The following is a 288,358-nucleotide window of genomic DNA, read 5'->3' on the forward strand; positions in this document are numbered from 1 at the left end:
ATCTGACCTGCATGATTATAAATCACTACCCTAAATTATCCACTGTTGCCCAGTTTGTACTCTGAAAGTGCCACAAGACCAGCCAGTCTTGAGAATCTGCTGTAGTGGGCGCTGTATCTTCAAGGACAGCAAAATGGCCACAGATGTAAGTGCTGCATACATTTCTTACTAGTGTCTAATGGCACTCCTGGCACCTGAAAACCATGGAATTACTGAGGTGGTACACAAGATGTCCAATACTGCCTTCCACTCTCATGAAGCGCTAACATGAGTCTAAGACAGCCGTGTCCTCAGTGAAAGCATTCTTTAAATTTGTGTCTGCTTTAACACAAGTAAAACAGATCTTTATCAGATACCTTCCATAGACAGAATTTCAGTCTTTGAGTCCAAAATCCCTCTGTATTTGAATGTTAGGCTCTAATACAAAGGATGCCCCACAGAAGGCATCCCATCTGGCATCAGGTTCAGCAGGCAGCAATCAGGCCCCACACCTTCAGCCCTGGCCTGCAGACTTGCAGGTAAATTCCTACGTGTGCATCAGAACTGCAAACACCTGGGAATGTGCAAAGGAAGGATTCACACCGGGAACTTCAATGTGCTGCCTGTCAGAGCATCACAGAGGCGGCACCCCAGGTAGTCCAGTTCCAGCATTTGAAGCTCGGTTGTCTCATAGGCCCCTTTTTAGAAGCCGGTTTCTCCAGCGTGGGCAGAAGGCACCCCCCGGGGGGGTGCAGGGCCCCAGCAGCACAGCGCTCGCCAGCCTTGGGCTGCGGCGACACCTCCCGGTGCTGCCGGGAGCGACCCCGGCCAGCGGCACAGGCTGCCCTTCCTCTGCCACCGCTTCATCCAGCACTCAAATTCACCGCTTAGAAATACCCTTGTCGGCTTCAGTGTTAATATGGGGTCCAGGAACTTTATTCCTACTTGACATTTGTTTTATTCAGTCGAGAAGCAGCCTAGTCGATCCTATCAGGAAAACTTTCTGACCTTGCATGCAACACCAAATACAAGATTTTTGTAAGCTCTTTTCTCTACAAGACAGCTGGAATCTAACTGCTAAGATAGTAGGGGAAGAAATGCTTGAATAGTGTTAACAAAAAGCCCTATTGCTTCTTGACCACCCAGTGCAGAATTGTCAAAGGCCCAGAACATATACCTGTATAGATGAATGCATCTATAGATGCAAAGTCCCTGGGAGTTGATCACAGGTATAAATAAGTACATGCGAAAACTAGGAAAGTTATCAAGGCTCAGTTCACCCCAAAGACTCTTCCAAATTATACAAAGCCTTTGTTCTGGTTATGACCTTTGAAAGGTGATTTAGGAGAATGTAAGATGCTGTTGAGGGGATACTTTGAAAAGTCTTTTGGTATGACTGGGTAAGACATTTCCCTATCGGCCCTTGTGTACACATTCCCATTACTGGTGTCTGCTACACTCCAGTGGGGACTGAGTATTAAAGACCCATGTCAAAGTCAGAAGCTTCCAAAGTCTGAGCAGCAAGTAGGAACACAAAGCATCCTTATCTTCTAGTGATGACTTGGGCTTCACTTAGTAAAAGCAAACGTCTTCCATAGCTCCCCTGAATCACACACACCGTCAACAAGACTAGAATTCTCTATACAAATCAACCTGGTGGAACAGCCTGGTGACTACAGTGGCTCAGAAGCCTCACACTCCTAGCTGACTCTTTAGGGGAACTTCAGTATTTGTACAGCAGCATAGATCAAGATGCACAAGTATCCTGCTAAGCTCCCTCTGTAAACAAAACCTGGGATTTCGTGCAGGCTTCAATTCCCAATTTGTGGGGAAACTGGATAGTGACAACAGGAAACAGAATTGACTTCATACCACTGCAGAGACCCATCTGTCAGCTCAGCCATATCCTCTTGTGTCTCCTCAGTACCACATTTCATCCAGGAATAGCTCTTGCTAATCTTCAGAAACAAATATGTAGCAGTATCATTAGGTTCAGACATAGAAAAAGCAGATGAAAACTTCTTAATTCAAGCCGAAGTGGAATTCTAAAGTGTTTTGTAAACTTGGACACATGCTGTCAGTTGCTATATAGTGAACAGCCCAGGAACACTGGCTACAGGACAGGATCTAGCTACTCTCAGTAACGTTTTTCCCAGAAACAAGTGTTAGAGTTGTAACTGCAAGAGTGTTCCTACATGCTTGTTTTTGTCTCAGCCCTTTTCTGTAAGGGTTTTTTCTCCCCCTCCTTAACTGAATGGCACAGATGACTTAACAGAACAATACAGTTTCTGAGGCCTCTTTGCAATTCTACAGGCTTTTGACACATTCCTGAGGAAGCACAGGGCCTCATCTAGTGAATGATTCAGATAAATATCAGCCTGGCAGCTAAAGATGGAGCAAGAGATGGATATAGAACTGGCTCGAGCTTTCTGGAACCTCTTTGCAGTCTTCAGCCTCCTCCCCTGGTTCCCATCTTCTTTGGAAAATAAACAGCTCTGATTGTTGTGCACTTGAGATTATGAAAACATCAAGTCCATTAGTATTTGGCAAAGTGCTCTCTCATTTCCTTCTGATGTAATAATTGAGAGAGAGGGAGAGAGGGCTGCAAAGATAGCACAAGGCATGAGTTAATGACCTTCTCGCATGTATGTGTGGGCTCTTTTATAGGGAGCCTTTTCCAATCCCCATCTCGCCTCCACTCATACTGTTCCAGCTGAAACACTGCTTCAGTGTGGCTTTTATTATTTGATCTGATGTCCCTTGGCCAGCCTTCAGAGGAAGCTAAATGGCAGGCAGGTGTGGGGGTCTAAGAGACAAAAAGCAAATGGAGCTAATGCTTCAACGGGCCTACTGCACACAGTCATTCAAGCTTCAGTCTCAACAGGCAAGCACCACTGTTGCCAAATTCTTGTTGCCTGCTTTGGTTTCTGTTACACATTTAAGTTAAGGGGTGGGGAATGTATCCTACATCCCTTTCCGTGGGATATTCTTTGGAAGACTGAAGGCCTGATAAAAATCAGGACGTGGGTGGAATGACTAAGTGTAGAAAGGGATCAACTGTTGAAAGAAAATTAACTGAGGTCAATGGTTACTACTCTATAAAGTATTGTACTGGCCACCCACTTACGGGGTTGCCAAATTTGTGGCTTTACTTTAGGTACCTAGAGCCAAATTAAAGTGGGATAAATGCCACAGAAGGGTATAGTGTTCCCTGCTGGCTTTCTAGAGGCTTTATTTTCATCTTTTGAATTACTTCTAGAAGCCTCAAGAGATATGTAGCTCTCCACATTAGCTTAACTGGAACTTAAGCCAAAAATGTCATCTAATTTAAAAAAAAAAAAGTGTCTTATTTGATAGCTCAAATTTTGGGAAAATAAAGATCACCCCTTGCCAGGTGGTCTCATTTGAGTGCCCCACCTTGAAGTGGCAAGTTACTAGGCTTCCTGAGACAAAAGGTAATAATATAGATGCTCCTTCTCTACCACACTGAAACCCACTCCTTCCCTGTACCAGGTGTCTCTGCTCCACGGGATTCACAGTGGTCAGTTCCCTGGGAAGAAGAAGCACCTACAGGATCACAAGTGGATTTCAGCAAGATACTCCCTCCTGTAGGTAAGGCATTCTGTCAAGATTGACAGTAGTGCCAGAAGAGAAGTTAGTTATTTCCTTGATGCCTAGAAAAGGAGTCCTCCTCCTCTCCTCCCAAATAAGTGTGCATACACCTCCCTCTTTCATTTGTATCTGAGTGTTTTAATAGGAGAGTTAGGCAAGCTAAGTTCAATGTATTCCAAGTCTCAGCAGGGTTTGGGCTGTTCCTTTTTTGCCACCAAGGCACAAACAGGCTTACATGTTCCAGGGCAAACCATGTATCCTTTGTGCAGCAGCACTAGAAGACTGGCAGGGGTAAACAGTTTTTTACCCTCTCTTCACCTCCAGTTCCTAAAAGGAACTGACAAACTGATTACAGGATTGATCTGTCCCAGAAGACACATGATTTTTGGAAGGCCCTTTAGAAGGGCCCCCAGCTGATTTCAGGGCTGTGTAACAGTACCTCCTTGCCAATCTAATATACCCTTATATTTAATCATGCAAGATTTCACATCATAGAAAAACGGTCTTTTCCCAGTCCTAGCTGCAAGTATAGTTGTTTCCTTCTTCCCTGCATGCTTTCTCCTCCCCACATTTTATACATGCGAAGGCACATATATTCTTACTCCTTTCTGCCATACTGACATGGCTTCAGTTTTGATTTCACTGATTGCACACACCAGTGTCTGCAAAGCTGCCTTAAATAAGTTGAATCAGTTGGGAATTCAAGGTGATTACCTTTTTCTCCTTCAGATACATTGTTTTAGTTAAAAGCCACTCCGGCTGCTCCATAACAAACCAGACACACTGGGCCCCATTGTCTGACTGTTGGCCAAGGTAGCGCATATGGATTAAGTGATGAATTGCAAAAAGAGCCTAAAAGCCAAGCTGTAACTTCACAAAAAAGCCATTAAAGGTGAGCACTGTCGGTAAAGTGCCCATTTAGAAGGGCTTTTATGACCCTCAGTCTTCCAAGGATGTACATGGGCCACAAATTGTTCAGTCTCCCAGACTGTTGCTGCCCAAGAGACAGGAGAGGCCTTCAGAGAAGTGACAGATTCTCATCTGAACTTGGCTGGGAGAACTGCTTGCTGCAGGGATGGTAGTTGTAACACTATGACTATCCACACTCTGAGCTGGTGAGGAAAAGCAAGACCTTGGTCCTGGTCAGAGACAAGTCATGAGTCAAACAGCACTGAGCCTTCAAGATGGAAAAATGGGGAACAGGGTGGGAAGACAAAATGAAAGTACACAACTTTCCTGGCTTTTTCTTCTCCCCTAAACTTCACCCCCATCAATCTTGCATAAGATCGATTTATGTCTCCTTTTATACATCCCTTTTATATGGTTTCAAGTTAGGACTACAAAATAGATGTCAAGTAGGACAGTTCTTGGACTTTGTCATAGAACTTATGGTTAGCCTCTTTCACTCTTACCTCCCTGCCATCCAGGTAGCACTTCCATCATAAAGAGCATCACCAGTTATTTAGCAAGTACTTCTTGGCAGTAAATTTTTTTACTTAACTGAAACTTCAGTCCATGGAAGATGAACAAAGACATTTCCTATTCTTAAGGGGTCCAATCAGGGACCTGATTATTTTTCTATATGGAATTTATAGTAATATTTGCTGTTGATTTTAAGAGCAGAGTACAGACAATATAAACTATTTTTTCAAGTTCCTTTTGGAGAAGTATAAGCAGCTACTACAGCCTGTTATAAAAAAACCAAACAGCTTAAAACCTGACCACAGTTGCAGTCAAATTCAAACCTAACCTACGTAGTCAAAGAAGAGCAACCCAGCTAGAGCAAGTGTATGTTCTAGAAACAGAAAACACAAGTCAAAAAACATTAGTTTGCTAGGAGACAGCCCCAAACACTCTTCTTTGGGTAGCCTCAGTGACTAGACTCCACCAACCCTTGTTTTCCACCTGAAGTGAAAAAGAAGAAAATGCTTGCAAATGGGAGGCATCAGGACCACTCACAGTGAGCTGTAGCATACCCTATGAATACCCTGTACTGTTCCTGTAACCCTTCCTTTTGTACTTCATATAAACACGTAGGAGCAGCAGTAACAATCTGAGGCAGAAAGCCTGAAAAACTTTTAGGAGCATTGAAGTACAAGGATAGGCAGCTGGTAAACAGAAGGCTTATTGTCAGTTTGGGGAAAGAAGCAGCAGTGCATTTATGGCAGCTAAACGGAAGATACGAGGATTCACTGCTAACAGAGAGAATATACAGGAAGAACAAAGTATGTCAGGGATATGCAAAATGCCTCTTAGGCAGGGATCTAGACAAAAAGACCAGTCAGCAAATCAGATAACAGCATAGGGTAGCATAGCGTTCTAGCTTAGGTTTTATTCTCAATTCTTCTATCAGAATTCAGAGAGAGGTTTCAAGGACTATCCCATTTGACAGGACAGGAAATTCTCAGGGACTTTTAGTAGTACCTTTATAGGCAAAACAATGTGGAAGGCACAGGAGCTGTTTACTTCCACATATTCATGGGTAAAGACTGTTTCTATAAGCCCACATGAGCTTAAGGCTTGCCCATCAGACACGTAATCAGAAAAAGTTATAAGCTAAGAAGTAGATGGTAGTGGTCCAAACCAAATCAGTCTCATAACCAGGAAACAACAAGGTATTAGCAACCAAGTATAATTTTATGATCCTTTTACAGCTCCCTATGAGAAAGCAAGCCTGCTACATACCCATTTGGCATGTGTCTTTCCAAATAAAAAGCCCAAACTAAATCATCACATAGAATAGCAGAATAAATACCAGCATTGCAAGATATACACAAAAAGTTCATCAGCACAAGAGAGCTCTTCTTAGCTTGTAGGCTAACTGTAGCAGGAAACTAAGTCCAGAGATTAGTAATAGCTCCTTAAATATGAGCTGCTTAGAACCTTCCCAAACAGTTTTTTGGTTTGGGTTTGTTTTGTTCTTTTTTTTAATGAAAACAACAAAAAAAGCTCTCCACAACATAAATGTAAAGGCCTTATATAAGGCTTATATAGCTGAGGAAGAAGCCACCTGTGTGCCTGCATACCTATATATCCCTGAAAGGCTTAATGGGACTGGTCAGCAAGAAAGACAGATGGTAATTTAGGATTGGCTGAAAGCAAAGACAGGTGAAAATACTGAATGAATCAAGTCCTCTAACAAGAAGATAATTGAAGTGGGTTGAGCCTTGCCCAGATAAGGATGTTTTACTATAGCAACATATCTACATGTTGTCAATGGTATGATACTTCTTGGGAAAGCCCAGACTGCATGTTGTTTCTGCTCCAGGAGGCATGCTGGATATTTCCAGATTTTGTTGCTGGGAGGGAGGCTAGTCCAGGAAGTATAATCACTTAATTCAAAGGCATTTCATCTCTACCTGCTGCTTCTGCCCATTTGAGAGTAATGGGTCTTTCTACAGCTGTCTGTTATAGCTGATAAAAGGTTCGGGACACAGCTGGTTTTATTCTTCCGTATCAGTTTATTTTCTAATTGTTAGAAGGGAAACTCAGTTTATGGTGCAGTCTTTGTTCCTGAGTCATTCCTGGCTGTATGGATCTCATCTAGGGTTTAGTGATTAAATTTTCATAGTGTAATAGATACTTCTCTGACATTCCATGGCTTACTCTGTTTAGGATGTTTCACTAGAAGTGTATTCTGTAATAAAATCGGAGTTATGGGAAGACTTCTAAGAGCACCAAGAATACCTTTTTGCTTTTCTGTATAAATGCAAAATTCTTCAAAGTTAATACTTAGACATTTTGACTATCCCAAAACACTATGGGACTTCTAAGTTTCCTTCACTGAAAGTTTCCAAATAGATTGGAGGAGGAAGCAAGTTTTTCCCATTCCCATCCAACAACCCTGGACTTTGAAAGCCTCCTACATAATGGGACTTGTACCTCTTGTATGGCCTTATATGTAGCCCAACATAATTTAAATTATTGACACATTTTTAGGCACACCTTAGAATTTTGTATAGAGTAGAGTGGTCTATGGGGAAGCTTATGGGAAAGATAAAGAATAGGTTGAAGTGTTATATCAAAACACCCTTCTCTTTTGTGTCTCTATTTTGCCTCTGTCTCAAGTAGTCACCTTTGATTACCTATTCTTCATCTTGAGCAGCAGAAGAGACCACAGTTACTGTAACAGTACACTGCACCAGCACTCCAAGCCCTTCACTGAATCCTTGCTCTCTTCTGTGGAAAATTAAAGGTTTTCAATCAAAATTAAAAATTCAATCAAAACAAAAGGTTTTTTTCAATAGTCAAAGCACCTTCCAAGACTGTATTCCACCTGCAGCATTTTGAAACTGCTGTGCTTGTTATAGGATGCAAATAAGGGCTGGTCAGTATTATTGTCCTTTTTTGGATATTATGTAGATATCCTGATCTATCTTCAGATAGAAAGCAGAGGTTCTGAAAGACGTCATGGCAGTGATTTAGGCTGTAGGTACAGCATGATTACTTGGAGTTGAAGATAAGCTTGCATAGTACATGCAAAAGGCTGAGCTGAAAGTATACAATTGAGTAGGTTTTCCTGATCTATAAGCTCACCTTTGGGTTGCAACGTACACATACTTCAAAGAAATAGACCTTTCTAGAGGCTAAATTGTGCCTGAGTTTTCTTGCATGCTGGATGAAAAACTGTAGAAGATGAAGGAGAAGGGACTGAACCTAATCCTGACTGTTTCTATCAAGCTTTAAAAAACCAGTTCCTAGAGCAGCAGATTCATTACAAATATTTTGATTGCTCACTGAAAGAAAAACATGCATCGGTCTTCACAGGGGAACTGAAAGGAATGGTTCATTGACTTCTGTATGATGCTTTGAAATCTGTAATTTGGTGGACTTGTGAAATGTTAGATGATGGTACTATGAAATACAGAGGGTTCTGCAACCCAAAGCACATAAGTCTACCCAGAGACTGAAGCATTAGATACCTCATATAGCTTAAGTGAACAGTCTTTCCTCACTTTGCGGTCGGTAGGTAAGAGATGTTTCTTGGGCAGCTGCATTTTAGCTTGAACTATATTCCCTGCTTTCTCCAGCTGTTGGCTGAATTTATTGTTTCAGACATCAAGACAAGAGTTTTGAGGGCATTTCTTTCTCCACAGCACCAGATCCTCTTCTAGCACTGCCTTTCTGCCCCAGCTGTCTTTGCTGAGGATCCCTTTACTTTGACCTGCATCGGCCCTTAAAATTTAAGCTCCTGCTTTGCTCAAGGTGTAATTCTGAGCTGTAGATAAAGGTCTCTTGTTTCACCTTTGACTGAGAAGAATAGCCAAGGCTGTGTGCTGTAACCAGCTAGGGGAAATCTCATGAAGCTGATTGCAGTTATTTGCTCTGATGCAGTTGTTTCTACATAAGGAACTCCCTCCCCACCATCCACCCGGACATACACACTCCCCTCAGCCCTAATGAAACCAGTTCTTTTGGCACAGTGCCTGTGTTTGGGGCTTCACTTTGACATGTCATAGCCTCACACATTGCTGTGAAGGTGTTGGAAAGGCAGCGCAGCCTCTCTCAGAGCGGTGCTCTTTAAACTTTCCACTGATTAGGGGCCTTTTAGCACTCAGCTGGCTTTTCCTAATGGATTTTTCCTTTTCATTGAGACTGGGTTTTTTTTTTTTTGCAGGCGTTGCCAAAGTAAACAGTCGTGGATGGCTATTTGGAAAGCAGGGGAGAGAAGAAAGGGGTAAAGAATCACAACTGGTCCAAATGTGTCCAGACAAGGACTATATATCAATTGATATGTGTTGAGGGCCAAGTGCTGCCAGAGTGAAAATCTCTGGGAAAATGAGGCAGTTTGTTGAGAGGCGGGCACAACAGAGACAACTGCAAGGTCTGCTTTTGGACCAAAGATGCTCAGCCTGCATCCTTGGGCCTTGGGGGGAGCAGGGTGTGAGCTTGGCATTAATCAGCCCCCTTCTGATTTATTTCCAAAGTCCTGAGAAGGCGTTTGAACAATTCAAACCTCACAGAGCTCAAACATATGAGTCCTTCACTGCTCTGAAGTAGATAATTTAAACTTCAGCCAGCTTGCTGTGTGAGAACCTAAGAGGCACTATCTAAAAAGGAACTCCCTTCCTCTGTGCTGCTCGGTTAGTGGAAACCTCACATCTCTCTCTGGAGGTGTTCGGAATTTGGTCCAGGCAAGTAAGGAAAGCTGTGCACAGCGGCAATGTTCTCAGCTGGATGAGTGTACCTGTTCATTTTTGTGTAGGCCTTGAATGCACTGCAGCTGTGTATTATGGATGTAATACATTTATGGCCTGCATTTTTTTCTGTAAGTCAAGCAGGGCATGCAGCTCTGAAAAAAGTTGTCCTAGATTTTACAGTTCCTTTTCTGATTCTTTGACACAAAGCATGAGAGGAAAAAAGCAGACTTTGTATACAAGGATCTTCTTTTCCTGTCCCATCTCTGTACTGATTTGGTCCTTAGTTTGGCTGGCTGCTGAATGCTCACTCTTCTGCTTCCTGCTCAGATTAATTGCAAGAGTTCAGACTTTTCCTCTTCAGCTGGTACTTACTCCTTGCTGGAAGCTTCAGCTTTGTTTCATCTTGCAAAGCAGTGAGGGTTCACCTGGCTCGTTCTGGTCGGAGGTGAGCAAGCTCTCTTTGTAACAGTATATTCCCCTCTATGTACCCTCTGCCAGCCAGAGCGTAATTCATGCCAGTTTGGGCTACTGACAGCTAGACCTGATCAGAAGTCCCAAATGCTTAGGACTACTGCAGACCTTGTCTCCCCACATCAGAGTCTCCTGAACATCCAGGGACAGGCTCTCATGTGACTTTGATCCATGCCAGGGATGGATTCCAGATGGACACTTCCCCAGTGTTGGCCTACAGGCATGTTTCACACAGCATTGATGGGGTGTTAACGATGCTAAAATTTCAGCCAAGCTTCTTAGACATGCTGGGTTGGGAATGGGGAGAGTAGCTCTTTAATAAAAACCTGATGTAAAACAGGCACTGTTACCTGTAGCACAGCCAGAGTAGTTATCAGTACACCTGGAAGAAGGAAGTGAAGGTGCAGTACCTGCCGTTTACCAACCTACTGAAACAACAGTGGGTCTCTGTGTTTCACTAGACTTTAGCTTGAATCAGGGCCCAGGATTAAGCCATTTTTTGGCAGGAAAGTGCTCACCTTCTTGAATGGCTGAGCTTCCCATTCATCACGCTGCCATGTGCAGTGGAGGAGCCGTGCTGAGCCAGGCCATGCCCCGCGTGACTCCCCTGGATGGCTGCAGTTCCCCCCCCCACCCCCCGCTCCCTGCACCCCTCAGGGGAGCGATCGGCTGGGCCACAGACCTCCCCCAGGCACGGCGAGATGGCACAGCGTGGCCTGGGCCGGACCGTGTGCCAGCGGCCGCTTGTTGCCCTGGGTTCCGGAGGGGATGTCGTCGGCAGCTGCGGAGCGGTCCGGAACAGAGGGCAGCTGAGGGGAGGGATGCAGCTGGATCCCCACCAGAGCCGTGGCTGGCTGCGTCCCTCCCACCACCTCCTCCAGCGGGGCCTGAGGCACTTTGGGATGCACACCTCTTCAGGTCAATCCTGCGTGTCCGAGCCCGCTTTCCCCTACCCTGAAGGTCTGCCTGTTTCTTGGTGTGATGCCATGCTACAAGCAGAATGGAGCTGAGCCACTGGGTTGTGCTTGTGGTGGTTGAGGGGCACCACCAGCACTTCAGCTGTGGTCACTTTTGCTTGGGACAGTCTAGTGCGGGGTACTACAAACAGGAGTCTGGGCTCTGTTTCAGGTTAGGGGAGAAATCCAGTGTAGGAGGGTTATACATCTTTGGTGGGCCTCATCCCTGCACTCAGCTCTCCTGGCCTGTTGTCGTGATTTAACCCCAGCCAGGAACTAAGCACCACACAGCTGCTTGCTCACTCCAGTGGGATGGAGGAGAGAATCGGAAGCTTCTTCATCCCTTAGTAAAAGAGTTGACTTCTGCTTCCATTGTTTCTTCTTAGTTATAGGGGTGACTGATCCAGTGTCTGGTTTATCCATAGTGTCTGTTGGTATGTTTTCCCTCTCTTCTGCTTGAGGGTGATGTGTAATGTTGAGCAGTGTTTGGTAGATGCTGGCCAGGGCCCAGCACAGTGTGGCAGGCTGTGCCTCTCTGGAGTAGCCACAGCATCTCTTCATCCAAACATTGTATCACTTCATCAGGATTCCGCAGTAGTTTGGGAATGAAGTTCCAGAACATTGGTGCAGGACTCCTAGGTGTTGCTATAATGCAAGTGCTGGTGCTTTTTGATAGCTCCAGAGTATCAGAACTACCTTTTTCCTGCCTGAAGAATGCCAGACCAGTCCCAATCTGCAGAGGCACGAGAGTTCAGCCAACATAAGGCAGGAGCCTTGAACTCACAGCGCCCTGATGCTGACACACACACAACCAAAGCCCCCTGCCGTAAGTGGTAAATGAGAGAAGGGGATGGCATGGATTCAAATTAATAAGATCCAGTGTAGTTTATAAGGCAGTTCTGGGGCTTGAGAAGCCAACTGTGAAGGGCTCTGGCCCAGAGTCGGGAATGTAGGGCTGGATGAGAGGCACCAATCCACTGGCAGTGCTGAGTAGCCAAAACCAGGATATTTTGGACTATCCATCCAGTTCAGAGGCCACCTAGTCTGCAAACACAACCCAACCCTCTCTACAGGATCAAGGTACATAAGTTACAGAACAAATTTAAATCTCACTTTGAAAGCAACCGTGGCCCTGCCTCATGATGTGCTGTGTTTGTCCTACGTAACACCCAGAAAGCAAGGTGGAATCACATCTTTTTGGCTACAAAGGTTAGAAGGGCCACCTTCTCCAGCTGAAGTTTCCTCTAGTGGAAAGATACGTCCAGGAACAGCGCTGGGATGGGCAGTTGTAGCTCTTGGATGGAGATGACGCATTCTAGGGCTGGAGCAGCGTGGATCTGATCCATTCCTAGGACTGCCAAAAGTGCAATAGGTTCTTGCAGTTCTCTGACTGTCCAGGACTGGGAGGAGGCTGAGACCTGAGTCTGTAAGCAGTGCTCTGCACAAAACACTTGAGTTTTGGGATGGATTGATAGTTGCTGTGATTTAAGATGTCGTGTGGCTTCACACATACAGCTGGTAAAGTGCCAAATGTGAAGCATGTCCGTGGCTCTATTGGCATCCACCCTGAGAAATCAGCAATGTACTCCTGCTAATGAAGTACAATGGCAACAGCTTTTTCATAGCTCATCCTCTTTGCCCTCCACCTCACTTCTCTGGACCAGTTAGACCTTGCAAAGCTTCCCCTCTTCTCCCCAAGCTCTATAAGGACCCACTGACATTGTCCCTAAAATTGATCCAAATTCCACCAAAGTTGGTGGTAAGTCTCCATCTGGATCATGTAGATTTTTAACAATCCCTCGGCCATGCTGAAAAAGATGGGTGGGTAGAGTCCAAACAATTCTGGCCCTCCTCAAATAAAACCTCTGCTCACGTTTCAGACCCAATCCCTGAAATGTCCCTCCATCAGGAATGGACACGGGGGAGGGGAGCGATCCCCAGGCAAGGGGCCCTCAGCCCGCCCCGACCCTCCTCTTCCTCCCGCAGTCGGGTGGAAGGCCGCAGGCCCCCAGCCGCCCGCGCAGCCGTGACGGTTCTTTGCACAACCACCGCAGTGGCCTCCTGACGCCACGAGCTGCCTCACCCCCTTCTGTTCCGCGCCCGATGAGCTCCGGGCCCCCACCCGACCTCATGGCTTCCGCCGGGGTGCTGCGCCGGGGGAAGGCCCCCCGAGGGCCACCGAGCTCCCCGGGGCCTGGAGGGGGGCTTCTTCGGCCTGAGGACGAGGAGGCCGCGCGACGGGAGGTTGGAGACCGAGCCAGACCCTCCATGGCGGCACAGGAAGAACAACAGGAGATCACGGAGAGCTGCCAAGAGAGCCAGCCGTTCCTCTGGAGAAGCAGAAGACCATGGGTCTGCCAGGGAGAAGTGCTGGCCTCCAGCGCGAAGGCCCCTTCTGCCCGCTTCGTTAGTTCTTTTCAAGATTGGGCAATAACAAACTAAAAAAACCCGCCATCAACAAAACAAGAAAGCAACAGTACAGCTCCCTTCCCTCTCTCTCGTTTGGTGCTTCGGCAACTGTGTCTGGGCTCCTCTGCCCCTCCTGGTGTCCCCAGCCCAGGGAGGCCGCGGGTGCGTGGGGAGCGGGCCGGTGAGGGGCCGGGGCACCGAGGGCCGGCCGAGGGACCCGCCTCTGGGCACGGGGAGGGGGAGACACTGCCACAGGGTTTTCTTCTTTCATACAGCTTGCCCAGAGAGGCCGTGGGTGCCCCGTCCTTGGGAGGGCTCAAGGCCAGGTTGGACGGCGCTTTGGGCAACCGGGTCTAGTGGAAGGCGTCCCTGCTCATGGCAGGGGGTTGGAACCAGATGGTCTTTAAGGTTCTTTCCAACCCAAACCATTCTACGAGCCTGTGATCGTGTGAGGCCATCTTCTCCTGACTGGCCTGGAAAAGTCACCAGGGGAACTGTGCTTTCTTCCTCCTCTTTCTTTCTTTTTATATACCCAATCCATTCTCCTTCTCCCTCAGCACTCCATGTAGAGCAAAGGTTGAGAATTAAAGCAAAATTAGGATTTTTTTCTATATGAAAGGATATAGGGATATATTTACTTTAGGCTTTAAAGGATATAATGATCCTCTTCATAAAAAGATCCCCCTTTTAGGATTAAATTATATAAGAACATATTAGATTAGGATTAAAGAAAAATTAGGATTGTTAGATATCAGGCCACTCTCTTCTTCCATTAGCTGCTTCATATGTGTCATGGTTTAACCTCAGCTGCCAGTTAAGCACCACCCTGCCACTCACTCACTCCCCCCTGGTGGGATGGGGAGAGAATCGGAAGGGTAAAAGCAAGAAAACATGTGGGTTGAGATAAAGACAGTTTAACAGGTGTAGCAAAAGCCACGCATACAAGCAAAGCTAAACAAGGAATTTGTTCCCCACTTCCCATGGGCAGGCAGGTGCTCAGCCATCTCCAGGACAGCCAGGCTCCATCACGTGTAGTGGTGACTTGGAAAGACAAACAGCATCACTCTGTCCCTCCTCTTCCTTTTCCCCCCAGATTTAGATGCTGAGCATGATGTCATATGGTCTGGGATGTCCCTGGGGTCAGTTGGGATCAGTTGTCCCGGCTGTGTCCCCTCCCAACGCCTTGTGCATGCCCACCCTGCTCACTGGTGGGGCTGTGAGGAGCAGATTGACACTTGACACTGTGTAGACACTGCTCAGAATTAATGAAAACATCCCTGAATTATCATCACCATTTCTAGCACAAGTTCAAAACATAGCCCTGTAGTAGCTACTGTGAAGTAAATTAACTCTACCCCAGTCAAACCCAGCACACCTGTGCAGATTTTAGAGGCTGGCTTCTAGGTCTCATGTGGTGAGAACAATCCCATCTCTGTTGGTCTTAACCTCAGACATCCCTCTTTTTTTTTTTTTTTTTTTTCCTGAAGTGAATGATCCTGGTCTGTTAGTCTTTCTTTTTTATTATGGGCATTCGGTGTCTTTGCAGTTCTATTATATCCTTTCTGTGATTGGATGGCTCCAGGAACATGTACAGTTGAAGGCATAGGCAAACTGTGTGTGTACAGTGGCTTGACTCTGATTTCTGTTTTTCTCTCACTTCAAGTCCCAACAGTTCATTTGATTATTCATAGGCATTGTGCTATTTTTGTTCATAGAAGTACCTGCAGTGACTGTGAGATCTTTTGAATGTTACATCCTAATTTATCTTATATCCTAGTTTAGAGGCAATTCTGCTTCTATGGGTTTGGCATAATATTTTTGAAATTTTTTTGTGTCTTACTATGAATTCCTTTTGACATTTTATTGGCCTCAACATTCTGGGATCTTTCTGTAAGTCTTTGCAAGAAGTTTTAGTTTTCATTGTCCTGAATAATTTTATATCATCTTACTGTATTGACTAAAGTTTGCAGACTAATGCTCTGCATTCTTCATTTTGCAGAAGTTTGCAGACTAATGCTCTTCATTCTTCTGTCTGAGGGTCTTTCACTTACAATGAACCAGAGATCCAGACAGGTGTATCGGTACCATTATGATTGTTACGCAGACAATAAGTAACAAAGCCAACAAACACATCAGTTTTGGCAGGTTTAGAATTAGAGTTTAGATCTTTCCACCCAATTCTTTTAGCACGCCTCCCTTACTTGCTTGTTAAATGTGGAGCTGTTCCTCTGTATACCTGTAGACCTAATAACTGGAAATACCTTGTTTAGGAGGCCAAGCGGGTGTATAGTGGCTGCACAGAAGCTTGGAACAGCAGTTCTATTCCGTAACTGCTTGGCCTCAGGCATACTGAGATTATGCAGTAATGCTTAGTGCCAGCGCCCCTCACCTCCAGGGGTACCGGGGGCTGCTGCCCGCTTGCCCGGTTCGCTGGTTTGGTGGTCACGCCTGTGGAACCGAGACAGCGTAACGCTCCCCTGCCGCATGCTGAGGGCCAGCGGCCGGAGCGGGCAGCGGTCACGGCTGCAGGACCGGAGGCAGCGTGTCTCCCGCAGAGCCGTGAGAGAAGGGAAGGGTGGAAGCTGGGTGCCCTGTGCCGGGCTTTGCCTCTTGGCTGCGGAGCAGCAGCACAGCGCAGCTGCTTGTGTGCATTTGTGCGTGGCTCTCGGGCTCGGCAGCGCGAGTAAATGCCTCTGCCCAGCTCTCTGCCTGCATGGGTACACGCGTGTACTGTCAGGGGAGTGCAGGTTCCGGTGTGATCCCCAGTCTGAACTGAATCACTGTGTTTTCAAGCTGTATAAAAGAAGAAAACCCCAGTTTCTGAGTTTCTCATTTGCACTGAGATTTTGCTTTCAGGTTTTCCTTTGCAATGACACTGGATAGAAACTTTTTTCCATTTTTATTTTTTAAGCAAAGGCGAGTGCAGACTCCTGTTGGGCCTTGGTTCTTACACTGTGGTATTTAGAAAGAACATAAATCAAGGTGTCACAGGTAACAAAGTATCTGCAGTGGAGGACCCTACAGATGAGAATCTTGCAGATGTTGCAGAGATCACCCTAAATCCCACTCCCTGATCAAGAATCTGTAGACTTCAACAAAGGGTTTGTGTTGCCTGTACAGGCAGAAGATTCAGCAATCTAAATTGCTGTAATAACTTCACAAACACAGAGGTATTCTGGGAAAGTGAAGCCTAGCTCCCACAGTTAGAGGAATGGAACAGGTGTTCTCAGCTTAGTTGTTGAAACATTTTAATTTACCTTCTTCCCTTTTTAATTCACCATTCTCTCTTGCTTGTCTTTTCCCCCTCTATGTTCTCTCTGCTTCTCACTGAAGTTGCTTACGGAGGGAAGGTTTTGCCACCTCAGTGCAAATATGCACTCGCAGAAAGAGTGTTGTATGTCCTCTTGCGCATGCTAGAGGAAGAATGATTCTTTTAAATAGAAGCAACATTTCACTAGCGAAAAAGGCCCAACATCAAAAAACAAGTCAGAAACATAAACTGCTAAGAGAAGGGCAAAGAAATGATGGGGGGAAATTTCCAATTCCACTGCTAGCAGCAAAGGAGGGGTGTCCTGTCTCCCTCTGTCATTCTGCTGTTCCAGAGAGTGACGTGGATCCGATGAGACAGGCCCGCTCTGCGGTGCGTGTTGTTTTCCACTTGGACTCTCTGTCAGTTATGTCTAAAGTCACCCTGGGACCAGGCTTCAGCACTGCCTATTCCATGTTCCCATTCAGGTTTCTTTTCTCTCTTCTGTCCGTTGCTTGACAATCCAGTTGTGCACTAGTGTGTGTCGTTGCAGCAGAACACCTTCTCCACACGTTCCTAGCTTCTGAACAGGGAGAGAAATACAAGGATAATTACTTTTAGCTCTGAAATGCTGTTTAACCCAGCAGCTAGGAGAATTGCTCACAGCACCTTTCTTTTAGCACTTCTATGGGCCATTACCCTGCTGGGATTAACCGCCTCTTTCCCTGCCATACGCACCTTACCCCATCACCTGCTTCTCTTGTACTTGTCTTTTCCCCAGGCACTAATGAAATTACCACCAAAACTGATTACAAGTAGGGGTGGAGCACTTTGACCAATGAACCCACACCTGCTCGCGTGGTTGACCTTCAGTGATCCAGCTCTGTAGATGTGTGTAGTTTAATTTGTTTTTTTAAAGCCGGTTCTATGAGGAATCTGTGGTTTCATTTGTCATCAAAATGTGACCTCTGCTGGAAGACAAGGGACATGATTTTGACTTATTAATATGGCAGACAACCCCGGCACAGAGAATATCATAGATGTGATTAATGTGACATGTCACAGCTGTCACCGATTGCAGGAAATCACAGACAACTAAAAAATGGATGGCTTAAAAAGACTTTTTAAAGTTTTCACCCAACCGCAAAGTTAAAGAAAGATTATTCTTTTTTGTTTCCTTATCTGTGGGATTAGGTTTTACAGAGTTGCAGGAACCTGTGAGCTTTTTGTGCAGGGGTGGGCGTGGGGGTGTGTTCCTTTTTTAATTGGGACTCTGGATATTGAAATCTGTTGGCAGGAAGAAAAACTGGAGGTAGCAGCAATGCATTTCAGAATGTAGTTTGTTCCTAGATATATACCAGTTTGACATTTCCTCAACGGCATAATATTTAAATAAAAACAAAGACAGTGTCAGGCTGGTAAGACTTTTTTAAACATATGTCTAATTTACTGCGTAAAGAAAATAAATTCCGTTTGTGAAGGACCTAGGCCTGCTATGGTTGCCACGTGGGCTGAATCAGTTTTCTCCTGTCCTGTCTGTGTCTTTTAAAATGAACCAGCTGGAGTATCACTGCCTGTGAAGTTAGACGATGTTGATGTGTAGATGACAAATATATTGCAGAAGCAGGTATTTCTGCAACGAAACATCTGTCAAACAGAAGAAGGTGCATGTGCGGTAGGACAGAAACCACTTTCCTGGGCTGTAAAGGTAGAGGGGCGAGGTACCAGGAGGTTGGTGAAGAACTGAAAAATGAGGTATGGCTTTTGGGAGTGGAGAAGTGGTTAACAGCAGAGGCTGTTGTACTGTCCTCAAATCCACATTAGAGTCTAGCAACACCTTCTGCAAGTAAACCAGGCTGTGGCCTCGTGGGCACGCTCTGTGGAGCAAGCAGAGGTAGCCGGTGGATTCTGGCAGGTGTTGCCCTTGACTCTTGTTGCAGGACCATGAAAAATATTCTCGGAGAAAGTTTCTGGTGAATGTGTCCTTGCTGGCTTTCTGGAAGGGGCCTTGTTACTAATGATTTTTTTTTTGTTTGGTTTTGTTTTTTTTAACGGCATTGTAATTCTGAAAGGTTTGAGTAAGTAGTTCCTATAGGTAAAAACCCCCTAATGCTTATACAGAGAAATGAACACGTATTATATGGTTATAGCTTATATAAACTATATTATATGTGCTTATGGCATGGTTAGACTGCCAGGTCCCTGTCTAGAACCCGAGCGGGACCCAACGCGCACGGAACGGCCTCAGAACTTGAGCCTGAACACCGACTTGAGCAGCGCGAATCCGGGAGGTGGATCTCAGTGGCAGCTGAGGGCAATCTCTGCTCAGGGTCGGCCTCTCACAGAAGTCCGTGTCACCTCATTTCAGGTTTTTGAAGAATATTTCAGGTTACGTAGAATAGCACTGAGGTTTGTATAGCCCCTGGAGAGCCCTGGGACCGCTGCTTTGGTACCTGGTAGAGCAACAGTCAGTTAAGCATAAATCAGGGTCTGCCCACATAAACATTTGTTAGAGCATTAAGGTTCCGTTTCAAAATAGGGAAGAGGAAACAACATAATTTCATAAATACTGCGTTGTTGTTAAAGACCAAAGACTTCCTGTTTTGGCATCTCAGGGCTGTTTCTATTTCCAGTATAAATGGTGACTGACCATAAACTTAATGTTTACTTTCATGACTTCTGATGCTTTCTACATGTGCTTAAACTGTTTTCAGGTGGCCATGAGGTTTTGCCAAAAATAGAAATGACAGTTGGAAAAAGACAAGTGGTTTAATGTCAGCCTCATCTTTGAAAATGTTTTCTTCATTGGTATTGAAGACCATCACCACAGTACTGTAGCCATTTGTCATAAATATTACATGACTGGTACAAATCAACTGAGATTTTAGTGTTTTCATTCAATTTTTCCTTACAGTCCTCACGGAACAGAATATTTAATGGGTAGTTTTTGTCTTAAAAGCCAATGAATTAGCCACAAAGGAATCTCCATTTAAAAAATACTGCTCTGCAGTAATTCCATCTACTTACAGAACTCAAATGGAAAGCTGAAGTGTAACTATTCTGTAAGAATTTCTACAAGTTAATTGTACAATCTCATTTATTATGAATTTACCAATAGTAAAGTGAACTAAAAGATACAAACTCGGAAGTTTGTTTTTTTTTTTTTTTTTTAAAAAAAGGAAAATCTTAGGGACTATTTTTGTAACTAACTTTAGAAATAAGCACCAAAATTAAAGTGGGATAGAAATAACAGCTACTGAGGGAGTCCGAAGTGGTGATTAAACCAGCCATGAAATTGAGTGGCAATTCCTTGATACTGTCACAGGAGCTGTGACTGGGTGCGAGTGTGGGCTCTATCTCTTAATGGACAATGAGTTCTTTTAGTCAGCTTGGCAAGATCACGAGCTACAAAGATCAGTTCTAAAAGTATTCTGGGTCTGGAGAAACTGGCTCATCTCATTTTGACAGTCACCACTACTGGAAATCGGTGGCTCCCACCAGCAGCAGAGGCCAGCCATAGCTGGTGGTGCCGTTACAGCTGGAAAGAAAGGAAAGGGCAGGCTGTAGTTTGCTCTTGTTTTTTCTTGTTAAAAAGCAAGAAATATGGTATTCAAACTATACTTAGGGAGGGCGCAGATTTACCACCTCTTTAAGTACAGAAAATGGTATCTTACATGAAGATTCTGGGTTAAGTTTTTCCAGAATTTATGGCAGATGAATGCAAAGTAGACCTCTGGTCTTGCTAAGCTGTAGCACTGTGAAAGGGCTTTCGGTTTAGTTGTTATCGTTTTTTAGCACGTCTGTGGTTAGCAATGAACCTGCTAAATACAGAATGTCTGGGTTTGAAGGGACCAAAGAGCCCAAGCAAGCCCCTGATCAAAGCGGGCACAACTCCATGGGGCAGCTCAGGGACGTGTCCAGCGGAGCGCCCAGCTCGCCCCGGGTGGGATCCCACCGCTCCTCCCAGCAGCCCGACGCCTGCCGCAGCTCCGGCTTCGCATTCCTCGCGCCACTGGGGTTACCCTGCCTTGGGGCTGCACCACCCATACGCCGCTGCCAGCTCCTGTTAAGGACTGACCTGCCCTGTACAGAGAGATTGCATCTGGAGCTGATGAAGCTCCTGTGATGAGAGCTGCTCATGTAAAGCAGCTACTCCTCAAGTGTCACCAGACTGTCCCAGGTTGTTTCCACCCACCCCCTTTGGCAGAATTTTAAATCCGTTCATCTTGGCGTTTACATTAGTGGCACCAAGTTTCCTCTCAGAACAGACGTGATTTTAAATAGAATGACTATTCTATTTTGCTTGGATTTCAATTTTAAAGAAAAGTACTGTTGGGGGTTGAGCCTTTATACATTTCCATGAGCCTTGTGACTTTGCAAGGGAGTCTGACAAAGCTCCAGCTTTAACGACGTGCAGCAAATCGAAAGGCAGGCAGGCTCTGGGGTAATTCAGGGAAGGCAGCAATGCATGTCACTAGAGTAAATAAATATTAGCTTCTAAATTAATTTCAGTTCCATTAATATCACGTGGAATCTATACATTGTAATGCAAGCCCTCCTTCACTAGGAATGCTAGAACTTAAGAGTTAAAGAAAATACTCATAAGAATAAAACTCCACCAACAGTTTCAGTAATTCAATAATTTATTCATCTAAAAAAGTGTGTAAAAGTATATAGCTCTCATCCACAAGGTATATATGAATGACATTTAAAATGGAGGTCTTTATTATTATTGTTTCTTTTTATCAAAGTCTTTTTTTAGTGTATTGTACCAGCGATATACTGTAGATTTAAAATGAACTTCACATTTTTTTTTTTGTTTTCTTTCAAATTGTCGGCTATATATAAAAGAAGCTCACTGCAAAATGCTCAGAGAAAAAAAAAAAAAAACCAAAAACAAAAACAAAAAGAAATTCAGAACTCCCCAGAAATGTACAGCTTTTACATTTAAAAAAGGTTCTGAAATATACATACAAGCATGCTGGAGATTCCCCACCCCCTCCCTCTCCCTTTAGCTCAAACAACTGTAATAATAATTCTGATTTAGGCATGAATTTCCAAAGTTAGAAATTAAAAAAAAAAAATAAAATAACTTTCTTCACTCTGTAGGAAAGCCAGGGCTTGTACATTTCAGATTAATTCAGTAAAAAACTCACAAGTAAAATAATGCATATTTAAGGGAAATATTATACAGAACTTTTCACACTGAAGTACATAAGATTTTTCTTTAAAATCTATTGCCATTCATTTATTTTGCACAAAAACGTATAAATATGTCACCAGCTTCTCTTAACTTAAAAAAATTAAATAAAAGACACCAGATGAAAACTACTCCTTGCTGCCCTTTTTTTATTTTTAATTTTTGCTTAGAACCAGGTTTCTGGGGAAGAAACGCCCCTGGATAAAAACGGCCCATTTAAAAAGAATAAACAAAATAATAATCCAAAGTTCAGATGAATCCTGGGAACAAATAACCCCCAAATGGTAAAAGATTACAAATGTCTACTTTACATTTTTTCCTCCCCAAGTTAAATTTTTTTTTTATACAAGTTTACAATCTTCATCTTTTTATGCTCTTCAAAAGGCCTTGAGAATTTTCTTTTCTGATTAAGAAAAAATAGTACTGCAATATTTTTAAAGTCAATTTTACACTGTACACATTAGATACAAATGGTTTGATATCAGATTTTTTTTTTAACCTATACATTGCAAAGAGGATACCCACATGGGAGGTTTGGTGCAGAGAATGAAATAATCCATTTACAGGTTACTTCTCTGACTTCACCTTCTCATTACACAAGCAATTCTTTTTTTTTTTTTTTTTATTTTATATAATTTGTTTTAAATGTTACATTATCTCAAGAAAAATACTTTTTAAAATCATAGAATTTCATTTTTTTTAACCAGAACATGAAAGTCTTTTGGAAGAACTTTAAAATTTGTAGTTTTTTCTCCACAGATAGATAACTAGGTCACACAGCCTGATCAAAGTGCCCGACCCCTCACATAAGGCAGTCCATGCCTGCTGCACAGTGCAACAACAAACATTAGAAAATGGAGTTTAAATATAAACCCTTTGAAGCCTGGAATGAAGGAGTCATAAAAATACTTCAATTAGCCATTAACCTTTAAAATGGCAATCATTTTACTAAACAAAGTAACTTTTCCACCACAGTGGTATAACTTCAAGTACTAATTTAATGATATAATTTTTAAAAATTATTTCTTTGAAATAATATTCCTATAGTCAGAAAAAATACACCAGATTTGTAACTGATTTAGTGTAAACAAAAACCATATTTTTGGATATGTACATGGACGAGTCTGCCCAGAATTAAAGGGCAACTTGGGTTTCAGTAAATACTTTTCTAGCATCACTAAATTTACCGGAAATATATTTCAATCATAGCTCTACAATAGATTAATTTACCACTTTCCATTTGCCCTTACACTGGGCTTTAAAGTATTTTTCCTCCCTACCTCTCTCACTCTTCTTCCATTAGGTAGTGTTATCCTTCATTAAACACTGGCCATTTCTTGCTTTAACCAGGCTAAATGCAGGTGAGAATTCCTTACAATACAAGTATATCCTTACCAGAATACGCTTCCCTTCCCAGCTTGGACTTTGATTGTTATTAGCTTCATTTTTGATTTCTAGGTCAGAAGAGTGAGAGGTATGTAGATAAATAACCCTAGAGTGGAACGGAGCTGGATTTTTAAGATATTCTACTGTTCCTGGTCCTTTATAATTTAATCCCTCCCCTCCCCAAACCTAAAAATAAATAAAGTATCTCCAGACCATTCATATCTACATGGACAGGTAACAAATGCATGCATTCATCCCAATCCACTCTGACAGGAACTCCAGGTAGACAGAAAACTCCAATATTTATACGAGACTACAACCGTGTGGGTTTTTTTGTTTTCTCCTGCAAAGTCCCAGTTTATGGTGATCAAACAACAAAATAAGTTTTGGACAACCCAAACTGGTCACTACAACATATTTTTACTTGCAGGGCTGAAACTGCTCTTGGTTGTTTATCAGAGTTCCTAATGCAAAAAGATACCGTAGTCTTCCTTAAAAAAATAAAATATTAAAAAAAATAATCACACTGACCAGTAGTTACTGGGCCACCAAACTAACACTGGCTTGAGGTTACTCTTGTGTTCACTGTTCTTGGATGTTCCCAGATTTTGGACTGAAGCTGCCAGAGATGTTAATGGGTAGTTTAGTTTTGAACACTGCAGAATTCACATGTGCTTGTGGAGGAACAGAAGCACAGCACAGGACTGGTCTGAAGAGAAGCAAAATTGTGATCGTTGCAGACTGTGGCACGTTTCTCAGGTTGAGGGGAGAATAAGCCAGAAGAACAAGTGCTTTTCTATCTATTAGAGTATATTCATGATGGCATTGTACAACTGAGTGAGCACCACAAAGTGGACAGGAAGGCAGGAGCTGCGATCCTGAGTGGCAGGGTTACACGTAAGCCAGGACAGTGCATTGTACTGCTCCAAAACGAACCTGCAAAGGGAAATGCAGAGAAATGTGAAGCTCGGATTGTTTACTCCTTTCCTCCTTGTCTTTTCTAGAAGACTAACTTAAACTTGTCTCTGGTTTCTCCCGGAGATGCAACGGCACGAGGACCGCCTGGCTGTGTTAACGCTGGTGCTGGCCGCAAAGTCGGAAACTCATGGGGCAGCGGGGGAGGGGAAGCACAAATTTTTCCTTTTAATGTGTTTGAACTTGGACCAAGCTATTTGAATGTAGGGGCTCCCCAACACCCAGTAGAGATTATAGAATCACAGAGGTTCAAATGCCACTGTATTGAAAGCCCTGAACACCTCTAAGGACAGAGGTTCCACAGCCTCTCTGGGCAACCCGTGCCAGCATTTGATCACACTTTTTGAATGACACAGTATCTGATCAGAATTTCTCATGTTGTAACTTGTGTCTTTTGTACCTCATCCTTTCCCTGTGCACTGCATCATCCTTTTTTCAAAACAAAGACAGCAGTACACCAGGGCAGCTGTGGTAGCTCAGTCCTCTAACAGGAAGCAAATTCAGATCTTCTAGAATAACACATACACCACCAGTTTTCTCAGACTGTTCTCCATGTTTCCTGCTGACACCCTACTCAGTGAAACATACGCGTTTGTTTGCTGGTGTGTTCCACCCTGTGTGCTGTCTCACAAAGCAGATCTGTTTTCAGTCCCCAACTGGCAGCATGGAAGCAAACAGTCCTCTAGGTATCTTGAACAATACGATACACAACCTCCTATTAATTCAGAGAGAATGTCTCCTTTATATCCCAATTCCTAAGATACAGGTATCAGGAGAGTACTTTCATCTCCCACTGTAAGTCAATCTGGTTTGGTGAGTAAAAATAATTATTGATAGTCCTGATTAGACCACCAAATAAACAGATCAATCTTTGGGAGGCAAACCAAGGCGTCCCCTTGGTAAGGCAAAGCCGGCTATAAGTCTCCTTTACATCGTTTTGTGTAACAGTATGGAAAAGCCGATGAAATAACCCTCCAAGTCCTGCTCTTCAGAGGTGGAGGCAGCAGCTGTAGTAACCCACTGCTCTGAGACACAAATACAGAGCACAGTAGAGTTACAAGCTGCTGATAAAGCTAAGAAATAACGTTGCCAGGTTGAAAAGAAAAGGTTCCTCTGAAATTTCAGAGCTCAGTTCCCACATCCTTAGGGAGGAAATGCAAAACCTAAAAGGCGTTACCTCAAGACATCTGATGTAGTTTTAGAGTCAAGGGGGTGAGGAACTCGCTGAGAATTTCTGGCAGGTAGAAGCTCATCTGTCTGCGCCACAGAGATATGGTGATGTAATGAGGCCTGCGTAAAGGAAGAAAGCACAAATTAGCTCTTCATACAGCAAGTACTTCTAAAGAGTCACAGTGAACAAACACTACTCTGAATTGTCTCAGGACAGCATGGAAAGTTGGTAATTCTTTGCTGAACCCACCATGACCATATGTATTCCCAAGTCCCATAATGATTACGTTTTTGAATAAGCTGACTTCTCTTTCTGATTGGAATCTAGGATCTTTAAAAAAGAACGCTGAATTCTGTTCTTAATGTTAGTCAGGGAAGAAGTGACGAGGGGGAAACACTTGGGATGCGTCAGTGGTTCTTTTGGTGTGTCAGTAACAAACCATCCTGAGTCTTCACGCTCTCTCAGCAGGAGACCCGTCGCGGCGTACCGCGATGCGGTGGGTGTCCACCCACAACACCCGGCGCAGCCTCCGTCCTGCTCTCTGCTGCTGCGCCTGCTCCACCAGCCTCATCCTCCTCCCGGAGCGAGGCTTGTGCGTTAGCTTACACAGGAGTAGGAGAGGGATTTCATATTGATCACAAGCTGGGAGTACAGCAACCACGTAAGCCTTTCAAGTGGGGAGCCTAACACACCACACAGCCTGCCGAGGCAAAACCTCTAATTCATACTCCTCCAATTATGGCACACACATTAGAGGTGAAATACTTTAGCTCAAAAATACTTAATCCAAATCAGACAAAGATGACTCGAATCTCTATGCCTCACATGCCATACAAGTTTCCTAATTGCAGTGCTGTGCAGCATAAAGGAGACAGCACCCCCTGCTCCCTCAGCGGTGTACAAGTTACTGCATGAATTCAGCCTCTTGCTTTTATTAAACATTGTCCAAACCAAAGCAGTATGTTCCAAGTCAAATTAAACATTTAATTCAGCCTAGATCTGAGAGAGCAATTGTGTTGGGCTGGGGGGGTGGTGGGGTAGGGAAGGGTGGTGGCTCCCTTTCTCTAGTACGAATCTAGTGTGAGCTTACGGAAGGAATTCATAAAGTTGCCTGGAGCTCTGCTGACTATGTTTTTACTGCTGGAACTGAAACACAGTCTTTGGATTACTCATTCACAAAAAAAAAAAAAAAAAAGGCAGTTTTAAGCTTAGCATAAAACTTCATCTCTAGCTCCAAAACCATGGTGGTTTATTTTTCATATTACTTTGAGATCAGATCTCCATTCTGTTGGCTTAAAGAAATGCACACACTTCAGGAAAATCCTTCTATGAAAAGAGCAGAGTGTAAGGAATAAGGTTCAGTACTTTGCTGGTGGAGGTGCTACACTGAATATAAAGCCTGCCCTGCTGACTGCAAGTCACTGTTAACATCAGTCCTAAAATTGCTTATTTTGCATGAGGAAAGAGTTGAGAAATACTGAACACCTTCATGCCGGTAACTGTCTGATAGACATGGATGAGAAAATTTAAGTTAAGAGACTTGCAAAAATGTTTAGTATTTGTTAATTAAGCTGGGAATGGATAAAGTAAGTGGTGCTATCTTTATTATTCTATACGTTGTTTGCTCAAGTAGTTATGTGATGCTATTCAAGGCAGACCTTTCATCCTCTTTCCATGCTCACTACTTCCCATTTTTTTCATTCAGTCATTCAAATAAGAAGCTGCAAGACACTCTACAGGGATCAGTGAATCTCTAGTAGTTGAACCAATTCTGCTGTATACATCTCGCAAGCACCTGTGATTCTGGAATGGAGGGTATCAGGTTCACTCTGACATTACAGACTCCATTGTGCAACTTTTACAACTAGGGAAACAAAAATGAATAGTAAATGCTCTATCTGGAGGTGCTACTCTCCCTTCTAACTTTTCATCTATCTGTCATAACTGGATTATGGCAGAATAGAAGCTATGTCCCTCCTTTCTTAGGTTGACTGAAAATGAAAACTGGGACACTTTGGCAATACCACATAAAGCTTTGACGATTCTGTATTTAGAAGCTGCCAAACTATTCCATTTTCAGGTAAGGGCTTTAGCAACAGAGAATAAAGCTTCAACAGCCAGCTATCTTAAGTAAATTTAAACCCAAAATTGCATTTCTATTTCCAGTACTGTCACAGTTGTGGTAACATGCAAAGCCAAGATTTTCAAAGAAAATTCATCAGATATAAATAGAATTCTTCTCCTTCCCCCGTGAGTGGATACCAAGACAGACCTTCAGGAAGAGGGGACACTGGTTTTGTGCCTGAGGACAGGATGACCAGAACCACTGCGGAAGATTCTCAGCTTTGGCAGTTGATACGAAGTATCCAAGAGCAAGAGGTTGCTGCTTCAGTTCTTCAGGGGCTTCTCTGGAAAGGAGACGTTCCCCTTCCCTCTGAAAAGAGTTGAACAGGCAGGTTTAGTCATTTTATGTCATTACATCCCACTCCAATAACATTAATTTTGTTTACTAATTACTCAGTATTTAATCCAGTTCCGCCTTGTTATTAATGAGCTATCTGTTAGTCATTCATAAATCTTAGTCAAAGTTGCCTAATCCCTTCCTTTTCCCCCAGCAGTTGGGTTCTCCAGCTTTACATTCCAGAATCACTTTAGAATCTCAGAGAGCAATGTTAACCTCCTAGATTGAACCAAGTACACGTGGCGTTTGATGCTAACTCGGAGGTACTGGGCTGTGGCTGTGAATCCGAACAGCTTCTTGTGGGCATGCAGAGAGAAGACCAGTGTTGAATTTAAGTTCATAAAGACTCACAGGTTTTTCCTCTACATGTCAAAGACAGCAGCTTGCACTACAGACCTTCCTGACTTCAGCTAGTCAGGAAGGATGCATTATACACTCGAATATGGAAGAACAGAGAGCATCTGCATCTTTGTAAGTCTGGTAACTGCTTTTTCAGTTAGTTACATTGATAGCCTAGAAAAAACAACGCTGCACTTGCTGTTCTTTGCTATGGACACTGGACGGAAGATATTATGCTTTGTTTATATTTGTATTACCAGGCAGGGGAAGTGTGGGGAAAAGGAAACAGCTGTCCTCCTTTTCAATTTGTACCACTTCTTCATTTATTTATATACTGTATTTTTGAAGTATTACTCATATTCTTATATACAGACCAGAGTTATTTAGAGAGTAGAGAGTTAAACAACAAGAAACTGGCTGTAAAACTAATTTCATCAGACTCTGAGTCGCTGTCTGTCAGCATACATGTTTGTGATGTTATTTCTGTAGAGTAAAACCTAGACAAGCCAGCCATACCTGAGGCTGTTGGATAGGAATGCTTGGTGTGAGTTTGCTTAGCTTGTGTGTGTATATACACATATCCTTATCTATCATGAACCACATTTCCAAACCTACAAAGGTGTCTCTAGGTATCAGAAAGGGTGACTGCCATTCCATTCTAGAGTGCATTCCTATTTTAAATGCATTTGGTTTTCTTGGAACACCCTTTATTATTTTGCTTTTATTTCACAGAGGAAAAAAAAACGAAAGATGCCTGCAAAGTGTTTTAGCTTGTAACTTATCCCAGAAGAACTGGGACAGCAGCTAATTTAATCCATAAACATATTTTAAATCAATAGGTCAAAAAAAAAAACAAAACCAAACCTGCACAGAAACCGGCTTAATCACAAAGCCTTCACTCCTAGTCCTTCAAGCAGGTCTTTCTCCAGCAGCAATATCTTGATCAGGAATCAAAGGAAGTTAAACACTCCATAAAGCTCAGAGAAGGCCGCAGCTCACCTGGCTGTGGGCGCTCAGAAAGCCTAACAGCAAACCTTGAAACTGGCTGCCGAGCAATCAGGACTCGCACTGCTAAACTGCAGCAATCAATTATGGGCTACATGGACGAAGGCTTGACCTTCCCCGACCCACAAGGTAATGATCACACGCTGTTGCTTTTTTAAAACCAAAAATTACACATCAATTACTAGGCCCTCGTTAATGGTTAAACTGAATTACTATGACAGGTTCATCGAGAAATGGCTTGTGCAGGTCTCTAAGCTCTTTGGTCATTAACCTTTCAGTGCTGCTCTTAAGCCACTTGGATGGAGTTCCACTGAGAGTAAGTTTGGTTGAATGCATTTCTAAAAGTGAAAGAATAGATTGTTGAATGAACTAAGAAATTGTAAGGAGTGATGAGTTCTGATTTATGGCTGGAGGGTTTAGTAACAATTTAAAACTTCAAATTTGCCGACATACCAGTTTGAAATAACTAAGTGACAGTAATGTGCAATTATTTAGCCTCTGAAACATGGGATGGAGCATTAACATAAGGTAAGAGGTAAGGTGGTTGTGTACTGAGATCACGACGTACACAGTATTGGCATTTTTGTGGCTGATGCACAAGTAATTTTTTTACTCACAAACTGTACTAAGCTGACCATTGGAGCATTCTGGCAGAGACTGCAAGGAAAATATAGGCAGCGTTTTTTCCTTCCAGGTGGTGACACCAACAGCATTTAGTTAGTCATTTTCAGGGAGTAAGAATTCTTTTCTTAAGATATCTTACTTACATTTAGAAAAATGCTGTCTTACAGAGGCTGAATGAGTAGCATCATTCATGAGCAAATACCTCAGCTGTACATACACCTCCTCTAAGTACCTATTCTGTACTTCCTTTCACACCAGATTTACAGTTTCTCTTGAGACTGCCTAAAGCACCAGTGATAGTCACAGATCCCGATCCAGTTCCTTACATTATTACAGATCACTAAACCAGAACTTCTAAATGCACGGGGTTATCTCTTTCGTGTATAAAAGGTAGCCGCCTCCTTTAGTAAAATACTGTATTATTTAGTAAAGAAGCAATACACTACTGGTTTAAATGTACTATTTCTAGAATAAAACTTCTCCACAGGAAATTAAAGAAGTGTCAAACTTCTACATACTTGTGATGGAAAACATTTTAAGAGTACAGCTAAGTCTTTTACACAATTAAATGTATGAGTAAGAGTTCCATCAAACACGATCTAAATTATGCTAAAGCTGATGCAAAAGAATACCCTGAATTATAAAAAATAATTTGCATTTTAAGTAATCACTGGTGTTGGAATCAACTTTATAAAAGCCACTTCAAACAAGAATAACTTACAAACACTAAGTGCTCTGGGCTAATTTTTACTAAGAAAACAACATTTGCATAACCATCCAGCACCTGCAGAGTTTCTATGGGTAGGGTTTTATTATTAGGAGAAATATCTCCCTTCTTGCCTCCCGTAGAAATTCATGTGAACAGAAATGTCATATCTTCCTTTCTCTCAAAGACTTGTCACTTTGTGCCAGGGATATTCCATGTGGTTTTCCAGAAAAAAATGGATGAGTACAGATTAAATTTATACAGGGTCATTAGCAATGGCTCTGCCACACAAAAATAAAGCTTCTCTCCCTTCCTTCTTTCCTCCTCTCAATTATCTTATACACTAACAATTAACTTTAGAAATGGAAATAGTCAAGGCACAGGCATCTTCTGCAACAGTACTTAACTAACACCTTCAATTTTAACATTAATTTCTGCTTGCTTTTGACCTAATTACATTTGAGAATCTACAGGAAAAAGGATTTTGTTAGAGGATTTGGGTCTTTTTAGTGTTTTAAGTAGCATATACCCTGCAGTGCTACAGCCTTACCCTGCTGTGCTGAGAGTGAGGTCCCACTCCAATGCCAGATGGCGATCCAGGGGAAGGAACTGGGGAGGAATTTGGTGAAGAGTGAAGATTCCCTGTTATTAAAATTCTAATGTCATTGTCCATGTCATCTGGGAATGGGAGGTCAAACATGTCATCTGAAAAGGAAAAGAAAGAAAAAATATTTCCAATGTGCCATACTCATTTTTGTCAAGAAATTTTTGTAATTTATTACCATTCCCTTTAATTTATTATCATTCTGGTTCTTTTGGTGGGTTTTGTTTTTGTTTTGTTTGTTTTTGTTGTTTTTTTTTTTTTTTTACATGCTCTTGAGACAGATGAAAGCAGAGATAAACATTCTACTGTTTAATCCTTCTTAGTACCTTTGACTGCAACTGCACAGACTTGAAAGGGAAAGTTGGCAAAGATTTATTAAAAACATGAATTTTAACAATGGTCACAGAGTGAACAAAAATTCTGTCATACCCGGCTAGTAAAAAATGAAACTGAACTTTGTAACAAAAAAGCACACCTCTCTGCAGCTGGTCATAGAAACCCATTACCAAAACACTTGAAATACATTAAACAAACTGCTGTGTGTTACTCTCAGCAAGTGCTGCTCTTCAGGCTGCCAGTGCTCCACACCAGCGCTTGGGCACATTTGCTCAAAATATTCTGGGCGCAGCCCCGGGAGCTTCACGGAAACCGCGCTCAGGATCACTACGGGCAGCAAGGCCGGCTCCACGCTCACAGGCACCGTACTTGCATGATTACTTCAAATACTGCACCAGGATTTCCTCCAATGCAGCTTTTAATATCTCACTTTCACCTCAGAAATTAAATACAGTTGGACTATCATAACTTGCTATTTTAATTTGGTTTATGTCAATATGTGGGAAGGGCATAAAGATACAGTGAAAACGTGTGTGTATTCTATGAGAAGTACATTCTATTACTCAGTCATTTGCAACACGAGTTATGATACCACGAGTAATTTACGTGATGGAAAGCTAAGACATTATAAACATAGGGCAAAAAATTACAAGCATCACAACATGGTTTATAGGGTTTTTTCCTCATCCCAATTTCTCAGCAGGGAAGACATTTAAACATTATAATAAAGTACATTTTAGCGCACAGAAAGGGACAGTGGGAGCTGTCTGAATTATCTGGATTCATTAGAACTGCAGCCAAATTTATACTAAAACACATGGAGCACTGAATAAGAGTCATGCATTTCTACATATTATAATAAATATGTTCCGCTGAAAAAGAAGAATTTACTCTGCATGAAAATGGAGAAGGATGTGCGTGTCTTGAACTAATTTCACCTGACGTCCTAGTGTTGAAATAGGCAGTTGGTTGTTTTTCTTCATCTTCTGAAGAGAAACACTAGGTTGCGAGAGCAATGAATTAACTTAAGTTTATTAACTTCTGTCCTACAGCCTTAGTAAAAAAAAAACAGAACTAATGTCATGCTCTGCTTAGCCTCCACAGCATAAATGAGATGGCTAATAGCATAGGAAGCAGCTTAATCATTAAGTAGAACAGAGTTAAGAAAATTAAATTTAACACCATTTTGGAAAACGCCAGTTCTTGTACCTGATTCCAATTAGCATCTGAAGCACTAAAGGGCAGGTTAATGCAGGTTAAATATTTGTCAGCACAGCATTCAGTCAGGATTCTGGGGCCTTGAAAGGACAGCTGCTTAAGTATTAAGAGGGGTAACTTCCCTTCTGGGAGGCCCACTGAAATTCCAGGAGGAACAGATCAAAGCAGACTCTTTCCTTAAAAATAGTGCGCCTTTCTTCCTCTCTGTACTGTAACTTCCCTCTTCACAAAATACTTCTATTGTAAATGTTTGTAGTTACTCTTGGTTTAAATTACTTTATAATCATTTTTAAGGATTTATGGCACGACGGTTAGGAAAATACTTATTTGATATGGAGTATTAACCACAGTCTTGCTGACACAAACTGTAGGGTTAAAAATGCTTGAAAAAGCACGCTGCTAACATTAGGAATTCTTAGGTTGGTTTATTTTGCCTACTTTACAGGAAGATTAAAATCATAAAACAAGTACCTCCTTCCTCACAAGCTTTGTACACAACAGGGCACGGAGTGAACCACTACTATGAGAAACAAGTTGGCCCGAGCAAGTCACAACAAAAAGAAAAAGCATCTTATAGTCTGCGCCATTGGGCGCATTGATTGGTCCATATCAGTTTTGGAATAAATGATTATCTGAAAACAGACTTCAGAAAAAACACAGTATATTATCCTGTAACTAGGAAGTACAGTGTTGCTCTCTTCAAATTAAATTAGGGTGGTAGGGGGTACGTGGGAGAACACTGGCCCACTCAATTTTTTTATTTGTGACTGGTACAGCTCTGCTGATGTTCTGACCAGGCGACTGAGCCTTCGCAAGTATTTCACCTCTTACACTAGACATGTGCTTACTCACCGTTAGTAGGGCTGAATCCATCCTCGTTGGGGTAATTTGCTGGTGCTACCTGGATAGTAGCAGAGGTTGGGAAAACCAGGATGTGTGTACAGGAGGCATCCTGAGGGGTGTTGAGCTGAGATGACTGCAGATTGAGCGCAGTACTCCGGCCAAACACTGATCCCATAGTGACAGCATCTTCCAGAACAGAAGCAAGAGCGGAGACATTAATTTGCATCATCTTCAAAACATATGTTCTGTGTTCAATTAAATTTCTGTGCATCGACTCCGGGTTTGCAAGCTAATACATGTGTTTAACAGTTCTTATCTTAAAAAGAATAAATTACTAGAAGAGCTTGAAATGAAGATCACAAGTTGTATAGATAATGTTTAGCTATGTGAGTTCCCATACAGTGCCCCACCTTTCCTTTCATTCTCCTGCTCCTTAATCAAAGATTTACTTGTTAAATGAGCAAGTTAAATTTATTTTTGACACACACATCTGTATAATTATGAAATATACCCCACTTTCGTTGACATGGAAAAAGCGTAACCTGCCATCTATTTTCTCAGGTTACAAATTCTCTGCTTTGAAAATTATTCAACTTGATGAATAACTTTCAAGCTTGTTTAATTCTGTTCCATGTAGTAATCTTTTATTTCTAAACTTTAAAAAAACAGAGTAGTTTGCAAAGACATGTCACCACATACATTAAAAAGTATGCGCTTATATAATACAAGTAAGTAAAGGGAACTTCAAAACTTAAATTTTATTTCAGCTTAACTCTGTGCACTGCTGCTTATGATAGAACTCTAGGTAACTTAAGCACATGAGGAGGCACGTAGGTTTACCCTTACTCCTATTTACACAGACTCCTACTCTTTCACACTGTAGCTTCTTACAGTGTCTGTGGTCCCTCCCTGCGTGAGGGTGTCTACAGCATCACATTTCAGCTGCTGAGAACTGGTCTACCTGAAAGCATGGCCTCCCCAAGGAAGAGCCATCAGTCTGGCAGTGGCACACAGTAATTCTTCCCCCTAGGAGCCTCCACTCCCAGTGCAGCACCTCTTCATGGTATTTTGGGGAATTCTGCTGGCTTAACCTATTTCCTACCACACTGAGGCACGCCAGTCAAGGTCGTCTTTTTGGACTCAGAAGTCTCCCCGAATTAACGGGCTTATGTAATAAGTATGAGAAAAGAAGGAAAGTGGCATTGGCACTTAAGTAGTTAGATAAAATTTACCTGGCATCACAACAAATGACCCCTGCGGCTCCATGGCAACTAAGCAGGCACTGAGGATAGAAGGAGAGTCTGCTGCCGAGATGCCACACATGCGGCACACCTCCTTTAGCTGTTTGCTGATTGTCTGCAGGGAACACTCCCCAAGGAGGATACTCCAGTCTGAAATGAAGAAGCATTGCGATAGAAGAGAATGGAGTTCTGAAATAGCCAGCACTTGCATGAAAATAGCAAAATACTAGCGACACTTTGCATTTCTTTAACGCTGTCCTATTCAGGACTGCCTCCCCGTGTAGGCAAGGTGTTTGGCTCTGCAAACCGGGTATTCACACCCTTACTGCAGTGTTGTACTCTCTGGCACTTTACTGGTTTTCCCATGAGCCAGCTGCACCGCTCCAACAAATCACTGAGGATGATGTGTTCCTGTAAGAATGAGCCTTTCATTCTACCTGTAAGGTAGAGGAGGTGCTTCTCTGATGTCAACAGGGCAACACATAAGGATTCTTTTTAAAAGATTTTTAAAATGTTTTTTTATTTACGTACAAATCTTTTCCTGAAGTGCACGGATTCTTTTTTCAAAAAGGATATCTGTTTTCATCTAACATGCTGCATAACTGGAATACTTCAAACATACGCAGAGAGATATGAATTCACACACTCAACAGAGAAATTTTGTTAAACTTTGCTATGAATAAAATAGACTACATAAAGCAAATTTCAGTGGAGCTGCAGCTATACATTCAAGAAATTACATTTAGCCATTTAAATGACATTATGTGTCCAAACAGAGGAAGGGAGTTGCTAATTAAATTCTTAATCTGTTTTCCTGCCTTTGTTCCTGCGTGTGTGATGGATACCAAATTCCCATTCCAGGGCAGGCAACAGCTCTTCTTCCCTGCATGTACTACATGGGAGAAGGCATTTAAGTAGTGCTTTTTTCTCCCCCTGGAGAATTTCTTTGTGCTTTCTGACTGAATTTTTGTTTATTGTCCACTGTTTTATTTTTTTTTTCCATCTTATGAAATAGAGTCTCTTACAATAACCTAACCAGAGGAATTAATGTCTCCTTCAGTTGTTAATGTAAAAGGACCCTCATGAAATATCTTTATCCTCCTGTCTAATTTATCTTCATGTTCCAACTCAGAAGATGAGCAGAGACCGAGTGCACCCTCTCAGAATCCCATTTTCTTTCTATTGGTTACCAAACAAAATCTGAATTGTGGCCACAGCCAGTAGAAATGGAAGAGAAGACACTGAATATTTAGATTAGTGCAAGGAATTACTGCTGAAGTGAAGCCAGGCTGTCCCCACCCTTGTTGGATTAAGGCCCCTATACTGAAAACACTCCAGAGCTCCCTGTGAGTTCCCACAAAGCTGCCAGGAATGCTCAATCTTGGGAACTCCTCACTGGCTGCAGAGGGAACCTCACTGCTGGTTAACACTGATTATCGGTGTTATCAGTGATTATCAGTTGGTTTCATATACCACAGGAAAAAAGAAGTTGTTTTTTGTTCAGTAACTTTTTTTCTGCAACTTTTTTTTTAATTCTTTAGTTGACGCTTACATTTAGGAATTAGAATTTAATCTTGTTTCTATTTCTGTGCTAGGGTAACTATTGTTCAGATCTTTTTCTAACATGTGATGAATCCCATGACTTCCACTTGGAAGTACAGTGTGCAAATACTAGTTAATCTGCACAGCATCCACCAGACACGAGGGAGTAATGTCAAACCCAGTGTACAAACAAGCAAATTGTTTACAGAAACCAGTACAAAAAATCAGTGCTGGCGTAGGATTATCACTCTGAATTCTCTGATTTTAACGGTTTGTGATCAATTCTGTGAGTCATTCTGCCTCGCACACTAAGGCCACGTCTTCACCCGAAAACTACAGCAAGTGACAGCTCTGACATCTCCTACCTTTTAACTCCCCGTGGCCCAGGCGGCCAAGCCGCCCGATGACAACTCTCCAAGGCAGTGATGTCATCTGTACAATACCAACACACCACTCCCACAGCTTCTGCAGACCGATTTTACGTGCAGACAACTTGCTCCTCCTTGACCTGGAGGTTAAGGGAGAAAAAAAAAGTAAGAAGAGAATCAAGGACAATAGGCAGATTTCTATTCTATATAATTATTTCACTGCTTACCCTCTATAGGAGTTCTTACAGTTCTGTGGAGTGCCTTAACTTTTACTAATGGGAAGCAGAAAAAGCACTGTGTCTGCTTTCAGTCTTACTACTGCAGTGACATGCAAGCGGTCATGTACATGACACACAATATGCTGAGCAACATACCAGTTGTTCTTGGAGGTGAGATTTGTAGAACAAGTGTAACAGTTATTTCCTCTGCCGTTTATAAGTTATAAAAGTGCCAAATGAAATGTTAACACTGTAACATTATCATGATCACATCAGCAGGAAATATCATTAGAAGGTATGTGCAAGAACGTGATGAGAGCAAGGGATGACAACTACAGACCTACATAAAATGTAAAAGGTAAAGGTTTCTACCTGTTTGGTAAATCGATATTAACTATGCAGGTTTCCAACAATTCACCATGAAGGTCAGTGCAGGATGCCAGAAGCCAACGCTGATCATGAGACAAACAGTATCCAACAAAAAGCACGTTGTATTTCTGACTGGCTTCTCCAAATGTTTCTCCCAGCTCTGTCTGTTTGTCTTTGATGGGTGCCAATATGAAGGGAGGCGAGTATAGCTGGATTGGGCTGGGTCTCTGCAATAAAGTCGACACACAATCAGCAGCAGATACATCAGAAACCTTTTAATGCAAGAAACACACAAACACAGATTGGCAGCAAGCACAGAAAAATGTGAGTTTGAAAGAACAAATAAATTGAAGGCTTTCATAATATTGGGAAAAGCGTGGTTATAGACAATACATTTCTGCTAGTTAAGACTGATGCACTTCAAACCTTCCCTAAAGATTTCTTTTTATATACAGGGAAACTAAGGTATGAAACCAGCCTTTGGACAGGGTAATAGCAGGCTCTGACAGTCCTGTTTAAACCTGTTTTTCTGTATATCCTTTTGCTAAAATGGATGCCAACTGCTGACCTCCCTCCATTCACATACTACCTACAGAACAATGGACAGCATGATCTGATGTGAGGTACCAAGGACTTCAGCTCAGAAATTGCTCGGGTAGGGCTCAAACGTCACGTACAGTTTTCTGTCTAGGCATCAGCTATAACGTACTTTCATGAACATCAGGCATGATGTCAGAATTCTTATACAGAAATTCTGAAATAAAACTGCACGCTGTAAGACTTTCTGACAGAATTACTTTGGTTTTCAAATCAGAACTGAACTAATTCATCAGACTTGCTGTACATGTGATAGTGCTTCTCTTTAAGAAACAAACTACCCCTTACCGCTCAGAAAACCAACCTGTAAAAGGTTATAAGGAACCAAGGCCATTCAACACCACTTAATGATAAGTAGAAGCAAATTAGTATTGTAAATAATACATGGGCAGTCCTGCAGAGGCTGACAGTAGCAAGTTATTAAATCCATCTTTTTGTTTGTTTGTTTGAAGTAAGTCATAGAATCACAGGAGGCTGAGACTGGAAGGACCTCTGATTATCTAGTCCAACCCTCTTACTTAAACGGTCAATTAGAACAGGTTGCCCAGGACTCTGAGTATCTGATTCTTGTATCTGGACATACAGAGATGTTGGATGTCATCTCCAATGACAGAGATGTCTGGCCTGCCTGGGCAACTAGCTCCAGTGTTCAATCACCCTACAGAAAAAAAATTTTCTCTTGTCTTTTCACTTAAACAGAATTTCTTGTATTTCAATTTGTTCCCCCTGCCTCTCGTCCCATCACTGCCTGCCACTGAGAAAAGCCTGGCTTCATCTTCTTTACTGCCTCCCATCAGGTATTCATACACATTTATCAGGGCCCTCCTGGGCAGACAACTGCAGCGCGTGGCGTCTCCTCAGTTGGCAGATGCTCCCATCCCTTAATCATCTCTGATCATCCAGCCCTTTGCTGGATTTGCTCCAGTGTGTCCGTGTTTCTTGTACTGAGGAGCCCAGAACCAGACACAGCACGTTCCAGATGAGGCCTCACCAGTGCTGAGGAGAGGAGAATAATGACCCCCCCCTTGCTCTCCTGCAGCCCCCTTCCCAGCGCAGCCCCGTCTGCTCTCGCCTTGCTCTGCTGCAGGGGCACGCTGCTGGCTCACCGTCACCCTGGCCAACAGGACCTCCAGGTCGTCTTCAGCAAAGCTGCCTTCCAGCTGGCTGGCCCCAAACCCATCTTTGCTCTGTAACTCCTCTCTGAAGAAAGAACACGATGGGCCTGACCGCACTTGCTCAATAATTTAGAAATGGTCAGGGTATTTTTGGAATTTTTCAGAAAAAGCATAGAAGTCTGCAGTGCAGAGTGATAGCAAGGATGTGTAAAATGGAGTAAGCAGAGATCTGATTCATTAAGTGTGCTAAATGCAAGCTGCTCGTGAGAACATTTGCCCCTTTTTTGGTGTCTTTTGCCTCTGAAGGAAATTAAACATGAAAGCAAAGTGCACATTAATCAGTTGAGAGGAGAAGTTACTGTGTTTCCTTAGAGACGTTAGGGGTGTGGTATTTCTGCACATGTCACTTTCTAGAGGTTACCAGCCTGGCAACAGTGCAGGAACGTTAATTAAAGGGAGGGAGAGGCTTGCAGGGGTCTTGCGAGTTTATTGCTCATCCCTTTGCAGCAAGTTACAACAGTCGTACTTCAGGCTATTTAGGTGTAAAGTCCATCCTGCAGAACAGGTATCTTTTGGGGGGGAAGCATGAGGAGAGAATGTGAAGAGGAGACATCTGAGGTGATAATGCTTTTAGAAATTTTCAGGGAGAGTTTATGGTTTTATGTGAGTAATGAAAAGTGCTGGTAGGTTGGTTTTATCATCATTTTGAAACTAGGTTTTTAAACCCTAACAAGCATGTCTTTATCCCAAAGCAAGTGTTTAAGTGTTTACTTGGTCTACTAAATCTGAATAACACATTGTTATCTTTCAAAGAATGAAAAACATTAACGGAAAGCAGGATGGGTTATTCTTCTTTTGAAATCCCCAAAATTCCAGAAACAGGGCTTGAATATTCACAGTTTAAAAAACAGATGATAGATAAGGCCACTGAAATAGGGGGATTTCTCCATACCCTCGGGGAATTAATACAGTATCAGTAATTAGGCACAGGAACTTATTTCACATATATGCATATATATATGTGTATATAAATAAAGGCTCGACATAAACACTTTCTTGTAGGAGTACCATAGACTAAAACTACAAAATGTCTCAGAAGCCCAAGTAACAGCATACATTTTCTTTCACACCGATCTTTAACCTTTTATTTAATGACTCAAAACAAGAAGCTAAAAATATTTTGAAAGCAAGTAGTCTGACATTTTTCTTACTATTTTCTGTTTAGTACTAGCTTACCTTTTCCCTTTATATTACTATTGCCTTCTGTACTTTGAAAAAATACTCCTAAAACTACTTTCTCTACTCTTTTTTTGATATTTGAGAAAAGCAGTTACAGTTTATTAGCAGGCTTTCATTTTCTTGACACCAGTAATACAAACCTCAGGATTTTTGAGGGTCATCTCAATGCTGGCAGCTGGCCCAAAGCCGGTGAGAGACTTGATGTGGATCTGCGTGGGCAGTGGCCTCCTGCACTGGCAGTACACTGAGAATGCCAAAGACTTCAAGTGCTGGATGTAGAAAACCTGTTCATCCTTCATTGTCTGCAGCATGTACTGGCAAGGCACAATCTATATAATTCACAGAAGCAATACAACGTGACTGAAGGTCTTCAAAGAGCTGTTCATTAATATCAAACCAGACTCACCCATTAATTAGCCATTTAACAACCCCGATGCTTTGTATGTGGTGGTCAGTTATTTGCACTACCGTATCTGTAGCTCCCTATCAGGGCTACTGCCCTTTTGCATGAATGGCTGCAACATTTAGTGACTCTATTTCCTGATACCAAACTGCTGTTTCCGTTATAATGATATATTTAAGGCTGCAAAATCTCTCAGAATGTGAAGACGACTACTGTCCGGTGTAACGGAAAAGCCTTCAAATGGGGAACAGTAACTGAATAGTACTATCATACATCACTAACAGCTGACAAACACAGCTTACAGAAACTCTACACGAACTTTGCTTTCTGTGATACAAACATCTTTGAATGAGAAACCCAATCAGCAGCACAAAAAGAACAGATCATTTTCCCTAGTCAAGTCTTATTTTTCTGAAGTTCACTTTCTCATTCACACTGCAATTTGGGAAAGGCACGTAATTAAATACATGGATAGCACACATCAAAGTATACCACAAGAAGTAACTACTAGTGGCTTTTAAAAGCAATACCTTAAAACTTGGGTGTAGTTTTAGTTTTTTTAATCCTTAGTCTGAAACCAAACACCCATGTGCAAACACCTTTAACTTTTTCAAAACTGTTTTCCTGATCAACATTGTAATTTACCGGTGACCATTACTATGTAATCTCGGTAATCTGAACTTTGTGTTTAGACAGGTTTGGTTCCATAGTTTCTGGTTTAGAATTAGTATTAGTTTGCTCGTCATGGGGGAATCAGCACTATGGTGTCATTCTTAAAGAAGACTGTAGAGAGCAGAATTAAGATTCTGTTATAATGATTTATGTGGTTGTTTCTCCTTTGCAATTTAGTAAACAGTGGAAGCTCAGCAATCTTACGCTGGTGTTCAGTTCTATTTGCTTCAGAAAGTAATGTGAAACAGGACACTTAAATTTACATCTTCAACCAGCAAGAAAGAGAACTGCACTAAGATTTGCCTATGGGATTTGAGTTTGGTGGTTAAGGCCCATCTGCACAACAAGAACAGGAAGGAGAAGTGGCACATTCCTTCCGAAGCAAAGGAAGCATAATAAAGGTAATGTTTCAGTTCAAATAATTTTTCAAATCACAATGAAATCCCCATAAACTAATTTTTTCAAATGTACTGTTGAGAAATACAGTGTCCTGCACATGGCTGTGGTGCACACATACATGCATAGCCCGTAATCTCTGCCCTCCCGTTCTCCCCCCATTTCTTTAGACTGATCCACTGTGAAAGAGGAGGCATGGCAAAATGCAGGCGGCCTGGGCAGTAGGCCAAGCTCTGCTTCTGACTACACAAATTCAATTCTTAAGTAATTCCATAGTAAGTAACTATTATTACATGCCAAGTTACATGGTAAATTATTTTTAAGCAGCAGATAATAACAATACAGTAGTTAAATTATGCATTAAATGTCTGGTTTCACATACTTCTTTTGGATTAAACACTATAAATCAAGAGAATATAAAAAGCAAACAACTCAATATGCAAAGTCATCAAAGGAGCAACTGGACATTTTTGGCAATGGCAACCCAAGTTGCAGCTTAAATAATTGAGGTCCCTCTTCAGCAAGCATCTAGTGTACATGATTGCTAGAACCACGCAGCAGATTTGATGCAAGGATACTGTGGCGGCCTTAAATGAATTTCCTCATCAAAACAAAAGCAAGAGTTTTTTAACTTGTACTGTCAACAAAATACATTTGTAGATGTCACCTATATTTTATATATTATCTTCCATTTTGTATCTTTTAGTATAGCGTACATATCAGAGGTATGCTGCCATAGAGTGACTCTCCAGTGTGAAGATGGGAGAGGAAGGTAGAATTACCTGGAGAATGAAAGAATTCCTCATATTCTCTGGCAAGTTTTCCAACATTTCTGTGTAGCATCTCATCAAACTTAACAGCCAAAAGTTGGTTGAGGCAGATTCTTCCTCTGCGGTGTAGGTAAAAGGATCCACCATGTAGATGACAACCGCTGGAGGATAGGCATTGCTGTCCGCAGACTCTGGTTCGGTGGGAATCCCTATTCTCTCCCTCTCTGCAACACTAGACACAAGCGGGTTGTTAAATTCAAAGGCAAGTTACAACTGTTAGTTGCTGTTTTTCTGTAAAGGTGCGCAAGACTCAAGCAGAGGAGGAAAAAGAGGAATACTGGGTGATTCTTATGTTCAGAAGCAAAACTAAAATGCATGATAACAGTGACTGAGATGACTTTTACTCACAGCAGTTCTTAATCCAAAATATGTTATTAATTAGGCATAAAGATACTTACCATGAAGTCTAGCATAATCTCATTTAATTCAATAAGAATATATTATGTCTGACAAATATGGAAAAGCTGACTAATATTAGCTCTGTGAGTTTTCTTTTTATGTATGTGCATGCCTACTTTTTGGTGCTGTTTAGGGTTTTCTTTTGGGAGAGGTGGAAGGGAGAGAGGAAGAACTGAGAACCGAGGAAAAGGGCCGAAGTAATATTCATGGAGACTGAAGTCCTCTGTTTAGTTACAGAAAAGGTTTCACTGGTAATGGAAGGAGCAACTGAACATTTTTTACTTGGTAAAACACTCCTCCATGCCTCAGCCATGAATAGGAGGCTCAACATCTGTAAGTGATAAAAAGCAGCTCAGACTTACTTGGTCAGAAATCATGCTGCAGTTGATAAAATGGTATTTTGCATAGATCCAGTGAACAGATGTCTCAGGGATAACCCAAACTACAACAGGATGTGGGCTTTTCACTTAAGATACAGGAACTCCATAACATATATCATGACTGTTAGTAATATGCATTATTATGAGAGTAATGAAAAACACATTCACTCAGGAAGTTACTTACATAAGATGTTAAAAAACCTTTTTCTAATTTTTATGTTTGATGGATGACTGTTTATAATGAAGTCTTTAAAAAAGTTGTGCTGCTAAAATTTAGTTTGAAGTAACAGCAATATAATCCTGTTTCCTGACCTCACAGCATACCTGCTTGCAAAACAGCCTTTGCAATGCCAGCAAATGAGGAAAAAAAAAAAAAATCCCTGGATTGCGTTTTGTATCTGTTAATGTTACAGGTGTGATGGAGTTCCCACGTAAGTGCCTCATGAAATATCCTGCAGTACCTGATGCAGGTGAGACCAAGCTAGCAGATACGGCACAGGACCTGAGACACCCTGTGTTCTTCTTGTACTGCAGGCGCAGGCCAGGTGGGCTATCCCAAGCATCTCAAACGGAACGACACCACCCATGTGCCTGCAGTTGACTCAAGCTTTGTTTCTTGTAACAAAAAAGGGGAGGTTTGCTTTTTTTCAACTCCCCTTTATCAGTAACTGCTACAAATAAATAAAAATGGGCCCTGCTGCATTTACAACCGGTCAGTAGCACTGCATATGTCAGCGGGTCCTCTCCTGTCAAGGATTTACATAAGGCTTAAAGGTTACAAGTTGTATGGACGCAGGAGAACAGTGGATTTACTTAGAAGAACTCTGAATCGTTTCAGCACTTCAATAACTTACCCCTCTTGTCCTTCTTGTTGCTGTTGTGGTAAGTTTTGACCTGATTCTGTGTCTCCCCCAGGACCTGTGCTGCCTTGCGAGCGGTCGGCTGTGTTTCCCCCAGTGCTGGTGTTCTGCCCTGAACCAATGTTCCCACTAAACCCTGGAGTAGAGGTAGTGGCCATCTGGTTAACGCCGGGTGTTGCAGAAGATGCTGGCAGCTGTGGCACAGAGGACCCCGAGGATGAACTGCTTCCTGCTGGGAGGTTAGTGGTCCCGCCACCGGGTGTGGAGTTAAAAGAACTGCCCGGTGGTGCTGCCCCCGCGGCTGAAAGACACGCTGAACTGGAGGGTACAGGTCCAGTGTTCCCAGGTACTGTTTGTGTCTGGCTTGCTGGCGCTGGGGTTTGGTACTTAGGTGGTAGCAATAGGCTGCTGTCAAGCTGCAGAGTGGCTAAGTAAGGTGCTGAAATAGCATATAAAGAGGAAATGAGATTAATGACAGTCTGTCAGATCAAAGTGAACTGCATTAACCATAAAGTCATACAATGTTTTCTGCGCTCTTACAATATTCTAAGCATACACAAACGTTAAGTGAATATACTCTTCATTACAAATATTTACTCTGGAATCCATTCTTCAGGGTTTCAATTCTAACTGATAAGAATCAAATGTCTTTAAAAACAGGACTGACTTTGCAGAGCTTTGTGAATCGAAGTTGGTAATGACAAGCCGTTATCTCTGGCGAGGTTGTGTTGTGATAACGGTTTTATATAGTGTTCAGCTTTGCAGTCTACTACAGGTTATCTTTGTCAGACTGAATATCTTGAAGTCCTCTTTACCTGAGCTACAATAATGGCAAACTTTAATATAGTTATTTCTGCTCCTTAGTATCAGAAAAAGAGCTATCACAGGGGTTATTTTTAAGTAATAAATGACTAAGGAAATAAGTAAACGAATATTTATTATTCATTTACTCTCAGGGGTGGCAAATCATAAGCAGGGGAAGTTTCCAACACTGCCGCTGCCAGATGCCTCAGGTGTGGTTTGAAGAGCCCAATTCCTCAACTGGCCTGTGCACATGCTATGTATTTCTGCAATAAGCCTGGGCTTTTTATATTAAGTAGCGTTATAATAATTCCTCCCTCCCAGTTATGTGGTAAATGAAAACTAAAAGCAGACTGCATGAGGCAACAGGGTCATTTGAGATAGATGTGTCCTAGCCTGTTTTGCCAAACTTTCCTCAAAGGATGGGGCAAGCCTTCAGCAGTCTGTAGAACTGCCCAGCTCACTCTCATACATTTGCTTAAACTCTTTCCCAGAGCCAAATCACCAGTCCTCAAAGTAAGAAGACTTAAGAATTGTCACACCTTTTTCAGAGCAAAGGGAGAAAACACTTTTCAAGAAACCACTTAGAAGTAGTTTACACAAAAATAGTTTGCAAATTTCAGCTCAAGCATGAAACATTTACGTGGCTGGTGTTCTACAATCACTGCCTGCCTCGCTGACCAGCACTGTCTCAGCAATTGTATTTCCAGTGACATTCTGGATGGGTCTGTGTCTTGTGCAAAGGTCCCATTTCTCAGTCATACACACGATACATGTTATGTCGCCTCCTGATCCATTCTGGAATGGAACAACCATGTCTCTCCCACGGTGAAATCCAGGAGCAATGTCAGATGAGTCCAGGGACTCATCCAGGCTCAGCCAGGACCAGTCTTCTGATACCACCCCAGCAAACATTATACCCTTCCATATATTCAGATTCAACACTCCTTCATGAAACAAGCACACCTGACACTATGTTATAAAAGAACAAATATGGCAGGTTGCCATAACAACAACAACAAAAGATAAGATGATGACATCTTTTAAAATCTGTCACTTTTTTATGATGGAAATACGCCTCGATGAGGTCCAGAGGAGACCGTGCCTGCAGGGGATCGTGGCTCCAAGTACCCACACCTTGCAGATCAAGGCCCCAGTCATCAAGGGTACTGTTACTTTCTCTTTTTCACCTGTGTTAACTCATTTTTCCTTTGCAGTGTTTTAGTGAACTTTTCTCTTATTTAAATAAATGTTATGCTTGAAGGCACCACTCACATCATTCTGTCACGCTGGCGTGGTAATACGTATCAGTAGCGTATAAGCCAGATCAATTCATACATTCAGTCTTGTGTGGAACATCTTTTAGACATACTAACATCTTATACCAAACTGACTTTTCTAAAAGGGTAAGAATTGGCTTTTGAGTCTCTGACATGATCACCAGACTGATAAACAACAACAAAAATTTCTAAAGTAGGTAAATTTAACATGGAAGGATTACAAAATTAAGATAAAGCCTCATAATACCTTTTTAATTTTAAAACAGATCATAATCCATACCTGACGAAGAAGCCCCCTGTTTCCACCTACTGCAAATAACCTCTAAAATACCTACAGAAGCCGAAGCAGCCTTGACAGCATCACGGTAGACTTACCTAGGTGATGCCGGCAAACTTGCGCGTAAAGTTTGAGTCTGGAATGATTGTCGCACTCCTCCGTGCCCCACGGCTGGTTAAACCATTCGCTCACGAGCTCATCCGTCAGCTTTTGTGCCACCGTCTTTCCCACCCGCATAATCCCATCACGTAACACTTTGCAGATTGGTTTGTGCTGGCCAAGCCTACACATCTGGTGAGGAGAGAAGAAACGCTTGTAACTAGATGCCAAGCACCTGAGTAAGTTCCACAGGCTGGTTTGTAGCGTAAACCCCTTATTGCCAGCACACACCTGGTGACTTCTTAATAAATATAAAAACAAAAGGCTAGTTTGTCTGTTGACTTGAATTGCTCTTACAGCAAAACTCAGGTTACAAAGTAATCTTACTTTACTCAGTAGTACACGATGTGCACACTAAAGAAAGGAAACGGTTTTATCTCCAGCCTAGCAATTACAAGAAAGCAACAGCTTCTTTAATCTACTCCTTGCTCTTTAGGTTTGGTTGTGCCTTTGTGGGTTAGGTTGCAACTGTATTAATGCTAACGTTATATCCTCTGTAAAATAAGAGAATGTGCATGGGAAAGAGCAGATCCAGCAAATACCCTGAAATGCACAGAGAATCACAGTATCACTCAATTAGATAATATTCTTGGCCTCTGAAAGTGCAGAAAATCCTCAAAATGAAAGCAACCCTTATTCAAATAATCGTTACTTTACAAAACATGGATTTCTTCCAATGAACATGCAGCAAAGCAGAAATGACACTTAAGAAGAAATAATTCAGTGTGGTTCCTCTTTCCAACCTCGTATACAGCACTCAAGTCCCTGAAGAAAGTTTTGGCTCCATCGAGCAAGGCCTCATTTTCTGGACACACCACGATATAGGCGACATCCCGATGGCCCCCATATGGGTCTAGCAACAGCCTCTCCCAGAATGGCAAGGAGAATGGAGAGATTGTCAGGAAGTCCTTGTCATAACCCACTAGTAAAGTCGGAATCGGAAGAGGCTCAGGAGATTCCTCAGAGCCTTCAAAGAGAAAAACAAAGAAAGAAAAAATGTTAAAATAATTGATTTAACTGCAGCGGGTTCTCTGATGTACCAGGAAGTGGGTTCTTTTACAGGAATATTGGAAATCACTAATCCCTTGCCATGTCAAGTTTCCTAGAAGTTTGACCGTAGAGTGGAAACATATATCGAGGCTGTATGATGCCTGATAAACCATGTTCTCCCACAGTCTTTTTTCCTTGGACAAAAATATTTAATAAAGGAGAAGATTGATTTATATTGTACTTAAGAATGTCATAAAATCAGAGTTCAGTCAGCCAAAGTAGAGGGAGCCGATCCAAGCACCATTTAAACTTTCCTAGAAAGTTGCAATAAAACATCATTCAGTACACTGTAAATACACGTATTGCCCTTCCCGAGGCTTAATCTCGTGGGTTTCCTTTGCCATAACCATAACCACATCTCACGAGTTCCTATAAGATCAAAAGTAGTAACATGAATACATAAAATCTGATTTTACAGTTCTTCATCTACCTTCACCGGCTTGTGCAAAATTACTAAGTAAAATGCTTAGGCAAACTTATTCCCAGGTATGTAATACTAAGCAAAGTTGTTGTAATTCTAGAAATTGCCTCCTGCTCCTCTCCATAGGAAGTGCTCCAGAGCACTTGCCGTCACAGCGGAGAGGATTACCATCCAGTTTAACATGGGATCTCCTGGACACTGTGCTTCTTAGAAGAAATATTGTTGAAAATTTCAAGGGAAAATATACCCAGTCGTTTCTGCAGAATATAATCCAGCTGTATTAAAAAGTCAACATTCAGTAAAAATTACTGAATCTATATCAAAGGCTCTGCTACTTACTATATGGTAATTTTGGTTTTACTCTCTGGTAACAGTTGGCAAACCTAACTCTTATAGCTACAAATGCTGGAAAAATTATGAGATTGGAAGTGCTCCTCGTGAAGCACAACAGCTTTAGGCATAAACTGTAGTTACCACAAATTGTCCCAATCCCAAAGGAAAGCAGCAATAGATCAAATACCAACAGAGAGAAAATAAAGCAAAGCACAGTAGAACTGTAGAAAAAAAACCTAAGCAAGATTGCATCGGTTAAGACTGAAATGAATTGCAGGTGAGAAATACGTATTTAAAGGCCAGTCATTATTTTGCAAATGTGCACACACAAAATCTATTTTGTAATTTGTGTTTTCCAGAAGCGTCACTTATAGCCAGGAGACACTTAAACTGAAACTTCTTAAGACTATGGGAAACGTCAGAACAAGCCACTCTATTTGTGGAGCAAGCATACCCACTCTCTGTGTATCTGTACAGCTCCGACAGCCCCTCTTCCCCACCAGGGTTTGGCAGAGCTTTAACAGCTTCCCCTGTCTGTGTTAGTTATGTACCAGCTAGCTTCAGTACAAGCCAAAATACAGATTCGGGCAGGGAATCTGATCCCCACCCAGCATTTCTGGACTCTGTACATGTTCATCCAGCTGGAAGGGTAAAACCTCCACTAAGATACTCAAGCATGTGCTTCAGATGCCTTTTAAGGAATTTTCAAGCTACGTGCAGAGCCCCCCCGCCCCAAGCTGTATGAGGAGCCCTTTTGTTCTAACGTATTCCCAGAAGAAAGTGCGCATTTCTAGAAAATGCTTTCCTTGCCTTTTCCTTTACGCTTTCATTCTTCCTGGTGGCACATACCACGATCTACTTACCATAGGTTCCCCGCCCTGCCATCTTATGGAATTGCTGCCAGGTGAGTGGTCCCTGCACGTGCTGGATGTTCTCCCAGGTCCTTCCTGTTCGCTTCTTCTGGATGGCGTCCTGGAGGAAGGGCTGCAGCGACAGCAGCATGCGCACCACGTCCTGGGAGGAGAGCATGCTGATATCCAGTACTGCAAATGACAAAGGAGCGGCCATCATTTTCAGGGAGGAACAGGAAGAATTATTTTGAGGTGGCAACATTTTTTGGTTTAGTGTTCCTGCGCATTGCTCTTCACAATGCCCGTAAAATTTGTACAACTTTAATTAGCTTAAAGGCATTCAGTGTGGTACTTTATGAAAACATTGCGGATATAAAGCTGTCCTCACAGTCCTTTTCACATACCTCTCAATGGTAATGATGTCCAGCTCAGTTCATAAGAAGTCAAAGCATCTTCAGCATATAATCAGGCAATATTTGATGATAAAATCACTTTTTTTCATGGTGACACTTTCACACAAAGCATTTCTTTTCCCCCCGACTGCTTATACCCTTTCTCCAAAAAAAAAAAAGGGGCCATAATTCTGCCTTCCCCCCAATACCTGAATTGGTTTTGCATCTCTGCTTCAGATTTATGAAATTCCACAGACTTCCACAATTTAGACCACAAAGCCTAAGGACAACTGGATTGTTGGTGGTCTGGAGGTAATTTAGAAAGCTTTCAGAAATCGACTTTATTTCTAGAATATTTTTACGCGTGTCGTCTCTCACATAAAGATTAAGTGTCACAATTGGCACGTTTCAAACAGATTTACAGAGATCACAAAAACAAAAATCAAAGCAAAAAAAAATAATCTGCTCTGACCCATACCGTTGCTGTGAGGCCAAGAATGTACAGTGGCACTTCTCACTAGGGCTTCGTCCACTTTTCCACCAGTGGGGTTGTCCACATACTGCCTGCCCTGCTCGAGGGCGTTGAAGCATTCTATCCAGGAGTCGTTGCTGTCTGCCTGCAGCCTGTCGTAACTCCAGTTCATGCACGGGAGCGTCTGGCGGTTATTGGAGGACATGTAATCCAAGCAGCTCAGAGATGTGAAAGGCTGTGTGTGCTGATTCTGGAGGAGGAGGAGGAGGCTCATTGGAGGTTCCTGGGTCCTTCTAGCTCCCTCTCCCATCTGAGAGATCAAGTTGCTCTGACAGATCATCAGTCGTCTTTCTGCGGCTTGGCCAATGTCTGAGGTCTTGCCAAAAATATCCAGCTCGTCCTCAATGAAGAGCCCAGAGTTGTAGCCCAATTTGCGGTTCATAATAGCACTGAAGCCGCAGGTGCAACGGTACTGATCCTCATTAGATGAATCTGGGATGTATAACCCGACATCTGCACCTTTAATATTCATATTACAGGCGCATATACAACAGCTGTCAAAGTTACGGTCCTTGAAGATGTTCAACACCGAGTCTGAAAGAATCAAGGTGACGTACAGGCTGTGGGCCTCTGGGATTGGCTGCACGGTGCCCGGCTCCACAGAATTAAGCGGTCGCGTTGTGGAAGGGGTAGAAGCAGGTGAACCTTGATCTGTGCTGTCGTATTTTACAGATCCTTGCCCGCTCGCAGTACCCCCACCTCTAGGAGTCCTCGGGGTCCGGGGAGTGCGCGGGGTGGGGACAGAGAAGCGGGGCGTTGCTGGTGACGGCAGGACTCCGGCCCCACTGTTGCTGGCGGGAGCCGCGCTGTTTAGCGTCACTGGTGTGTTCATCTGAGGAGTGTTCATCTGAAGATAGTCTTGGTCGGCCAGACTCCCAACGCTAGGCACATTGCTACAAGAAATAAATGAAACACAGTCGAATGCCATCGCAAACCGGTTGGTCGTGGAGACTGATTTTGCCAAAACTTATTTTTAAATACAAAGAAATGGTGAAAACTGAAGTGAAAAGAACACACGTTCTGCTCCTAACCTTTTACTCATGTCTCTCAACTAAAACTGTAGTTCTCATCATGAACGCCGTTGTTCCTTATCAGTGTAATAAAAAGGTATCACCTCCGGCACCTAGCCCTCTTAAAGATTATCCCCACGGCCTAAAACTCAAATGCCCTTGAAAAGAATCTATGGATAAATTATTAAGTTAAGATTTTAGGATATTTGTATCTCTTTTAGGGAAAAGATAAAGTTGTTTTAAGGACAATTATCTGTAAAGAGATATACATTAGTGGAAATGAAAATATTTCAGACTCATAGAAATCTTACTTTATTTTAGAAATCATCACTCTGAATAGCTGCTAGAAGTCATGCATGTGGCACTTGCATACAATACTGCCTCGTGGTGGTACGCAACTGAAAACAGTATTTCAGATGCTATAAATGCAAACAGTCATTTAAGATTACACAGTCTACAGCACGATATGACACATTCCATTACAAACCCTTGGGCCAGCAAAGCTAAGAATCATATTTTTGGGTCATCTCCTGTCATGACTGGTTTTTATTACTCTGTTTTTGTCGTTTTCTGCCAAATTCAAGTGACCAAAGAACAGTTTGTACATTCCCATGAGATCAATCTTCTTTGGAATGACTCATATCAAGAAACAGGTAATACAGGGGCAATCAAAAGAATAAGATCTTAACTTCTCTCTTTCCAAGTTGCTAATAAGCTGCTCGCTTTCCTTGAAATGTGTTCATTACATATTAGGACAAGGAGAAAGTGTAAAAATTCAATGAGTCTTGATGAAGGAGGGAAAACAGGTTTTTTTTCATGTTTGTCTATTCTTACTGCGTGTTTTCTGGGTTATCTAAAAGGAGTACTATTTTAATGCTCACATATCGTTAGTGACTTGAAAAGGAAAACAGTGAAGACCTTATTCCTTAGAAACATTTTATTACCTTTGAACTGATCTATGTCCAACTCAAAGCAAGAGAGAAAAAAACTGAACAAAGGTTTCAAGGAGTTCTGCATCTGAAGCATATTGAATGCCTCAGACTAATAAGAAAAGGTGACCTAGAAACCTTGATTGGCAATCACCACTCTGTCGGAAGCCCGCAGTAATAATCTTCACTCTAATTGGATTATATTGAAAATGAAAGGGTGTTTTTCCCCAACAAATACCTGAAATTAATAACCAGCTCGGGCCTGGTGAATCAGTTACTATTATGAAAAAACCTGAGATTTAAATTGCTCCCTAGGCACTATCAAGGGTTTACAATTTCTTCTTTGCAATTCTTTTGAGAACACTGAAGGATCCTTTGGAGCTAGAAAAGGACCGATTTAAAGGATTTACAGACTGATTTAAAGATATGGGCGACTTCCTCTAAAAATGAATGCAGTGCAGCAGGAGACCTTTGTACTGTTATTATGCCTTTTAAGAGGTTTTAGTAGTTCAATGGTGCAAATTCTTAGTAACTTTCAAAATCTCCAGCAATGAATTTCTTCCGTAAGTGTCACTAATTTCTGAGAACTGAGGGAGGAATACAGGCTTTTAAATTTAACAGCAGTGTTTGCTTATAGCTCACAGCACTCATACTTGGCATCTTGTCTTTTAGCATTTGGAAGGGGGAAGATGGCATACACCCGACCAGCATCTGTCTGATTAGCAGCTCCATATGTGACCCATTCAGGTGAAATCACCAGAACTCAGAAGAGCTAACGTAAGGATATGGAGAAGAGAGCTGCCACAGGGCTACTCAAAATTTTCAGAGCCCTCAGAAGGCAAACTGGTATCATCGGGACCAGATATCACCAGACTGAAACTCAAACTGAATACCCAAACAAGAGGGGAGCCTCGCTGCACGCCAGAGAGCTGGACACTGAAATGGGAAGACAGAGACGTGAGAGGTTAAGTGCATTAATTGTATTCCCTAACACTTCTGTTTTACGTTGAATTACAATATTTTCCTGTATCAGAAATTGCAATTAATTCAAGTACCGCATGTTCTGATTCTTTTAAAAGTACTAAGGGTGTAGTGGACAAATACTGTAACACCACTAATTTCCAAAAGCTGATTTAATTCAAATGTTCCTACTATCAGAAATTTTTTTGATCTCAGGCAATGACAAATTTAAAAGGTTTAAAATACATTTGCAGGTTATTTTATGTTTCTGGTGTGTAGTAAAGCAATCTTAATATATGCAAACATTTGAATTAATAAGCCATTGTAGGTATGGGCATGACAAACTCATTTCCTACAAGACTGAACTTACTTGTAGCCATCTCTGATGAAAGTGGCTGCAGGCGGCAAAGGAAGTTGTTCAATTTTAGGAGGAACAGCCCAAGAAGGCCTGAAAATGCAGGCGTCTGGTATCTTCAGAGGTAGGAGGCACTGACTTGGCAGTATCTTCAGTGGAGCAAATACAGAGGAGCCCACAAAAGGTTGAAATGATGGAACTTTGTGCACGTACGAAAAATCCTGTAACATCCAAGTGGCATTGTTTACAACAATATAGTAAGGTTGCTCTCTATATTTAGATATTTAATTAAAACCTATTGTACTGTTTGAACCCTCTACAACTGCATTTTTTCCAAAATTATGTATATTTATTCATTCTACGAAACATTCAAGAGCAGTTCCCTCAAGGAAACTCAGCTGAGGCTCCTTGTTGTACTGAGATGCTGTACAACTTCAATGTCAGTAGACTTCACAATTAGATTAGACTCATTTAGGATAAGACAAGTCTGAAAACTGTACTATGAAATTTTCATACTGCCTAACTTTAAGCACCTAATTTAGGCACTTAAGAGATTGATCTTAGCAAGACTTCTATACTGACAGTGGAGAGAGAGGCTGAGTCACAGTGTGAAGAAACCTTAGGTGCCTTAAATCAGCCTCTCTGAATAACCCTCATGTTGGGGATTAATATAATCCAGGTAATAACAGTGGACAGTTTACACATGCCAAATATAAAATATAAATATATAAACAATCTAGTAAACATAATATAAAATAGAAATATAAATGAAATCCAGTCAAACTGGTCTTCCATTGACTGCCATGTTTGTTTGCAGAGAATGATGACAAGAACTTCAGCCAGAGTTTCTACAGCTATTCCAAGTTTCTTCCAGAAGAAAAGAGCTAGTCCTTTTGAGGCACTACTACAAAGTAAAAATCATTATTAAAACAGTAACAGTAGTCTCTCTCAGAATTTCAGTATTTAACATCTCGTTACATCTTTGCATTTTTTCCCTTGCACCTTGTAAAGCATTGAGAGATGAGAAATGTGTGGATTACTATCTTCAGCTGCTGAATACTCAGCACAAGAAATCTACTTACATGTTCTCAAAATGATTAGCAATGGGTTCAGGTGCTTGTTTCCCCCACTGGTGTATATGAGCAGGTGTGACACACTTAAAAGCAAGTAAACTGTGCTGTTGGAAATGTTATCAGGCAGAATTAAAATATGTATTTTAATATTCCTAAAATGGTTGTGAGGGAGATTAAAATATCTTCAGTGCCCATGATGCCCTAAAATCTGTTCCTACTCAAAAGCTTTCAGCTCAACAAATTTCAATACAAATTTTCTTTCCAGGCCCAAATTATCCTAGTCTTATGCCAATAGCTTACTGCACAAACAGAAGGAAAAAACCAGCAACGTCCGTGGCAAGACAAAGTCTTACACACCTTACAAAAAACTTACTTCAAACTTCTATAATGGTTTAAAAATTGGTAGATACGCAAACTATACCAGGCAAATGGACAGCTGTACTCCAGCAAAGCCTCTAAGATGCCTTTTCTCGTCATGCCTTCACGTGATGAAGTTAGGAGAGAAGAAAGAAGAGATCCTGCAGTAACGAAGCAGACTTGCTACATCTGCCTGGCTTTCCAGGTGGGGAACTGCCTTCACGAGGGGCACACTGCTAACTGGCTCCCTTACACTTTGCAAAGTCTCTCTTTCTCAACAGAATTGTTTCTCAAAGCTCTCTGCCTGCTCAGCCCTTTCGCAGGTGTCAGCTTCATCTGCAGCCCCCGGAGCCCGTAACTCCTGGGCCTGACTAGACACACTTTACCATAACACGGAGGTAAAATCCCTGAATGCAACAAGCTGCCTGCCTGCCTTCCTCCCAGGGACAGGGACTGACTTCCTCCTGTCCCAGGGACAAACTGACCGCTCTTATGGAGGAAGTCACCCTGTGGCCTGCTCGTGCTTTACTTGCAGTCTGCCTAAGGTACACTATTGCTGCTGTGCAGGAAAACTGACTAACTCATAGCTGAGTAAATCACTTCTACTAAGATAAATTTAGCTGTCAGTATTCTCATATTGATATATAGCCACTTCTTGTCCATGCAACTGCAAGTGCTGTATCTTTCCGTGTGGAGCTCTCTCAGCAAGGCAGATGCTTAGAAATAAGCCTTCAGTTAATTCCAACATTGACAGGAGCACAAAACGGGAGGGCAGGAGGGGGTGTTGGGGAGAGAAATGGCTGCTGAAATAGAAGGAACAGGCTGTGGCAGGTTAGGGACAGGGTGGGCCTGAAGGAGAAGAATTAGGCTATAAAATCAAGGGTGGGGGACTACTGGGAAGACAGAATTATAGTGTGTATCTCCCTTTTTGTTACCTGCATACAAATGAGCTTGCTGCAGAACAAGATGATGTGTATTTCTACACAGAAATGGGCATTTTTTAAATAAAAAAAAAACCCTCAGGATATATGCATGGAAATATGGTAACGATAACTTCTGACAAAAGTGACAAAAATTAGTCCAAAAAGTTAAGTAATGTAGAATACACACAAGCAGGAAGAATGATTTTATCCTACCTCTTAACCTGTGCTAAAGATGGAACAATGAAATACAGATCAATGTACACTAGGTGCTTATGTTAAGTCCTTTTATGTGATGCTATGGAAAAATGGATACATCTTGATATGTAAAGTTGGGGAAGTGAGTACTAGTACCCAGCAGCAGAGTCCCCATTTAAAACTAGTTCTTTACTCAGATACACTATAGGACTCAATATAGGAGTAACTATGTGACATTACCTGACCTGTGTTATACAGAAAGTCAGATAAGAATGGTCCCATCTGGCCTTAAAACTTGTGAAGTAACATCAGCTGAAGAAGAAACAGAGCAAGTTCAACCCCTGGGCTTTCTCAGAGATTTTCAACCCTAACCAAAAAAGGCAACATTTCAGAGAGAAAAAGGCAGCCTTTCTACATGCATGATTTTCTCCTAGCTGCATCCCCAGAGACTGGCAGCAAGGAGTGGCTATACATAAAAGGTGCTACAGAAAAATTATCTGAAGAAATAAATCATTTAACAGCTACTTAGTCACAAGTATGATGTTTTTTCATATATGTACATTCTTTCTGTTAGGCACAGGGCTCATTTCACATATAATATTGTTTGTTTCCTGAGAACACCCCAAAAAATTACAAACATATAATTATGAGAAGAAAAATACCTATAATTAAAATCAGGGAAACAATTAAAAAGCTCCTACAAGATTTTTTTTTTCAACTAAAGACTGATATGTACTTTGTATGGATTCAGCTCACATTTGTTAGTCTGCTACACACACTACAACACGTGAGTTGTTTATAAAAATCAAAACATACATAGATGAGATCATAAAAATACCGCATCTTTGGCATGTTACCTTAATTTCTTCAGGTTTAGGGCTACCTAATCCATCTTCCACCTCCATTTTAAACTCAGCAAGCTGTGTTGGAACCATGTTGACCATAGGACTTTCCATCATTCCCAAGGTAGTCACAGTCTCTGAACTTATTCCATCTTTATAACTCATTACTGGGGAGAAGGCAGGATGTTGTTCTAAAGAAGGTGGTGTTGGAAACATCCTTTGGAGATCTGCCACAGCTAAATATGATGAAATAATGCACTGTTAATTGGTAAAATACAAATTCTCAAGGAAATCCAATAAAACAGAAGAGGCTGACTCAATACGAGCTCTAATTGCACCAGTTAAAACCTAGCAGAGATTCTAGAGACTTACTGGAGTTCTGACACCCGTATAAATCTAGACGGAAAGTTAACTCCTAGGGATAAATTCCAAAAATTCCTAGGGATACTTTGCAAGCTTATTGTTCAGCAGAAACAACAAGCCGGTAGATACATGAATCCTATGTACAATTTTAACAGCAACAGAAGAATATTTCATAAGAGATCAATTAGCATTAATGCAAAGTTCACACCAGCAAGGTGAATAGCTAAGGAGATACGGAGTAGTTCCTTCCCTTTTTTTTAGAGCTGATACGGAGCCCTAAAACAGGAGGCTTGTGGAATGAGAGTGCACTTAGCTGCATTTTCCCACTGACAGTCATTGTAGTCTCATTTGGACCAGAGTGACACAACTCCTGAGGAGAAGACAGGCTCCTGTTGCTAACACAAACGGGCAATTTTGCTTAAGAATCAGACTGCCAGGCATCCAAAAGTGACAAGTGTCAGAGGAAGCCACAAAATTAATTTTGCATCTCAAGACATTAAGCCAGGGAAATCTCTGAATTACTTCTCAGTAAATGAATGTAAGGCAATCATCCACTGTATATTTTTCTTCTTTAACCAAAACAAACAAACAAAAAATCTGGTCTAGTGGAAGGGCAGGAACTACATAATCTTTAAGGTCCCTTCCAACCCAAACCATTCCATGATTCTATGAAAACCCCAACAGAAATGCTTTACAAAGTGTAATGCAATCAAACAAAAATCAGAATGAAGTCTTGTATTTTCTCCCCAGCTACATTCTTTTTCCTTCCAGCTACCAGCTTCCAAATTTATTTTGCTTAAAAGTCAAAATATGTGCTATCTTTTCCTGACTTGAATTAGGACAGATATTCTCTGGACATAACCATCACCCTAGTGAATTCACTGTTAAAATACTCAAATTAGAGAGGGATAAATTCCCACAGGGGTGTTGTCTTAAATACTTTTTCTGACAGACTAAATTCCCAACTCCATTTTCACTGCTATACATACACCCAAGCCAAGTTGAAAGGACACAAGGACATACTTGTATCCAGCAACTTTTGCAGCCTAAAGATTATGGAAAATTCATAAAGAAATACAGACGGATATCTGACTGGTAAATACTGCATTGTGGAAACCCAAACTGGTGAACTGTAGTAGTACTCTCAAAAACTAATTGAAAAAGACAGCAATAAGTGATGGAATTAAAATTATGTATTGTATACAAATACATACACTAACAGTATGTTTTTGTAGGATGCTGCAGCCTTAGGCAGAGCCAAAACCTGAATTTCATTCTTTTGTGCACAGAGGTGAGATAGCCAGTCTATTTTATTCTTTAGACAAAGCGAAATAACTCAAATAGGTGAAGTCCTCTCAAAATGGAGTTCTGTTAGTAATAACGGTCAAAGCTGAACCCAAAGCCTTTCACAACTTGGAGCAGCAGAGTAAAAAATGGGCTATGAATTATTCCTATTCAGTTGTTTTCCTTTTTTTTTCTCCTTTCTCAGTCTTTGAATTTAAAAGACTTTAGTCTTGTCCTGATACAGGATAAATTAACGTTGAAAACAGGCTCAGTAGAACGGAAAAAACTATTTTCCACCCAATGCTAGTATGAAATATAATCTTCAGGATGCCAGCTGGATTAGCTACTGCCTTTGTTTTTCAACAGAGAGAAGTGTGCTTTAGAAACTGAAGAAAGGTGGAAAAGAAGGAAGGTTAAAATGGAATGTGGTCGGTAGGTCTTTATTATGATGTACAAGGCATTTCAGTTCCCTGCAGATACTGTTATGCCTCGACAGCTGGTGTCAAGGTGACAGCTACAAAACAGAAGTGAAGTGTATCTATTTAACTTATTTCATACAGCTCTACAGTATATCATTTTCCCACACTCAAGCTCACTCCAGTTAGCAAAATTCTGCAGTGCAGATTCATAAAAAAGTTTAATTACAAAAACCCCCCCAATCTTACAGCAACAGGCTAACTATCATTATTCATTTTCATGTGTGTCATGCTTGAAAAAGCTTTGCATATTTTAAAAAGCTATGGATCAACTAAACCTGTCAAAATCCAATCTCTGTATACTTCAGACTTCTACATTTGAGTAAATCAGCATAGCTTTTATGGGACCATAAAACTATGACTCATCTCCTTCAGACTATTTTTTTAGTTCTCCTCAATTTGTTCTCATTATCAGCTGAACTTAATGAGAAGGCATTAAAGAATGATTTGCAGAGAGATTTGATTTCTGCTTATAGCGGTCACAAAAATCAAACATTCTTCCTCCTCACCACTAAGTAATTTGTAACTCATATTTTGATTGGTTAGTATTGTACCAAAAATTCTCACCTTCCTCCTCTCCCACATACATACACACATTTCTCTTTCATCTCAAGAGAAATGCCACCTCTGTAGATAGAATCATAGAATTAAATGATGTTGGAAAAGACCTTTAAGATCAACGAGCCCAACCATACGCCTCCCACTGCCCAGTCCACCACTAACCCATGTCCCTAAGCACCACATCTCCACGTCTTTTAAACACCTCCAGGGATGGGGACTCAACCGCTTCCCTGGGCAGCCTGTTCCAGCGCTTGCTAACCATTTCACTGAAGAATTTTTTCTTAATATCCAACCTAAACCTCCCCTGGTGCAACTTGAGGCCATTTCCTCTTGTCTTACCACTTGGGAAAACAGTCTGACACCCATCTCACTGCAACCTCCTTTCAGGGGCAAGAAATGCGAGGAAGACCATATACCTCAGAGTAAAAGTTATAATTCCCAATAGTTGTTGTCACAGTCCTCACAAAAGAGCCTTATTGTTTTAATCTGTGTTTAATATATTTTCAGCATAATAAAATTAATTTCTAAGTTTCCTGCAATCCTATAGCCTTCCTTGGGCACGCATAGCACCTTCATAAGCATCACTTCCACCACAACCATCTGTAAAAGGTCTACAAGGTGTCCTGTTAGAACTAGCGCTTTGATTTTCATCGTGCACTTCCATATCTAGGTTAAACCCTGAAGGTGATTTCAGTCTGAATTTGTCACAGAATCACAGAATGGTTTGGGTCAGAAGGGACCTTTAAGATCACCCAGTCCCACCCCCTGCTCTGGGCAGGGCCCCCTTCCCCCAGCCCAGGGTGCTCCCAGCCCCGTCCAACCTGGCCTTGAACCCTTCCAGGGAGGGGGCAGCCACAGCTGCTCTGGGCACCCTGGGCCAGCGCCTCACCCCCCGCACAGGGAAGGATTTCTGCCTTAGATCTCACCTAAATCTCCCCTCTTCCAGTTTAAAACTCTTACCCCTCATCCTAACCCCCCACCCCCTGACCCAGAGTCCCTCCCCACCTTTCCTGTCCCCCCCTTTAAGCCCTGGGAGGCCGCTCGAAGGTCTCCCCGGAGCCTTCTTTTCTCCAGGCTGAACCCCCCAACTCTCTCAGCCCGGACTCCCAGGGGAGCTGCTCCGTGCTGAATGCAATTTTCTTCCAAGACAGGTTGCACCATAACGGCCAACTGGTAAGTCACAGCTTCAAATTTTTTGAATTCTTTAAAAAGAATGATTTATACTTAGAGGGATACGGTAATGGTGTAAGTGACAAACAGATTAAATACTGAATTAAGAATAGAGGGGATAGCTTCTAAATGAAGATTTGTAATAAATCCCTCCCCTACTTCCAATCTAAGACAATAATGTCAAAAGAAGAGCATATCAAATCTCAGCAGGCACATTAAAAATGTATGCCTATATTACTATCCACTGTTTTCATTAACATCTGCTTATCCTCTTTTAATACTGGCATCTGGTAATTACAGAACAAAATAAGCACACCACCTCTTAGTCCTGAAAAAGTGACCTTATAAGCCTCCTGCAAAAAGGCAGTAGGTAGCTATAAGGAGATTTTAACTGTCAGCACAGTGGTAATCAGTTGTTACTACTTACTTGGTGGGTAAGGTACTGCTGTTCTACCATCCTTCCCTACAGGGCGCTCCTCAGACCCTACTGCCGGCATTTTTGATGACCGAAGAGCTGGTGATACAGCCTAAAAGCAGAATAATCACATACCATATTAAAAAATATACAAAATACTAGAATTCATAAACTATTAAAAATTCTGAAACTCCCTGAACGAGATTTCAGAAGAAAGAACAAAGTGTACTCTTCTGCTTTCCCATCCTCTCCCTCCAAGAGTCTGTGTTTCTACTTCCTGCCTTTCAGCACTAAACCAAAACCAAAGTCTCTGAAATGTCTGCCTGAATATACACCCCCTGCCCCATATATAGATACATACACACAAGCAGATGTATCTATAGACACACAAACTATATTGAAAATGTTATCACAAACAGTGAGCTTGAAATTAGTGTGACTACTCTACTTGCTTCCATGTTTGGACTAGTCTAAGAAAATACTGAGAATATGACACAGAGTAAGAATGGAATAAACAGAGTCCCCCAGGGGACGGCCCGAGACATGCAAGTTTTAAGACAAGAACAACATTAAGTCTGTGCAGACCAATTGCACTGAAAAAGGTAATTTCTGATTTTGATAGAACAGTCCTCTAGTAGATCTGCGTATCACCTGTGGCATCTTAAATGCAGTTTGTGTGGAACCACAGAACAGGGAGAACCAGTAAATAAATTGGTGCACTTGAAAAGTACTGCCAGGAACCAGATATTAGACTTTTAAACACTATTATCTACTATCAGTCAGCTTAGGATCACCTTCCGTACCATTATGACTATATAAGATTAAAAATAGTAATTATTTAAATCTTTGTTTTTCCATGTGTCTTGACTTTGTCCTGGTAATTGATGTAAATCTGCTTTTCCTTTTGTATTGCCTAATATTCAGCAACTATTCCTCTCTGCACTGAAATAAACCACTTCTAGGAGTAGAAAGAAACATGCTTCAGGGAATTACTGAAGTTCAGTAAAGTTGAATTTATTTTTCTTTGGGCAGCTTCTCAGACAAGGTAAAAGAACAAAACACCGGTTAATGAAACTAGGATCCTTTCCAATCCTCTCAAACACACACAAAATACTGACAAAAGCTAAGGACACCAAACTAGATGTAATGCATTTATAAAGCAACTACACTGCTCTACACACAGAAGTATTCTTCTAGCCTGTCTATGACTGAGTCGGTAAATTAGTTGTATACAGGTTCCCCTCATGACTGAAAAACTGTCACACAACACAAGCTTTGGGGTTAACCTAAGTGATCTCTATTCCTGAATTACACACAGCGATGATTTCTCTCTCTGATGGATCTCCTGACAGGATACCTCTCTTTGATAGCAATTCTTCCTAGCTAAAATCCGGGCCTGCCTACCTAGAAGCTCTCTCTCCTATCTATTAGGGATAATCGCTCCCCACTAGGATTCCATCCTCCTCCTCTTTTTTTTTTTGGCCAAAGCTTAAGTCTACCGAACATTCAGTCCTACAAAGACTTACACCAAGCTCATCTTCATCTGAATTATCAAAGATATTATCTAGATCATGAAGCGATGGAGCCAGATCCGTCACCTGTGTGAGGCTACCGGAGCCTACTCGGCCTGCAGCATTGTCCTGCCGGGTATCTGTCACAAAGAAAGAGGAAAACCACATGACAAGTGGGAGCAAAGTTAAGAAACACAAAATCGCCTTTTTTCAATTTTACTTCTCACTCTGAACAGGGGACAAGCAAGAATCACTGAGGCCCCATTTCTACGATGTAGCCTAGAAATAGCCTTGCAGTCATGTTTTAAGCAAGCACCAAAGGTCATTCAGGAAAGAATGAAGGTAGCTACTGCTCAACTTTAATATTCTAAAGAAAAAAAAAAAATAATTAAAAAAAAATTATGTTATTAAAGGACAAGCAGGAACAACTTTTTTCCATCTCAGGAGCCATCTATAGCTCTCATGTTGCAGTAGAATGTTCAGTATATGATTTTTCCTTTCAGATCTCATCGCACAGTATTTTTGCTTCGCAGGGTGAACTAAAGAGCTTTTACTCACCAGTCTTAGGAGCAGAACTGAAAATAGACATCGCATCTTTTCCATCAGGAACTGGTGTAGAATGACCCGCTGTGGGGATTTCCTTGGTACCAATTCCATCTTCTGACTATATAAAAAAATCCAAGAGTTTTTAATGGATATAACTATAAGGTATGTAAGAACTGTTTTCCTATGCCAAGCCAAACTCGGGGCTCTGGCTTGAACGGTTTCAGAATTAAATAGAAATTTAAGAAGGGAAAAGAACACAGCTGTCTATTGTTTATCTGTGCATCGGGAAAAACATGAAGTAACATTGTGTGTGATTTACAAAGGATTCCGTATAGTCAGTTAACTTTGATAGCTGGTACAGATCATTAGCCACCTCAGTTTCTCCAGCAAACCCATCTTCTAGATTTTTAAGTGTGGTGGCTACCTGCACAAGAACAAATGAGTAGCCAGACAATGAAACAGCTCCATAACAGATAAGATACGTAAGAAGTATCACGCATACAGCTCTGGTGATGACCAAAGAATGGTGATCAAATTGTCTTCTTCCACATACGGAAGAACACCTCTAAAGAAATTTCAAACCAATACAGCATCCCTGCCACAAACCCTCTCAGCAGAAGGCTACCCTGATTTTGCCCAAGGGAACACAGATCAACTTGGGCTGGAGAGATCTGGGCTCTGCAAAAAAACCCAACAAATTCTTTCATCTCTACAAGTGAATATGAGGCTCAAAATATTTTATTTCTTAGCTTAAATCCGGAGCCTGCTGCTGGTCAAGCTAAATATACATGAATAGAAAGTAATCCTTGCAACAGCAGTGTTTTCGTACACAGGTTCAGAGGGATGCCAGCAAATACCAGGTCACAAGTACCATAGTGAAAGGAAGCTTCTTCCTGTGAGCCAGTACAGGAAAAAAACAGCTAATCTCTGATTTTAATCTGTAGAATAGACCTGTGTCTTCCTGAGAGTTGCAGAGCAAATATTGTGCTACACTACTACAAATTCAATAAGAACATGAATGATAAAGACTCTGAATTTACATGTTACCTTGTTCTTTTTCAAAGGATCTTTCTCAGCCCCAAGTTTGCATTTTTTATTGCCAGTGAAGCTGTACTTTATATCACCATCTTCAAAAGTGTAAGGATCACTAGCGTCTCCCAAGCCTTCTCCAGGTTGTTGTATTAGAGGCAAGGGGTCAAGGTAGTTCAGTGTCTGCACTGGCTTCTGCTCTTCCAAAATTTTAAACCGTTTATTAGGTTGTGCTAAGAACCTAAAAGTAAAAATAAGCAAAGCAAGCCACCATGAAACAAAACAAGCTTACCTTTCACAGCACAGAAAAATAACAGCTCTTAAGATCTATAGCTGTCACACACAAACACAGCCCATGTCTCACTCCACCCTTCTTGATCTAGCAGACATGTTTTTTCCTCAAATAAAAAATGCACTTGCCTACATTCAGTATTAAACAACTTACTGGATTAAGAACTACTTTGGGACAATGAAAAAATAATTAATCTTGTTACTACATAAATCAAAACACTTTGAAGTACACAAAACTTCTTCAGCCTAGCAAACTCCACTGTAATTACAAAAACCCATCTTGCCATAACTCAAAAAATCTTCCTCAATTAATTAAGCTTATACATTTTCATTAACTACTCTCTTTGGTACATTTTTTCCATGCCTTGTCAGAAGGCAAAAGTAATTTTTAGGCTGGCATGAAATTAATTCAAATTCTCATGCTAAAGTTAAAAATAATTAATTACATAAATATCTTTGTATAAAAGAAAATTCATGTTTTAAAAGATAAAAAGAGACAGCTAAAGATTCCTTAAAATTTAGGTAGTTCATGTTTCTTCTCCAAGGAAGACAGTATGTTAACTGTAGTTTTTCCCACGTAACATTTGTAAGACATTAGCATTTGCTCTTCCCTGTGTACAGACCAGAGAGACTGTGAGGGTTTTCAGTTTCAATCTGCCAGAGACTGAAGTTAATAGTAAAACTTCTATCAGTTTCAAAGATCCGACAGAGGGTTTACAAAAAAGCAGTATTATTCCATAATACCGTATCAGCTACTCCTTACAGAACGCGGGGTACAGTGCAATTGTAAACCCCCCCAACTGGACCAACCACACTGCCTCTCCAGTGCCACCAAGGGAATTTCACTCAAAGCCAAGCATTTACGTAGCTGGAAGGTTGCACAACTAAAGAGATTTTCTTTTTTTAAATGATCAAAAGACATAAGCTTAATAGAACTCTTACATATGCTCAAATTACTGTCATGTAGGTTACAAAAAGATTTATCAGTTCTCATAATGTCCAACAGAAAGACAGGTATGAAAAAAATAATGCATACTACGCCAGCACATTTCTGTTTAAGTATTTAACATTATCTCCAGCATACATCATCTCTGGTGTTCCAGTGAAGCCTTCTACTTGTTTCAGTGTCAACTGAAAACAGAGTTTGGTCGTGCTTACAATTTCACCAAACCACCGCTCAGAGCCGTTTGCACTCTCACCTTTTCAGGGCAGTGCTGTCCGAGTTTATTTCCATCTTGGCATCGTATCTCTCACACGGAAGATCTGGCGGCCTGAACTCCGGATCGTCACTTGACGGGACACTGTAGGTCCTCCACATGTCTGGTGACTCATTGTTCTGAATTATCCCACAGTATAATGCTGTCTCACTGACCTCTGCCATCAGAGGCAACCTCTGTCCGACAAGGACCGTCCTGTCATCTAAGCTGGGCAATGGATGAAGCTCCAGCCCGCTGCCGTAGAGTGCTGGGTTTACAGGTACGGAGGGTGGGTCCAGGTTCTCTGCTTCCTGACCTCTGGGCTGGGGGCTAAGTGTGGGAGGCAGAGGGGAAGTAGGGGAATGGGGTGAATCCATAGGATTCATATTCATTTGCTTGCTTGGATTTCTAGCAGGTATAGAAAGCGGCTTCTCGTATTTTCTGGAATTAGGGACTTCTAAGGAGGGCTCCATTCCTGCTATTCCCAGCTTCTGCCCTGATGTGTCCTGCTCCATGCATAGCTCTTCAGTCACAGAGGGCCGATGGTGAAATGGCATCATAGGCCTCTTTTGCAGTTTATCTCCTTTTTCTTGTCTCTCTGTTGTTTTGTGCTTTGAAGAGGCGGGAGGCGGCAATGATGAAGATGATGATGTTCCCACGCTGAATCCTGGCTGATTTATCGTTGGGGGACGGCTCGGGCCAGCAGCACAACGCTGTTTGAAAACCTTGTGCCTGAAAGCAGAGGCAGAAACAAGTCACTGCATGGTTTATACCGTTATCTCATCTAATGGAAAAAAAGCCCACAAACCCAAAGAACAGCACCGAAAAATCTTATGTCTATTCCTGATCTTTTAACAAGATTCTGGAATGGTCACATGATCTGGACCAGGTCGCTCAAAACAACTGGGCTGCAGTTTCTCTGACCTATAAAACAGAAAATGACAGTCTGCAAAAAATAACATTCAAAGGAAGGATTTAACGTTTATGAAAGCTTAGTGCTGCTCAGATGGAAGGTAATAGAAGAAAAAAACAAAATCCAAGCTATTGTTGCTTTCATTACCCTAAAGAAAGATAGCCTTTCAAATGAAATGACTGCTGTGGAACTACACCACTACTCCTGCACACCCCTGAGCATCTGTTACAAAAGATACAGATCGGGATTGTTTTAGTTGCGTTCACAGATGCAATACATGGCAGGATGCTTTCGTGGCAGTTTCTTCCTCCATATCGGGTAAGGAAGAATAAGTACAACTCCCGTACAAAAACAAAAGGAGGGAAAAAAAAAGGAAAAAAAGCAACCACCAGCTTATGAAGAAAACTTGAATAAATATTTTAAAATAATCAAAACAAAATAGTGCAGTAACATACAAACTTATTACTGTCTTCCTATTTTAATGTGGCTTTTTTCAATTTGTATCCAGTATCTTTGAGACTGGGAAGCACAGAACTGAATTGCAGTATTTCAGGGCCTGTTAATACACTTTCATCACACAGCTGATTGTGGTCCCCAAGGACGTTACAACAGGGACATCTAACTCTGTCCATATTTTTATTGGCCTTTTTTGTTGTTTGTTTTTTGTAAGCTCAGCAGAGATTGAAAGATGTATTGTGCTTAGTACTTACGCCTGTTTGAAGTTAAATACCATTTCAAAATAAATCACTCCATCTCTATTTTTGTTCATAAACAACAGTATCTAGGACAGCAACAAAACATTTCAAAACATATGCTTTTTACTCAGAAAGGCAAACTATATTATCATAAGTGGACTACTAGATTGAAGAAAACCAATTCTGCTTTTATGACTTAGCTATGAAAGCATCAAAGTTTCAGAGTACACAGCAGCCATCAAATGGTACAGATACAACTTCTTGTACTTGCTACATCTTTTTCCTGTAACCATCCATGTTGTGCAATACTGTTCTGGCTTGCTTTGTGGGCTCTGCTGTTATCAGGACATGTTGCAAATTCTCTGCCGCAGCAGATGGTCTTTAGCTGCAATCACCCATAATGGAGCTAATGCCCTAGTAACTGAAGATTTGCCTTAAGCATGTTCTTGTAACATTTCATTGACTTAATTCTCCATCATTCACCATATTTTAACTGTCCACAGTAAATTATTTTAGACATTCTGTTCTTCAACACACGAAGTTGGGTCTACAGAAGATTGAATTTGATGCCAAATACCAGACAACCCTTTAAGATTTCATATTTAAGATCGTACCTTGACATTTATACAATGCATAGAATGGGCACAGTAATGACTAAACCAGTATCTACCTGACAGTAGCTGTCCAGTTTCTGCAACTATACAGAACGCCGGTATTGCTGTTTGAAATCAGGTACTGCCTTTATTTTAAGGATGTTTTAATTTCCCAGTTGCTGTGTTTACTAACTCCAGCATGATGTAGTTATCACAGGAGGTGTGAAGAGGCAGTGTGAAATTGCAAATGCAGATGAAGCTATCCACAGAATCAGGTTTCCACCGTCCACTATTGAGTCCCCACGCTTTCCAGGCGAAGCTGGACCTCAGTTTTCCACAGGAAACACTTGGCATCATGCCCAAACATTTATCTGTTCCACATTCTTGATTATACCCACACAAGCAGAATATAGTCAGGGGTAAAGAGCAAGGCTGCAGAAGAGCAACACTTCAACTTCGGATACAGCAGAGTCTCCAGGTTGAACACTCTGCCCTCCACATTATGCACAATTCCTCCACATCCCTTTATCTCTTCTTCTAAATACACAAAGAAGAACTGGCTTCATAAGAAGTCAAACACAAAAGGTACAAGGACACACTCTTGCTTCATTCAATTTTGGACAATGGAAATTTCTAATCAACAACCCTTCAGAGATTGTGAAAATGCTACAATCCTAAGTTTCTTTGTACAGCCAAATCTATACAGAAAGCACTGCACAGACTGCTGTGGCAGGTAACACACTAAAGGATTTGGTTAGACAATATATGGATTTTACTATTCCTAACAGCAGCATTATTCTCGAGTTTGGTTCACTGTTAAAAGAAAAATAAATTAGAAAAAAAGAAAACCAGCTATGCCTCAAACAGATGAAAAACAGAGAATCATTACAGTCACGTCACTGGCTGTTGTGTTGACTATTATTTTGGCAAAGACCCTTGCTGCAGCTGGGGAGGGGCACGGGGGGCAGGAGCCAGGAAAAAATCCAAAATACCAAAGGGATTAGCATAGTGTGATCAGCATTTCTGTTTGATCATACGAATGACATTTACATCTGTGCACGCTTAAGGTATAACTTCTTTAGGTCATAAAAACATACTTACCCATCTTACAAGTAGATTGTGATCTTAGGAATTAAAAATTTCTATAGAAGCAGTTTCATAGGACTATTTCACTGGAAACTCTTTGTCTAGTTTATTCTGTAACACCTCTCTGATAATTTTAAGAACGGTTAAGCAGAATTGCTGGTGCTTGCCTTCCCTGAGTAGTACTGGAACTTTAAGCATTCATCAAAGATGACAGATAATTTAATCAACTCTTCAAGTGTTTGTGTGAGCGAGCTGTGATTTCTTTTTGATCAGTTGACAGTGGATGACCATGCTACAAAGGTTTTACATTCTCCCGGGTGTTTTTGGTATCAGAGGAGTCATGGCAGATTGACACAGAGCAGCGACTCTTAGGGGTATTTTAACCCTTCCTCCAAACAGGGACAGTACCACTATCCCTCAGTCAGGATGCTCTGAAAATCAGGCAGCTTCTGACCCTCTTCATCATGAGTCTTACCACTCCAAACTTTAAAGCTCACATCTCTGGAAAGCCTGAAGGATGAGTTCATTATGAACGAGAAATGTTTGAGTGATTCTAGCCCCCATTCTCTAGTTTAGGATCATTTTTCCAGTCAAGCTGACTACTGCGAGTGACAATGATACGAGATGCACATCAATCACCTGAATATGAGTGATGATCGCAGTTTTCATATTAGAGTTTCCTCTTCCCTCATCTAAAACATGTCTCCCTTTTGTAAATGTACCACTGTCTGAATTAAACGGGGCTCTTCCAACGTGATAAATGCTTACTCTCTTCAAAGCTCACCTGGAACAAGAACAACTGACTCTTTGGACTGGATCCACGAAATCCCAAGAAACAGTATTGTTAGGAACTTCCTCTTCCAGATTTGCAGTTGTAATTTGATTCCTCCTGAAAAAGATAAAATTATTTTAATAGTTATCACCTTTTGTGTAACAAAATTTAAAAAATGCATATGCACAAATTCACGTATGTTCCCCTCAAATAAATTACTTCCTTCTACTTCACTTTTGGAATAGAATTCTGTATTTAACAGTAGTTCCCTCTAACTCCTTAAACCTTAGAGTTTGATTTACGTGGGAGCATGGTACCAGCTCTACATCAGATAGCTCTGTCTGGAGTTTGAGCACAAGAAGCAAGGGGCAAGCAATTTAAACTGAATCTGGAAATTCTTCTGACATATCCAACGAGGAAATTGCATGGAAATTGTGAAAACCAAAAGATTTCAGGGCACACCAGGCCATGAATGTTCTCTAAATCTCCAGTAATAAAGGCCTGTGATACTAACAACATGAATTTACCATATCCATGTCCATTGGAATTTTAGTCCAACACACATAATGTAATGCTTTACCAATATTACCCTTAGAGTTCTACATATCAAATATATCCTATTTGTTCTTCAGTCACCCAACTTTCAGTCTAGTAACTGCAACTGGAGCTAGAAATTGCAGTCAATAAATCTGAAAGCATCTAGCTGAAGGCACATACTACAGATTCATAACCTCAAAGGCTGTCACAATTAGGACACGCGACTGCAAATATAATGCTAAGTGTTAGGAGTTTTCAGCGGAACACAGTAGCAAATTTTCTTTCATAATGCTCTTCTGCATCATTAGCTTTGATTAGTGACAAAAGAATTCTGTGAGCAATAACATTATCTAAGGCAAAACTATTACAGTTTTAACTACATTTTATGTGTTATTAATAAACAAAACCATCAGGATTGCTGCCTTACTTGGACTGTGACCTGTTGAGAATGCATTCCTTCCAGACACGGTGAACCATATGATTGTGAAATTTTGGAGTTATCTTGCTGGATTTCTTTGGACTCTGTACACTGACTGTCCCCTCCTGTACAGCTGAATGGTTGATATTGCTCTGAGAGCATCCACTTTCTCCTGCAATAAAAATTAAGGATTCATGTTATAGCTGTTCTTAAGATTCACGTTTGATACTTTTTCCTGAAAAGACTCTCCCTCTTACAAGGCTGCTGACTACACAGATGTTCACATTCACTAGAAAATCCTTAAAGCATCATTAGAAAAGACTGAGGAAACTACATTCAAAGCAACGCTTGCCTTTGGGGTAACCAAGATGGTACTAGGCTGTACCAGGAATATGTGCAATGCAGCCATGTGAGAACAGACTGTGCCACTGAAGTGGCGGTCGCGTGGATCGCCTGCCACAGCCTTGCATCGAATCCCAAAGGAGTAGTGCAGATAGATTGTGCTTCTTCACAATTATCCTGGATGCTAATCTGGAATCTATATTGTCTTTAAAGACTAAATTTATTATAATATGTATGGTTCTAAAAGCATCAATTAAGAAAACCAATAATTTATGTAGATTATTTCAAGCAAGAATCAGTTCTTTATACTCAGGGTAAAACATCACTGAAGAAATGAATGCATTAGCATGCTGCTCTTTCTTTATAATATCCTTGAATTGAAATACCAGAATCAAAATTTGCTTTGGTAAAAATCTTGCAGTTGTGATGTATACTACTAAAGAAATTGTTTAACAGTTGATCATTAGTATATACTATTAACATACCACGTGAGGTTCTCAGTAATCCTGTATGATTATCAAAGAGATAACAAATGAAGATATTGCTTCAACACGTTAATAGCCTGAAAACTCTCATTTATGTTCTGCACTTCATTTCTTCCTCTGATGCAGAAACCTTACCAGCTATTATATAAACAGATGTTTCTTTTTCTACTATGAAATACAGTTTTGGTTTAGATCAACAGAAATCTAACAGTGTCATCTTTACAAACTACAACAGTAGAGGGAGCTTTAGGTTCATCTGGCCTGGCGACCGAGCACCACTGCTCTGTGCTCTGGATGGAAAAGTAAGTAAGGATAGGCCGCATTTTAACAAGGTCAAATCAGTGTAGAGAACACTTCATCCTTCTGCCTGACGCAATTTAAGAAGCCTTAAGAATGAAAGGCTGAAAGGAGTCACTGCTATACATCACTGCATCTAACAAGGTAATTCTGTTGATTTCTATCAGGTGACTTTCAAAATACAACTTTTAAAATTGTGCACAAGCTGCCTAACCCTCTGTCTTCACCGACTCTTCACACTTATGTATTTTTTTTCTCCAGTTAGACCTTCCTCAATTCTCTTTCAGTAAAGAACTCTAATTAAAAAAAAAGAGACAGTCAAAACTGTAAATCCCAAGACATACTGCGGCTTATGGCTCTAACTATTTATTTCACTGCCTGTCAAATGTTCTACAACATTGTGAACTTGACAGATGATCAAAAAACAGGTCAAAACTTCAGAATTAGCAAAGCTGCCCTCCTCTGGGGGGAGGGAAGTGGCAGAGAGGGGGCAGCAGGAAGGCACATGTGTATATAAACAAACCTAATGCGCACACATACACAGTGCATACATCAATAGCAGGACAGCTACAACGGCCAGGGAAAAGAAGTATGATGGAAAGGGAAGGGTAGGAGCTATGAGAGGATAACTAAGAAGCTACCAGAGCTTCCAAGTTACACTTGAGTGCATTAATTACTGTTTTCCAAGATTCTGTAGTATTTTTACACTATACAGTATAGCAACACACGACATAACATGAAGCAGAACTTTGCAGCAGGCAAAAACATTTTGTTCTCATACACTGACATGAATTTTTATCCATGAAAATCGCTGACAAAACACTGAACAGACACAGACAGTGATGTCATATAATGGCACAAACACTAGAAGACACAACCAGTCACTCACCAGAGGTCAGTTCACAATCCCTATGGTGCAGTCAGTTTCTACACATGAAAAATGCCATTCCCTAGTTTCAGGAGCAATTTGTTTTGTTACGTACTTTAGATACAATCACAGAAAATATGGTTAAAAGAGACCTGAAGAGATCACCTACTCCATCCCCTGCTTCAAAGCTGGATCAACATCTTTGACTAACCTGCTCTTTAAAATCAATCCCCGCCCTTCCCCCCCACCCCCCGACCCCAACAAAACCCCCAAAATACCCAACAACCCACCCACCTCTCCGCTAGTGGAAATTCTGTAGCTTCCCACCTGCCAATTTATTCTAACACTTCATTATCCTTCCTCAGAGAAAGTTTTTCCCCGTGTTTAACCTAGTTTTGCTTTGCTCCAGTTTAGGTTCATTGCATATTGGTTGCAGAGAAAAGATTATTCTTTTTCTCCTTTTATGTCTCTTAAGACTGTTACACTGTCTCTCCTTCAAATTTCTCTTCTCTAGACTAAACAACCTCAATTCTTTCCATCTTTTCCTTTTTGCAAAGTCTATAATCCTGCTTGCAAAGTCTATAATCATTCTCACTGCACTTTTCTGGACTCCATCCAATTTGTCCAAATCTTTACGTGTTCAAAACTGGACAAGGTACTACAACCACATTTTTACTAGTATGGGGCAGAACTGACGTATTATTCATGGGCCTCAGACTAATCCAGTTTATGCATCCCATTTACTGAACTGCATGACATTTTTTCCAATCAATTTCCCTGATTTTGCAAGGTCTTTTTAAAATGGTGTATGATATAATATAAAGGAATCCTTTCGTTGTTCACTGGAGAGGCACCCCTCTGATACAATTTCATATTGCCCTCAAACAATAGCAGAGATCAAACAGAAACTGTGACTGCCAGATTGGACAGTATGAACACTTTTCAGATATTACTAGTTTATAAATACTCTAAAATAGAATCCCCTTATGATACTGTAAAATTTTAACAGGGATCTGAAAAAATTAAAAATAAAACAGCAAATTAAAATATGCATCAATACTTCAACAGAGACTTATTTAGAAGCTGAGTGTCTTGCTTCAGTTAATTACTAATATTTTTCCTTATTTTACCTATCAGCTGCCTTTAAAAAACACTATTTGAATTTAAATCTCACATTCGATACCAGTAGCAGTAAATACTAAATACTTTGATTGTCTTCATATACAGGCACTCTTCATGGACAAGTGAATCCAGACAAGTACTTCCCTGGCAATGAAGGCAATGATGATTAGTTTTCTTTGGCTTTGCATCAAGATTGATCCTCTTGATGTGACAGAACTATCTAATGAAGGCTAAACTAGCCTGGTAGCTCCTCAGACCTCAGTCAGGGTATAACAATGCTTCTTTATCCCCATCAGACTGCACAGACTCCCAGAAACTCGCAGGAACTTCTTGTCTTCAACACTTCTATTGCTCTGTGAAATCTGATAAGCACTAATCAACAAGTTCAAAAAAGTACAAGTTTGAGCAGAAGAAGGTTGCCCAGTGGCGAGTGGTCTCTAATGTGACTCAAGTCCGAGAATCTTCTGTGAACTGAGGACTCAATTCTAAACAACAGTCATTTGCAAAGCATAAAACATGCCAGTACTTGTGAAATTATTATTAAACGTTACAAGGAGAGGCTGAGAAAGGTGGGGGAGAAATCTTATCAATGTACACAAATGCTTGACAGGGAGAATAGAGAGGATATAACCAGTGGCATCCAGTGAAAGGATAAGAAGTGATGGGCATAAATTGAAATACAGCAAATTCCCTTCAAACGTGTCACGTGAAATGGTTAAGGCAGAAAAATCTGAGTGATGACCAATTCACCACTATCAGTCCAATCGGGTTCAATGTATTAAACTGTTACGATTCGGATGCACTAATAGTGGGCTGCACCTTCAGTCCAGTCGTGCCCGTGAACTAGCAGGGCCGGCCTTTGGGCACGTTCAGTCAGAAACCAAAACGACGAGCTACTTAAACGGTGCAGTTTATTTAACTGACAGATATAGAGGTACCTATGATTGTCGGTGATAAATACACTGCCTGCAAAGTACATGAAAATAAGAGTATATATAAAGTGTGCAACAAAGTTATAACAATACAGCCTGGCTATAAAAATGGAAAAGAGACTTTCTAGAAAGATTTCTAAGTTCTTAAGTCTTACCCAAAGGCGTCCCTACGGGGAGGGAAAGAGAGGCTCAGCCCATCGACTGGTCCCAGAAATTCATACGATGGAGTCTTCCCCCACCTTCCCGAGCTATTTTTATACTATTTTTTACCTTCAAGGTGGAGTTTGAGTGACTCTAGTCATAAATACCTCTACTACGATTGGTGTAAAATTCTCTTGCCTCACATTTAAAGGTGCAGATCACAAAAACTCAGGGCGCAAACTCAAAGAGGAGCGGTCGCACCGTGGAGGCGGGCAGCCTTTGGGCTGGAGGTGTGTTTCGGTATTATAATGACATTGTAATGAGCAAAGTTTGCACAAAGGACAGCACTGCATCCAAATCCAACAGGAGGCTGGCTCAGGGTGGCCAGGGTGCAGCTTCTCAGTTCTGCGGTACCCCCGCGTTCCCGCACCTGCCGTACCACCCCGGGGAGACACCGTGAGCTCCCCAGCCCGCTTCGCTCCCGTGGGGCTCTGCAAGCAATGCTGTCCCGGGAATCGCAGGTGATGCGGTGGGCTCTCTGCATACCAGCTGCAGCTGCATCTTACCCTAGACACCTTTTGATTTTCTACTTTTCCTTAATGTGTGAACAATGCTCTATTTTGGGCATTTTAGTAATTATTCCACAAAACGTAAGAAAGAATTTTTTGCTGTGAAGGTGGTCAGCCATTGGAACAGGTTGTCCAGAGAAGTTGTGGAGTCTCTGTCTCTGGAGATATTCAAATCATGACTGGACAATGTCCTGAGCCACCCGCTCTGCCTGACCCTGCTCTGAGCAGATGGGTTGGATAAAACAATCTCCGGAGGTCCCTTCCAACCACAATTATCATGTAATTCTGTTCATAACTGGCAAGTTTGTAAAGAGCAAGTTCAGAAGAAAATCAACACAGAAAAAAAATAATTAGTTGTAAACATGCCTTCCAAACTTTTTTTGAGAGGGGAAAAAAAAGAAAAAAAATCACTGAATTTCTTTTTTCTGTATCAGATATTTTCTTTTTTTTTTTTTTTTTAACTTTATTATCTTAGAAGTTTGCACTCAAACAGATGTTTGACTCCTCTGTTCCTTAGTTCTCATGTGAAATCACAGTCCTGAATACCACACTGACCGCAACTAATCTTAAGGTCTTGTCTGTATTCCAGATGATGACAGGTTATTGATATTTATTTTCATTTCCGAGGAGCAACAGGATATACATATTCATTTCAACAAAGCAAGATATTGAGGATTTAGGACCCCACATACCAGGCATTTGGATGGCTTCTGAGATTAGAACTACTATGGATCCAAACACTGGAAAGGGGCATAGTCTATCCAGAAAAAACATGTAACTCACAAATACTGTGCAGCACTCCGTGTGCCACCTGCACACAATGCAGGCCTGTGTCAGACCTCATTTGGGAAGCCCAGCTCCTTCTTACCAGTTCCAGACACTTGTGCATTTCTTCTGAATGGCCCTTAATTAAAACCCACCTGTGCTGGGCAAAAACGTAGCTAGCATTTGCAAATTTTGATTACACCAACATGAATGCTTAGTTAAATGCTGTATTTCTAGCTCTTTACAAAAAAAGCTATGTACTCTTGTAGATCACTGTACTCTTGTACCACAGTGAACCAACACCCTCCTCCCGTTCCAACACAAGAAAACCAATACTTCATAAACACTGGCAAAATCTGTCTAAACCACTGACAGAATCTAGTATCTCAGGTATTTCACTACTGCACAAAGGTTAGAGAAAATGGAGCTTAACTGAATTCACAAAGTTTTGTTTAAAAATGTGTCCTCTTCATGGGTGTTTAAAGCATTTTGTTTCATTTACCACAGACCCGCAGAAAAAATCCTCTCCTAACTTTCAGTCTATTGCCTGTCTGATCTGCTACTGATCACATACTTATATTTGCTTATCATGAGCTACGAAAAAATGAAAGACTAACTCCAGGCTCCTAAGTTTATTGCTCACCCATAATGGCCTGCTCTGGAGAAGTGGGTGGAGTGAGTGGCATCCCACAGGTACTAGCAGGATCCTTCATGCTTCCAAGCCCCTGCTGTCCCACATTTATATGGCCTCCAGTATTGGCAGTGTTCTGTGACATGGGGATGTCACTCTGGGAGATGAGAACAAAGGCTGAAGGATATACCATCCTTACACCACCTACAAAGAAATGGAAAACCAAAAGTCTTAAATATACCTGATAACATTCATCAGCTTTAGCGACTTCAACTTGTTTTCACTGTCAATTCGACAAAACTTATTATCTGAAATATAAAGAGCTAAGGAATTTCACACACTAAGACACATCTAGCCCTCTATAACCAGTACAGAGCTGAAACAAGTAGCTCGATACTGTGAATAATAGCATGTGGGATACAGGGAGTACAGAAGCTTGAGGCAAGATAACTAGTCAGATGTTCCAGTGTCAAGAGAGCTACAAGAGAAGATAGGAAAATTATAATGGCTGTTTCCGATTAATTAGATTTTTTTTTTTTTTTTTTAAATCATGTGCAGGAAAATAATCCTTCAGGCAGAATACTGAAACTTACCAACAATGACTTCAACCGCCACAGGGAAATCGTTGTCATATCCCAACTCTTCTTCCTCTTTCATGCCTTCTTTTTTCTTCAGCACCATAGGGTAAAAATACTGCCATTCCTCCATCAACTTACGAGTTGCTGGGTCTGACATCTTGTATGACTGGCCCGTGAGTGTACCATTTAAACCATAAGGACTCACCAAAACTGCAACGTAAGAAACAACAGTCCCTTCAGTATTTGTATTTCAACTATCTATCAGGCAGTCTCTGCCTCTGGCCGGAGCCACTGTTCCATTCACATGCTGATTGAAGGAGCTGTCTTCAAGGGAAAGCTACTGCACAATCAGGTGAGGGTGTGAATTTAAAGCTACCTTACACTGCACTAGCTTCCTGCACAGACATCCCCACTGAGCTAAAAATAGACCTTTTTGTGGCTAAATTTAATAATTTCCACAATGAACTAATCCAAGTGTACTAAAACAGCACTCACTATGGCAAAGGGATGACCATACATGGAAGTAATAGAGAACAGATATTCAACAATAGGGTTTTTACCAGGAACATATGGTCCTAGAGACTTCTCAGCATTAAAAAGGGTAGAGATAACAGCATATGATGAAAACTACAGTCATGACACATAAGGAGAACTAGTTGCTCAACAACAAGTATTTCCATTCAGACTCAATATTGCTTTCAGTCAGATTTGAGAGGCATTAATTTAGCTCACTGAAATAAAACCTTCTACGATGTGTCTGAGCCTCTGTCAAAACTTTACATTTAGAAACAAAATGTTTTTCAATACAGCTCCTATAAATTAACATCTCTATAAATGTTCATTTTATAAGTTTAATTTTATAAAGAGTTCTTGCTTTAATTGCTTTGAAATTACAATTTCAGACTGTAGTAAAGACAGTATAACTCAATGACTCAAATATTAATAAAATTTTTTGATGCAGGGCATTACATTACTATTGCATCATGAATTTCATAAACCATTAACTTAATTCTGTAGAACCCGAATTCCTTTCTACTGGCAAATAGTCACAGATACTTCAAGGTTTCATTGTTTCTGATACATTTTCATATACACCTCCCTTTTTAAAAAAAAAACAAAACTAAAATCAAACAAACAGAAAAACAAAACAAAACAAAAAAAAACCACAAACCCAACAACAAATAGTTGACAATTTATGAATGAGAAGTACTCCTGAATTAGACAGATACAGTATTTGTATTCACATAGCACCGAGGTTACAGATCTGAGCTCACTGACTTAGACACCATGTAAAAAAATCAAATCAGTGCACTTACTTTCTTAAAAAATTCTTTTTAAACAAAAAATATGAATTTGTTTTATTTACTACATGCACATACCTTGAAAAACAATGTTAATGAATAGAAAGCTCTGGAAAATTCCCATACCATTTATCACTGGCTGTAGTATTTAAGTCCTACCAACATCTTCCCTTATGTCTACAACTTCCTGAACAGAAATTTAACCCATTTGAAGAGTTACCTAATCTTACGGTATTCACCGCTGAAGATAACATCACCAGGAGCAAAGTCTCTGCCACACGGAAGTGAAGTTAAGCACACCAAGTTCCAAATCCAGCTCACTTACCTTGGAACGGTGACGGTGAGGACTGGGCCATATGGATATGCTCTTCGTTGATCAGGTAGATTGGCTGGTGTTGAGCAATCTCCACACTCGTGCACACATTGCTTTCCCCATGAAGAAAGAATGTGAAGGCACACGACAAATGCTCACTGGAAGGGGGAGAAAAATGAGAAAGAAACAGCTTTAGTAGCATGTTTATGAACTCACAGGAGGCAGTGACTCCAGGGCCTTAGAGGCCAAATATGTACTCTCCTGTTTAGTCACTTGTGGCTACTGAATACAGGCTCACTGGCTGACTGATAACCAAATGTGACAGAATGACCTGTCACTAGACAACTATTTGACAATTTTGGCAATTATCTCAAAGATTTGTTTTCCTACTTGTTTCAATTAATAAGACCATTACAAACAAATAGGATTTTAACCAGGATTCAAGTAGTAAAAAAAGGGGTCTTCAGAAATTCTTCAAAATTCACTCTGCAATGGGTTCTACCACAAAAGTAATAAAAAAGGAACAGGAAAGACGTTCGTCTAACACCTCATAAGAATTTTCATTAAAGAAAATAAAAGCAGGTGAATATTACAAAAACTTGACAACAGTCTAAGATGAACCATGGATTTGCCACTGATGATTAAACTTAATTTGAAATGAATGGTACTTAAAATGTTCCCACTTTACCCATAGAATGACCTCCCATCATAGCGAACTATTTGCTTAAATATTCCTTGCCACAAAGCCACAAGAAAAAAGAAAACAAAACACACTTTATGCTTTTTATCATCATTTTAATCAACTAAAAATTTACAGAGCTGAAGTGGTAATTACACAGTAATTTTTCTGTCCAATACAATAGCTGCGTGTAGTTTTATAGCTGTTGGCTTTGGCACTGGGCCAGCCATAATGTAACCAGTAGTTTAAAGACAGCTCTTAACTACCATCACCCAAAGGAAGTAACACAGGCAACTATAACAATTTCACTTCAGTATTTAAGTCAACCAACTGCTCTACTACTGTCAGCTATTTTTCAACAAAGGCACTGATGGTCTAGAATAGGTAGCTGTTGTAATCTCACAATCTCTGAATGATTCTACACATCATGTGGAACAACTTTTTATCCTGTTCTGCAAGTTAGTCTTCTGTGAGACTCAAATCTTACCACAAAAAAAAACAGAAGAAAATAGTCAGTTGAGAAAAATCTGGAGAAAGTGTTACTTGAGTGACAGATAACATCTAAACTTCCTTGGTGCTACCATCCTGCATTCAGAAATACTCTGTAGCAATAATTTAATCCCAAGAAATAGATTTCATTAGATTTCCATTTTCACAAGGGGAAGAAATTTCACTATCATTAGCGTTACAGAAGTAAATCAATCATTAATTTACAGGGGGGAGGGAGGGACTAGGACATCGGACAAAATGGGTCATAGATTCCATGTATTTCTACCCAGCTATCTTGCCTCAAGAAGAAAAACAAATCACTTAATGTAAAAAAATAAATTGAGCAATGGATTTCTGCACATACACAAAATTAAAAAAAAAAAAAAAGCAAAGCCCAATTATTTAATCAAAAGCCATTAGTTTCCTTAAATAGGATGAGATCCTTTAATATAAAAGAGGTCTTAATAAATAAAAAAATCATGAGAAATCTGGTCTAAGACCAAGCAAGGATAATCTCTGCAAAGAGTTCAGCATGCAGCAGGTCAGCCTTTCTAAAGCAGAGAGCAAAGCTATTTGTAAAGTAGGCATTTTCAACCCCCGTCTTTAGGATATTACACAGAAATCCTCCTGATTCTGCAAGCTTCCTACAGTGTTTGACTGTGAAAGTCTTGCTTGTCTTGTATTGAATGAAGAAAAAGAAATAGCCTTCTGGGACCACACAGGGACTCTTTCAAGTCTCTTGCAAAGTGGTCTGGCATGAACAAATCATGTGCAATCTTGTGCAACATTCACAACTATCTAAAAAAACTGGAGAATAAGAAATAGACAGAGTTTAAAAGATTAATTTGTTTTTGCAGCGAAGGGAATGCACGCCACTAACTTTTTCAGCTGAGAATGAGCTAACACCAAAATTAACCATTAAGTTCAGAAAATTAAATAGCCTAGGACTAAAGTGTATACAATTAATTGCAGGAAAAAGATATACAAGTACAGTGTTAGCCTATTTTACTTTCCTGCAAACATGTCAGATTAACGAATAGTAGTAATGAATATTACTATTCACGACCAGCAATAAATACTTCATTAGCAAAAGGCGGACCGTTTCTACCTCTGGATCCAAAGTAATCCATGCTCAGCTATCGAAACCTCGAGCTCTCAAAGATTCCTCTTCTTCCAGGCACAGCTAACAAGCCCTTACGGTACGAAGCACTCTCTGCTGAGCACGTGAGCCCCCAGCCAGCCGGCGCACAGCCAGCACTAGGCTTTCCTCCCTGCTCCCTTCCCTAGGCCTTCCCCTGGGCTGGGGGTCTTACAGGGCTTTGCAGAGAAGAAACAGTTACATAGATTTCATGCTCCCTCTGGTGCCAGAGTCACTGCTATAAGCCCAGCTTTCAAGACCAAAAAAAATAAAGATCAAGGCTTGGGGACTTCCTACATTCTTAATAAGCTTCTGGCAGATTCTGAGTAAAATGTTTACTTTAGTAACAAATATGAATTTTATTTCCAGAAAATAGCATCAGCACACCCTGTGATGTATCCCACTCAGGCATGTACATCCCAGCCTCCTGACATTCCTGTCTTGAGTACATTTCACACAATTCCATAAATACCAAGCTGCAGAAATCACTCTTGCTACAGATGTGAGACAGATCTCCAAATAAAATTCAAGTAGAAGAAAACTTACCAAGCTAAAAACAGTCAGGCTTCAGCAGCAGACTGAGTACTAAGGCTTTACTTTTAATAATCATTTAGCTATAGCTCTACAGCATACATCAAGACCTACATACTTCAAACTAAAGCTCTAAAATACATGAATTGTTCAGGTCCTCACTAGACTCTTCCAACAGTGTTTTATCAACATCCAGTTTTCTTAACAGATCTACTGCTCTTTGTCCTAACAAAGGCACCATAAAAAAGCTAAAGACAAAACGCAGATCAGAGTAGAGTTTCTAAAAATGTTCAGCACCATGTTCAGACTGATTTTATTGTATTTAAATTTATTTCAATCTAGTTCAAAAACTGAAGCTGACAGGCTTTTGAGAATCCACTCTACTATCTCTCCAGGTTATTAAACTTACTCATTTCTGTACTCTTTCTTATCTCTCTGACATTCAAATATCAGAAACCACCAGAGAGGCATGTGAAATGGCTTCCAAACTCTTTCCTCTACTCTGCAGTCTGCTGGAATACCTTGAGCTGTCAATTTATACCTGTCGAAAACAAGTACAATAATAAAAATACTACCAATTTTGAATAGCTGCAGTATACATTTACTTTGCATGTATTAATGAATTACACAAGGAACAAAACTGGCTTCAGAATCATGTTTTTGTGCCTGGACTGCTACCCTGAGGAAAGGACGAAGGGACAATGTCTCTTAGGTGAAAGCGTGGAAGCAAGGTGACAATCCCGAGCAACCCACCAGATATTCCTGATCCTTATCAGGGGAGCACAGTGTGCCATATATTCCCTAGAAGAAATTCCAAATCAGAAACCTGAATCAAGACTGAAGCATCTAATGCATTAAAAAAAAAAAAAAAGTTGGGGGCATTAAAAATTATTTATGCCTTAGGTGTATTATAAAGTAAAAATACCCATTAATTTAGCATGAAATATACTTCAGATGAATTAGTTCAGCTACCTACCATTTAGGGTTTGAGGTTTTGAATTTCATCCTTTCCTTGTTTGGTTTTTGTTTGTTTGTTTAGCTTTTTTGTTTTGTTTTGTATTTTTCAGGCAAACAAACAGTCTCACCAGAGACAGTGGTAGCTGCAGCAGTTTTCCATCAGGAAATTTCAACACAAGTTAAGTAAGCCCTATTGTTTTCACGTTACTTTATAAAAATTAGAACAGTTTAAAAAGAATGCAAATCTGTACTGGTACTCTCATCACTCTACACAGGAATTGTTGCCTCTTTTTCACAGGGACCTTTTCAGAAACTTTTCTTTCCTTTACAGGTGACTGATGGCTGTCTCAGTTAGGATGTCATCTTCCCAAACAGAATATATAGAACATACATAGCATATATGTTATTTCCAACTATAGTTGCATTAACACCGAGATCTGAAAAATGCTGAGCCCTCTGGTCTTGAACCAGCAGAACAGCATATACTTTCAAGATTATTTCCACCATATTCACTGAGAGATACTTCTGTGCTAAAATGAAAATAATTGTTTAAATAAAAGGCTGCTATTAATATAAAAACAAAGAAAATAAAAATCACCCCCCAGTCACACAGTGACAAATATTCTGTGCCACTTCCCTTCATTTTATTTTGAATCTGGTTTTGGTGTTTAGATCCCTACATTTTATGAGCAAGGAAACTGATAAGGAAAAGCCTCAAAAAGGAAACAGCAGTGTAATTTAATCTTTTGTAACAAATGAAAAGACTTATGTCCTTCTCCTATGTATTGCAGGTATTTTTCTTCCCCCATAACACAGAAAAATCTTCAAATAAAGAGTACTTACATTAATCAAACCTTCAATTTGGCACCTAATCACCTGCAACTGACAACTGTCTTTCAGATGTTTCCTCTGAGATCTTCATTACCTTAAATAACCTTAGAGATACCTAAAAATGCGGTTGAGTACCATGTCAAGGTAATATTTAGGACCTCCCATGGCCTTTAGGAATGACAATCCCTCAGTTACTATAAATGTCTTAAAGGAAATAACATTACATTAAACATATATAAAAATCAGATTAAGATTATGAAAACATTACTCTGTTTAAACTACACAACACTGGCAGAGAAAGGAGAACATCTAATGGATTTATGCATTTTTTCCATTTATTAGTAGGTTTAAATGACCGAAGGGAACTGTGAGTTTTGAATGTATGTACTAAATGCATGTCTGCCATACTAAGACAAACTGTACCTCATAGCAGATTTCAAAACACCATATTTTGGATGACAACTGTGGAAATCAATTACTTCAGGAAAATAATAATAAAAAATGCCAATAACAATTATTTTGGGATATGGGGGGGGGGGAGTGGCACCAAGAAGAATCTACAAAAAACCTTAAAAGAACATCACAATTTTTTTCCTTATTAGAGAGATATTCCTAAAATAGTTTTATGATACAAATTTTATCATTATTATTTTCATGAATTGAAATCATTCACTGAAAAGTGCTTTTATATTTCGAAAAACACTGGCTGCTGTGCAGCACACAGTTTCTAAACTAGGCTTCATCCCAAACACCACAACCTACTTACACACCCAGAAAGTGCAAAGGGAAACACAAGACAATACTGACACTAAAGGTTACTTAGAAGAACGTAGTGAACGTTTGAGAACCAGTATTTGTAAGAGTTTGTCCTGGTTTTAGAACAATTTCAAGGATGAGAATTTTTTAAATACTTACTTCTCTACAGACGAGCCTGAGCTCCCTTTCCCTGCCCCCAAGCTGCTGGCAATCTCTTGTTTTTCTCCTTTAGTTTATACGCAATTGTCCATAAAGCCACTGACTGTGTACAATCAATTATATTTTATGACCAATAAATTCTATCACTGTTCTAATTCCCCTCAAAATTAGGGTTGGGATCTGAAAGCCCTCAACTCACACTTACCCCAAAATAGCTTTAAATAGCTTTATCAAGTCTGAGCTCAGAAAAGAGGCAGCAGTAAGCCATGTGAATTAGGAAAATGGACAGTCATACCAGTGAGACTAATCACTTATCTGGTGTGGGCTATAAAGAAAGAGGGCATGAAAAGGCTCTGCACAGATTTGGAACACAAGAGTACATGAGAGCATAATAAAATAATTTCCTTTAAATGTGTCTAAAGCAACAGGACGGTTATTAGCAGGTCACAATGGTGGTCTGGACAGGAGATGGCAGCACCTGGATACACCTACAGTCAACAAGACTTGAACAGGTGAGAGGAAATTAACAGCCCAGTATGAAAACTGCCTCTTCGTAAATAACCTGGAGATAAATATCCTCAGCAAAGTCTGAATTTGAACAACCTCCTGCAACGACCACAGACTGAATGTAATGGCAAGAGAGAAGAATGACCTTCTGCTTTATTTTAGAGAAATCAGACCTGTTCCAGTGCCCAGTGGCCTACGCATTCTCCTTAAATGAGAGCAACGATGCATGCTCCTCGTGCCCCGACCTCAAGTACATCTCCCTAGGACAGATGCTGAACCTGCCAGGCAGCTGTGTCAGCACAGAAAGCTCCTTCAGATATACCAAGAGAGCAGAAGAGGGCCTGGAACTGCAACTTCATCAACAGCAGCGAGTAAGAAAGGCCAAGACACGTTTTCTGGCCCTTAGGGGAAATAGCATGTTCAGATGGTAAAATCTCTTCATCCCCAAGAAGGCGGCACTGTCCACACCGATCTACTGGAAGTGGTCCTTGGCTGTGCTGCCCCCAGAACCTCTCCTGGCACTGCCTTGGAAGAGTGCTAGCTGCCACTACTCAAAGCCAAGCAGGGAGCATGCGACGGTAAAGCAGTGCGGATGATAGCACGCCAGCTCTTGAGATCATGACCTGTCTGGTCTAGAAAGTAGTGTAGACACAGTCCAAGAGAGAACAATTATGTGGCATTTCTCATGCTTGCAAGTAACCCATAACATACTCTCTGCCTGCCAGAGAGCTGAATGTTGCCCAAGCTCAAATAAGACAAAGTTATTCAGAAGTACAACTTCAGTAGTTCACAGTATACATTCAAGAAACAAGGCATAATTAGTAACAGTTTTTGCAGAAACCACAACTAAACGAAAAAGGAAAGCATTTACAGACTTGAGACAATCCCAGAGTTCTCTGGATACAACAGCCTTCCAACGAACGGTAGGCAGCACAAAGCTGACCACATTTTTGTACTAGGCAGGAATCTCACATAGTTGGTTTCTCTATGTTATGGCCGCAGATGCAGGCCCCCACTCAAACATGTGAAACAGCAACCCAGAGCCTATTTTGTGCTCTATAACTCCATATATTAACCACGGGTAATCAAAGACTTGCTGCCCAGCTGCATCCAACATATTCCATGTGACAGGACTGGAGAGAGGGTTGTGGCACTGAACTGTAGCAGTCCCTCCAGCAGGAGCTTGTTTGGATGCTAACCCAGACCCAGCTGAAACCATGTGTTGCAGCCATTTCGCTGGATCACAGGACTTGAAACATCTTTTCTTCATGTGAGACACACAGTTGTCTCATGAACAAGGGAAACTGATACTGGGAGAAACCCGGTTACACAGGGAAAACAATCTGTTTCTGTAGCCATTTCTGCCCAAAGTCACAAATTTTTCTATGGCAGAGAACACAAATACAGGAGATCAAGTGGCAGAATAAATCATATTGCTTTGGCAATTACTCCTTTTATCTTTATTTTGTTTTCTCTTTTTCTCTCTCTCCACCTCCTCCCCCCTTCCCCCCGCCAATAAATACGAGGAGGGAAGAGAACATCAGATTCCAGAACTACCCAGGTGTTTTAATGATTGTATTTTACAAATCATTATGTTGTCTCAGATATTCTGTTGAATTGGGGGGGGAGGTGTGTGTAAATGTATGAGGTGCACACACAGCAACTTGGTATAAATATTAATTACCTTTACTGTTTTTCCAGTGGTGGGGTAAAGTACTAAGATAACAGTTTCACAATGCAGCAAGCATTTAGATAACATTATCTAAACACTTTCTGTGTTACAGACTTATTATCTCAACACTTCCCCAGTTGTCACCAACAAAACCTCTTGCCAAGGCTAATATATGCCTCACTATAGAGACTCTCTCCCTGATCTCATCTCCAACAACCTTCTATTCTTTTCTCTGTATAAATGTATGCATAAGATGACCTGCTAGCCTGGAGGGATCCTGGAGTTTATACTTCAAATGGGTATGTCAATCTGCAGCATGACAGGGCTAACAGCAGTATGAATACCTCGAAGAAGTCAAGGGGAAACTGCTGTACATCACATTAGCTAACATTTTGAGGAGTAATTATATTGTAGTCTCTCTACGTACAAGACCTACTTCAAGTCTTTGCTGCAGGAAAGGTCACGTACAACACACATAACCTTTAACACAAACGCAGTACAAACTGCTCTGCATTTTGTGCACTGGCTGTTTACGATATCTTAGATTAAGATTGTTCCACGTTTGGTTTTTTTAATGACTTTAATAAAGATGGACTGGACTATATACAGAACAACATAACAGGGTTTACACGCTGTAAGTAAATTCCACTGTGACAGTGGTCAAGCTTAGGAGGAGAAAAGTGCTTTCTTTAGGAAAGAAGATCAGCGAGCTTTTGCAATATGACTTCTGCAGGGAAGAACATGTTCTGCAGTAATAGCCACCTAATTTTTTCCCTGAAACTTATACCTATAAAGAAATAAGCATATTTTTACAATACATTAAAGCAGTGTTTAATATTTAGTTTGGTTTTTATTAATGGATTACTTAAAATGTGTAAGTAGCTCGTCCAGCATACTGGCATTGTGAGATTTATTCCATGTACAACTGAAGTAGCAGTTTTATTCCTGCGATGATCCATGAAATACTACAAGGTAATAGGTGAAAATCTCCCATAAAGATTCACAATAAAAAATTTATTTTTCTATATTAAATAAGTGTTCCATGTTGAACATGGAAATTTATTCATTTATTACTAGCTGCACATGAGTATATAATGTGGCTTGTCAATATATGCTGCTCTGATCTAAAATTTGCTTCTCATTATTTTTTAAGATGAACTGCTGTAATTCCTAGACTGTTGATAGTTACTAACGAAATAATCCAACCCTGAATAATTAAATTAGGCAGCAGGCTGCCATGACCACTGCTATGTATTTCTTTTCTCTACATCCAGGGACAAATCCTGCTTTTCATATCAGTTAATGCCAAAGGCAGCATGGAGAAAGAAGGAAGGCCTGCTAATACTTATGAACATTTAAGGCGCTTCAGGTTAAAAAATATACTGTCTGCAGGCAAGATTAGATAAACAGAGAAATAGTTTCCCTCTAACAGAAATACAGATCACTTAAACATTTTATATGCTAAATTACAATTTCTTAATACAATCCAGTTTTTACTAAATCTAATCAATACCAGAAAAAAAATGACAAAAGAAAAAAAAAGGTCTCGTGGACCTATGAAATAAAATTTCTGCAATGAAATCACAATCAACATTCTTTCCTTAGCGGCAGGTAACTGGTGTCGTCAGCACTGTATCACAACATATAGCTCGAGACACTAATGATTATTGAATGTATTTTTGTTTTGTACTTGTGTTACATGTCAAAATAGTGCTGATTTAGAACTGCAACTATTTTGAATTATTTAAAATGTCAGTATCAAAAAACGATTCTGCAAGTTTGTCATATTAATCATGAATATAAATTCACTGTGATAGGACACTGGATCCTGCCCTATTTAGGAAATACAGAAGTAGTTGTGACTATATTCCTATCGTAACACAGGATATAGACTTTACAATAAAATATAAAAGCATACCAAATAAAGAAACATGACAGTTGTTACAGGTACATTCAGGTTAATGCTGAAATAAACACACATTATTCACTGGAAATTCTGAGCTTCTTCAGGTATATGCCCTTAAAAAAAAAAAAAAATCAGAATCTTGCTCTTATCTGTACCAGTATTACCAGTTATTCTAAAAACAATAGCACCAGCTGGTATAACTACAAAATGAATTATAATGAACGAGAAAATTGTCAGAATGGATACAATCTTTCTTGCTTTAGCATATTAAAAATAGCAACATCAGGAAAAACTGCATATAAAACTTCTAAAATCACTGCTGTTATCACCCTTCTGACATCTCTCTCTCCCTATCTGAATTGCTGTGTTTTCACACAGAGTTTGAAATGGACTCCTTTGGAAAATCCATTTCTATAGAAGATCTAACACTCTTTAAAACAGGAATGCAGCCAGATAAGCACATACATTCAAAAGTGACACACAACTCATTCATGACATCTGAGTAAGTTACATGTGAAGTTACATGCGGTATCTCCATAAAGCCCTCTTTTTGTGCCGTTACTCTCAAAATTTTATTAAATACCATGCTGGCATAAAATCACCACAGAACTGTCATGAGCAGTTGTGCTCTAGAGATCAGGACTGAAAAAAATCCTGTTGAATATTAATAACCTAAAACTCAAGAACAAGCCTGACTAGCACTGATGGAGGTTCGCCAACCAACTATTCCATTTCTTCAGCCTAAGGCATAAACTGACCTTTTCTTAACAGCTCAGTACTGCAAAGTTTAAACCCCGGGTCTCCTTAAAGTTAAGATTTCCTCGGTAATTTTATCACAGATTATACAGTTATCTATTACTCTGTCTCAAAGTGAGCTGTATTAGAATCATTGACTGGCACAGGTCCACAATGATTCAACTGTGGGTCACAGCCCCACATGCAGCTGAAGCCTCCCCTTACCCCCCATGAAGATGCTTTCAGCAGTCATAAAGTGGGGAAAAAATATCCTCCTTTCCATTCATATTCGTGTCGTGCTGCTCTAGAATTACCAGCTGTTGCATGCTGGCAATTGGTGAGCTATTGCAATGTTCAATACCAAGCACCTACTGCGCCAGCCAGCCGGGCCACCTACCCCTCAGCCAGGAGAGCAGAGCCCAGCCCCTGGAGAGAGGGCGAAAGGGCGAGGGAAGGGTTGGGAGGTTCAACATTTGATACCTGACAGGCACTAGCACGTATTGAGCACGTCAGTGTGTACAGTCTGGATGGTGAAAACGAGATGTCTTTTTTCAAATTAAGTTAGCATAGTTTTCAATATTACACCCTGATTGCACTAGCTGTATGTTAAGTCAAGTTAGTGCTGTAATCATGTTCAGCTTATAAACAAACAGAATGCTTAACAGGCATGTGAGAAACCAAATTTAAATTAAGAGCTTTATTTTCATAAATTAATACTACTCTAGGAGTAAAGGCACAAGTCATCAGTCCCTTAGTATTCATGTTAGACAATTCTTTTCTATGTCCTTGTTGCACAGATTCATTCAAAGCCACACGTAAGCTTCTCACCACATCTTTGCTCTGTATCTACTAGATTCAAAACCGTACAGTTTGGAAAAGAGTTTTTACATGGGATAGTACAGAATTTCTTTTATAGCAAAATGTCAGAAATTACCCAAATTCTATCTTGATAGTTATATCACAAATAGCTCTGAACACTAAAAATTTATGATGTTTGATAATCCGTTTTGCCTTAAAGTGGCTTTGATCCCAATAACAATTTGTTACAAACGATTACTCTCAATACCCCTGTAACCTGAAGGAATATTGTGAAGTAGATAAGCATTACTGTATGTATTTTTATAGGGCTACTATGTAATTATGTATGCAAAGTCTGAAACACCACATTATTTGTTTATATAATACATGTGGCCACCTTTGTAGAAATAACACAGCTCTGAGTTTTTCAGTAACCTACAAAACATCTTCTCAGTGTGGGAACACCTAGTTGAAACAGTTACCACAGTACTGTTCAAACAAGACTAGAGGGACTTAAAAGATAAAAAAATATGAGAACAAAACCCGCTGTCAACTGCTCTACAACAGCCCAAACTAGAAGTTATAAAGTATAAGGGGAAGTAATACATGAACATAAGATGATTCTCAGATTGCTAATAGCATGAGGAAAGAAAGTGAAGCAGATGATAAGACATGGAAACTTAAACAGTCGTGCTTGCATCATGTGTTTAAATACAGGGAGGGGTTGCATGAGATTTAAAATTATTTTGTCCAAAATCTTCAAAGATTTTGAGTACATAAATCTTAACAATGGGGCTCAAAAATAATGAAAACTGAGATTTCATAAAAGAAAAGATAAATGTTTCTTATAAGAATAGAAGCTAATTTTCTAAAAAGCACGCAGCCTTTTCATTCCTTCTTGACTAATTTAAGAAGCACTGGCATGGTAATATCAATCAAAAGTAATTCACAAGTTAATAGACACTACAATTAATTTGCTGTATCTCAATTTACTTTTTCGCTCAGTCACAGAGATGCTCTCCAGACATGCACGCAGGCTCTGTCACCACAGTTAAGATACCAGACCACAAATACATAGCATACTTTTGACATATAAGTTACAAAAATAAAAACACAGCATATCAAATGGCATTCCTCTTCTGAGCAAGGCCTCTGAACACATGCTTATTTTTGCTGCCAAAACTGCCAACAGCCTTAGGAGCCCTCCAGTGAAGAAGCAGCCATGCTCTCAGAACATGTACGCTAGGTAACTTCGGACCATCTTAGATCAATTTAAAAACGACAACTGGAAATAGGATTTGCAAGTGCTGGAAGACTTGATTTCCCTCTGTGTTCGTTTCTCCTCCAAAACAAATCTTCTGATACCTTTATATGATCATAAACCTATGATAATAACCCAGTATTTAAATTACAGAACATGAAGAGATATGAATCTTGATGGAAAGCTTTAATATTCCTAGGACTTGCAGCTAAACTCTTAAATTTGGCAGAACAGCACTACTGTAAAATTAATGCCTTTTTTGTCCTTTAAAAGAAAAAAAAAAATCTCTCAACTATATCTTGACTGAATTAAAAAAAACAACAAAAAACCCCCCAAACCAAATCCAACCCAAAAACAGCAAAAAACCCCATCACAAAACCAAAAACTAAACCACAAAGCAAAGCACTTATATCTCTCTACATTTCTTTGTACTTCACACCTTGCTCAAGCACCAAAAACTGAGTATATGATGTCCTTCACACTTCTATTAAAGAGCACAAAGTTTTATGAGTTTCACAGAATGGACCCAAATTTTTAAGAAACCTGAACCCCATTTATTTTACAGCATGGCTTCAGAAAAAATTTGTTATCCTTTGCTGTATTGTCTGTAAAAGAGACTGCAAAAGATGTAAATACCTATTAATATACATTTAAATTCATGCTGTAAGCCTGCTAGCAGCTGTCCTTTAGGAGAATGGCTGCACAAAATTATTTCACGTGTCCATTATGCAGTATGATCGCAATTAATGGAATAAATTTTATGATTCAAAACAACGTTAGGCAACATGTAGAAAATACTAAAACCATGAAAAATGTATTAATTTATTCATTGCCATGCATTTGTGATCTTTCCACTTTCAGAGTACAGTTTAATTGACTAGTTTAGAGACCAATTAATCCCTTCACATTTAAGTCAATCACTGAATCCTCGCCAAATAATTTAGCTTCTACATGCTGGCTCCCATTTGATGTCCCTGGAGAGTGAATGCAGCTGAAACAGGTGGCACACAAATCACGTTTAGTAATAGAGAAGGAACTACATTAGCAGGGATATGAAGTATTAAAAATAAAGACTCACAATTCAGTCAACCATGTTCACTCTCTATTCTCCAGTGCTCCAGCTCCCAAACATATCCTGAATGTTTTCTTTTATTAAAGTGACAATGGCAGGTCCCAGATAATTATTTTAATTTTTATTAGCTCCTAGTCCTCATCTACCTACTGCTCTTCTCTTCTCCCAATATAGTTCCACAGGCTTCTCCTGATGTCACCTCAGTCTTCTGCTCTTCTATCTTTTGTATACGTAAGTTAATACTAAATTGGCCTGAATTACTTTTAGAACATAATGTCTTATTTACCCTCTCATTCTTTGACTTGAAAGCCCAAAATTTCAAGTTCTGTAATAACTATCTTCCTTCTAGGATTACTGTTCTGTAATGAGGATTTCATTTCTTTCTGCCAAGCACACCTACCTAGTTTAACATATTTAGTCACACTGTATCGCTTCATATCAATTTACGAAGATTGTAACTTCATTTCTTTATGAGGCATAGGAAAATAATTTGGTATCAAAAAAAGGGAGAGCTGGACCGGTCAGCCAAGGAATTCATTACTGAGATGGGTAACAGAGGTATTGGATGTCATCCCAAACCAGCAAACCCCAGCAACACGATTTTAAGAGGGGGGGGGAGGGAAAACCCCAAACCCTGAATTGCTTTTTTGGTCTATTAAAACTACTTACAAACTCATCAATATTAGAGCTGGATAGGACATTTTTCCCACAAAATAACACACTGAAGGGTATTAGAATGAACACTGGATTTTGCTATTTAAACAAAAAGGTAAATCTGAAAATGAGTCAAGGAGTTCACCTTTTCTATAAGCTGCCCAATCAAGTAAAAAGTTTGAAAAGAAAAATTATTTCAAATAAACTGCAGTTAAAAACACATCCTGAAACCACATGAAGTTCAAATGCATAGAAATTAAAGGAAAATATTAATTCTGTACATCAGTTCAAGATGCATTGTATTTACACAGATGTATGATAAACAAATTATCTGAAAACTGAAGAAAGTATGTTCCAAGAACACAATTCAAGAAAATCCCGAGAAGGAAAAATAATTATTCCATCATAATAAATGCACAATTTCCTGTTTTCAGTTCCACCAAGTAATGTTATAATATAAATTATTTCCTCCTTAGTTCTTCCCCTGAATTAAGAACAAGTTTCTGTCTGAAACTCCTGCTAAAACAAAAAAAAAACACCACCGCACACAAAAACATTTCTGTGGTGAGAAGCATTTTATATAAATGCCTAGCATACCAATTATGGGCCTTTGCAAGAATGAAACTACAAGTAGTGCTGCAGAGCACGTGTAACCAAACAGAAAGCCTTCCCAAGGGCACCCCTTCCCCTTGGGATACTCTGAAACAAAATGACCACCAGAGAAAGGAAAAACAGTATCATTTATGCACCCGCAGTCTTTAGTTGAAATAATGCAAAAGCGAGCCAACTACGAGCAGTTCCTGATCTCTCCATTCTGAAACGCGAGGACTTTGTGCAAACCCTAAGCTGGCTTCGTCTCTTTAGAACCCAGTGCCGGGGCCTTGGCCTGTATCGCCATCTATACTGCTGACCCAGGATCTGTGCCAGACCAAACAATTCCTCAGGCAGGAATGTGCTGCAACCATCAATTCTGCACTGAATTCTCACCCACGAAGAGGAATGAAATGGTGGAAACTTTAGGCTAGTTCTGTGATGCTAGCTATTGTGCTGGCACGTGTTTGTTTGCAAGAAACAACGCTGTTCAAAATGCCTACAATCCAAAAATGGAAACAAAATTAAAGAAATTACTCTGAGAGCTGGCTTATGCGAGTAACTACCATGTAGAAAGCACACTGCTCGTGCATGTGTATGGGCATCGTGTGCAGAGACCCACATACATGTAATTCTGAGCCTCAGTGGACAATGCAAACCCACATCTAAATAGCATGCAGGGAAAAAAGATGCAGTTTGCCCTGATCTTCAAACCAGCCTCACCAGATAAAGTACTGAAAGAAAATGTAAACGAAAGGAAAAACTGAACCCTACAAACTGTACATGCAAGTTACTATAAGGTAAAGTAGTGATACTCACACATACCTCTGAAGTGTTTAGATTGTACAAGGTTCACGAAACTTTCTGAAAACCCCCAAGACTTCATTATTTCTAGCAGGTCACTGAGACTTGGCAGGATTTTCCTCAAGGGCAGAAACATTCTCTTCATGCTTTCAATTAAATACTGTTAAATTTTGACTGAATTATAGGGTGAAGAAAAAATAAATAACCACTTCCCAATTCTGGTTCCTCCTCCCCCCACCCGGTAACTTGAGAGCCTGCCAAAGTTTCTGAACATTTAAACTCAAGTCCATGCTACAGCTATTACCATTACCATCCTATTCCTGAAGAATCCAGAAACAGAGAAAACACAGGTGTTACCAGTAAATGTGGGAGAAAGGAAATGAGTTAGACTGAAATCACACTGATATCCCTCAGCATAGTCTGCAGCCTCAGGATCCAAGTTTTTTCAGACTAGTCTATAGGAAACGTCCCATTCCATAATTAATAAAACTGAACCAAAAGAAAAGGGAGTTGTACATCCATTTCCTCTACTCTCATTTTTTAAGCTTCGCACTTTTGCAGGTCATATTAAGCAATGCCTCATCAGTTATAAAGCGCGCACACACTGTTTATTTAGAAGCTATTGTGATAGATAAAAAAATCTCTAATGCCAAGGAATCAACTTCCACTGATCCATACTGCCCCTCTGAAAGAACCGGTCACAACTTTGACTAATGCAAGGTTGTTTATTTAGATGTGCATCCTCAATCTGCAGCTAACATGTTATGTTTTATAGTATTGTGGCTTGATATTCCACCGGAGTTCAGGATGAGGAAGACAGCCTAAAAATATTTTTGTCGGTAGTTCAGGATTCCTGGAATGGTTCAGGAATCACTCCTGCGAGTCTTCCCAGCCTCTTTATTACCACGGAAAAGAACAAGTGCCGTTGTAAAGAGCAGACAATTGGAAATAACCCAAGACACTGAAAGGAATGGCCAAAGATCATCCCTACCAGGAAATTCTCTCACAACATCAGCAAGGGTTTCTGTTGCCTCTTCAAACTTTGGTCTCTGTATTATCACATCTTTCCTTCTGTGGTGTGGACAACAATTTCATGCAATGTGCAGCCTCACCCAGTACTCAGCCTGCTCCCTAGAGCTATCAACCCTGAGCTGTCTGGATCCACCACATCCCAGCAGCTATAGCCTGTGTCCTACCCTGGTATCCCTCTGCTCCAAAGGAAAGAGAGCTAACAGCAGAAAATAGAAATTTCTCGGTAACGCTGAACTGCTCTTTTTTCACCCCTGGCATCTGAAGACAGGCAGAGTCTTCACAATATTGTGTTTACATGCCCTGTGAAGGGGGGGGGAGCTTCCTTTTGAAAATATTCTGGTAAATGGTGGGATTGTTCACCAGTCTGATTTCTATCAGGAAACACGAGAAGGTTTTTGAAGATGCGAGTACAATAGGCTGCATAATCTTAACGCTGTTCCCACAGAGATGTCAGGCTTCCATCACACACTTAAATAGCTGTCTGCACATAGACCTTTACCAAGCTCCTTTGTTTTAGCACAATCAACTACTGCATGAGATACATTCAACTGTTCTAGAAAAAAGGGCACGTAAATACACATGAGCAAAGAGGAAAGTCAGAGTGAAGGTTATGATGTGTGGTCTTCTGTGTGAAATAGGTTGGTAATACTAAGACTGGAAATGAATGACAGGATTAAAGAACATGCAAATTATTTCACTTTTTCCTTCAAGGCCTGTGATTTCCTCAATATGCAGGCTACCCACCCAATTTAACTATCAGAAAAACACAAGCCTTCTTTGTCGATGCTTAGTGACCTATTAAAAAATTCCACTGTAAAGTGAGACTGTTTTCAGGTGTTACAGGTCATCTTGAGAATCAGAGATACCATTATTTACAGATGGCAATAGACACATTGCACAAAAAGGTACTACTGAGTTCCTATACTCTGTCTTAAAAAACTTTTCTGACCTTATTGTCATGGAAATTATAGAACCGGCCTATGGAAACATTCTTGTCAATAAAATGGCTAAAAGGTTAAGTCCACACTTGCATTTTACTCCAGAATTTAAGTCTAAAAGGTAAGAGGTAATTGTTTGCACAAAATCAGTGCAGAATAGAGTCAGACAACATTGTTTAAAAATATCTGTAAATTGGGTCTGTTCTCAACTTGCGGGGGAAAGCGGCAGTGCTGCCCCAGTGACATCACACCTGCATCCTCACTACTCAAACCTGCTACCATAGCAACTGCTACGGGCTCAGCATCACTCTACAGAATCACTAACTGGAAACGGAGTGCATCGCAACCCAAACAACTACATACTTGAGAGAGAAAGAATGAGAAAGTCTTATTTCGCAAGGGTTAAAACAAAGGCCCTCTACTCCCTCTGAGTGCTTTTGTTTTGTTACCATGGGCTTACACAGCCCTCCCGGTAAGCACAACTGAATTTCAGAGCTCCTTTCTGTGATCACATCGTACGCTAGATGAAGATCAAAATGGGTGCAGATGGTTTTAGTTTTACACAGGGTGTCTACCGTCCCTCTGAGAAAGTCCAAAGCTTAGAAAGCATACTACTGGTAAGGGCTCGCCGTGGTGAAATGCAATGTAATTGGGGAAAACCTAAAATCCATGTGTAGAAAAGGCTTTGGGTTAGAATTTCTAGATAAATGAATCTTTATTTTTCAATTTTTTTCATGACAGATGAAAAGTACACAAGAGTATATTTAGTACCTAGGTACGTTACTCCGAGAAACATTTAGTCAAGAGATGTAACCAGTGAGTAGAAAATATTCAGCAAACTCTAGATGTCTACAGTCTTTTGTCTTCTCATGAAGTGACGTAGGTGTTAAATAAGAAATCTGTATATGTGCTTTAAATTTAAAGCATGTCCTTTTACAACAGACACAGGAAGGAAATGTGTGAGGGATAACATAAAAAAGTTTTAATGAGTGTCATTGTTTTATACAAGTGATTCTGAGTCAGACTCAAAGAATTACTTTCAGATTTACAAACTATTTGTATTAGGACAGTGGGCATTTTTACTGAGGCTAAAATTTTTGGAAATCCTTATGCTAGGTGTTTTTGAGAAACAAGCTACAGGCATTTGTCTTCTGCATACAATTATAATTTTAAAACTTTTTTCTTAATGTTTTAGTTTTACCAATACATTAACAACAATAGTATTTACTTCATAAAGATGCGGCTTTATTTTCCTTCAAAAAATAATTACTGGGAAGAAACAGCAGACTTAATAGAAAAGCAAACTTCAAAATGGCCAAAATAAAACAAGAATTCTTAAAAGCTCTATAAACGTCACTCTCAAAGGAGAGAGTTTTTGGGTTTTTTTGTTTGTTTGTTTGTTTGTTTGGTTGGTTTTTTTTTGTTTTTTTTTTTTTAATCTTTTTTTTTAGGAATTAGTCAGAAAGAACCCTTAGCAGTCCAACCAAGAACAAAATTCTGAATGGGTTTGACTCTTTTGGGTAGGTAGAAAGTAGTAACTGTAAAATAAGCTACCAAGTTAAGGAGACAGAGAATAGCAGAAAATATTAAGCTTGTAAAATACATTTCTTCCTTTTTAGTGAGAGGAAAATCAAGTTACTTATTTTTGAAAATGAAGTATAGTGGAGAGTGGGTAGTTTTGGTGTGTTGGTTTTTCTGTGGGTTTCTTGGGTTTTTTTGGAGAGGGGGGTGGGTTGGTTTGTTGTGGGGGATTTTTTGAGACCTTGACTTTAAGTCTGGCCTGGAAGACCTTAGCAAAGTGTTACTGCTTGAAACCCCAAGCCTCTCTTCCCACTTTTCATCTTTATTATTAACGTCATCAGAACAAATCCAACAGATTCTATGTTTCTTAACGTTTCTCTGTGCACGTGAGAAATACAGAATTCCCTTGTACAGAAAACAGACTACAAAGAGACTAGAAGTCACTCAGTTGCATGGTCAAACATGGAACACAAGTTGGATTTACATTGTACAGAGGTCTCACAATCTTACATTTCTTAAAGTAATCCTTTTTTTTTCTTTTTTAAAATACAAAAGCAGAGTGTAAGTAAATACCATCAGGCTTAACTATCTTTAAATACTCTTTATCTCCGAATTAGAATGTAAAATATCATTATTACATTTTCATTTCATAACACAGCAGACTCTTCCCACTGTCAGAATCACAGACAATTGTTCTTCATGAAGACCATCTTCCTATGTTCTTTCCTTACTTCCCACCTCAGTAATATTGGGCACAAAACAGGAAAATAAACTTTGAACGCTACTTCATCTCAGACTGGACCTTCTCTCCGCTTCATGGAAAATGAGTGGATTTTTCTAGCCTGCCTCCCTTCTTCCCCCCATGCCACCAAGCTCCTCCATCTTACTGAAACAAGGGCTGGCAGAAGTGGTTGTTTCTGGGGTGCAACACCTTTCTGGTGGGTAAGGCAAAACCCCACCTCCATCTTCTCCAAGCCCCTATTGTGCCAATAAAGTAGCAATATGAGCACACAACAGCAAAGTCGTGCAAAACAACAGATGCCAGAGGCAGCCAGGGACAGGGCGGATACAGAAGGGTGGGGAGCGCAAGTCTTCAGCTGGAGGCATGTATAGATCAAGTGTGCCCAGGCTGACAGACAGCTGCAAAACGTGCACAGACAGACGAGTAAGCATATACCTACCAGGTATCTGTATTTCAGTAGTGGGCTGTAAGCCCTTTGCAATTAGACTAGCATTTTTACAGCTTCATGAATTTCTATGGCATTTTTTCATTAAAAATGTCTTTCACCACAGGATAATACTAGCACGCATGTTTTGGGATAACAACTATAGGTATGAATACTATGAATGTAGATTCAAAAGTAAGAGTATTGTTTATCGGTAACATATTTACAAAGAAAATCACACGGGTACTTTGTGTCCGACAGCACAAAACAGAAAATATGTCAGAAGCTATAAAAGATTTTGTTGCATGCCTGCTGAGAACTCTGCTTGTTAGGCACAGCATTCATCCATTTATGTCTTACTGTTACTCTCTGATAAGACCAGACTGAAGTAAGCACATCCCTGGTAACAGCACCTTCCTCTGACAGGGGAGAGGAAAACCAATCCCATCGTAACTCCTTTTACGTCACTGAAGAAATTACCTTTCTGTACTTTCAAGAGCATTGGAGTGAAAGAAACTAAAACTGCTTCAAAAATAACACTGTACTTCCAGTAAGCACATCATCAGTTTAAATAAGAGGTTCTGAAGGCCCTAAATCAGTAACATACTCTTCACACACCTACATGGAGCAGAGAACTGCCACTTACAACTATTAATACTTTGCAAATTCCTATACACTGTAATAAATCCACAGAATGGAAATATAAGGAAAATCAATACTACTACAGATTAAGAGAGGCTAGAGCCACTCAGTTTAAAGAAAGCACCTGAATAACTAGCTTAAGAAATGTTTTGATAAACAATATATCCTGTTTCAGTAAAGAAGGGAAAAAAAAAAAAAAAAAAGCCCACACCATTATCTACAGCTCAATGCAATTACAACAACTTAGGACTGAAAAAGGTAAAACAAACACAAGGCTCTAAAATTGCCCATTAAGCTAAGACACTACAGTAAGTGATTAAGCAAAACATCCAAACTGAAGAAAATGTTTCACTGTTTCTTCTTATACTCAGTCTGCTTCAAGAATAAAATCAAAAAGCAGATGTAGAAAATCATTCTTTAGATACATCCATAACGTTACACAGTTACATTCATTTAGCTTAACTGCACAAATGCAAAAATACTTATATCAGTGTAGGAATTTCTTTAAGACATGGCAGACACTGCAGACAGGAATACAGACAAGCGATAAACAACCTCACGCAAGATTTTGCTTAAACTTATTCCCATTGCACTATTAGCTGCCAGTACTGACGAGCTGACAAGACAAGTACGTCTCTTATCAGCCGCCTGTGCTCTTAGTGCTTAAAGGAGACTAAGTTTGGAAAAAACAAAACAAAACCAAATCCCACCCCCCCCAAATAAACCCCATTTCCTCATCAGCATTTGCCAAAATCAAGTAAAACTCTGGAATTTTATTCAGTTAAGATTTAATTTAAGGTCAGTGTTTACTGGTATCCCTAACGACACTGTATCCCCTGGTCCTATACTGCTACGCAACTCCAAAATCTTTTCTGTGCTTTTGTGCCCTGTTCCAGTTTCTGGCAGGAGCGGAGAGAGAACAGCTTGCCCCAGCCCGCCGCGGGTACCCGGGGCACGGCCGGGCAGCTGGCGAGCGCTGGGAGAGCTCAGCCGCGGGACCCTGCCTGCCCGCGCGGTACGGCCCTGCAACCGCTCCGAACTGCGGCTGCACCGACGGAAGGACTCCTAGCATTCACTTTTCACTGGAGCAGGATTCCACGAGAATCAAATTTCTACCCATGAAAGGGAAAATACTGAATATACGAATGAATGAATTCAAAGAACTTCTGCAAAACCAGAGGATTGGCACTTTAATGAGAGAAAGAACAGCCTTGAAGGGCACGCTGGATGGCAGTGCAATTAAAAGACTGGAGCAGGGAAAGGAAATTAATTTACGTTGTCATCTCATCATTGTAACTTTTGGTCAAACCCAACCACTTAGACTTAAGTGCACAACTTCACCCAACTATATTTACATTTCTCAATGAAATTAAGTTTATTAAGCAACTTCATAAAGCCCACTGAGAATTCAAATGAAGAAAAAACAAATGAGCACAACATTTATGATCTTGAGGAATAAAAAGATCATACACCATGTCTTACCTCCTGACCAAAGCCCAAACCACCAGAAGCAGTCCAGCAGTCTTAAGCTATTAAATGTTATTCTGCTCTAACCATCAGCAACACAATTCAATAGGAATTGCTCAAACTTCAAAAAGAAAAAAAAAAAGCTCCCTTCCCCCCATCCCCAACACAAAAAAACCCCAGCTGAATTAACAAGAGGCATGAGTGATTTTGTACTTTCTTGGTACTTCAATGGCCTATAATGATCAAAGTCTCTACATTTATTATGCATTCTGTAGACTATTTTTCCTCCTTTAAGACTGATAGTTAAGACAAGCTTTCAGAGAAAAAATAAAAGCTTCCCTGGAACACAATTTTACACAGTCCTTGTGTAAAAATTAAGTGTAAAATTAATGTTCAAAGTGTTAGGTTTTTTGTTACACTGGCCAATAACACTTAAGTGACAGAAGTTGTGAACATTTTATGTTTAGACAGCCAGCAACTTGCAATGAGTATCAGTAATGAGACAATTTGTTTCTGTCAGTGTATGCATTATACAGAAGTTTCTAACATTATGTAAAAAGCTACACATTCGTATTTTACATAAATATAACTTCCAACAAGTATCTGCTTAAAGCAAGAAACGTTTCAATGACAAATATGAAATATGTTTGTGAGAACACATTTACATATTCACATGTAAAAATTATTTTTGTTACACAAGCAGTCAGTTTGATACAGGTCTCACAAGTAAGACCTCTATCAAAAATCCTGCCTGAGCTGCTGCTGTTTTATCCCTGTACTGCACAGCGTTCAGAGGCTGGCAGCTGTGTAATGGCTAGCAGTCGTCAACTAAGCATTGCACGTATCCTTCCACAAGGAACTTTTAGTATGGAACATGATATTCTTATATCAATCACACAAGTCCTCCACCAAGCTTTGAGGGAAGCTGTTCTTTCTGGTACTCCTAAGAATATTTTGAAAAGAGTTAAGAGAATTAGAAGCAGCTCATCTCATTCAAGACATCTGGTCAGTTCTCCTGACCCATTTCACTGATTTTTTCTTGGGAAGAAAAAAAAAAAAGAAAAAAAAAAACACACCAAGAGAACAAATACAATTATTTATCCTAAGCTGAAAAGAGCAGGGAACCCTTCAAGATGATTTTCAGGTGCAAAAATCCTAATGAAACACAGACAACACCTTTAAACATTTGCTGGCATAAAGAAGAAAGCTCCAATTCCCTCCACTCCTCACAGACTTAACTATGCTGGCAAAAGCCCTCCTGGAGGTGAATCTGTATGACCAAAGAGTTTCTTTTTGCTGATGCAATTTCTCAAGAACTGCTTTAAACCATTTGAATACAATAATTATTGCAAATTTAAGCTATACCAGCATTAGACAGGTTTGGTGGTTCATTTCTTCACAAACTCTACTCAGAGAAAGATTTTTCAGTAGTCCTAGTTGTTGAGTCACTACAGTCAACATTTAGAGGTGGGAAGGGTAAGGTACATGTATCGACAATCCATCTTTTTCATTACACATTCGTAGTGACTGCTAAAAACAAGATATCCATATATTTTTAAAAACTTGTCTTTAAAAGTATACATATAAAGATCACACAGAGTACACGTGAACTGTAAGAATAAGGTCAGAATAAGGTCACCTAAGTGAAAAAGGAAACACATAACTAGCTGTAAAATACTGTGTGTGTCTGGTTTTTGGGAGGCGGATAACATGTTTTTGCAGTACAAAATTACTGGCGTAAAGCCTATAATTGTTTAAAGGAGTGACCAGTAGTGGGAAAACTGGCGATGACTAGAACAGTGCCTCACTGCGAGTAGCAGCTAGTATTGTAGCTAACTACCACTGCCTACACATGAACCAGCGTACAGCCCTGCTTGGGTACACTATACACACTACAGTTGTTGCCAAAGAATTAAACGGCATGAAACTAATTACAGACTCGATTTCGTATGGCTTTTTTTTCTTAAGCAAACAATACCAAGATTCTTAAAGTACCTAAAAACACGTGTCTCATGAGAACTTTGTAGTTAACTATGGTTTTCCTCACAATTTGTTCTTCCATAAGATAACAAAGGCTGATCATAAGTAGCGCAAATTCTGATCTAAGCTAGCCCTAGAATTTCCATTTCTAAACATCTCCTCATGAACCAGAAAGGATTTAAATTTTCCAGCAGCCATGGAAATGCGAAGGAGCAGAGGAAAAAAAAAAAAAAAAAATCACTTCAAATAGATGCCAGATTTTATTATAGGTGGAAGTCTGAAAGAAATCCAAATCCAGGAAAATTATTTAGAAACAAGACGCAGTCTGGTTTTGTAAAAACTATACAGATTTAATACCAAGGCAAGACACTGCCGTTAAATGGCTTTAGCAGGTTCTGTTTTCCTTGTGTTAGGATCAATTCGTGAGTTCAGTATGAGGGAAGACTTCCTTCAGGGTTGAAAGGGTAATTTAGATTCTATGGTCCATTAATTTCTTGGCTTCTTTCCCCAGCATGTTCATTAGTGTGAAGTGCAGTGATGAGTTTCAGAACATGGAAGTTTAAACAGCATCTACAAAATTCCTTCACACAATGATTGCAAAACATCTATGAGAATTAACATAGCTTTGAAATTTTTTGACCTAGAATTCATACTGCTGGCCTACATCAATAACCATTTTTACCTTTCCAAATGATACAAAGTCAGTTAATTATGTTATTCATGGATTCTCAGTTATTCATCAGCATTTAAGCCAACAGTCTCCAAAGAGACAAACTAGTTTTACTTCAGCTGAATTAGCAACAGATGGAGAAGATACATCACGCTCTATCACAAGGTTAAACAGATAATGATGGGGAAAAAAAAAAAAAAAAAGAACAAAAAAAAAGCAAGTCTTCAATATTATCTGATCTTATTAAAGTTGCATGCACAAAGAGCAACACAAAGCTGAGTTTAGGTATAAGGAGAATTATTTAGGTCACTTGAAGAAACAGATTTCTCTATGATTTCTTTCCTTCTAGAAGCAGACTGCAACCACTGAGCTGAAGAAACCAGCTTTGGCACCATGGGGGCACATATAAGTCATGAGGCTGTGTGTGAGTTCTACACTCCTAGGAGGAGTTACTACTCTGCAGTGGTATTAGCTTGGTTCAAACACTAACAGGATTTGATCCTTCTCCTCCATAGGGCAGGATGAAAAAACGCTTACATTTAGTTCTGTTAGCCTATTTAAAACACCTTTGTACTACATATTTGTATTCTCTATCTGTAACACACAAATAAGAGCCAACCCTTCTCATATGGAATTAAGTGTCCTGGGTTAAAAAAGGATAACAACATAAAAGTGTTCGGAGTAGTCTGAAGAAGATTTAGGATTACCCTTCACGCATTCCTACCCTGTACTCCAAGGCAGGGCCATTCATTTTCTCTTTTAAACTAACAGTAAAAAATGGTATAAATCTGAGGAATGGGCTACTCTTTTGTTAGTGTCCACCTTCAATCTCAGTATTTTAAGTGGATTCTCAGCAGAATAAAGGAAAAGTTTAAGTAAAAACAGATACACATTAAAAAGAAATAAATGAATTCAACCGCTTCCTGGGATTTGGCTGGCTTCACTGACAAAACTTGACATGAGAACATAAACTTCGTTAATTCCTGCAATCCAAGATGACAATACTGGAACTTCCTGCAAGACGTGCCATTTCTAACCCCAAGCACCTGCGTGGGTTGCAAAGCCTGCCACCCCACTCCAGAAGAAAGTTTGTGTTCCCTGCAGTGAAACAGAATTGTGACTATTTTATTTCAGGCAAGTTTTCTATAGCAAGCTCCTCTTGACAGAGGGGGTAAAAGATTCTAGCAACAAATCCACCTTACCAGAATCCAGCACTAGATCTTTTCGTCATTAACTGAACCAACCAGCTGCAGCTATTGAGTACGGCAGTGTTTCACAGGGTGAGCTATGAAACATATCAAGAGTGAGCTAGTAAAGGCTAGAGAGCGTACTACAGAGTAAGAGAAGACAATCAAGCCCATGTTAATTTTGTCTTATCCTTGTTAATTCTTCCTGACTATATTAGTCTTTCAGTTCACAGCTTAACACCTATGAGCAAACTACTACACAGATGATCCTAGCAAGTGGTAATACTACTGCGTGGAGGTGGTCAAATAGCCATCTATTCTGGAGGCCAGTCCTTCACAGTTCTCTTACATTGCTCCAGCTCTTTCCTCCTGTGTCATTTTAGACTTCAATGGTAAGGTGGTTGCTGCATTTTAATAGATTAGGATTTTGGGATTTTGACAAATGATAAAGTAATACTACAGTACACTCGCTTTTGAAGATGCAGATATAAAATACGAACTCTGCATTAGAATGATTTATTTCTTGGAAAAGAATCAGACTACCTGCATTCTTTTTTAATTTCAACAACACTCTCCCAGTATTAAAATGACCTGGGTAGAACAGCTCAGCTAACATTTTTCAACCATTAGCAAACATTCTCCTAATGCTACTGCTGAAAGGCAAAATTTTAATCCAAAGTATTTTGTTAAGATTCTTCAAATGCTACTATGTACTATGAAGACTAGGTCAGAGCAAGTGGCAAACAAGAAAAATCTAAATACTGACCTAAATTATAAGTTACCTAGCCACAGAATTCACATCTAAAACTAAGCTCCTAAAAATATGACTATGTTTTTGAAGTACTTCTTGAAATGCAAGCTATATTGTATGCATTCTGTCAACAAAATAATCCCACAAAATCAAGTTTTAATTAGAAAAAAAAGGAATAGCACAACAGTGATGAGGAGATCCTGATATTTCTAAGCACACATACAGATATATATATACACTCATATATAACCAATCTCAAATAATCACCTGTACAAAATCTAAGGGTCATATAGGGAGGAGGGAGGAAGAAACTAACTCCCTTCATCCTGTGAGTAAATACAGCCAAACATACAGCGTACTTTGTAACCTAACGTCACATTGGGAAAGTTTTAAGATTGTATAAGTACATGACTGGTATACAAACCCATGTGAATATTAAGGATATAGCATAAGATAGTATAATATGAGTATGTAACATGAATGCACAATTCCTGGTTTTATGTGAGTTGATACATACAGAAGGGTCGTCTTTATACATGTTCAGGATCGCTGAACTGCTTTGCAAGTGCAAAGTCCAGAAGTGAATTAGGCAGCTTATACACTAGTTAAGCTTTCACAGTGTATCACACAATCTTATTTCCAAACGCAGGTAATAGCTACTTTAGGAAACTATCCAAAAAAGTTGCTCAATTTAAAATAGAGATTTCGATTCCACATCCAGATCAGAAAGCTGAAGTATCACTGGCAGGCTGTTTGGCTGGGAAAAGAATCTCTTTGAAGCTGCTCATGAGTTTGGAATGTACAAATGAAGACTGTACCCTAATTCAGCCAGACAAGGAAGTAAGGACATAACTTTAAACAATCATGTGGTTACAATGGCTTCAATGGAATGTGAGATTCTGAAATTATGTGCAGCTCGAGTGTTTTTTAAATAAGAATTTGAAGTAATCAAACTGCAGATGAAGGAGAGTACTATTAAACCCAGCATGCACCATAAACAATACTTTTTACATGATGTTGAAATATTTAAAATGCATTTCTCATATCATTATTTACTCTAGTTCAGAACACACTGCACTTCTGCCTTCTACAACACAGATGCCTAGCAAGGTTATGCTCATTGTGAGAAATTCACCCACAAAACTGTGTTTCCTGACTATTACTCTCATCAGTTTATTTCACTTTTCATTACTCATGAGGCCTACCTCATGGTAAGACAAACTTATTTTAACATTTTTTTTATTTACAAGTAGCACATTTGAAAGCAAGATAACTAAACAATGGTTAAGTGTTTCTTTGCTCTATGCATTTTTTAGGACAGGCTTTTTTGTTGTCATTGGGTTTTATTTCTTTTTAACAGCATCATGTTATAGGGCATACTAGTACAGCAGATCCATGGTTGGGCTTTTCCAGCACCAACCCATATAAGCATAATTTAATTCTTCAAACATACCTTTATAAGGTTTTATAAGTAATCCCAGCAGAACTGTTCACATGCAAAATTAACTAGTAGTGAAGTGTTTATCACATCTTGATCTTTAAGCAGTACCATTTGGCTTAGGAAAGTTAAATTAATTCTAACTGCTGCTACTTAGGTTTTTATAGAAAATTTTCAGATATTTTTAGTGAAAAACTGAAATGCATATTCAGAGCTGCTCTTCTGTTTTGTGGTTGAATAAATGAATGGGCTTTTTCTATAGAAATTTATTTTCCTTACCAAAAGATCTAGTTAAAAAGAAGAGCGGCAACATCCATCTATCTATAGATATGTACAGAAGACATAATGTGTGTGCATATGCTGTAACGGTCCTACAGGCACAGTCTAGGCATCTGCAGGCATCATATTTTTGTACCATTTTTACAGTTTATTTCAGTTTAAGGGGCCTCTAAACTAATAAACAAAGCAAAAAAACCAAGGGGTTGTTAAAAAGATAATCATACACAGATGTGTCATCTGTATTAAGGCAGAACTTTAATATAATTTGATCACTGCCATTCTTTGGTACATGGAAGGGGAAAAGCCATTATCATAGGAAATCCCTTCTACTTCATTGACAATACAGATAAAAGCTTCTCAGATAGGGTCAGGTTTGCATAGTCAGCAAAAAAGAAAGTAAAATCAGCTTTCCACTCCCACTCCTCCAGGGAAGGCGGAATATTAGGCTATTAGGTAGTCAGATACATTATTTTATAGCTAGCAAAGCCCTTGGGTAATAAAGAATGAGTGCAACTGCCACAGGCAGCTTTACAGGAAATTGTGTGAAACAATGACAGATGCTCCAGAATTGTTTCAAAACAAAGAAGGCCAGGAAGAGCAGGGTGTCAGCTGAGGGATTTTTGCTCATGAACTATATTCTCCAGCATGCTGACAGAAACTACGTGCATAAAAATTGTATTTTGAGATTATGTGCACATATGCACACACACAACCCTATGAATGCAAAGGTAAATAATTCTATCCATAACTAAAATATTTAACAAATATGTATTTCTATTGCTATTCTCAAAAACAATTAGAAAAGCCTTCTTCATTTAACAGAAATTGCTTGAGAAGTTGACTGTGAAAGAAAGCTAACACAAGTAGTGACAAAATTAAAGCTTTCATACAAAACTTTCCAAAAAATACATTTAAAATACTAAATCTCACAAACCCTCAGTTGGATTTAGCATTCTCTACTCACTTCTGAATACAGGACTTATGTCACCAGCTAACTTTGGAGCAAAATTTCAAAAGGAATTGGGCACTGTAAGACACAGAAAGACACTAAGCGGGATCTTAAAGAAACAAATAATACCCAACTCCAACTGGAAGAAACATGAAGTAGGTGCCTTAACATGTCTGAAAACTCTACAAGTAGCTACCGGCATATTAAGTCACATAGATGATACTACCTGCCCCCAAAACCAAAGCTTCTCAAGATTTAACTACAATGAAAATTATCTTACAGATTTGGGAACAGAGAAGAGAGAGGAGTCTTTTACACGGTTCAGTTCGTGATCTGCTTGCTTTTGCCAGAATAACACTGATCTTACTATTTCCAGTGCCATCCAACTATTTATTAAATAAGGCTGACTCTGATCTTGTAGTTGTTTTGTGTAAGTAACTAACCACATCTTTTTCTTGCTTAATGTATGTTTACATTTCCAGTGTAGTTTTTGCTATAAACAACTTTAATCTATTTATTTGCTTTAATATGCTACTAATGCAGTATGTAAAAATTAATTTGACTGGCTTTTATAGAGACCTTTATAAAAAGCAGTAATATTTAAAAGCTTAACAGTAAAATCACAAAGTCGGTTTAGTATTTTTCAAAACAAAGTAGTGGAATTTAAGTAAAGCATGTATCTGCAAAGTCTAAAGACAGCTGAAATGACCGTAGATGACAACTGTGTAGGCACTTGTGATTCTAATTGTTTATTAACATTTATAGAAAACATCATTATTTTAAGAAGACTTTGGTCCAGATTAAATTACAAAATTCATAATTTGAAGAAATAAAGTATAATGCTTAACTCTCTTAAAGGAACTCTGAAATTGTTAAAGCATGAGACAACTGTATCTCAAAACCTCTTGTACCATGATACGGTGAAAAAAGTACAGTATCCCCCTGGTTCCAAAGTTGGTGGAAGCCAAGTAGTCTTAGTTTAATCTCTTGGAGGTTTTTTTTTGTTTGTTTGTTTTTTGCATCAATGAAATTGTACACTCAGCTTTAGTAAAGCAACCCACAGCAAAACAGGGAGCAGAAAAAAAAAGCATACCTTCAAGTAGTAAGACAGGTCATACAGGCATGTAAGTAATAAAAAGCACACTGACAGAAAGCAGAACGGCATTCTGACAGTCTAAAATAAAGCAATACTATTTTTAATTTTTTCTTGCTGTTGCTTGCGCTGTACCAGAAATAGATTCTAAAGTAAGTATAGAGGTTTAGTGAAGAGTTTATTGGTCCATCTGTTCTCCAGGGGAGTTGGATTTTTCTTTAATACCACACAAATGACAAAGTTGCAGTATTATGAAGCTGTTAAAAATAAATACGTAATCAAAAGAACTCTCACAAAGAATACGCCATAAGACAAAGTCAGTCTCAAAACAGTGGTTTACAGTTTGACTTGAGCAAAACAAAAATCACCAAACTAACACTCTTATTCCCACATCTCTGTTATGACATTATATTGTAAAAGGACTGACTAGTGTGTATTTCAACTCAAAGTAAATCATCTCCACTCACACAAAACAGTCATTCAAATTTGGAACATTAAATAGGTTTTTCTCTTTTTACTCCTGAACTAGTTGTTTACATCCAAAATTAATCTTCAAAGATCATAAACGCTACATAAAAGAAAAATGAGAAAACAGCTGAAATTACCAGTGTGTGTGACATGATTGTGAACGTTCATGTTTTTGCAAGAATAGTGCCCTTAAGAAAAAAGAAGTACAACAGAATATCCTGCTATATTGTATACTTGATTACATAATAATAAACATTCACTGTAATAGAAGAAGAGAGATTTAGTCCCATTAACAGTAGTAGTGTTATCTCCTGTAAACAGAATTAAAATGTGATGCATGGAGTGGGGGAACAGATAATTAAACCCATTGGCTAGTATAAATTTCTCCATCAACTGTTTTTACAGTATTTAATTCCATAATTTAGAATAGCTCTTGCTATGGTAACTTCTATCAGTAAGGTATTTGTTTCGCTATTGATTTTTATGATTAATACAATAAAGGTCCCGCAGGTTTGGCTTAAACAGGTCTGTGTGGGTAGTTCATACATTGCTCCAGCTTACTTTAATTAGTTCTTTTAGTTCTCTCATTTATTCAAACACTACAGCTACTTAAGTACCTCTCCTGAGATCACTTAGCCTCCTTTGATTTCTTCACAGTATTGAGAAACAGTCCTTGACTTGACTTTGCATTTAAAAGAAATGTCACAATTATTAAGGCTAAATAATGAGAATTAGAAAAAGAGAGTGAACAGCATGATAACAAATTTTGCTACTACTATGATACTGAAAAAATATGAAAACCAGAACTCAAGGCAAAGAACTGCAGTACAACTTTACAAGAGTTAGTGACTAGATGAGGGAAAAAACAAATGAACAAACACACAATAAAACCAATTAAATCCAATATAGATAGACATACAGAAAAGGTGCAGGAGAAAAAAAAAAAAAAATATATATTTCTTGGGGACTCTGTCCTTGAACAAGGTATTACTGGCCAGGAAAGAAGTTCTTGAATCTATAGTAAACATTTCTACAGAGATACATCAGTTCAGAAATAACAAAAAAAAAAAAATCCCAAACAAAAAACCACAATGTTCAGAATTTGGAAAGGGATGCAGAAGAAACAGAAGATACCATTGCACCAGCCCAGAAAACCATGAGTCATATAAAACCAGATGCCATTCTGGACCTCCTCGATCTAAAGGAATGATGGTAGAAATAGAAGATGCACAGAGGTAACACAAAAGATAAGAAATATGGAATGGTTTCCAGACAAGGAACAGCTAAATACATATGGAGTCTTCATTGTGAAAGAGATTAACTGAACAGGGGGAGAGCAGATGTGTGTGAAAACCAAAAGGATTGAGATAAAAAATGAGATAGATAGTTACATTCTCTCCTTTACACAGGAATTAGAAAACCTAACACTACACGAATAAAAAATTAAAACGAAGATGCTACACTTTTTTCACCCCTTACATAGATGCACTGTGGTATTAATTACCAACAAGCATTTGTGCATGCTGAAATTCTGTGTGGGTTCAAACTCAATTAAACTCACAAAAGAAATATTCATCAACAGTTGTTAAACACAAAAATATGTCAAGTTGTATTGCCAAAACCAGCAGGAAGCTGACCAAGCGTACAGAAAAATAACTATATCCTTGGCATGACCTTATAGTCTTCCCTAAGCTGTTCCACTTCTGACCACCACTGGAGACAATTTTTACATTAAGGGATTATTTAGAAAGAGTATCTGGGTGTATTTCCTTTTGAGAAACTAGAAGCATATAATAGCAGACAGCTTCCTGAAACGTCCAGTGTGCCTATATTACACTGCATTTTATCTTGTTTAAATGCCACATCTGTCTCATGGCTGTGTCCAAAGTACACAGGATCTGAAACTCTTCAGGCAATATTGCCGCTCCGTCCTAAATTGAATATTTTTCTAGTAATTGGGTGGGACAGTAAATAATTTCACTGTATGTCCCTGTGTTAGGGAACTGTTCTTCAAAACATCAGATCATAAATGTGGTTTAAACAACATTGTGTGCACACAGACATGTTTCTACATCATCTGAAGACTAGTAAAAAGATATTTCCATACATTAGACATCCAATTCCATAAATTAGACTGTTGGATCCTTCAACAAGAAAAAAAAATATTTTAATGTTCTTCCTTCAGATCTTCTCCGTCAGCTTTCCAGTTAACAGATGGAAATTATATAATTAAATGCACTGATATCATCATCCAAAAAACACTTGCAGTTCCCCATGTCTTTAACAGCTGGTAACATGAGGAGATTAAAGAGATGAGATCCCTCAAAGAAATTTTTTCAGCTTGGTTCCCTCAAAGACAACAAAAAATTCTCTTCTCTGGAGGGAAATTGAATCTACGCCTGAATTACCATCTTGTCCTTCTAAGAGTCTTCTCCTAACGGTCCTGTCTTGACTGCAGTCAGTGTGGCCATGAGAATTAGTCTCTTACTCTCCCATGTCATGTCATGAATCACGAGACCGTATTTTGGAAGCCCCTGAACGACTCCCATAGCTACATACAGCGTGGTGGCTCCTACTTCTCATGGAATGCCTTTCCCCCTCCCAGGGAGGAAATTCCAAAAGAAGAATTGTCACCATGACATTTAGACTGATAGAAAAGAAAACCTGGGGAGGAGAAAAATCAAGAGGGCAATTGTTCTCCATGCAAGTTTCAATTTTCTCAAATATTCTGGTATCTAGTAATGCACTGCTGAACTTAAATATAGCAATCATTACACAGTATACCTTAAAAATACCTGCTTTCAGTCCAAATCGGAATTGTTTTTCAGAAATCCGCAGAAAACTTGAATGAGAAGCCGAGAAGGAAGGGTGGAGAGAAAAGGGGGAAGTCTACTCACGTAGGAGGAAAATAATTTGGAAGTCACATACAGAAGAGGTTCACACGGCCATTGCTAAATCCAATGATGCATGAGGAGTTACTTATTTTTTTCCTTATAGATCAACCAAGGATCAAAAGGCATTGCCACACGAGTGATTTGAGATCAGAGTATACTTCATCTGCAATACCCTGCACAGATGAACTCTGACCAAACTACTGACTGAAGTAACTCTACACAAACACAGCTTCAGGATTCAGAGTGCCTTTTTCCTATGTAATGTAAACTCTTTCTAACTGACAAACTAATCTAAAAGTAGCACTTTAAATCCTGAAGAACAGCTTTCCATATCCAAGTATTATAATGGTAAATCCGCAGAGGTATAATTATAACAAAGCAGTTTGGACCACATGTTTTACCACGGAGGCAAGCCATGATTTGATCCCCTGCTGCAATGACAAAACTTGATGTCAGTAGATGGCAGCATGAAGCGTATTATTGGAAAAGAATAGTTTGTCAATACTGGAAGAGATCAGCTCTTTGCTGGGCACCTGGAAAAAAGGTCTACTCCTTAGTAATTACTCAGTCTTGGCTCTATTACCAGAGTAAAGTCTAGAGAGACTAAACGCAGTCTGCATTTTTTTTTTATATTTACTGATTTGTCAGAAAGAAAACACATATAATGTCTGCTATGACTAACTCTGTGAAAAAGAGCACTGCCTACCCTGTAAGTCAGAAGGAGGAGAACCATACCAGTGGATATACCCCACCTGAAGTGAATCTAGTCAGCTCAGACTCAAACACAGCAAGTGGCTCCAGTTTTCTTTTTCAAAATTTTATTCAGTGTTTGCTCACTTGTCCAGGATTTCTCAACTTCGGAAGTGCATACGCTCAGAATGTATGAAGACACTTCTCTGTCAAACTAACAGCACTTCAAAGTTTCCCAGCATCTGTGATTGAGAAACTACCTGCTCCACACATGCTCTTCACCCTGCCTCCGGTTTAGACCCCACATAGCTCATCTGAAGTTCAGACTGAAGGAACAAGGTGTACTGTGCAGCTTAGAGCAGAAGGACAGGAAGCTTCCTCCTCAGGTTTTGCCCACAAAGGGCAAAATTCCTCAATAATTCACCTGGAAAATCTCAGTTTGAGGGAGGTATGCAGGCAACTGATCACACATCTGTTGCCAGAATCTCTTCCTCCCTACCATTCCTGCCCCACTCTTTTCAGTGAAAAAGCTAGACTTTTTCCAATGTAAGATTTTTCAAAGATGAAAAGTACAAGCCCTAGTCACCAGTCAATACTACTTCCTACAACGCACTCATAGAAAACATCCAAGAATAAGAACCAGTGGCTTCTTAATATACTTTACTAATCAAATTCTATCCAGTTTGTACCACCAAATAACTGCTCTAACTGCAGCTTTTCCCATTCCAGACAGGTTCAAAAACAAGTGTTACTGAGCTCAGAGCGGAGTTCAGTTGCAGTGGTTATGCAGGAGCAAAGAACGGACTCTCAGAAACCAACGAAAGGGACAAAGGTGGTAAAAAGAAACTCTAAAACCTCAGCGAGCATTACTACTGTACTTTCAACAATGGACTGGAGCCATACTTCAGAACTTCTTTTGCTTTACTCAGTTGCCAAGTAAATTGAAGCTAACAGTTCATTAATAATGATTTATTTTAAGATGCATCCACTTAATTACTGTACATTAGTAGACTGGTGCTTGTGATGTTCATTTTACTCATGAAAAGGATGGCCTACAGTGCAGTGGTTCATTATTAAAAGGAAGACCATAGGTTAGTTTATATTACTAGTCCTACACAGAAGAATTGGTTTATATAATCTTATTTAGATTATATATGATACACCAAGTGTTCATTCAAGTTTGTTCTCTTCTAAACTAGCTGTAAATTAACACTGAAGACAAGCTATTTTAAAACTGTTATTATCCCGAATCGGAGAATTTAATAAGCCAGAACACTAAAAACATTCAGAAGACTAATTCAGATTTTTTTCTTCAACTTTATAAATGGTTCCAGACAGTATTCTTTTAAAAATAAGCATTTCCATGACCTTTTTGATATATCAGCCACAGAACAGTCCATTTATATCACATCATCTGATGATTTCTTAAACAAGCAACCTGATTACACAATGTCTAATGGATAGTGTGGTACTGCACAAAGATAATGTTATTTTGCAATATTTTAAAAGACTTGCTCTACAGACTACTGAGATGCACAGAACACTGTGCTGGCATACTACTTGCTACAGCTCATATTCAAGAGAATTCGCTAAAGGTATATGCAACCAAACCTGATTAAGAGGAAGACAAAGACTGGGAAAGAAAGATTTGGGGGACGGAAAGGAGAAAAGAGTCAGAAATCATTATTTCAACTACTTAAAGTGAACAGTATCTCAAAAGTGACATTAATGCTTGAAGGTGTGCTAGCAGACAGATTAACTATGAATGAAATGGTTCCATACTGGCTAAAAGGGAAAAAAGAAAACATGCTGCAGTAGAATTCCCTTTTAGTCCAAGTCTTCAAAAAATAAGGTTTAGCAAAAATTTAAGTGAACGTAAGTCTCAGAAAACAGACTTCCAGAATAAGTAACCTAGATAGATCTGTTCTGAAACAAAGTTGGATTTCAAGATTAAGTTATTTTAAAGAGGTATAAAAGTGTCAGAAAAATAAATGAAAAAAGTATTATTGTTGACTGAAGTAATTCAGTGGAATTGCTTTCAACTGAAATTTCCTATTTTTTGGAGAGAGACTGAAGAATTTTTTGGCTTTAGGTATCAAATTTATTTGGGAATATGAGGAAGTGTATTTACTTCTGACTCAGACTGAAAACAAATCCTGCAGTGCTACTGTTTCTGCAGAACTCAAAAGACCACATACTGCCTACAAGGATTTTAGATCAGTTTAAGCACAAAATCCAGCATGATTTTCAGGAAATCAAGAAAGCTGCTATCTCTTCTTTGTGGAGGTTCTTGCAAGTACAGTAAGCAGAGCTATAGCTGTAACTACAATTACAGTCGCAATAGATTTAAGTATGCAAAACTAAGGCTCTCTAAATATCTACAAAAGCCCTTAAGTCAATTCATTACTGATACAGTAAGTGACAACACTTGTGTTTGGCAGACAGTGCAACTGGGAGTCCTGACAAATCTAATTAACAGCACATCAGGGGCACTTAGTTTATCCTTTATATACAGTGCCAGTAGTGAGCGTATAATGAGAAAAGGAGCTTAAACATTAGTGGGACTTCACTAATTGGTCACCAAGTCCTGATTAAGCCAGGCTTCATATATAATTATTGAAGTTCAAGTGTCTGACACAAGCGTATCCAAAAACACTTAATGAAGATACTAAGACACTTCTAAATTACAGAAATAAAAACAAAGCACTTTAAAACATATTTATAAATACAACCATATTGATATCAATGACACCAGCTTTCGCTGAAAAATGCATGTGAAAACACTTATTTTATAATCTGTATTTTATATCTATTCCTTCTGCTACAATATGAATGTAGACCATATTCTGTTGGGTACACTACGCAATATTTCAGAGGTAAGTATTAAGTCAACTTCATCACACACACAGGATTAACAATTTAAAAAAACAAACAAACAAACCAAAACAAGTAAAAAAAAAAAAGAAACAAAACCAAAAAGCCAGCAAACCAATCACAGATACAACACTCTAGCTTCATGTATGACTTTACTGAAATCATAACTAAGACTGAGAAGAAAATCAATGATGAACATAACATTTCAGAATTTAAACCTCAAAAATGTGAAAATATATGAAAAAATTTGTCTGGGAAGTAAGCCTCAAACTGAAATAGAAAAGCTTGTTTTTACAAGGGTAGGAAAAATTATTTAAGAAGACACAGTATTTCTTATTCCTCAGTATTTCTATCACATTTATTTTGACAAATCAGGAATAAGCACACATTATTTAAAATTAATCCAGATTCATTTTTATTAGTTCCCTTTCTAGTCTTTCTTCATTTATGATGGTGTTAGTTGGCAATACTGAACACATATTATTATAGTATCACTATTCACCGTTCTCAAGAAACACGCGATTGCATTACTGAATTTTTTAAAACGTGGTTAAAATAAAAGTACACAAATTTGCAGAATTAAAACAATTTATATGCTTGATTGTTCTCAAAGTCAAGAAAATAAAAACCTCCAGACCCAAGTTGAGACATTCTGCATTGCAGCGAACTGTACATGCACAATCAGTTACCACTTCTCATCTAAAGAATTCAAATCTTATTAAAAATTTAAATAATCACAAACTTGTTTTACCACACTTTTGTTGAGTTCTGCCATCCTTTAATAGAACACCTTAATACCAATTGCCAAAAGACATTATCTGTGTGATGTCGTGTGCCAGGACCAAACCCCCCTACCAGATTCAGACGAGGTGCTCCAGCCTTACACGGGCACCAGTTCCACCCCTCTCCAAAGCCTCCTGGCACAGCACTGCTGTTCTCCTCGGGCTCACTAAATCCCCTGTTTTCAGATGAAGATACTGACTGGCATGGCAGAGAGCAAATGCAGCTTGGAACGGTGCTGAATGTCAGTTTTGGCAGCACTGATCCAGATATTCCTTGGGTAAGCCCTGTGGCTACTCCCGGGAAACTGAAGGCAGTGATCATTTCCTGGGTGCCAGAGGAAGCAGGGCTTAAAGCATCTGCAGTGTTCAGTTTCTGGTGGCACTGATTAATACCTGATTTTGATGCTTGCAAAGAAGTAAACACAGCTAGTGAGTAAAACTGGATATGGATGTGCCGACTGAACTCTGTTACAGTGGTAAAAGTACATGGATTAGATCTAAGGCAGGGAGAGCTGACAGGTGAATGCTTAGGATGCTGTGTTTATTAAAACACAGCCCATGCACTCCTAACTCAGATTCCTATATTCTGTCAGCATCACACGAGGCTGTCATAACCAACCGTCTTACAGGACAGTAACAAACAGGAATCTGTTTGGAAATTGAAATTAAACAACTACATTTCATTGCATCCTAACTGCAGTCCCATGCTTCTACCCACACTGCTTCGTGCGCACAGCAGGTAACGTGGCTATCTAGATACCATTCCTATCTGTCAGTCTTCTCATCCAGTAATAAAAACAGAAACAAACTCTACTACAAAATATTTCACTGATAGAATTTTTTTTCTTCTGAAGACTAAAAAAACCTAACAGACTTTGGGAAGAGGGGATGACACATCAGTTATTTAAGCTACAAATGCAAAATTTTTTTTTTTCACATGTTCTTTACATTTAAGCAAATTAAAAAATAGCTTAACAACTTATGTTAAGTTGCTCATACAGTTCAAAAATTGGCGAGTTTTGCCCCCAATTTCCAACTACAGATCAAGAAAACAAATCACTGAAATAATTATCAAAGATTCCTGCATAAAGTGGTAATGAATTTTTTTGTCAGTAAGATGTTTAACATTTTGTGGTGCTGCTTTCCAAAACCAAAAACCATACAAAACTTGGCAAGTGATTCTGAATAGGCTGTAAAGATGAATTTTCGCCGCGCAGTGGAAGGTATTATCAACGCCTTGTATCAGACAAATTCTGTAAACCCCAAACATACATAACTCCTTTAGGAAGTTCTGTAGATAAATAAGAAAGTATGCCATTCTCTAGCAGTAGCATGGAAACCTATTTTAGATACGCACTGCTGTAGAACAGACAATAAAACATGGACAATTATTTAGTAAGTGACACGTAATATTGAAGCTACTTGGGAAAGAAAGCCCACAAGTTCTGTGCTAAATTTCCTGTCAAAAGCATCTGGCTTACACTGTAAGCAAAACAAAATGGTGTACAGATCTAACTCCCTCTGCTGTTCCCTCACTCCCCCTGAAAAGACCAGGAAAAAAAAAAGCTCATTTTGCATATTGGTTCTAATTCTGCCTCAGGAGGTCATCTATTGTTCTCAGGCCTCCTCTTCACAGCTCAGGACTAACTAGGTCATGGCCACTGCCATGCCCCACTTCATCTCTGACTTCATTCTAAACTCACAGGCCTCCCGCCCTTCTCCTTTAATGCCATTCACAAAAATCACAGGCCCTGCATGAATTTACTTCTTGAAAGCCAGACACATGAGTTTTAACTCCTCCCCTGTTTATTTATGACCATTCCAAGACTTTTCAGTATATGCCTAAAATGACGTCAGTAACTCAGCATGTTGGAAATTTGAGATGACTAACTTTGCCATAAGTAAAAGTACAAAAGCAGACTTTAGAACCATTTGTATTTCTTTGCCAGAATGACACCTGCTCAGTGTTTCTCCATCCAAGGGGGGGATATATGTAGATCAAGCTAGCTAGCTATGTCTCTCCCCATTCAAGAAGATGAGCGCATGTGTTTTCAACAGGGATTATCTTTTTCCAGACTTCAACCTAATCACTGTACATACCTGCAACTATGCTAATATACTAGAAATGGGTTTAGCTACTATTTTTAAAAATATCACTTTTTTTGGTTATGAAGGTGTCACTCAAAGTGCCAAAATACCTCAATGCTCTTGGTTGGCCTATTTGTCCTGCAACTTCTTCTTATTGCTTTACCTACAGCAAGGAGCTGCTTAGAGCAAGAGTTTGACAAAGACTTTATATGGGATTAACGTGAATCGGTTATTTGTGTAAAGATAGCTTTTTGTGCTATACTGAGAAAGAAAACTTAAAAGATTAAATAAAGAAAGTCTGGACAAATTAGTCCCCAAAGCCTCCTGCTATTTGCTGCTACTGTCCACAGCTGACCACCACCAATTGTTACAGTCCTTACTACCATCTTTCAGTAAGGTTAGGCAACTCCAATGATATATTTATAGCAGAAAAATTAACAACCCGAAACAACATAAAACCTATCTCAGATTAGGCCACAGTTATTATTCCTAAATAAATGTTTTGGAAATGCTGTATATCTATAGGATCCATAGTGACAAGTACTTTATAAAAAAGCCAAAGCAAAACCCCACACAAACCAAGAACAAACATTATCTTATTCAAATCAAAGGTCTACCCTTCAACCCTAAAATTCTGTATTAAAATGTCAATTTTATATACGAGAATATTTCAAATACAATTTAAGCTCAACAGTAATTCATTTTTTAACATGTTTCACACCAGTTATTTATGTGTGTACTGTACATATATTTACAAATGTAATTATCCTCTACAGATCACAACACCGTACAAGTGATTGGGTGCTGCACACATGTAAATAAGACATAGGACCTACTAGTCTGCCAGAATTCTGAAGTAACACTACCTTCCATGCCAGGGCTGCTGCTGTTTTTGACAGTTACTGTCTACTGTATCAGATGCTTCAGTTCTTAAATTGACACACACCAGGAACAGACATGAGACTCACAAATACATTTTATCTGAGCACTAAGGCTGCAGTAAAGTTGATAAAACAAATAGCTTTTGCTGAAAAGGCTGTTTCCCTTTTCCAAAAGCTGGAAAAGACACCACTTCTTATGTCACCTTAGGGAATTAATCTGCCAGAAAATTACACTAGATCTTGGTGTGATCAGAAAAGCAGCAGAGAAAACACAAAGGAGGAAGGTGGTTACATACAGCCAGGACAGAGAAAGGTATGGAAAAACCTGGACCTTTCAATGCCTTCTTGCCATGAGATCGACGTGAAATCAAAGGTTACACATACACAGTGTAAGCCTACTTAGCTACAAAGAGTAAACAACAACAACAAAATATATCCCCATGTTAAGCTAACGCTTTCTGGTTTTAGCAAGGAAACAAATCCATGTTTAATTACTGCGCTATATCTTTAGAACAACTGCTGTTTGGAAGTACCTGGTTAACACAAAGTCTGTTAAGAATGAAGCCAACCGTTAGTAACATCACACTCTAACAGAGGTAAGACATTTCTGTTGTAAGACAATGCAGTGAGATAAAGAGATGAGAGGGAGAAGGTATGTATGATCTAGAGAATGATTTCCACCCGTACCTACAGCTGCCATCAGACACGCTGCTGTGACTGTAGCTACGCTGGATGAAGGAGTTGCCACCCCACTTCATCTCCACTTGCTCATTACCTTCAAATCTCCCAGCATAACTGCATGTTTAGTCACTTCCTAACCCAGTTCTGTCAAAATGATTCCCGTTAGAAAATCTGTGTTTCAGCTTAACTCAGATTATTTTTGACAGAACTTGTTTAGCGAATGACTATAAATGCAAGTACCAGAAGATCTGAGAACATTGTAACCTTTAGAGCTAAGGGAGGAAATAGCAATGAGGAAGGGGAGGACAGCTAGCCCTTTTCCATGCTTAAGGTGCTGCAAGAGAAGCACGTTAATCAGATATATAGGTCTGATTTGTCAACCTGCCTAAACAGTGAAAGCTGTATATCAAGGCTGGCATCTTTAAAGAAAATAAAGAAGCAAATCTATATACTTCTTATTTTACTGCTTAAAATGTCAGGTTGGGGTAAGTGTCCAGAAATTCAAATAATTTAACTACCTGGAATTCTGTTGTGTAATGAGAGAAACAGGCAGATGCTATTCAAAAGTTATAAAAAATTGTGATGTTTCTGTGGAGTGAAAGGATAAATACCAACCTCACTTTATTTTCTTAAATTATCATAACAAGACCTGAAAAACTACTTCATTGCTTTCTGTGTATTACTGATGTGAACAAATAGTGTCTGTGGTTACATGGTAAAAGGAGTGGAAGAACTGCCACCAAAATTCAGCATCAAATTACCATCATGCAATAGACAACGTTGACAGGAACAGTATTTGATATACAGGTCACCTTACCTTTTATTTACAGGCTTCTCATCTTTGTCATAGGGTCTTATGAACCATTTTCCAATTCTTACAAAGTTTTTATCCATCAAGCACCTAGAAGATAATTACAGCAACAATTATTAGTTACATCTTAAGATGTAGTTAAAAGCAGTCTTTGAAGACAATAAATCTAAGAGATTAAGCAGCTGAATTTCCATCGTATTGAAATCAACTTTGTAGCTTTTGGGTTCCATGTAACTTTGCCACTTTCTATTTTCCCACACTAGTCACAGAGAATCACTGTTCAATCTCATGATGCTGTCACTGACGCTGATCTTCACATATGCATTTTCCCCTCATCTCTGACAGAATCTTTTCCGCTCCATGCTACTCTTTTGGTTGAATGATCCATCATCCTACTTTTCAAACTCCTCTTCTTGAACAAAGACAATTCATAGCACTTATTCTTTTCTATACAGTGTTTCTCACAGACTTCATGATAAAGAATATACATTCCTGTATTTTTGGCAAATAAATGCCATAATATAGTATATGAATGACAGGAAATTGTATTAATCAAATATTAACAATGAACCATTTTTGCTTCACATGATCCACAGCATGATTTCAGGCACTGAAACTTTCATAATTATTGTTTCCTCTCTCAGAAAACCTCCCTCCAACAACCATACTCCTACATCACTAAATTTAGAGCAATAAGTTACCCATTTTCTGTAGTCCCTTTAGAAGTGCACAATTTTTTAACAGAAATTGTATATTCTGCAGCTTTAAAAAAAACTAACAGTGATGATGCAAAGTGATCAATAACCAATTTAGGTTGACAAGGAGTGCTTGATGCCTTTTTAAGTCCAAGTGTATAGATGAATCATCAGTAATATGCCAACACTATTTAAGTATGCTTCATACATTAAACATGCAGTTGAACATACTGCCCAAGGGATCACATACAGAAATTTGTTATGAAGGAATATTTTTCAGTGAGGTAAATACTATGTTTCAAAAACTCTGAAGAACTGGCCATTTGTTGCTAGTGGTTTATTTACAATTATGAGCAATATACAAGCTCTCCCTATACATTTCATGTCTAATCAGTATTTCTTTATTTAGATGGAAGAACTATACTTTGTCATTCTTCAAAGCTTTCCTATAGTTTATATCTATAGTAGTTGCTACAGATTAGACAAAACAAACAAACAAACAAGGACTAAAAATCACATGAAACCTGGGAAAGTACATTCTGAAAAGTTTAGAAAACCTGTGTGATCTATACTTCTAAAGCATACCGAGAAGACACAGATGGGAAACGGACAACAGGCAACATAGACACTAGCACGCTCCCAATTCCTCTGTATAAACTTGGCAGGGTTTTCCAAACTTAAAGCTAGGCTGAAGAAAATTCTAACAGCACTTTCTCAATTAAAGCAAAAAGAATCCAGTTCAGTTGAGTATACCAGTATCTTAAACAGAATATGAAAGCTAAACCAGCAGAGATCTAAAGGCACTGCTCTTGTGCTGGTGGGGAAAAAAAAAAGTATACTTCAGCAACTGTTTCCCTAAGAAATATTTGTTATCAGAGAAAGTCTGTCAGTGTCAGCACACTTTGTACAAACAAAAGCAAGCCTGTGAAGTTTACATCAGATCCCTAAAGAAAATAATCTGTACTAGCAAAAAATATAATAAACCCTCCCCCAACACACACACACACACACACTTTAATGCCACATCATCGTGTCTCATGATGGCAGGTTTAACTGCCTCCAACTAATGCTACTTTCCTAGAAAAAAAGTCTTCATGGGTAGATTTGGTCTTAAAAATCATCCAACCCTCACATGCTAAACTAAATCACAGGTTATTTAAGGTATAATCCCATATGAAATGGGAAACGACTGCAGAAGCATGGATCTCAAAGATTCGGCTGACTGAACCATTAATGACAGTATGGCATTATTTTTGCTGTATAAGCAGTCAGTGGCAACTAGTCTTTAGCTGTAAGCTGTAACAATGCACTTGGGTTGGAAAAAAAAAAAAAAGCTGGTCATAAAATCCCAAATGAATATATACCTAAAAGCAGTTATTCAATCATATGAAATAAGGACATAAAATACTCTGAACTTCTTGGTTCATTTCTCTAGTTAAGGCTGAATGATATTCTTCTTCCTAAGCAGTACAGCTGTTAAAGCATTTCACTGTCACCTGGACTCTCAAATTTCCGATTTTTCTATGAAAAAATTGACCTGTCAAGGGCACAGATTGTGAAGTAACACCGTAATATTTTGAGAATTGTTCCCTCAGATCTTCCAACATTGTCTAAATTGCCAATTAACATAAATTTATCACTAATTACGGTACTGGGGCGGGGGGGACCGAACTTGAACAGTTGCATAAACACCCTGTCTTGCCCTTCCCAGGGTCAACCTAAAACGCACACCTCTCCTCCCTTCCTCCTAGTCACAACTTCCCTTGTTTTCGCTGCAGGTTTCACTCAGTCCCTCCCAACGCCTCGGTGGGTGGAGGACGAGGTGAGGGTCACCTCCACCACGGCTCTTCCTGCCGCCATTTGCTTCCCACCCCCAGGTTTCCCCGCCACAAGAGTTTTTCGTGCCCGTTCTGCAGCAGCCGCGGTGCCGAGGGCTCCTCCGGCCGGCGGGAGACACGCCGTGTGTGCCGCCGCCGGCTGGAACCAGCTCGAGCGGCCTGCGCCCGCCCGCCCGCCGCCTCCCGCCACGCAGGGCCCCGCGCTCCGGCCACCGGCTGCACGACCCACGGCTGGAGCGGGCCGGGCAGGCCAAGCTGCCCTGCTAAGAACATGACATCCTGGTGGGACCCAGGAGCTTTCCGAGAGAAGAAAATCTGTCCTTTGCTAACCGCAAAGCAAACCAAGAAAAACCCAACAAGCCCACAGAACGTCAAGCAGAGGCAACAGCCCTGTCACTTTCTGATAAGATCGAAAAGAAATTCAAGAATGCCTTTTTAACTAATCAAGCTTTTCCTAAAAGCAGGATAAAATGGGTCTTTAAAAATTAAAGTGTTTCTCTTTTAAATAAAGCCTACACACTTATTGCTACTATTTTAAGTGAAATAATTGTGATGTTAAGATTTGGTACGGCAAACAAAAATAAACAAACCCAAAAGTGTGTAACTTAAAGTTGTTGTGGTTTGGGCCTGGTCGGCAACCAACCCCCTCAGCTAATCACCCTCCCTTCCCCCTCCCCACCTGGGAATGGGGGAGGGGATCAGAGGGGTGAAGGGAGACTCGCAGGCTGAGATAAGAACAGTTTCATAATGGCAATAAAACGAGAACAATAAAGATGATGGGGGAAAAAAAAATAAATATAACCAGGCAATGGACAGCATAATTGCTCACCACCCGCTGACCAACACCCAGCCCGTTCCCGGCCAGCGACCACGAGATACCAAAATCCCACAATCCCAATCCCAGAAGCGAGAGAGAGAGAGCTCCTTCCCAACCACCCCTCCTTTATATAGTGAGCATGACGTTCCATGATGTGGAATATTTCACTGGCCAGTTCGGGTCAGGTGCTCTGGCCGTGCTCCCTCCCTGCTCCCTGTGCCCTTGTGCACGGGCAGGACATGGGGAGTCGGAGAGTCCTTGAAGTCTCGGTAGCAGCTGAAAACATCAGTGTGCTATCAGCATTCTTCCCATCCCAAACCCAAAGCTAAATCCAAAACACAGCACTCATCTAGTCCCTGAAAAGGAATATTAACTCTATTTCAGCCCAAACCAAGACAGTAGTCAGCTACAATAACTGTAAAAACGAGGTAGTTAATTGGGTAGATGTCTGGAAAACCATCATCCTAAGTCTCCCTGAGAAGACTTCCAAGCCCAGTCCCCGCCGCAGCCGTGCCGGTCGCAGGGCTCTGGCCGCAGCCACCCCGGGACACTCGTCCCCCAGGACGAGAGGCTGAGACTGTGGCACGAGTCAGAGCAGCTTACAGTGACACAAAGTGAGGCTTTGGGCAAACACCTGATGTGTGCCAACCGCCGGGATTTCAAAGGGACTGCTGCTGAAAGAACAAGAGCTCTGAAGACTTCTCAGTCACAGCTGGACTGAACAACTCCGCTAACTCCGCCAACTGATTTCAATTAATTTGTTGAAAAATAATAAGTTACTTCACAAGCTTAAAAAGGTCCAATGAATAAAAATATCCACTAGGAGTCATACTTTAAAAGTCAGTTGGCTGGGTTCCACAAATTAATAAGCACATATGAAATTATTTTTTTCTTTTATATTGCAAAGCTACTATAGAACTAATGAACATTCCAGACTGAGAATTTATTTTTTATACTTTTTTTCACCCTAAGTAGTCTATAACTTATGTAAAAATCGCCTAAAAAGACTGGTGAGATAAAAAGTAAGAAATACAACTAGTCTTTGTACCCGTGTACGTGCACATGAGTAGCCATTCAAACTTAACTTGCTAGCAGATAAGGACAGGTAACTAAGAGTCAAGGGGACAGTTACTACACTCATGGAAACACAACCTCAGGAATGTAATGCAAACCTGATTACCAGCAAATCTACAACAAAGCAAACAGGATACTAAATGAGACAAGATGTAAGTATTTTCAATTAGCTCATTACCTGAAAGAAAAAAATATTCAATGCTACATTCTGCAAAATTACTGTAACACAAAGTTACAGGAGAGATGAATTATATTTTGTTGTTATTGATATTATAAATTCAGAAAAAGTGGGAATAGCCTAGTGACACTTAATTGTGAGAAGATGTCCAAATTTGTAAAAAGAACCACCGAAATATAATACGGAAAGGTGATAATGACCTCAAGAACTTCAGTAACAGAGAAGGAATAAAATGCAACAGTCCGAGATGCAATGTCATACAGTGAAGGCCTCACAAGATAATCTTCAGTAAACTTAAGAGTTGATAGCTGGATTAAGAAGAAAAAACCTTAAGTGTATTAACTAATCACAGAATAACTTTGCACTCGAGATAGGTGTGTGTGTATATATATGTACATATGTCTTGATCATATATGTGTATATACATTCACATATATGATCAAGACAAAAGAAAGCAATGCTAGGACACATTAGGCCGGTCAGAGCCAGGAACTGTTAAGCTTCACCCTGGATATTGTGCACAAATTTAGTCAAATTGTAACATGCACATAACTAGGATGACTGGAAGAACGGAGTTCAGATCTTTTAGTGATATCTACTAAGATATGTACTATTTAACCTCAAAGGGGTTGGAGGTCATATACAATTATTCTCTGTAAGCACCTCAAGATGAAAACATTTCTTTTTGCTTTTGAAACAGCTCCCCAGCAAAAATACAAGCAGAAAGACATGTCAAAATTATTCTTTGTACGGGTGTTTGGTCTGCACAGCATTTTACATTACTAGGATCAATGACTTGAGATCCATCTCTATCCTGCATCTCTTGCACTGAAGTTCTACCTCTAAAAAAAATGTGGTTTAAGATCAATAGTAATATAAATGGTCTGTAGATAACCTGTATTACTTAAAATATCAAAATGAAATATTGGAGTGCAATGGAGTTTTTCCTTACCTTTCCAGAAGATTATGAATTGCTTTGAAGAGCAGGGTCCTACACTCATAGGAAAGTCCATTCTCCCACAATCCTTCTTCCACCACTACAAAAACATAAAATGTCAAATGCTCAGAATAGGGAAAAAACAAATATTTATATAAAACATAACTCCTACAGTTTTAATTTTCAGCAGTAGCATGTTACATTAAACTGTTTCAACTATAACCTACATTGACAAAATAGCTTTACTCTTTACTTGAAGACACCAACTCTGAATTTTAAAAAAAGAAAACACGAAAGCATAAGATCAGAACAGACTTGTTCGTAGTATTCAATACTAAAGCGGGGGGGGTGGGGGGTGGTATGAGGAATTAATGATCATTCTTTACCATGACTCCTGAGAGATCCTTTAAAACTTAACTGCAGATGCAGACAATCAAGAAACAATGTGAATCATTAAAGGTGTAAAATCAATTTACATAACTTAAACAACATCACACAATCATCCTGAACCACTCACTGTCACACAAGTGAAAATCCTCCACTGTACTGACAAACTATTATATTTAGGCAATAAACAGCAAATATCTGAAATACGCAAAAGTTTTTAATTCCAAAATAAAAACTATAACTCGTTACCAAACTGCAGGGATTTCAGACAGTTTAAAAAATAATCTATTAATCTCTCACAGTGGAGTGCACCATGAAGTAGTTACCCGAATGAGTATGTGAAGGATACACAAACCTCAAAAATATCTACTGTCCTTATTCCATTGCTTCTAGATGCTAAAACTACAGAGAGTAAAACTATTTTTGGTATGTCTTTACCAGATTCTATATCTTGTTCAGCCAGAAGATGCAATCTCAGCTGCAGAGTAAAAACATGATTAAATAACTTTGTCAAGGAGTAAGAATTTGTTAATTGTCTGAGCTGTATCATTTCAATTTTACAGAAATACTCTGCAGATCTTTAGAAATGCATGCATAAAATTCTACAGCATGTTAAGAACTGAATATTTAACACTCCTCCTTGGCCAATTTAAAGGATGAAACCTTCCAACAGCATGTCTATCATGCAGAGATTATTATCTAAGTATAGTTTACTCTACAATCATGTTTAAAGGAAAGCTTCTGAAGAGTTTCTGCTGTATGAAAAATACTAATGTTGCCAGCAGTCTTCAAGTACAGCTTCAAAGCCTCAAAACCCAGCATTGTTCATTATTCTGCTGCTTCTCCCAGTAACCGTAACGCATATAACCTCAGACAAGAAGAGGCACATTTTTTGAAGGTGTAATGTTGTGATATGCTAATATTGCTAGCAGAGCTCTCTCCTTTCACAGAATGAAAAAGCCAGGGTTTTAGTACCTAGATCACCTTATCGAATAGCACAGTTACTTCCTCAGATGTATGAAAAGGCAGACTTGTGCTTTTGGTCACAAGCATGAGCCAAATATCTTTCCCTGTAAAACCATTAAAAGCCCCTTTAATACTTGCCAAACCTTGCTGACACCGAGTATGTAATGTGCCATAGCTGCTCACTAGACAGACTTCACACGGCCTCAGGTTTCATGTTTAAAGCAGTATTCTTAAGAAACTTCAGAATCTCCATGCGTTGTCAGAACTATGGATGTATAAGCTCTATATAGTTCAGAACTACTGAAGCCTAAGAAACTGCAAGACTGGTACAGTCTTGCACTTAAACTACACAATTCCTAAATATGCAAACAGTTATTTATTACAGTACGAGAGTGATCATACCTGAGTTCATCTCTGAGAAACCTCCATATTTAAATAAAAATTTGAATTTTTAGACAGCGTCATGAAATTGGCAGAAACTGTAAAAGTCAGAACAACTCCACTATGACACGGCCCTGAGCTCTTCTGGAGTTTCACCCCAATCCGATCCAAGCATCTGTGCCAGAAGCCAGCGCTGTCTCTGCATTAATAACTTCATGAAAAATGGGAGACACAAGAATCTGTTCTGATTTTGCAGGAAAAGTCTCACAGCCGGTTCTGATGTTCTCCATTGTAACTCACTATCAGCTCCCAAGTATGTGCAACAAACCCAAACGGGACCCCATTAAAGAACAGCTTATATCATCTCTCAAAACTACTTTCTGCAAGTATAATTTTGCCACTGACTCCAGAAGAAATAAGATCAGATCACACCGTGTTACACTGTTTATAAGGTAACCTGTAGAGTTGGAATAATTTTGATACCAATTTCCTCAGGTACTGGAGATCACCTGTATTCTTTTGCCCTGCTCAGCTGCAACTGGCGCAGCTCCTCGTTGGGCTACACCATCCTATCACTCTTCCACAAACTGAGGCTGGAAACCAGTGAATGGACACTGGCAGCACTCTCCCTCTCTACACCCCAGCACGGGTGTATTCATGGTTATCCTGCGCTCAGGAGGAGGACCGGCTATGCAAGGGGATGTGCCCTATGAAAGCAGGAAAAAAAAGCACTGTTAACCTCGTGGTGGAGGTCCCTGTAGGTAAGTGCCTAGGGTCAAGGCTGCCAGTGAGATCAGCCTGGCTGAGGAGCAGCAGTTGAGTGGGGCAGAGAAGCGGGGAAAGTCTGCAGAAGTGTTCATCCCTCGATATTCTAATTTTCCAAATTGGCTTTCTTATTACTTGGTATTCACATAAATTATATATGAAATGGAAATAAAATTACTTCCCTATTAAATTTAACTGTAAGTATATCATAAGACATCCTCATAACCCTTTTTCTGTAATAAATAATGCCCGTGATTCCCACATATATTAATGTTCTATACTTACTGTAGTTACCTCTAATACTTCTTTATCCTACTAAAAATGTTCATCTCACAATTGAGAGTATGTACATATATCTGTTGCAGTAAAAACGGGGAGAAAAAAAATTACAACCGTAGCATTTCACTTCTCTGCTCTTTGGTTTCCTGATCCAGTCTCCAAAAGAAAAGAGCTTAAATAACAAGTTACGATTTCAAAGTGCGAAGGCTGACCAGTAACAAAATTTGGCAAAACACTACAGATTAGAGTATCCCTGTAAATTGCAAAGTTCCTCACACTATAACAATGTAACTGGACTTTAGCTTTTGAAGAATATTTTAAATTCCTTGTAGATGATTGAAGACTAGGAAATAATTGTTGGTCTCTGCCTACCCAATGATTTGTAATGCTTTTAACACTCAACACTTCCAACTCAAGCCCTCATCAGCCTTTCAGTGCTGTGTGACAGCATTTTCAGGCACACAGCTAACAGAAAGCAGGTGCTGCAGAGGTTCAGAAACATACAAATGTCAAGCACCTATATCCTGTCCTGAAGGTATTGTAGGTTAGTTGAAATATTTCTCTTTAGAGGCAACAAATGTAACACTATACAACAGCTGGGAAAGCCATCTTCCAAAGAAGAAAACTTCTTTGGGGAAGAATCAAGTAAAGATTGAATTCCAGTAAGAGAAAGTATATCATAGAGCAGGTAACTACTTTTTCCTCAGAGGAGTCAGAAAAGAGGACGAGAGGTTTGGAGAGGCAGCAAAGCAGCTGGGACAAAGTGTGGGTCACCACTTCCCAGGACCTGGGTAGACAAAGCCACCGCCAAGCTGATCCGCTGTTTGCGGCGATCCCGTTTTGAGCAGGACGCCAGACTGGATGACCTCCAGGAGTGCAAGCTCCTCCTCACCTGTGTGATCTGTCCGATCTACTGATCCTCTACTGTGATAGATTTATACAGACAGATACCTCCATCTCTCTCTATCTGTGTGTGTATATATGTATTTATATCTAAGCATGTGCGTATTCCCGAGTAGTCAAGGATGGCAACTGGGAGCAGCATTTCATGTCCTGTAAAACAGGCAGTTCATCCCCTTCTCACTGTTTGTCCTGCAAATAGAGGGATAACTTTACCACTACACTTCTCACCAAAATAAGCAACTGCTATGTATGTTTTGTTCTGTTTGTTGTTTTTTTGTTTTGTTTGTTTGGGTTTGGGTTGTTTTTTTGTTTGGGGTTTTTTTTTTTTTGGTGTGTGTGTTTTTGTTTTGTTTTGTTATTTTTACTTAAATCACCTCTCAAGATGAACAGCTAAGTCTATTAATACTTTGCCTCTAAAAATCTGTATTCTTGGGAAAAAAAAATATCAAGAAGGTAAGGTCACACCACCTCTGCCTTTAACTGTAATTCCATAAACGGCTTAGTTGAGATAGCCAGTCTCACTGCCCTCACTATATCATTCTCAGTATACGCTCTTTAAATCCAGTGGAGATAGAGAGCACTAAAGAAGCATACGGATCCAGAAAGAAGCGTGAAATTTTCAGTATCTTGCAAAAGGGGGGGGAGATTTGAGACAACCAGTTTTGTGCAAGAACATTCTGTTTATTTATCTGAAGAAGCATTATAGTTTCAATCTATAGGAGTTAAGAAAATGAAATTATAAATAGTCATTAAAATTTTCTTGAAAAGTTAATAAAACACCAGAGCAACGTATTAACAGATACAATGGCAAAAAGTAGTTCTGTGTAAGCTGGCAAAGCACTGTGTAGTATAAATAAAAGTTACTGTTACAGCTGAGTACCTGCCTATTACCATTATCCAACGTACAATTGTGTACAGGAATAAGGCAAAACATCCTTTTGGTTATAACACCTTAAAAAGAATACGATGCCGTGTTTTTCAATTGCAAACAAATCTTCCACAGAGAAAATACTTTTTTTATTTTCTCATTGCCAAGACATTATTAGCAGAAAATCCAAAAAGAAAAAAAGGTGTATTTGACACTTATCTTAATGTATTATGACTGAGGTGCTAAATCTCACTGCTAGTCTCCACAGAGAATGAGAATTAATTGATAGCCTTCACATATAAAGTTTTAAAATGTTTGTTATCATTTTGTTATCATATTCAAAAAATGCATAGAACATTTGTGCTGATTTTTGAGTTTATCCTTGCAGATCAGATGTTAAAAGAATTAAAAGCAACTACAATAATTTAGACTTACACTGAAAATGTATAATTTAAACATACATTAATGAGCAGCTTAGTTGGCTTGGGGTCCTTTTTTATTTTAAAGTCAGAGATATTAAGGTCTTCAAAGCGTCCTACGAGTTTTATATAGCCAGCCATGTTCTCAAAAAAAAAGAACCATTATAAAAATTTCAAGGAGGGAAGTCACAGCAAAATATCAAAGCAAATACTTCAATAATTTTAGGTCTCCCAGCAGAGATACTGGAAAGATAATAAGATCTCTGTTCTGCTTCAGTGACCAAATTGACATATTTTACTTAAAAGAAATATAGGAAGGAAAGAGAAAGCAAGTTGAGACTGTGTCGGCATTGCAGAGATAGTTATACCTTTAAGAAATACAGCCACCCATATTTTAATAATTCAGGTCACACTGCCTTATGCAGTTTAAAAGTAGAATTAGTTTCAAAGAATACATATTTCCTCAGAGCTATGTTACATATTTCCTTTTAATGTATCATATTGCAGCAACAGCTGAAATGAACGTCTAGACATCAAAAACAGTCTTTATTCCCACCTACTGCTTTTTTACCTCAGGCATCAAAACTAATGAAACCTATTATCCAGAACACTGACTTCAGTTACCACATTGGCCACTGCAAATACGAAAAAACACTCTGGGACAGGACCAGTTATTCAGCCATTAAAATTACTGAAAATCAATTTCTTGCTGCACACTGCAGAAATACTGATAGATTAAAGCAGGACACATGGGACAAGGAGATTACTTCGAGGGAAGATTACTATGTCAAACTGCAGCGGAAGGGGAGTTACTAGGCTACTCAGGATTCATATTCAGGGCAGTTTATGTTCCTTCCTGCTCTTCAGTATTTTGTCTCCTCGATACCATGAAATATGAAGAATGTGGGCTTTTTTCCCCCTGTGTTGATACAGTTTTTAAAAACATATGGCCAAATAACTCAAACAAAATCAGAAATTCAATTACTAAAAGCATTTAATTTTTCATTATAATTTTTATCAATGTGCCCTTAAAACAATATTTCAAAGACCAACTAGAATTTTGAAGCATCATTTCTTCTAAAAAAAAAAATCAGTTAAAAGAATAACAAAGCAATGCAATGGTACATTAATTCTGAAAAAGTATACTATACCCATAAAAATCCAATTAAACACAATGCTATTGATCGATCATTGTTATACTGCCATTGATCACCTTGTAAAATCTTCATTTGAAGTCATTAGTGATTAAATTGACTTATTACTAAATCAGATTCAGCCCACTTAAGAGATCTAATTTCCCTGCCCTGGTTATGATTGTAGGGAAATTGTACTGCTTGCTCTCACAGTACTGAGAATTCATCTTGGCTTTCTGTCTCCCAAGTCAACTCATCAGCCAGAAAAGAACCAAGACAGAACAAATGCTCACCAGGATGATCCCTCTGCATCAATCTATTTACAAACAGAGCTCACGTGAAGAGCTGAGAACGTGTGCTGTATGTGCACACCAGCATTTACCATCAGTGTCCTACCAAGGTATCCTTAACAGCACGAGTTCGGCGCCACACCTTCAGGGCAATCAGAATATTAACGAAGACCATCGCTGAAGATTGCTGTTCAGACACAACCCAAGTTTGCATTTCACTGGACCACAATTTTCTAAGTAAAAACTAATGCTTTCAAGCAGAGTTGACTGCAAAACTGAAATGGCTGCACTTCAGAAAAAGATAAATAAAACCTTCAAAGGCAACAGCTGTTGAATATCACAGGAATACTACCACGCTTTAATTGTTGCGCATTGAAACAGAAATTAGCATAATAGCTATTTATTGAAAAACAGATGGTAGGTAACTATCTGCACTTAGATTATGTTACCACTACTTAAAGTATTACTTTTAACACTTCCTCACTCTGGGTAAGTACAAAGTTGGTTTTTTATAAATTAAACACAAAATGTTACATTCTCTCCCTCTTCCTGTCCCATGCTCTCACATTCCCCTACTCCTGCACGGTCTCTTTTGCCTCTCCCTTTTAACACACCACAACGCAGAGCGTCACAGTGACACTTTCTCAGGATCATAATTAACTGTACAGCATTTCAAAGGGCACTAGGAACAAACTGGTCATGCAAAATACGTGATCACTCCTGGTTCTTTATCAGTTCACTTCGAAATATTCCAAAAACCCAGGGGTAATATCCAACTTCTCCAAGCCCCAAATTATTATCTATGAAATCAGTATAAACATTTCTGTGTAATTATAGCTCAAGCCTGCTTTCTATGTAGGAATGCAAAATTAGCTAACCCAGAGCACTGAGCAGCTTGCTTCCGAGATGTAAGACATTTCAAATAAAGCAGTTAAGTTTACTGTGTGGTTTGTGCTTTGAATGCTTTTACAATCACCAGCTCTGTCCCAAGAAAGAGTAAAATGAGCATAAATATGGCACAATTTTTATGAGGTTTACACGGCTTCCTAAAGTAAAGCAGGAAGTTTGCAGTCTGAAATCTGCTCTTGAGCGCCAGAAAATTCCCCCCAAATCCCTGGTTTACACTGTTTTCATTTGTCCCACCATGTGTTTGTGTTAAGCAGTTTTATTTAAAGATACTTTATATTTCTTTGCAGAGGTATTTCCTATAGATGAAAAGCATTAACCTAGCCATAGTGAAAACAGACTGAAAGTTTGGAGAGATTCTCACCATCTCCCTCTAAAGCGCTAAGGATGCCACTAAAAAAGAAGTCCTTTCCCAAGTTTACTCCTGGGAGTTTCTAGCATTTCCTCCCACATTTCTGAACTTTCCACTTTCCATTACTTCTGGTTTCCCTCTTCAACTATTCGGTATAAGGGCATTAAAAAAAATAGTTTCTCAGAAGAACATAAAAGTAACCCAAAAAAATTTAAGGCAAATAAGTTTTTTAGAAGTATTATTGTGCTTTCCTAATGCCAGGAAACAATCTCTACTCTCCAAACTTCACTTGCTCTCTTCTTTCCCCTCCCAAATCATCAAGTTTCCTTAATTTCCTTCCAATTTTCACTGACCACCTAGGACTTACAGCCAGCACAACCCTCATTCCTCACATCAGCTGCAAACCTCCCCACTTCTACCTTTTGGTCTTTCTAGGTTCAAAGAAAATAAACCTATTGAATTATATTTGCATCAGTGAGATCTTCCTCTCCGCACCCATAATGCAATGAGAATGTGGACTTCCATTTTTCTTCTCTGAAAAGAAACGTTGGTTTTCACTGATAGCACACTGAGCTTATTTCCCCATCCCCTACCACCAAAGGGCTCTGATGGAGGTCAGAGAACGTGTGAGGGCAGCAAGTCTCTTTAAAGAGAAATTAGAGCAAGTTCAGCCATTCCAGAGGAACACAAGGCCTGTTCTTAGGAAAAATACTGTTCATATTAATCCATACTTGGAAAGCGAAAGGAACCAAAAGTATTTTCTCATTTACAAAGTATGCAAGACGTCATTCTTGAAATACAGATAGATCATTTTGGAAAGCAGCACCGGGATGCTTTCCCCCCTCTTCTTCAACACAGGTTTGCCTTAAAAACAACGGCACAGCTCAAGACAGACGACTCCATTTCAAACGACAACTCCGAGGAGCCAAGTCCCTGAACAGCCCTGCCCTCGCCACCCACCGGGCCGGCCTCGGCTCCTGCCCAGCCCCAGCCAGCCCTCCCCACGGCTGCAGGGGGAGCGGGGTGCCTGGCAGCCCTCCCTGCCGGCCCCTGCCACCGGCACTGCTGCGCGCCCACAAGCACCCTGCAGAGCGTTTCACAGGAGGCTTAGCCCGGGCTGAGGGCACTCTGCAGCGTGACCAAGAGAACATGGAAACACGATTCATTAGACATGCCTGGAGTGATAACAATGGAACCGCTTCTTGCTGCCTTTCATTTTTCACATCTCGGGGAGGCTAATGCACTGGCGTTACACAACGAGCACATTTACAGACAGGAAAAAATATAATCATCTTTAAGAAAGCCAGCTTTTTTTCACTATTATTTGCTGCCTTACAATATGCTTGCAGGCTGCCACTGTTTTTAATTGATATGGTAAGATTACAAAGATAAAAAAGACGAGATCTCCAACCTATCAAAAGATACATTTACAGAGAAATTCAAGGGTGTGATGTTGCCCGATCTCTCCATGATCACAGCTATCTTCCTTTCACCCAGCTAGGCTTTGTGGAACAAAAAACTATAGTATTCCCATCTCAGTTGTATATTCACTTAACCAAGTAAATATTTGGTTTTCCATTAGCTAAAATTTGAGTTTACTCTTCTGTGTAAAAATTAAAATTGTGCTTATTTTTTTCTCAGTTCATACTTCCTTTTGGTACTGTCTAGTAACTTCCAGACTCCAGAATACTATTTTCTCCTTTTCCTTTTTCTACTTTACTTCATTCTAACGGTTATAGAAATAAAAATTTTCATTAGAAATTCTTCTTTTCCTTAACTTATTATGCTATATTGTGAGAAAACAGGATTTTGATTTAACTAAGGAACATAGGAAATATTTTTATAGCAATCTGCCATTTTAAACATACAGCATGTACCACAAACACGTAACAGCTAAAGGTTGTAACTGTGAACTAAAACACTAATTCCTTTATATGTGGGAACACATTAGGTAAGTCCTCTTCACATTACTTTTTGAAAACTTAACAAAGAGTTGAGCAAACATATTTTCTCCTAGTTTATACATCACTTTAAAATAATATTTTAAAGCTTGTTTTACTGCTTGTTTTCCTACCTCCCTACAGGAATTCATTATAATATTTCACACAGGAGCAAACTACAAAATTGACTTTGCAATTTGTTTACTTAAAAACTTGCTGAAGCAAAAGTTGAAGCAATTTCAAAAAACCTAAACCTCACCCATCAATCACCAAATACAGAAATAGAAAGTAATAGTTAGCAATAGGCAAACCCAAATTTAATGGTGCTGGCAGATTTTTTGAGTAGCAAAGTTAAGAAATAAATTTCAGCTTATGATGTTTATACAATACTTTAGAAGCAGTGGGTCAGGCTTCAGCAGTAACCTAACATCAGTGCAAAAATGTTTATGGTCAGACTTTATGCTTGGAAATGAAGTACTGCATTTTCAAAAGAAAATGTAAGTTTCCAGATTCTCGGGTTTGCTACTATTTTTTGAAGGAAAAAAAAAAAATCTTCAGCTTAGGTGTTAAGAACAACAGAAGGGGTTGAAATTAAGTCTCTTTTAAAAAATGCGACAGTGTAAACCATTTCCCTCATATACACGTCTTTAAGAGAACAGTAGACTTTCAAACCACAAGCACAGAATAAAAGGCTGTAAAAGACTTCAGAGACAAGACAACCATATTTTTGTAATTTTGTTTGTTCTTTACAGGATTTTAGTGCTCCCCAGGAAGCATGCCAAAATACTTTGTGTTCTTCTGTGAAGAAGTAAAAGTGAAATAACAGCCTTTGTGCAACACCACCATGTATTGCATTCTACCAACGAAGTGGTCTGGTATTTAGGCAGCAGAATGTCAAGCAGGTTTTTAAATATATTTTTGTCATCATCTGACAGAAAGCCGGCAGAGGGAGCTGCATGTAACCAGTTCCTGGATTCTCCATGTAGGATCTGTTTTTCAGATTAAGAAAAGGGTACGAGATCATACATGCTAAAAATAAAATGTCTGAAAAAAATTACCACATTCAGTAATGAACATATTTGAAGAGGGCAGATTTTGAGTAAGAACAGTTTAATTGCTACTTTTAAAATAAAACACTCCATATGAAACAGCTTTAAAAAACAGAATAAATTCCTAAAAAAAAAATAATCTAGTCAAAGTGCCCAGTATAAAATCTGTATAATGATCCCCTGTGAAAGGCTAAATAAGATCTTTGAAAATCCGTATGTCCATTACTTCCATTGGTTGAACAGATACTTACATACTTTCAGGCATCTTTGATTTTTAACTAATATTGTTTCACACATTTGGTCTTTCCTGGGAAGTTTCAAAATTTCTGAGTTAAGTTCACACTCAACCAGGCTGCTGCAATGACTAGGGAGTGTGCTACACTGAGGTAGGATTTTTTATAATGCTGAGCTTCACTAACGTTACTTATTATTACAAATGCTATGGTGGCAGCACCTTTCAACAGAGGAGCCTTCAACTATAGAATTAATCAATGTACATGTGCTCAGATTCTTCCTCTTCACAGAAACATCAAACTGGTAATCAGACAAGCACAATCCATGGCTGTTTGTAAGGCTGCCCCAAACCACAGGTACTAAAAACTCACTGTTGGAAAACCACCCCTCTCCCTCCCTATCTCCATCTTTCCCAATCTGCCTTTCAAGCCTGGAATACTACAGGTGCTCTTTCAGATGGGGACAGAAAAACAATTTCTTAAGCAGCGTATTCTTATTTATAAGAATATTTTTATTCATTCTTATTTATAAGCATAATGTGTTAGAGGGAAAAAAAAAAAGGAAAAAAAAAGATAACATGGTATACAGCACTGGGCGGATGGGAAAAACAAATTACTGAAGAGCCATTCTGGAAATACGTGAATCCTTGTAATCATCAAGATTTGGCAGACTACCTGAGACCACCATATACGCACCTTTTCTCCTAACCATTAAGGCCGTATATCTATAACAATTATTAATTTAAAGCCAGTCCTAATCGATAAAAACCTCTTCTGTAAAGATCTCTTCTACAAGAGTTACTGCAAATGAAGACACAGCTGAGAACAATTCCCCTGATGATCAACAAGCACTAACAGGAACGGCCAGGGAAGAACCGACGACTTTCTATTCAACCAAAAACACGATGCAACTTCTGATTCTTTTGTACTTGGAACTCCTTTTGAAGATCAGTTCTATAAAATTTGTGAACATATCTACACAAAAAAATTCCACTTCCAACATGTCCTGTATTCACTGTTGGAGTTATTTCACATATCCATGTTTCAACAGGAGCCATCTCCCTCACCGCTGATTCTGCAATGCAAATGTAATATGTTGTTCACTTTACAGTCTGTTGCCATGGATATTAATGTGATGTCATAAATTGTTACATCTTCATTGCAGAAACAAAATGAAAGGACTTCTAAGCAGGAGAAGAGTAAGAACTCATCTAAGAAAGCGTATTTAAGAATAAGCACTGCTGTACAAATCACAAACACAAAAAAGACACATAAATTTGTATTTTAATTTAGTATTGTCGAATGTTTCTCTGTGTAAGAACTCATCTAAGAAAGCATATTTAAGAATAAGAACTGCTGTACAAATCACAAACAGAAAAAGGGCACGTAAATTTGTATTCTAATTTAGTATTGTTGAATGTTTCTCTACATAAAAGCTACCTAAAAGATTACAAATCTCTTGTTTAATTTAACTCTTTACTTTTATTGGACTGTTACCTGTACAGGAGGACCGCCTCAGCAGCAAACATAACAGCACTTCTGCAATTCAGCTTTTTTCCATGGTTGAAAAACATCTTAGTTGTTTCTGAACTCTCACCTTGAATACCAGGCAGTGGCTAGCCATCCCAGCAACACCAATGTGACATCTCTCCTCCTTTTCCTTTTATTCCAGCTACTTTTTGACATTTATTGCATATGGGCCGTGTCAGAACCATAGCAATTGCAAATACTTAATTTATGAAAAATCAGGGTTGCAGATTGCCCTTAAAAATTATTACGTACACATATTTCTAAAGTTTTGCTCTCCAAGGACTCCAGGAATAAACAGTAACAAAATTTGCCTTATTAAAGCAGTAGTTAAGATTATGATTAATTAATCTACTTAATCCATAGATATACACTAAGAGGGAAGGGAAGACTAATTTAGCTGAGAGTATAATACAGTATAAAGCACAGCCAACATTCACAGTCAATTTACACCTTTTAAAACAAAGAGCATCCAGGATTTCTTTCATTTTCAATTAGTCAGATTGTCTTGTTTAATCTTTTTCCCAAACAGTTTAGCTTTTCCGAGAGTGGATTTAATTGAGTCGAAAGATACACAGCAACTGGGGAATCAACAGGCATTTCTACCTGCTGACCTGTCAAGCAGTAAACTACCTCTGAATTAGACCATTCCCGATGCAGGGATCCACACGTACCCGCCTCCTGCCACCACAGCCACCAAGACACCGAAGATCCACCCAGAGGTGGGGGCAGCACTTTTGTAAGGAGAATTCTTGCATTGCCTAACCCACTCTGCTACCGTGACGCTCCCCAACCTGCGAGGGAACCGAGTCACTCCTCCTCAACTTCTGAGTATTTCCTTTATCAGCTCTAATTGGGAAAAGCGCCTCAAAACTGGCCTCTGTTTCTGAGGTCTTGTAGCACTTTTATACAGGTCTACTAGTTCAATGACGGGCAACTCATCTACTTACAGTGGTAGGTAAAGTGTTCTTTGCCTTTTCAAACTTACTGGAATTGCATATGAAATGGTAAAAATACTTCCATCTAAATTGGCTTTCCAACATTTACACAAGTTCAGACAACAGAACAGATCTCACCTTTCACAAGCTAAGATTATTTTCCCTGGTCTTATCTGTGGCTTCCACTTCCCCATTCAATCTAAAGAGAAGTCTTAATGCTTTCCTCAAAGTCTCTCGCTACTTAGCTCTCCTTAATTCATTAAATACAATTTGTTCCTAAGTCCCCGGACATTTGGGGGGAAGGAGCATGCAGAAAGAGGAGAAATATATATGAAAAGAAGTGCTTGCCATTCCAATCTCTCTGAAACTCAAATGGCTAATGAATAGCTGAACAAATAGAAAATAAGAATAGTTTCTCGGCATCTTTTTAAAAGATGTATTCTGTAACTGCAGCTCTACTAGTCTTTGAAGGTGTTCTAACTCCTTGTCTTAACCTGTTTAATTCACTTGCTTATGAGACCTGCTCTTAATAAAATATGCAATGAACAGTAACCCTCCCAATTAAACAGAGAGCAGAGTCCCTCACAGCAAGCTGTATTTCTCTGCCATGTTACCATTAGCAGCAATTTTACAGCAGGTGCACACGTGCATCAGGTGTTTTGGAATAATCCGAACACCACTGTTAACAAAGGGTCACCTCTACACTGTGCTTCTGCTCCTATTTTTAATTCAGTAGCTTAAAGGGCAAAACAGCCACAAACTGACATCACCCTGGTCGATGTTGTCTGCTTCAGGATATGGGAAACAAGACACAGAAAAAAAGTGTCATATGCAAGAATATAATTGGGGAAAAGGGGGCAGGCCATGGCACATTATCTCCACCTGCCAGCCTTCAGCTTTCTGTATAAAGGGAGGATTAGTTTAAGAGAAAAGGCAACTCAATGGACAGACAATTTTGCCACACACATGTATTTGTTTCTAAAGTGTAATGCAAAGGAAACGAGGAGGAGTGCCACCCATTACCTGTCTTGACTTTCTTTTCTTTGTACTGATAGTTTACTTGCTACCCATTCCCATTTAGAGAAACCAAGGTTGTAGACCTACATTAATTGCTCACTTTCAAAATATTTCTTGATTGGGACTACTTAATTCGATTCCCAGCCCCTGTAGGTTCACTATTCTAGAAATAATACATCTCCACTGTGGAGGCCGGGGGGCTGCCAACACAGGCATGCCAGCAGGAACTCAGCCGTGTAGGCAAGCTCTGAGCAGTTAAGCAATAGCTACTGTAAGAGGAACAATATTAAGAATTTATCTTCCTTGAAGGATATTCCTCCTATAATTCTACATACTTAAGGAAGTCCAGTGTCAAGGGGCAATAAGAAGTAGTCAGGCCTACAAGACAGCCTGGAACACGCACTATAGCACCGTGCTCAGAGCTCAAAACCATCAGATGGAAGCAAACATGATCAAGAGAAGCACAGGCGTTTGAGGAATGTCTGCAGGATGCAATATGAAGTGCAGAGACCCCCACGCTGGCAGAAATTTGCTCCCATCAAGCCCCACAGAGTAGTGCTGCACTCTGGAGAGCTGGCGTCTAGCAGCTATTCAGACAAATTCACCCAAGGACAGTGCTATGCACACACAGCCATGCAGCTTCTTTCTAGACTCAAAATGTTTCTCTGCATCTAGCCCAGGGTGTCACTGTACAACAGAACACAAAACGCTATTTCTTAAATAAATAAATAAATAAATAAAAATTAATTAAGGTTTTATTTTCTTTTTAAAAAAAAAATATGTAATCCTGTTTAAAAACACTGCTATAAGAAAATTATACTTCAGTCCACATAATTTTTTCGTAATATTTCAGTAAATAACAACTGTTTACTTATGCATCCGAAAAGAAAGACCTTAGCTGTCAAGCAGAAGGACCTACGCACAGAACTCCTTGCGAGGACTTAATTGAAATCAGAGCTGACACTGTGATCCCAGCAATCTTCGTACGCCCTAAGCTGAAACTCTGCTCTGGCTGACCATGCAGCCCACGTCACCACGCATTAGCTTCAGATAACACTTGCACAGCAGTGAAGTGTTTCGTCCTTTTGTGCTTGCCTTGGGCCACAGCCTCCGCTCATGGACATCAAAGCAACTCCACCGGACACTCCAAAAATTTAACAAGCAAATTCTGGATACTGACTGACTATGACAGGGAATCTGTGGGATCGTTATCAAATACGGCTGGGGCGGCGGAAGGGGGGGGAGGAAGAAATCTGTTGTCAGGCTGTCAGACATTTAGATACTGTGATGGACATCATAACTTTCCCTTTCTGTCAACAATTTTAGTGTCAAAAAGTAAGCATACATACAGCTATACACCCAAAAGATCGCCTGTGAGAACGGTGGCTGTCCTTCATGTAAGCAAAAATAAGCTGATTTTACATATATGATAAATCTTTCACTTCAGAACGCCTACAACCATACACAAATTCTCACCTACTTACAACAGAAGCAGAAAAACCATACTTAATTGACTTTGTCATGCAGTGGATGTAAAAAGCAACTCTTAACTACTGGAAACCACATACACAGTCCTACGTTGCTAAATAAAAATCACAGTGCTCAAGTTTAAACTGCAAATTAACAATGAAAAATTCCCATCTGAAATATCACATCAAGTTGGCAGCCCTGCTCAGCTTGATCTCTCTTGGCCAAAGAATTTCACTAGCTTGTAACATTTAAACATAATCTGACAGCAAATGAGGCTTCCAACTGAAAATTACTAAAAGGCTGGGTTTTGCTTACTTCCCCCCCACCCCAAGTAGAATATAAAACAACTGGAAACATATTCTGTTGGAAAATTACTAAATTATATATTCTTTATCCTGATAAAAGGAAATTATGAAATGTAACCAAACAGATCACTGATTGACGCTACTGACAATTTCATTTATTTTCTTCTATTCTTTCCTCCTTGTTTATTTGATACCCATATAACCTGTAAGAGGCCTTTGCCTTTAAGCACAAAACATTACAGTTACTCCAGACATTATTTTGCTGGCCTAACACGTTTCAACGTCTACAAAACACAACTAAATTGTTTAAAGAGGGTAGCTAACAGGGAAATAATCCCAGTTTAAGAACTCTAGGTTTAATTGCTCTGAGCTACCATCTTAAACTGGTTTACATTAACAAAAAATCAACCCCTGTGTCAGTCTTTATGCTCCTCAGCTTCTGATCACAGCTTTCCATCCAGCTGTATCTCCTGGCCCAACTGTACTTGACTACTCGGTCTGCCCCCATCAGTACCACGCTGGTCATGCACCTCTCTGAATTAGCTTTCAATACCTTCGTGGCAGTGATTGTTTCCCCTAACACCCCTCACACATGAAGACTGACTTAGTATTTTGCAGAAGGTACACGAGAAGCAAAATACATCCTGACTTCACAAATAACCAATATCCATGTTCTGTGACACTTCTTTTTTCTTATTTATTACACTGAAGTGCCGACATATTCAAATTGTCAATATGCAGCTTCTTTCTAATAACAATTATTATAGAGGATTTAAGGTCTAAAGAAATTGCACAACCTCTGTTTTAGTTATAAATAAAAAATAAAGGTCACTACTACTATCTTTTAACTTCTGTCTCCAAAACTTACTTCCAGCCATAAAAGTGATAGGTTTTACCTGTGACTTCAGAAATTAATAAAAATTAGGCCAGCGGGGGGATATTTTGGAAAATTACTGGTATTTTTCATCTACACAAGATTAAAACCAAACAAGTTATGAAGACCTATGCATTTTCTATCGAGGTTCTGGTAAAGTTCCTACCTCTAAGCATGAGAAATAATTTCACCACAAATGACAATCTTTTTCAAGACAGAACAGTAAGAGACAGACGAATTATTTAACAAGTAGTTCACTTCCACTAGGATATCTTTCAGCATAAAGCAAGAGATTCATAACGCAATGGGAAACCAAGTTTGATAAACAGTGTTTTATACCTAAAATTCTTCTCATTCCCAACAAATTCCCAATGAATTGTCAGCAAATCTGTAAGGCAATATAAACTTGTTCTCACTACTGTCATTTTTTGCATTTCACAAAAACTGGTTCGAACATCCTTTCTTTTGACAAGATGTCACCACTGCAATGCTGTATTTATTCTTCATTTAAAAAAAAAAAATCTACCCCAGTCAACTTCCTCTTGGTCTCTATACATTTTAAAATGCCTTATCACATGACATCAGACACTAATTAGTCCAAAAGACTTAGAAGTTACTGAATCATTTCTTCTTGTTCAGTGCATACTGCCAGCATTAGTACAAAATGTCTATCACAGACTCAGTACTGCTGCATCCGCTGGTGCCAGCACCGGCTGCCAAGAGAAGCCTAAGGACAATATTTAGCACTTACACATATACAGCAACCTTGTAAGCTGCCCTCATACTCTGACTTTGTTACGCTGGAAATGCTAAGATCCTAATTACAGTATTAACTGACAGCTTCTCCTTCCTCCAACCATTACAGAAGCACAGAACTACTGAGATGACTTCACCCTCTCCCTGTCCTGTATCCTCAGCCACTGACATTAACGTACAGATACTAATTTACATCAGAGAGGTTTATAAAAAAAAAAAAACAAACCATACAAAACATGAACATTAATATTAAAAAGATTATACTAGAGGCAGATGTTCATGAAATAAAAATAGATTAAATCCCCATTTTGGTTTTTTCAACCAGACAGACACACTGCCTCACACCATTTCTGTGTGTCAGGAGCCCCGGTTCATGCTTTACGGCTGGTTTCAGCCAGAACAGCCCATGGTGTCACTGGGTCTGTTAGCAGGAGACACTGCCCTCTAACACCAAACCAGGTAAGTAAATAAGATAACAAAATTAAAGTGCTGGCAAGATTAATGAAGGATTCTTTGAACTTACTGCTTGCCTAATTCTCAGCAACTCTTATTTACAAGAAGCGATAATTTAAAAAAACAGTGGCTCATTCCTGTTAACAGGAACAGCCCAATACTGCCTACAGGGCAACAGAAGTATTTTGGAGATGACTGACCTTACAAATCATTAAAAAATTCTATAATAAATGACAAAAGGATTTAAGCACAGGCTTAAGTGAGATGTCAAAGAACAGATTTTCTTACATACTTTACTGAATGTACTAGGAGAACACTATGAAAGTAGAGGGTTCCAGAAATACAGGAGACACTATAGTGTGCAAACAAGGATTTGTAAATAAGCTAATTTTAGTAAAAGTAAGAACAAGCTTACCTAAGAGGAAAAAAAATCATTAGCTTTGGCTCATTTTTAAACTACAAATTAAGAAAGAGAAATGGCAGTGACAGGCATTATCCTGTAGGTGGTTAATAAACTCTTACTTCTGTGTATCAAAGGAAGATGTGTATGTGTGTATACATACATATTTTAAAAAGGGTCTTATACACTTCACCACCCTTTAAAAACATCAATTTTCAAATAAATTCATTATTCTAGAGAATATTACAGAAAGTTCCACAGACACTTTTAAACACAAAATTAAAAAAAAAAAAAAAAAAAAAAAAAGTACATCATGTATTATGTACTCATAATGCTTAGGAACGATACCTTCCAAACTCCGAGATACTCATGTCAAACAAGTGCACACTAAAACCTTGGAACACATAAAGGCTTTTCAGTGGAAGCTGTTAATTTAGTACTGGCTGGCTGCCCAGTGGATACCAGAATACATTTTAATCCAAACAACAGAATGGGAGGGAGGAAGCTCAAAAGCAATTTCAAATCTATCAAGATTGAAATATTACCTCAATACAATAACAACATTTTCACTTCAGGAGTTCTGCTGAAAAAGAATAGTTACCTTACAGTAACTATTGCTCTTTGGTACATTATTTTTAATGAAGAAGCCCCTGTAGGAGCACACCTACCTTATTGATGCTAGCTGTAGAAAAAACAGCTAGAAATACAAGGTAGTACTCAATGTCTGCAAGAACCATAGACATATGTCAGAAGGTTCCCACTGCAGCTTGCCAACAAGAAGCATCCTTCCACGATGTTACTGGTAAAGAACTACCGATTCATCCATCAAAGAGGTATTCGAATACTCTTCTCTTGACCTTGGCATATAATCCAAGAATTACTGACAAAGAATACAGTCCTACTTGCTAGCTCACCGATTTCTGACTTTTAGATTCCTGAAACAAGCTGAGTATATTTTGACACTAAATTGTGAAGTCTCAGTGTGTGTAGTAGTTTGGTATGCTAGTCAGCTAGAGAGAGAAGAAATTTCAACACCTCTTTGATATTCCTTAAAATCTACCAAAACCATTGGCTATACAAACTTGGCACCAGCAGCTAAACAGTAAATTGGACACAGTCAATCGAAAAAATAATGACGGAAGCCAAGAGAATCAAGATTGCTGTCACTCTATTCTTCATGCCTCAGAAGAGCAAGCAGCACAGGTTGCATGCACACGCCAACAGGCACAAGCATTAAGTGTTTTGTCACACAAGATCACACAAAGTGTGAATGGCAAAATATACAGTGAGAAGAGATTCACGTAACAATGAAATGAAAGGCATTTGCAATTATATTTGCAAGGTGCAACTTGTATTTGCATCTCCCAGTTTAATTCAGTTTAACTGGTTGCCATTTTTTACAGCTAAACTACTCAGCAGAAAAACCCAACCCAAATCGAAGAGAAAAGGTTTAGGATTTATATGCTGCTGTAGGGGTTTACATTTCTCTTTTCATGACTATTAGAGATGTTTTGCTGTTCATGGATCAGTTATTTATAGCTCATCTGGGCAGCATCCACATCTTTAATTCCGTAAAAGCTTCCCTTGCCTTTTGAATTAAAAATTGAACTTTACTCCAACAGATTCTCAAGGGGAAAGCATTAAATGTGCCACATCCTGTTCTTTGTTTCAAAGCAGCAGTGTGAAATAACGTAAAGAGCTAACACAGCCCTGATGATTACTGCATATTTCATTAAGACTCCAACACTCTTTGTCCCACTTAAAGGCTGACTACATGCTTTTGGCCATATGGAGTTAGTTAAGTTGGCCCTGTGATTACTACTTAGAAAAAACTACAACATACAGATTCTCAGACAATTCTCAGTATTATGATTACTAAGCTTCAATTTTTTAAAACCTTAAAAAGTAATCAACCATATCTAGAACGTCAGTAAGGCATGGTTTTTCAAAATTTATTAAAAGGTGAACTGATTATGTCAATGGGACTCACAACAAGTAACCAAACAGAGGTGCAACGTTCTGTATTTATTTTTGCGTGTTGTTTTTAGTAGGTTTGTGTAAACACATACTACTTCAACGTGAGAAGCTTGTGATCTTTTATAGGGCCAAAAGACATGGCTGAGAGGTGATACATGTTTGTGACAGGTCACCTTAACCATGGGCTGCTGTAAACTTAGTTACTTTTGTTTGTCTTCTGCCTAAAACTTTCAAATAATTCAGTCTCACTGGATCACTTTTTGGCTCTGTCACATGGACAAACGTTAAGTCACAGATGAATTTGTGACCAAAAAAATTTCATCTGGAGCCTTACAAGAAACTGTCTGACAGCTCCATTCCTGCAGCCATGAAGAACCTCCGCATCAGTCCCAGTGAGATATCACCACTGTAACTATCCAGTCCACAGACAATAACATCATTTTTTCCGGCTCTCTACAGACATGCATCACTGCAAGATTGTTTATTTTGACTGTCCAGATATATTTGATTAATTAGACAATGTTTGTAGAGCATCTGGGAAAAGAAGACACTGTTAATAATGTAATCTCTGTTGACAATTATATTTAAGTTTACAATGGACCTTTTAAAAGCAATCATTTCATTTTGCTCATGCCATACAGTCTCAGAAGCAGCTATTCAGAGAAAGCTGCCCTGGAGGAGAGGCTTTCCAAGCTGCACACCCCACTCGCACAGACCTTTGCCTGGAGAGAACAGATGACATTTATAGGCAGTTGTCAACAGAAAGAGGATGCACTGAACCAAGCTAATCTTTTTAAGGTCTTCGGCCTGGCTAATTTAAACAATTAATCCTGATCATTTCTCAGGACACCCGGAAGCCATTCATAATCTCTCCTTCCAAAAAACTGGATACAACTACTATTTGCTGCTGAACTTTGTAGTTAAGAGTTTGCTAGTCCAAGGATACAAAGCAAACTATAGTCCAGATGACAAAGAAAAAAAAAAAAAAAAAAAGAATTAATAGATAAAACGTCTGGAAATGCCAAAGACCACCTCCACCAAAATTTTTTACTTCTTAGCCAGAATTTCTTTTCTTTTAGAACCACTTCTCTCCCCTTGAGCTTGTCTCAAGTACTGACATACCTACCAGCTGCTTCTAATAGCTTACAGAAAACTCCAGTCAACACCTATTCCCTGTCCTTTAATATCAAACGCTCATATCTAACACATTTTTGGCATTTATGCTCATAGTAGGAGCACTTATTCCCACTGGCACAACGTAAATGTTCCATTTGGCTGCACAAGAGAAAGTAAGTTTTAAGGTGAATGGAAAGAGGAAGGGAGGAATGAGGCACAAATGCAGGATGCCATTTTCACAGGGCTCCTTCATCCCTTCCCTTCTCTCTCGTAGAAGCCCCCAGCTTCAGCATCCCGACACCGTCCCACTGGCACGCCATGCCCAAACCTTCCCCTGCCCCACAGCCCCCTCCTTCTGCCTCAGGGTCGGAGACGGAGAAAGACAAAACCTCGCACTTCCTCAAGAAGCTGAGCAGTGAGAAGGCCAGAACAGAACAACATCTAACAGAACAAAACCACGATCTGTAATTGCCCATATACAAGCAGTGGAAGTAAATGGGGAGTTTTAGCTCATGAATTTCAAAGAAAATTACAACTCTCTTGAAAAGTTAACATGGTAACATCCCAACAGAGTTCTGCCACATACATTAATCAGCATGCACAACACAACATCATAATCCAGTAACTGTGATTTAGGAACAGCCCATTTGCAAAAGTTAAAACAAAAGAATCTCATTATTTAACCACAGAGGATTTCTGAACTATTCTCACTCTGGCAGGTTGTTGATAATATTAATAGAGGATAATTAAAAATCTTGTTGTTTTGCTTTGTTTTTAATTTAATGAGTATGATGTCCAGTAAAATGGATTTTGTGCTAACTACTTGCAAACCCCCCCTTTAAAGGTGGGTTACAAAGAACGGAATTTACATTTTCCAAAAGGAAGTTCTACTGATCTCATTTTCATAGAAGCAGATGGAATTTTTTTATTTATTTCACTATGTTCAGCCTATTCAAAATGGCTGAAGAGGAAAAAGCTCTCGAAAATTATTCAATAAAAATCAAAATCATCACAAATTATATTGGCATATGTCAGGTATTTTAATACCATCTAATTTATATCAGCATATATTCTCCTTTAAATAATCTCCCTGTAAGGAGTACAGTGATGTTCTATTACTTTATGGCTTATTATAGTCTCAGTGTTACAATGGATATTTAAAAGCAAAAAGTACAGAATTTTGTGCAGAAAAACAACACTTACAGCATATGCAAAAGCTAGTTTAAGAGCAAGCTCGGAATTAGCTATACAGATATTTTTTCAAGTTTGACAGTTAAGCCTTCTGTGCTTGTCATGCATATGCCACATTAGAAAAAATAATATTCTTATGTAGTAGTGAACACATGTTTATTTAATGGCATCTGCCCAGAGGGATGATGTATTTTCTAGTTAGCATTCACGGAACTGTTTCTCTCAAACCAAATCACATTAAAATATGTAGGTTAAAACTGATCTGGAATGGTCTGATTTTGGGGAAAAAAAAAAAAAAAAAAAAAAAAAAACCACGACCTTTTTAACTTTTCAGAATTCAAAACCAGTTGGGTTTTTTTTATACATAGCTGCTTTTACTATGCAGCAAAATATTCATATCTGAAGAGAAGGAAACTAAGTTAAATAAAAGTATTTTTTAAATATTATAGCATTTATGAACAGAAACATGGTTTCAAAAAAAAAATACTGGGAAATTTTCTTCTGTCAGTTCCCTGCATACCACATTAGCTATCCTGATTTCTGTGTTTAAGCTAGAGCCACAAGGAAATAGAAACTAATGCTTCAAATAAAACCAGTTTTGCTCGGGTTTGCCTTGCATTTGTGCGAGTTTTTTGTGTGGGTTTCGTTTTGGTCGTTATTTGGTTTTGTTTTTTAACAAAGCAATGGAAAGTTTTCTACTTAAAGTATTTGTTAAGGGAAATAATCAAAATAAAGAAAAAGCTTGTTGTACAAGACTCATTGCTTTAAAAGAGTAAAAAATTCTACGAAGCAATGGATGAAGCTCTACAAATAAATAAAAATGAGAAATCCTGTCTTTTTTTCCTTTTCCTCTTGCTCACAAAGTGATGACTTTAACTTATTATTTGTGCTTCAGCACCATCATCCGTAAAGACCAAACAGTATGAATTCATCCATCTGAAAGAAAAAAAACAAAGAAACCCCCCCAGCCTTTCACATCTAGAACCAACACACACACGTAAGTCTGTAAGCATTAAAGGAGTGATGGGATCATTCAAGAGATTAGAAACAAACTAAAGGGTTTGTGTTGTTAAATAACGTTCAAATTTGACTGAAAGAAGCGATAGGAGCCTGAAGCACTGTGAACTCCTCTGCCCTCCACCGATGGTCGCCTGTCCCTTGGTCGTACCGAACAGCTCACCAAACGGCATCCCCCCGAGTGAGCTGCTGGGCTGCACAGCTAGCTAACCTTACACTTAAAGAGTTTTTCAACCATTTTCAGCCAACTCAGAGCCAGGCGAACATGTGTAGTTACTGCTAGAGCAGAGGGGGTTTCTGTTAAGCAAAAAAACCCCAAGTCTTCATTCAACGAAACATAAAGGTTTCTGAGAATTCAGTTTAGAGCAATTCAGGAGATCTGTGGTGAGCAACATTTCTGCACAAGCCATCACCAATTACTTCAAACTTTGGATGGAATGAAAATTAAAATAAACCTTTAAAAATTAGGAGATTTAGGTCTCCTTCCCCTTCTATATACACATATTTAATCTGTTAACATCAGAGAAAGGAAAATAGTTACTCTCTTATGAAAATACCCTAGAACATGTCCTATCACCAGGTAAAGTGATTTACATTCACTGTACTAAATTCCTTACATGAATTTCAGACACACCTGAAATCTAGCTACACTCTAGCAGTACTATCCGACAAATTAGACAGAAAGCTGTTCAACAGTGACCGCAGACTCTAATGTTGGCCATTCCTGTCCTGGCTCTCTTCCAGAAGCAGTAAAAAAAGCAAGTACAGATAGCTTCTGGATAAGGAGCAGTAACAAAATTCTTAGTGAGCAGAAGTCATCTCTGTATTTATGTGCACACACACAATCAGATAATGGCTGCTATGCATGCCACCCTGCAAGTGCAGGTGGAATTACAGACCTTGTTAGAGGTGGGGACTATAATTTGCTGTTGATTTCATCTGGGTGTAGGTCTGCTAAAATTATGACTCAAAACTTCAGAGACGTGAAGCAGCTTCACAGAGAAGGAAACGTGACCAAGTGATGCTTATTCAACACTTCAGGCACGAGCTGACACCCTCACCAGCCAGGACTCACCGCTGTCTGTGCTCAGCGCAGCTACACGGCACCCAGCCCTCCGGGGATACAGGTTCTGCTCCCCTGCTGGCACCTGAACAAGGCCACAGATTTACCCCAAGTGTTACGTATGACATCTTAGCCCCCTACTTGCACTTAAGCCCAAGTATTTTTTTCAGGACCCTCCCAGAATGATACCTTATGTATTTTTTACAATTCACAGCTAAGATGGTTTTCCTCAGACAGCACAGAAAACCGTGGTTCAACAGCAATGAGGGTACTGAAACACATTTTGAGCATTAGGAAAACCACAGTGAAGACTTTCTGAACTTTGTATAAGCACTTGAGTTCTCCATCCTTCTTAGTTTAGAAGCTGCTACACTGAAGGCCCTCAGGGTATTTCAAGGTCTACAACTTTACAGCTTAATATCCATGTCACAACACAGGCTGAATATGTATTCTATCACTGCGTGTGACATTTGCTCCCTGGCTTCTACAGCCTGACCCCTCTCTCTATCATTTTTTCCTCCCCCTATTTCTGTTCCATTCTGTCATGCTCACTTTTTCCTCATACTATTTTTCAGCTTCCATCAGAACCTGCAAGCACGCAGACCTCTTGTGACTTGCAATCACTAACAGTAAGAAAGACGGGGGCAGAAAAGCACATCTGGAAGCAAGGGGGAAGGAATCGGCCGTTTCTTTTGGAAGTAGATCAGCTTCAAATTAAGATGATCCTGCAAACATAGCTAGAAGCATCTCCTCCTACAGGCAAGAGCACCTAAATTTTCTAATACCATTCAGAATACATGCTTAAAAGGAAATAATCTGGAAATAGAAAACAAATTGCATCAATAATTATTGCTTAAACAGAATTTCTGCAATATACATGACTGTACACTAGGGTTCACATGCCATAAACAACATGTCCCTCTGAAATGTCTAAACAAGCTACTCATGTAACACACATAGTAATTACAAATATAGTGTTGTGTTCCTGTATAGCCTCAGGGGCTTAAAACCAACTGCCTGAATATCTAAGATACTGTAATCCTGTTTCAGTGGCAAAAAGCTGCAATACATAACTTTTCTTCATAGCATCCACAGAGGCCTAAAAAAAGCCATTTTATGTTATGACATTTTGTAGTGCTTTGTAAGAACCAACTTCATATTTCCGCTGTTACAAGGAAGACAAAATGAAGTAACAAGCCAGCCTCCCCCCTGCTTGTTTGCTCTGCCTTCCTCCTGGAAAATACAGCATCTTGTGTAGAGGTTGTTTCAGTGACGCTGATTAAGAGCTAAATGCTCTGGATTGGTAAAGCACTATCATCACTTTGAAACAATTCTTTGTCCCTTTATCAATATTACGTTAGAGATTTTGAGTTTGTCAGTTATGCATTATTTCATATCATTTTACTGATAATGTAGTAATAAATTTATTACAAGCTATAAGATACATCATGTATTTCAGATGAATATCTGAAACTGAGATGTTTGCCATCCATTAATTAATCTTTCAGAGGTTTTCAGGGATGAAACAGAGAAACAGTAAGACACTGAATAAATGGGGATTTAATTCCCTTACCCTCTGATCTTCCATTTCTCAGAGAACACTCGGTGTGAAAAAGTCTATTCAAGAAGAAGTATCAACATATTAAACACACACAAAAGCCATCCATCCTAGAAGTGCTTCCTTCAGAAGCAACCACTAACTGTGATTAATTTACACTAATTTCTAGTTTAAAGAAAGACAACACCAATAAAATAATGTTTCTCTCACTACTAAAAATCTGAAAAAGGAGAAACATACATAGAAGGCAGACAGCAGTGACTCTACTTCACAACCGTGTGCAAATCAAAAACTGAATTTACAAAGACTGGACTTTGTGGTTTTATCATTCACATTCCACCTGAGAACTGTTAACATTCCAGTTACTGCCAGTGATATTTGAAAAATGTAACTACATTCTACATCATGGTTTCACCTCTTTAACCATGCTTTCTGTTTTCTGAACCTTCAGAGAATACCAAATTGCTTAAAATGAAGGAGCACAGTATACCCCCTCCAATGTGCATGCAAACATGACAATTCATGAAAATTACAGATTTGTCACCTTAATTTTTTAACTAAATACAGCATCAAATTGGTAGGTAGTTCTTATTTTTGCAGCTGTTCAAATTTATTACATCTAATGAGAAAAAAGTTCCTAGATGTTTTATTAAGTTAGTCTTTGTATTTTTTTTCTTATAAATGTCTTATTTGCTGAAAAACAAAACATAAATTCTAATTATTTATTCTCTTCTGTAACAGTCTTCCATCCCAAGGGCTAACCTGATTTTGGTATTAAAGATCATTCAGAACCACTCCACACACCCAAAGGCTTAAAAGAATTGATAGCCATTAGCTGGCATATACTTCCTGGAGAGCAAAAAGTAGTTTGTTTTTTTTTTTGTTTGGTTTTTTTTTGTTTGTTTTTGTTTTTGTTTTTTTTTTTTTTATTTAATTGTGACTTCATTGCATTTTGCTATAGAAGTAATTACATTATTAGTAAGATCTGAAACATGTCTGAAGTTGTTGTTTAACCTCCATTGGCACCACTAAATGTGGAATACCTATAAGCTCAGAACCAATTCAGAAACTCCAGAGAAACTTAACTCTTGAACTCCATAATTGCTTAAAGTGTCTTAACCACCAAAAGTAATAATAAACAAAAATAATTCAGTAATTACAATTACTGTTTAGATGGAAGGGTATCAGGCAAACATGCAACAATTCCATCTACAGTGACACCAAAAGACTGCTTACCTCTTGCAGCCACATATATAACCAGGTGCATGAATCAAAGTTTTAAGCAAGTTTCAGGTGATGTTAAATTAGAGCAAGAAAATAATGGCTCGAGTGTTTATATCTTTCCCCTTTCAGTAGTGCTGCAATTCAAACCTGTCATTTATGTAGGCACATACAATTCAAATTAGTTTAAATTTATAGGTTTTTCCCGTATTAATTTGAGGTTTTGCTATCGTATTTACTTTCTGTTTTCTACTCCTTATCTTAACTCATGAAATTCTTTACAGCCTTTTCTGTAATCACAAGATGACATATTGTAGACGTTACGCGTGGGTCATAAAACAAGTGCAACGAGTGCCTCAATCTATAGAAGAAACATTCCCTACATATCTCATCTAAAGCTTACCTACAGAAAAGAGAAATAAACAAACAATAAATCATCACCACTATCTCATGCCGCTGTGTACATCCAATATTCTTGTAACCGTGGGACTGAGAGGCATTATTACCCAAGCTTAAGTCTTCAGCTTTGCCCTACCTTAGCTTCTGAAAAAACAGGCACACTGCCCACATTTTACTATATTTCAGTGGAGCTTCACACTGTTACATGAGAGCTATAATGAAAAACTGATTCCAGGAAACAAAATTGGTAAAGCAAGCTGCAACAGAGGGGGAAGAGAAGTGGTCTAAGCCCTCATATAAATACTACATGTGCTTACTGTGTTCTGTGCTTCTGGAATGGAAACTCCACTTTAAACACAATTCACAGTACCGCCTGTACTTTTTGGAATTTTGATTTGGAAGACAATCAAAGTAAGGGGCCTTTTTTTTTATTTTAAAATCAGCATATAATAATTCTGAAGGCTACAGAACTGCTTAGAGCTGTTCTATGGGTCACACCAGAGTAAAATATCTTGGTTTAAATTTTGTTATCCTGACCTGAAGTAGTCCAATTTGAAGTCAAATGCACTATACCTATTTAAACTATAATGATCTTTTAACTTTTTTAAAAGATAGTTTACATGCATGTTATTAATTATAATATTTTCAAATGCACAGTCCTTCAAAGAGCTTTAGAAGGACAGAAAAGATTTGAAATACAGCCCTTCTGTAAGGTAAGAGGCATCTTGTTTTATTTATTTTTTAAATTGTGAGGAAGAACATGAACAAAAGGAACAATGAGACACACTATAGCTCCTGCTGGAAGCTAACAATGAAATCCAACATTTCTTTAGTTTTAAATCTCACGCTTTATCCAAGAAACCATTCCAACTTCCTCCGAGGCACAAAAGGATATACAAGTAACCACAGATTTTAACAAAAGCTTTCCTAAGCTATTTTATCTAATTATCATGGCAATATGGATCCAAACTTGAATCCAGATTTACTTGCATATTTTGCCCCTAGAAACACACTGCCTACCAGAATCAATGCTAGGCACACCAGAAGATTTTAATCACTTATGAGATAAAGGCTACATCCCGAGATTCTTTCCAGTTCCAGCTCCTTGAACAGAGCTGAAATCAAACAGCAAGAAATAGTAATTCTGCTCACGGCTCCAAGTTTCCTTCTACAAAATAAATGATCTAAACAGTTTCCGAGGTTTTCTTATGGCTCCATTCCAAGGTTTATTCTGATCACGGCTCCAGTTTTCCTGACCTAGCTTCTCTGATAATTTCTCCTGCTTCTCTAAATTAAACACACAATTCACTAAGCAGTACTCTTGCTTTTGCAGTTGCAATGTTAATTCACAGGAAACCTTTCACCTTGCCTGGTGTAGCTTTTGCGCAGCCTTTCCAAAAATCCTTATGTTTTGGGTACCTATAGATCCATTTTTATTAATACATAAATACGGTTTTATTTAATCTTGTCTTCACTTAATCTATGGAGCTGCTGTTACATAGACCCTGACCACTTCCATTAAATTTTCAACACAAAGATGTGTGCCAAGTAATCATACTGTAGCTAGCAAACCATTTTTCCTCAGATACTCAATAGTCTGTCTGAAAACAAGGAACAACTTCTGGCCCATAGAAATTAGTGAAAATCTTGTTCAACACAAAGCTAGGACTTGATTTTTTGTATTAAAAAGAAAGTATGCTTGTGCTTTCATGACTGAATGTAGATATGACAGGATGAACTGGCCTTTAAAGATAAGACAGGTTAAATCCCATTTCTGCCTAATTAGCAACTTCCCCAACAGCGGGCTTTGGTTTCAGAGTATAAAATTGCACAATGGACCTTTATATGATGATAGTTTGGAGGAAATATTTTCCTAAAAGAGGAAGCAGATAACATGCTAAAAAAAAAAAAATAGCTTGATTATAGTTCGCAAACTCTTCACACCCTCTTACCAACTTCCTCTAATTTTCTAAAACATAGTTTCTAGGTGGAGAATGGATTACTCAGCATGTCAGGCACCCAGGATCTCACACAGGCAAATTCCTCACCACCACCAAAACAGCACACCTTTAAGGTCCCCTCAAAATATCTTCCTCATTCAAAAATTTACATTAGAAAGTCACAGAATATTCTGATGTTCAAATTACAGTACAGAAGAGGAAGGTAGCAGGTAGTTAAGAGCACTACACCATACATTCTCACAGAAGAAACGAAGAACAAAGCGCACATATCCCTCTCTGGCAGATGACCAAGTAAAATCTGTAACACAGCCTAGGACTGGCTCTTGCATTTAGTTACAGAGGTTTGTCAATGCCCCGAGTCTTTTAATCTTGATGTCTTTCATACAGCTCGGCATAAAATGCTCCTTTTTTTTTAATTTACATCATCTTGAGTCTTGACTGCTTTATTTCCACAAATTATGGTTCTAAATTCAAACAGAAAGCAACTCTAGCCCATTAAAAATAAAGAATATAAGTGTGAAAGGAGACAGAGATGGCAAATGTTGTGTTCTTCTTTTAAAGCTGTATTACAGAATGGTAACCAAGTGCTTCTGAGGATTTAAAAAGGGGGCAGAGCACAGTGCATCACCACTGACGAATGTCCAAAGTGCTCTAAATAGCAAACTGGATGTTTCAGTTCAGAGAACTTTAATCTCTTTAAGACTGAAATACTATAGAAAAACGTTTCTACCCCAGAAAACAAGGCGAAATAAAAGGGAGAAATTTTCACAAAGCAGAAGCTGTGTGGCACAGAGAGCATTAAGTGGAGAAATTATATTCATAATATTAATTCATTCATTACGTCCAATCTCATAAGATCAACCTTGTATTAAACCAGAAAACCAACAGCTTCTTCCTGCAGGCAAGGCCTGAATCTACATCTGCTCTGGGCCATTTAAGTGCTCAAGTGAGGTGTTGGTTTCCAAAAACACTTTAAACAAAGGAATCACAGAGTAATTTAGACTGAAGACCTCTTGAGGCCAAGCCCTGTAATCTCCCTGGTCATAACAGCACCAAATCATAAATTAGGCAACGCTGCTCCCAGATGAGTCTGGAGTATCTCCAGTGATGAAGAGTCCACCACCTCTCCGGGCAACAAGCCTGCCTGTCTGCGAGCTCAGCATTGAGCCCAGTACTCCAGATGCAGTCTCGCCAGTGCCTAGCATACAGGAATAATCACTTCCCAGAGCAGTAGGCAATTATCCATAAGGGCACTGCTACTGATTCATGTTCAACTTGCTGCCCACCAGGACCCCAGATTATTTTCTACAAATCTGCTTTGTTGGCCTCAGGCTGCAATGGTCAGTGCGTGACTTTATTCTACCTGAGGTGCATCAAATCCATTATTAACTCCCAAGGAACAGTGCTGCTAACCTACAATGCCAATTGGACCTTGACTCACTAACCATTTCTCTCAGAGCCTAGCAGCTCAGCCAGTTCTTCACTACAGACATCAAAAATACTGAAATAGCAGGCATAAGCTTGTCCAAGTAGAGCCCAGAAGATGGGACTGAAATCAGAAAACTCAAGTTCCCTAAATCTTGTTGCCCCTTTAGAAGGTTCACTCCATGGTCATGCCAGCTTTTTAAACCAGCCCAGGCCGGAATTATCTGGTAAGAACAAAATATTCCTTTTAAAAGATGCAAACATATTTCATATGATGCTACTGCAACAAACAAATCTCCTTCCACCATACAGAAAGTCATATATGCTAATATATGCAAACAGTTCAGTAAGCTAATCCTCGGAGCTGAAAACCTGTTTCAAGAAGAGGTAAACTTCAAAACATTTATCAAAAAAAGCTTTCCGTCAAAATACATATTCATTACCTTCCCAGACATGAATGTACCACAGCACAGTACAATGCAAATGGGCTCAACAGAAAACCGAATCAAGTGCATCCATTTGTCCATAACTGATGGACAAGATGAACTTAAGGAGAAATCCTCTTCTCCTTAGAGAAGATAAAGGACAGACTGTACCAAAAATATCATACTCTGCCAGTTTTCCTAGTTCTACAAAGAATGAAGGTTGCGTATGTCAATTCTTCCACAGACTATTTTCAAAACCAGCACTTCAGAATTTTAAAGATTTTGTGCTATGGCTTTATTAATAGGTGGTAAATACAAATTATGTTACACTGAGTGACACAGTGTTTATCATATCACTGTAGATTCTACTTGGTAAGAAAACAGTCAGTATGAAATTAATCTCCACATATATTTTTGAACATTTTGTCCTCAAAGAAATGCAAAGAGAATGCTATTGGTAATCTAAAGTATGCCACATTTTGTGTTTGTGTGTGTATATACACACACAATGCCTATGATTAGGGCAAATTCTTATATTTACATATGCATATGCATGTAGCTACACATGCATATTTCAGAGAATTTGTTCTAATCGCACAGGTTGTGTAGAAATGAGAAACTGTCATATAAAATCTGGAATCTGTTACCGATCCAACTGTTCCACTTAATCAAAAGCAAAGAGACTCCTAAGAGCTACTTCTGACAGCCAATTTCCCAAAGAAAGAGCAACTGTGCTAACAGATCTTAATAATTCACAGGGCCTGGAGAGCTTTTGCTTAAAAAAAAGGGAAGGAGGGAGGGAGGTTTTTCTTTTTTGACAAAACCCAGCAAATGGCCTCTTGAAAAGAGCAAGAAAAGGAGTCTGCCCTGCCTACATGCAAGTCTGTGGAACAGGAGAGTGCCAACAACAGCGCCACATTTCTCATTCATGCAGTGTATTTAATAGCTTTTTCATGCCTAGAATGATGTACAACACTGCTGTCTCCAGTGTACTACCTTTCACACAAAATGCTTATCTTACAGTAGTACACCATCTCAGAAGGCTACTGCAATCTTTTATAGATGTTACTGTTCAGTATATGACCTTGTTAGGAATCATTAAAAGAACAACTATTACCACAACTACTTAATCTGAATTTAAGAAAAAAAAAAAAGCCTGGTGAGAGATTTCTTTTCTCTGAATTGCAGTAAAATTACATACTATGATTTTTGTAGGTTATGGAAACAAACAATAAAAAAATTAAAATTAAAAAAAAAAAACAAAACAAAACAAACAAACAAAAAAAAAACCACAAACAACAAAAAAAAAAAACACACAACAATTGCCTAATTCCTGAAAGAAAAACCAATAAAAACGGCTCAAACAGAAAATGACTGAGTATCGTGATTGTCAGATAAAGATATCAGGATTTGATTAAATGCAACTTGCAGAGCAATTTTTCTATAAAACAAAACAAACTTTTTCTTATGGAACAGTAGAAAATTTCTCAAGGTATTTGTTGTAGAGTATAGCTCTGAAGCAGTGTTCAACTTTATTCTTCATTATATTAAAAACACATGTTACTGCAGAAGAAAGGAAAGCCTAACTTGGAAGAGAAAAAAAATCTGCAAGATCCATTTAAAAAATGAAGTTATGAAAGGGGTGTTCAATACTGAAGGTAACACAGCTGTGCAAAGCAAACTGAAAATTCTCCAAGTACTCTGACAATAAGATAATCTTATATGAAAGTTATTTTTCTATTCTAGCTGCTTTTAAAAAAAAAAAACAAACCCATGTTTCTCACTGTCACTGTGGATATATATCCACACAGTTGTGCCAGAGGTCACTGTCCTCAGCTGCTTCTCACAATTACAAGCATGAGAATGAAGGCTGGTTCAGACTTGCCAGTGGAGCTCCCACGTACACGCTTCCTATGCACTGTGCCAGACTACCAAACCCTAGGAAAACTTTTTGATACCTAAATTGTATACGCATAAATGCTACAAATTCAATACCTGAACTGAACTACATCTAGCGTTGCAAGCGAGCTCTCTGAAGTTGTGGAGCTAACAGAACTGGGAAGGCACAATCTGCCCCTTTTCCGGCGATGAGGCCATTCACCTGTCTTGTAGCTCAACCTCCAGTTTGCACAAGCGTGGCTCTTAATACGAGGTGGAAGTACTACTGACAAACAAATCCACAAACCAATTCCTTTACTCCCTGTTACCTGTCATGTGGATTCCGGCGATAATTCTCATTCACCCTAAATCCCTAACTACGGGGGGAGGAAAGAGCTCATGGATTGGGCCTCCTTACAGGAAACAGTTACAAAACAGGCTGGCTGAGAGAAGGCCCATTCTCTGCCAGAAATAACTCTTCCTAGCTGAAAACACTTCAAACAATAACATTTTTACTTTTTTAAGCACTGCCTAAAGAAAAATAAGTACAAAGAAGACTGGAAAGGCTGGCACATTTATATACCAAAATAAGCTAAACCACAACCAAACCAACAACAGTTAAGAAAGTCTCTTTCTTATAGAAAGTAATTGCAACATTTTGGAAGCAAAAGAACAAATAGGTTAAAAGAGCTTCATCAAAAAATCCACATAGAGAAAATAATTTTTTCAGCTGTATTATGGAGCATAATGAATGAGGAATAATGTGAGCGTACTAATAACAACAGAAGCGTAATAAATGAGGAATCTAAGAATGACTGGAACTCCATCTTATAGATTAGTGTTAAATGTTCTATTTTCTTGATTTGTAACTCGATTTAAAACCAGAAATATGCTGCTGTTTATTTTCTGGCATTTCTGTTCATTTTGTTTTCTTTTACTTCTGGAGAAAGATAAGACCTTTGTTTCCAACCCCATAAATCATGAATGAATAAATGAATGCCTTCAGGGTCTTCTATTGTTTGCATGGCACTCCAAGCATCTCCTTTGTCATTCTCTATAAGGACACAAACAGAAAAAGGTGGAAGTGAGGTTACAGAAGACCAGTTTACTGGAAGGAATCATGCTTATACTGAAAAACTGCCTGCTACAGCTTTATACTGAAAAACAGCACAGTTTGATAGCTAAAACATTAGAAATAATTTTCATCAGTCCTACATGACAGTTGAGGCAAATTAGTTTGATGTACATATTAAAACCTCATCAGTTAAGCTCAGAATCTGTAGAAGTCGATAAAATTGACAATGGACATCTCAAAATGGCAAAGCCCATAGCTTCACAAGTTTCATTAGTACCGTGCCATTAACCAACTGAATTTCATTGATGTCATATTACTTAACGTGAAGTTTTAAGCTTTCAAGGAAGAAATATTTAAACCAGTAATTACATACAGAACAAGGACTGCAAAGTATGCTACACTGTACAGTCTCTGCTACTTGAGAAATTAATTACTTAAATTCTGGAGCTCACTGGAGAAGAAACTCAACCTTGACTGAACCATATATGTATTCCCTAAAACTGTCAGCCACGGCTTAAGAGAGGTAGATGAACGTTGATCATCAAGCACTGCAAAGCTGACATCTCTGCTAAGATCTCTGTAAGGGAATACAAGTTGCTTTTTCCATGAGCTCAGACTTTGGATCCCAGAGCAGGTAGCAGCATACAGGAAAGTTGACCTGGCAACTAACTCTGCAAAAGACTGCTGCAGACATATGAAAAGGAAGCATTTTGTGCACTGAAGCAGAAAGCCAGAGGAATGACTACATTTTGTACAATTCATGAACTACTTTATCTTCCATTTTCTATGTCATGGATAGAAATTGTACACAAGCCACCCCGGTAGGAAATGTAGAGCTTCAAATACTTCCACATAGTCATCCCTGCAAACAAAAGAGGCATTAAATATTTTCATACCTGTCTGCAGTTCATATTCCTGTTTTTTTAAATTGAAAATGCGAATACTCATGTCTTGATTACTGTGTCAGGGAGACAAAACCAGTTCTGAAGCATGAAAGTATAAGCTAAAGCAGAAGTGAAACAGCCTCCAAAAAACAAAGGTACTCCTGTGGAAATGGCAGGTGTGCCAATTGCCTACCCATTCCCACTCATCCAACCCAAAACAAATGGCAAATGCACCCAGCCTCAAAGAGGATAGAACACCAGCAAGAATTTGGTTGATATACCTATGAAATGGCTCTTTATCGGGAGAACATTAAAGCTAGAGAAAATTATTACTATACAGCAATTAATCTTGTGCGCTACGCAACACTTGCTATACAGAATTTAAATAAAAATGAAATAATTATATTGTACTTTAACAATATTACATTATTGTTACAGGCTAGAAGAGATTTTTAGGTTAATTTCTCAAAACAGTTCCTGGAATTCAAATACTCTTTCCATTACATTGCAAGTCACAGGCAACTGCTTACTCTGGACACTATTAGTATTCCAACTTTAACTTATTGCTCAATTGTTTCATGTGGAGTTCTGTCAAAAGCCTACTACACAATGCAATTACGGTGTTTGTTCAACACATACTACTATTTCCAAACACACTGTGGAAGATACAAACTTTGATATGTTAACTTGCAACAGAAGCAGCCAAGCATGTCTTAATTAATGCAACTAACATTGTACGTCAGTGCAGAAGATGGATCTCATTTTGGTGAGAAAGTCTTTGAAATGCTGTGACTTTTCTAATAAAATATGGTTTTTAAAAGAACCAAATAAAGAGTTTCTGTAAACTGAGGTTCATAAATAGAAACTGCAACAGAGGTGACCATTAACTTCTGATATTCACAGAAATTAGGACTATTTTTGATAAAAAAAAAAAAAGAAAAAAATAGAATCCTTATAATAACCAAAGGTTTCAAATTAATTCTGAGACACTCAAGAGCACTGTAACACCTTTAAAAAGTAACAGCTGTATACCTCTAAGACAAAGCACTGGAAAGCGTAACTGTTTCAACTCCATATAAAGCAATCAAGTCCCATCATTTGGTGTATTAGCACACAAGCATACACGGCATACAACACTCATATCTCCTTCCAATAGTTAACAGTACAGCAAACGCATTTGGTTTACTGCTCAGCACAACACATGCAGGATTTTAAGGAGTATTTGAATGTCAAGCTTACTCCACCTGACTATTTCTTACCCAACCAATGGTGCTGTTTCTGAAACTAATGAAAGCAGTAGGTTTTATCCTTAGTTTCACCTCATTCCCCTCTTCTAAAGCACTAAGCACAACTACTGCGAAACCAGAAAATTTTATTTAAAAGCACCGATATTTAATGCCATTAGTAACGACAGTCAGTCATAAATAAAATAAAACTTAATGTCTTAAAACTCTCACATTTTGAGCCCGTTAAGGCAGGAGAAAGTCAAATAATTAAACCGTTTTACTGTAAAATGCAAGCCCCATCTGGCTACAGTTCATTTTCCTAACTGTGGGATCATCAAGCACAATACTTAACTTTCATAAGGATAAACGGAATGGAAAACTGTTTTTGTTCCCCCTCAGCCTTTGAAAAAAGATTTGCTGTCCATATGGATACCTGGGCTGGATTACAGCTCTGACTGAACTACAGGTGTGCAATATTAAAAGCTACAGGAGGGGGAGGTTTAGAAACAAGTGGATATTACTTTCTTATTACTTATCAAAAACTATCCATAAAGAAGGAATTTTTGCTTCTTCTGTTTCACAAATCTCTGCCTGCATTATTTGATCACAAACAAATCCAACAAAACCTACTCACAGTATGCTTTTAACAGCTCATTTTATCCTGATTTACATTTTAAGGAGTCCACCTACACATGACCAATATCTGCTAACTCTTAAAGATGATCCAACTGTTTTAATCAAGACCATGCCTGTCCAAACTCATCTTTTTAATTTTAACACCGAGCAACACTTAAAAAATTCCTAGTAAATTATATCACTGTATTTTTACAGGTAAGCCACTCCAATTTTTTCCACAAACATTATTCAATCAACAGCTCAAGAATACACAGGCACCTTTCAGATAAATTATGTTTCTACAAACACTTTCCTCTTGTTAACCCTAAACCTACACAAATTCAGATCTATCTGTGATGTCGCAATAGCTGAGAAAAAAAATAATTGTTACTGATACATTTCTACTGTTTCAAGTACAGCAGATACACTGTTACCCTGTTCTTTTTTTTTTACATGCTCTTCCATTTCATTAAATATTAGTTTTTACATTTTTATCCAATACCCTCCACCTAAACACAGAGCTGTCAGAAAAATTCCTCTAGATCAGCTATTCGTGAAGAAATTTACACCTCTGTGTGCTTTTCCATCAATTACTCAATCTACAACTGATTTATGCTCCTGCCTCCAAACTCAAAGTTCAACAGCTTCCAACAAGATTAAGAAGTATTTGACTGCCATCTTTGTCCTAGTGCTAAAAGTCATCTCTAACCAGCCAAGCCAAAACCACTGTACAGGCCCAAGGTCCTGCAGAGCTATTTCTGACCACCTGAGGCAGGTGACCTAACAGCGTAAAGATGACTGTTGGACCCTGATTAATACAATCTCAAACATGTATGTGTGCTTTATTTTTCAATTATTACTTCATACAAACATTACCTAGCAGATTTCTAACTTCTTATAGAAGAACATACTGAAAAGTGATTAGTGATTTTGAGCCATTTAGATGAGTCATGAAGCATTCCATTTACAGAAGCTAAGGAGAAGGTCATATCCAACAGCGATACTACCACTTCTGCAATTGTTTCACAAATTCTGAGCAATGTAAAACAGAAATAATACAATAGCTTAGTATGTGGCCTCTCCCAAAAACCTATAGTGAAAGTAATGCTGTATGTAGCTCTAGGATTTTTTTTTTTTTTTTGCAGCTGAATAATGGCAGTAGAATTTCTGAGTTTCAAGAAATTACGTCAGGGATCTCAGTAACAGTAGCTGTAGATATTGCTTTTAGATACAGGAAAGCTTAAAAACCTTAGAAATGCTTACCAGACAACATTAGTTCAATGCAATAAAGAAACGGCTCGCAAAGAATAGTATTGCCAAGGCTGCATTAAAACGTTTTTTTTCTATGTAACATTACAGGTAGTTTACCTACTGAATTTGCACCGTAGCCAGCAGTGTTTAACTTCCATCAAATTCTTCCAGTGATGCCCTTGATTGCCACTCCAGTAGCGTCAAATCCAATTTGCTCTACAGGGAAAGCCACCTTTCTGCTCTTAAAATTTGTGGCAGCAGCCAATTAAAAAAGCAGAAAGTTCACTGTGGAAGGACAGCCTGATCCATGTAAGACTTCTGTTACGGAAGCTGGAGTAATTCTAGAGGATACTTCAGACTAGTTGAAGACCGGAGTGAAAAAGGTATAATCAACATGAAATTCAAAAGCACTGGGGGAGGTGGGTGGTGGTGGTTTATATGTGTAGAATTAGTACATTAAAAACAAAATTAGCTTTATCTTTTAACCCCCTATAGAACAGAAGACGAAGAGGGTATTTATTAGAGTTACCTAGTGAAGTTCCAGCAGGAAAGCAGTTCATTTCCAAAGTAGTTTCCCCAGTGATGGGATTCACCTTTCCTTAACACTGACACGTGTTAGCTGAAACCCTGCATTACTCTGAAACCAGCCTGCTCTCTGGAACTTAGAAGGCTTTAAAATCAAATGACCACTTTAAAAAAATAGAGTGTATCTGCCTAGATCTCCTACCTGCCTAGAAAGCCTGCTGGCATTCTGCAGCCTAGTGATGACAAGTCTTTCTGGCATGGCAGCCAAATGCAGATCACTGACTCTAATGCCAGTCCAAACACAGGTTAATATTAAGCTCATCATTAGTATTACTACTGCCAACATCAATATATAAAAAGCATCATTAAGTATGATTTCAGTTGAAGTTGTCTCTACAAGAGTAGCAAACTTACTAGCACAGCACTCTTCAAACTAAAACAGAGGATGCAACATCCACAGCAAAGATGCTGCAAAGTCTGAAAGGGTTTTAGGAACAGAAATCTGGCAGGAGCTCTGTTTCAGTACTGGACTGAGCAACCCCTAAACATCACTGCATGTCTCTAAATTCTTTAAGGCTTTGTAAATTCTTGACAAAGGCAAGTGGAAAAGTGATACGGGGAAAACACACAACTGTCTTTTGTTTTCACAATCAAATCACATTTTTAGCTGAGGAAATAAAAAATATATTAAAATATATAGTAGTAATATTAATATATTAATATATAATATATTTCTGAGATTATTTTGATCTCAGATACTTGGAATTAAAAAATCTATCATTCCTTAAAAGCATTCTGGTTTCATGATTGTTATTCTGTCCTATCGAGGAAGAGGGGGGAAGGGGAGGCAGGGAATAAAAATATTCTTTCAACAACTCCTCAGTTTCCACAAAGACTGAATTTTGAGAAAGTTTGAGGGTTCTTTTGAATCAAAAATACTTGACTCATGACAGCCTCTAGGAATTCCTCATTGTGAATGAAAATGTGACACTATGCCATCCCTTAAGAAGGCAAGAACTGTTCTGTAATTAATTTATAAAGAAATAAACCTGTTTTTTTTTAATGTAGCTTCCTAAACTATGCACATATTTATAAACTAGTATACTATGTGTAATACTTAGCCTTAGGCCTGCATGGAAGTATGGGCAACACCATTTAACTGTAAGCATCACGTTTCAAGAGATCAATGAGTCAGCTTTATGGACTTTCAGTAACCTAGAGATGTTCCACACAACTTTGACTGATCAAGAAAATCTGTGTAGCTAAACCCACAGCACTAGTTACAACGCAAGCGATTCAAAACCTACGCACAGCTCATTATGTATACAAATAAACCTGGCATGGCCTGTCAAGGGAATAAGTTCCATATGCCTGCACTTACTGTTCTCTCTACTAAAGAGATCCCATTAAATCGAACAATTGCTTACTGTCTGCAAGATAAGACCTTGAACAGGTGTGGTGATCAAATCTTGTTTTCACCTTTACTGCCCTTGGACAAAACACTCCAAATTTCAGTAATTTCATTTACAATTATGAGCCAAATTCATCCCATGTAGGATGACATTACTTGGTCTGAGCTAATTAAGGGATTCCTCGGAGACACTTAAGCCATGACTTTTTCTGCATCTTATTTTTGTAATAGTTCAAATGCAATAATACTGGGAATACCTAGTGAAACGCAGGTAATAAATACTTACTCAATAAATATAGTCTCATTAAAAAGTTACATAAATACTTGCCCGACCATTTTAGTAATACCCTTTACGTCCAGGGCATCCTTTGAACTGAATGTCAAACGAGTGAGTTTATGTCAAGAAATAGTTATTTATTTCAATGGTCTTGTCTCGGTGTCTACCTAGCTGTGTCTTCTGGACAAGATGCATTTCAGAACTTACACTTTACAGAATCAGTGACCCACTAATCTGTGTTTTCCTAGAGAAGAAAACAATAACTCCAAGTCTGCCATCAGAAGACACCCAAAATGCACAGCTCCTGTCCTCCTTCCTCACAGGACTGCCCTACCATCACAGAGGGCACCTGAAAGCATTTGGTGGAAGCCAGATAAGTTAATAAAGATCTGAGCTGCATTTTTATGCAACAAATGAAATAATGATGAAAAAGGATGTGGCTTAAAATATTTTTTCCCCCTTACTCCTTCTTCATCACATGTCCTAAGTGCAGAGTCACCTTTTTCTGCCAGTGCCAGATGCCTGCAAACCACAATTAATGCTTCCCTAATAACACTGCTATCAGCTATCTATTACATAGAGTGAATCCCTTTAAATAACTTTTGTTAATTCTTTTAAAAAAAGTTAGACTTAACATAAGAATTATGTAGATTACAAAAGTAACCCTTTAATGCAACTCCAGAGACTATTCAGTACAAAGATTGTTTTAATTCTTTTTTAGCAGAGTTCCTTACACCATCCATGAGGCTTTTTTTCAGGAACAGAACTTGCAAGTTTTATTTGAATGTAAGTAACAACATACTTCTCCCTTTTTAAATAGAAAGTTCTTGCACAGTTTTCCCTTACATAGTATCTTGGGATTCATACACCTGAGCTGTAAACAAGGCGTAACCTCAAACAATGACTATGATTTAAGAATTTTTACTCTAAGTATCTAATGCATTTTTTGTTTGTTTGGTTTGGTTTTGTTTGTTTGTGGGCTTGGGGGGGGTGTGTGCTTATTTTTGGGTTTTTTTTGGTGGGGTTTTTTTGGTTGTTTTTTGTTGGTTTGTTTGTTTGGCTTGTTGCTTTTTTATTAAACATGAATTTGAATAAATCTCTGTCTGTTGGCATTTTAAGCACATCGGACATCTCACCCAGGTAATTCAGTCTTCATTACATAATCAAGGACAGCTATATATGTATATACAAACAGTACTGGTTAACTGAAAATTAATAGATGAAACCCATCAGCACTAAGAGATTAGCAAGTGCCAATAGCAGTAGGAAACCTATAAAGGCTGATGTTAGATACAGAATCAATTCTCTTACCCTTTCAAGTCAGAGAGGGACCGGAGATAAGGAAGACAGGAATCCTTAACACCCAACAGATTCAGAGTTTTAATTACTTGCCAGAAATTACCAAGTAGTGGATAAATATTGAAAGCTGAATGCACTTAAATATGGTGAGCACATAATCCAGAGATTTCGATAAATTACTAAAAACGCAAATAAAGACACTACTATTTCAGTTCTGGCTCACTTCAAGAGGAGTGCCAGTCCTCTGCACAACATCACAGAGGATGTGGAATCTCCCTCCCCAGTACAGGATCCATACCCCTCAGCTGAAGCTGATCACAGCAGCAGTTCAGTGAGTTTAGATTAAATAAAGACCAATTACACAGCCAGAAAAATCCCCAACACCCCTCAACCCCAAATTCATACCTGCACATACACAAACACGCCAGTACAGGCAGGCACACGCCTCTAGTACAGTACAGCAGCTTCACGACTTGGCCGTGGTTTCCCTCCAGCTCCAGCACGCTCAAAGTCAGAAGTCCCACTGCTGCCAGAAATTAAATCTATTCTACATGGCTCTGTCACCATGGGATTCAGAATAAAAATTAAGCAATTTCAAAGCAAAGACGGGACCTCAGCAAAACCCACAGACCTTGTCTATTGTTCTGCTCAAAACAAAGAAACAAACTCCAGCCTCCTTGCAATAGATGTTATTCTTTAACTTACCCAATTTAGACTAAGACAGTTAAACACACTTATCTTATTATAACACTAACAGGCTAATGTGTTTCCAAAACAAAGTGCTAAAATAAAGTGGGTCTTTTAACAGTATCTATAAAATCATACAGTAAATAATTTAAAATTTTGGTCTCACTTAACACAAAGCCCCCTAATGTGACTAAACACCACAATATACTACTTATGCTCATCATATTCCACTCAGGTTTTTTTTCTAGTGACAGTATTTCTTAGTTTAAACAAATAAACATATTCTCAAAGTATAGTCAAATATTTTCACAGCTGGCAGAGTTCTTCCCTCACTCAAAATGAGAGCTGAAAAGGAAAAACAAATAAGCAAGCAGTTAAAAAATAGAAAAAAAAAACATCAACCACTGCTTGAATTAGGTAAGTAGCACCAATAGCCAACAGAATCCCAACAGAGAGTAAACTTAACCTACACAAACAAATTTACAAAAGCAATCCATGTTTAACCATTATATGCTCAAATTCCTGAAATAAAAAAATAAAAATTTAGCTTTCCCCATTTACTGATGGGAAAACCTGTAAACTCTGGGCTGTGAAAATACATACTGTACAATGCCATCATAAGAAAAGCAAATAGGGAACAATGGCCTGACAAAATACAGATTTAAGCAATTCTAAGCAATAAAATGACTGGGGAGACTCTAAGGAAGTTTAGAAGGTTGATAAAATTTATTGAAGGAAAGAAATGCTCATCAGGATGGGGAACAGTGCCAGTGCATTCTTTGAAACCACAGCACCATCAGACAGTACTGATATAATATTTATTAGCAACCCAGATCCAAACAGCAGCAGCCTCTGACTAGCCCCTCTACAGCAACAGATTTGGCTGAAGCACAATGGCACAGTGGCTGTAGATGAGGATAAAGAGTTACTCACGCGCCAGGATATCCACCATAAGCATTGTATGGATCAGTTGGAAAACCAATTTACATAACAGTATTTTATCCTGAGAGAGGTCAATATTTATGCTGCCCTAGGAATTTCTTTTCATTTCAGAAGTGCCAAGAAAGCCCAACAATGTTGAAACACACAAACACAAATAAAGAAGACCAGTGGGAATGCATCACGGTATTTATTGCTACCGGCTTCTCACTGTAAATTATCTCCTGCCAGGCTCAATACTTGAAAGCAACTTCTTGAACAATATCCAACCATCATTCTTCTTTTGGTGTGGGATGAGGAAACATCCATTACTCCACTCCATAAAAGTGGAAATATTTTAATGGTCACATTCTGACTGTTGACTGAAACAAGTTTCTAGTGAGCTGTGAAAGAGGCATGCAGGGGTGGCCAATAATTTTATTACAGGAGAAAAGGTTACTCTATGAACACCGAAGTCTGAAACACCTTCTCTATCAGCTTAATCCTCACATGTGAGCACAGAACACAATTTACCTACAATACTTTCAATAACCGAGAACACAGAAAAACACAGCAGGAAAACTTGGGCTGAACCAAAGACTTTCATCTAGTAGAACCAGAGGTAAAGGAAATTGGTTTTCACTATTATAGCTTTTTGAAAAAATCCACTTCTTAAAAAGATAAATTTTGGGCTTCAACAAGAGGGGGTTTTCTTAAATAAAAAAATTTTTGCCCTTTCTCTGAAGAGAAAATTACTTGTGCTGCTCTAGGCAGTGAGAAGATCTTAAATAATGAGCTCACTAGGAGATAAGGCTCTTCTGACTGCAAAGTATATTTTGAAAGTCTAATGCTATTTTGACTATTCAGAATTTTAAGCAGGTCAAGCTATATTTTAAACTTATTTATGAATGCTTTATACACATTTTCACTAAAGACCATATAAGTTTTGGAAAAATAATAATGTCAAAAATATCATAAACTAACTAGTTCTTTATAATTTTCATAAATTGTTCAGCTCTATTTGTTCAGATGAATTCAGCAAGCAACAGTAAAGACAGTTAGATTAAGATGTAAAACCAATTCAGAGATGATGGATTCATAGAAATCTAAAAAACAACAGAAAACCAAAAGGGTATCATTATTATGAAGGTTTATCATTATTATTACAAAAGGCAGCGTACATTAAATCTAATGCAAAATGCAGGAAGTACTAATGAGGTAAAGCCAAGAGTTCAGAAATACGGTACATGGAGATGTTTATCTTAAATCTAGCTGTGCGTTGTGCAGATGAGACTGTTACTGAGAAGGAAGTAGCAGTGCTGTTATGTTTTAAAGCAGAAATACAAAACTCAACGTAGTTCCAGAAGCGTATGTTATATGGAATTTTCTATAAAAAGTATTGTGGCGTGCTAAAAACTGAACGTTTGAAAATTCTTAGGTAACACATAAAACCAAACCTTATCTTTTTGTAGTATGTGTTCAAGTCATCATACTTCAGAATTTCAGCCACAGAGCAAACAGGAGGAGACACGCCTAGTTATTGCTTTTTAATTTATATTCTGATACTGAAGTGATTCTCTAGCACTTATCAGATGAACATGAAAAGTCAGAAAAGTACACCTAGTATTATTGGTTTTCTAAAACCAATCTGAATAAAATTTAAACATTGAAAAAAGAGATTATGCCATAAAATGCTTTTTTTCAAACCGACAGTCCAAAAATCATAGGTAATGACAGCCTCCTAAACATACCAATCCCTTATCTATTTAAAACTTCCTCTGAAATGGCAAACAAATTAGCTTTTACAATTATTTAATGTTTTCAATCACTGATCTTTAAAGAGTAGACTCAGGAAGAGAGGACAACATTAACATCAGACATTGCTTTTTGCACAGTATTCCTTACTAAATTACAGCAATAGATATTGGAAATAAGCAGGTATCCTGGGGAATATTTCCTGCAGCAAGTTATTTTCATATCATGGTCCATCTATATTATTTATTAAAAGACCAATATACATACAGGACAGTGCCTTGCAATTACTTCCCCTTGTATTTATAAACATCAAAGTCTTCCAGGCATTAACAACAGAAAGAACTCCGTGTCACCCTTTAAGAGATGAAGATGTTTGGTGTTTGGACATACCCACCACATAAGTAAGTAGGAAAAAAGCTGGAGATCCTGCAGATCTTAGACTTTTCCTTAATAATCTTTTTTCCTTCTGGTATCAGGGGTATCATCATACTGAACAAAATACTGTTATTTCAGTGTCTTGGGTTCTTATGAATCTAGTTAATACCTATTAATTTCCTTTTCTCTCTCCCTCTCTTCCCCCTCCCCTTTTTTTTAAAAAAAAAAAAAAAAAAAAATACAAACCCAAACCCACAGTGATGTTGGCAGAAAAAAGTTAACTGCAGAAATCAAAAGAAATATGGCCACTTAGTGGTTGAACTGCTAGATCAGCTTCATGGAGAATTTTTATTTGACCCCAGGAATTCTAGTTGCTCAAGCAGACTAAACAAATTTGATTCATTTCTGCGTTTTAGGATTGGGGTGTACAGATCTAAGCCAGGCTGGCACGGTTTAATAACAGTTCACAGACAGCATTACACAGCCACAGTCACATTCACCTTCTCTGCCCACCCTACCCCTACCTGCCAGGAATAAAGTCTGAACATCTCTAAGGAAAAAGATCAAATTCTGAATGTCGGTGACTGAGGATTCCTTTAAAAAGGAAGGGCTGTTTCTAAAGCACAATTATTGAGGTCTTTTATTCAAAAGCCGTATCATAAATTTTCATCTGGGATAAAGCGTTATGTTATTTTGTGTTATTAACAGGGTTCTTGACTTTGTTCCAACTTTCTTTGATAGTTATCATAATGCATGAACCCGTCTGATATCAGTGTCTACAGGAACGCAGTCACAGATAAAGTCAGCAACAGTCTGTCTGCCTAGAGACAAAACTTATTTTCTTTTACAGATTGAAGTTACTTTTATGCCACCTGGTTTAGATAAGCTGCTGAAGTTTTGCCTGTTCCAATCTGAACAGCTGCTCCTTGAAGATGAAGGGACAAGGCCAGGAATAGTTAATAACTTTCTTAAATGGAAACATTGTTGAATCATACATTTTCCTCACAACAGATTGCGTAAACCCTTCTCAGGGTTTAAGTCTAACCAACCTTTTAACTAGAGATAGTAATCCTTGTTGAGATTTTCCTGTCCTGGCCCTGGTTTCTCTTAGAAGTGTCCATCTGGCTTCTAGCCAAAGCTGTAAAAGACATTTATTAAAACCAAATTTTGAGAGACAGGGGAAGGGGTGGGTGTAAAATTCAAGACAACCACCAAAATCTGTGTAGGCTTTTACTTACAATGCACCAGGGCCTTCTCCTTTCCCTAATTTAAAAACATCATTTGTTCTCCCTACATCTTCTTTCCATTCCAGCCTTTGACTTGAACATTGATTCTCTACATCAAAAAAATTGTTCTCTATTGGCTTTCATAGCTGCAACTTTTTTGGCGCTCTTTCCATCTCTCCAAAAACGCCTTCAGTGTCTCAGACAAGATGCCTGCTTTCTTTCAATTTATCTACTGTATCATAAAAGTAAACAATGTATTCATACATACTTATCTACCAAATAAATGATGCAAAATAAAAGACACTTGTAGATTGGTAAGACATGATTGTCAGAAACAGGTAAATTTTAAATGTGCAACTGGTGAAGTCTCAAGGCAAAATAGGTTTAGATGAACTTGATCTATTCTGTAAGTCCTTAACATATTTAGGATATAACTAGTTGTAGGGTTAAAATTTTATTAGTTATTAATCTAGTAAATGCAATCTTTCTTAACAGCCATAACATATAAAGAAGGAATACAAGTAAAGAAATGCTAGATGACAGAGCTACCTCTATTAAAATAGTATTTAAAAAAAAAATGCTGTTTTCTTGCTTACATGGTGGTGTATTTGGTTGCAAAAAACCTCTCTGTATTGTGCAGTTGTATTTAGCAGGGGGAAAGAAAAAAAAAATGAAAACAGACAAGTAAAAAGAATAAGCTTAAACACGATTTAAAAGCAGTATTTCCTATTAGCTTATTTAACTTCCAGTTAGAAGTAGTAGTTTCCACCTCATATGGAATCAATTCACCTCTTCAGGCCTTCCTCAGTTTTGCCTTCTGTATATTCCACCTTTACAAACTTTAAGTCCACAATTTAAGAGTTGCATCATTTAAATCATACATTAAGCAAGAAGATAAAAATACAAAAAATCTGGTCCAAAACCAGTTTTTCAGCTCCTCTCCTCCCATTTTAACCCAGCCAGTTCGCCAGTCCAGTCCAACTGATGACTATAAAATATTTTTGCTGGCACAAAGCAACAAGAAGCTTCGGGGCAGAACCTTCTCTTCCGTACAGAATTATCTGTGACTTAGACCACCTTAGAGTAGGGGGACCCCAGCAAAATCTACAGGCAGTATGCTCAAAAAGAAGTCGGTTACATGAGTGAGTTCAAATGGGGAACACCTCACAACAGGATACTGTTAATGTCAGCAATTAATTGAGTTTCAAAAAGTAGGTCTGAATCTGGGGGCAGAGAAGATGCAAGTGAGGACTTGAAATACAAAGGAACAGCCTCTGGCTAAGAAATGTCATTAAGTTGGAGGCTCTGGAACTTTGGAGGTGAACTGGAAGACACTTCACTGTATTTCTTGCTCTCTTCTTACATCTCTTCCCTAGACATTTGCTAGGTCATTATCAGTTGCAGGATACTAAACAGATCTTTGATCCTACCTAAATCTGTCAGATCCCTGGACAAATCCCCCCAGCTCCTGGGGGCTCAAATACTTGGGCTCCAGCCAACTTTGACAGTGCAGCCATCCAAGCATGAAACCAGGAGCCATAAGAAGCCTGAGCAAGGCCTTGTCCCCCTTCTGCTGCTTGTAGCTCAGGCAGAGCCTAAGGCTGTGAGCCTAAGCTTAAGCTGCAGGTAGGTCTGTGCCCACCCGTGCCTGGTATTGTACCTCTCCGACTCTGAGGCGCTGATGTGGCTTGCCATCACACCTGCCACGTCCCTACAGACCTGTCCGGCGCTGCGGACTGCTGGCTGGTCACCACATCAAGACTGTTCTTCTTGATCAGGTACTCTGATACCATGACCTTGTCGGTGAGGCCACGGCCTCTGCCTGTCTTGCTGTGATTCTCTGCTCCCAGCTTGCATTTTTTTTACAGAACAGCAACCTTTCCTATGTTTATTACTATCTAGTTGCTTAATCTTTTCTTAAATTAAAAAAAAAAAAAAAAAAATCAAGGTGGATTAACACTAAATTAGACGAGCATTTTGCAGAGTCCATGAAAGACAACAAAACTGACAATTCTCTAAAGCAAAAGCATTACTAACAGTCACAATAACAGCTATCAAGGAAAAATCTATTCCTTAAAAGAAGGGATACATTTAATATAAAACCCCATGAGCCCAAGGTGGTATCAATACATCAAAAGAATTCACTTGCAGATTCTTCACATTCAGTTTTTTTTGAAATGGTAAATTGTATTCTTACTTGCTATTCCAATGCTGGCAGAAAGGAAGTTTAAACTGAATTTCATCGAATCTTAAAAAACAAATATTAACTCTAGTTTAAAATAGTTGGGAATGTTTACTCCTCCTTGGCTCCACGTGCCAATTCAAATGCTGAAAAAATTATGAAAAAAAAAGTAATGTTGCCCAAAAGGAATACCTTGCAAATGCCAAAGTCACAATGCAGAGAAATAGTAAGATCACTACTTTGCAACAGTGTATGAATAGGGTGCAATTAGCAAACTCCAAGTATGTTCCGGATTCACATGCCCACACACAGCCCACGTGTGCACCTTAATAAAATTAAATACTCATTAAATGTGAACAGTCCTGTGTACCTTTATGAAGATGTTGAGTTGCTAATTGAATTTAAAGCACAAAAGAGGCTTAGTACTCCATTCAAATGCTGGTTTTCATATATATTAAGTATATAATATTTGTGTATATACATACACACACTCTTCAGTTATCCGTAGTAACTAAAAAAGATCAGCCAGAGGGCTTCTGGTTCCCCAAATGTAAGCATTTAAGCCATAAGTTAAAAATCACAGCAATTCCAGAGAAAACATTTCATTGATCCAACAGTAAACACCATTTCTGATTAAAACACTTTAATTGATAACGAAAGCTTTTTTAAAGTTGAAAAATAGTTTTGAGAATGGCTTCTGCAGAGTACAAAATGTTACATCTTGTCTTACAGAATATGCTGTGGGCTAGCAGGCCAGGGGTCAGAAAGCTCAATCATACATTCTTTAGTAGGAGTGTAGATATCGGGCAAGGAGAAGATAAGTATCTGGGAAAAGAAAAAAGAAAACAGACAAAAAAAACCCACACCACCATACAGACTACTACTACCCACATCTTCAGAAGAGTCAGAAACCTTATAAAATGTCTTCCTTGTTTACCCCTTGATGCTGAATGCCTGGCAAGAGGCTTAAAAAAAGGCACCAGGTGTGCAGAAGCAGCATGACATCTACAAAGTCCAACTTAGAGAAGAAAAATTTAACAAATGTAAACCACAAAATTTTCCTTCTACTTAATTTTCAGAAAGTCAGGCATGTTTCATGAAACTTTCACGGAATTTAAAAATCAAAAATTTATCATCAAAATAGAAGCTATAATTTTTAATTGCCTTCTTCCACACCAGCAAAGGTACTTGCATACATGTGTGTGCTTACCTACAATGCATACTACAACAGATAATTTCTGTCAAATCTCTGCTCAACAACAACAGAAATCAGAGTAAAGCATGGTCACATGCATCTAACAACAACAGTATGCACAGACCCACCTGGGGATGCTTCTGTTAACTCTTAAGTGCCCCTCTGAATAAAAAAAGTATTCACCTATTTCAATCTCCAATGTTAAATATCAAGCAAAAAAGTGTTCTTGATATTTCAAAGCCTATATATTGCAATTTCTGTGTGGCAGAAGTTTGTAAAATTTCTTAATTTTGGGGAGGGGGTTTGCCATAAGGCTATTGCTGAGTAATTTTTGTTGCTGAACTCATTAAGTGACAAGAATTTTGTTTGGGATCACAGCTAATACTTAGCTACTGAATCAGCTGTCACAGACCTGACAAGGTATTTAGAGAATACAGATCAGGTTTTACAGAAAAGACATGAAGATCTCACAACACAAGAATCAGAGGTACAAAGGGACAGGTTTGTTTCATGAAATTTACAAAGAAAATTCAAATTTAACCACTGTAACATCAGCTTTAAAATAAAAAGGCTTTCCATAGGGTAGATGCCCATTTAGTAAAATAACAGCAAACAGAATCCCTTTCATATTTTGAAGTCTCTACTTTATCATAACACAGGTTCATGTCTAACATCTACCACCATCATCTATTAGATGACTGCAGACATACACACAGATATTGCAGGTTCATGAAAATGTCATCTAATCGCTTCCTCTGCAGCTCTAATTATTATGATTCCCGTATCACAACCTCAACTCAGTACATGGGAACTATGGCTCCTGCTTTGTTTTCTCAAGTTCAAGTGAATAAAATTCCGCCTGCAGTTATAGCTGTCTTCTGTCCAGTGCAGGAGGTATTTAAGAGGACTATGACTGACATGGCGTAAGGCAACTAGTTCTGCTGTTCAAAAGAAATGAAGGCAGTTATGAGTAAACCATAGTGGCAATAAAACCGTTAGCATAAGGATGTACTTAAAAACATCAGAGATAGTACTTCTGCTTTTATAGGTAAAAAAGATCAAATGATATATGAAAATAGTCGGTACTTCAATGCGTTTATAAAAGCCTTTCATGAATGTCAGGCAAGATGACAGAAATTAGAAAATACCTTCTGCCAAGTAAAACTGTGCCTTCATTCACTGAAACTATAGTAACCATCTGCTTTTTGTTGCCTCTGTACTTTTACAATACTACCCAGAATTACAATGTTCAGAGAAAGTGAACATGGAGGGGGAAAAAAAAAAAAAAAAAAAAAAAAAAAAAAAAAAAAAAAAAAAAGATTATTTACAGCAGTTCTATAGCCCTCCTTTTACTCAGATGCTCTATTTAAATATTCTGGCTGCTTCAACAGCCTAGTAAAACTGGCTTTTGTAGGCTGAACACAAAAAGCCAACAGGAGAAAAATTCAGCATTTTTCCCCCCTCAGCTAGAACAAGCTGAAAAGAATGCAGTGTTTAAGCAAAGGCAGAGGGTAAGCTAATTATCAAGTACACAGCTGCTCATACCTGGCATAAAGCAAAGGAAAACAAAAAATACTATGAGTCATCAAAAGCAGTTCCTAAATCTGGAAAATCCTTACAAAAATAAGCTTCTACCAACAAGGGACTAGCTGTAGAGAAAAATGCAATGCAGATAAAAAGATCATTATTTCAAAAATGAAAGACTATGATTTGAAAGGAAGTTTTTTATGCAAGGGAACTACTACATACATCATCTAGTTTAAACAACTAAACTAACAACAACTAAACTAGTCTAAACAACTTAATCTAGTTTAAACAATCTTCTTGTGGTTTGCTGTGGCAGAATGAGTGAAGAGATCTTCTACCATATTCTTTTTATAGATCAAATACTGGAAGGGGGAAGGAGTAATTTCTAACTAAATTTTTAAAAAAAATCTTTATTAGTCTCCATTATCACCAGCACTTCTTATCATACACCTTCACTGACAGACACAGAACTCCAGATATTCACGTAAATTCAGCAGATACTCAAGGCTGCACCACAGCTCCCCGCACTGCACTGTGCCACTCACACCTGGAAAGATCCAGCAATTTTCCCACTAGTTTAAGTTTTGTGTCCTACTTTAAAAAGGAAGAACAATCCTTACTTCCCAATTTTGTAGACATACTTATAGGCGTACAAATATACAATTGTATATGTTTTGGCAGAATATCATATCTATTTTGCAGAGTCCTTACTTGCATAGTTTCTCATTATTTCAGGAAACAGCAAATAAGACTCTCAATTATAAGCAGCAAACCAAGAGAATTTGTAGTTAAAATACCCACAACTTTGCTTCTTCACAGAACATGCGACTTGAAATTTCTATGTTTCACTGTCATTATTACCTCTGTAGTTTCCCTTAGTTCTTTTGGGAGTCATTTCTTAGTCACACAAAGAATCACAGTTAGTGTTGAAATTATATTACAGTGGCCCTAAATCTGAAGATACTTAAAGTAAAAAAGACAGGAACTGAAAACTTAAAGCCAGGTGTGACTCTGGAGAGGGCTGGGGGAAAGTGTTTGCTCTTGGTTTTGTGGGCTTTATGTGGTTTTCTGTTTTTTGGGGTTTTTTTGGTTTGTTGTTTTTGGGTTTTTTTGTTTTTTTTTGTTTGTTTGTTTTTTTAAACTAGTTGTCATAAGAGGTAACTAAGTTCTAAAACACCCACATAGCCACTTTATACAAGAGCTATTGCTGCCAACACATTCTCCTACTAAGACTCAGTAATACAAAATTTAAGTTCCTTCAATTCTCCTAATAGATACTTTTATCCAAAGTTCAAGCCTGGAAATTAAAATTATTTCTAAAGAGAAATGCATTGGCTTCAAAACCTGATGCCATGCAGCAGTTGCATTATAAGCTGCAAAACATCCCCAAAACATGTTAGAAATGCCAGTGGAAAGCCCCTTTCATGCCCATAACGCCACATCCCTTTTAAACTACTGTAAGCTTTGTCTAGTTTATACTCCTACATTTCTTTCGTCCTAATAACAGTTACTAGAATTTTGCTTCAGGTTCATTTTAAAAGGAAGTCATTAGATTTACAATTAACATTCCAAAGTATTTCTTGTTTAACATTCTCCCACTGCTAATCATTTACCCAGAGACAAAGCAAGTTCAGTTCTTTAATAAGCATATGAATCTATGCATAAGTATACAAGGAAAAACAAGATTCATAGGTTTACAAAATCTAGCAAGAAAAGAGAAAAAGGCTGTATTTTACAGGAAGGTTGTCAAGTTCCCCCCTTCCTTTCAAACTGACCTTATATTTCCAAATCTTACATTTCCAATCAAAATTTGTTCAGCTCAGAGGAGTTTCCTTTTGATACTTTCTTCCCTTGATGTCTGGACAGATTATCAGCAAGAAACAATTTCCTTCTTGCCTTACCCTAAAAGCATTTGCCTGCACAGCATCTCACAACAACAGAATTCCCAGAACAGACAGCAGGAGACTGACTCTTACAGAAGAAGGAAAAAGAAACCTGAAAACCAACGAGACAAGTAGACAAAGAATTAAAGAAAAAAAAGGAAAAAAAAAAATCCCATACACCATCAGTTTGATAAAAATAGGCAGTATTGTATTTTCTTCATCTCTGCTGCAGTTCACAATGTTTTCTTAGTAGGCCTAATCAAATTTTCCAGAATCTCATTAGATATTTAAATAATGACAAGCACACTCAATTTGTTACAAAGAAACAGACTGGATTAACGTTTGCTTTGGCTCATTTGTTAATCATTAAGTAATTAGATTTTCCTTGTTGTTAAAAAGGGGACGAACAGGTTGCTCATTTGTGATCTAAAACCAAATCTGCCTCCCCTCCACCTTTTACCCACCAAAATGTTTCTTCTGAGAGGACACTGGGAGATGACTGACATGAAAAATGGATTACTTGGGAGTTTCTTTTATGCTCAGCAATGGTATGAACACAAACAGCTCCTTCTCTCCTGCTGACTGAAGAGGTCCCGTCCCCATCACTTGCTCCCTACAGAGCTTCAACCGGCCCTGGGCTCATCTTTAAAGACCAGAAAAGAGATAGAGGCACCTACTGTCTCACAAGAATTTCCACGCTTGCATTAAGATAAACACACAAAAAAAAGGGGGGGTTGAGGGTGGGGGTGGGAGGGGGAAGGGGGTAAAAACCATTATATATTCCTAATGAATTATATAACAGACCCAAATTTCATTGAAATTGAAGGACAGAAAGAATAAGATCTAAAGAACTGGCATACCAACAGCAGCAACAACATTAACCTCCCACACATCTTATCAGCCTCAATACTAGAAGAAACAACTGTCACGTACGAAGATCAAGTAACTGCTATAGTCATGTAGCCATCAGTTCAAAACCTGATAGTGATGATGCACTTCCATATTTACTCTGGAGTGCTTAAATCAACAGAGGATTCTGGCTAACACAGAATAGTAAGATTACTACAAAGAATACGAAACCAAGTTAAGAAAGTAAGTTTACACAAACACACAAATAGTACCTAAAAAGGAAAAACTGCATTTTACTTTGGCCTCCTATAATACCTGAACTCTCCTTTCTTAGGACCATCTGACCTCATTTCACCTCAAAAATTCTCAGCAATTGCAAAAATCTAAGACATTGGGGCTGTTCTTGATCTCTCTTGACTAATTTTTGTGACGCTGCCGTTTTTGCAGGTTATGATCTTCTGATTTATATAGCTTAAGTGTGATATACTTTGTTAAGAGCACTTTTAAACTTGTGATATAGGAAAAGTGTACGGTGGATGTTGTCTGGACACTTGTGACCTAAATGTCTCTTACATGATTCCCAGCTGTTTTGAGAAACTACAGTTCATTACACAGGTGGTTCCTTCCCAATTTCCCCTTTATACACTACTAGGGAGACCGCACCAGGAGTTCTGTGTCCAGTTCTGGGCTCCCCAGGACAAGACACCCATGGACAGACTGGAGTGAGTCCCGCAAAGGGCGACAGTGATGATTAAGCGATGGGTGTACCTGTCGTACAGGGAGCCAGGCTGAGAGAGCTGGGACTGTTTAGCCCTGAGAAAAGAAGTCTCGGGGCACCTTTCATTGTGTATAAATACCTGATGAGAAAGAGTCAAGAAGATGGAGCCAGATTTCTCCGTGTGGTCCAGTGATAGGACAAGAGATAATAGGCACCAATGGAAATCAAAGAAAAAACTTTTTTAGTGTAAGGTTGACTGAACACAGGCTCCCCAGGCAGGTTGTGGAGTTTCTACCCTCAGAGATTTTAAAAACCTGACTGGACATGATTCAGGACCACCTGCTCTGCTTGACCCTACTTTGAGCAAGAGGGTTGGACTAGATACCCAGAGGTCCCTTCCAACCTCACGTACTGTATAATTGTACGATAATTTATCTTCCTAAAATATTAAATAAAGCCTCCAAAATAAAAGCGAAAAATAGTCATCAGATAAGGGATGATAAGACTTTTTGCTCCTCATCAGAGCCCTGGTTTAGTTAGTGAATCACCAAGTCTCAGCGTGGGAGTTTTGAACATGTAGCATTCCAGGTATTTAGAATGCCATTCAATGTACACCGTCATGATTTTCAAGCCAAACCTTTAATACTGTATTTGACTCAAAAAATGGGTTGCCACATAAAAAGCCAATTTTAAAAGGTACTGACATGCTTTAAGGCATAGGCAAGCATATAGCAGGTCTGGGAAGTGTCCTAGGCATCTGGCTTCTATTGAAGATAAGTTTACTATAAATCAAAAATTACTGCTATACTAACAAAGTTATATAAATGCTTTATACAGAATGGTAGGAGTTTTTTGACTTTGTTTTCTTTCTCCCAAAGATCCCAGAAGATATCCATTACATTAACCTTACTTGTGTTTGCTAGACCTAAATTGGGCCAGACAGCTCTATCAAAAAATTTTGTTAAAATAGTAAGGATGCACTTAACATGACAAACCAAATTAGACAATGGGTATTTTTGTTTTAAAGAGGTAAGTCATTCTGGCATTCTGTCCTCCTCTTCCAAAATAATTACAAATCTGCATATAGAGAGCTCAGAAATTATCACCCCTGACTAAACTGGCTATCGTGATTAACAAAATGCAATTTATTTCCGAAATGGTAGTTTTCCCCATTCTGTTCTTTCTTAATATGTACTGCTACATCCTAAACCAAAAAAAAAAAAAAAAAACCAAACAAACAAACAAAAAAACCCCACAAACAAACAAAAATACAAAGGCAGCATCTCCAACTGAGTTCACAGAGAAAGCTGAAAAAAAGAAAGTTATACACTGCAGGATCAAGTAAGGAAAGGCAACACAAAGCCTAGATTTCAGAATATACAAGTAACACTATAAGTGTATAATAAAAGGCTAGCTGATCTTAGTTATAAGTAAATAGACCCCAGATCATTCACACAATACAGTGTCTAGAGACACTTTGCATGTCATATGTTCATAGCATTTAATATTAAAGAGAGCCACGGAAAAGACATCTACAAGCCCGTTATACACAGGGTAAAACTCCAGAGAACATTTTTACAGAGTAGAAACTCAGAAAGGTTTACACGTTCATATTGCTTTATACTTCCTGAAAATGTTTACTTAAGTTGGTATTTTCCATTACTGTTACAACTCCTGTCACTTGAAACACTACAATAACAGACACACTAAAGTGTCAGTACAAAGCCAGAAAGAAAAGAAGATAAAGCCTGGAAAGAACATAGCAAATTTAGAAATCAGAAGAAACCTGTACAAATACTTTTTTTTTTGAAGGAAAAAAACCCCAAACTTTTTCTAGTGAAGAACAACCTCCAAAACCCATATAAATTCAACTGAAACAGTCAAGATAAATGCATTTGAACTTCCTTGTTCTTATATTGCATAATAAAAGGATTGGTTTATTTGTTGTCTACGGTGATTTTTTCCTAAGACAACATTCACCAAAAGACAAATATTTAATATTACTCAAAAGCAACAGTCACTGTTTAAAGCTGTTCTGTAAGACCAGAAACTCTGTTAACCAGCCAGTGTTTATAACAAAAACGTGCTTTTTATATCAGACAGTTTGTGCTAACTCTGCAACATTTACAGTTCAGTACACTCTGTACCAATAGTACTTGCCAGAAATTCAGCACTCCAAAAGCATTTTCCTATTTGTTAACTATTTCTTTCAAAATAAAAGAACTAATCACAGTATTTCAAAACTCTCTTCACAAATATTTAACAGGAAATTAATTTGACTACCAAAAATACAAGGAAAGACTAATGTAAATACAATAATAGCAAAATTATTTAAACTATATAATAATATAATCTGATGTTTTACTATTAATTCAGAATGACATGAAACCAACCATTAGCACATTATTTACAAGACTAAATCCAAAAGCAATCCAAGAGCCAGTAGTAAAGGCTTCTTGTCTTCTCCCAACTCTATTTCAATTGACCAGAAAACATCCAAAAGACCCTTTACATTTTAATTCAGTAGTGGCACCCATTTTTAAATTTATTTATTAAATGTTGATGAAACATTAAAAGATTTAGTAACATTAAAGAAGAAGGGTATTTGGTCTTACAGTTTAACAAAAGGGCCAGGCACATAGGCATTCCCTCGAATACAAGCACAATGCTGACATTTAGAGTAGAAAAGCATCCACAGCATCACAGAGGAAACACAGCCACCGTGACAATCCACACCCCTTCAGTGCCTGCACTCTCCTCATACCTAGAGCTGTGCCTGAAACATGAGAAGTTTCAACATTTGTATGGAATTTCCAGACATTTGGCAGTCTACAGAAACAACTGCCATAAGCCAACCCTGCAGCAAACCAGCAGAGTAATAACACACAGACAACCAATTCAACGCATCCTGGGTTCATCAGGTTTATTGTACACATGTCAAACAGACTTGACTTGCACACAAAGTCCAAGATGCAGCAAATCTCTTACACATTCAAACGAACGTATGCCACACAACTACAGGATGTCACAACAAATGGTGTCAATTGAGAGAAAAAGTCACCAGGAACTGATGCCATCCATGCGATACACCCACAGACCAAATTATCACAGCAGTATCTAGGCATAAATACTGGGTGACTCTGGTCACCTATTATCTTATCACTCCAACAGTTCTGTATATGCAAAACAGATTCCTTTTGGCAGCAACAAAGCCAGGATCTCTGTTCCACATACACGCTGAAATACATGCCAACCCCAAAAGGGGACACAAGGGTTCACTGTTTCAACTAATTCAAAGCCACGCGCGGTGAGGACTCCTGCTCCCACTGACACAAACCTCCAATTTCATACAGTGTAGACAACAAGACCTTCAGCGCAACTGCTTTGATCTACTGAACTGATTTTATTTCACTGAATTACTTACTAACATAGATATGACCTCTGAAAAACTTAATCTACTTTCAAAAAAATCTGATAATGTAATTTTTGCTTAAGATGACTGTGCCCTAGCAGTTCTGTCTCTCACACCCTCTTAACGTGGACACTGCACAGTGCAGTCAAATTCTCTGCAAAGCTTCCATTAAATAAACTATCATTACACAAGCATAGCTACATTTTCACAGTATGTACATTTTTGAAAACTCCCTTTGTAGATTGGCAGCTGCAACGCTGAACCAAAGCTCCAACTAAAGTTATGGTAGATGACAAAGCTTTGTGAATGCAAAGTTTCTGTATGTTTTTATTTGGTTGCAAAAATTCATATTTCTGACATATGGTAGGGATTTACAAGTGCAAATGCTCAACATCTCACAGTCATAGACTGAGACAGTACTTACTAACTGTTTTGCTACATATTGACAACCACCATGGCAAATAAAACTTGAGTTTTAGTACTCTGAATGCACGCTATTCTTTTCTAATATAATTATACAGAATATCGTAACTCCTACGATTTTCTTTAAGCTCAAAGAATGTATGTTCAAAGGCTTTAAAAAAGTTACAGTTCATGGCATTTCAGCCTTGCATTTTCTTTTTTTTTTTTTTCTTTTTCTTTTGAATTTATTTATAATCTCATCCCAGATGTGGCATCAAATACACACAGTGGGATATCTTCCTTAAGCGTTACTTTGTAGAGGTCTCCGTCATCATCCAACATTCTAAGTCACACGAGGATTAGCATGAAGACTTAGCTGGAGTAGCGTAAGTAACAAAAAAGGATACTGGACATCTGCTAATTTTAAACAATTCCACAACACCTCTCCTTTTCCCAATTTGCCCCTGCTACCAGAACACAGAAAGACAAGGTGAAGCGATAAGCAAGCAAGCCTTGACTTCCATTTATCATTGCATTGCCTACTTGTTTATCACAGCACATAAAAGCAATCCTGGAGCAGAACTCCCCCCTCCTCAGTCTCACATCCTGGATACACATCCTGGACAACTTCACAAGTCAAACTGCTGAGGAGACTCAGATTGGTTGGCCGGGGGGGAAAACGCTAAATCCCCAAGCAGATGCTTTGGCTTGGCTGAGGTACCTTTGGGTTCCTGGTTACAACCAGCTCGGCAGATAAAAATCCCAAAGCCAGAGTAGCCACTAGTATCATCTGGTCTTGCAGCAGTCTACTGGAGAGTTTACAAACCACTGTGAACAGCCAGGTGAGAGCTAGCATAAGGATATGAGAGATTCAACATTCAGGTAGAGCTTACCCATTCCACTAGGAAACCATTTGTAAAACAGGCGAACAAGGAAACAAGGTGGCCTGAGCTGGTTTATTTTTCTCCACAGATCTCAGAAGACAGGTGTTGGGAAAGTTGTCCATTTCTATCTTGGGCCCTACAAGTTACTGTTCTTACTGCTTAATATGAACAGTGCTGGTACAATCACAGAAAGCCCTTTGACAGCTTGTACAGATAACAAGAAAAATCATTTTTAGGATACAGTCATTCATTATTCATTGTAACAGGTTAATTTAAATGGCTACCTGGGATTAAGTGGTCACAACTCCACAAAATTCAGAAACTGCATTGTCAAGTGTAATATGCAAACTCTGGAAAAGATGAAATGGATCTGCTGACAACACAGCTTCAAGCCAGAAGAGGAAAGAAAAACTATAGCTCTGATACATATGGACTAGCACTCACACTAATTAACAGAAATTTGTTCTAGCATGAAATTACGAGACAGCATAATGGTACAAAAATCTTCTTCTATGCAGATCACTTAAAAATTAATTAATAGAGGACTATTGCATAATTACTACTAGTTATCATTTTGGATACATTAAAGCCTTTACTTCCCCAGCCCAACATTGAAAATAAACAAGAAGCAGCAAGCAAACACAACCACTTCATTACAGTGATTACGTAAACTCCAAAAACAAGACTTAATTTGAATTAATAGTAAAGATAAAATTCAAGGTATAAACATGCCATACAGAAAGTATAATGTTATAAAAAGAATTAAGTGGCTTGATATCACATGCCAAACACCTGAAGATTTCACTAAACACAAATGCTCCCCCTTTTCATATGACAGGATACCTGACTAGCATTAAATACTTGAAAAATCAGATGGATATCAAGCTAACAAAGAACTAGGGAAAGTCTTCACAGTTGCAGGACAGAGACAGAGATTTTGCAAAGCAGCTGCAGAATTTGCAATTGAAACTACTACTGATATAGCCAAAGTATAAATGTCAATACCAAATATGAACAGTTCCAGCGAAGAGCTACTCTACGGTTTGGGAGAGCAGCTGAAAAGTCACTTAGGACACTGCCTTAGCTTACATATCTGTTATTTCTGCTTTAAAATGCTCTGGATTGTTCTCTTAAAATTTCTGTACTGTAGGCTGAGATCTGCTTTCCCCTAGCACATTCCCAAGGGGAGACCCTCAGCCCATTAGTTACATAAACTACTTCTATAATCTTACTCACCTCAGTAGGTCATTTAAATATATGCACCAAGATTTTAAAACTGCAGTGCAATCAAAGCATTTTTTTCTAGAACAGAAGAGCTGACAATTTATAGGCTATTCAGTTTTGCATGCTTTTATCAGGCTAGTTAGCTGAAAGAAAATGCACACATAATTACTTAATCCCATTAAAACAAAGACAAATGACAGTACAAAACTACAGAGCTCAGCAGTTTGAGCAATGAAAGATTTTGAACTAACATAATAATGAATCATGCAGCCCTATCAGTGTGCAGCTCCTTCCCCATCCCTCTGTTATTTCAGCTAAATCAGCATCATGTTTCTTGTATATACCATTCAGCTACATAAAATGGTATCTTTAATAATGAATAGCTACCATAGATTTTCCAATGTATGAGTAATCCAAGGTCTCTACTTTGTCAGTGAAGTGATTACATGTCAATTAAACTAAGCAATTAAAATCAGATGAAAATACAAAAAATCAGTTGCTGCTTCTGATACTTGAGGAGGGTGGGGGAGTATAACCAGAAATTTTACAGATACAGCAAGTGGTTAATTTTGGTTTGTTTTTTTTTCTTTTAATATATCAACCACAGTCCTCCTACAAAAATTGCATTTTAGCCAGTTCTGAGTTCAGAACCTTATTTTTAACTCCTATTAAGTGCATTATGTTAACAGACAAAATGTAAACTGTACGTAGTTACTGAAGAGGGAAAGGAAAAGCAAGCATCTTTCCTATAGGATGTATATAATACAGGTTTGCTGTTAAGTTTTCTACTGGTGAATACATAAATAAAGATGTAAAATAATTGTAAAATCACAGAGAGAACTGAAAACTGAACTCATGTAGATTCCTGATCAATTCAAAAGTTACTTCCTCAAAGACAGTAATGGGGGTTTTTTTAATACATGCATATATATATTTAAAGTACCTATAAGCACTGTCATCTTTTGGTTATATTGTTAACACACAATAACCTTCCCAACTTCTCAAACTGAAGTGCTCAAACATGGGATCAGCCATACTAAAAGCTGAGGATCTCTCTGTGGCACAGAGAGAGCTGTGTAGGACAGGACATGCAAGTAAACAACGAAGAGTGGTTACATGTGATGTCTGCTCACCACTTACACACATTTTGAGGGCTTACTGAAAAACTTTCAGGACAGGGCCAGGCAGGAGCACATACACCAAACAGGAGGCATTAGGAATTTGAATACCGTAGCGTATTTCTTTTGAAACTAAGCAGTAACAGTCTTGCAGGCAAAACATTTTTCTTCACACCTTCCATGCCTTAACTGTGATTTACAGCAAAAGAAATAATAATAAAAAAATAATGCTTACTACAATCTGGTTTAGTTTAGGAAAAAGGAGGTGGGGGGAGGATGAAAACTGAGTAATAGTTCTCCATACACCTGGGACAGCAGCCGTGTATCTAGAAGTTAGACATTTGAATGGATAGCTTCTCCAGGTACAAAGTCTCTCTAGAGAGATCTCTGAAACACATTGCTGTTTATTACTCTCAGCTTTACCTCATCTGCTTATTAGGTCATGAATAAATCATTACCCAAAGAATGGGAAAGGGAATAGACAAGTGGGAACTCCTCCATTTGGACTGTAAAACTCTTCTGGGTATAAATTCCAGCTCTGAGTTTGTGCAGAGGCTAAGACAGGATCAGAGGACCGACCTCAAGCTGGAAGCACCAGCAAGCCAGCAGAAAAGCAGCAACCACTTTGACATCACTTTTTACACCCCTTCACATTTGCAGTGTGTCCCATTAAATAGCCTAGCATTTCACTTATCTCAATCCTCTTTCACATTGCTGAATAACAATTCACCCCCCAAACATTATGTTGTATATGCAGAAACTATATACTTCAATATAGTACAAACTACATAAGGAGATATGGTTCCCCACATGAAGTTTACAGCGACATTCAACACCATACACAGCACAAATGCAAAATGACACAAAGATTGAAATGGCTTGTCAGGCTTAAAATGGAACTACACTTCCTTCTCCCAGAAGGCAGAAGTTAACAGTCTCTTCCTTTTTTTTTTTTTTTTTAATTTATTCTGAGGTGATTTTTACCATGAAAAGGAGGTAACTGTCCACATGAGCAGTTAAAGTCACAGTATATATATTCTTTCCACTTATTACTGAAACAAACAAGGAAAGAAGCACCACCTTTACTTTCCAGGTGTTGAATTAGCTGCATCTCTTTCTTTGCAACAAGGAAAAAAAAGAAAAATCTTGTTTTCACAGTTGCCCTTATTATATTGCAGCAATAAAAACTTTACTTTGCTTTTATACGAATTCAGAATTGGACTACCAGGTGAGGGCTGCTAAAGAACAGAATCCTTACATTAATTTGAAGTTATTCAAAATATAACACTAGAACAACTTAAGAACAAAGTGTTGTTTTTCAATAAGCCTACTGCATATTAAAGCAAACTTATAAAACCTTTGTCAGAAACATGTATTCCTCTTGAAAAGCAGCTTTTTAAAGTGGCAGAGTTCCCAGGCACATTCAGGAATATCACTGGAAAGAGCACAATTTTCAGTTAAGCCTTTTATTATTCTATCCCAACCCAACGTGGTCCAGCATCATATCCATCACTTAACCAGAGCAGGGAACATCAATCAAATATAGAAGACATACTTGCTTTGTAATCACACTGCTTATTACCATGATATTATCAGAAATAGCATCCTTTTCATACAGGAGAGATAAAAAGAAAAGACAGGAGAGACAAAACCCACACATTTCCCCCAATTTGCCTTCGAGAACAGATTCCAGTGAATTTTGTTCACATATGTTGCAAAATACTGCATAGAATAAGTTTTATTGAACCCAAAAGGGGCCAAGAGATTAACTTCTGTGATCCAATTGGTTAACCAAGTTTCCAGAACCATAAACACATAAGACTATAAGCCCTCCTGTTCCCCCTGTAGACACAATAATAATTTTCATACTTCCCATCTCTTTAGAGAGCATTAAAGAATATGTATGAAATCCTTAGAGCCATTCAAGTAAAGAAAACACTGTACAATGATACTTTCATCACCTATGATTTGAAGTTTCCCTTGGCTGTAAAAAAGCTATTACTTATGTTTCAGAAAATACAGAGCAACTAGAATGTCATGGAACAACTTGAACTATAAAAAAAAAAAAAAAAAGTTTTTCTGAAAAAGATTTCTTTCTTGAAATCCTGCTTAGAAACTGCCATACTTACCACCTTCAATTCTTCCTTCTGAGATCAAATTTATCAATATACACTCCTTAGTATAGGAAATTCACACTTAAATTTCTGGAGAAATTTGAGGCGCTAAGTTTACCTAGTTATTTGTTACTATTCACACATCAATTTATTATTATATGCTCCAAATCTGATCATCAGCTGTAATAAAAATGGAAACAGTGACTTGTCTCACACCAGCATGTACCTGAACTAAGAGAACACAAAGACAATTGCAATGCATTTGTATGACTAAAGGGAACACAATAGTCAATTTTCTGGTATCAGACAAACTGAGCACAGATGGCTTTGTTACAAGTTACGCTTACACTGCTGAGCTGAAAGTGAAAAAATTTAAAGTGTGATTTAGATCAAAAAGAATGCAAAAGCATTTTGGTAGTGTGCCTTTCCCCCTAGTGCATACTTTTCCTTCAAACTACTTAACATTTAAGTAATGAAAAATCAATTTAACACTGTTTCTCTGGAAGTTTGAGTTCCAGTTGTCATTGTATGAGTGACTGCAAGACACAGTTTGTTTTAAAAAAAGCAAACAATATTTAACTAACAGCAAAACTCCACCCTTTTCCTATTAAAACCCACAATTTCCATGGGCAAAGAGCAAAGGTAAGAATTCAACCTCATTCTTAAGCTACTCTATGTACTACAGAGCACTTTTTTGGCATTTGCTCCTCCTCTTAATTCTATGCAAGAATATTTTTTTGTTTGCATATTTATGGCATGCTGTTTTGGAAATGACATGCTACAACTTCAGCATGCCCTGTAGTTTCAAATAAACATCAGGAAACAGACTTCGTGTTTGAAAACCTTCTTTCTCAGTGTACCACACTGCTTCTCAAATTTCATGGCTGATCACTGACACTGAGCTATATATCAAATCTTAGAATTGCCATGTGTACATATTTCAAGGTATCCAGTGTACTTGTAATATAGATTACTGTCAAACCCTTGGATAAGTAAGTGCACATGTATAATTAAGCCCACTTAAAATGAAACTAGTTGCAGAACTGGGGTATAAGAATCCAGTATCAACATTTAAAACCTTTAATAGGAACATTAAAATAAAGAAAGTAACTTATATGTAATAGAAAACATAGCTCTCTAAAGAGAAGCTACGGGTTAACTTCAGAAGAATCATGTTTCTATGTTTTCTATTTGCAATCCAGTAGCATGTGTGTGTTACTAGAAGTTCATTCATTATCCTAAAAATGTCATTACCAAAATTTCACATACAATTGCTTTTTTTTTTTTTTTTTTGAAGGTGGTATTTCATCTGGAATTTACCAGTAGACCTTACTCTCTGTATTTAGGATTACTCAGTACATGAAAATACAAACATCAGCAATGAGCTCTATTAATGCAGATTTCACTTCAAGCTAACTTAGATTTACTTCACACGGCTAAGTGAGTTCATTTTACTGGAAAAAAGATTCCCTGAAGCAAAAAACATCAACTACTGTGGATGATATTGCCAAACACATTGCTGAGAAATAAATTCAACTGATTGGATTTTTTTATTTCCCCCCCCTCAAGCAGCACTTTTAAAAATACAATCTTTTAATGATTGTTTAATTTTCATATAACTAGAATATAAATCCTTTACATACTGCTTTGCTGCAGCTGCAGTATAATGTCTCATTTTTCATGGAAAAAAACTAATTACGTGGTTCACTGAGTTGCCTGTGGTAACACATCAATTTTATTTACATTCAAAAGTTGGACTTCAGTTTGGTCTCAACACTCTAGTTAATTCCAAGCACATTTTCTACAATAGTTCTCTCCAATTCATTAGTAATACCTCACTCCGGCTTTTGTCTGAAAAGGATTCTGAGCTATTATAATCTTGTTTCGGATTTCCAGCACTTTCTGTGCACTACCACTTTTGTAGCACCGATTCTATTCACCCTTAAACACATGAGGTTTCATATGAAGTCTAGTCTTACTGAAATAGTTCTGCAAAAGAATCACTAAACAGTCAGCACAGAATGCAGCTATTAACGCCTCACAATGAATGCAAATTCATTTTTCTGCAAAAACACAACAGAAAAACAATAACTATTGTGTGGCCAATAAAACTTAAAAGATTAATTACTCACCATTTCAACTACTTCAATTGAACTAAGCTTGTATTTTGAAAGCAGGAAGATTAAAAGGAAAAAATATGCTTTTCAATAGAGAATTTCTTGGCTTTACCTTCCATCAGTGTCTTTCCTTCAAACTATTTTCAGAAGTTAATTTGTTGCAATTAACAGTAAAACCTCTAAATTTCCAAATATTAAATGTTAATTCATAGGAGATTTTAAAAAAAGAAAGTATTAGGCTATCTTACGTATCACTTTTAGGTAGATTTCATATTGTTTGGTTAACTTTTAGATTTAGATATCGCTGACTGTAAAATGGGAAAAACTGCAGTATGTTAGAATAATACATCATTAACTAGAATTGACAATGAATTCATGAATACCGTATGTGCTCATTTGATACTACTCTGAACTGAGATTCACTGTTAAGAGAAAAACCACTAAAGAAAAGAATTAAGGAAAAGGTAAGCACAATCTGACTTCTAAATAGGAGACTCAGATTTGATGATTTTTTTTTTTTTTGTAGACAACACATATCCTTGTTGCCTCTAGCCATAAACCAATTTTCGAGTAAAAAGACAGAAGTTGGGGTAGTGGGAAGAGTATTTATTTTTAAAAGAAAACAAAATAAAATGAAGACATCTTGCCCAGACACAATAAGGCTCTTGTCAACTTCATGTGTATAAAAGGAGTTGGCATTTTCCCATGAAGCAATTCCTTAATCCCAAATGATGGCATAATAACCTCATTTAGTATGCCTCCTTAAAAGAAAAAGTTTATTTTGTCTAAGCTAAACTTCAACTGGCAATCACCAGACACCAATTAACAGTGTCAAATATAAGGGTCACAGAACAATTCTGCAACCTGAGAAAGTATGAATTCATTTTTAAATCCTATCTTCTTTCCAAAAGAATGTAAAAGTTTAACTCTGTTTTCATGCTTTTGGAAATAATCTATGCTAGGCAATTAAGAAAATGCAAATGACTTATCTTATTGAAAGTAATCAACCCAGAAACAGACTTTTCAGTAACTTAATATTCCAATAAAGTCTTCTGTCATATGAACCTACTTGCTAATTCCACTCCTAACTCAAGAACCGGCAATTAACCATTTTCAGATTTCACTTCAAATTATTAATAAGTGGTACTCAGCTGCTTGATATTCGTAGCTTCTTTTTAAATTGAAAGCCTTCAAAAATACTTCAATTTCAGCTCCTATGAGACTCCTTTTATCCCTTGTTCGTACGCTGCTTTTCCATACGTTAGCTGGTCTCATTCTAAATAATACTGAGCATGACAATAGTTATGGGGTTTATGTAGTTATCTGGAGTACATAAAACAAGTTGTTGTAATATGCATTCCATGCTTGTACACCCTTCAACTAAGCCTATCAAACAAGGAAACAAGGAGATAACCTTTTGGTAATTTCAAGAAAGTGTCAAAGCTAGCCATAATGTAATTTCAGCAGCAAAACACTCCCTTCCTTCCCACTTTCCTAATCTTATAATAGAATGAAAGATGTAAGAGCACCTTCATTAAAAGCAATACTATGCATTTGTATACCCATTTCACAGGAAGAGGTGCTTATTCTTGATTTTACGCACTCTTTCACATAAAATATGTTTCTACAGACAGGAGCATCTTCTCATGCAATAATTAACATACGTTGCTACACAGCAGCTAAGAACATATTTCATATCTCCCGAAAGGGTTCCCAATTCCTTATAACTACAGTAAATCAAACACAGTGCCTTGAAAGAACATTAGAGTATTCTGAATTCAAACAGAAAGTAGACTTTTCACTCCCTTTATCCTCTTTTACATTAGAAGAACAAAAAAAAAAAAATTATTTTAAAAATTCAAGTTTTCCATTATTTTTCTTTAAATCCCTAATAAATACTGAAAAACACCATCTGCTTAATCTTTGTAGGTTAAGCATTTACTTAATTTAGAAAACATAACTGATAAAATAAATTTGAAATCCGGAAGTCAATAAGTGAGCATCAAGCACGCTACCTAGCTGTAATAAAAATACCTAAATTGAGCTCTGGCAAGTTATTCTTCTCAAGAAACATCCTTGTAAACATAGCCAGCATGCTCTGTTCTCCTGCAGGTGAAAATCTACCCATCAGCGATTTGCAGGCAGTGAAACAACAGCAGAAATTAGGTCTGGGCCACAACTACATGGTCTAATGTGGATGCCTTACAAAAAGTCCTTCCCTACAGCTAACATTTTTTCCTCTCAACATTTATCAGCACATGGGGATTACAACTGTGTCAGCCCAATATGCCAAAAATTCATAAACATAAATGAACTGAAGTTCCACAGTCTTCCTGTCACAGATCAAGTTTTAACCACATTTTTAAACTTACCAAGTTGACTTATGTGAAAGATGAAAAATAATCTTTCAGGAAAGCTTCACCTAATTAATTTAAAATATTTAAATTTAAACTTGAAATAATCTATTATTTTTAAGAGTTTCCATCAAAATCCCAATGTTCTACATCCAACGTAGTACAAGGGTTAATGGTATCTTTTTTGGGGAAGCACCTCCAGCAATTAATGGGTCAAGTGCAGTGTACTAGAAATGACATAAAAAACAAAGGGTTTTGTTCAAAAGAATTCAGCCCACAGAAAAATGCTAACGTTACATATACCACCTTCACTTCACAAGCCCCTCCTCCTGCAACAAAAAAGTTGTACAAAAAGAACTGTAAGCTGATCTATTTGAGGGGAAAATGTCTTTAAATGAATTTTAAGTGAGAGTGAGTCAAGAGTTAACTGCAACTTAACCAACACTTCAAGGATGATTGTCCCAAGAGTAGCAAGATGCTAAAATTGTATTTATTGTCTCTCAAGGAGCTCTGTACTGTTAAGCTTCTATTTTGAAACATATGATGAAGCACCTGTCACAATACAGGGTTTTCACTTCTGTGCCATGCGTTGCTTAGGCCAACGATAACGGCTGGAGGCTACAGATGGGTGTCTGGGGTTTCTCACTGATGCCCCAAGTTCCTCATATTCATTTGGTTTGTCTTCATAGCTTCAATGAGGAACACATGTGATGACAACCCCAAATACATACCAGAATTACTGATTTCAGGAAAACAAGCTATTAAGTTGATAGTTCTTTAAAAAAAACTGCATCCTTCTATCAAGCGTCCAGCATCTTACTCATTTTCAAGATGCTGTCTAACATTCTGACAGCCTTCCAGAGTCCCCCTCCAGGGTCACATTTACAGTCACCAAAACAAATTCCCAGTAGTGGTGCACATCATAGTCCCTGCATTATTTCTGGTAATTCAAGTATTCTGTACCACGGATGCAACAGGTAAAGCTGAACATATCCATAAACTCAATATGCAGATTACAAGTTTATAGACAAATTTGTCAGACAAAAAGGTTATTTAAAATGTCAGGCACAATTATTCCTTGCAAAAGCAAGGGTGGCAACTAAGGAACAGATATCACCTGCTTATAATCTTTGTGGAATGCACAGGGTACAAGGCAGGAGGGTGGGAGAAAAATAAAAATCCAGGAGTCAAGTATTAATTTATCTGTGGTGTTCCAGATGGTATTTGGTCACCAAATGCAAGTGAGATCACTGCAACTTGCAAATCTACAACTTCCCTGTCAAAAAAACTGTAAACAGTAAGATACTACCTCTTCTCCTTTCCATTTCTTCTGTAGAATTTACAAAATAAATAGTTATGGGAAAAGGTACAGCAGCTGTAACACTTGTCAAACCTCTTCAGGCAGTAGTATCATTAAATAGCATTTATCCTTGAGAAAACAAAACTTCCACAAACTAAAACACTCCCAACTTTTTCAAACTTGTAAAATCACTCAATTCCCCCCCCCCCCCCCACTTAGTGACTCCATACCAATTAGTTTTTTTCACTTGGGACAGAATAAAGATCTTCCATCTTTCTTCAAATTTAAAATGCAATCACAACAAAAACCAGCAGACAATAGCTGAGGCTGGCAGGAAAAAGAGATGGAGGAGTATGTGCAAGACACACACCTATGAAACCCACAGCTGTCTAGCTAATCTAACTACTTAACTGATCTATAGCTGTTCTGCAAATAGTTGTTTTTACTTAATCTCCCAAGACAGCATTTAATTATCTACAGTTTTGGAAAGCTACTGCATAAACAACAGTTCCTAGTACCTCTCATTTATGACTACTAAGTTGTTTTCCCTATGACTATATGAAATTATTTCATAAAAGGCAGATTGTTGTTTCCAAAATTATCTATCTTGAATGTTAAAAAGATAAGACAACGCACATAGTTCATATGCAAAACTTTAAAAATTGTTTCTGAAAGTCTCAATTTGAACTTCTAATTTGGTTAGTGAAACTACTAAATGTCCCACAATATTATTTGAGTGATTATGTTATTCATGAAAATCAGTAATTCTAATTCCAACTTGAACGGATAAAAGATAGACACAATTTAAAGTTGTCACTATATTTTTATTACCCTAACGAAAATTTCACTTTTAAAGCACAAGTCCTAGGTAGGAAAAGAGAAATCCAAAGCACTGTGAGCAACTTTATACTTGGTAAGAATTCATGATCTTATTAACAGCCATTATTTCCTAAAGTTCATACATCTCAAATGACAGGATTTGTGAAGCTGAAAGTGTTTCTTATAGACTCTAATCTTCCACTTGGAATTCCCAGTATGTCTGTATGAGCACAAACAAAGACAAAGCTCCGGCTATTGAACTCTAAGTTACTGACCACAGTGACAATCCAACCCATACAAACAAGATTTTAAGCCAATGCCGCTTATTTCACAACTAGGTTATCCCAAAACAAACAGCATGCTATGGCAGCTCAGCTGACAGGCAAGTAAATTACTATGCTTCAGTAAGTAGCTTGTTTTCTCTTTGTATGCCCACATGCAAAGGCCTTGCATGTAAACTTCAGAAACTAATTTCAGCTATCAAATATTTCGGTACTGCGGCCTTTTTATCAACAAAAAGCAAAATAACCTTGTTTCTTCTGCCTTGATGCTGCATGAAACATTGAACAGTGTTCTCTGTCATATTTCAAGGAATCCGTGTACATAAAGGCCTCATTCTGACAGAATCTGATGTTCAATATTTTGTCAATACTGATGTCTGAACTCTACAAAAAAAAAAAAAAATCTACTGAAAGGAGCAAGACAGCTCTATCCACAGTAAAATTTGTAATACTTTTACAATTACCTGACTTGAAAACATTATCTGATTAAGTCACTACAATCATTTAAATGGGCTTTTAATACAGAACAAGTAAATCTCTCATTATATGATTTACACACATTACAAAGAATTCTGAAGCCTGCAGTAGAAGGGAGAAGCAAAGGAGATTACTTCCCGAATTCCTGTAGGATCCTAACAGTTAGCAGGAACATATTTCTTCTTCTTTCAATTACCATGTACTTCATTTCACTAAGCGAGTTACACATAATCCTCCTTTCTCCATCTCCAAACTCAACTCTGCATCTTTTCACATCCCTCTGTACAATCCTTTTCTTTCAGACATTTTTACTTTAATGCCAGGGAGCATCACAAACAAGGATTGCCCAATGATAGCGCTATTGTACCAGGGCAGACACATCTTTTCAGCACAGCTGGCTACACTGTTGTGAAATACACTATGTTCAGACTGTTTATCATCAGGGTGATACTGCTGCTGTTGACACTTTAAAAAAAAAAAAAAAAAAAAGTGTTCTTGAGGCAATTTTCAGATTTAATTCCACTTAAAAATTATTGTGCTGAAGGCTCCAGCTTAGATGCTCCATAAAATTTTGGACCAGGCAAAAAAAACGTACCAAAGAGATGCTATTGTCTATTTGCTATACTCTGTCCCACACTGTATTTGAACAGGTTCAGCTATTCATGCATTTAAATACTTCACCATACCATTACAACAGTATAATGCTACTTTCAGAGAGAACCATGATGTTATTTATAAACAAGCTACATCAATTTACAACAGAAACAGAAGCTATCACCTGCAACTCCCCTCAAATAAAAAGACACTTAAGTTCCATATACTGCATTTGAAATATTAAATAAACTATATTTCATGAAGGGAAAAGCATATATTATTAAAGCTTTGCTGGGTAAGTAGAAATATTACTCATGCCTTCATTCAAAACAGGTGCCTCATAAAAAATTAATGTCAGTGGAATGGCTTGGTGCAGCACTTCCGAGCCATCTCTTTAATTATATATGATCACACAGCTACCTGCACGAAATATGCCTAAAGATACACAGTGTTTCGTATCTGTGATTTCACAGGCTATATTACCAAATAAACAATCTGGTATTCATGAAGTATGAAGTTTATAACAGTCTGAAGACAGGTGGTTAGAACAGGAAAATGAATAAGGAAATTAACTTAGCATAACCCAGGATCAAAACTGCGGGGTAGAGGTGGGGAGATAAAGGACAACTAGAGCACACTTGACAAATACAGTTTTCTATATATTTGTACTGGCAAACAAATTTTATCATCAAGTAACCAGAAGGTCTAACGACTACCAAGATGAAAATTTACTGCAAAACCCAAGGAACTTATCCTTATTATTCATTTGGGAGGAGGATTTTCATTACTATTATTATTCCAGGATTAGTGAACTGTCATTGTTTCCATCCAAGACATGAGACACAAGTATTCATGCAGTCTAATAAAAAAAAAATTTAAAAGTTAATGTTTTCAGGCAGACTAGTTTTACTCACAGCAACAACACAACACTGAAAAGGAATTAATACACAGTAAGCAGTCACAGCCAAAAAGGATCACAAGAGCTAAAGTTAGTTTTGTTCTGTAATTTCAAGGCTACACACTCCAGAGGCACTGAGGACCATCAAGCTGCATAAAAACTACCATCACATCAACTCATCATTGACACCTTTTTCCACCTTCCCCTTCCTTCCTTTTATTATATTTACGTGTTGCAACTTGCCTCCATTTACACTCAAATCCTGTAGCATGACCAAGGTTGCACATTATGACCTTGCAGATTTACCTGTTGGGCCATGGAGTTTACCTGACTCTGTAGCGTAGGTGATTTTCTCCACCAACTACTACCTTATGCCAGTTCTTATTTTCTTTACTATTATTCTCTGAACTAGAATTTACTCTAATTTTACATCGTATTTGGGATTTCATAAATATCTAATTAATGATGTTGGATACAGGTCTCCTAACTTCTTTGAAGTTTTATTTTGCATTTTATCTGCAGATCGCAGATAAAGTCAGATTTACAAGCTTCTATTTTTTCTTTAGGTCTTAATCCATGATTTATGACAAAATCACCTATGGTAGCAAGTTAAAACCTTTAAAGACAGTTCCTTTTTCACTGAAAAAAATATAAATAAAGAAAGAAACAAAGAAAGAGAAGAACTTACTGTGCAGTTCGCGATGTATGACATCTACAAGATTTGGTTCATCTCCCCACCAGAATATCCATAGTTCCTTACAATCCGGTTTGACATCACGGCGCCACACACAAAGCAAATTGGCCTGCAAGCAGCGGATGAAGCTGAGCAGAATCGGATCATCCTGTGCTGGGGCTGAAATGATAGGGCCACAGTCCCCATGACCTTCAAAATTGTACCTACGCCATTTGATGCCTGTGAGTTCAGCCTATGGAGAAAAAAAAAAAAAAAAGCCATTAAATCACCATTTCAAAATGTAGTTGTATTCATAGTACTGGTTTGTTTCATTTTCACTGTTTAATTCCTCGAATTTAGCTCTAAGCAGATGAAGTTAAAAACTCCTCCTATTCCAATATTCTCCTCTCTTCCCCCTCAAGGAAAAAGGAAAACAACTTTAGAAACAGTACTGAATAAACCTGGCTGGCTTACCCCTGCATTTAGGTTTTTCACCACAACCTGACTTATTTCCAGCAGATCCATTAATTTCTAACCTTACTGATATCTTACTGTAATCTTACAAACTAGAGAGGAAAAGCCCAAACAAACAGGAAAAGGGAATAAGGCCCATTCCCAACATGCTGCTTGGTGGTCAAGTGAGTTCAGTGTCAGCCCAAAAGTTGACCACTTGGAAATCGTAATCAGAGAGTACTACAGGATGTAAAAAAAAAGTGACTTACTGAAAATGGTGAAATACAGTTTCATATTGTGATGTTACAGGTTTATGACACATGCATTTTATTTTCATTTTTGTTCAAATGAACAAAAGCAAAAGAATAAGGACAGTTGCCATTTACTGTCTCTCAACTACACAGAATTCTCTTATTAACCATTAAGAAAGAATAAGAACAGGAAAATGGCTACCCACTTTCGGGAAGGATTTCTCCTTTGCACAGGGTAAAAATATGAAGGAGTGCAGGTGTCCCATGGCATTGCAGTGTGAATAAACAATTGTCAGGGAAGAAGTCGACAAAGTAATCAAACCATGAAAGAGCTGGCAGCTAGAATCAGGTCAGCAGAGCAGTGGTTCTAATCTTTTTTTCTTCTCACTTTCAATAGCAGATACTCACAGCTGTCACATTCAGTTCCTCTTGTCTCTGAAGTGTCCAGATTGCTACCTTTTTATCTACTTCTATTACCCTGCCCATTACACTCTTCCTCTCCACTCCTGCTTTTCTTCCACTCCCAGTTTGTCCCTATGACTGCTGCTGCACCCTCCTTCCTCTTTACCCTCCCCTGGCTCTGGAAGCCTGCCCAGGACTCAAGGGAATACCCGTGTGACTTTTAGCCTAGCTAGCACAAGTATCATTATCAAATAAAAAAGTGGTATGCATATACTCTGTGTTCACAGTGGGCTTGTACTCTGGTTTCTAACCTATGTTACCACATTCTCACTCCTGTTATTAGCTCTGCTTCATTTACAGTATTCACACCTTCACTTTGCTGTGCAGAAATAGCCAGTGTGCTCAGCTCTGAAGTGGTCCTACAGGAAAAGCCAGCTGCTCTACAGCAACAACCTGCAAAAACTCAAATGCAGCATCTACACCTTTGACAAGAAAAGTCATTGCCAGGGAGAAGGGGAAAGACACAGCAGTGGAAACACTAGCTGTAGGATGCCTGACTCCCTCCCCCCCACCAAGTAATAAATTAAGCTGTATCAAAACAGCAAACATTCCTTTCTCTGGACAAAACATATGGAAAATATCAACCAAAAAAAGGGTGCATTTTTACTCCTAAAGAAAACAAAGATTAGCAAATCACATATTCCTTGCATTTTCTGCAGAAAGACATTTAACCTACTGGCCTATACTGCTCCTCTAAGACCTGCATGTCACACACAGAAGGGTCTCCCTTTTCAAGTCCACAAACTTAGTTCATTCATGAGTTTAAAATTTACTTTCCTTCACCACAGTAAGTGGAAGTAGGCGGTTACTTGTTTAAGACCTAGCTGGTTAACTGCTGAGGAGCTAAAGGTGACATTCGTCAGACCAACAGAAGCTAAAATAACTTTTATTCCTTTGATCTTATAAATATCCTCTAAAGCAGTTTCACATCATTCTGCCTGTATATTGACTAGCACAGCAGGGTTCTGGCCCATGACTAAAGTTCCTGTGACTATGCCTGAAGGACTATCTCCCCAAACACTGAATTACTCGGATTCAATTTACTGTTGCCTATTTAATTTTCCTCTGAAGAGGCCTCACCAGGCACACAGGAATACAGTAGCTGATCTTCACTGCGAAGGGGAAAAAAGTCTGACACATCGAACAGCAGTGAAATTGTTTTTATTTTTTGCATGTCCCTAAACCACCAGTAATCTTCAGCTCCACGCTGCAGAAGTGACACTACCATCCTGTACCACGTCAGCAGGATACCAATGTGGTGTAATTGCAGACAACACTGGATTAACCCCGCACTACTACTTTTGCACTCAGACAGAAATGCTGATCATCCGTTCAAAGTGTTGGGGAACTATGAAAAAGCAAATAGGAAAAGACAGTCAAGATTGGCCGAGACACACAGCATATATGCCATGTTCCTGGCATAAAAGAAGGCATGGGAACTCAAGAGGAAGAGGCAAATGGGAAGGACAAAGTTGGTTGTTGTTTTGGGTTTTTTTTTGTTTGTTTGGGTTTTTTTGTTTTGTTTTGTTTTTTTTTCCCCTCACAGTAGGGTGCTGTGTAGTGCTGGAATACCTCACACATTACATAATACTCTAAGAGAAAGTACTTACACATGCTTTTCCAAAGCATCTACATCTGTTCTACACGGATCTCTATCTATAACTTGGAAAAGGATCATGCAGAGTTTCTGAAACAGTGTAATGAATACGACTACAAATCATAAAACACCAAAGATTAGTGCCAGCATAGGCAACCTTGGAAAAAAAAAAAAAAGCATTAAATGTTTGTATATCCTAATCCACTAGGAACATATGGTAAATCAGAAAAAATGGAAATGGGAAGATGACAAAACCAAAAACCGAAAAACCCAACTGAACAAAAAAGGTTACTCAACAGCACCACTCACTCGATCAACAGCAGTAACCGTTTGCAACAGCAGACAGCTCTTGCAGCTTCCTGCTAGCTCAGAGGTATCAACCCATAAGATTCCATCCATATCACAGGTGAAATGTAGTCAAGAAAGAAAAGCATACAGAAACCAGCAGAGCTGCATGCGATTTAATTCTACACTAACAAACTTCTGGAGTGACTAATTCTACAGACAGTGAGGAATGACTAACTACTTAGAGCTAACCAGGATCACTAGTTACCACCCACGCAAGTGACTCCCAAAAAAAGGAAGAGACAAGTACTGGGGGTTTTGGACTTAGTATCAACATAAAATGACATCTCTCATTTTTTCCTGGTCAAAGTTGCAGACATGCAGTTCAGTGCATTTATTTGATTATGTCTGTTTCTGTTTAAATTTTTAATAGGCAAGCGTCAATACTAATCCCTCAGAACTTCCATATTTTATCCTCATGTTAATTAAAACTGAATTCAAAAGAAGATCTGAATCCAGTAGTAGTACACATGAGAAGACTTTACCAAGAACACCTGCATATATTCTGTGCCTCTACAGTTGCTTTGGGTAAAGTATTTAACACACTATAGGGAGAATATTTGCATCCACATGAAGTTTTTTTTAGTTTCTTTAAATAAAAAAACATCACTAGGTTTTAAAAGGCCTCTATCTGTAGCAGGTTTTTTACAGACAAGACAGCCAAATGGTCATGGTTCTGGTGACTGTATTAAAGAACTAAATACAGTTTCATTCATGCTTAATCAGCAGTGAACAGAGGCTGCTACCAAAATGGCAGCCCCTTTCTCATCCCCAGCCACGCACTTCCATCTCCCAATCTGATACTAGATCTAGTGATCATTGGATGAATGGAATCAGCTCACCAATTTAAAGATGAGAAACAAAAATGTAGAAAAACGTTTGTCAGATCAGCATGCTGACAGCTTACCCTGCAGCCACATAATCACTAGAGCAGACAGACGAGCAGGAGTGAGAATGCACAGCTGAGAGCAGCAGTGGAGTGGGATCTCTCCTTCTTTCAGTGACAGCTCAAATCAGATCGAACATTAAACTGCACACAGAGACTGCTGTTAATGTACACCTTAAACCAACACAAGCAAGCACTGGTGCCAGAAGCAGCCCTGGACTGGCCTGCCTGCCCTGCATCAGTCATCTGCTCCTGACTGTACCACCACTTCCGCTTTATGGCAGCGCTGATGTTCGCAGAGATTCATACTGAGGTGAGATGACTAAAAATCAGAAGTATTATACTAAACGTTTTTTTCCTCTACTCAGATCAGTCCCCATACCCAATTCATTAAACAGCCACCGAGATGCATGTACCAGTAAGAGAAGACAGCAAATCAGGTCAGGGCAGGTAGAGCTGCTCCTTTTTGTAAAACTGCTGGTCTTAAAGCAGACTGAAATGCTCACTGAGATGGAAACCAAGATTGCCAACCAGAGGACAGAACGGTGAACATGCTGTTTTACTCACAACTGGTTAGAAATGAACGCAGAACAAAGCAAGAGTCTTGCCAGGTGATGTAATCTACTGTGTTTCTTGCATCTTTTCCCATATGCTAGTCTTGGATTATGGTTGCTACAATGTTCTTAACACTAAAAAAGCCTGACAAAAAGGGAACTCTACAACTACTTACTACTAACCAACATTGTTAGTAAATCATCCATTATGCAAGAGATTTTTGCTTTGGTTTATAAAAGAACATATGCTTTGGAGGACTGTGCTTTGAAGGGTTCAACTTCCCAGATAAGAGGGGCTTTTTTAAAATTATTTTTTCTAAATTCAGTTAACTACAATTGGAGACAGAATAAAGTGTTTGTAAGATGCCTGTTCTAAAGGCACTGGGTCAAGCCTGTAAAGAAACAGAGAAATCCGATCTCTAGGTCTAACAGTAATATCCAAAAACTTTATTAATATTTATTTTTTTACAGCAAAATTCCCAAGACACAAGAAGATCTGTTCCTGATGTATTCAAAAGCTGCTAGCAGGGTAGAAGAGTGCACTCGAACCCCGAACTCCATGCAGACATCCAAACGCGCTCAAAACGTACTCAAGAAATAAACATTAATGAAAACACAATCACACCAATGCTTTCGTTCAGCAACATGGCCATGGAAAGGATGTCATCTCTAGCCCTTAGAAAAGGGGTGCAAACACAGGTTTCCTTCCTCCTAAGTGACTATCTTAACAGTGACACTCTGCAGAGTGAAACAGCTTCAAAAGAAATTAACTGTGAGTGTTCAAACCTCTGATAGCCCCTACACACCCAACACCCAGAAGAGACAGAGAAAGCAAATTAGCACCTTTACTTACAACCATTAGTCTGCCGCCCTAAATACAGGCACCTTCACATCTACCTGCAACAGCTGAGGGCCATTTTAACTCAAGACAGCACCTAGAACTGTAAATTCCTAGCAGAGATAAAACCTAAGCTCCAATTCTTTTTCCCCCCTCAGGCTTAAATCAGAATAATAGACAGGCAGGAAGGGTCCTCTGCTGATCTCCTAGTGCTCCATTCAGACTGGCAGAGTTTAAGCTGCTAAAAATCACAATTCCCCAGTAACATTTCACACTGTACAACTTGATTCTGGCATGCTACCAGCAACCCTGAAGATATAATTAGTGCTGTGTAGCCACTGTGACTATTTTCCTCTTCTGCAGTCCTCACAGATGGAACACAAGCAACACACATCTTCCACGTCCTGGTGTGTTGTGGTTTTTTTTGGTTGTTGTTGTTGTTTTGGGGTTTTTTTTTGTTTTGTTTTTTTCCCTAATCTCCACCAAATGCTTTTTAGACTATATATGTTGCATGGGAAATGGACAGATCAATTCTTAATTTCTCCAGAAGACTTGAGTAATTCCACCCAATGTAATACACAAAGCTCTCTTGGAGAGGTTATACAAGAATATAGACACAGCAGAACCAGAAAAAAAAGCAGAGCACTGAAAGTTCAAAAAATTCTTGCATTTTTTTACACCAAGTGTAAAGCAGACTTGTTTCTGTATTACTGCAATTCTCTACATTAAAAACAATGGCTAAAATTGCATAATCACGTGTTGGTTTTCCTGCTTCATGTAGTACAGAAAAGAGAGAAAAGCTAAGGCAGATTCAGGCCCCAGACTGTAGAAAATCAGTACCCCAGTACTTCCTAAATAGGAAGAATGTTCTTGAAAAAGAGGCAACAATCTACAGAAAAGGCTTGAAGGGTCTTACAAGCAAAAAAAAACTAGATATTCACACAGGCCCTCAGCTCTAATCCTGACTTTCTCAAAGTCTTTCAACATGGCATTGTTCAGGTCATTTTAATCTTTCTTAGTTCTCCTATAAGAAACAAAACAAAAAACAGGTATAAAAAAAATACTTCCCAGTTGCCTGTCAAAACGTGCTACTCAGACAAATTCAGGTCTGCACAGTGCTTCAAACCTAAATTTCTGTAATTCTCTTGAGTGTAAAAAATAAAACCAAACCACACCTCACTTAAGTACTTCTACAAACAAGTTTTGGTGAACCAAAGGGAATACACAAGTGGAAAAGCTTTCATCATATGTCCTTCTATGCGGAAGATGCTAAATTGTCCAAAGTACCTTAAAACACTTTATTTACCAGCATCTGAAGCTAAGCACAATCTAAACAATTTCTCTAATTCAGATTTTTGTTTGCTTCTGTGTAGGATACTGTAGTTGCTAAGTATCTTTAGACTACAATTTATGCTTCAAACTGGAACATAAAAAAATGTAAATGCCATATATATTTGCCAGTTTTATTAGAGTCTCATCTTAGAGAGGTTCGTTCAAGTAAGTAGCTATTTTGAAGTCACTAGAGACTCATACTAAGGACAACTCACATGAGTAAAAATCTGCATAAGAAAGCCCTTAGTTCATAGTCCAAGAATTTAAACTGTAGTTAAGGGTGTCATGGGAATTACACCACCATTTTAATTAAATGCTATAAGATCTTGCAGACAGATTCAAGATTAGCACCATCTGTTTTGGTTACAGTGTTTCATTTCACTACATCATCCTCACACAGCAACAAAATATCATTTCACACTCTACTCGAGCCATTTAAATACCATATAAAATTTATGTCATCTTGATACACCTCACTAGGAAGGAAGGACAAAAGGACAAAGACGGGAGGACTGAAACACACTCTGTAAAAACGTGTGCTTACCAGGGAAGCAAACACACATGCTGACAAGAACTCTTGTCCCCCACTCCCACTGAAATAAAATATTTAGTAACAGCTGCCTAAGTCCCTGTCAAGTGAATTGAAAGAACAGACACAAGAAACACATCACGGAATAGCGGAGTACCAAACTAAAAAAAAAAAAAAAAAAAAAAAAAGGTTTTCTCCATAGCTATATATTATTTCTACACTCTGAGAATTATTCCTATTTGGATAGCACAACTTTCTACGGTAAGACTGAATCAGCAGCAAGCACCTGTACACAAATATTCTCTTATGTTTTACTCCTGAGTCTGTAACTCTCTTGGTGTAAAAAAAAAAAAAAAAAAACAAAACAAAACAACCATCTCAACCCTGAGCAGTCTCCCGAAATCGGACCATTTACTAAACTGCATGCTAACATTCCCCTCTTCATCCTATCCATTTAAAAGAGGAAAAAAAAAAAAAAAAAAAAACAAAAAAACAAAAAAAAAAAAAAAAAAAACAAAAACAAAAAAAAAAGAAACACACAAACTAAAAACCACAACAAACAAAACAAAAAAACAGAGAATGGTTTGTGTTCCCTTCCCTCAGGGCTTATCCCTTCTGCCCCTTAAAAAGGGAGGAACCATATGGCAGTGAAGAGAAGCCTTATCGTGCACTGAATGAGCTGGGTCTCCACTTCAACGTGACATTTCTGTTAGGTCAAGCTACTGGCAGACTAGATTGCAGTAACTGCATAAACAAAAGTTCTTCAAACTTTTTCATACTCTGAATTCAAGAATGGAAAAACCCAACACATTTTAAAAAAATAACCTGATTCTGAAATGGACCTCACATGGCCAACAGAAAAAACGTGCCATGCTCAGTGCTTCAAAGAGCTGAATGATCAGCCAAGTTGAGCGTCATTCTTCTTAACATGCAGCTGATCAGCAGCAGAATGACCAGTTAGACTTTAATCCTTTCCCTGTATAAGGACAGAGTCAAGTGGCTGGAAAAAAGGGATAAAGGACAGCCACTAAGAATCTTTTTTTAAAGGAAGGATGAAAAAAATTACCTGCTGTTGTTATTCATTTGCTCTTAAATTCAGCAAGAAATTGAGAACACCACTGCATGTAGCACGTGTGCCTGAAATGGCTTTTTGCTGGATAAATCTCTTCATACCATGCTGCATTCCTTCTTACCCCCCCAGAACAGATTATCTAAATGCTACTACTTCAGAGCTGTTTGTGACAAGCAACAGTGTCAGAGCACTTGTATGCCATCTTTTATCTTTGCTAAGTCTCAGTGAAGGATTTAGCTGTAACCAAAATCCTATTATCAGGTATCTTCCTGATGGACTTCTGTACCTGAGCACATTTGAGATACTATATCATGGAATCAAGGACCAGAAAACCAAGATACTTCTAAAATAACAGACTCCACATATACTATTATTAAAAGCCACAAACTAAGAGCATGAGCTGTTATATGCCTACAAAGTAAACAGTACGGACAGAAATGAGGTATTTTTTCTTCTCTCTCCTAGATATCAGTATGATTCTGCCTGTGTGGGAAAGGAGACAGCCAGGAAGATTAATAGATTGTTTCAAAGAAACAAAAGCCAGACTAGTCTCAAAAGGAATTTGAGGTGGCAACTAAGTACCACCTTTCCCAGTGGAAAATATAAAAGGACTCCAATATTAATGCTCGAATTTCAGCAGATGCAGAAGCTACCAACAAAGAAGTTTTGAGTGACAAGCATAAAAGAGCGAGCAATATGATGAAAGGGCCCAAATTGCCAGTATGTAGCCCAACCGTCACAGAATTTCAAGGTTAAATACTAAAGTAAAAGACTAAAATAAAACACAGCAGAAGGAAGGAAAATGAGCACATGCTGATATACTGAAAGAGAAACAGTATCTTCCTAGAGTCCGCTGCAAAAAAACAGGTTGGCAAAACAAAACCAAATGTTACAAATTCTTCTGAAAGAAACAGAAGGTGACACAGAAATTGTTAGGCCATCATGATTCACTTGTAGCTCTGCATCTTCACTGCCAACTGCAGTTCTTGTTTCACCACATCAAAAAGTGGAGAAAACAGAAAAATTACAGGAATGGTCAGAAAGTATATACTCTGTAAAAACAAAAAGCATTCAAGGATTAAGACTGTTCGGTCTAAAATAAGAAAAGTATGAGGGCCACTGGAGAACAGCTGCTGGTTGTACCTTCCAGGTATCAAATTAAATTAGCAAAATGCAAACTCAAACCAAAATGCAATGGCTAAACTTTCTGTGTCAGGATAAAAACTTAGATACTAGTTTAAAAATTGTCTATTAAATAATCTACCTGGTTCAAGAAATCTCTCAACCAAATACGTAGACAGCCTGGGAGATTATTCAAGGGAAGTATTACCATGTTCTTGACCTACTCTCATCTCCTTTTCCAGGTCACTGCTAATGTTAACAGGGGGGAGCACACTTTTGCAGCAGATTTTTTGGGTCCCCTGTTCTTTTCCCAGAAAAACTGCAGCATTTCTATGAGTGGCTACAGCAAGCCTTTAGGTGACCTCCCAAACACAAGCAGCCATGTAATACAGGTTGCTGCCATTGACGACACACAGCAGCTGTTAAACTGATAAGCACCAACACAATGCTTCATTAAATCCAGCAGGCCCAACAACCACTGGCCACGGTTGAGACAGGGCACTTTGGCAGACTTTTGTTCAGATTCAACAAAGCTGTTCCCATGCCATGTCATTTAGCTAGGTACCATGGTATCTGAAATCTTTACCAGCACATGAGGAGCTGCGTCAATGATCACACTCAAAATAGCTCTCAGTTGTTCCATCCTCAAGTCAGTACCAAATGTCCATCAATAAAACAGTAACAGTCATTTCGGACCAACTCCAGGAACTTTTTAAAAAAATCATTATAAAACCACAATAACAAGAAAAAAAAAAAAAAAAAAAAAAAAAAAAAAAAAAAACAAAAACACAACACACCAGAATTTTTGAGGGAAGACCTTTGAGTTACATCAACATCTTTCACCTTCAGTGAAGGGCTTTGGTTAGCAAATCTCCAGGCCCTGAACTGATTCAGCAAATCTCCGTACACAGTTCCAAAGTGGCGCCTGACTTGTGAGCTCTCTTCCACTGTCACTGTAAAGGCTGCAACTAAATTCACCAGAGATGTAAAAGGATAATGTGATAAGCATGGCTGGAAGCCAAAGGGTTGAGATTTAGCCACTACTTGAAAAGATACTTTTGAGTCAAAAATATTCAAGATACAAAAATATAAGGAAACTGAAAGGTGGCTGCAACATCTCAGGTCAGCATGGGATTGAGCATCACCCAGGCACGCACTTCCACACACCCATATTCACTGGCTCGTGCCCCAGTACAGACACATGAAGTGGGAATCTGTCGTGCCGGTCTCACCAACAAGCACAAGAAACAGAAACAGAAAAGAATCTGAACAACAGAACAGATACTGTAGAGGTAGGAATCTAGGATTTAGAGGATGCTACTACCTAAGACCTACCCATGTACTTGGAGATCACAGCTACCCACTACAGCCAACAGACAAAAGCATTTAAAAACAAGATATGGTGGGGTTTGATTTGTTTTGGGTGTTTTCATGGGGAAGAGGAATTAAGTTTACCTATGTCAGAAGTGAATGTCTACTAGTGTAGGCTGTATGGAATCATACAATGCCTGGAAGCAAAATGCCATCTCCAAGACAAAAGACAGAGAACTGAATACATTCTTTTCATTTTAACACACCCTAGGTTCAGGTAGCAAACTACCTCCAGGTCAGGTTACGGACACTATTCTACAGAGCATGCTAAAAAGCACCTCTGAGTTCTGTAACACTTCAACTAGTTTCTTTACAAAAGGGAATCTATTATATTTTAACCTCTGAGTACATGGTTGAGAACAGATAATAAAATAAAAGCTACCACTGCACACTTCAGATAGCACACAAAGGAAAGCAAACAAATGTGCAACGTGCTAGCCACAGAATCCCTCCCTCGTTCTAAGACAGAGTGAATGATTAGTTTTGCACTCCTCTTCAAAAAAACATAATCAGAACTAAGTAACTACCCTTTTTCCATATTTTAAAAAAATCCCCTCTTATGGAAAAGTAATCCAACACATGAAAAAAAGATGACAAAAGTAAACCTGCAAGTAAACAGAGTAATCTTCTCTCTTCCCCCAACTTTTTTTATTTATTTGGGTTTTTTAACTGAAGAAGGAAGGAAATGTCAAACATCAGAGTCATACAATGGACTATCAGATGTTTCCCAAACCAAATAATTTGACATATGGGCAGGAAAAACAAAACAAAACAAAAAAAAAGGACGGGGGGGGGGGGGAAGGGGGTGGGCTGGAGGAAGTAACAACTCCAGTGGAGTAAACTTTGGCATACTGAATTAAAGAATGCAGTTCTTGTTCTTCCCTTAATCAAAAAACTGTATTTAAGAGCTCTGAACTAGAACATTTTTGTACGCTGCATCTCAGCAGAACTGCTTTGTGAATACCAACAACAGCTCTCACAGCCGTTTCACGCATGTGCCCATCACTGACCCGCAAAGCAAACTGCACTGCCTGCCCGAATGGGCCCTGGCCCCGATCCCTGGCTCCAGGCTAGGGAGGTAGGAGCAGTGCAGAAATACAATCAGACAGCCCTGGTTCTTTAACATCAACATTGTCTTGACCACTGACATCAAATAAAGCTCAAATTGTGAGGCAGTCTGCCAAAATCCCTCAGCCCTTTAAAGAAAACACCGCCTGAAGAATTCTTTCTTATGAATCTTCTGTAACATAGAAAGTAGTAAATAAATCCACTACATGACTGGTCATGTAGATTCATTTTGCCAGCTTTCTTACTGCCATTCCTGCAAAGACAAGAATCCTGAACCTCCTGCCAGAAAGAAATTATGGAAATTCACAGAGAACTCAAGTCAAAATTTTAATAAAATACACACACAAAATTAAATAAACAGAAACACTAGGCTAAAAATGAAACCAGCAAATTCAGAATAAAGTAATTTAACTGATTAACCTATTCTATCAGGAAAAAAAAAAAAAACACGCTTTTTTTTTTTTTTTTGGAAAATTACTTGACATGGTTACTACAAGATGTTTCTGGAATGAATTTTATAACTCAGACAGAACCACCAACAAATTCAGTAATATTATGGACATACACGAAGTGAGACTCAAAAACCCGATACAAAGATTGCAGATATATTAGATTGGATTTGAAAGCTTCCTAGCAAAACAAAGACTCCAACAAAAAAAAAAAAGTCATGGGTTTATACTGTAACAAACCAACAAATTTTGAAACTTATGTCTCATAGCTGTCAGCTATGAATGCATAGTTACCAAAAACCAGTATGTTGCCAGTGCGTGGTCAGTAGGTACAGAACAATTTCCCTCTAGATTTTGTTTTCAATCCTCTGTTCTCACAAAATGTTCTTTTTTATGGGCAAATATGGAGCTATAATAGGCAACAAGGCACTGACCACAGCATAGCTCTTTTAAAGCTAAAAGATTAATTAAATGAAGTTTTACTGAACAAGCTTTAAATTTCCTTCTCTAAGACACGGATTGTGGTTACACAGCCACTTTGATCTTGCTCCAATCCATGTCGCTGCCAAAACTTAGTGGGGAGGGAAAGAAATAAGGGGTACACAGGGCTGGCTAGGGAGTGAGAAGGGGGAAAAGCTTTTCACTAGGTCAGTTCCATGATTCAGACTTAAATGTGAGCTTATGAATCCTTTTGGGATCATCAAGGCATGGAATAAGAGTGAAGGGGGATGGAGAAAAGAATGAAAGAGAGGAAAAAACCCACACCTTTTACTCTGGAATTAATATTATTTTCTTTTCATAAACAAGAATAGTAGACTACACTGTAACACTGGCTGACTACAGAAAGCAGAAGTGCCTAATGAGAAGTGATACAGAAATTGTGTCATATCTTATACTAAAAATTAACTTTAGAAGACTATTGATTTTTCTCCATTTTCATAAGCTGATTAAATACATTCCTTAGTATAGGGACAAGGTCTTTGTGTATGTTTGAGCTCATCTGTGTTAGTCACATAAATGTAAATATTGCCTAGGGGCACATTATACAACAGCAACACACAATAAAATTTCCTGTCTCAAAGAGGCAAGAGAGAATGCCACTAAAAGCAGAAGTCACATTTCCATATATACTACTGCAATTCTGCCCAGGAAAGTGAATTAAGGCCCTCAATGAGAAATAACATTTTTATTAAACAGACTGAGGTAGGAAGTGAGAGTCAGGATTTATCAAAATTAATCACAAGCCAAAGGAAAGAATGCTTAAACCTTTTACATTTGTGAGATACTAAAAAACAGGTATCCTCTTACTAAAATGCTAAGAGCCCTCCTGATCTGAAAAGTTAAATTTACTATATGGTATCAAAGTGATTTACGTTCAGACATCATTATGACTTTACAGTATAGCAGTCATACTAATGCAAGACTGCATAATTAGCTGAAGCCACAGCACCAAACGATGCAAGCCATCATTCTTAGTGTGACAGGCCTGTTACCCCTGCGGTCCATACTTCACAGCTGCATGTAGAAGGAATCTAACACAGTGTTTTAGTAATATTCTGAGGTCTGCTAGAGCAGAATATTTTTATTAGCTGGCTTCCCTTTGAAACTACCAGTTGACATTGGGGAACTCAGGGAAAGAAAACCTATTCCTAAAGCAATACTTACAGCTTAAAATGAAAGCAATATGAAAGTTTGGTCTGAGGAAGAAGAACATCCCCAAGTAAACACATCCTCCATGTAAACACATCTCCTGGATTTGATTTGAGGTCTTCTGTTGAAAACACTTGCGCACCTTTAAAACTGGAAAGTTAATACTAAAATGAACATGCTTCTAGTCAGAGCAGTATTTTTTTCATATTATTTGTGTTACTATGGCACCAACAAGTTGCAAATCCCACTGTGCTAGACTCTACACAAAAAAAGTGCACTACTCACCCACAGAGCAGTAAATGAACACACACAGACTTGAAAGAATATAAAAACTACACTTGTCAGCCTTAAAAGCAACAGTCTGAAAAGACTAACCACCTATTCAGTGTTATCAGGTTTGTGTGATCCTACAGACAACAAGTTTAGGAAAAGAGTTTGTAGGATACCAGTGTAGTCAAGTCTGTGGACGTCAAACTGGTAACCTTCCACAAATACAAAGGAACAACTAGAAAAAAAGACTCTAATTTATAATTGGATGATCATGGTGTATACTGGAGTCAAGAGACAGTCAGTACTGAATGAAAAATTAAAGAGCAGAGAAGGAATAGGACTCAAAGCTTTGGAAGTAAAAGCACAGTATTTTTGAGGAGACATGACAGCAGGGGAAGACAATGAACTAAGGCAGAAAAGTGCAACATGGTCCCAGTCACAGGATGTGAGAGAAAATTTGTAGCAGCATTCTTGATATGAGCAGGGATGTTTTAGTTAAACCCTGATATAGGATGCTAAGAATGTTAAAGTGAAGACTGGGGGTGGGTGGGTGTAACTCCCTAGAGTGATCAAGGACAAGTGGAGACAACAGGTTAAACGTCAGTAAGCTTCAAACAAGCAGAGATGTTCAACTTATTACAAGTATAACATTCCAGTAAGGCAGTGCATCTGCACACACCCATTCCACCCTCCCCTTTACCAAGGCGTAACATCTTTGAAAACTTACGAGATTAAAAGATTGAAACAAAATCCATAAAAATTCCTTCTTCACCTAATGACTAAAGTTAATCAAGTTAACACATTCAGCAGATATATCTCATATGCAGCACAACTTTTTTTTCACTGAAGCTCAAAAATTTCAGTTTCTTTAGTTTGTTTCAAAAGAATTGCATTGTCAAGAAGGAAAATAATAGAAGAAAGCTCTACATATAGGATTAAAGAGATCCTTCTTTACTATCTTTCACATGAAGAAGTGCTCTCAGAAGCAGAAGGGGGAAAAAATTCAAGATCAAATGAATCTGGAGAATTTTGAGAACTGGGGTTATGATGTCAATACCGCATTAATTATGTATAAAAATCCAGAAATATGTATTCTCATGTAGTATTACAGCAAGTGAAAATTATGATTCTTAAGATGCGTTAAAAAAATAATAATCTTCGGTAACCACATCAGCCTGATACTTGAGTATTTTCTTAATGACGTTGATGTTCGCAACAGCCATCTCAAAGGACTCACGTTGTCACCAAAATCAGAACAGCGTCACTGGAGAAGGATTCACAGCCCCAGTACATGTGTACATTCAGAAGATAATCAGGATTTCAAGAAAACCTCACTCAAATATTTTGTAGTGTCCAGCTTGGGATTCTTTGGCAGGCTTTGTCCTGAACTGCAAGTGTCACTCCTGCACACCTGTTTTTCTTTGTGCAATGTTTGGAAAAGGTTAGTTACCCAACACAGATTCATTACCTCCACTCCCAAGGCTGGGCAAGTGAACTGAAGGTCGCTCCATCCCAATCGCTTTGCAAATCCGGGTCTATTTTCTTCAAACTCACACCCTGGTAGATACCATTAAACTGTCAAATATTCTGACAGGACGTAATAAAAACCTACCACTGAAGTGATTTAAAACCTGAAATAATAGTTTATTAGCAGGAAGTGAGCAAGCTTCTAGTGTCATTTTTCTACTTCTATCTTGTTGCCTAATAAAATTCAGGATAAAGATAACTAAAGAATCAAATACTTTTGGAAAACTTGAAAGGTTAATTCCAGTTCTTAAATATGTCTACATGTAAATTCACACCTACATAAAATTTCAAACCAGCAAGATATCTACTATGTACTGATGTAACATCCTGCATGCCAAAATAACAGCCTACTGCTTGGAGCACTGCATTTATGATAATACAATAAGCAAAAACAACTACTGGTTAATTTACTGCTAGTTAAGGATTTGGTTGGGCAATCAACCATTTACTATGAAATCCTTTACTGACAATTATGCAACACCAAAGTGCACCTCATTGGCAACCTCTGCATTCTTCACTTTCTGATGAGATGAAAAACCTTTAAGAAAATTATTCAAATGCCATCTCAGATTTCCTTGGCTCCTTTCAGTTTCATTCTGAAAACAGCAACAAAACTCACTGACAGAAGACAACAACTCCTGTTCCTGTTTGCGAACTGGAAAAAAGTAAGGGCAGCAATGACCTTTACAATTTGTAAATTTGCCTTTGAACATTAACTGGAACAAAGACACAATTCCTACTAACCAGACCTTTCTGGCAGCAGGCTTCTGTAAGAATGCATTTAAACAAGTCCTCACAACATCTTCCATACTAGCTTCTATGAAGTCCTCTATAAATAGGTCTCACTTTCCAAGAACACAGTCATGTCCTTCCCAGGCTGAAGACTCCTGCAGTATCTAATCTTTCACTGCACGAAAGCTACTCCAGATCGCAGGTCATTCCTGACACCCTTTGCTGTGCTCTTTTTCCAGCTCCAGCATATAAAACGTTATGCAACTTCATCCCAATTTTCAGAGACCGACTTGTGTCTTCGGATCCACCACAGCAGCTAAGCCAGACAGATGAGGAAACATCTTCACACTTCATGCAAGCTCTCACTGTCATATGATTAACCCTTACTCACAGGAAAAGTCAAATTTATTTCAGTAAGACTACTTTTATGATTAAGGATTATTCATAGGAAGACTGTTTGCCAGCTGGTTCTGAAGTTTTAATACAAAGCTTATTACCACAGAACATTTTGTCTCTAAATAGTTATTAGACAACTCTTAATTAGTATTTAAATAAACTGGCCCCTAACAATTGCTTATTAAATACTGTTTTCATAAACAGACATTCTTTGTCAGAAGCAGCAGACATTTTGACTACTGCAAAAAGAGAGTTAGGATAAATATGTCTTCTACTGCTGTGCTAGGAATATGGCAATTTCAGACAGAATATGTATTTTTAATGAGCAAGCCTATTAATCTTCTGTGTATGACACTATAAACAAGTTTATATCTGAGGTGCATTCTGATGACAAATATGCAAATTGGCCCTTATATCATCTTACTAAGAAATGCCTTACCATTAGACCAAATTCTGGATTTCTTTGTGTAGGTTGCCTGTGGGTTTTTTTTGTCTGCCAGAGTACAAAAACATGAACCCATTTTCTAGAACAGCACCGGATTCCTGCTTCAGTATAGATCAATACACAACACGGACAACAGCGCTTGGCGTCACTGTGTCCAGGGGGACACCTCATGAAACCCAGCTGGGCAAGCCTGACATCACACTCAGCACATGGATATTCAAAGCTAACTTTAAAACCTTAATGTAACACTGCGCCTTCCCCTCCTATGGAATATTTTGAGTTAAGAACACTAATGACATCTGTGCTTTCTGGACATCACTGATGAAAGAGAATCAGTTACTAAAAAGCTTTTTCAAAACATTTTCCGTAAAAAGATTCAGAAGAAACAGTGGTGCTTCACCTGTCTCTAAAGCCTGTCTACATTTGATAGAAAAAGAAGCTAGAAATCATGAATTGTTAAACCAACCCGAATCCACGACAGCAACCAGAAAGACTCACCACAGAGCTCTGGCTTCTCTGTGGTGGGGAGATAGCATTCCTTCTTAAACAAAACAAATGTTTGTGGGAAGAAATATTATTTATACATAAACAAACAGAATCACAGTAGATTATAACTATTTCAGAACTGTAATTCTCCAGTGAAGAATATTTCTTTGTGATTCACACTGTAAACAAAGCTTGTGATAAAAAATCTGCCAACTTCTAATAACAGAATCAGTTTAAAAAGATTTGTAATCCACCTCACTCATAAAGAATGGATGAATTCCCATCAACAGTTGATTTAGTTTGTGCATATTTTTCTTCTGTTACACTGAAAAGGTAAATGATTAGCAAAAGTTTCTTTAATTAGTAATCCAGACTACTGTAGCTTTAACACTTCATAAATTTTGAAATGAATATGACTGTTTGAGGTTAAAGGGTCAATGGTGTTGGCCACATAATTCCAGTCAGTATTTCCTCTCAGTATCTTCCACTAATACGTAAAGCCTAACAAATGCTAACATACTATAAAATACATCACCCTAATAGTTTGAATATATGCAGTAATAAAAAAAAAAAAACAAAAAAAACACAAACCAAACTTTACTGCCTTTTTTTTTTTTGCAATTGGATCCAGAAAACAATAAAAACATTACAGTCTCATACACAGCACCACATTACAGGCAGGGATACCTCCCACAAAATTACATGGGAGATTAAAGGTTTGCACATTAAACTCATTATTACTATTAAACCCACTTGCAAAAGAATTTCACTAAACTTATTTAAATGATATTACACACCCACTTAAAATTTAACATTTCCCTCTTCTAGAAAGGTGGAAAAAAAAAAAAAAAAAAAGACCAAACCACAATAACTATGAAATAACATCTTTATAATTTATGCTAAAGCCACACCAACAACTATTTTTACCAGTGACAGATTTGCAGACTGCAGCTACATGAAAAGTTACACTTCTCAAAAACACACTACTCAATTCTCCATTAATAAACGGGGACTTCACAACTCCCTCTCTGTAAAAGACAAGCCATTCGCTACTTTGTGCTTACAATCAGAGACAACTGTCTCCCTCATGGCTACTGTTTTATTTTTCTTTCTGGGTAAAAGCAGCATGGTCAAAATCACCGTAACAATTCCTGCATCTCCATACACATGGCACTGCACTAGATTTACAAATATTAGAAAATGCTATCAAACAGAAGCATAGATACAAACTTACATAACATAACAGTTCAGTAAAAAGCCAAAGTAAGAACTACATTTATTCTCACAGAAGAATCTCTGCGCCAGTTTCCTAGCAGCACAAGTGACTACGGCTCTTGTCCCAGATTCTTAAAAGGCATGAGCAAAATAAAACCCAAACATACATACATTATAAAAAAAAAAAAAAAAAAGGCAAAATAATGAACATGCTGTGGTAAAAGGTAAAAACATAAAACAATGAGCTTCATAATTCGCATTTTAAATTAGCTTTCTTTCCCTTAATTCCCATAAGGGAGCTAAAAACAATCACCCACTTCCAATTCTGGCAGAGATCTGAAGCGGAGATCTTTCATATGTGCTATCTCCAAACTTGCATTACCAATTTTTGTTTTAACTATACCATACCATGCACTAGAAAAGTCCCTCCTTCCCTCTGACATTATCCCTGGTAGCACTAGGAAGGCTCCTGATGATCAAACAGTCCTCTCGCTCGCTCAGCTGTTGCTCAGCCAGAAGGGATAATGTTCCTTTATGTATCAGATAAAATAAAGTAAGGTATTTCCAAGTGACTTTGCCCTTACACAGTAACAAATTGTTTTCTTGTTTTAAATCTAAATTACAAATCTATAGCTAGCCAAAACTGATACCATAATTTCTGCAACATTAAACCACGCAATGCGTGTAGGAAGTTGTCAGTTACCAGTAAGATGGGCAGACAGCATCTATGCAAACAAGTTATCCAGCATACTACATTTTCAGCCACTGCTTTTTCTTCAGAGAAGAAAAAAAAAAAAAAATTAGAAAGTTTGGGGGTTTTTTTCACCTCCTGCCCCCGTGCATGATCTATGCAGAGAAAACACCACACTGTAACAACAGCTGACATGCAGTCACCAGAGCCCAGAGCCTGACAGACAATCACACTACACGACTGTTTGCTGCTGCTGAAATGGCGTTTGTCATTGTGAAAGAAGAGAAAAAACCCCACAGTTTGGTAGGCACAAAGCACACAGGGCACGGAGTGCCAAGAGAGGCGGGGAGAAAAGACTGTTTACCAGAGAAGATGGTCGTACATGCAGGCAGCGCAGGCAGGGGACACACCATCCGTTGCCTCTACGCTCTCCTATTCAGAGGAGCGCAGCTGCGAGAGCGATACACACACTCGCAGCAAACCACGTTAAAGAGCAAAATAAACACGGGGAGCCGGGCCGGGGGAGGGGCCAGCGGAGGAGCAGCCCCACGGGCCCAGACTATAAAGCCCCTGGCAGCTACACCCACCCTCCAAACTCGCTGCGTAGCGCAGCGCCCGCCGTTCGCCTCCCCCCCCCCATTCCCCCCCAAACACACACACCTCCCCCCCAGCCGCCCCGGGCACTCACCAGGGAGAAGAGGTTCGAGTGACAGTCCTCCAGGCTGGCCCCGTTCGCCACCCAGTTCGCCGCCGCAGTCATGATCCTCGGCGAGCCCGGCCGCCAGAGCGGGGCATGTCTGAGGGGCCGGGCGGGGCGCGGGGGGAGCGGCGGCGGCGGGCGCTCCCCGGGGCGGGCAGCGCGGCCGGCAGGGGGCGCACGGCGGGGGGGGGGGGGGGGGCGGGGGGCCGGCCCGCTGTGACCCTCAAGCCGCGGGGGCCCCTCGGTCCGAGCCCCTCAGAACGCGGCGGGGCGGGGGGAGCGTCCTCCGGTCCTCCAGGCCGCCCTCAGCACCGGCGGGGAGAAGAGAAGCAGCGGGGGAGGGTGTGCCCGGCGCCCTCCTTCCGCGTCCAGGTCTGTGCCGCGCCGCCGCCGCCCCCCCCCCCCGCCCCCCCGCCGGCCGGGGCACACGTTGCGGCGAAGGGGGACGGAGAGGGGAGGGTCTGCTGCCGCGGGCCGGGCGGGGCGGGGGAGGGTCCCGGCCGCGGGCAGTGGCGGCGGCGGCGGGCGGGGGGCGCTGTCTCGCGTGGCGGCGGAGGCCGTGTCCCCTCCCCTCCCCGCCCGGCCGCCCCTCGCTGCTGCCGCCGCTGGCTGCGGGTGGATGGTGTTTTCCTTCTCCTCCTGCTGTTGCCGCCGCCGCCGCCGCCTTGTTTACGCTCCGTGCGGGGCTCCCGGTGCTGCGGGCAGCGGGCGGCAGCCCCGGCCCGGAGCGGGAGCGCTGTCTCTGCCCGTCCTCGCCCCCCTCCGCCTGGCGCTGCCCGCCCCGCGGCCCCGCTCACCCGCTCCTCCTCACACACTCGCCTCTGCCTCTCTCCACTCTGACAGCAATGGCGGCCGCCAGCCGCAACTCGCCTCGCCATTGGCCGACGGCGCCCCACGTGACGCGCGCCGGAGGGCGGGGGCCCGGCGCTGGGGCTCCCCCCTCACCCCCCTCCCCGGCCCCTCCCTCCGCCGCCGCCGCGGCGCCCGCCGGGCCGCTGGGGGGCGCGGGAGCGGGCGGGCGCTGCGGCGGCGGCGCCGCGGCCGGGGGGGCCGGGAGGGGGCCCGGCGGGAGCCCGGCGGGAGCGGGGCCCGCCTGCCGCCCCGTGGGACGGGACAAACTTTGTCGGGGCTGCGCGGCCGTCCCCGCCGCGGCTCGGGGCTCCTCGCCGCCAGGAAACGATATTTCGGCGGGGCCGTGGGCCGTGCCCGGCCCCGCTCCCGTCTGTTGAGCCGCCGCACTTGGCCGCCGCGGGTTTCCACAGCACCTGCGGATCTTTAAAGTAGTTTAAAACTGGCCTCACGGCGTATTGATTCCATTTTTTTTTTTTTTTTTTTTTAAATCCGGGCACCCCCCGCAAAAGCTGCCCTTTAAAAGTCAAGTTCAACCCCAAGTTCTGCAGAGCTCATGGAACAGGACTTCACTGAAATCCAGAAGAGTCCCACGCTCATTCCACTGGAAACAGCTTTTAAGACATTGTGTACACTTTTCAATAAAAGGAACTCGAAAATATCTGAGTTAAATAGATAAATGAAACTCATTCCTGTAATAATTACGGTCTGGAGAAGATGAAAGGATAGACACAATATTAAATTATTTGCTTAAAATATATAACTCCTAACAAATAGTTTTTCCGAGGTTCGTAAGGACCCATTGGTTCTAACCAGTGGGAGCCTGACCTGCTTAAGCAGATTAAAGCTCACCTGCCTGAGTTTCTCACTGACAGGAGTGTTCCACAGGTGATCTAAAGCAAAAGCTGTTGCTTAAATGATGAAGACTATTGAGCAACTCAGCTTAAGCTTTAATACAGAAACGTAGCACATTTTCAGTGATCTGATTCAGTGGAAAAAGTTCTCTCTCTGTGCTCCATGGCAGCTTTCCTTATCAAGCTTTTGATCTTATTTAGGCATCTTTTTTGCAATTTACTTTTCTTCATAATAATTTAAGATTAGCATCTGTTCTAATGACTGAATAGAGTTTGCTTGGACTTACCTCATAGTAACAAATCTCTAACACAAACAAGCATCACAGCCATTTAGCTAAATTACGTACACAAAGCAATAGACAGAATTTAGGCCAAAAGAAAATTTCCACCAAGAGCAGCACTCTCACCATGCACCTTCTGCGCCTGACAAATCTGATCCAGAAGGCCCCGCTCCCTTCGCTCTCACACCGAACAGGAATTCTGTCTTGCAAAGACAGGGCCTATATTAGTAAAAGGAAAAGTGTTTTAAAACACAAATTAAATATTCACATTCAGTTACAATTGCTTTTTTTTTTTTTTTTTTTTTTTACACCTACTTGTCAGTCAAACAGAGCCTAGACTGACCCTAGGGAGGGATTTTTATTCTGCTTCTGTTCATCTAGGAGAATCAAAGTGGCCCAAAGCTGTTGTAAAAGCCCCAAACTGGTAAGGAACAAAGCTGACAAAGTAGCCAAACTGCCGTAGTCTAGAAATTGCTTGCTACAGCCTGGCAATCCAGAATCTGGGGAGTACTGTGGACCATATTACTCCCCTTCCTTTTGGCAACAAGTCTTACAAACAGAGAATACAATCTGACACTTGTAAATATGGCAAGCAATATGTATTAGCCAACCAAGAAAACACATCCTTCTGCATTAAAATAGTATGGTTCTTTGTAAACACACTGAAGCATCAGCTATCTGTCCCATAAATAAATGATAAATATCCATCCTATCACAACAAACCCTTTGATGAAGTGTCCATTCTATTTCTGGAATAAAAGAACATCCCATATCATGAAAAAATTATTTTCTTATTGTAGAAATATTTTGAAATTGAGAACCACATTATTACTTATCCCAGAGAAAGCTAACAATACTGTGCAGAATTAGACACCGCAGAATTCATGTTCCTTCCATATGTTGCTTATCCTCCAAATGGTATTTCCAGTTGTCAGCATTCCTCTTCTGGATCTTCCAAGTAGAAATCACTTATTATGCTTGATTTTCTCATGGAAATGTGGGGTCTAACACATGATTCAGATCCATTTTCATGGGGAGAAGTGTTAATACACTCACGCTGTGCTGCCTTGGCCGTTTTTCAGGATTCTTACGAACAATAACTACTCTTTAAAAATCATTTGGGATAATTAAATTACCTGTAATGTGTCAATGTTCTGAAGTTGAAGGGTTGCAGCTCACAATTGAAAAAGGCTACCAGTCAGACATTTTGACCACATCCCTGCATTGAAAAGCTCATTTTGTTCCTAAACTGAAAAAAGATAGCATCTCTTTAAAATGTTTGCCAGTTACTTGACTTTATATTATGTTCAGTGATAATAGACAAGAGAAATCATTACAGTCTAATCATTCGCTTCACAGTAACAAACTAGGAAGGTTCCCTTGCTGTCTTCTGGGAATAGTGTTACTTAAAACAGAAATTGTTCCACTTACAGATATCATATACAAGTGACACTTGCTCATGCATATTTATCCTAGATGGTATGTGGTGGAACGTGTTTCCCAACTCGGGGTATTCAAGTTTTATTCCGTGTTTTCTTTTACTTCTTTTTAAAAATTGATCAATGAACATGAACAATAACATTGGGGTTTCTACTTCAACAAAACAACCATTTTTCCATAGTAGCAAGATACAGGAACTTCTTAATTAATTCTGCCAATGTACTAACTTGCAAGCTGCAATTCCAAAATGCAGCCGCAGAAAGGAGCTTCCAGGCCCCCGGAGATCAGCTGGGTCACACTTAGCCTTCACCATACAGAGCTGATAAGCACTCTGGGAAGGAGCCAGCTATCTGCCCTTACAAACTGAGTCCAAATAGCAATAGGCATGTTTCTTTTATTCTAGAACAACTATCCCAGAGCTTACAGTAAGGATCAAACCTGTTCTTCCAGGAGGATGGCTCAGCAGTTTCATAGACTTTGTTTCCACCAGCAGGTGTTGCTTATGCTTCAAACTAAACATGGAGGAAGAAACAAAGATGTCAGGAGGCTAAAGCAAAGCTAGAATGTCAAGCAGCTTTATTTTGTCCTAAAGTACTTGGCTGGACTTTCAAGTACCTTCAATTTATGTAAAGAATATTTACCCAAGGATACAACTGGCTTGAGCAATAGATTCAGACAGGACTCTCCCAACTCTGGATATGGAGAGTTTGGCCCTTCTTATACCAGTAGCAGAAGTATAATTCAGCCAAGTTTCATCAGTGCCAAAAAGAACCAGTGTTTGACATTTCATGTCAAAGATAACTCATTTCTAGGTAAAACTTATTTTTCTACATATTTGAGTTAGACATTATAGTTATTCACTAGCACAAATTCTAGCTTTTGCAGTATAGGTAATGATTGCCTCCTGTCTAATTTAATCAAGTGTCATTTTTACTGTTTTCTAAACCTCCCTCTCCAGTTTCCTACAATACCCAGTAATGGAAAGGATAGAGTGGGGGAGAATGATATGAGACCCAAATTATTAATATAATACAAGCAGATGGACTTTAGTCTACATATCGAAAAGTAACAAATAAGATAATTTTATTTCCACCCACTCTTGAGTTGCTCTTCAATAAATTCTACTCAAGTTAGTAATTTCATTGATGATTACTAAAACTCAAAGAATTTTAGAAGTTTTGTCCGTGGTTTATGTAGTTTGCTATTGCATGTTCTTGTAATATAGTGCAGATGAACAGCCTCATTTCAGGTATATTGCCAGTGGTCTCACCATCTACTTTTCATGAGGTTGCACTAATTTCTTAAGTGTTTTTTAATTCATCCAGTAATTATTCTTTTTTGTTCAAGCATTTATAGATAAGAACATGTAATGATTTGGGGTTTAAACCAAAAACCATTACTTCCACAAATTGAAGACTTAAGAGAAAAAAAAAAAAAAAAAAACAAAAACAAAACAACCAAACTAGTTTACCGGCATAAAGAAATTAACAGCTTCTAATTTTATCATAAATAATAAAAAACTTTCACACATTAAATCCATACTAAGTAGCTGATTTTGCTTTGCTTTGGTTTTAAACAAACTTGCCTGTAAACTAACATTTTAATTTCCATTTTATTTAGATACAGGAATGGCTACATTAGTAAGTTTATTTATTCCTAGTAAAGATAAAAAAATTACCTGAGTTTTAAAACAAGATATTGTTTTTCTGAAGGGATGGGTACTTCTGTCTAAGAGGAAAATAAATACATAAGTAAAAGATTTGTTTGTAGAGAAGTTGTTCATGAGGCCTATAGTTTAAGTCCTGCTAGTGATTAGACTGTGGTCTTTGAATTAGTCATCCTTGCTCACCATCATTATCAATAAATACCGCAAGATAGATCCATGTAGTCTGATTATAACCATCCCTAACTAGAGAAATAGCTATAGAAATGAAGTACATTTTGTAATCAAAATGAGAAACATGGACTATTTTATAGTGCACAAAAGCAAGTCAAACACAGCCCATACGACTCCAAACCTTCCCAGCTGATGCTAGCTGGGATTTTTATAGTGCTACCATTCATCAGTATCTGAGCATTGTCCTTTGACAATCAACAGCAGCAGGGACAGTCTGCTGGGACTTCATGGGGTTTCTGTTTCTTTTCCTTTTCCAGGATGAAGAAAAGACCAAATGTAGGCTACTGCCAGATGTGATGCTAGACCCCACAGTAGTTATACTGCAGGGATTTTGCAAATGCCTTTCACAAATAAATAACTTCAGTTGACTAAATGTGTTGATGTCACTGGGACTACTTACACGAACAAGCTTCTCACAAGGCACAACTGTTTCAGGGTCAGGATTGTGGGGGAATTCAGAAAAGCACACACATGGCAGAGGTTGGTTTCGACACACCTCTTGAGAGTTATACACATGAAAATTCCCTGAAAATTATTTTATTTGCTCGTATGAATACTATACTAACAGTACCTATTAAGGAGCACTTTGAGGAAAGATTAATGACCTGGAAAGACAATTTTAGGAAGTTTTCCCACCTACCAGATAATGTTGAAAGAAATCTGGAAACTGTTGTAGAGGACTTAGATTAACTGAAGGTCATATCATTAGGAAAGTGGAAAGAGAAAAAGTTCAAGTTAATAGGTGAGTCATAACGACAAGAATGAGACATTTAAGCTTACTCTGGTGAAGCAGGCATAAAGCTGTACATGGAGTTAAAAGAAAGTGCTCCTATATTTTTCTCAAAACCCAGACAAATTATGTTAGTAGCTCCTTGTTCTCTGGATTGTAAAGGATAGAAGAGGAGCAGGAAAGGAAGCTGTGGCTGGCCACGGAAGCCTAGACAAGGTCTTTTACAGTCTAGAAAGAGAAAAGGTCATCTCTTACTGCTATGGATGAAGTAGCAGCAGGAGTTGAGTGAGAGCGGTGAAGAGTGGTATGAACAGAGAATGAACAGTGAAAGAAAGGAAGGTGTCAAAGGTGCCTGACTCGTTAGGAAGAGTAATACTAGTAGCATGGTGCCTTTACTAGTGATGGTAGTGTGAGGGAGTCAGGAAAAAAGAATGGCTAAATTTGGCTGTGTGGAGTTTAAATTGCCAGCAACCAATTCGAGAAAAGAGAAGCAAGGTCTCTAGAAATGTGGCTTTGGATGGAGGATAAAAACAGTTCAAGAACAGAGAAGTAGATTGATTTCTTTCCTACATCACGGTGATATTTAGATGACATTTCAGGTATAACTGGTAGGGACGAAGCAAATAGCAAAATGCAAACCGTTACTTTCAGGGAAATATAATGCTAAAAATAAAAGTTGTTGAAAATAGTAATAGATAAGATTAAAAAATAAAGCTTCAGGCAGTCCCATACATGATGTCCCATTTGACAGTCAAAACGCTATCACTGCGGTAGCAAGTTTTCACTTGTTTTTTTTTAAAAAAAGAATGATAATGCTCTACGCGTCGCAGAGGCCTTTGAGAACTTCCAGCGTCAGTGGTGTGAGTTTCCGTGTAGAGCAAACTGGCCAGCAAGATCCTGCGAAGGCAGCTACCAAGGGGAGACAAAAGAATGTGTTTATTTTTAGTTGGAGGTAAGGAACAGTTTTGTGCACCGGCATGCCCTGTTGGTTTCTGTGAGACACGACTGTAATTCTCATTTAAATATTCCGTAGAACCAAAGCAAATGAGCTATTTGGAAAAACAGAAAGAAGCAAATGACAACTGAAACTATTCAGGAATAAAAGGGGAGCATGATTTAGGCAGAGCAAAATAGCAAATACTTTTTAATTGTAAATTATTTTTGCACTCAAAAGGGAAAGGAATTGTGATGTTGGCCAGATACCTTGCCTTATGAATAAATATACCTGAGTTTCTAAAGGATTTAATAATCTAACATGAAGCTCCTACTAGCCCTCCAGGCAGAGGATGGGCCTGTTGGGTCATGGTTTCATACCATCAAAGAGATAGATTTCATCTTTCTGATGTTGTTGTGCTCGCTTGGTAAGAATTCAGCTTATTAAAAGGTGTTAAATAAGATACAGGATAAAAATACTACAAGAGAAAAAAATGAAAATATTTCAGGCTAAAAGGCAAAGTAAATATGGAAATAACATTTGGCAAACACATTCTGAGAACAAAACTCCAAGTTTATTTATTGGAATAGATTTTAGGGTAACTCTGGATGGGTGATGTAGCTTGATGTGCTTTGACCTTGGAAGCAGCCAGTCAGGCAACACCCTGTGCTGCACATGTGGAATGTGCATCTTTTGGCATGGGAGCTCAAATATTAAAATTGGCCCATAAATCGGAGTACAGTTTTCAGTGTTTAAGAATCTTATTTTATCTGGATAAAAGTCCTCTTCCCCTTTGGCATTAGAAGGTGTTTATGGCTGTAAAAAAAAGAATTGCAAAATATTGCCCTGAAATATATATGGACTTCTTCTGCCAAACTCAAAAGGATTACTTTGTAGCTTAAAAATAAAACAAACAAACAAAAAAATCTGCCAGAGACAGTATGGCCTTTCTAGACAAAGTGCAGGAAAAGTATGGACAAATTATATCACTTCAAAATTTTTTTGTAATTCTAGAAACCATTTTGCTTTAAAGTGCAGGAAAATATAAGGTAAAGTTTTTGTTTTAAGTCCTAACAAATATCTGCAAGTTTTTGTTGTAAGTCATAAAAAATCTTTGCTTTTTTTTTAAGTCATGCTCAAGTTTTGTTACAAAAAAGTTGAATATAAAATATGACTTATGGTCTGTGATCACTGAGCACGTTAGAGCCTGGACTAATGTAGCTCTCTGTCTTTGTCTTCTGTTATTTTTCAACTCTTCCCCCTTCAAATAATCATTCTTTCTTTTCTAGAGTTATTGTTCTTCTTGTTGCAAACTGTGCAATTTCCAAGATGTAGTTTTAAGTTCATCCAGCAGATTCCACAATCCTTCTGCAAAGTGAAATGCTATGAAGAAACTTAAAAAAAAAAAAAAAAAAAAGTAGATTTGAATTTAAAATGCTATGTTACCATTATGATCTAGAAAAAAGAGCTGATAACTCTCAGTTACAGGTTATTTTACTTTTATACTGATGACATGGAATTGGGGCCTGATCCTGCAATTATAAGTGAATAAAAGCTCTCTAAGTGTTGACTGTGACATATCCTTATAAATGTTTGGCTTTTTTGATTGTACTTTGGTGTAAACACTTTCACACACTGTTAGAAGAGAGAAAAACAGGATCCTTCAGAAGACAGAGCAAGAGAGTATCCATGCTATCACAGCCTCGGCTAGAGCATTTCTATATGGATATATGGAAATAGTTACCACAATCTGAAATGATGCAATAAACTCTTTCTAGACTACAGCTCTAGAACTTCAGGCCATTAGCAACCCATGTGCAGATTCTTTGTAAGTCAAATAGTATTTGATTTTTATTATTTCATTGTACATATACTCATCATTCACATTCAAGTCCTCATAGGCACTATTAAATTTGAATTGCCAATTTTTCCCCTAGGTTTATTTTTACTACAATTAAAAGTGTATCTTATTGTTGACCTTCCACATTTTGTACTTCTAGATTTCTGAGGCTAAAAAGTTACATTGCAAACTGATATGAGAACAAATCATTAAACAAGTTTTGGATCTGAAGAGGGCGGGGGGGGTGCAGCTGTGCCTGCTGTATCCTGAACAAAACAAGCAGTCAGCGAACACTTACAAGATGAACAGAAACCACTTTGAAGTAGATGCCATTGTCATAGACTTCACTGTTTAAAGAGCGATTAAGGTTCAGACTCATACCCCTGAAAACAGCTCATCTAAAACCGAAACAAGCCAGTCAGTCACAGGTGTGCTGACAGAAAGGTAAAGGCTATGTCCGTGCATGTCACTCTGAGCAGGCACACACATTTCAATATCTGAAATCATTTCTATATTATTCACAGTTTATGCCTGTTCTCAGTTCTGTCTTTGCTTCCTTCCACCCCATTCCAAACTAGGAGTCTGGGCAACTAGTGAGGACCCACTGGAGGCTCATCAGTAACAATGAGATTGAATAAGAAATGTTCTGGTTTACATTCTGTTACCATTCTGACCTCATTAAGGCCCTTTTGTTCTGGAATCTTAGTATCAGAACTTCCCTTTGGCCACAAAACTGCCAAGTTCATTTACAGCTCAGTTATAAGAAATGTAAATCAAAGCAAATAATAAGCTATAGCTAAATTCTGCCCTTAAAACATATACAAATTGTATTTTTATAGGAAACAATACATATGAAAGGTGAAGCTTGCTCTGTGAAAGATCCAACCATTAAAATAATTTACTGGACAACTTTGATGTTCATTTTCTTCAGCTGTAAGCATTCAGTGATCCATCAACTGCAGATAAATGTTGTGCTGAAAGCTTTTTCTGAAATTATGAGAAGGAATAAAAGAATTAGAGACATAAGACTTCTATAGATGCCCTGTGTTGACATCCCTGTTTCCAAGCCCTATTAAATGAAACACCTAATTTCTCTGAGATTTTAAGGTTTCACAAGCCCTAATTTTAAAAGGAATTACAGAGCAAATCCTATTTTACTACCACTCCTATTACCAAAAATTTAAAATATTTGCCATATAAGAAACTATATTTGTAGATAATAAAATATTTCAACTGCTTTTAATTTAATCAATTGCTTGCTTTATTACTCAAGAAACTAGCCATGGCTTGAAATGTTTATTTAAAGGGAACCTATCTTTCTTTCTGTTTGCTAGGCAAGCTTAGAGATATCTGTTCATCCTTCTGTTTTTCTGCAGCCCAGTGAATATTGCTTTTTTTGATTTTTCTGACACTCATTTCAGGAAGAAACTGAAATGGTTGTCTTTCTTGACATATGAAGAAAGGAATTACATGGTGATTTTTATTGTTTTCCTCTGTGGAGACTGAAGCCTCTTGGCCTCATTTAAGACGTACAACATAACTGATACCTACATATCAACTCAGCTGATAATTTTTGCTGAAAATGCTTTGACTGAGTTTTTATGCAGAAGATCAATTAAGAATTTGAATGAATTTGCAAAGCCAGATGGGAAGAGTAACACCGACCTGGTCACAACGGAAGCATGCTTTCTGGTCCAAAACACATGGCTGTCCTTGCCTTCTCCTGGCTTACCTCCCACTGCCCCCTTTATCTAAGAAGCAGTAGTTCATATTAGCAACTGTGTTTTCCGAAGCTGCAGCTGATCCTGTTCTAGCCTAATCAAGGTTGACCTTCAGCTTTCTGGCACATGGACCTACCTTGGGCAAAGATCAACTCTGCTGATTTAAACAAACCCTCCTACTCCTATTAGGAAACAAGTAGTGTTTGTATTTGCTGATTACTTCACATTTATTGGGTCTTTATGGATACAGACTTAGTCTGAAATGTGGGAATTCGTTAAGTTAGAAGTCTAGTGAGTGTTGCTAACAGAGATTTTTTTAAATTATTGACAAAGCCACAAGTCGCAGCACACTGCAGTGTCTAATTCTATTCTAGAACTCCAACATAATACAGTATTTGACAAAACACAGTTGGTGTTCCTAATTCATATTTGGAAGAAATATTTCTGTGCAAAATCTAAACTAGTATCATAGCTGTATAGTTTGAGTAAAATGAGAAACTTGGGGGTAATAATTCTACTGAATCTCTTCATATTAAGCCAGTATGATGGACTGTATGAATGCACATAAATCATTATTTTGTTGTTGATTACCATTGTAAATACACTAAATCTTTACTAAGATTCAACAGGATTCAGAGCACTGAGTTTCAGGCTGAGCACATTCCCAGTCTACAATTTGGTGTTGTAATTATTTGCAAATGAAGAGTTAAGCACTCCGCTCACATAGACTTGTGATACCTGCCAAAAGGGGAGCCTCCCCATTCCATTTCTCAGTGTGCAATGTTATGATCACTTATCAGAATATTAAAAACTTGGAAGATATCAAAACTGAAGAAAGGAATTGGGAGCGTGAGAGCTGGATAACATTTCTAGCATTATTCTCAGTTCATTTTGTGGTTTTAGTCAAGCCAATTGGCTTCTAGATGACTGCCTGTAATATAGGTCAAATATTTTAGGTAATACTCACAGATTTTAAGTGAAGGATTACATTATTATTGTTAAAAGTTACTCTAGAATACTATTTTTGAAGTAATGATACCATTTATGAGCCCAAATCCAATTTGTAACTTTGGAGACAGGAGCCAACTTTCATCAATTTTCAGAGACTACGTCTACAGTGTCACACTTGATTCAGTCACAAGCTAACACTCGAGGTCAAATTCTCTAATCACACATGCTGCCTGTATGCTGGTGTGTACTGTGGCTCTCAGCCTGGGATTAACCAGCTATCTTTCTATCAAGGACATTCTGGCACAGGGTGGGAATCAATACTCAAATTCTGCCTCTCAGGCAACAAGGGTACAGTTCACTGGAGGTGCTGGCCTGTGAGCACTCAAGAATGAATTCAGGAGGTGTCAAAGTCAATAGAGTTCCTTTAAATCCAGTTTTCAAATGTAATATGAGCTGCGATGCTTTAACCTGTACACAAATTTTATGTCTCAACAGTTGGAAAATCACTTTGGTATCATGTGTGTCCATCAACTGCAAAAAAATTGGAGACACATCCCATTATGATTCTGATGTGCCACCTCATTAAAGAGAACCTGCTTTATGTTAAGTATGTGTAACATCACTGCAGAGTTTTCATGTTCTATTTAAGCAAAGCACGACAGCCCAAGTCAAAAGTATTGTATGTATCAAACCTAGAATTTGTTCAACACCATTCCTTCAGATGAATTTCTGTGAGCAGTGGTCAGTTAGCTGGGCAGTGCAGAAATAACTCCTGCACTGTGCTATCTGGACCGTGCCTGTCTCTTGTAATTACTTCTACTCGGAGATGTCTGCCAAATTCTTCCCAGTGGACATATGGTCTCAGCAGGTAGGAACAGGCCGAAAGTGCTTTACTTGCACTGACGTCAGTGGGGGAAGTGTGACTGAATTCAGCTCCCATGAAAATTAAATATTACCTGACTACTGCCTTTTTTTGTAGAGAACAGGAGCTTGGCCTAGCTATTTCTACAGCTTCTTGAGAAACCTTCATACACCTTCTTCCAAACAGAAAGTGTCTTTACAGTTAATTAGAAGAGAATACCAGTCAGCTTCTGCTAATTATTTGTATTTTTGCTTAACGCTTATAAATCTACTTGTTCAGGTATTATTACAAGCCAATATTTGTCTTGTAACATGCATTAGTCATTACAATTAGCAAGTAGAAATAGATTAGTCATGCGCAAACAATCTCATAAATGAAGTATTTATGCCCCCTTTGGGGATGGAAAGGAAGGTAATTTGAGCCCTTTATGATTATCAAGGGAAACCTGACTTGTCTCTTCTATTCACATCGTTGTTTCAGGATTTCTTTTTGGGCAAACTAACTGGATGTGGGCTTCCTTTAAAGTCCAGTAGCACCACTAGAAGCTGTGTTAGCGATTTAATGAAAACCATCAGGTGTTACCTTTTCCTGAGAATGCTAGTCTGCATTGCTCAAATAAGTGTCACTCTTTTCTTTCAAAAATCTTTTCAGTTAATAGATCTGCTTTTCCTGTGGCCAGCAGAAACCTTCCTTTCACACATATGAATTTAGATGTTTTGTCTGAGCAGTGAACAAGAACATTTATCCACAGACTTAGGGCTTGTATCGCTCCTCTCTGAGAAAGGAAGTCTGAAGGTTACAAAGTTGGATTGAAGATTGGGATGTCACTGTAATCTGTGTGAACGTGTAACCAGTGGCATGTAGCAGATCAAGCAGCTCTCTGCAGACTACACTCCAAGCAAATCCAAGCCACGAACTTCCAGATGTACCTTCCAAGAAAAAGGTTATGCAATGAGCTTATCAAAACTGTTAGTCCACAAGTTTGCTTAAAAGAATTGCAAAAGGAAAGGGTCTGCAGAAGTCCATGGTGAAACAGCCTATTGCTTTTTATTCCATTTTTCAGTGGCTTTTCTCTGTCACTTCTACACAAAATTTCTTCCTGTTTCCTTCCAATTTGATGAGCCACTCAAAAAAACCCACTTTGTGTGTGTGTGCATAAAATCTCCTAAAAAGTCACTTTAAAAATAATTAGACAAGGCCAATACATAAGGCCATTTTAAAATTAAAACCCTAAGTCATTTGACATAAGTAAATTTAACAACTGCATTAGTGTATTACTTCCTTCACCACTTACCTGCATGGAGCACAGGTAAGTGCAGTTACTGACTGTAACAAGTCCCCCCATTCTCACCCATGCTTTCTTTTTTCTCTTTGCTATCCCCCGTTTGCTCTAATACTGGCAACAAAAAAATCAAACAACTCACAGCTCTTCCTCAAGGAAACATTTTCTCCAGCTAAAGTTGTCAAGTTCCCTTAAAGAAGCTGGGAAAAAAAGAATATTTGCTGCTCTGTTTAGCATGATTACAGAAATAGGTCACATATTGTTTCTGAAAGAAATGGATCACCGGCATACAGGCCCCCACAACTCATCCTGGTCTCCCTCTCTACACCCCCGTACACAGTGCTTGAAGCATTCCAATATCCTTGCCAAATTCCCTCACAAATACTTTAATTCTTTACGTGCATGTCTCATTCCATCTGTTCCACATGCTCTTTATGCCATTTACATTCGTTGGCAGAGTCTGTGAGATGACACCACACATTATAAATTTGCTGTGTTTTAAAGCGACTTAGGTATCGCATAAGAAAAATGTGGAGTAGCTCAAAGTCTGTGGTTTTCTCCTAGAGACCTGGGTTAATTCAGCTACAGGGCAAACTGCATGTGAGTGTCACCAGCAGGTTTTCAGATCAGTGAGGCTGTGGCTGTGAAACACGACATTATGCCTTCAGGTCCAGGAGGAAAAAAAGGCTATCCTTTGCAGGATTTATGAAGTGACGGCATGTATAAGAGACTTTGTGCCCAAATAAACAACATAGAAATGGCAAATGTGATGCAAAGGAGGAATAAAGGAAAGTAGTGCTCAGTGGGAAAGGTGGTGTTGGGCATGTTCATTGGTATCACTTGTGAAGCGAATTCTATCTGTCTGATCCTTCACCACTGGAGCACACCACAAAAATGGGGCCACAGACTGTGAGTCTTCAGGCTTTGCCTTTGGGAAATACGCAGCTGGTTTTGGGGTTTTACAGTATGGTCATCCCAGCCCACAAACAGCTGTAAGTCTGCCTCAGAATACATAGAGGGGCCATTGCAAGTGTCTGATGGGCACAGATTTGAGAGTAGTTTCTAGGATAAGGATAGGGAAAAAAACCCACCTCTTCAGGTTTCAATACAGATCAACACAGATCAGTGTGTGTTTGGCCACATACCTTACACTCCTTGAACAAATTATAGGAAAGCCTCAAGCCATGAAATGTCAATTATGTTCTAAGTGCTGGACACGAAACCTTTTCTTTCTCCTCCATAAGAGTACCTCAGATAAAAGAAACATACACTTAAAAGACACGTGGGAGTCCAACACAGATACAGCTAAAAAGCACCCCAAAATCGGGAGCTTGGGCATGGCCTGGCCTCTAGAAGACACCTGCAGTACCCCTGCAGGGCAGAGTATTGGTGTATCCTATTACAAGGAGTAAGTTATCCTGGCAGTTACAGCAGCAAGCCAGAGTGCTAGAAATCAATGATAGAAGTATCCATTTCTCAGACCATTATGCAATATGATTACTTTACTACTATTATTAAGATGTTGTTAAAATCCTTACTATATTTCATCAGAGGTCAGTCAACACTTCTAACCTTCCCTTTTCCCAAAGTGAGACAACACAGCTTGCTTACCTGGCAAGATAGATTTCTCAATCTTTACCTCCCCATTTTTGCACATTCCTTTCCTCATCTCATTTTTCCTGTTTAGCTTGTGTGCTCTACCCAATACCCTGTTATCTTCTACCCCATCTCTCTCTTTCTTCCCTGTCTGTTATTACTACATTGTCTTTAATGTTTTCCCGCTTCCCTTCATTGCCAAGCTATAGTTTTCAACTGCTGTGAAAATGTTTGATTCATACAGTTCATTGTTTCTCCTGCAAAGGAATGATCATCTAAAATAACCTGCATGTGCTTGAGCAAAAGCAGTAAAGGAAAGACTGTCATTCCCTGCTCGCTCTCACAGTTTGAAGCCTTGTAGACTATTGCATAGCAAATGAGAAATAAGAAAGATAAACAACTGCCACTGTCTTGAATGGGAAAGGAACTTGAGATAGTCTTTGCAGCATGGCATTGGAACTTTGATCCAGACTTTTTCATGCTGAGGAGAAATAAGAGCTAGATTCTCCATTATCCAAACACTCTGTCCTTTATACGTGTGCCAAGTCAACCTCAAATAATATGTCTGATTCCTGACCACTTCATACCTTCCTGTTAAAAAGCAGAGAAGGATCAAGAGCTTGGAGTGATGGCATGAATTCAACATCATATTTAGTTGGTTTAGTCTAAACCTGAGAGCTATCAGAGGTGTTAACCTGACAGGAAAAGAATTGAGGCGTAGATTTACAACGGACTTAGGCCGATGCATCATCCTGTCCAAAGGAAGGGCACTGTTCTCCCAGAATGGTGTTTGGCACATACGTTCATCAAGAAGGTTTGGCTCCTCAGCAAGACAGTCACGGAAGACAACACGCTGCTCCTCGCCCAGCCGGAGGAGAACACTGAAGCGAGGCACACGTGCGAGATCTCCTCCTTCAGCTCTATATCTCTCGGTTCTCAGAGACAAACCGCTGACCTTCATGGCCACCTTTGCTTGCCTCCAAGAGAACTGGATCCCCAGCCAAGAACATTCTCCTCAAGTTTAGGTACCTAAGGTCATCCTTTTAGAAAATGTTCTCTTAGGATGCTGGCGTAATGGCCCCTTTTAATACAACAACGAGGAAGTGGGAGACATCTGCCTAAGGAGGTTCAAACCCACATCTCCCATGAAAATGACCTAACTACTAAATTACAGGGTGTTTTAGGTGGAGTGTTCTCCACCCATCCTTTGATGATAGTCCAGTGTGTAGCAGAGTGAAAGATACATTGGGCAAAAGAGAAGGAGAATTACTAAAGCCTAATGATTAAGGCCTAATGTTTTGCCTTGTTTTACCACTTACTGCTTTACCTAATGACATCACATAAGGCACTTTGCAAAAGTATGCTCTTTGATCCACAGAACCACTAAAACTTCAGTGAATTTGCTCATCTCATGAATTTCACTTACCTACAAGTTAATTTCCCTTCTAACGTTGTTATTTCACCTTTTAGATTTTCTTCTCTTTTTTAGGTGCCTGTTGTCTTTGCAACTGACTGCATTGTCTTCACATTTGAACATTTCATCCTCAGCATGTGCTGCTTGCATAATGGTGGAGAGAATGAAATCATGTTGCCAGTTTGTTTAGTGTACCCTTGGGGGGAAGAAAACCAGAAGGATGGGATACAATAAATGATCAAACTCAGTAAAACCATCCAGGTAAGTACATCCTACTAGATCCATTTCATCAAATTTAAGCTATTCTACATTACAAGAGATTCACTCATTTTACATTTTGTCTTCTTTCCAGACAGATTTCAAATTTTTACTTCTTCACATCAGAAGGTATAACAGAACCACATGTTATACATGGTGTATATATAATTCATGGTTTCTCATACTACTTTTGTAACCTTATATTTGTTTGGGAGTCAGTACCACTTGAGAACGACAACTATGAGAAATATTTCCTCTTCTCCATCTAGGTTGCCAAGCATATATACAAACAGAGAAAGATAGGTGACAAAAGTTCCTAATACAAATGTGTCCACAAAATCACAGTCAATAGAGAAGAAACTGCCATGTTTTGTGCACTATCTTAATTGTAAATGTGACGATACGGAAACAAAGTGCGTGCTTTTGTTCAAATGTTTAAAGCTTTTTTAAAGGAGAAAAAAATCTTCATTAAAAAAGTTGTGTGCCCTTCTCAAAATAATTCTAATGAAAACATGAGTATGGTATAAAATCGCTACCCAAATAGCTTAGAAGTTCATTGCTGTTTTTCTTTTACAAGTGAAATACCATGAGCAAGGACACTGGAAACAGCAAGAGCAGTTATCTTCATCAGTTCAGGGTAGAGTTGAGCGTCTCCTGTGTTTTAGGTATAACAAAGTCTTCTAAACGGGGGTTGGGGGGAGCTGGTCATGCACACAGTGTGTAGAGGAGAAACAAGAGTAGTAAGTTAAGGCAGGAAGAGAAGCTACAACGTGGGGAAAACACAGTATGTATTAACTTTAAGCACCAGCCACACAGTGAATTGAATAAAATAATTCTGAGTAGTAATCCCAATGGGACTTGGGCCAAAAGGTTGAAAGGAAGGGAACACATTTCAGTTGTGATTCAAGAAGTCCTGGAATCCTTCCTGACCCGCTGGGTCGGAATTTTTGACTTGACACCCTGCTTTGACTCAGAATAGGAAACTGTATCCTAACTGCAGGTTTCTTTTTATAGAGTAAATTTTATTGCCAACTTCCTCTGGAGCACAAGTTTATTCCTCATAGTCTTTAAGCAATACACCAATCACAAGGCACAAGTGCAAGAAAACGTGATCTCTGTTCCCCAAACATAACACAGTCTTTATCCAAAAAGCAAATAAGAGGACCAAAGCTTGTCTTTACTACCCATCCCAGTAAATACAGTATGTACTGATGGGTTTTAAAAGCAGCTGGCTAATCTTTCTCCTCCTCCTTCTCCCCCTTTAAACTTGGCCAACATGAAAGGATAGCAGTACGGTCCAAGAAATGCTTGCCAGGATTAGAGGCTAAATTGGAGATTTCTTGTGTAATGCAGTAACAGGCAGGGGATGGGAAAACACACATTAGTAGAGACATTGGTCACAAGGATTTTCACTTAATTCAATATACAGGAGATAGGCTGTCCTGGAGTACAAGACAAGGTATCTCCGAGCTGGTTTGGGGGCACTGGAGCTCACAACTTTGCAAACCACAGAATATACGGTCTGAGACGTGCTCTAGCTTTGGTGTTGATTACACCTTAAAAAGGGAAGGGTTTAAAATAACTATGTCCCCTTTTGTATTATTTTATAATTGAAAAGAACAATTTGATTCTTTCAGCACTTCCACCAAATAGAAAAGATTGATAATTTTGCATAATGATAATATGTATTTTTAAAAATACATATAAATCATGTAATCAAAGCAATACCCCTCAGAGCTTTTTTTGAGATTGAGCCTGCACCTCCTTTTTAAAAAAAATACACTTCACATATTTAAATCAATGTTAACCATTTAATCCCATTGCATCTTATATACAAATTGTTGAGTGAATGATAAATGCCAGACCAAGTGATATTAATTAATCTTTCCATTTCCTTCTTACTGAGGCTTCTCTTCAAGTCTACAAGGAGGGCAGAGTCAGCAGGCATGTTCCAGCTCTTGGCATCCAATATGGGTTTGAATGAAGTGTAGGTATTAAGTGACTTGTCCAAGGTTATGAAAAAAGTTACAGAAAAACAATCATACACAGAAACCATAAAACCATGTCAAGCACTTAAACTGAAAGACCTTTTGTCCCATCCAAGAAATTTAAAAATAACTTCGCTGTAAAGATAAATATTCCAGACATAGGTGTATGTAATACTACATTTTAATTTTTCTGTTCTAGAAAGGAAACTAATTTTAAGTAGTTAGCCAGAAATTTAAGTAGTAAACCAGTAATAAGATGCAAAGAAAGTCTTCCTATTCTTCCTATAGAACAAAAATTATATGGGTTTATGTTATAATATCTGTTTTCCAAAAAGACTTTTATTCTCCTTAATCCCATCCAGTGTAATTACTGTGTGAAACTGCCTTTGTTGCAGTTAGGTGAAAGAATCTCCTATTGCACCATTTAAACACAGGTAAAATGTATCCATTTTGCTTTTGTTCTTCATATTTTATCATCAAGATCACCATATCTAGTGATTGGATGTGCAAAGACAATAAACTCATGGGCATGGCCTCAACAAAATCAAAGGAGGCTGAACTGTACAAGACTGACTGGAGGGTGAGATCTTGTTACTGGAAAAATGCAAGCAACTGCACTCAGCAACCATTTGTAGCACAAGCTCAGTACATGGATTTAGCCCTTTCTTCTGTTTGCAATGCATGAAGAGTCTAAGTGTCGTGGATTTGTATCATGACCTCCCCTGAACCAACTTCAGTCCCTGCAACAGGAGAAATAACATTTCAAAGCTACTAAAATACCACTTTCAAAAATGACTAATGTGTCCAAGACCCACTCATTTTCAGTAGAACTGCTAGGTGCTCAGGTCTCACTCTAACAGAATGTATTTTTCAAAAATTTCACCCTGTATCTTTAATTATTTACAACACCTGACACGGAAATCTGAACAAGACGACTGTCTTCTCTCCCCTCTTTTTCTCAAATATAGTGTTTTAGGGAGGAGAAGAAAATAGATTTGAACATGGCTGAATAAATATTTCTACTGGAAATGTCTGCCAAAATACATTTTCACTGGTGTCTGTGATTTTTTATTCACCTTTTCACTTTATTAAGCATGGACACACATACAGAAATGTATTTGTATGACTCCTTACAGACAATCAACAACAGAAAAATTCAAAATACATCTAGGTGAGATTTGGGGGTTTATTTCAATTAATATTCACTGCTGCTATTCCGTTAGATTTATTCATTCTAATTAGCAGTGATTTAAAGAGAAAATCCTGCTTGCATTGCCTCAAGGCACACAGAAACAGCAATTGGTACTGGCTTTAACACATTCTTCCTACACAGGGGAAGGAACCTTCCCCTGTACAAATACTGAAAGGATTCATATCCACTTCATCCTGAGGGTCTCCTCCCTGTAGAATTTTTGCGTGTTAACTTAAGCATGTGACAGAAGGGATGGGTTGGAGGGACAGTGGTAGTTAGATTCACCAGCCAACAACTCCAGCGTAGCTACTAATGGAAGGAGACACAGACATCTTTAAGGCAGCACTGTAGGGAAATTAATGCTTCCTGCATGCTGGTAACAGCCCTGCACATAACATAGACTGCAATGATTTGTTTTTAATGGCAAATTTTAGCTTGTAGGTTTGCAGAGTTATCACCTCTTGTTCGATTCAGAGAAGATAAACTAGTCACAGAACTGTGCTAACCCCCGCCAAAATATCAGCTTCTCCAACAGACCACAGCCTGTTCTCAATTATTCCAAGAATATTTCTGATCATGTAAGAACTGTCTTAAAATGGTTGCTTCCAGCACGACTTCAATCTTTGCCCAGGTTTTGGTCCCGGGCATTAAAGGTATATCAAGGGAATATTCTTCCCCCTGGCCCGTTCTGTGTTGTCTGAGCAGAGTCCATGCATGGAGCTCCCATAGACGTCAGTGGAAGTTTTATGCATGAAATGAATGCAGAGAGGCAGTTGAAATCTGCTCTGCGGCGAAGGCATCTGCATTGCAGATTGGAGAGGAAAATTTTGCCCTAAGTGCCAAATCTCATCTTTTAAGAGCAAAACTATTTTTGTTTTATACAAGTACAGAAAATGATCATTTGGGTAATATGGAACTGAGTAGTTTAAAAGTAAAGAAAAAAAGTAACATTCCTGCCATGTTTCAAGGTATTTTAAAAATACTTAATTTTTAAAATTATTTTTTAAAACATTTTTGTTCCCGTGCTTTTCTACGATTGACAGGAAGAACACAGAGCGTATATATTTATTGACTTGCTAATTTTCAAAATGACTTGGAAAACTTAAGCTAATGTTTAGGGATAACTATTCACTACTGATGTGGTAAAAAACAGCACCATTCAGGAACAAATAATAATCAACAAAGTTAGCAGAGATTTTATTTTATACAAGTAGTGTATAGTCCTATCGGTATAGCAGCATTTCATAGCAGTTTAGAACAAGAAGAAAAGAAATTACAGGTAAGAATTTAGATGTCGGTAAGTACATTCTCCCTCACCCAAATTTTGGGATAAATTTCAGATTTAACACATTTGGTCAAGACTATCATAGAGACCATGGAACATTTCATTCCATCTTTATTGCAACCTCCGGCGTTTGAAAAATGAGCAGTGGGAAAATAAAAAGCTTCCTTTTTCTTTTATTCATACACTAGACAATGCTTTTTCCTTCTCTCTCCCGCCACCCCCTTTAATGATAAATCCAACATGCAATTTTCTGCCATTTCAAAGCCCAGTGTAAGTATAGGTTTAACAAACACTTACAAAGAGTAGGTACCTTTCCTGATATACCTGATGATCTGAAAAATAGGTGCTTATGCTTACAAAGTAAGTATAGTGGAAGCTTTGTGTTATATTTCAGATGGAAATGGGTTCCTTCAGTAGAAATGTTTTGTAGCAATAGCTTAGAATGAAGAGTGCAGTGATGGAGCCGTAAAACAGACAGGTTTGGCAGTGTCAATGACTGCAGGACTCAGAAAGGACTTGTTCTGGCAGATAAACTACTTTTTGAAATTGAATATAGTGAGTCCATACAAGAAGCTTTAGCCTCAATTGCAATATCAATCGTTGAGAAGAGTGATAAAGGCCAGACTGTACACAAGACAGAACTTCAAGCAGTCCTGCTACTCTTTTTTCATCGCTTTGAATACAATGATGCCTTTAACCTGCATCAGTGGTAACTGATATTAATTATGTATTTGTAAAATCCTGTATGCGAGCAACTATCTATGAACACTGTCCCCCTACCTGACCTCAAAAAATCTCAGTAGATTTTTATATGAGCATTCGAGTCTGTGAATTGGAACATATTCTGAGACTTATTCGGCAAACCAGTGTACCCAGCAATGAAAAGCACATAAGACCACAGACCCAAATAATTTTACTTCATATTAGTGGTCAATGACATCGCTTTTCATCATTGCACTTTCCTTTCTCTGTTGCTCTATATGTACTTTAAGTAGATATTTCTCCCAACAACCCCCATGTTAATCCGCACTGTCTCTGTTGGCTCAGATGAAGTAGGTAATGACTTAATCTGAGATTTGATGTAACAGTAAATGAAATTTGGCCCTGACATCAAAAGCATTTTAGGGAAGAGACATGGTTTTAATTATTGCCTGTAAACAATCCATTTGTTCCCCTGAAAAAAATGGCTTTTAAAAAAGTGTTCAGTGTACAATTTCACAAGATCGGGTCCTGTAACGTTTTCTGTTTGAGATAGCTCTTCATCATTCTTACTGTGATTGTCCCTGTTACACATACCGTGAGCTGTCAATTAATGCGCAAATGAGTAAGACCCACCTATCAACCAGGCACTGGCTGTACTTTTCTATCCAGAGAAACAATTACCTCACTATCTGCTTCAGAAAATGAAAACAAGAAAAAACCCGAACTCTTCCTGACATACTTGTTTTGAACATTGTGTGCATTTCTTTCCTCCTGTATCAATACAGTTAGATCATGTTCTTTTTTCATCAGGTTACAGTACATTTCACTCTGTCAGCATGATATAATTTGCAACAGAGGTGATATATCTCCCTTGCTGAAATAAGGGATCTTCTCATACTATTTAACAAAGGTCTGATTCTAATCACATTCATCACTATTTGGTTCTGAAATTTGCTGGAATATTTACATTAAGTGAAACAAAGTGATCTGAACAGACAATCTGAAAGGGAAAAACAAGCTTTAAAGATTAAGAAACCAGCTATAAACAAAACCCTCGGAAGAGAACTTGGTAGAACTTTACAAGTTGCCATTTAAACTCTTTACTTCTAGTAATCTCTCTTTCAAAGACTTAGCAATGAAAAAAAGGTTTGAAAGAGACAAATAAAAATTTAATTGTGGAAAAATGACTTAAGAAATACTTACACACTTACCTGTTCATTTGGTCCAGGAATGATAAATGCATTATTTGAATTGTGATTCATGAATGAGGCAATGAATAAGGAGGTGTGGGAGACTTTTCTTTTGGTTAATACCAACTCATGTTTTGAATGGGCTCACTGTATACCTTTCTTACATAGGAATATTCATATTTTAGAGCCAAGGTAATTTTGGGAGTGTGTTCTAGTAAGTAATGGCCAAATTTGCAAAAACTGATGCCTGTAATTGATGTCTGTATTTTGTAAGAAAAGTTATTTGTGAATGAGAATGACCAAATTTATGCTCATGTCACCTGTATGCATACTTGTGAATTAATTTATATGCAGCATTTTGAATGCTAGAATAATACCTTTTCTGTATAATAGTCCTCAAGTTCTTTACAAGCACCAATTATCTTACGGTGTCAGGAACATTGTCCTCATTTCACATGCACAGAAATTGAAGACCAAAGCCACACAAGGACTCTGTAGCAGTGACAAAAGTTGGATTAACTAGTTATCTTCAACTGAGAGAAGAGAGAATGAAGAGAGATGTAAATCCTGAGTGCTATGGATAAAATGGATGAAATATTATTATTTACTGCTTCTCACATTACAAGGATCAAAGAACCACAGTGCAGAAGTCTGATAAATTAGTTTAAAAACAAGCAACACAATGATTTTTCTTCATAGTTGAAACGGTGGAATTCATTGATGCAGGATGATGTGGAGGCACTAGGATTTGAAAGGACTTAAACTATTTCATGGAGGACTGATCCATTGATAGTTATTAAACATGATGATTTATATGCATCCCTCATGCAAGGATACACCATAAACTACCAACTGCAAGGAGCCATGAGGATATAAAAGCAGGAGCCTGTCCCATGCAAAGCCTATATGCAGCTCCAGTTTACCCAGCATGCCAGTTACTGGTTTTATCCTATTCACGTGCCATACAGACACAGGGGCCAGGTGAGCAGCCCTGACATTCTCAAAGAGTTTTCAAACAGACTTTCTGCTTTGATTAGGAGTAGAGGGATAATTATGGCTACAAATCCTTGTAACAAAACCTCAGAAGGAGGTCTGGATTCTGAATCAAGTCCACAGCATGGCTTTGGATTCTGGGTCCCGGCCCTGGGGCAGGAGCAGCCAGAATACCACAAGAATAATCAATTTGAAATTGCAAGACAACCACTTTGAAAAAAATAATAATCTTCATATCCACAGCTTCTAACCCAAAATTAATCTTAAACTTGACCCACATCCAGTCAGTTTTCTCCTCTTCTCCCTCATCTTGTGTCTAAATTCTTTGAGTGGAAATGAACAAACCGTCATAGAGCTGCCCAGAAACTTAGATATATTTCCAGTACGTAGAACTTACACATCTGAATATAGAGACCTAGCAAGTTTTTTCTTCCCACTCTCTGTTTCTTCAGAGGGAAAGGAAGACACTGGGTTCCAGGGAAGAAATGCTTCTGCAAACTTTGCATTTTCTATCGAGCCCAGCTGATGGCTATGTCCCACTTAAGAGAAATCCTCCTGCCAGCAGCCCCTCACAGAGAATGCGTCGTGTCCAGCACTCAGGCAGAAGAAACTCTCTGACCGCATTCCCCAGCTCATTCTGAACTTTTGACCCCATTGTATACTCTGTTTACTGGAACCAGCAGGATTATTTCCATGATCTACCTTCTACTGTGTTTGCCTGCTGCAGAGCAATATGGCCCAAGTGCTACTCAACGTTGTAGTTTTAATGTGTCATGAACTTTTCAAGTGTCACATTAAAACTTGCACGTAATGAAACGGTGCTCATGAACTTTGTACAGATGCACAACCACTATTTCCAAAAACACAGCCATCAAAAAGCACATTTTCTGCTCCTGGAAGGTCCCAAGACACTGCAGTAAACAGTTTTTGTACAGTTCTCTGTTCCTCAAACTCATCAACCCTGAAGTCAGAAAAGAGAGAGCAAAGCCAAACAGAATTTTCCTCATGGCTTTATTAATTAACCAGCTGTTCCTGTGGGATTAGTATGCGTATGCCCTCCTCCAGAGGTAAATGTATGTTCTGCCCTTGATGAACGGCAAGATATTGTCTGTACCACATACAACTGCCAGAATAATGATTACCTCTACAGCCAGGTATCTTCCATCCCACCTGGTTCAGAGATGAACTCTAATCCTTCCCAATGTCTACAGATACACCTTTTTAAACTGAAGTTGTCCTCAAATTGCCCTGGCCTCTTAAGTTCAACATTTCAGACACCTCAAACACTCTAACGCTCTAATGAGTGGTGCCATTCACTGTGGTCCTGCCTTTGGCAATGCATAGGTATGAAACTGGTGTGTTTGCTCTTTGTAAGACTGAGCTTACCCAGTAAAATACACTGCAAGAAAGGTAGCAGTCCCACCCTTCTGGATTGCTTTACTTCTGCTGGCCTCAGCTCTTGAATTCCTTTCACAAACCAGACCGTAAATAATAGACTGTGACAAAATTCCCAGTGAAATATTACAGAAGCCTCTTCTGATTCAGACAAAGACTATAGACACTTTACAACAAAAACCATTGCTACATATGAAGCAGGGTAGAAAATAGAGAGTGCATCTAGCTGTGCTGCTGTATAAGCTTGATGCGTGAGTCAATAGTATCCCTGCTGAAATTAATGGAATTACATTGGCAGAGTGAAAAAAGATCAGGCATGAACTGGTTTATATGAGGGCTCGCTTTGATTACGTTATGCAATGAATGAATTCTTCTTGACATAGCCATATCTTTATTATATAAATACATAATAATAGGTCTGTCTAAATCTTTAAGCAAGTCAGGCAGGAGCTGACCCGGTAGAGCTAAGCACTGCCATCTGACTGGCAGGTTTGAACTGACATCTCTTCTATTTTAAATTCCTTTTCAAAATCAGTATAGCTGAGTTTTCCCTTGTAATTCTCAATATAGTTTTAGTTAGTGTCTGAACAGCTTTCACCTAGCAGCTTATCTACATTACTGCTGCTTGACAGGACTGTAAAAGTAGAGATAAACCCAATAGCAGGAGGTCCGCTGCCTTAATGGCCATTGCCCTCAACAATTAACAAGCAGGGAAAAGAAAAACAAATACTGAGCAGCAGGCCAGACTGAAGACTCCCTGTGCAGGGACGTCTTCTCACTCAGTGCAGCATCCAGTCACACAGTTTTCATCTTGTTTTATGGGATGCCTCTTTCTTCCCCAGAAGTTTCTCCAGTCTCTAAAACTACATAGTTGCTGCATCTCTTGCCGGACTTCGGAACCCCTTTGCAGCCCCTCTCATCCCAGCCCAAGCCCCCCGCCACCATCCTCTAGCCAATGCACTTCTCCCCGTGCTTTCTTCAGCCATATTTCCCATAGGTAACACCACTGACATTCAGTCCCTGCAACTCCTATCCCTCCACTGCCACATCTGCTCTCCATCTCTCTGTTCCTTCAGAAACAAAAAAACTCTGTCTTGAGCTTCGTATGAGGAGAAATCATCCCAGCATCTTTAAAAATGTCAAATGTCATGTGGAGATGCCCGAAAGAATAATTATATGTGCATTTGAAATAACACTATAAATTATTAAAATATTTGGTTTTGTCCATGGGCAGTAACTTTTTGTCCCTTTATGTTTTAAGCTGAATAATTGCTCGAGGCACTACTGAGTTAGGTATAACTTGAAAAAATTGTATGGAATATTCCTTAAGAAAAGCAAAGACAAACTATAGAAGAAATCTCTGAATAAGGCAAACATCTTGGGATTATGATAAAACAAAAAATTACTGTCAAGTGAAGTTCATCCCCTACTTTACACCGAGCTTTCGGTATCATTCAAGCACAAGGACAGGAAACTCATACCACCTTCTGAATGTACAGTGCAATCCTAGCACGCTTACTCCAGAGAGCAGGTGTGAAAGCTTTCAGGATGGTTGCGTCCTGAAGATAAATTTCCCAGGCTTTGTCTGAACCAGAAAATGAAATCACTGGTGGAGAACCCCGAAGCATAACATTGGTTTAAGCTCAAAGAGTTGAATGTTTGCGGAGTGGGCAGGCTAAAGTGCTTCCAAGCCTGGCTCACCTCCACAGTTGCACTGTTTTGAAGCAAGTGAGTTAGGATGCTTCCTGCACACCCCTGCCGAACTCCCTGGCCCAGTGGTAAGAAAAGTGCCCCTTCTGAGATTCTGCGAGAACTCTGGTGTACCAAGGGGGACTAGATGAGCTGTTTCAGACAGTCTGCATCCACACAAACACTAACACAGGGCAGGATGAAACAACACCCAGAAAGTGAAACTAATCTAAACAGTATTAGGCAACACCATAAACAGTTCAGAGCACTTCTATAAAGCACAAGGAAACACAGTAGCAGGATCTGTTTGTTCTTCCCCAGTAAATATCTCTACTGTGGAAATCCATAACAAACACTCTTTAAAGAGCTGTAGCCCTGAGTAATCTCGATGGCACCCGGCCAGTATCACTTATTCTGTAGGAGGCCTAGTTGGAGACATATTTGGAACCAGTTTTGACTGACTGACACTCATCCTTCTCCCTCCTGCTATAAAAAGTAAGGGTACATTTGCCTGTGTGCGGTTTTTAAATGAGCTGTTCTTGATAGTGTTATGGAGGAAAACTAAATGTACACATTATTAATAAGTCATTGAAAATAAGGTAGCGTAACTGGAGTGTCTACATTTCAGGCTTTTCATAACCCAAAGCAAAATGCTCAAGTGGCTGTTTATTGCCATGTAGAAAATGTCAGAATTAGTCACCAACTTTTGACTTGTGTTGTTCTTCCTCAAATACATCAGAGAAAAGAATTCGCACAGGTATTTTCTAAAGGCAGAGCATGGTCTGAGCACAGACCCCAAACTACAGGAGAGTGGAGAGGCAGCCTTAGCATGTGTCCTGCCACCAAAAACACTCTACCGCTCACTCAACCCAGGACAGCACGGAGAAGTGTCTGGTGGAGCCCCAGGGCTTAGGATAAGATAGTGGATTGCCTTGCTTGAAAGTCTTACCTCTCTAACCCTGCTTTTGAAGCCCCTCCATCACCAAACATCCACCACACATAATCAAGGCTGCTCCCTTGTTTGTTAAGTAGATGATAAGTCAAAAAAGTTTTTGTAGTGTCGTTTTTGTGATTCTTTTTTTATTCTCCACAACAGTATTATTCTCAGGACCCAGAAACTGGAAAATCTGTCATTAATTAAATGTGTTTAGGCTTAAATGATTTTAAAACACTCACTCCTTATAAAACCATTGCAGTATTTCGATTTTATGGTATATACAATTAAGTTGTACTGTAAGTTCACTGAATGCTTCAATAAACACATGACTACTGGGCTTGCTTCTTATATTCCAGCTGCAGCTTAACTCAGAAATAGCCATTTCTGCATAAAGGGATATGAAATGTTCAGAGTCTGTGGGGGTGCAGGTGCATCCAAACATAAGAGAACACTGGAAATCACAGCACAGTGAGGTTGCGGTTTTGTTCAGAAATCTATCATGGGTACAGAACCAATGCTCAGAGGAAAAATCTGCCAAGCAGGAGTGGGTAGAGAAAAAATGGTGAAGTAGGAACTCTGAGCTGGATTACAAAATTCTGGAGTGACATAACAAGTGAGTGCATATAAGTCCTTACAGTTTCAGTAAAACAGCCACAGAATGTGTCTCCTTAAAACTCCCTTTCCTTTGCTGGGCTGTAAACTCCTCCTTCTGTGACAAGATTTTCTTTACTGAATATAAAGGGATAGGGTATTCCTTCTGCTCCCCATTAGATAGGTGTTTTCTTTCTCAGCATTATCTCTGTGCTGGAGAGAAATTCCCAGGGTTAGAGAACTCAAGAGAAGGAGATCCAAGATAAGGATGGCAGGGGATAGAGAGTCACATGCACCTCTCATTTCCCAGAGCAGCTATTAGAGGAGAACTTACCAATAAGCTAACAGTCTCAGGTGGATTTGCTTTTCTATGTATGTTGCTATTTTTAGGCCTGAAAATATTACTTTACAAGGAGACTGGCCTATAAAGAGCAAGAGATTTGGGAACACCTGAGCCAAATTCTTGTCCAGGACTCAAACAACATGATCTGGGGAAAAAAAAAAAAAAAAAAAAAAAAAAGTAGTAGAAAACCCAAACAAACATAGTTTTCCTTTATCTTCTTCCATTCCCCTGGGAACAGGAAATGTATCTTGAGGTTACTTTTTCTAAGCTGTTGATGCCAGTATTTTTCTTCTCTTACTTGATTTTACTGACATTTTCATCATTCAAGAAAAGTTAATTTATCCACCCTGAATTTACTTTCTTTCAGACATAGTAATTTCAGCAGGCATGGCTTAGAACTAGGTACTACCACCAGCACTGCTATTGGTCTGTTGTGACCTTTGGCAAGTTATTTAACCTCCGAATGTCTCAATTTGCTGGTCTGATGAATGGCGATGAAAACTACTTCATGATAATATACTTTTTTTAAAAAGTTATTAAATACTTTGCAATTACTGGATAAAGATTATTCTTAGCCCTTCAACACAATTCCATCTCTTAGCAGATATTCAAAGTAGCTATTGTCCAAGCTTGGTGCCCAGCCACTTTTGAAGTGACAAGTTAATTTTCTCCGCAGAACAACACCTTATGCACATGTCTCAGCTGTGTGTCCTCCTTTCCCAGACACATGGGCTTTTCTGCATTTATTTAAGCACAGTGAAATACACATTTCTGGCTGCTTAGCTAGACAGTACTTGTTTCTAGGTCAGCCAACCACGATAGCTTATTTGAAATGGGAATAAAATAAAGGATTGATGTATTTCATTTTTTAATGTAACAGTGTTCCATTCATTCCTTCTTTCCAATCATTCACCTTCAAGAATCATCTTTGATTCCACTTGCTCTTGTGTAATGGTCAAATTACCAACAGCTGATCAAATAGCACGGTTTCTAAGCAGTGACCCCAAATTCTTGGAGAACCACAGAAGACACAGAAATGTGACCTGACCTGCTTAACCCTGTCTGACCTTCCTTGCCACGCAGTCTGACCTGACCTCACTCCTTTTATTCCTCCCAACACACTCTAATAGAATCCACCAGAGGAAAGCAGTGGGGGGAGATGGAGTCAGTCTGCCTTAACATCTTATTTCAGAGAAATGTTTCCTTAGCTAAACATTCTAACTCTCAACAGTGATTTCCAAATTGCTGGAACATTACCTCCCACAGCACCACTGTAATCAGTTCTTTGCTTGGTACATATTCAAAAGTATTCTTGAGCCACCCTGCCTTTGCCAGCAGCACCTTAGAGCAAATAGAACACATTCCTGAGTAAGAATTTCTTGATATTGCAGAAAACTTCCCTATTCTGTAGATAAGAGTGTTTGGGAATTGTATGCATCAGTCTGATAGACACTGCAACTCTGCTTAGATTTGTTGGGGGAGGACGGGGAGGTTTCAGTTTGTCCTCACACTTTGCTGCTATATAATCCCCATCACAACATAATAACAAATAATCATAAAGACTCGCACCAGCAAACCACCCCTTGTAAGAAGGAGCCAGAATTAGCAAAAACCACACCACTGGATTTTAGCCAGTGACTCCTCATCACTTGCTCCCCTCACTGTTTCAAGTGCACAGAGATACTTCTGTCTTTCCAGAAGACCTGTATTTGCAGGCAAGCTTGAAAACTCAGAGACGTAACAGATGTCTCCCTCCACTTTAAATTTTTGCTTTTCTCTCCACTTACATAATGCTAATTAATTTGGGCAGAATATAGCTGTAATCTCTCTTATTCCTTGCTTCCACGGCATACATTCCAGACTTGCTGCTCTCATAAGCAGTCTGATCAGCATTACACTGTACGTTCCTGCCAAATTCAGTGCGCTATTTTAACTAAACTCGATGTCTCCCCTTGCCCCCATAATATGAAATATCACTGCTTTTGAATGGATGTAGTGTAGCATAAGCATTTACACTAAGATGTACATGTTGTTTTCCAGAATATACGTTCAAAGGCATTTCCCAATTACTATAAAGAAGGTCTTCTGTCTTCTCAAGGAGAAAGATCTTAAAAATTAGGCATACACAGAAGGGAAATAAATCCACTGAAATGGAAGGAACCTACGCCAAGGAGATCCTATGTATGGAAATTCAGTCACATGATGTAGTTCTACCAAAGCGTGGAGAGAAACTCATGGAAATATCAAACACTTAACCTAAAAAAATGGGTTATCTAGTGTCACTGTGCTGATCTGGAAATTGGGATGATTCTGTAATTTTGGCATCACATGATAATGCGGGGCGAGTTGGCAACTTGAATCCCTAGCGCTCTTCAGGCTCAGCTGGCATCAGGAAGGCCACGTCTGACTGGCAAAATGGATGCTAGAAAAACCAAGCACACCCCAACCAGAGACTTCAGCACACCCAGAACAAAGCTGGACTGAAAGAATCCAGCACCCAAAGCTAGAGTTCACACTGTCAAAAGTCAAGTTAATCTTTAACTGCCCTCCTGAAGGGAGGCTTGGAATACAATATAGCTGTCCCAGCAGACTTAGGAGTAGGCATTTTTTTAAGAAAATGAGAAAGCAAACTAGCTAACCAAGAGAGTCCTCCTGAAGTCTGATGAGTTCCAACTCCCAAGACTTTCACAAAATTTGCCCCAGTGGTTCAATAATGAATAAGTCGTGGCACAGGGCTGGATACTTCATTTTGAAATTCCTAACACCCACAGCATCATATTTGCCTTGCAACATTTCTAAGCCCGAGGTAACCTACATATCCCTATTACTAGCAGGAGTCTGGACATCTGTTTGACTACTGGACTTGTACACTGTGCTTCCTCCTCTTTATTCTGCCTGCCTGCTTGTTCTGTACCATAAATCCTTCAAGATAGATTGCCCATTTTGTTGTTTGGAAAGCACATGGCACAGAAATAATGTCACTACTGCCGGTGCTGCCACATCACTGTGACTTAATTCTATAGCTTTTTACCACTAGGAAAAAACCAAACAAAACCAAACAAAAGCAAGCAAACAAAAAACAAAACAAAACAAAACAAAACAAAAACAAAAACCAAAAACAAACAAACAAACAAAACCAACCAAACAAACAAACAAAAAAAAAGCAAAACAAAACCAAACAAAAGAAACAAAAAAAAAAACCACCAAAAAACTCAACCGATCATAGACCACATTTTATATATTTAAACTAAAAAATTGATTCAGCAGTCTCACCCTAGCTCTCTCTCATGCACATCATGAAAAGAGCCCATTTTGGTGAAGGACAGAATCTTGCTCAAAACAAGACTTGAATTGGAAACCTGAACTGGAAACCAGAAACTGGAAGAGAAGCTGTAAGAAGTCAAATGTGATATGCACTGACAATAACTACTTAGGGAAACCTGAACAGTAAATTCTTCCTCAGTGCCTGCCAAAAACCAGTGCTATCCATCCCTCATGTTACTGTAGGAACCCACAAAGTAATTACTGTTAATATTATTTATTTGTATTGAGGACTATCCTGAATGAGCCATCAAGTAATGAAAGAGTTCCTGAATTTTCTCCATACTGTCCATGTTTTCTCTGTCTCCATTGGGATATCCTTTAACAAGTCTGAGAATGTACAAGTCTGATTGAATATTGGCACAATAAGAGGAGTTTTGCAATGAATTACCGCCAGCAAAGTCCTGAGCCTGCTGCTTTTAGCATGCCTCTGCTAATCTCGTGTGCAAGACAAGCAGCCTTGGAGATGAGCACATGGGTATCCTACTGTGTTAGCAAAGATCCCCTGTTGGCCTGGGTAAGAGAATGGAGCGGTTTTATTATTTCTGATGGTTCAAGAAAATTGCCTGATGAACAGTACGGATGTTACCACCAATGCAGAAGAAGACATTAGCCATTTGGAGAAACTGCAGAGAGGAACCTGTAGAAAAGTGGCAGGAAAAGTATACAGAGCAATAAACTGACACAGATAGTACTTCCCAAAGTTTGACAGATATTTCTTCATGCTGTGCTGCTTGGTCACTCTTCATACCCGGATTTTCAGTGTTTAGACCTGAGGCTCATTTCACACTTGTCCCTGCCTTCCTTTCCTGTTAACTGCCTTTTCCTACCTATGATTCACTTCCAGAGATCTTCTATTCCCAAAAAATCATAAGCAAGCATGAGTTTTACTGCCATTGCCTTCCTTGATCACTTTATTTTTAATCCTTTCACTTCTCATCCACTGTACGTGCTTTGGACAAAGACTACTATTTTGATTTCACTCAGTAGGCCAAATTTTGGACTGCTTATGCCCATTCATTATAATAACAAGTATGTTTGATTAATTAAAAACATTCTTAGTACTTCAAATGTTAACAACACAGGAAAATCCTGTTTGAAATTTCGGGAAAACAACGTGGCTATCATTGACCATAGATCTGCCTAGTTTGATTGCTGTTAGTCCTACTTCCCTGCTTTTATACTCTGTCTTCTAAATACATTTTCTAAAAAGAAGAGCTACAGCAGGTATTTTCTGAAGATATTTGCTTTCTCTGCTTCAGTTCCTTCCTCGGCACTTTACTATCTTCCATATAAAATATTTTTTCCTATTTACTCTTTGTTTCCAAAACTATAAAAACCCCTTTCCTCCATTTCTCTTTATTGTGTCAAAAGCCAATCTAAATCCCTAAGTCTCAGCTTTCCAGGGTGGGATTAATTTGCCCTTAACCCAGGTATCTAAATCAGGATGATTCAAGAAACCAATCTAAGTTAGATCAGTTGACTCCGACTCTGGAATTGCTCTCTAGTCTTCCCAGACTGCAGGTGGAACCCAGTGTTATTGCTCAGGATGAATGCCAAAAACTTGAGTTACTCAAGCATTCGCCTCCTCACCACTCCAAGAACAAGATGCTGCCGAGTGCCAATCAACAGGGAGCAGTGAGGAACGGACTCTACCCTTTTTTTAATGCTCATGTCCCACATTCAGACTCAGAACTAAAGAAGGGCACTTCCAGGACCTGTAACCTGACAGTCCCTCTTCTGGACAGGCCCCTGATTTTATTTTATTTTTTTTTAATGGAGCAGAGATTATTCCTATTTAATAACAGTGCTCATTAGTTCTGACAGGTAGTACTCACTTTTCATACAGTAGCCTGTCTCTGCTGTATCTCTGTGCAGAAATAATTCAAGAATTTTTTGGCTAGAAAGGGACATCCTGTTTGTGCATCTTAGTCATTATGACACACACCTGGAAGAAGGAGTTCTGGGCTCTGATCCCTGATTCTAGGATTGTTCTCCAAGTTCATATTAATCAGTTAGTGAATAAAATCTAGTATCATATCTAGCCCTAAGGAACAAATTCACACAGCCTTTAGTTTACTGAAGTGCCTGTACTTACTGATCCTTAGGCTATCTTTAGATAGTTGTTCACTCAGAGCCTCCAGACCTTTAGACTCTCCTCACAAGAGCTTGGCTCTTCACACTAAATAGACATGGGGTCTGAAATTAAAGTTATACTGTCTGAATCATTAAATGATTTGGCCTCAAAACCCTGAGGACAATCTCCCTCCACAGGAGTGGTATCCAAACCTGGCAGCAGGGGCACAATTACACCTTCCTAACAACCCAGTCAGTTGGGAGAAAATCATTGCTTGTTTGGGACCATTATCGTCCTTCTCTCAAAAGCGCAGGCACTCCCTCAGATTCCAAGCAAAGCTACAGTGGGAGAAGAGAAGGATTAATTTCCCATTTCCATCATCCATTGTTTTTATGTGTGTATACACTCAGAGAGAGAGAGGACTTCACCACTGCAGTACAGTCCTTCCTGGAGAGGAAAGTGGAAGTTATACAAAGTTGCTGTATGCTGCGAACAGAGATAAAACTGCTCAGGATAATGAGAAGAGGGCACTCAGTGTACCTGAAGCTGCAGAGGGAATCTCAGCAGGCAAAACAGAAGAACTTACTGCAGGCTGGAATCTGGCCAGCTACCAAATTTCTCATCTCTTGCAGAAAGTGCTAATATGCAATGGGAGGTCAGAGCTACAGTCATAAGTCTCACTAGAAAAAAAAAAAAAAAAAAGGCACTTTCAGCAGCACCAAGACCCTCTAACACACCAGTGAGCAGGGCTGCCTATCTGGTCCTATTACACATTTCCTAATGCTCTTGCTTTGCCACCATAACTCCCACACTGTAACAGCACAGACTACTGGCACCAGCTGAGTTTAGATCTACCCTTTGCAGGCTTCTGTGGTGTTTCCAGCACAGAGACAGAGACTTAAAGAGCACCACTGTAACATTCAGCATTACTTTGTCAGGAGGAATATGCTGTGCTGAATCCACCCTGTACAGATCAGATGAATAATTACAGAAAAGGGCTTGAGGCAGTTCACAAAGAATCTAGTACATAAGGCTTTATTCAAAGATGAAATTTCCTCCTTACTAAAGCTCATAAATATCTTTTAAACCTTAAGCAAATAATTTGCCATTTTTCGCATTGTACAGAACCAGTTTTTCTCAGGGCAAACCTACGGTATCTCAGTTCATACAAAAATCTTGGGTTTGTACTGTTCCGATTCATGAGTTATCAATGGGGAAAGAAGAGGAGAATATACAACTTCCCCCGTTAGCATATCTGGCTCACTTGTTCTGTGCCTGTACTTATCCTGGCACTGCAGGACATTTTTGATCTCTGGGACAGCTCCCTGAACAGGTTGATGGGCAGTGTTCTTCTCAGTCCTGTGAAAGGAGGTACTAAAGCTCATCAGTAATAACCTGGCAGCTGTTTTTACAGAGGCATTGGGGCAGATGTAGGTGATACTTCTCGGTATGTGCTCAGCCACTCAGGAAGCATGTATCAGGGCTGGGAACTGGTCCTGAGTCACACAGCAGACTTAGCAGCAGCCAGACCATCCTTCTCCCAGTTTCCCACAAAGCACTTACTGTATACACACAAAATAAATTTTAAAAATTAATTATTAAAAAGCAAAGCATGTCTTAGAGTTTAACAGCTATGAGGGAAAATGTTCAGCCACAAAAGGTAAGTTTTTAATAATTAATTGCTGTTTTATTTAGCACAGAAGCAACTGTCTCAGATCAAAATTGAATCCTTGTAAATGAGTTCCTTGAAAATGGCCACTCAAACAAATGGGATGAAAGCTTAGTCACAAAAGGAAGAGGAAGAAAAGAGAAAAGGAGTCCTATAAAAGCCTAATCTGGACAGAATTGGAAAAAGAAATTTAATCAAAAAAAAAAAAAATTTTTCTTCAAGTTCCAGATATTGAATATGACTCTAGTAGATTTATCCCACTCGCTGTGCCACCATTTACATCACTCTGCTGAAATTTCATTCCCTGGGAAGGCAGCACTGCAGGAAGCAAACAGCTTTGCCTGCCGTGATTACCTCTTGCAACCGCAGAGCCCACACTGTAACTACCCCGCTCCTCACCGTCCCTTCCTCTCCCTCACTGCTCCTCATACTGCCATCCCACCAGCACCACCACCAATTTTTGCTGGTCAGCTACAGAGAAAAGCCAGGGCTATCTGGGCAGTGAGTAGAGAAGGCAGCAGAACTAGTGAGGGTAATGTCTCTCACCACCGGAAGTTGAAGAGGGGAGAATGGGGTAGGGTACACAATAAATAGCATAGAAAGAGGAAGAAAACTTATTTTTCTTGATTACTTTTGAATACAATAATAAAATCTGCTTTATTTACTCCTGAGAAAAGTAACATCTCAGATGTGTTTTGCAATCCAATTACCATAATTGTTAGTATTAGTGCATGGGACTAAGAAAGTGAAAACGTGTTAAAAGACTAATCCTGCTTTCTAGTTCCCTTAACCAGTTCACAGGCTCAACTACATGATTATAAAGAAGAAATAAACAACATTGACTACAAATTTGTAGCAACAATTTAATTTTTATAACAAATTGTAGCATGGCTACAAATTTTCAGTGTCTTTCTGAGTAGTGTACCTTTTTAGTTTCTAAGAACTTTGGCTGGGCAAGGCAGCACAATAACCTTTTTGTTTCAAGGACTGCTGTAAACTAATACAGGAGATGTACACATGGTGCTCTCATATGGACTTCTAGTGCTTTTTCACTGCACTCTATACAAAACTAAAATGTAAAATATGTTCTGTAAGTAGATTATTCTCTGGGCTCCCAAAAATTAATGAGAGACTGAAAATTTAAAGGTGGAATTTCAAGAGTCAAGCTTGGAAATTACTGCTGACCTTCATGCTAAAGGATGTTAAGGCAGGAGTGAAGTCACAAAGTGGGATTTACAGTCCAGCCTAGGGACATCCTTTTCAAACTGCAGTTTAACCTAAGCATTCATTGAAATAGTTTTATGGTATTTTTGAGTAATTTTATTTGCTTAACCAATCTTCAAAATCTAATTTTGAGGTGTGTTTTCTACCACATTTTCTATTATCCTGTAGTCATCACTGCACATCATTTGCTACACTCTCAAAACCGATTCAAAAGTCAATATAGATGGCAATAAAGGGGAAAAAGTATTGAAAAAATAAAGATACCCCTCAACACAGGAAAATTGAAGGCCTATAACTATGTTGCTGCCTTGATGTTAAAAAACCCCAGAATTGGCTACTTCCTCCCTCTGTTGCTCTTTCTCAAGAGAAGCTTAGTAGCTGATATAAAAGGCATGTTGCAAATCAAGCTCAAGCTGCACATGACAGACGTGGGACTGGAATAACAAGGATATCACAGTCTAAGATTCAGATATAAAAGCAGAAGCTGTGTGAGAACCATCATCTGGGATGATAAGAAATGAAATATGTTTGCAGAATTGCAGGCAGCATTGCATGCAGAATTAATACTTGAAAAGGGAGAATTCCACAGCTCCAGATGAACAAGCAGGACGACGTGAGGAGTTTCAGTGTGCTGCAGCCATTCTGTTTCACTAGTTAACCGTAAATATGATTACTGTAATCTTTTCTTTTGACTGGTCACCTCATTTGTGGCAGTTGTAAAAGAAGAGGCAGGACTGGTTGCAATGGGGAGGAGTTTTACTTATGAGATAATTCTGCTCATGAGAAATAAATTAGAAACATTTGGAAAATAGGGTGTGTAAGTTATTACTGCCTGAGGGCAGCAGGAAATTATGAGAATAATAGTGTATGCATGTCTTTTGCTATTATTTACCTTGGCATTAAATAAGCCATGTGTAGTTGCCAGAGCAACTTCCACATCACACAGAACAAAAGCTACATGTACATTGTTTCTCCCTCACAGACAGACACACACCCCCACACACTCCCCCCAAACCCTGAAGTACCAGGGCAATTTTTAAATTTTTATAAGGAACCCTGGAAGCAGCCAGTCTCAGGAGGAGTATTCCTCTTTTTTGGAGTAAAAAAATAACTTCAAGGAATCCCATTTGCTGAAAAAATGTTCAATCCAGACCCAATCCTGAATATCACAAAGTGCCTTTAGCTGGAGCCTGAGCATGGCCATGGTGCCACAGGAAATCTGCCTTACCACATACTCTGTTAGCACACATTTTCCAGCAGTACTTGTCACCAGTGAATCCTATACTGGATACTGATTAAACCAGATTTCAGCTTGGACATCCCCCCATATCCTCTGCTTTCAGACTTTGATGACCTAAGCATTTTCAAAGTCCAAACCAGAAAAGATACTGAAAATCACAGAGAGGGGAAAAAACACAGCAATCAAGGATAAGGACAGAACTGAATTCAGTGGCCCCAGATTTACATTCTCTTTCAGGCACCAAAGGACCTGGCACCTTCACGGTAAAGGTCAGCAGATGGTTATTAACTTGATATAGTAACCAAAGCGCTGAAGGTAGACTCAGAACTTGATTCATTTTTCATTAACCTATTTTGAAAAGTTATGGACAAGAAGAACATCATGACGTAGACAGGAGACCCTTCCCAAACTTAGAAGATTCACATGCGACATCATAAGGTTTCTTTACACAGTTGGGGATGCTGAGGGTGTACCAGCAAACTGCTTTTGCAGGACAATGCCCCTCTGTAGAGGAATTCTTGGAAAAAAGGTAAAACCAAGGAAAGATATTAAAAATTAAGCGGGATACAGCAGAAAGCCAAAAGGAAAGGAAAGAGCCAATGAAATCAGTTGCTAGAAATGGAACAGAGTTTTACATGCACTAATTGTATGGGGTTTTGAGGTGGTCTCAGGAAAAGAAAATGCCTTAAGCTCTGGATGGGTTTTATGGTTGTGGCTTGAATATATAACAATACTTAGTGGGTGTATACTGCAGTGCAAAAGGAGACTAACAATTGCAGTGCTGCAGCCACTCCGGTTGTTTACTCTAACATTTACTGAATTGTGGGTTAACACAAATGGCAAGCATGCAGAGCAGATGTTTATGAAAGAACAGCACAAGATCAGGGCTCCATAACCTGAAATGACAATGAGATGAATTATAAGCCTCACTGCAGTGTGCTGAATATGAAGTGCATGGGAAGAAGAAACGCCAGGGCAGCCCAGCAAAGAGTCTGCTATGAGACAGGGAAGAGCAGCTCCCAAATCTCAGGGTTTCCAGGACAGTGTGGTGCTAACACTGCTGCAGAGCAAGGGTTGTGCATGTGGCCTCCTGGGAAACCTGCATCAGCTTGATAAAACTAGGATGAAACTGAAACACTGCGAATTTCTATCCAGTGGACAAAAATCTCTTCCTTTTCACTTACGAATAATACCACAGAGCAAGGTTATCCTCAGAGTCACATCACTTATTCTAGTGAAAGCATTTAGATTCTGAAAAGAAAAAGGGACACAACGTTAAGATGAGCAAGAGTCTGGTGAAAGCGATAAATCAGTTATTACCACAATTTTTCATTAATTATTCTCACATGCAGTAAAGTTCATTTTCCATAGACTCTCTGAACATTACTCCCCATTTTGTGTTTGACCCTAGAATCTCAAAGTAGTTCAGAAAATTTAGCCAGTCAGAAAGCAGCTGGAGGACAATAATACAAATAAATGACTTGGGTTTTTTTGGTTTGATTTTTGTTTTTGTTTGTTGTGTTGTGGGTTTTTCCATGAAAAACATGGTGGATTTTCTCCAGAGCATTCATGATGTGTGGTATTTGTTTTTTTGTTTTTCTTGTTACTTACCACAAGAGCTGTTGAATGTGGGTGCGTGCTAGTGCTTTGTCCACTGTCAAGATTTTGTAATGAATCTCACAGTCCTATAATGTTTTCTTAAAGCCCTAGTTTCTGTGGCCACATGACTGTCTGGAACCTTTGTTTTAGGAAAATAAAAAGTAAGTTTCTTAGAATTTTCCTGTTGTGGAGAACAGTGATAAAAGCAAAACCAAAAGAATCACAGTTTCATTAATCCCATGGAGTTTTTTTTAATTCATTTTTTAAATGCCCTTGTCATAATCCACTTTAAAAAGTATCACTCAGGAAGCAGACATAATATTCTGTAATTTAGGTGATCAAATGAAGTGCAATATAAAAACAAATTAATATTTCACAAAATATGCCAATGAATGGAGAGATATGTAATAACATGAATTAGTTCTCAAGGGAGAGACAAACCTGAAAGAAACAATTCTGTAAACTGAGACTTCTGGAGTGACTCTGTGGCAGCTTCAGCTCATTTAAGAAATACTGAGCACGAGCAACTTTCACTGACCAGCTCAGTGTAACTGGGCACTCAAAACCCTTCAGGTAGGTTTGTGAGTGTGTACGCTGGGCACCACAAAGGTGACCTCAAACATTCTCAAAGTCTCACCTCCCCCTTCAAAAGAGGTAGGATCTCTTTCCTGATGGACTGTGCTCTTCAGATATGTAGCAACAGTTGTCAGATGGGAAGAATGAAAATGAGATACCACAGGCATCTTTCTCCTTTGCCTGCAGAAGGGTGTGTAGCCTCATGGGCCTGTGTAACAGAGTCTGTTTGCCACACATAAACCAATCTGTGGCTTTGTGTCTTCCCTTACAAAGCGAAGACAGTAAATATTGACTTCACAGGATACCCAGCACATTTCTAGAGCAGTTTTGAGATCTCCTCAGAAGGATATTATAGTCCCAAAACTGCAGCCCTACCCTCTCCCTTTCCAGAGTGAATTATTTCCTTCCACCAGCCACCCCATCTTGAGCTCCTTCCAGAAAAGGCTCCTAAAAGGTGGTGACAGAGGATTTTACTAACAAAATCTCCTGCCCTTTTGCATCAGTTGAGCTGATGTTCCCCTGAGCTGTTTCAGTGCATTTCCAATTAAACTGATGCTTTCATTTCTCAGTCTGAATATCTGGTATAACCAGAGTCAGGGGTTGGCTGTCAGAGTTTTAGTGAAGGCAGCTGGAAGAAGCCTCTTGTTAACGTACTTGTTCCATCAATATTTAAGGATGCCTTCAGGCACATGCGGTTTTTGAAGAGGTCATTTCCACAGGGGGTTGAGGGTAGGGTAGGTGGATGAGAGCTCTGAGAAAAGTCCAGAGGCATCATGTACAGCTTCTGTAGCCCAGATGATACATACAACATACCTGCTTGCATTTCCGGTCTGCATTGATACATATAATAAAGAATCATGCCAAAAATAGCAGAAAAAATGGAGGCTTGCATTTGAATTTACAGTCCAACAACAGGCTTTTTAAACTGAGGCAGTTTTGAAGTAAAGCCGAGTTGACAGCCTCTCTTGAAGGATCCAAGTAGCAGGATTCGGATGTGCAGCTGGCTCTTCCCAAGCTGGAGGAACATCATGTGTCTCCTGCCCCCTCTCAGGTAAAAATTACACTCCTTGCACTGTGCAAAATCAATGAAAATGCTGCGGGGGACTGGAGCTGCCAGCTGAGAAACACTCAGGAGTACTATTTACTGACAGAAAGGGGACATTTTTCTGCCTCTAACCTGCAACTAAGGAGACACGCAGGGCTGCTGGTAGGGCCATGCATGTAGAAATGGCAGCACGAGGGGAGGCAGCACAAAATCGAGCTCTTTGTACACTGGATGAGTGAGTTTACCTGCCAGCACAACTCCTGTTAAAAGCAAGCAAGGAAGAAACAGCTAATTGTAAAAACCAGACTTGATGCTCATCTCAAATGGCTACTGCACCTCTATAAGGCAAATGCAGTTATTCCTGTTTAAATCAAGAGAGATCAAGATTGGTAGCTCTGTGGGGACAGCTGCTGGGGAGCTCTGGCTGGCTGAGGGTAGTATTCAACAAAATCTGCCTTGCAAAAATTTTTTTCTCTTGCACCCATTGCAAAGCTTTTGAGCAGATTCCTTGAAAATGCCCACAAAAGGAAGGAACCATTACTCGATGGAGTTAGGGACTAAGGCAAAAATCTGCTGTTGCCCAGTGGGTTGAACTGCATGTAATGCAAGCAGCTGCAGTCAAACCTGAATCTCTAAAGTACTGTGTCTGGGAGGGTTTTCTCTGACTTGCTTTCTTGTTTTACCCCTCTCTGCACTGAGAAAGGACTGTCTTTTTCCTCTCCTTATTTTAGAGTAGTATTTAGTGATCACATATTACAGAGTAGCAGACAGAAGTGAAGAGTAGGCAGGCACTGGCAAACTTCCCACAGACTTCTGGTCTGATTCACGTTCCTGTACTCTGACCTGGAAATCCTAGTGTTCATTCCCCTTTCACAGGAGACTAGAAGCAGTAAAATAGGGAAGAGCACATCAAAACTTATTTTACCCAAATTGAATCTAAGGGAAGACTTCCACTGTACTGTCCTTGTGCTTTCCTCCCTAGACCTATGTCACTGTGATTACTCTTATGGGGGAAAAATTATTATTTTGAATGTGTAAAAGCCAGATCATGGTGAAGAATATAAGGTAAAGAGAACAAATTCCTAATTAAGCCAGTACAGAATACATCAGACTACAACAACCAAGATGGTCATAAGCCATATATATGCAAACATCACTTTTTTTTTTTTTTTTTTTTTTTTAGCTAGTCATGCAGTATTTTGTATTTTTCACAAAGAGACTCAGCTCCTGGAATCAAGAATTACATACCAGTCTTCCCTGTCAATTAGAAGATTATTTCTGAAATGTGTAAAGAAGTCTGGAAAACTCAATCCTAAAGGCCATCCAGCAAGCAAAAGGAATCTAGAACAACCTCTTTGTTTATGGGATCTGATTTATGACTTTTGTACACTATGAACAGTCCTTAGTCACATAAAGAAATGAAGTTGGAGTTCTTCCTCTCCATTTAAAAATTTGGCTTATAAATCAGTATGAAGGAGTAAAACTGCAGTGTTCTAGGTTTTTCCTGTAGAACTTCTAAGCTAAAATGTTCAGTCCTTTCTGGAAATCATTCCTACATGCACACAGGGTGCATAAAACTTCTATTTCTATGCACATTGAGTTCAGACTCTCATCTGAGACAATCTAGAAACACTAAAGCTTAGTCAATTTTAATATATTTTAATGACATTGCTCCTCTAAGACAAAGATAGCATAATACTAACAACCACACCAACTAACACTGGAAATCATGTCGCCAAACACCATGCATTATCAAGCAAAGTGCCATAAAAATTAAGATTTATAACATTCTCCCCAAAACAAGGCAAGAAACAATAGCATTAGGAGGTAATAATTTAGACTGATTCACCATGAAATTTCATAGGACTAATGAGAACAAAAAGCTTAACTTGAAAACAATGTCAGCACTGCTTTTCTGTAAGAATTCCTTTGTTTCCTCACCCCGTATGAACTACTACATATGGCAGAACCCTCCTGTCCTCTAACAGGATTCCTGTCTTCAGCACTGCTTTGGCCCATGAATCCATTGTGTCCCATCTCTCTCCATGTCTCAGGGCTGTACCATGCCTTAATCATTTATTCTTGCACCCACATTCATAGTGGTTCTCTTCTCTCTAACCAAAAATCCAATATGGGGTCTAAGGGATGCATATTAATGATTAAACAGAAACAAATACAACCTTCCTCTCTCAAAACAACCAAACAATTATGCTTGTGCTAGTCGTGAAGAAAGAGGAAATTACAGCCACAGGGCACAGAGTGCTTGAATCACCCCAGCTGCTCTCTAATTCTAAGATGAAAGTTTTAAAATCTTTCCCTTTTTAAAATAGTGGCAAAAATGATGGCACGCAGCCATGGGCTGAGAAGTGCTGCCCCACCCCACAGATGAAAAGCAGGAACATTTACCTCCCGTTTCCTTCTTCATAAGACTAACTTTTGTGGGGAAGGGAGGGAATTTAAAATTAAAGTTCCCTGAGGTTGTCTCAGGTATCCTTGTCCTTTGAACAACAGGGAGATCAATCTGCAGTGCAATGCATAGGCACGTAGGACATACTAATGACTTTCCATACCACACCAATTACTCTTCTCGCTTCTTGATATTAAGTTTTAGCTTTAATCCTTCTCTGATAGGTGAATTTTCACAAATCTTCAGTTGATAGTCATATTCCTCTAAGGGGCAAAAAGGGGTTGACTTCATTGTAAGGATATAGTAGGTGAAGAAGACCAGAACTTGGGGTATCTACTAATGCTAATGTGAAGCTGGGGGACAGGTATAGGACTGCTCACAGTGAGAGCTATTGGGATGAACTGATATATTGGCATGGGAGTAATTTTTGTTTCTCCTGTTTCTCATCTTTACATTTAAACAGCATGTTTAAACAGCAACCACTTCTGGCTACATCCTGCAAGTAATTTTGTACAATAGGAGCACATCAGTAGATCAAAGTATACACTAAATGCAGTCCTGGAGTTTTGCTCTGGACTAGATTTAGCCCGGTTCCATGGGCAGAGTATCCCTGCTGTATATTTGGTTCAGGAGTATCGATAAAACCAATCATTGTTTTGGATCTTTATATCCCAACTGAGGGTTGTGGTGCTCCTAATGTAGGGTCTTTGTTTAAGTGCCTCCAGAAGAAACCTAGGTAATGCATTCTAAAACTGCTTCAATGCATTGAAAGTAGAGATGATTAGGGGGCTCACTTCAAAACTGCACTGTTGCTCCAAATCAAAACACTAATTCAGGTAAATCCTCTTTCAGATGAAAAGTCAGTCATGCAGGTTCTCAGGCAAGTGGTATTCTTATAAGGTTTCATTATAATACCTACAGCCATTACCATGAATACCAGCAGCTCTGCATCTTCTAACATGTAACTATCCTTAATTTACTTAAGTCCCGCACAAATCTTTCCCCAAACACAGAAAAGCCTCAGATTACATACAGGGGAAAGATGGATGGCTTGTGGTAAGCCTATGTCTGAACACATCATATCCCTTTGCTGAACACACCATACTCCTTTCCTGAACAACGGGAAGAAACAGAACTATTTTAAAAAATATTTGGTTATGTTCCCTTGCTATTCATAGGACATGAGGACTCCAAAACATTACCATCTAGGCTGTGTCTGATAACTATCAGATTTAGGAATCTGTATCACATCAAGTGTGTATGTGACACACTAAGCTGGCACAAAGCAGCGATTACCCATTGTAAGGATAACAAGATATAGAGGTAGAGCTGATCTGTAGTTCTTCCATTAATACTGGTGGATCAAGGAGCTTTTCCTGCTTCTAGAACATAACTGATCTGGTCAGAATTTTCCCTGGGCTCCCAACGCAGCAGAGACCATGTGAATTCTACCAAAGTCAGTACCTTTAGTTCCTGAGTATGATGAGTAACTGCCCCACGGCAATATGAAGACCTGACCTATACACATTCTGAGAAAGGTAGCAAAGGCCAAACCCCATTTTGTGATCCACACAGCAAAGGTGCCAGGTCCATAAAAAAGCTGGTACAACTTGGACTGAATCTTTTCTGGCTTTGCTTCCTCAGCAATTCATTTTCTGTTTTCTGGACAAATATTCATATTTGTACATGTATATTTGTATTGCAAAGACATTACTGGGGGACCACAAGCTGAAATCCTTCCTTGGCAAAATCTCCTTTTGAGGCTTGTAAAAGGTTGTCTCTGTGAAGAGAGGATTTAGACCCATTAGCATTTTTCAGCATAAGAATACAAAGACTTACAACCTAGAGTAAAAAAAAAAGGATTTTAATATGATACCTGCCCCTAAGAGCATCCACTACCAGCTAGACATCATAACCTACATAGTTCAGGCAGCCTCAGTGATCCTTCAGGATTTTGTACTGCTTAACATTCTCCCTCCAGCAGCAGCTCTCAAACCACTGAAGGGCAACGACCTGGTTTTAACACTGGCATTGCTTAACTGTCTGTACTTGTCAGACATCCCCCTCTTGGATGCAGTGAGATGAGATCCTAGATAAGAGCCTTTCAGGACAACTCCTTTCCACTCACCCTTGCTTGCTGCCTACAGATCTGCCCTCAGCAAAGATCTTTTCAGTATTTCTCCTGTCCAACCAAATCAGACACTCTGAGTTCAATGCTCTACCTTTTTATCCTTCCACATCACACAGGAAAATAAGAGCTGAGAGGGCAAAGGAATGAGAATACTTTCTTCTGTTGTGTACAATTAAAACAAGAGGGAAGGGGGGATGTTCTGCTACTCTATGTAATTTTTTTTTTTTAAACACTTCATAAACATCTGCTATTTTCCACAACTAATTTAAGAGCCTCTTTTTCACCTATAAGAAACTCCCACCTACTTAATCTGTTATTTCTGGCGCATCCTCATATTCTGCACAAAATGATCCTCAGGTCTGAACTCCATTTCTTCGTTGACACTACCCACTAGTACACCAAAAAAAGCATCCCTTTTCTTCAGGGCAGACATCCACTGCTACACCTTTTTTTCCTAAGAAAATCCCAAACAACTTTCCTTCATGTATCCCTCAATTACTGATTAACAACTAACTCCTCCCTACTCTTGTATACCAGCCTATATATTCCTTGCATGTTGTACAACAATGAGACTGTAAATTCCCCCAGGCAGGCATCTGCTTAACCTATGCGTTCTAAAAAAGATGTAGATTGGGTCAGACTGATTTTTTTTCAACTGAGGGGGAGTCAGGCAGATAACCGTAAGATAAGGGAGAAAAGGAAAAACAAACAACAGTGGAATGAAGGGAAGAATGGAGAAATGAAAAGGATTACTGAAGAGTGGGAATAGAAAGTGAGCTAATATATTTGATGAAAATGCAACATTAGCAAGCACAGTATGATTTGACAAGTGTGAACAAGCCCACACCAATGTTAAAAAGCACTACATCTGGCAATGTGTCAATGTTTAAGCAGCACTTTCCATCTCCTTCCCATGCTGGGATTCTGCATCCTTGATATTCCCTCAGATCCACTTCTAAGCTGCTTAGGTCTACAGAAATACATTTGTAGAGGTGGATTGGACAGAGAACAGATATAAATCGGTAGTAATTACAGTTACTATCATTCTCTTCCTCCCCAGGTTACCTCGTTACAAAACAAAAGATCAGCAAAACACTGCAAAATGCTGATATACACCCAAACGCAGGGAATCATTTAAAACAGAAATGTTGGGGTTAACCATATGGAGTTTAACCTACCTATCCCCTTGTGTATATTACTTTTACTCTAGCAAATATATGGCAATGAGATCACTTGTCTTTCGGAATACAGCAACGGTTCTGGGGCACTAAATTCAGCAGCTGCAGAACCTTAACTAGAGCAGGATACATATGTGAAAGGAATTTTTAAAATTTCCTCTAACAACTTTCTGCAGGAACCCATGCTGATATTTTTCTTAAGGAAAACTAGGCTGTTCCCCTGTTACTACATGATAAACTTTGTATGCAGACTCGATCATAAGAATTACCAGTACATGTTATGAGTATGCACATATACACTATTTTATGGGCATAACACTCCTAGATTTGCTACATATTGACAGTTTTTAGCAGGTTTATTCTGTGTTGTTTTCAGATAGGGTTTGAACGTTCTTCTAGATTTTAAATATGCTCAATCACAACGTTTTGTTCCTTTTTACCTATGGGTTCATTGGTGGGAATCCATCATTCCAGCTGAGGACAGCAGGTCTCACCCTCATATCCCAGTACAAACTAAAGAGCTGTATATTGAATAACATAAACTACCGAATCTTTCATGTTCTTTGATCTTGGAGGTATTATGGAAGAAAATATGAATCCTCAGTACTTCGTTCTACATGAATTGCATTCAGTATTGTACATTGTCATTTTAAAATAACCAAAATCACAGCAATACAAACTTCCTGCTACTTATCAAGCTTTTGCTCCTATAAAGCTCATATGAACAGATTGTTGTTTATTCTCATATGTTAAAGCATTTGGAAACTATCAGTCATTGGGGGGGGGGGGGAGAGGAGGGGAGGCAAGAAAGGAAATTCCCGAGATTTTGCATGTAAGGACAAATTCAGGCTCTTATTAACAGGTGCAACTGTTGTTGTTTTTGCCAGATTTATTCTTGCTTCTAGTAGGACAGAGCTGAAAAACCATGGGCCTAATAAAACAGATTTATCATCTAGATAAAAATAGTTTCTTTATACTCTGCACTCTGTGTCCTGTGCTGCTAAGGAACTCTTCAAAATTCTTTTGTTTTTGAAAATAAAATGGTTCCCATGGCAACACCATCTGATGTCACAGAAACAACGCATGTGAGGTCATAAATCCTTCAGAGGAAAAAATAAAATCACAAAAGAGGCCCAGAACTTTACATATCTGTGATCTGAGGTTAGTATTGGCTTATTTGTTCGGTAGTTCTGTAGTTTCACTATATTTACTTTTTTTTTTCCTCTAAATATTTTAGTAAAAAAAAAAAAAATAAAGTGGAAAGATTTGTCCCAGGAATTTCCTGTTGGCTCTTGTCCAGAAAACAGAGAATACCAGCAATAATGTGAACAATGCAAGTTCCTCCTAGGCCTGCTTCGAGCAAGCTTCCAAGTCCTTCTATAACTTGGCTGAAATATGACAGTGCTCTGGAGAGGTTACTGGGCTCCATAGCCAGAGGTTTGTACAGAAACATTTCAGTCTCTCTCCTGCTCTTTCCCCTTCTCTAGGCTGCAAGTTACAGGAATCCAACAGTTCATGTTATTGAAATAAACATCCTACTACTACATAGCGAGAAATACTTTAAACAACTTGCTCTGCAAATTAAAAATAGGAGGTTGCATCTGCTATATGATGAAATGCAGTACGTTGCCAAGGTAGATGAGTAGAGTAGATGAGATGAGATTGTCAGACAAATATTCTGTCAGTGGTCAGTTCCAGGAATTTAAAAGGGAAGAGCCAACCTGAAGAAAGCAGGTAGCTGTGAAATAATCTGCTCACCATTTTTTGGTGGACCAATGGTCAACATGCCTTTCAAAAACACTATGCTAGCAACCGCGTGTACACGCATGCACACACATGCATGCCTGCATACACATGCTGTTTCTTCCTTTTCTACACCTTGGCAGAACCTAGCCATTTGCCACTTGAAACTACTATCTTTTACTCTCTGTACCCTCAGAACCCTGAGAATCATAGAATCATAGAATCATTTAGGTTGGAAAACACCTTTAAGGTCATCAAGCCCGACCATACGCCTAACACTGCCAAGTCCACCACTAACCCATGTCCCTAAGCACCACATCTCCATGTCTTTTAAATACCTCTGGGGATGGTGACTCAACCGCTTCCCTGGGCAGCCTGTTCCAGTGCTTGACAACCCTTTCAGTGAAGAAATTTTTCCTAATATCCAATCTAAACCTCCCCTGGTGCAACTTGAGGCTGTTTCCTCTTGTACAATCGTTTGTTACTTGGAAGAAGAGACCAAGCCCCACCTCGCTACACCCCCCTTTCAGGTAGTTGTAGAGAGTGATCACGTCTCCCCTCAGCCTCTTTTTCTCCAGGCTAAATACCCCCAGTTCCCTCAGCCGCTCCTCATTAGACCTGTGCTCCAGCCCCTTCCCCTCGCCACCTTCTCCTATGGACATGCTCCAGCACCGCAATGTCTTTCTGGTAGTGAGGAGCCCAAAACTGAACCCAGTATTTGAGGTACATCTACTAAGTGGTTGACAGAGTTTAAATAAGGAATTAGCCAGCTCGTCAAGAATCTGCCATATTAGTCAGAGAGAGACATCTGCAGAGTTTCAGGTCATGGGTGTAAGATTTTAAGAACTGACTTTTTAATATGCATTATATGTTAATGCATCTTTAAGAGTACAGATGTGTTTTTCACAGCTTCCATCCAAGGATCTCAAAACATTTTAAAATGGATTTCTAGTTTAGACCCTGCTCTTTCATGAGGTAATGCAAAGGATATTCTAGCAGTAACAGAGATATCCAAGCTCCCAAGTAGAGCATGGCAGCAAAAATAAACAATACCTTATTGCCAAGTCCAAACATCCAAAATTTATGAGTCAGGAACTTGAAAACTTACTTGTTTAAATTAAAGACTATATTAAAAAGAATACTTTTTAAAATTACCTCGTTTTTCCAGTCTTAACAGTGCACTGTGTTGCTAGTTCAAGCTTCTCCCCCAGCTGAGAAAACTAGAAGTGTGCCCTTTATGTAATGAACATATTTGCATTACTTCAGGAGCTGGAACTTTTTGAAAATACAACAAATATCCTGAGACTCAATAAAATCATGAGAGTTGGCAGCACTGTGTTTAGGGCAGGAAGCAATGAATGGGAACGCTTTCACTCAAAACTCCAGGGATAGGTAGAACACAATTACTAAAGTATGAATTTACACCAGGCTGAGCTTAAATATGCTCTCTGGAAAAAAAAAAAAAAATAAAAATAAAAGAGGTGTCTTATGACCAGAAAAATTACCAAGTGGGTAATACATCATTTTCAACAAATACGCTGTATTCAGTGTCTCCTGAAGATATTCTGAAGCTACAGGTCAGAACTGGCTTCAGGAATACTTTCTACTCTACCTTTGCTTTCCGCAGTGTTTGTCATCTGTGAACATACTGACCTGGAGCAGGGTGGCTCAGGACGTAGCAGGATCACAGCACAAACACTATGGCTTTTATACTAGTGGGATGTAATATAGTAATGCAAAGTATTTCAATCAGCTGCAAATAGTCCAGACACAACCCCTCACCAACCATCTATTTTGTAAGTGGAAGTTAAATTAATCATAATATAACGTTATGCCTACAGGTACAGATTACTTTTCCCTGACAACTAAACATAATAAGAAGGTGAAAAGGGATAGTGGTGAAGTGCTTGGATGTGTATTTCAGAATGCTTTGTCTGTGGAGTAGAATTTCAGGCAGGGCTGTTATCATCCTTTGGATGTTGGCAGAAAAGGGTAATTACCAGTGATGAACTAAGAATGCTATATATATGCTTATACCACATATGTGGTCATGGAAACCACCACAAAACTGCTGTATTTTCAAAACCATGATATAAATTTCAAACTATTATATAAAGTGGTTTTATACTTCGCTGCTAGGGTGCACTAGCCTCTTTCTATACCATTCACAGCATAGTTACTATAGTAACTAATGCATTGCAAAAGAGAGGAAGAAGCTAAAAAAAAAATCTTAAAAAATGATGAAGAGCAAAGAAAGGAAGTGTCCTTACAAAACCAAAAAACACACTGTGAAGAATGCAGACACAGTTTTCTGGCCATTTGTTTGGGACTACCAGTACCATCTCACTCAGGATATTGTCACTTAAATTAATGTAAATTGTTTAGCCAAACAGTTCTGTGGCACCTAGCACTGCAGGAGCTAGGCTTACCTAGACTTCATGAAACAAAGATTTTATTCCCTTCATCAACATGCAGAACTACATAAAGAATTTCCTCCATCCTCCAATTAATACTGCAAAGCTTTAAAATCCATGAAAATTTCTATAGCTTGTATCAGATGGAATGATCATCTTTGAGAGGGGAGATCAGTTTCTGAAATCCGTGAAGAGTTTCAAATTTCACATTTTCAAGTTTCATGTGCAAAGCAACCATCTTTGGCTCTAGCAGAGAAGTGTGGGAGTGACAGATCAACACACAAAGTAATAGAAACTTTGTGTTACATAATATTACATACCAAAGAGAAGAAACCCGAACAGAACATAAGGCTCTCTAAAGTCGGGGATTTAAAAAAGTTTTATGCATCACTTTACCTGTGTGTATGTATATTCATATGGTGCAGAGTCTGGTTTTCCACTATTTACCACATGCAAATCTTCATGTAAAATTATTATATCGGCACCATATTCACTCCCATTGCCATTTGACAGCTACACAATGCGAACTAGCTGTGGGACAGTAAAAGTAGATACCGAAATAGAAATACAAGAGCTTCAACTAATTCAGCATTTCATGGCTTAAAGATACTCCTGATAAAGCCTATAACACTCTCTCTGTGTCAGCAGTTCTCTTTCCTCAACCTTCTTTGATATTGTCTTCTTAAAAGGAAAGATACCATCTGGTATTTTTTGGTCGAAATATTATTCTGTTCTCTGCTGTCTCCACTATACCATCAGGAAAAGCCACTATAATGTATAGTTATATCAGATAGAGCCAGGTCTCTGCTCTCATGAGACCCCCCTGCAGTGCTGGGGCCAGCTCAGGGGCCCCCAACAGCAGAAGGACCCAGAGCTGCTCGAGCGGGGCCAGACGAGGCCACGAAGATGTTGGGGGGGGCTGGAGCAGCTCCCCTGGGGGGCCGGGCTGAGAGAGTTGGGGGGGTTCAGCCTGGAGAAGAGAAGGCTCCAGGGGGACCTTCGAGCGGCCTCCCAGGGCTTAAAGGGGGGACAGGAAAGGTGGGGAGGGACTCTGGATTAGGAGGTGGGGATGGGACGAGGGGTGACAGTTTTGCACTGAAAAAGGGCAGATTTAGGTGAGATCTCAGGCAGAAATCCTTCCCTGTGCGGGGGGTGAGGCGCTGGCCCAGGGTGCCCAGAGCAGCTGTGGGTGCCCCCTCCCTGGAAGGGTTCAAGGCCAGGTTGGACGGGGCTGGGAGCCCCCTGGGCTGGGGGAAGGGGGCCCTGCCCGGGGCAGGGGGTTGGAAAGAAATGATCTTTAAGGTCCCTTCCAGCCCAAACCATTCCATGACTTGGATGTATGCTTTCTGCAACTGACATTTCCCCAAACACTTTTTAGAGAATGGGAAAAGCAGTAAAAATGGTTTCTGCTAAATCTCTTGGGACTAGGTAGGTTTAGCCATTAGCCATTCAAAGGTTGTGGCAGCTGGTCAAAAGTTACATGTCAACTAGAACAGGTGAACCCATCTGGCTCAAAAGCAAACAGAGGATACATGAAAAATTGCCATCGCGTATCAGTTAAATAATAAAAACATAGTAAAACATTTGGAAATTTTCTAAGACCCTCTTTCATTTTGCAAATACTTTGCAAACCTCAAAAAACAAGCAAAGTTCAAAAATAAAGGTTTTGCCACCAGTTATTTTGGTTGGCTGCAACAAATGGGGCAACACTAAATCTCAGCTTCAGCGTACTTCAGGTATCAAAACCTCTCATCCCACTCACCACTGAACTAATGGCTGTATAAATAAACGTTGAACAATTGATGAGGGAAGAATTGCATAGAAACTTAACTCGTATCCCCTTGTTCCCTCCTGATCGAGAATCTCAGTGGTAGATTTCAGAATTTTAGAAGGAAGGAATGAAATTGAATTTCTTAATCAGCCAAAGCAAATCATATAAAAAGCATCTAGCAAAAAGTTCTAAGCTTTTCCCAGTGAACCTGAATTGACAAGTTCACCTGTATTTCTCATTCCTTTTGATTTTTCTCTTTCCCTCAACACACAGAAAAGATAGCACATACTCTTCAGACAGCCTAATATTTTTTTAATCAAAAGGAAATTAAAGAAGAGGCAATGATGTACATTCCTTCTGGGGAAAGTAGAAGCCTCATTCCTATCCCATCTTAAAATAGCCTGATTGAACTACAATATTTGCATTACAATTCTGGGTCAGCTGCACCATGGGATTATGTGTGCAGATCAGAGGGTTGTTTAGTTTTTATTTTCAGCCTTGTAGATTTTTCACATTATACCCGTTCTGCTGCACATTTCTCCTGATGTTATATATCGATGTAGTTTGGAACAATTGGAGAGATTTACTCCCTGGATATTTGGAATAGGAAACAAGGCCTACGGCAGTTTTATTCACTGGAAGTGGAAATCTTTGCTGCAGAATATCAGGTGTCAAAGTAGACAAAAGAGCCTTTGATTCTTTTCAAGCATTGATTCAGATTCTTATATTCTCTACTTCTGTATCATAGCATACAGTACTCTGGATTTTAGCTGGTGTATATGAAATGAGGACCAAGTAATGCTTATGAGGTGTCATCCAGTAAAAAGTCTTCTCTGTCAACTGCAACTGAACAAATGTCTACTACAGCTCAGCAGAAGTTTCCAATTAATTTCACTTTCTTCACATATTGTATGTCAAATTCTTGAACATATTTTTATCAGGGTAATTTGCAAACTTATTCACTGGATAATTCTCGATCTGTTGACAGGTCTTGGTGGACAGTTCATATATACAATTCAGGCTGAGCTACTTAGTTACATGGAGCAGGTGTTTTTACATTTCTCTTTTGGCAGCAGTGACTCTAAGTAATGCACAGAGCTTTCAAAGGCCCATCTACATAGAGTTGCATTTCATACTCATCTCACTTTACCAGTTTGTGTGTAAGAAGCAGAACTCAAATTGATCACAAAGCACAATTTTAAGACTTAATTAAAGGTATTTAAAATAATTTGCTGAAAGATGCTGCAAGAATATGAAATATTATTATCTGCCATGTACTAAAATAGTGAACAAATCCACACAGTTATAAAAATTAGAAATTGAAGAGACTGTCTAGGCCCTAATCCTGACCAGTGCAGCTATTAGTGTATTCTAAGAATGTTATTCATTCTTAGTCAGCGATTGTACTTCTATCATATTTCTTAGAAATGTGCTCCTCTGTATGCTGACTCATAGTCAAGAACAAATTTCATCATCTCGTTTTACCTCGAGAAATTACACCCCTTTGTATCATCTTCAATGTTTTTTCCCCAGAGTTTTTCCTTAGGGTTTTTTTGTTGCATGTTCTGGGTTTTATTATGCAACCTCACAGCATCTGTGACTCTGAAACATTTTAGATTATCAGACCATTTCTCTCTTACATTTCTCTTCCAAGCTGTACATAAAAAACTCTTTTGATTTGCCTTCATGAATCAAACCTCCAGACATTTCATCCTTTGAGCTGATGCTGATATGAATTTTCCCTACTTTGTAAAAATCTTTCTTATACTAGAATTTGTACACAGACTACAATGCATACATTTTAGGGAGGAAATCACCAGCCAGGATCCGACTGGAGCAAATAAAAAAGAATACAATCTTTTCCAGAGGAAGTCCATGTTCCTGACTCCATACCACTGAAAAAAGATGTTTTGTTTTCATTAGATAGTCTATCCTTACCACATCACTGTAATTTCCAAGTGAAGTTGCTGGTGTACTCATCTTCCCATTTTGAGAAGTGAAAACACCAGGATTGATTTTGATAGCAAAAATCTTTCCATTTATTAACATAAGAAATGGTCTAGACAAGGCCAAGCAGTTGACGAACTGTAACTACATTCATGATTGATTAATAATACATGGGCATGTCCTATTATTTTTGTTATTCCTTTATTATTGTTATTGATATACTGATACAAAGGAACCCCACTCACTGATTTCTATACTAGTGTGATCTGTGTCATGTAGAGGGGGAAAAAAGGGAAACTACTCCAGTTTCATGTCTCTAGAAGACATTTGATTTTCTATAATATGAAATTCTGATTGAGAAGCCAGAACATGACATACATTCCAACATGACATATATCAAGTTGATTAAAAGGTGGCTGATAGGCCTTAAAATTTAACAATTTGAAAAAAGCTACCCCTCTCACCCTGCTTGACATGAGTCTTTGCTTGGGTGTCTTCTGGATATATAATATATATTCTACAAGAGCAAAAAATATACATTTTTTACTTGCATATGTACACAAAACTACTATCTTTTCCACTTCCCCTTTCCCTTTCTCTCTGTCTCTCTCACTCTTGCACACACAGCTGAGACCTGAGATGGAAAAGCCACAGTTACCTCTTCAGCAGAAAACAGTAACAGCATTTCATGTATATTAATGAAGATGCATTAAACATCTTTCACTGTGTCTGAGCAAAACAGTGTTTGAAACCCATAAGTTATTGAGAGAAGGGGAGAGAGAGAGTAATATTAGAGAAATAAACACAACAGTCTGAACAAGCCAAGGGCAACACACAGATTTTTCACGTCCTTCACACTAGCATCTGTAATGGAGAGAACATACCAGAAGTCTCATCAGGTTCTATATGCTGACTATGAATACGATACTCTTGAGCACTTTTTTATGGTTTAATTTTGTTTAATGTTATTGTTGCTAATATCCACTTAGAAGCATGGAATTAAAATGGTTTTTGTTACTACTATCATATTTTTCTGTTTGGCAGACTGATTATTTAGTCTTCGTTTTTAATGGGATTTGGAAGGAATATGATGTGCAGTTTTTTTGGCGCACAAGGTTTTTCCTCAGTATCTCAGTTCAGCATTGCCCAAGGTGGTTTAGTAGTTAACTTTCACTCCCTCTGCTGGCTCTCAGGCATCAGAGCAGAAGGTATTATTTTGTTTAGGTCCTACAAAAATAAAATGGTAGAATTTAAAGGAAGTTCCGGACACATTAAAACAGTTCTGGATACACTGTGTTTATGCATTTCACAAGTTTGAAGGCTTCAGTCTCCCTGGGCCTTCCCAGTCACTCTTCAGGGGTTCTAATCAGCCGTGCAGACAGCCAAAGCCTAGGAGCCCAACAGAGGCAACACTTTAATGTATTCATTGACAGTCTCAAATTTGATGTCATAGGGAGAATCCTACACCATCAGACTTTTACAAGAAAAAGAGTACATTGGACATAGCTATCAGCCAAGTCTATGAAGATCCTTTGGAGAAAATCAGCAATAGTTACAATTTTAAAGAGATAAGTATGAAAGATGGATGATGAACAAACCAACAGTGTGTAGAAGGAGGAGACCAGTTAATCCCTTGAATAGCAAGGGGAGCTCAAATTGAAAGATCCAGTCATGCAGGCCTTAAAAAAAATGTTACCAACATCAAACATGATTCCTGGTGATAATACAACCCTCTCAGCCCATCATTCATGGCGCTTTTATCTGTAATAATTGTGGAATCAATGCATATAAACCCAAGGATACTCAACCATTTTTCAACATTATGCAAGAACAACATCACTATCTGCATCTAAAATACAAAGGTCTTTTTCAACATTACAGCTGGCCCTTCTGCTCTTCCATCATCACAGTTGACACAGCTGACAAGTTTATCTATCTTAACTGTACTCTCCCTCGCTCAGCAATAATTGCTGACAAGTATCTCTCTGCTTTCAAAACAAGCTGAACACTGGGTTTTCTGTAAAATCATGTCTGGAGTGATCAAAGGATCCTGTACTCACCCTGAATCTATTTTAGAAGAGTCTGGTTTTATTTCTGCTATTCTTCACAATCCTCCATAGAACTGCCACCTCCAGCAGTGAGACCAATTCCTCCAGGGTTGCCTGCATAGGAGTCTGAGAATCTGCTGACATGACTATGCTAGAAGCACTGACCTTCCATCTCACAGTAGGTCACCTTCTGTTGAAACCTTCCTAATATTGCACAGACACCGACAGCCCTCCTTGGAGTTTGTCAGGTCAGTATCAGCAACACTGAAATAAAAGACTTTGGATCAAGAGATCTGAACTCAAACTTGTTACAATGTTCTCTCAGTATCTATGGCAAAACCTGCAGACAACGTGGTGGATAAAAGAGAGAAGAGAAAGCTCAAAAAGAATCAATTAACACCTTCTCATCACTTAAAACTCGCATCTGTTCCCCCTAGGTGGTCTGTTTCCAAATGGCAGTATGCAGGGATGGTAAAAGTAAAAATTGTTATGTCACATTGAAAGAGCAGTCACCGTCAGCTACAACAATCAATAATAACAGAAAAGCTTCCAGTAGCTACAAAACCTGAGTGCCATAAAGAGACACCTAGAGACAAAGGTTATGATAATGACAAATGGATGTAATGCATTCTGTTCAGAGCAAAGCAAAATCCAGGCCTGACACACATTTTTAAGGATGGCATGAAGCATTACTGAAAGACTCCAGAGAGATATAAAATGAAAAATATATTATTTTAAGGAGTCTTTTAAAATTAAAATTGTGAGGGTTTTTAAGTCCTTAAGAGATACCATCGGAATTCAGCTTTCCTCAGGATTTCTGATGCTTTTCTGGGAAAGTCTAGAAAATAGTTTGGACTTGATGAAAACAAACATAATTTGACTACAGGTCTCAGTGATAATCTGTAAGACAGCCATGTTCAGTGAACTCCTACATATATCCAGGTATGTTCTGAAAATGGTCCACAATGTTGATCCCTGGTTTGAGCGGCTTTATAAGAGACGTGCATGCAGTAAGAGTATGGGTTAAGAATGTTACTAACTTCCCTAATATTAATGTCACCTGGCAGGTCAGTGTCCACTGACTGTAGTGGCTGCTCCTACAAGGTGACCTTCTGCTCTTGTGAACTGGCAGTAACACGATCTCTGCAAAAGTGCACTGCACAGCTGAGGAAGACATTAGAGAGACAGAACTGCAACTACCAAAAACTGAGGAGCTTTTCCTTTAAGTAAATGAAGCTCCTTTGAGTCAAAAAATACTGAACTACTTCCCAGATGAATCAAATGTCACATGGGACTATACAGGTATGTAAATAGGTAGAAAGAGTCTATAATTTTTATGGGCCAGACATAAACCCATAGGTCATATACTCTTCAGACCCTAGGGTCTATGACACTGACAATCATGCACTAAGAAATAAATCATACCTAAGAGGAAGTACAGTGAAGTCCAGCACTATTTTATGTGTTAACCCCACTCAACAAGTGCTGTATAGAGTGCAACTTGAACTACCTGGCATACACTGACAATCTAACACATTTGGATGGATGGTACTTCACTGAAGACTACTGCCAGACTCCCAGGTATTGGCATAAAGGTTGGGAAAGACTTGCTCAGCATTTACCTTGGTTTTATAGGATCCATATAGAAGCACGTGCCAATATGGGAACAGGCCAAATATGTAATCCGAGTAGTTTAGAAACAGCCTTTTCTAAATTTCAGTCATCTTACTCTCACTGAGTCGTGCTTTGGATTCCATGTTGAAGTGAGAACTCTCTGTTTGTGTCTAAATGGACAGATGAACAAGAATAAGAAAGATAGATGCACTAAAAGAAACTTTCCTGGCCTTCTCCCACTCTGTCTATAGTAGATGGATAGACATGGGGCAGAACAAATTATGCACAAGCCCAGGACTTTGTCCAAAGGTACAACCTGGTATAAAATCATGGAATCATACCCTGGAAGAGCCTTGTCATCTAGTCATTCTCCCTGCTCTGCCGCAAGATCAATTTGTGCTAATACAAAATTTTCTAAAATCCTTCAACTTCCCTACAAAATCTAGTTCAGTGCTGTATTACCATTATCATTAGAAAAGGTTTCCTAAAATCTTGTCTGAGGCTTCTTTGTCCAACTGTAGACTGTTGTCCTGTTCCATTCACCATGAATTGAAGAAAAATGGATCTCCTCCCTCTTTACATCAGCCTTTTATGTACTCACAGACTACTATCAGGTCCCTTTTAGCATTGGATGAAGAATTATATTTCTGCTTTTGCTTCAGAAAAGGGACCAACACTATTTGCAGAGTGTCCCTCAAGTTACTGAGTTATAAATCTCCACTAATAATCTGAACATCCAGGTGTTCTCCTTGTCTCACCCTAAAGCACACTCCATCAGCTCAACACCATGAAGACCTCTACAAATCTTACTTGTCAAAATATCCTCCATGCAGGAGGCCTTACTGCGAAAGAAGAAAGAATTGACGCCTCTCAGCCCTGAGATGTGAATTCACCATTATACTTTATTGAGTTTGATTTCAGCGGAGCCAAAGCTGTTTATTTTACTGCAACTTTGATCCTTACTATTTCAGCTGTTCCCTCAGCTGCCTGCCAAAGCGTAAGGTAGTTGGAAGCTTTGTGGTGTCTGGGATGTAGCTTTATATTCTCCAGAATTCTGTAGTTTGCTGCAAATAAATTGAACATGCGTGAACTGACAGATCCCCCCTCTTCTCTTTGATGCAAAAGGTCATACACGACAGTCCTTGTGAAGACCCAGGAGGCCAGTCTCAGGTCTATGTTACTGTATAGCATAAAGTCCACAGAGAAGATAAAACGTGGACAGCTGAGAAATACCTTCTCAATTCCAAGCTCCCTTTATTCAGTCATTCCAATTGCTGCACGTTGCAGCTTCACTCTAGCAGAACTAACTCTAATGAGGAAGAGATTTCAGTTGATAACTCTGCTCTTTCAATACATTGTTTGTGCTGAAAATAAGTTAAAATCAATGGAAGGATTTTTTCTGATGTAGGTACAAAACATAACTGGAACACTCGACAATATCACAAGCCCCACAAATTAGAAATGAGAAACAGGACTGAAGTGATTGACACTAGGTCTGGCCTGTAACTTCAGCTGAAGAGACATGCAAATTTGTGAGGACCAAGTCACAGTCTCTCAAGAAAAGTCCAAATCCACATTTTCAGGCTAGCCACTTAGTTCTAGTACTTCAGTGTATGAATCCAATCTCCTAATGCAAATTCTTCTAAACCTCAGAATTATTGAAATAGACACCACCAGAGTAATAAAGGTTTACATTTAAAGCTTTAAGGGTTTAACTAATTGATCAGGAGGGCACTGGCATTCCTGATCTGAGAAAAACTTTAAGGGAGGGATTACTACCTGCAATCTGCTCAAAATAAAATAAAAATAACAGTAATCTTGATGAAATTTAAAAAGCGTTGTTTCTCTGCAGCGATCCTTGAACAGCAGAGCATTTGAGTGCAATGGAAGGAAAGCCAGCACTTGGCTTGTAGTGCATTAGTGCTCTATCACCTCTACTGGCAAAGCGAACCATTACTTACTAAAAGTGCTCTCTAGACTGGCCCCTTCTGGGACAGCGTACCCATCGCTTTCTGAAGGGTAGTTTGGAGGATTCTTCCCTTTTTGTTGGACAGTCCCCTGGGTTTCCAAACCTCATGCATTATGGATAGGATCTTAATGGAGACAGGCTGCCTAAGCACTGCTTGCTGAGCGTCTCAGCTCAAGACAGCCATTGCTGCTCTGTGCTTTCTGCTTCTCTTTCCATCTTGTGTATGCCAGTTAGACTCAAATTTTATTTCTGTTCTATCTGTATGAACCCCATTAAAATCCAATTCTGCTTATTACGAACAGCTTCCTTTAAATGAAACTACTTTCCCTCTAAGGGTTCTCCCAGATTCAAAGGCAAATCAATCTGCAATTACCTGACACGTTGCCAGCCCATGCCACTTGGACTGGTCCCCCTGCTTTGTATCGAGAGTGAGCCTCCAGCTCACTTCCACCTCCTTGGCGCTTTGCAACTTGCCACTGTGTTGTCCATCTTTGCCTTGCCTGATCAAAAATGACAATTCTTGTACATAAATGCCCTCAGATTACATCTCTCTACTGTAGCACAATACCAGAATATTCTCTGTAGTACTGGCCTCACAAGCATTGGCTCTAATAGTGGTCTCTGCAAATGCAGCAATGATTTAACTTTAGACAGAAAAGAAACTTGCTTATAAAATATTTGTCAGTATCAATAGGCGATTAAAATCCAATAACCTCTTAATGAAGATTTTGCCAGATTATAATGAAACTTTGTAGCTATGTCCTAATCTTCTTTAGCTAAGAAATTTGGGATATTTTATGAAGGTTATGGAACCTCTCTGTGGTTACAAATATAGAGGAACGTGAATGGGTTCATGTCTTCACTTACAGAAAAGAAAGGGGCAAAGAGAAATACTTTTCTTCCAGAACAGAAATAATCTCAGCTTTCTGTGACTCCTTGAAAAAGAAAAGAAATAGCTTCAAGAGGGTGCAGTGAGGCTCTCCTCTTCACATCTTTTCCTGGGGATGATTATAGCTGTTAAAAACAGAAAGCTGTTGTTTTGAAAATTACGTCAGTGGAGCTTGATAATAGACAACAAAATTGTCTACCCTCCATGAACAGAGGATCTACTCCTTTCTCCCTGCTGGTTAGCCATCCCTGTACTTTACTACAAGTGGATATGAAAACTCTTCCTGTTAAAAGGCGGTACACTTTTACAAACAATTGGAAACAGAAGGTACTTCAGATTTGGAGGAGACTCTACAATGACAGAACTACCTCTGAAATCAGGCAGTTTGAGTAATACTTGAACTCCAGCACACTGATGCTGAGGTTGTTTCAAAAGACAATGAGGACTGATGCAGACATGATCATTTCTCTCCCCAAAGAGGATCTGTTGGGAAAAGGCTGATTCCCTATTGAAGCTGGAGGAACCACGGGCTTCATACAGTGATCTCAGATGGAAGTGGTTTTGCAGACATTTTACCTGCTGACAGGTATATTTTATTTGTAATATTCTTGGCACGGTACAGTATGTGCAAAAAAGCATAATGTGATGTCTTCCTTCTCCTCACGAGTTCTCACCTGACGGTTTCTACATGGAGGGATTTCCCCTTTAATCATCCCCAGATAAATGCAGCAGTAGAAACATTACACAGAAATGACACCCAGCCTTTCCTGAGCTCCTCTGGTTTTAGTCTCTGGAACCTATCCACAAAGAAGGAACAGAGTCAGGCTAAAATGACTAAGAAGCCACAATAGAGATATAGGAAGTAATTAAAACTTATTTTGTAATTAGAAATAATGAACTCTTTGGAGCAAGAATATGTCTGGCTATTTTAAGTATTGTATCAGGCCTTTGTTGAGCTACGTAAGTGAGTAGCGCTTACACACACAACAGCTAACAATAAGTATAATGGTATTTCATAAAGTACGCATAAAAAATGGTAGCATGATAAAATTTAAAAGCAGACAACAAATCATATTTTTCAATCAACCCTGGTCATCTCAGCTATGTTCTGCACACTAACCCGCCTCTCCAATGATTCATCCTACTCCAGAATCTAGGAACAGTTTGAAAAACAGTTAATACTCAAAATATAGAATGGGAAAAAAACACCATAAGACTGTTTTCCTTTCTTTTCCTCTAGTTGCACAGCTCCAAAATGCAAGGTGGATAGTAGTCACTCTTGTGACTTGATGTTAAGTTTAAAGGTCTGTTGCTTTAATCATCAAGGGCTGGATATGAATGCTGTAAACCAACTGGCCCACTGCTGACAAGTCCAGGGAAAGGCATAATTCCTGAGAAAGAAGAAACAAAGCAATCACAAAGCACTTCCTTTTAGTTACTAGTTCTAGCTAAACAAAACTTCCTGCTCACATACTGACTGAGAAAATCAGGGCTGCTGCTTTTTCCATTTATGAACAACAAAACTTGAGTTTAACTGTGGCTGCAGCTTCTGGGCATCAGCAAAGTTCATCTGAGTTCAAAAGAGAGTAGGAAACCATATTTACTTTGGGGAAATCCTGAGTAAAAATAACATGCTTGTGTGCTCTATAGCACATGCACGGTGAGCTTAACATATCTGAGATGTGTAAGATCTCCTACTGTAGCTTGCTTGCAGCACTACCTACTGTTCTGACCTGGCAGCTGGACTGTTCAAAATCCAGGAAAATGGATAAAGTTCTCAAATACCATCCAAATAATATACTTCTGGAGGGAAAAAAAAAAAAAAAAAAAAAAAAAAAGACATAGCCAGAATGACATACATATATGATTGTCTTAAGATGGGGAGGTAACACTCTAGTTACACCTTAGCTTAGGCAAGGTCAAACACAGGAGTCCAATTTTCCTTAGAGTAAGATAATTTTTCTTTATTTTTTTTCCTTCACTGGTCACTACTGTTTCTTTCTTAAAGCTTTCAGCACTCAAAGACCTTATATCCTCAAGGATATGTATGATGTAGACTTACTGCTGTAATAATGTAACTCCCTGGGTGAATGTTTTTACATTGGAATAAGCATAGCCATATGGTAAGATATTCTGGGATAGCTAGAGCATTGGAACTGCACCTCTGTGGATAGGTAGGGCAGTAGAAGATTGTATGTGGACAAGGCCAGGGAGATTGGGTCCATTGCCCAGCCTAACAAAAACACAAGTAACTCACTCCTCACTCTAGATCTGGTAGCAAAGGCAGTCTTTCAGTGTCACCTTCTTTTTAAAAACCTTAAGGAGCATCATGTCCTCCTGGTCTACACCTATGACCAACAACACTGTCAGATGATTCCTAATGAACTCTAAGATACTGGTTTCCAAGTCTGATGAATTTTTAGGTAACATCCTTACGATCAAATACAAATGCACTTTTGAAAGTATGTAATTGAAGATAATTTTTAACACCTCTGTGTACTGTTATTCCCTGGTACCACAGGTGGGTGATGTTGGAATGAAGAGGTTGACAGAAGAAGAGTTGTACAGCACAGTTTGCAATGGCTTGGGAAGTTCTGCAGGCACAAAAGACAAACAGTAACGTCAAGTAGAGGTCTAAAAACAGGAACCAAGGCAGAAAGAAAAAAAAAAAAAAAAAAAAAGAAGTTGCTTGAGAAACACACACACACATTTACAAGGTCTCATTGGCAAAACAGGACAATGAGTCTTTTGTACAAGGGAAATATATTACACAACATAGAGCCATATCACTCTGGACACAGAGCTGCATTAAATGAATTGACTGATTAATAAATCGGACATCAAGAGCTACTAAAGACTCTCCAGGATCTCCTACTGCTGTATCCTTCATATGTACACATAAATGACATACTATTGTTTTAAGTGGTCAGAATCATATCTTAGCACATGTGAACATCATAAGCCCGTTATAGCAAAGAGCCAGTGCAGATTCTTTTTTTGGCCTAAATGTTAAGAGCCTTTGCTTTTGGAACAGGACAGTTCGAATTCTATCTCCAGTTAACCACAAAGCCCTAAGTGACTATAAAATGCAGTAGTGACATCTGTACAGTTTCAGAGGCCACAGATTGTTTCCATATTCTAATTACTACATCTCATTACAATGAAGAAAAATCACTTCTTTTTTTGAGTCACAGATGTGAAAGGAAGATCTTGTGGTTGAAGTGAAGGATTCACAGAATCCAGAGGCCTAGATTTTTTTCTCCTTCCAACGATATTTCAGACTTCCAGTACAATGACACTCACTTTCTTCCACTGAGTGTTGGAAGACTTAACAAATCTGTGTTCAGAAAGCATTCTGAGGTCCTAATTTAAATGCCTCATACTGTCACAAAATACATAAAATACCTTACAGGTAGAATTTTTATTATCACATATTATAAAGTTTGAAAAGAGGAGATACTAAATTTATTCTGTATGTCTGATTTTTTGTGTTAACTTTATTTTTAGAACAGTAGTAAATTAGGAGACACTATACAGTATTCGAATTTCCAGAAGTGTAATCCTTGAGTAAATCATGGTTATGTGAAAAAAGTCTGTAGCAGATAATGTTCAATTCATGCAGTCCTGTTAACCTTCCAGCCTTTCTAAGGCACCCAAGAAGCATATGAATTACAAACAACGGTTCAGCCAGAAAAGAAATGCCACTGGTATGATCAACCCCACCATGATGGGGTTTTCAACCCAGTGCCACATATTACTAATGTAATTGTATTTAAACTTCATCCAGCAAGAAACTGGGTGCCTGATACTGACAGGACTCTGCAATTCTTTACCAACATTTA

At 39.0% G+C, this 288,358-nt stretch overlaps 1 protein-coding gene across 1 annotated transcript; it reads right to left on the reverse strand.

The window, feature by feature from the left end:
• Window positions 1-21,439: 21,439 nt before the first annotated feature.
• MED13L (mediator complex subunit 13L) lies at window positions 21,440-223,286 on the reverse strand. The gene is made up of 31 exons (XM_033001517.2): window positions 222,429-223,286; window positions 202,015-202,252; window positions 127,628-127,712; window positions 122,080-122,163; window positions 79,264-79,409; window positions 77,653-77,847; window positions 77,072-77,263; window positions 70,917-71,079; window positions 69,965-70,069; window positions 65,897-66,625; window positions 64,425-64,647; window positions 63,390-63,495; window positions 62,847-62,971; window positions 61,333-61,432; window positions 57,067-57,287; window positions 53,677-53,882; window positions 50,354-51,300; window positions 49,496-49,675; window positions 47,572-47,795; window positions 46,768-46,960; window positions 44,306-44,750; window positions 42,625-42,844; window positions 40,512-40,700; window positions 37,424-37,647; window positions 36,831-36,973; window positions 34,915-35,073; window positions 33,692-33,868; window positions 31,232-31,386; window positions 27,819-27,980; window positions 25,553-25,665; window positions 21,440-24,336 (listed from the first exon to the last, which is right to left on the reverse strand). Exons 1-31 carry the CDS (start codon window positions 222,498-222,500, stop codon window positions 24,204-24,206), a joined length of 6,654 nt encoding a protein of 2,217 aa, XP_032857408.2. The 5' UTR covers window positions 222,501-223,286; the 3' UTR covers window positions 21,440-24,203.
• Between the last annotated feature and the right edge of the window lie 65,072 nt (window positions 223,287-288,358).

This window comes from Tyto alba, unplaced genomic scaffold, assembly GCF_018691265.1.
Source record: "Tyto alba isolate M040663 unplaced genomic scaffold, T.alba_DEE_v4.0 Super-Scaffold_44, whole genome shotgun sequence".
NCBI classification, from domain to species: Eukaryota; Metazoa; Chordata; class Aves; order Strigiformes; family Tytonidae; genus Tyto; species Tyto alba.

Bases quoted from the DNA above. Each gene is read 5' to 3' on its own strand.
- MED13L (XM_033001517.2), bottom strand. From the start codon at position 222,500: ATGACTGCGGCGGCGAACTGGGTGGCGAACGGGGCCAGCCTGGAGGAC. The intron at 77,848-79,263 runs GTAAGTGAGCTG...CTTACGTTGCAG, and splicing joins CTCACCGTCACCGTTCCAAG to TTTTGGTGAGTCCTTATGGT. The intron at 64,648-65,896 runs GTGAGAGTGCAA...TTTTACTTTTAG, and splicing joins GACAGCACTGCCCTGAAAAG to GTTCTTAGCACAACCTAATA.